The following is a 284,308-nucleotide window of genomic DNA, read 5'->3' as shown; positions in this document are numbered from 1 at the left end:
CTGGAGGATCGTAATACTGGATCATATAATACCAGAACTGGGTCCTGTTTCTCGAAATCTTAACTAAAGATAAAATTCAAATTTTAGTAGATACTTCAATTCTGATTGGCTAAGAACTAAAATCAATCTAATATTATCCAATCAAATTACTAAAATTTGGATTTTATCTTAGTTAAAATTTCGTGAAACAGATCATGTGTAATCACATGCTTAATCTAGCTGTGGTCAGTTGTAGGCTATATCATCTGACCAGTAGTGGAGGACGCAGGATATTTGGTTGCGGGGGAGGCGAGTGTCTGTCTGTCCTCTGCAATAATTCGGGATGCATGCTACAACTTGACTATATTGCAACCGACAAAATTCACTAATTTACACGTTTCGCAGAAACAGAAGCTTTCTCTTTATTTTTTTTATGAGTTATTTTTTTTAATTTTTTTATGTTTAACATCCTCTTCCACCGAGCGTTATATCGCAGACAAGTTGTCTTATTTTATTATGCTTAGCGCATGCGTAAGGATCTTTCCTGTGGGAGGAAACCGGAGTACCCGGGGGAAACCCACTAGGTTGAGAAGGCGCCCCTATCTTCAAGCCACATACGCTCACACCTGGGAACGAAACAACGACCGCAAGAGAGACGTGACCGGCCAGCTAGAGTTCGAAGCGCAACACTCTAGGCTACTAGGCCAACCCCTCAGAATAATAAGGGAATATTTTACAGTGGTGTATGCAGGATGTGGGAGGGTGGTGCTAGGATCTTCACCTGGGCGCGCCGCTGGTAATCACAGAATTGAAAAGGGCTGTTGATGTGCAGACAAACTGACGTCAGTTGTAGGCTAAATCTGACAACAGGTTTCCACATATCACATTATGCCGCTGATTGTAAATAGACGGATTATGAATCGCTTACAAACGACAATATTTAGACGCCAAATCGCTTGCAAGTCGCCATGCTGTGAAAGCCTAACAATATATAGAAGTTTTAGAATTCCTGAAGAGCCTTTGCCAAAAAATTAAAAATTTGGTAGAACGGTATCATGGTTTCCACATGTTAAAATCACCTTTTATTCTAGTGGAAGTATTATTTTAAATTACATGAACCAATAAGATTTGGATTAAGAAAGTTCGAAATAGGAACAAAACTAACACATAATTTTAAATTTTATCTTAAGAAAAAAATCCAAACCCAAACTATTCGAATCTGGTATCTGTTGTTATTTCCAAAGACAAAAAGTGTTGACTGGGGTTGAGCGTGATTCTTTTAAATTTGGTTTCATTTTTTTCAGGTGCATCAAAAGAAGTATATGCTTATAGATTAGAATATGGAGATCGGACCAGCTGCGGTTCGTCGATTAGTTTTCCTGGTACTTGTTGCAGGCTATGCCCGTGGTGGTTTCTACGTTCCCGATCTACCCCCGAAACGCTACATCAAAGAAGGTGATATCAATTTGGGTGCAATTTTTCCCATTGGTAGCTTTAGCAGAGTGAAACCCTGCGGCGTGGGTCTGCGATCTACGGTTATTCTCCAATTTATAGAGGCTTTCGTGTACGCTGTTGACGTCATCAACAACAGTTCCGATATCCTTCCCAATACGACGCTAGGTTTCGTTATCCTGGACGATTGTCTAAAGGAAACGACCACCATAGCGCAATCGTTATCGTTTATCCCAGAAGTCAATGTTTGCCAATCAGCGTGTTCCGCGAACGCCTCACTGAGCCAAGCAACTCCGCGGTACGACGTAGTTGGTGTCGTTGGCTCATTGAAGAGCTCTAACAGTATAGCTGCTGCAAGTCTTCTCGGACCAGTCCACATCCCACAAATCAGCTACTCCTCTACCAGTGATAAGCTCTCCAACAAGGTTCTGTATCCTTACTTTATGAGAGTTGTACCTCCTGATGAGTTCCAGGCAGAAGCAATCGTCAGTCTGATATCCCAATATGGCTGGTCGTACATCTCGATCGTTTATTCAAAAGGCAGCTACGGTGAACTCGGCTACAAAAATATAAAAAAGCTAACGGACACCAGAGGAATTTGTATTGGTACCGCCAATAAAATTGCCGAAGGAGCTCTTCCAAACGATTACCTCAAAGTTGGACAAGATCTTCTAAGCCATTCCAATGCTAAGGTAGTGGTTGTATTTGCAGGTCCTACCCAAACAAAGGGACTGTTCACAGCATTGAAGTCCTTGGGGCAAGGTACTAAGTTTATATTCATCGGAAGTGATGGCTGGGCTAAACGAATCAAGAATTTGGGCGAAGTATGGGATGTGGGATTGGGGGCTTTTGGCGTCAGTTTTTATTCCGAGGAAGATCCACTTTATACAGAATATTTCAAGAGTATTAGACCAACCCTTAACGAACAGGATCCGTGGTTTCGGGAGTTCTGGGAGGGTCATTTCTCTTGTACCTTTGACAATTCTTCTGCATCACCTTGTGACGAAAACGACTTGCTCTCAGCTGCTAACGGCTTCAAACCCGTCCCGACCGTTACGCCTGTTATGGATGCAACCACGACCTTTGCGCATGCTCTTCATAACCTATTGGTAGACAACTGCCCAGGAGTTACCGGAAGTAACGCTCGGTCATGTATAACTGGACCATTGCTGCTAGGCTATCTGAAAAATACAACATTTAATGGTAGAAATGGGTTGATAAAGTTTGATGCAAATGGTAATCAATTGGGTCGCTACATGATCGATCAGTTGGTCCGAGGGAATCCGTACACCCAGATCAAAGTAGCAACTTATGATGCTTTGACCAAGAAAATGACGATGTCAAATAACATAACCTGGGAATATGTTGACTGGTACAGTTCCGAATCACCGGAATCCATTTGCAGTAAACCATGCGGGTCCAGAGAGTTCTACATTCAGATGGAGTTGATCTGTTGCTGGGAGTGTAAGGCGTGTAGATCGAATGAGATCGTCAGTAGTGAGGAGACCAGCTGCGTCTCCTGTCCACCCTTCCATTGGCCTGAACCCAACATGAACTACACAACCTGCTCCGCTATATCGCCTGCTACCATGACTTGGGAGCAACCGCTCGCTATTATACTGATGACTCTGTCCTCAATAGGAATCGTAGCAACTCTAGCGATATCTGCCTACTATTTCAAGAACAACGAAGCTAAGTGCATCAAAGCATCGAGTCGAGAACTCAGCTACATGATGTTAATTGGGGTCTTCATCGGCTACGCAATAGTCTTTACACTGATGGCCAAACCTAATCATTTTTTATGCAAAACCAACTTTTTCTTCTTTTGTTTGAGCTTCACGTGGATCTACGCTCCTCTCCTGACCAGAACGAGTCGAATTTACAGAATCTTCGAATCTGGAAAAAAGTCCAACAAAAGACTAGTTTTTATCAATGCTCGATCTCAATTATTTCTGTCATTTCTACTAATATCTGGACAGGTAATTACGTTTCTTTTATTCTAATTAATCTTATGACTTGATTGTAAATGTTCCAATGGCAAAACACCTGATTGATTTCATAGATCATCTGAGGTTTTAACGTGGCTCATTATTCCAAAACATTGGATACCACTCATCATCTGAGGTTTTCACATTGCTAATAAGACACTGTATAGTATGGATGCTGTTTCGTCCGTGTTTGCCGGATCAGTCCCACGCAAGTTGACAAACGTCCGTTTGGAAATATGCCTAATCGGACAACAAGATATACTGATGTATTACTATTAACATTCATTATCTGTATGTTTCTCGATCTTCTGGTAACGGATAGGATCATCAAGTCTCTTTAAGAACGTGTTTTACATCCAGACATGTATTACACAGCGCTCTCCCAACAATATGTTTTATTCGGGCAAAACCCACCGTTTACGTGCAAAGATATCAATACAAAATATTCGGGAGCCAGGGCGGCACAGTGAGTAAGACGTTGGCTCGCTAACCTGGATGTCCCTTGTTCGATCCCGGTGTGACCGAGAAAGTTCATCGGTATTTTTCCGCGTGGTTCCCCTTTGTCAGTGGTGTAGGACGGATGGGACGAACAATTAACCGAGGTCCTGAGTACACATTGGCGTGTACATAAAGGATCCCTTGACAGTTGGAATTCGGAATAAGAGTAGGCCGTAGCGCGGTCGCTGTCCGGGCAGACTTTCCCACATAGCATACTTCATTAGCCCAGTCGGTGCCGAAATGTAGGGCGTCAAACCCCATTTCATTTCATTTCAAGACGATATTCAGGGCATGTTCATGGATAAATAATTCGAACGAAATATTTAGAGCCTCCAAAAACGGTGTCGTTTCCAGAAGTTCGGTTACAAGTGTTATTATATTTGACAATAATCTCAAACGGTCTCTGGACATCTCGTCTCCATGACCCTCTTCATTAGCCCAGACGGAGCAGTACAATACCTAGAACGTTAAACCCCATTTCATTTCATAAATTTCATTATATTATTTTTCAGTTAATAATTTCAACCTGTGTACTGATACTAAGCACGCCCGAAGCCAGACTAACGATGCCGGTGTCAACGCAGAAATACGTGGAGCTGAGTTGCAATCTGACGCTGCCTGGTGTGGCATCCTTCCTGTTCTACAACATCATCTTGGTCATCATCTGTTCCGTCCTCGCCTTTAAAACCAGAAAATTACCGGATAATTTTAACGAATCGCGGTTTATCTCCATCTGTGTCTACACCACGCTCATCATCTGGTTGGCGTTCGTTTCAACGTATTTCACGGCTGGTCGCGAATACCTGAAAACAGTCTCCTTATCCTTCGCTCTCATCCTCAACGGAACAATGGTCCTACTCTTCCTGTTCGCGCCGAAGATTTACGCCACGGTCTATTTAAACGGAGGGGATAGTATGGACACGAAGTTTGGTAGATCAACCAAAAACACGGGTCTTTCAACCTACGGTGACGCGTCCACAACTAATGGTTCGGGTTCCTTCAGTGCAGGGGCGAACTTCAATAAGGTACACCCTCTCAATGTAGGCCTGCCCACACCAGTTCCAAATGCTTAAACAGGCCTGACCTTCCGATCTTCGTCAAAATAAAAACAAGCACAATCGGTCCTAGGACATAATCTTTAAGTGGCATTTAGCGATTTGGGAGCATGTTAAACGGAACACAATATTTATGGGATATCATTCACTGGTTTTATTCTATAAGCATGGGGTTTCGGCAAGTATCCTCTTATCGTTATCGAGCACAATCCTTGGCATCTTCAATATTATAGGTTTGATCTCGCCTTAACTCCGTACATCTAGGAGAATGATACAAGATAACAATTATTACAACGGAGTTATTTGGAACAATCTAGTAATAAGACACTGACTATCCGTATATTTACTGCGGATCAGTGTGCAGTATTATCTATAACCATGTATTTAAGTGTTGTTCCTGCGTATGAATATTAAATTCCTGACCGTCTACATTCTTGTTTTGTTTATATATATTTATATTGTATGTAATAAATATATACTTGTAAGCCTACATGCAAACAAATTTCATCTGGTCAAATAAAATGAAATGGGGTTTAACGTCCCACTGTTCTGCTCCGAAATGAAATGAAATGGGGTTTAAGGTCCTACAGTTCTGCTTCGAACTGGGCTAATGAAGACGGGCATACGCAATACAATGTGCTATGAGAGATATTTTGCCAGGACAGCGCCACTACGGTCTACTCTTATATCGAATTCCAACTGTCACTGACAAGGGGGAACCACGCCGGAAAATCTGGATTAACTTTCTCGGCCAATGCAGGGATCAAACACCCGACCTCCAGGCTAACGAGGCGGCGTCTTACCCACCGTGATCCCCCTGATCTGCTCGGCCTTGGCTAATGAAGATATAAAATACAGTGAGCTATACGGGAATGTCGTCCTGGACAGAATCGCTATGACGACCTACTCTTACGAAAAATTCCGACTGTCAAGAAGGTTGGCTGTAACGTCTTTGTGGGGAGGGGAAGAGTAAGAAGGTTAGATGTAACGTCTTTATGGGGAGGGGAGTCAGAAGGTTAGATGTAACGTCTTTATGGGGAGGGGAGTCAGAAGGTTGGATGTAACGTCTTTATGGGGAGGGGAGTCAGAAGGTTGGATGTAACGTCTTTATGGGGAGGGGAGTCAGAAGGTTAGATGTAACGTCTTTATGGGGAGGGAGTCAGAAGGTTGGATAAAACGTCTTTTTGGGGAGGGAAGTCAGATGGTTGGCTGTAACGTCTTTGTGGGGAGGGGAGTCAAATGGTTGGATGTAACGTCTTTGTGGGGAGGGGGTCAGAAGATTAAATGTAACGTCTTTGTGGGGAGGAAGAGTTAGAAGGTTGGATTTAACATAAAGCGCACACGTTAAACCATGTATGTGACCACCCAATCCACATAGAATAAGACATAAATCAACCCGTGAAAATAAACATTACGGTCGAAAGGAGCCGAGACTTTTGGGATATAAACCTATATTTCCAGCTTCATCAAAATCGGATAAAAATTGTGACCTCTAAGAGTGTCCACAAACAAATTGTGAACGGTCGGGCAGGGGCGACGACATAACGACATACTACATCCACATGAACATGTGGGCGTATAGGAATGCACTGACTGGGATAATGAAGACAGGCATATGCCATGCAGTGTGCTATGAAGGAAATTTTGCCAGGTCCGAGTCTTATCTAAAATTCACGGTACCAAGGGGTCTTTTACGTGCACGCCGATGTGTGTATGGGACGCGATTTCGTCCCATCCGAACGACTAGACACTGTTCTTGCCAGTCCTCTGTCCTGCACCACTGACAACATGTCAATCACGCTAGAAAATCCAGGGGAACTTCCTCAACCAACACCCGTATCGACTCCCGGACATGATGGTTAGCGAGACAGCGCCTTACTCCGAGATGGGCCCACTCCTTTCCTGACCAATGAGATGCAGTAAGATAAAGATGAAAGAACAACATGACGTATTGTTTCAATTATTTACATTTATATATCACATTTACACTTAATATGTTGATGAAGGGATAACAAGCACCTGTAACGTGGAAATCGTTTCAAGACGAGTTATTTGCCCTTGAATCGGATTCAGACCAGTTATTTTGTAATCTTGCTCATTTATTTCCAGTTCAATATTTGAAAGAGATTTTCCATGTTACAGACGCCCGTTGATCGCATCATGAGCGAGGAAAGACTTCCTGAAGAAAATCCACACCCAATTCAATAAATATACATCAATGTTACTCCACTTGATATCAACAGTTGATGAAGTAGGCAAGGGGGGAGATGGGTGAGGGATGGCTTCCCAAAGAAAAACCCCATCAAATCAACACCCAATAAATATACATCTCTTTTACTCCACTCGATTTCAAAAGATATACTCCTGTTACATATATCTAGAGATATATACAAGCCTGAACATAGGGCACCTGTCACAGAGTTTGTCAGGCACCAATTATTACACAATGTATATGTTATATAATATATACCCTGCGTGAAAACTTGACAATGTCTGTGACAGGTGCCCTATGTTTAGGATTCTATGTGTGATCATTTATATATATATATGGAGGTAGGCTCTCTATTTTGTTTATAATCAAGGCCTAGCATTGAATTCCATGATTACTGAAATTGTTAATTGGCAGAAATAAAATCAAATGACAACCCATATGAAGTAAATAATCTTTAGCTATTTCAGAATAACATCCAAATTCACTATATAATAAATCATGATTCGATTCACGGGGATCCATTGTTCTCAAAATCAGCAAATTCTTAAACCCGAAAGCGAAAATGAGTGACCCTGATTGAATATGAACAATATACATACATAATAAAACACATAATCTACAGTAATATATACAACAATATAACAAATATATACAATATAACAATACATCATAATAACCATCTTGTTTACCATAGTAACCATCTTGTTTACCATAATAACCATCGTGTTTACCATCAGAACCATCCTGTTTACCATAGTTACAATCTTACTATTGTAACCAAGGTGTTTACCATAGATAGTAACCATCTGGTTTACCATAGTAATCAAGTTAAATACCATGGCAACAATCTGGTTTACCATAGTAACAAAGTTAAATACCATAGAAACAATCTGGTTTACCATAGTAAGCATATGGAGTACCACAGTAACCATCTTGTTTACAATAGTAACAAACAAAAATGCCATAGTAACTAAATCGTTACCTTAGTCACCAATTTATACAGCTAGTATAACCAACTTGTACACTGTGTTTCAAGTTGAAGAAGCACAACCATGGTCTCACCTTCACATAATGAAACACCTCAGCTGATAACAGTCCAGAGTTTGATAATTTATTTCATATTAATAATATACTCATAATAATTAATATCAGGCAAAAGGCCAGACCAATCAGATTTTCTGTTCTTCCGGTATATAATAGCCACTTGAATCAAGTGAAAGATACTTTGATTCCAATTCCAAAACTTGAAACTAAATGTGCAAAGAAGTACTTTAAGTTTCTAAATTAGTGTAAGACCATTTTAAACAGGTGTTCCCGAAGAATAGAAAATCAAAATGGTGAGGGGTAACTGCAATCCAGAGAGATGGTGAATAGAGGTAACAAGTGTTGTTTTTTTGCCGTTAATTATGGCTACCAGTACATATATGTTTTAGTAGGAGATTCTGTATTTAATGTTCAAATTCCTTGCCAACCATGGTTTGAAACTAAACATTAAATACAAAAACTGCTGACAACTACACAATTTGAATAATTCACCAACAATGTTTTGACACTAAACATTAAATAGAGAAACTCTGAGTTGTGGTGTTAAAACCATTTAGCATCTAGCACATAATGACTAACCGGGTGGAGAAAACCCCTTATTTCATTTATCATGTTAGAGGTAGTAGTACCTGTGAGCTCAGGGACTGGCAAGGAAAGTGTCCTTAGCTTTTCGTATATGACAAAGATATGTTGCCAGGCAACGAAACATACGCCCACAGCAGCTATATCGTCCTGGCAGTCAACAAGAGTTGTCATATATTTTTACTTTTTCGGTAATGAAACATTTATAATACATTAAAATCTGATTAAGAGTAACACCTCATTAAGTAATTATCAGAAAACCATTAGAATTTGTTTGGTTTTTATAAAATTCTGCCCCATGCTAACGTTTAGTATACGAAACATTTAAAACCATGAATTTATCTGTTCAAGTCATAAAAATTCATTGAAAATCAAAATACTTGTTCGTCTCAAGATCTTAAATACTGTGCATCAATCTGAAGTCAACCAGATGATACATGTAACTTTAGCCTCTAGAGCGTCACAAGATTTTTCAAAGTGATCAAGGGCCATAACTTTGGCAGTAATTATCGGAAATCGTTGAAAATCAACAGGATTCTTCGTCTCATGACCTCAAACACTGTGTATAAATCTAAAGTCAATCGGATATTAACTTTAGCCTCTAGAGTATTTACAAGATTTTTTGACGTGTATAAATTTAAAGTCAATCGAATATTAACTTTAGCCTCTAGAGCGCCCACAAGCAATTGCGGACGCCGGACCGACGGGGGTGACGACAATATACGACCACATTTCAATGAGGGGGTATAAAAAAAGTGAGTTAAGTATTGTGGGAGCGTAACAGATGGACGTTAAACCGCATTTAAACATTCTATACATTAGCTTTTCGTATATGACAAAAAAATGAATTATGTATTGTCGGAGTATAACAGATGCATGTTAAACCCCATTTATACATTCTAGTGTTGCAGCACTTTTTTGGTTCTCCCTGTACTTACTAAACTTAGGCTGTCTGTCTACAGTTAGCTAAGCTTGAAATCTGTCACCAAGTTATTTGTCAGATATTTTGAGTCTAAAATCAGCGATTTTAGTCGAAGACATTAAGCATACTTCAAGAAGATTGAGAAGTATCTATTCTGCTTCCATTTAAAAAATTGTAAATGTTTATTTAGTCGTGTGTATGACAGATGTGAAACGGAGTAGAACCACATTACAAAATAGTTTTCTCAAAGTATGCTCCCTAGACAGCCTAAATCCACAAAAGAACTAACAGTCCTTAAATTGTTCAACAACAGGTCTTCCATATCCTGTACCACTGACATGAGGAACCTACGTTAAAAAATCCTTATCAGCATTCTTGTTCAACACAGGGATCGTAACCGGGACCTCCAGGTTAGTGAGCTAATGTCTTACTCCCTCAGCCAATGAGGCTATATTTTCCAGATGCATTATGGGTATGATGGACCATGGACTAGTTTTTGTAATTGTTTGATTTTCCTTAAATGATGGAGATTTTGATTGTCTTGCTTTTCAATATCTCAGAAAAATGCTTTCAAAAGAAGCAGATGATTGTCAGAAAGAGTAAGTTTATTCTCACTCTCTCATTATTTGCAACGACTGATTTATGTGAACACATTTTATAAAATGTTTCAATCGTGGGAGTGATTCACAGTGATGGGATTTAAAAACTTTTCTTGTCGGACATTTTTTCCCAAAAATTAAAGGGACATTTTCAAACCACATTTAAGAATCACGTGTCAACAAAATATTCAAATTCATATGTAATAAAAAATAGGTGAACCTCGTTATATTTCATGTTTAATTCCTGTACGGTATTCAAATTTATGTCAAGAATATTCCTACAAAATTACGTGACATGGTAATACCACAGAATGAAAGTGAGCCAATATTTGGAAAATAGCGTCGGACATGTCCGAAATATACGGGCGAAATCCCATCACTGGTGATTCACCACTAAAAATTTACAAATCTATGTACATATGTATTCAATAATTGATCTTCCCCTTTATATCATGCAATGGACTATTCCCAGGGACTTACATACAGTATGGTTGGTGGAGTCTACATTACTGTAGGGTGAATTAGTAGTTGATAACACAGCCCAAATTCTGGGAAATTTTGTGATTCATGACTTTACTTTGGACGCTTATATTCTGCATGAAATAAGATAAAAACCAGAAATTTGGCATAACAACTGTCTGTATTATCTCATAGCTACTCGTGGTTTGATTAAAAGACGAGCGAAATCAAATGGGATTTAACGTCCTACTTTTCTACACTGACTGGGCATAATAAAGACGAGCATATTCTTATTATTGTTATCAAATATTATGATTTTTTTGTATATAACTATATATAAGTATCAATTTAAGAGTATTTATATGATACAGACAGGTGCTATGCCAAGACAGAGTTATCCTACTTCACACACCTGTCAATTCTATAGGTTAATTATCAACTGAATTATTTCTTTTTTTTTTTGATATATTGTTACCACCGGCTCAACGATGTTCAATTTGAACAAACAGGAAAAAAATTGTTCCACAAATATTGTGTCTCTCCGCTTGTCATCCACTAGTATCATCACAGCTCAACAGATACAGCAGAAAATATGTCAGCCATATTGGAATATATATATATATATAAATATATATATATATAGTTACACACACACACAGAGAATCTTTAGTTGTCATGACAACTAAGCACAAATAAATAAATGACATACTTATTTGTATGTTCAATTGTCCGCCATATATAAAACGCAGCGACAATAACAATTAGTTCTTAAAAGAAAATACACAAAAACATGGTCGCCAGATTAAAATGTGTTGACTATCGGCATTTTAAAATATCACTGTTTACTTATCAACGATTTTAAACTATGTCCAGAGTTTTGTAGTAATGTCTCCTGAGTGTGTCATCCGAGAAACTATTTTCCTCGGTAATGGATATCTTGCTCTAAAAATTTGATTAGCATATTACTACGCCATCTCATATCTTTGTGTCTTCCTGTGAATAAAGATTGGCTAGCGTTTTACGTATACGAAGTGCAGTCAGACGGGCAGCAGCATTCTGATACCAACATTCCTTCATTATCCTCGCCAACACCCGTAATGGCTGAAAAATAAAATTTAAAATAATTACAAATTTTGAATGAAATGGGGTTTAATGTCCTACTGTTCTAAGATTGGGCTAATGAGAACAGACATACGCCATACAGAGTGTTACTATAAGGGACATTTTGCATGGACATTGGCGCTATGGCATAGTATCATATTGAATTGCAACTACCTAGGTTTCCTTTTACTTGCACCCCAATTTGTACATGGAACCTCGGTTGGTTTTTGTCCCATCCAAACGACCATACATACTGTACATTCTTCCTTGCCAGACCCTCTGTTCTGCACAACTGATAAAGGGGGAAACCAAGCTGGAAAATCTCGAACTTGCTCGTCTAACACTGGGATCAAACACCAGCCCCCCCAGGTTAGCGAGCCAGCATTTTACTCACTGAGTCACGCTGGCTCCCCCACACTAATTAGGACAAATGGTGTGCTATGAGTGAAATTTTGCCTGAACGAAATCCAACTGTCATGGATTCTGTTACATGCATGTCATCGAGTACACGATTAGACAATGTTTTTTTTACATCCCATCCAACTGACTAGATACTTTTCCTTGCCAGGGCGAAAGAGGAAAATCCTCGTCCAAAACCCTGATTGATCCCTGAAGTTCCTCGGTAGTGCGCCAACACCTGTCACACCACAACTCCAGTGATCATGAAGCAATGGCTGCGAGTTTTACAACATCTGGACGTTGCTAGATTACTTTACAATTCCCTAACTTTACAATACTCCTTTTACTGCACACACGTAAACAGTAGCGTCCAATCAGAGGTTGTGATACAAACACATGGCGACCTCCACTGAAACCTTGACATTGAACGAACCTTGAACTTTGCAACTCGATTATCACAGGTAGCCATTTTAGCTGGAAAGCGCGAGACCTGGTATTCGCGATGATTAAGGAAATTAGTGATGAAATATCTATGGTATTACGTGAAGGCCTTGAGAAGTTGTACGGAGTTAAAGCGAGATCAAGCCTTCAATTGAAGATGCATGAATCCTAAAAGATTATAATAATTTCTATACCTCTGTCTGCCATCTATTTGGTATCGCTGGTCGATGTCGATCTGTACAGACCACTTTACGCATGTCTTCTAATGCTGGATCAGACGGCACCATATCGTAATATGGTAACTGATATTCCTCTGCTATACCTGAATAAACAAACAAATAAACAAAAACTAAATCATTTCAGGACTTACATGTACATATGGTTTGATTTTATTTCAATAATTCGCTTGAGTATAGGGGTTTTCAGTTGTGGGAGTAAACCGGAAAGAGAGAAATGGGGTTTAACGTTCACTCGACACAAACTAGGTAGGTCATTTTATTTCAATAATTAGCTTGCAGGTAAGGGGTCTTTAGCAGTAGGAGGAAATCGGAGGCCCCAGAGAAATTCCACACCAGTTGACTCAATGACAGACCTTATGATACAACACACACACACACTAACCATTCGGCCATCCAACCCCTTCCGGAAAGAGAGAGAGAACTGGAGTTTAACGTCCACTACTCCACACAACAGGATTGTTAAGAAATGTTGTTTTTTGTAAATCATAGCATACCTCCGACGTTACAGCGTCTTGCTATTTCCCATAGAACTAATCCAAATGAATACACATCGGCTCTCTTGAAAGACTCGAAATGGTTCATATTAATCGTCTCATCCAAGACTTCTGGTGCCATATATCTCTTGGTACCAACACGGTTGTTAGGGGCGATATCTACAGAATCTGTCTTGGAGTCATGTCGAACAGCCAATCCTGTTAAAACAGAAAAATACAAAAAATTAAGAGTAGCTGCTGAGAGAGAGAGAGAGAGAGAGAGAGAGAGAGAGATATGGTACACTTTTAGTTTAATAATTCTCTAGTGAGGTTGGGCAAGCTATCCTACTCCTTTGTCTAGTTGAAGTCTGGGATTGAAACAAGCGTACAAGCGTAATCAAGGTGTACGTAGAACCTTTAGACACGTTTTTTGCCAGGCCGTCCAATTTGATTATAACACAGATCCTATTTCATGTTCTTTTTTATAGTTTAAAATTTCATTTTATTAAGTCTTCACAACACTAGGATCTGGAAGAGTTGTTATATAACATGCATTCTGGATGGCGTGAGGGATTAGCCAATGAAACCATCTGTTACGGCGATTTGCGGCGTGCCATGCACAGAAGTATGGATAAACCACTAGAAACGTCCACACTGAATGATTAATCAATGTCTGACGTCGTAGGGTCAAAACCCCAACGCAATCTCCCAGTCAGATCTTCATGTAGTGCTAGCCATCGAAGTACAACCGGCCGGATCTTTATGTACTGTAGGCCATCGAAAGTATAAACCAGCAGTTGTCAGACAGGATACGCCCACATTTTGCACGAGATGGATAGAGAACAAGCTAAAAACAAAAACGATTTTTTGTACAATCAGGGGCCATAATCCAGAAAGTTATGGTCTAAAATGCATAAATTTCAAAAGGGACTGAAATAGATTTTTGGAATATAAAGATCTGTATTTTAATGAGATTGCAGATCGTCTGTCGTGCACCACTGACAAGAGAGAGAGAGAGAAATGGGGTTTAACGTCCACTCGACACAAACTAGGTCATTTCGGGACTAACATATGGTTTAATTTTATTTCAATAATTCGCTTGCGCGTAGGGGTCTTTAGCAGTGGGAGGAAACCGGAGGACTCGGAGAAAACCCATGAGGTTGGACAGACGACCCTACTCCTTGCCACGTACAACCGGGGATTCGAAACCACACCAGTCGACTCAATGACAGACTGTATGATACAGCGCGCACACTAACCATTCAGGCATCCAACCCCCCCCCCCCCCCCCCCGCACCACTGACAAAGGGAAACTAAGCTGGAAAATCCCCTAACCCCCGCCAATCCCCACCTGCCACTCTGAACTTTCTCAGCCATCACGGGGAACGAACATTTCAAACAAAGATAAATAGTCATACGAACCTAAATCCGCAATACAACACGTTCCATTTACAGTTACTAGAATATTCTTACTCTTTAAATCACGGTGAGCTATAGCCGGTTTACCTACAAATATACAAAATATTAGTACAACTGTAAACCTGCACTACTTTCTTTCACGGTAAACGGTTAAAATATAAAAGGTATGCTGACACAGGTTGATTTCAACACTGGTTTAATATCATTTTAAAGTACTTTTTCGCTCATGTCGGAAGCTGGTCAGAAATAATGTCATTGTTATATATATATATATATATATCGCAAGTTTACCTACAAGATAGCTAGCTGCAAAGCAGTCAACCCTAATCTTTTACTGCAGTAATCTTTAGGATACAACCCAACCTAGCACCATTTTGATCATCCAAAACAAATTATGAATTTGAGTCGAACATCTTACATGCGTTACTTGAACCTGAACACAGGACATTGCAGCGCATGAGCTGAATCGGGCGTAAAAAAGAATTTGAATCCACTAGCCCAGGGCTAGTAGTCTACTGTCAGACACTAGCCCGGCATTAATTATAACTAGTCCATAGTTTGACTGGATTGGAGAAAAAAAACGTGGAGTATTTTACTGCTTTTTTATCTATATCATTAGTTTAATTCACAAACTATTAAAAAAATGAGCAGTGAAAGGGCGCTAGTCCTGGACTTATACAGCTAAATACGTCACTAGCCAGCAAGGTATTTTTGGTAGCCCCGGGCGTCAGGCTAGTGGATTTTTACATCCCTGAGCCGAATACATAAAATATTTCAACCAAAGATGACAGCTGAAACATATTGGTTGTTTTTAATTATGAAACGACTCTACTAGTACGAACACCACCTCTGTTGTGGAGACAGATTTCGATGCCATGTCACTCAGTTCCATTTCTGTCAATTTGGGACTTCCTGACTGTCTGGTACAATTATAATTATATCTGGATTTTTTCTTACCTCTATTGCCACCAACAATCTCCATATGTAAATGAGCGAGACCACTAGATGCTGTTAGGGCCATCTTTAACATACTAGCTGTTGATACATTCTGACGGTTCAAATAATCAAACAATGATCCATTCTCATGGTAGTCTGTTATCAACCATAACTGTGTCCATGTGCCATTATCTGTTATACAAAGAAAATAAAATAAAAAATATAAAAAGAGAGGAATTGGGTTTATAATCTCCACTCGACACAGACTAGGTTATTTTGGGACTTACACGTTGTTCAATTTTATTTCAATAATTCGTTTATTTAGTAGTCGGAGGAAAATGGGGGACCCTGAGAAACCAACGAGGTTGGACAGGCAACCCCCTACTCCTTGTCACGTACAACCGGGGAATCGAAACCACGCCAGTTGACTCAATGACAGACCTTATGATACAGCGCGCACACACTAACCCTTCGGCCATGCAACCCCCTTTTATCAAAGAAAGTCTGATTTATATGACCATATTCTGTAAAACACAATTTCATCAGCGGTCACAGTCTTTCTTAAACTTAAGTTTTACGATTTGTTAGTATGCCTTTTGTAAAGTTCTTTTATGTATCATTCAAAGGACTAGGTTCCTGCGCCATTGACAAGGGGAAACCACACTGAGATATCCCAAGCGACGTCTAGACAATGTAATATTGATATCATTGACTTAGCAACAAACATCTGTTATAAATGAAAATATACGACACTACTAGATCAAAGCTGTCAGTTTATATAAATAATGTGTATTAGTTAGTTAAAAATGTTAGTAATGAGTCAGTAGTCATTAAGTAAGTGTTTTGTCACTATGGTGTTAAAACTTTGACTATTGAATGATATACACCGCTATTGTCCAGGTTTTTGTATTCAATAGTGATGGGTGTTATAAACAGTCACACTTTTACACCAGTAGTGGCATCTTTTAGAGCTATTTACACACCTGCTAATTAATGACAACTGTATAAGCACTTTCTGTACATACATACTACATACAGACTAGAATAATGCTCACTTATATGATTTAACGATAAAAATTATTATTAAATAAAGGCCTAGGTTCATAAGTCAATGATATCAGCTTACCAGTGTGGGTCACCCTTTTTTTTCTGGAGTTACCTACCTTTGTTATCAGCAGCGATGAAACCAAGAATATTTTCATGACGTAACATAACTGTTTGGTAAATCTCTGCTTCCCGGAACCACGACCTTTCTTCGCGAGATGAGAAAATCTTCACAGCAACATTTTCACCTCTCCACTGGCCCCTCCACACTTCCCCGTATCTTCCTTTGCCGATTATCTCACACAGTCGAATCTGTCTAGCGATAGTTCTCTGTACTAAGATCGGCAAACCTGAGAGGGACATAAAAAAATAGTATTAGCCAATGATATCAATGCTAAATTTTGGCAACAAAAAAAAAACTATTATGAGAAAGAAAGAGATAAAAGGGGTTTAACATGCACCAATCGCTTTTTCATACTTTCGATCGCCTACACTGAGCAGTTGTTTTGAGAGGTCGTGTCAGAGATCATATAAGCGGATTTTGACCCTATGACGCCAGCTGACTCAATGACAGACCTTATGATGTAGCTCGAACATTCCCCCCACCCCAACAAACAAGATGTTAAAACTTAAAACATACCTGATCCACTGCCAGAATGTGACATGCTATCATACAGCTCTTTTAATGACGCCGGTTCTCCAGGAACCAGCAGATTTGTCTCAATGCTGTGTTCCTCACTACGATGAAACGATCGTTGAGAATTCCTATAGTGCTGGCACATGAAGAAACCAATAAGCGTAAGAATACACACGAGCCCAATCGGCACAGCTATCACAGCCATTAACTCCACGGCACTCAAACTATCCCTCTCTTTCTTCTTTTCTTCTATAAATAAATAAAAAGAAAATGTGGTTTAACATCTTACTGTGAGAGAGAGAGAATAGACAGGCAACCCTACTAATTGTCAAGTACAAGCGGGGAATCGAAACCACGCCACCTGATTCAATGATAGACCTTCTGATCCAAAGAGCATGCGATAACCATTTGGCCACCCAACCTTCCACGTCTTACTGTTCTGCACTCATTGAGCTAATGAAAACGGGACGATTACTGTTTGATAATGACTAGAGAAGTCTAGTCGAAACGTTGCTTAGTCTTATGACCTGTGTAGTCCACTTCTATTACTAAATGCCATGGAAACAATTGAAGTTTTAGCATATAATGATATTTTGCCACGAACAAAACACTTTTCAAGAAAAAATATATTCGAGATAAAACTGTGTGTTAATGGTCCGAACCCAGGACCTCCTGGTCAGTGAGTCTAAAAAAAACATAATACTTTTAGCATATTACAACATTTTACCACCAACAAAACCAATCTGATAAAAAACACAGATCTTATTTCGTTTTGTTTTTTATAGTTCAAAATTTTGTTTTACTTGTCTTTACTACACTAGGATCTGGAAGAGTTGTTATATAACTGGCGTTCTAGTTGATGTGAGGAATTAAACAATGAAACGGTATGTTATGACAAATTCTTGCCGTGAGATGCACAAAATGTGGTATCCTACCAGAAACATCAACATTGATTGGTTAACCAAATGTCTGACGTCATAGGGTTAAAAGCCAGTACAACTGGTCAGAACTTCATGCAGTAGAGGACATCGAAAGTATAAAAAGACGAAACGAAATATAGATCTGTATTTCAATCAGATTGTAACAAAACCTCTTTAAAGAAAAAATATATTCAAGATAAAAGAAAGCAAATAAAACTATTATTATTATCTGGAGACTGAGTGTCAAAAAATGTATTTTACCCTCGATCTCTTCAGGTGTTTTTTCTACAGGAGCAAGTCCCGGGGTCAGGTCTGCATTACAATAATCTCTATCACTACAACAAATAACGTTAAACGTCGTTTTCTTACTCTCTATAATCTCGCAGAACATCGGACGATGGTTGGGAAAATATTCAGATTTATCCTTACATCTGAAAAAAACAAATTGAAAACTTAAGCATACATTATGGGAGAGCTAAATCTGCCTATTGCAGGTCTTTCTTTAGGCCTGAAATATTATATAAACTATTAATTAGGCATTAATTAACTTATCCATAATCAACTCTTGATGTCATTGCTAGCCTGCAATATTTACTGGATTAGGATCCGATCTGCTGCTCAACGCTCATTTATGATCAAATCAAGAAATGGATAATCGAGACTTATGTTTTTTTAGTAATGATGATCAAGGATAGGCCCAAAATTCAATCGCTAAATTCTCGGTTCAGAGTAGATCAATTTAACTGAAATTTTCAGCAAATTCCTTTTACATTATCTATTTTTTTTAACTATTATAGTGAAAACTGCCAGCTCTTTACGTAATCTCCCATAACTTATCTTTAAATCTAAACTATTTTAAGAATACAGCGGTTTCTGGCCTTCATGTTTGAGGCGTGCTCAATGGGATTTATTCAAGAGAGCGAGTGAGAGAAATGGGGTTTAACGTCCACTTGACACAATTTTATTTCAACAATTTGCCTGGACGGAAACTGGAGGACCCTGGGAAACAGGCCTGAAAATAACGATTTTAGATGTACCTGACAAAATATCAGGCACTAATGAAATAGTACCCGGCATTTTCAACTTAGTGGCGGACAATGCCGGACATGTATTAATATCAATAAAAAAGACAAATCAAAATGACCGGCACCAGAGGTTTGTGTCTGACATTGTCTGTGACAGGTGCCTTATTTCCAGGTTTGCAGAAAAAACCCACGAGGTTGAACAGACGACCCTACTTCTTGTCACGTACAAGCAGGGAATTGAAACCACACCTGGAGATCTAACGTACACGCCCTAATCATTTGGTCACCCAACAACCCCCCTACCATTATTCAAGAGTAGAGCAACAAATATGGACCTTAAACTGTTAGAATTTATAAATTAATACACATATAAAATACACTGATGTTGGTGTACCATTATTCCAAATAATGGTATGGGCAACGTACAAATCGTAAATTATTTATACTAGATGAAATATTGAACTCATGTGACGATTTCATTAAAATGCATGTGCAGGATAGTGTCTGTATCTTAAGTTTTGTAATGACTCGAGCAAGACATTGCATACAGTATAAATATAATGTCTCGCGCTCGACCACCACTTATATTTAACAATTGGTATAACTAAAGGTTGATTAATAACAAAAAATCAGTTTGGCTTGCATGGCTAAGTTATCAAAGCAGTCCAAAAGAATTGTCGCATATTTTTTCTTTTGTTGGTAATAAAGACCTTTAAACACTGTGTATTAAGTTAAAAGCAATTTTCCTCAAAATTTTTCAAAGTGATCAAGGGCCATAACTCCAGAAGAAATCATCGGAAAGCGCTGATAATAGGCCTCTTAGTCTCACAACAGTCTGATATTAACTTTGGCCTCCAGAGCGTCCACAAGAATTTTCACAGTGATCAAGGGTTATAACTCTGGCAGTAATTATCGGAATCTGTTGAAAATCAATAGGCTTCTTCGTGTCATGACCTTAAACACTGTATCAATTTAAAGTCAATCGGGCCAAAATTAAAAAATTGTCTGTTTGCCCAAACGCGACCGACCAAAAAAAAGCTGCTGAGTCAAATTCTTTTATTGCCGTTTTTGAAGATTTTTTTTTTTTTTAACAGCATTATTTTTACGCTTGACAATGACACCCAAACGCGAAATAATCGGTCGGGAGATTGAACAGCCACTGTCATGTCTATACATAGTAACACCAAACTCGACACGTGATTTTGTAAAATCTCGTTATTTATCGCGATAGTTGTTGTTAAGGAACGGTATGTGTCATGGCAGACAATTACTTTACACTGTCGCCTTCGGTAGTGATAAAACCCGAAAATAAAGTAAAACCAATCGTTTCGAACAAGTTGCAGCGATTTAACAACAGTAAGACATGGAGGGACGTCTTTGATGATGTCACTGTTGATGAAATAGACACGAAGACAACGGACAAAATGATTGTGACTGTTTCAACTGTTCTCGTTAGGCCTAATAAAAAAGTTAGAGTTTAAATATTGTTTTGTTTTTGCACTTAGTTCTCAAAGTCTGGTCCTTCCAAAAAAGAAAAAAAGAATTTGCCTACCTACCTACCCATACCTAATCATCATGAGTCGGGTTTGGGCAAACTGAAATATTTTTAACCCTGGCCTCGGATATTAACTTTGGTCTCTACAGCCTGCACGAATTTTAAGTGATCAAGGGCCATAACTCTTGCAGTAATCATCAGTAAATTGTTGAAAATCATCTCATGACTTTAAATACTGTGTATCAATTTAAAGCAAATCGAATATTAACTTTAGTCTCTAGAGCGTCAACAAACAATAGTGGACCCAAGACGTACAGACAGACGGGGGCGACGACAATATACGACCACACATACTTACAATCGTCTAATCCTGAACTCTCCTGCTTCACTTAATGTTGATGAAACTAAACAGACGCCATCTGTTTCACACGTCACGTTGTGATTGGGTTCATCAGCTTGACTACATTCCGTACATTTACACTTTAAACCTGAAAAATACCAAATAATTCTTTAGATCACTAGGTCTGTCATTGCGTCAACAGGCGTGGTTTCGATTCCCTGCTTGGACGTGACAAGGAGTAAGGTCCTCCAGTTTCCTCCCACTGCTAAAGACCCCTACGCCTTGTTATGTAACACCGGGGAATCGAAACCACGCCAGTTGTTATAAATAGAGCTGATCTGATGTGTAAGCTCACAACTCGGACCAAAGACCACTCGGACCAAGGACAACTAAACGACCACTCAGAATATCCAAAAGACTGGTCTGTCTTGGTGCGAGTGGTCTATCCATTGTCAGCGATATCACCTCGATGGAAGCAGACATTAAGTAAAGCTATTTTACACAAGCAAGCAGGATTGAAAATATCAGATTTAGTTAAGACTTGACAAAATTTCTGTCACAAATTAAGTAGTGTATCGGTGCCAGATATTTTCAGCTTTGTAGAGGCCACGTGGCATGTACCTGTAGGCCTACTGTAATAATGATATCAACAATATCATTGTAGTACATGTATCTGTAGACAGTGATATCAATAGTGTCAGTACACAGAACAATTTGTGCTAGAAAAACTGACAAATGATATACATGTATATATGACAGTCAATGTCTACAATCAGGCAATGTGTACATTGCCTGATTGTAGATATTGACTGTAACATATATATTTCCAGGCTTTGATTGAAAAGAGAAATTGGGGCCAGACATATTGTGTGCAATCTGATTAAAACACAGATCCAATTTTGTTTCATTTTTTATAGTTCAAAATTTCATTTTTACTTGTCTTTACTTCACTTGGATCTGGAAGACTTGTTATTTAACTCATGTTCTGCTTGAAATGAGGGGTCAGCCAATCAAATGGTCTGTCGAATCGAGCGTTTGACCTTTTTTGCGCGGAACTGTGGGTAGACATTACCAGCGATAGAAATCAAAACAAAGCAAAAGTAGATATAAAAAATTATAAAAAACGAAACGAAATATAGATCTATATTTTAATCAGATTGTATTTTGTGCATCTTATTCATCATGGCAGAAAATACAAATGGTGAAATAAGAATACATCACGTCAGTCCAGCGACATTTAGGCCTCAATAAAAATACGTCTCGATGTTGATGTTTTGGGCTCAAGTGCATGACAGTTGGGAGTTGTGAAACAGTAGAAAGGAAAAATGATTTTATAAAAATAACACAGAGTTCCGTGCTCATCGGGATTCTTCTGATCAGGTACAGATTGATAATGACTAGAGAAGCCTAGTCGAAACGTCGCTCAGTAATAAGCAGTAATTGTATTCCATAGAATTGTGACCTGTTTATAACATTAGCCATGTATGAAAGGCTATGTGACAGGAACATGAACATATTCTTTTCTTTATTTTACATGGTTGTTGTATCACAAACTGGGTCAGCCTGACCTGTGCAATTTCTCCCATGACATCGGATGTTACCCGTGCACAAAAACGATCTAAAGGCGCTCAAATAACAAGAATAATCGTTTTAAAATGGGGACTAAGCAACGGAACAAAATAAATATCGTTACAAATTCCGAGGAAAGCCATAAAGTATGGTCAAAATACACATTCTTTAACAGGTACCCGAAAATCGGCCATATTGGATTCCTACACCAGTCATAACACTGAAATATTATCCTAGTTTTGAGCATTCGAGGAGTTTATTCGAGATGAAACCGGTTTATAATTACAGTAAAATAGATGGCAATACCTGATGCAACAGATATCCCGATTACAAACACAAAAATTATTGTCTTTAACGGAATCATGTTTGCAGAGAGTCAAATCTTCAATGTTGACACTTCACTGTCTGCGATGGGGACGCTTTACTTCTATAATATAAATGTACACATGCGCACAAAAGTAGTTCATGTCATTTCTTGTCAAAATGAAGACACTATCGAAAGTATGAGTTGCAATCAATTGAAAATAAAAATAAAGAGTTTTATAACGATATGTTACATCATTTATCACTCTAAAAAAAAAAAGCCGAATTATCATGTCTTGTTGAAGAGCGGAAACGTGAGAAGAAGTTGAGTTGAATGAACTGAAGGGAAAGGTCACTGTAGAATGCAATCAGTTTCACAAAAGTAATGCGAAAGCCTTCTTTTAATTCGATAGTCATTCTTTTCCATCCACCACAGCCAGATAGTATGCGCATGTCTCACAATTCACGTATTTACTAGCACTCGGCAAACCTCGGTGGATTCCTGTACCCTACGAGGTTTGCCGAGTGATTTACTAGATCACGTGATCAAAATATTGTCTATCACGTTACACTGCGAATTTAGTCGTTTTATGATTATTTATATTCGTAAAAAGAAACGATGGGGAATTATCACTTAGGCATAAGACAGATGAATGATGGTCCATGATCAACTGATAAGTTCAGACAAACTATTATAATTATGAATTATAACTAGAACTGCGATGCGGCAGTGATGACGGTTTCACCGGTAGGCTACTATGGAAGACCAAATGGGACATTATTCATGATTCTTGTTTCTACATTCCAGTTTGAACATTTTAGACAGGAACGCAACATTCTAAACTAATGATTCTTGTTTATACATTCTTATGTCAACATTTCATGCACAAAATCAACATTTTAAACAAAAAATTGACTCTATGTTTCATTTTCGGCGTTTTATCGGTAACTTTTATATATCATTAAATATTAAAATTAAAAAATAATTTCTTAATTTTACACGAAAAAGAAATCAATTCATTGGTTTCTGAAAGAATCTAAATCTGGAAATTAAACTCTTATGAAAATATTTTCTACGTTTCAAAAAGTCTTGAAGTTAAAATCTTGAAATGAAAATGTCCAGAAAAATATAAAAAATATAATGAATTATCAACATTTCACCAAAGGGCGTTAGCATATGTGTACAACTTTGATACGAATTATAGATTTATCAACCATTTTTGCCACATTCGAAACACGCGTAGAGCTAATTTGCAAACACTATCCTATAGTTATAGTTAATATGAAAAAGTAAACAAATAACAGTGAATAGATTCCATTTAAAACACAGCATTATCATCCATTGCCATATTCGAAACACGTGTAGGTCTAATTTGTAAACATATGAAAAAGTAAACAACTAACAGCGAATATGTAAGAAAGGCCTTTGTCCTACCCTAGCTTAAAGTAGCTAAGTCTCGAACTCAATATCATCCAAAATCATCAACATTGAAAACACAAATTATTTGTCAATTTAAATCAACATTGATGTTGTGATCTTACCGGGAAGAGATGGGCTTCTGATATCCAATATTTAAGACAAAATAAACATTTTACCATTGGTACACAAATCGTGTACCATAATGCGTTTCAGCGTCATTTGTAATAAGGGACTTGAAAAACGAGGCTAGGCATATTCCACATGTCAAGTCAAACGGTGACGCCATATTCTTATCTGGAGAGCATGTGCAATAACTACTATCGGTGTAGACTGAAATAACCAGGCACTAGAGAGGGCCATCCAATTGAGACTTCTGGCGTATTTCGCCGAACATAAATGATTAGAAATTACAGTGAAAACAGAAAAGATTGAATGTAAATCAGTTTATATACATTCATATTACATTATTATATGCGTTGGACCAATTTGTGTCAATTTCTAGGTTCCAAATATTAGCGATTTAGCCCCTTTAATTTCTGTTTCATGCAACTAATTACTGTAAACACAACAGGGGCCCACTTCCACTCTGGAAAAGTCTACTTTTGATTTCTAATCTATAGTCTGTTTCAAAGTTGTACACATACGCTAACGCCCTCTGGTGTAATAATGTTGATAATTCATTATATTTTTCTGGACATTTTCATTTCAAGATTTTAACTTCAAGACTTTTTGAAACGTAGAAAATATTTTCATAAGAGTTCAAATTCATGATTTTTTTTAGATACTTTCAGAAACCAATGAATTGATTTCTTTGTCGTGTAAAATTAAGAAATTATTTTTTAATTTTAATATTTAATATTTAATGATATATAAAAGTTACCGATAAAACGCTGAAAATGAAACATAAAGTCAATCTTTTGTTTAAAATGTTGATTTTGTGCATGAAATGTTGACATAAGAATGTAGAAACAAGAAGCATTAGTTTAGAGTGTTGCGTTTTCCCATTTGGTCTTCCATAGGCTACCACGTTCTTTTCGGGGCAATCGGCAAACCTCGGCAGAATCCGGTTCCCTACATCTAGATGTGGGGTGCTGGAATCTGTTGAGGTTTGCCGAGTGCTACTCGGGGGTTAGTTGGCCGAATGGTTAACCCGTGTACGTTGTATCATACGGTCTTTCATTGAGTCAGCTGGTGTTTCGATTGTCCGGTTGTACGTGACAGGGGGTAGGGTAGCCTGTCCAACCTCGTGGGTTTTCACCGGGTTCTCCCACTGCTAAAGACCCATCCGCGCAAGCGAATTTATTGAAGTAAAATTGAACCATATCTTAGTCCCGAAATGACCACACCCTCTCTCTCTCTCTCTCTCTCTCTCTCTCTCTCTCTCACTCACTCCACATTACTCTTGAATTGACGTACGTCACTACCCAAAACAATGAAAACGTTAAACAGATTTCCACATTGCATTGCACTCATGTTTTAAAATGGACACAGAATTAGCCAATAAATCCAGCAATATCGCAGTTCCGCATTTATACATTTATACAATGAAGTCTCGACACGATGACAGTAATAACCACTTCGGTTGTCCTTTGTATGACTGAAAATTAATTAAAAGTTTAACAGAATGAACCCTTTATAGAGCCTTATTAAAATGCGAAAAACCGTAAAAAGTGATACTGACAAAATCGGTTATTTCTCGGCAAGGGAAGACGTTAGAAACTCTTTTTTCATATCTATATGATCGTATTCATACTATTTCTCCACTGGAATCAAATATCATAATTTTATACGAATAATGAATATCACTTCCTTCAAACAAATAGTTTTTTTGGTGGCTAAAAATAAAGTTTTTGCCAAAATGATATTACTTCCGGTGATAATGAAAATGCTAAATTAGTTTTATCAAATCATAAATGGCATTGGGCATAACATGGTGAAAATTGTATGATAATCGAATCATAACTGACACTTTTATTAACCCAAAACCTTGAAAAATGACGTAGAAAATTGTCTATTTCTTCGTAACTGAACAAGTCAGAAACTATTTTGTGGTATGTTTATGGCCGCATGGGTTTATTCTATTTGTTGATTGGAATCAAATATCATAATGTTAAACACATAACAAATACGACTACTTTGTATAAATATTTGTATTGAAGTCAAAAAATACACTTTATTCCAAAATGACGCCATTTCCTGTGACAGTGAAATGTGAAATTGGTTCGAACTAGTCAAATGTGGCATTAGGCATCCAAAGGCGAAGAAAAATTGAAAATCGGATTAAAATTGACTCTTTTTTACAGGCAAAATAACGTGGAAAGTGACTCATGCAAAATTGACTATTTCTCAGCAACTGCTTGTATTACAAACTAATTTTGACATAGATTGTCTTCGTATATATTAATGATACAATTTATGAAAGTTAAACATGCATTATGCAAGAGCAAAATCTGCTTATTACAAGTCTTTCTTTAGGCCTGAAATGTTATCTAAATTATCAATTAGACATTAATTAACTTATCCAGACAATAATAAACTCTCGATGTCAAGGCTAGCCTTCGATGTTGGCTGGATTAGATTCCTATATGCCGCTAACGGCTATTGATAATTAAATCAATAAAAGTGGATAATCGAGACTATGCTTTTTATATTAATGATTTTAGTAATGATGACCGAGACTATGCAAAAATTTCACCCGCTTCTTTCTAGGCTCATAGTGGATCAATTTGACTGAAATTTTCAGCAAATTACCTTTACACTATCTAGTTTTCAACTATTATAGCGAGAACTGCCATCTCTTTATCTTATCTCCCATAATGTATCTTTAAGAAGAAATATTTTAAATTACGAAAAGACTGAATTGCATTGTAAATACTTGTAGCTCATTTTTACAACTTTTTTTCACCTTAAAATCAAAATGGCTCAAATACAAAACCGAAATTAATAACACCGAGCAAGACATTTTGCGCCTTTAGTAGGAGCATTCATCTTGATTGATGGACCCTCGGAGATATGCCGTAAAAAGTTATGACCGTTTAGGCCGCTACAAGAAAGCCGCAATCTGCTATGTAATATATGGTTCTTTCTTTGCCTTGTAAAAATGAATTTGGAATAGTGAGATCGTTTTCTTTCAATTTTTGTTTGAAGGTAGTAAGAGACGGAGAAGTTCTTATATTGATATCAAGTTTGTTCCATGCTTTTGTTGATCCACATTGGTATTCTGAAAGATTTTAATTGTTTTTAGATGATAATTGTCTGTATAAAATGATGTCTTTTAGGTATCCGGGTGGCAGATCATGAATAACTTTAAAAATAAGTGTCAATTTGTTTCGTTTGCGTCTTTCTTGTAGCGTTATAAACCCGGTTTCGTTGTATATGGGTTTATGGCTGGTACCCATACAGCCCAACATATAGTTCTAAGTGCATGTAATTGTAAGTTTTGTAGTTTGTTAGTATTGTAAATTAGTAGGAATTCGACCAAATCTAAGGGATAGAAGAGTAGGTTTTTTTATTGGTTAGTGCCAGTGTTTCGGTTTTGAGGGTGTTAAAAGATACCAGTCATGTTTTAGCCCATCTATAAGTTTGTCCAGGTCATTATTGATGGTATCGGCATCAGCAGCTCGATCATGGATTTTGAGATATAGAGTAGTATCGTCAACAAATAATCGAATGTTTAAGCTTATGTTACATATATATGATATCATATATGTAGATTATAAATAGGAGGGGGCCGAGAACAGAGCCCTGCGGAACACCTATTGAAACTGGTTTGAGGGCGGAGGAGGCGCCATTTACAACGACTCTTTGTTTCCGATTGGTTAAATAATTTTCCAACCAGTGAAGGACGTCTTCCCTGAACCCAGCCGCCTCAAGCTAATGACAGACTCCAGCGTGCGAGACTCTGTCAATTGCTTTGCTTATGTCGCAGAACACTGCTCTCGTATATTTTCCCTGATCGATGGCTTGAGTTAGGTCAGTAAGGTGATAAACAGTAGATTCACCGTGAAGAAAGCCGCTCTGAAGTTTAGTAATAATAGAATTGTCATGGAAGAAGTTAAAGACATGTTTGTATATGCATTTTTTCGAAAGTTTTGTCAAGAATACTTAAAATCGAGATACGGGTCTATAGTTTCCACAATCTGTCAGTTCGCCTTTTTTAAGGATGGCAGTAATATTTGCGAATTTCCAAATATCAGGTACGATTTTACTTTCTATGGATAGATTAAATATATTACATAGAGGTTTAGATATTTCTTCAGATAGCCATTTTAATAATTTTCCGCTTATTTCGTCTGGGTCACACGATTTTGAAAAAATAATTGTTAGTAGCATGCCTTTAACTTCCTGGGGATTTAGTTGGATGGTACACAGTGAAATTTCTTTACGGCTTAACGTGGAGAGAAATGCATTTGTGCTGTCAAGTGATAATGAGTTATAATATGTTCGTTCAAACAGGCAGCTTTATCTGTTGGTGAAACAAATGTTTTGTCGTCATGAATAAGGGGAGGTAATTCACTACATGTCTGTCGTCTGGAGGCAGACCACCATTAATTTCCTCATTGGCTTCAATTGTAATTCTGGCCTCTTTGCCCACCTTCAACTTTTCCCAAAATTTTCGTTGGGATGAATGCTTTTCACTACAGACAGAGGAACAAATGGTCATGTCTTTGCACTAAAATTTGTATGAGGTTGACCACCAAAATTTTGAGATACATAAACTTGAAGAAGCATACTAAAAATATGTAACTAGTTGCCGTACTTATCACCGTAGCCAACCTGATAACCCCGTTATCCTTCCACCTCAAAATCATGAATATTTACCAAAACCTGGACGAAAATGTTATTTCAAACCCTCTTCGTCCATTCTAGACCAAAAAATCAACAAAAATAAGCATGTAAACGGGGAGGAAAGAGACACAGAGAGAATTGCTACACTGAAAAAACCCTTGTGTTGGATCTCAACACAAGAACTTGTGTTAAAAATATTTAACACATGTTTGTGTTGTATTGCATTGCAATGACACAAGTTTGTGTTTTTTTCAATGTCTTAACACAAACTTGTGTACATTTATAAAATCTTATGTGGTTTTTTTCCATATAATTAATTACGTCGACATTAAAGATAACATTTATTATGTTCCTTTATCACTAGCCTATATGTAAAACCACTCTTCCTGAATTTGAATGTCGAGTAATTCACTTAATTTATTTTTTAATATTTCTAATTATCTAAAAGGATATATTAATTATTACAAACATTAAGTAGAAATCGCAATGTATGTATCGTGCGATGCATTTAATATCTCTTTTAAAACAACGTATTTTATAACAGTATACTGATATAAGAGATCAAAGTTTTAGTCAATTATTATCTAAATATAAACTATTTATTTAATTAGATATAATAAAAGATTATTCTGATTCTACTCTTTGTTTATTTTCACATCTTGTCTCAGACAATATACAGAGACAGGTTATTACAATGTCTGCATTTGGAAGTGTCTGATTGATATCGCCCCAATAAACTTGACACATCAAAGACAATAACAATTGTGTTATATCTACGTTTTAAAAAAATGTTTGAATGGGCGTGGAAATAGTCGAGTTAATCTTTTTATTTAATTTAATTGGTTCATTCTTACCTGTAAATGACCAATTAAAATGAATTACTCTTAAAACAAAGAAAGAAATATTTAGTGAAGTAATTTTGCGGTATTAAACCCTGTGGTACTGCAAATGTTAACTGTATTATTAAGCATTAGTATCGAAAAAAGTGATATTGTTGTGAAAAAAGTTTGTTCAGAAAATAAGAATATCAGGTTTGTGATTTTGGTATTTTTTAATACAATGTATTTATAACGCAAATTTTTCGTTTCGGTTAAAACAAAATATACCTCCATTTTATTTGGCCGAAGGATGTGTGACTAATAGAAATATGGTGGGCGGACAAACTGACCAAACAGTATATTTCGAGGTATTTGAGGTAAGCTAATTTAATATTATATCATAACTGCATGTGCATAATTGTGTTTCTGTTTGATTAAATATTCAAAAAATCATTCTTAGGATACAACCTCGACACCAGTCCGCCCTGAATTGCAATGTTTGTTTTGTGTTCTGGGCGCCATTTTGAATATAATACAATCCAGTGATAGGGTAGTCTAATTCCTTTAAAAGGGAATCCGAATTTGTTAATTTTCTGCAATACCACTTCGGTGGAAGCGGACGTTAAATAAAGCTATTTCACGTACAAAGACCTACAATAAAATCCAGGTGAATTGGGAAAAATATTCATGTATTTTCTTGATGAAGAGTAGCTATTTCAATTTGTAAATGCCCAGTCATCTTAGACAAATAATAATTCCAACTTCAAATCAGTTGTATTTATTCAAATCATACCATGAAGAATTGTATTTTTCCACTTGCATAATAATAAAAACTTGACTTTTATTATTTTATTTCTTCAGGCCAAGAGCATGGAAAATTGGAAATACCCTTGTATCACTGCTAACTATAAATCACAGGGAGCCTTTGGCAGAAATGATAATATGGTTCTCAGATATGTTACTGTGTACAGACTGAACAGAAAATATTTATACACTTGCTATTACAGTACTGGCCAAATTAATAGCAATTTTTTCTAAAAACGTTGCAGAAGTAACTCACTAAAATTGAAGTATGAATAAAATCATACACCGTGAATATATTGAACTGAATATTCTTACACATAACCATAGGCGTACGGTGAAATTTTTGACTGGGGGGCGGTGGTGGTTGGTGCCCCAAAAATGTAGTTAGGTTCTTGATATGTTACATAATAATAATAAATTCGCTGTTAAATTGGACACATTCAAGAACACAATATTTTTTTATACAACTTTTACAAAGTACAAATGTGCCCAAATTTTCCCAGCATTTGGTTCCCAGCCCCCCCCCCCAGCTCGTACGCCTATGCACATAACCATATTGACATCTACTTCACATTGCATGGTTGGTCGACGCAACGCCGTGTATAGATAAAGTTGCGACAACTGTGAAGCCAGGAATTTCATATGACGTCATGCAAACTTATTATCTATTTATATGACCTATTATATTGTTGGATGTCATAGATTTCAGCGAATAAGTGTATATAGGACATAAAACATACATTTTTTAAACGAAAAGTATAGCTGAACATACTATTATTAGTATTATACAACAAGAAGCGCACATTATTGTTATATAGCCTTATTCTATAAGAAAAATCAAAATAAAAGATACACTAGATAAAAGTACTATTAAACCAGGGGCGGATCTAGGAATTTTGAAAAGGGGGGGCGCTGCAAAATGAAGGCATTGACCGCGGAGACGGGGCTTGCCGCTGAGGGGGGGGGGGGGGTCCCCAAGAAAATTATCCGTCATTTCCTTGCATCTGTAGCCATTCCGAGAGCAATTTCCCAGACTGGTGTGTTTGAGTCGATGGTTCGAGTCAGTTGGGATCCCTACAACGGGTTGGGAACGGTAATATTTGAGTCTGAGAAAAGACACTTTCAGCAGTAAAAAAGGGCACTGTTGAAAATTAGGGGGGGGGGGCGCCCCTCGCGCCCCCCATTGAATCCGCCTCTGATTAAACATATTTAACTTGCATTCGCTTTTAAAGGAGCTAAATCGCTAATATTTGGGATCTAGAAATTGTCACAAATGGGTCACACTAATCTTGATGTTGACAAATACGTAAGACGATATGAACATCAAGGTGATATATGCATATATGCAGCATAGATAATTAAAACTTCTATTCAAGTTAAACCAACTGTATCTATTTATGTCTTACGTCGAGCTGAATACATTTTATGATTTATTGTCATTAAAACATCTATTGGTGGTTAACAGTGTGTAACTAAAAACTAAAATTGGATCTTATTATTGCCAATGATATAATGTACCTTGAATTTTTTATCACGAAGTCTATCGCATCCAGATATTTAAAGCGCGTTTACAATATATTCATTTTTTTGTATCGTAAAATTCATCTTCATTTGACGAACTACACCCAAACTACAGTCAGTGTAAACACGGTTTGGAGACTGTATCTGAACTACAGGGTACATCGAACTACAGTGTACATCATGCTTAAGAGACACTATCTAATATCCAACAGGAAAAATGACGATTAATTTAATATCCGCCAATTGGTGTTGCTGCTATTTTGTATTTTCAAAATTTATCTTCAAATTCAGAGACATCGAAAACCATATAAAGGACATTGCAAAAGTCATATCTTACGTATCTTACGAGATGCCCTTTTAGTCTACCAAATTTATGTTTTTTTTGTTAAATTGCCTTATACATGTATTACCAAATGCGGTAGCCCTTTTAAAAGAAATGCCCGGCACCACATGGAAAATACATTTCTTTAATTGATGTTTGTCAAATTCGATTTCCGCACATTTCGCGTACATAACCACGATATAATGGTCGAACATTACGTACATCAGATAAACTATTTTTAAAGCCCAAAACTGTTCAACTAGTCTCTTTTAGTTATCAAGCACCTGTTTTATGGGATAATCTACCATTTAGTTTAAGATGTTGTACATCTCTATATTCTTTTAAAAAACAACTTAAATCACATTTATTTAATGAGGCTTTTAACTGACTCTGTATACAATTGTTAACATGTCCATAATCTTGTTGTTTATTTATGATTACATTGTCACTTTGTAAAGTGCCCCTGAACATGTTTTATGAAAGGGCGCGCTATAAATATGCTGTAATAATAATAATAATAATAATATTACCAAATTTGGCGGCCATTATGAAAGAAACGCCCGGCACGTTATACTTTATAAGGATTTAGAGAAAGCGCTAAATGATGTATTAATAAATGCTGTAAATGCCCAGAGATTGGAATATTTTAGTCAGTTATTACAGATACCAGAAGATATTAAACTAGATTGTCGTCTGTTCTCTTGTATAGCTGCTCTTATAGAACGATTATTATATCCTGTATTCTTGTAAGTATATCACCAATCACTTTTATTATATCCACACGTACCTCTCATATCTTGACTGCTTTTGCCCATTGGTTTAAACTTCATGGAAGTCAAAGTGTAAATATATTTGTTTCATTGTTGAAAATTAAAGTTAAAGTATATATCATTCACGTCAAAAAGAAGGATATGATAAGAATCTGAAAGCGCGGGAATTTGAAATAGGGTCTTTTGTATGGCACTGGTACCCACCTTCCGCAAATCAAAAATTTGGCTAAGAATGATGGTAAGATTGACCATGTCTTTGGGGTGCTTCTTCTAAGGTATTTGCCATTTTTTGATGAAGTGATTGATAATGGTCGTACGCAACTCTTTGGATTAATTTTTTTGCAAAATAAAGTCTGATTTCTGAAATAGATATTATAGGTAAAATTAATTATATTTATGTATGTTCGTTAAAAAAGTATTAACATTAGTGTTACGTTGCTGTTATTTTTTGAAAAAAAATTCACAAGTTGTTTTCCTTTATTTTGTTAATGTAGAATGGTAATGAACTGCTCTTTTCATTTTCTTTGTTTTATTTGTTTCGTTTGAATTTGATTTATCTGTTTAGTTTTTGATTGTTTAATTTTTGTTAATGAAGCTGATTCTTTTAAACTTCGTTTTTTATTTTTGAACTCTACTTGGTGTAGGTGTTCATCAGGTAATACCTCGACTGAGTTCAATATAGAGATTAGCCGGTTGATTTGTTGGATATAAACCTTTGAATAATAGCGCCTAACAGGCAGCTGTGTTTAATTATGTTCTCCTGATTTTGATTGTTTCTGTGTGTTTGAAGTATATGTTTGTGATATGCGCTTAGAAACACTTCACGTGTAATGAAGCGCTATATAAATCGAACAATAATAATAATAATAATAATATAACAAATACTTCTTTTTTTTTAATTTGATTTTTCGGCACATTTCGCTTTCATAACCACTCTGTGTTTGAGGAATTTAAAAAGAAATCATTTATAATCCAACGAGTAAATAGTAAAACACACTGATTACGAGATATCGCTCTCAGAAAATTCCCCGATTTTGGGTATGATTTTGTTTGATATATTTATCACTGAACCAAACTGCATTGGTTTCTTTTGCATTTTTTTTAGGGTAAAACGTTACATTATCCCTCAACGTCTAATACTGCAAGAAAAAAACAAATTTTGGTATGTAAACCTGTATGAAGCCATGACGTCATAGCTTTTATGGCGTCATAATTGGGACCCAAAATGGCGCCTGGAAATGAGTTGTCGTAACTTTCCCACAGTCTACTCACTCATGTGCTCATCGTTGTATACCAACTAACGTTGAAAAAATCAATTTACGTCGATTTTTGAACATTTTAAAAGCCGTAGTTCGATTCGGCGCCCAAGAAAAGATATAAATATACACCAAAAACATGACAATCAATCAAGTTGAAGCGTTTTGGCGTAAAACATCTGTTTAGGCGAGATGACGTGTTTTTGGTGTACATGAGTAAGCAATAATGCTACCTGACTAAAATACCCCCCCCCCCCCCGCCTTTTGCATTCGCATGTAGTCATACATTTGAGTCTCAAAATAATATAATATATTGTTAAATTATGCTCTTTTCAACTCCCCCGCCCACGCCGCCGCCCCCTTCTCAATGAGTTATTTTTCTTTTATTCTGCCATCTAAATAACTCTATACCCATGACTGGTGTACCAAGTTAAATCCACATCAAAACCCCATTTGTCGATAAGTGTATTTATAATAATCACTTGAACATCCTTGGAGAATTATATCTATTTAGTGAATATTAATACCAAAGAAAGAAAACAACTCTAAATTCTGAATATAAAGTCAACAAATTCTTTTACAGATCTTATTGTGGAAACCCAAAAGTTATATTGCCTTTTTAATCACATTTTTGTTTTTAATGTCAAATACCAAACCATCTCTAATATTGTTTCATTATATAGAATGCAGTGTAATCCTAAACACTAAAGATTTGGCCTGGAAACTTGAAATAATATAGAGGGATCATCAATAATTAATAGTAACATTCGATAATTATAAAAATGTATTATTGTAGGATGAAATCAACCTTTATTTTTAAACATTTAGTGAACATTGGTTTTATTAATTAATCAATTTTTGTTTTACAAATTTTTAATTTTCTCCATTTTGTTTGATTTTTATGCTATATTTATTTTATCTATCTATAATTATTTGCCTGTGCTTTATCTATTAGTTCCCATTTATATACTGTAGAAAATTTTGAATTCCTAATCTGTTAAAGGGACTATTTTTTCTTAAAAGTATTTCAATTTAGTGCATTATTAATGTCTTTAGTGCTTGGTTCGGTTGATATTAAATTTAGATATATTTAAAATGTATGTTTTGGGACCATGGGGTAGGGATATTGTGAACATATATATTATATTCTCAGTTCTTTTTAAGGTTAATTGTAAAAAAAAATTAAATAGCTTTTTTTGAGGGGTGGGGGGACATTGTTACTATTGAACACAATTTTATTAGTATTGAAATTAACTTTGTTAATTAATATTCCAAATGTCTCGGTGCTTTATTTTTCAATTTAAATTGCTACTTTTTATTTAATAATTGGGAATGGGGGGGGGGGGGTATTTTTTCATTGTATAACACAATTTTATTAGTATTGGAATTAACTTTGTTTATTAACCTTCGAGATGTCTGTATTGGTATTAATTAGGCATTAATTTATTTTTTCATATCATTTATTGAATAAATAATAATTTAACAAACAAAATTATTATGTCATTTATCAATAATTACAGTTTAAACAGAACGAATGGAAGGGGTTGCATTCGAAAGGTTGCTATACTGGATATAAATTGGTAAAATACAACACAAGTTTTTGTTATACACAAGTTTGTACGAAACAACACAAGTTTCAGAAATTTCAACACAAGTTTCAGAAATTTCAACACAAACAAGTTTCAGAAATTTCAACACAAATAATGTGTAGATTTTCACACAAGTTTTGTGTTGTTTCAACATTTAACACAAGTTTTGTGTTGTTTCAACATTTAACACAAGTTTTGTGTTGTTTCAACATTTAACACAAGTTTTGTGTTGTTTCAGCATTTAACACAAGATTGTGTTGTTAAATAGAGACACCTAACTTGTGTTGAAAATAACACAAGTTTGTGTTGTTTCAACACAAGTTTTTTTTCAGTGTATAAATAGACGAACTACGGGTACCGAGATGGTGAAATTAAATGGTGGTCTGCCTCCGTGTCTTTTTCATACATGAATTAACAAGTTGCCACCAGTTTTTGTTACCAAAGATTTCCTTGTCGTTAATTTTGTCGTCAAGTTTTGTAAAATATTCGCATTTGCATTTTCTTATAAAATCAATATAATTATTTCTAATAGTTCTGAAATTCTGCCAGGCTATGTCTGAGTTTTCCTTTACTGCTTTTTTGTGAAGTCTTTTTTTTCTTTTTACCCATTTTCCTTTTATTGTTATTCATCCATTGCTCGTCCCTCGGTCTAATATAGTTACTAATTTGTGTGGAATGTGTCTTTTGGCAAGATTTGTCAATTCATTTGTGAAATTATTACAAGATATATTTATACGATTAGTGTCGATAGAATTGTCTCAGTTGGTGGGTAACACATCCTGTCTCAGTCCTTCCCTCATAGTTGATATTTTTGTGTTCCCGCATAGTTCTTTTATAACATCTTGTTTTAGGATTTTGGAAACTTAATCAACAGTACACAGGGCAGTGGTCGCTACAGAAGTTGTCTAGACGTCGTGAAACCTTAAAAATTGGTTATAATCAAGTACATTAAAGGGTTAATTCCTTTACTGTCGTATCTTGTAGGCTTGTTTATAAGTTGATTTAATTATAGGCTTGACATTTGAACAATAAAAATTGTCTAAATAATAATAAATAATAATATCAGGTTTAAAGCCACAAGCAAGACCTGCAATAGTGAATGAATATAACTGGCGTGTCCTGTGTGATGGGCTGTTAAAACTATCAACCTTGTCACAAGCAAACTGACTGTTTTCATTTCTCAATACACTTTGTTGATACATATTAAAAATACATTATGCAAGAGCTAAATCTGTCTATTGCAGGTCTTTTTTAGGCCTGAAATGTTATCTAAATGATTAATTCGGCATTAATTAACTGATCCAGACCATAATCAACTCTCGATATCATTGCTAACCTGCGATGTTTATTGGATTAGGTTCCGATTTGCTGTTCGACTTCCATTCATGATTATATAGTGAGAACTGCCAGCTCTTTATCTAATCTTCCATAATGTATCTTTAAAAAAGGAAGCTTACACATAATGTTCCCTGGTTGCACGGTTTGTTGCATTATTTAAATTTAATATAATATTCGTTGTAGGCACGCTAGATTTAACCTTTTACACAGTTTCACGGTCTGATGTATTATTTATTTTAATATAATATTCGACCTATGGATCAGCAGTTTTCTGCACGAGTTTATTTTTTCAATCTAACAGTAACACCTTGTATTACAAGTAAATGTCCCCACAAATATCTATAAATAGATTATAAATACGTCACACATAGTTGATACATGCACACAATAGATGATGAAATCTGTGCTGCAGCACGTATTTAACTTTCTTCCCAGTCGAGTCATATATCAGATGATGAATGTCTTAAGTAGGTGATATCTGAACCCAGTTTGTCTGTACAAATATCCTGAAGATTAGATTTGGATATCTGAATTTGGTACGTTGGTGTTTTTTTTATTTTTTTTTTGGGCGGGGGGGGGGGGGTCAAAACAAACTCATGATTTTGGTGTTCTCTGAAATCAACATAATTTGTTAAAATTCTCTAGGTATAATAATATACTGTTTGAAGACCGCACCACATATCACTGTTGCCTAGCAATGCATATCACTGTTGCCTAGCAATACAGATCACTGTTTCCTAGCAATACAGATCACTGTTGCCTGGAGATACAGACACATTAGATAAAGTGAGTGGATTTTATGCCGTTCTGATCAGTCAAATTATGAAAATAGGGGACCAACCCTCAAATGAATTGCTAGAAAAAGGGTTCTGATGGTTTGTTGTGGCATAGGCGTTGGCAAAATAAAATGACCGAAATCTGATGAGATACTAATTTTACTTATCTTTTAATTGAATACCACGAATTTGTACTGAATTGACTATAGATTAAAACATTTTTCGGGCACCCTTCATAAAAGGTCATGCTCCAAATAATGAATTCAACCAACCATATATTTATCGTTGATGTTATATATACGTATACAATTTCACACACCGTCTTCTTTATATTGTCATATTTATCTAACAAGGAAGTTACTCAAATATCTATTTCATATTTATACCCGTGACTATTCGTGCAAACAAGTCAGGTGTTACGATAGAAAAAAAAAATGTTTACAACATTCTTATTGCTAGGTTCCCACGATTCGCGCGAAGAACGCCATCTGTAACCTGAACCTGGAATTTTTTCGGGCATTCCAATTTCTGCCCCCCCCCCCAACATTGATCGAGTCTGTTCGCACGTGGTTTGTGTTAGTGTACTCAATAAACCGAACACTCGAAACGTTTAACAAGATGGGAGTACCGAAAAGTCCCAAATTTTGAGGGTACATGCTAAGTTTTTATAGTCATTTTCCTTTAAAAAGTAAACCTTCGGACAAGCACATGCGACGGGTGACAAGGAGTAGGGTCGTCTGTCTAATCTGTTGGGTTTTCTCCGGGTCCTCCGGGTTCCTTCCACTTCTAAAGACTACTACGCACAAGCGAATTATTGCAATAAAATTGAACCATAAGTTAGTCCCGAAATGACATAGTTTGTGTCGAGTGGACGTTAAACCCTATATTTTTGCGCTATTTGACTATATAAAGTATCATTATTAAAAACATCTATCCAGACAAGGAAATAAATAAACAATAAATTGACCTTTGATAAATTTATATATTTTCGCTTCAGTACCCCAACCAAAACCAAGCATGAATATGGACGTGGTTTGTGTTGTATTCATCCTGGTTGTTCAAATGTTAAAGAACGGAGGGACCTCAAGTTCGAGATGTAAATATAGTGTAGATGAGCACCATACTGGAATCTCTGTGGACTGTTCTCATCACAATCTGACCTCTGTACCAGTCGACCTGCCTGCTAACACAACAACTTTAAATTTAAATCACAACAAATTTGAACATTTATTAAACCACCAATTCCTATATTTACACCAATTAAAAAGTCTTAGTTTAAATTCCAACCCGTTGTATGATATTCAAGAAGAAGCTTTTAATAATTTAACGAACTTGGTAGACCTTCAAATCATGGGGCATCGACTCAATTATTCTCTCCCATCTCTACCCAGAGGAGTTTTTATTCCGTTGATGAATCTGAAGACCCTGACTCTTCGAACCAATTACTACGGCTCAAGGTCGCACTTAATTTTACCCGATGAACCCATCAGTTATTTAACAAATTTGATAACTTTAAATATTGACACAGGAGACACAGTTGAATTTGGAACAGGATTTTCACAACTAAAAGCTCTATCAGAATTAATATTATCAAGTTACCAAATTTGCCGTTGTCCAGTAAAGCAGATTTATGATAGCACATTTTCGGTGTTTCAAAATATCTCTATTGCTACCCTTGATTTATCAGGATGTGTTCTTGATGAAATGGACAAGAATGTTTTCGTGCCGTTTAAAAATCTGAAGAATCTTATCATAATAGCTGACGTAAATACCAAGCTGGCTTTACCCGATGCTATCTCAACATTACACGTATTTAGAAACAAAAGCCTGGAATCGGTAACAATAAACTATGCTGCATCCAGACATTTGTTTACGACTACGGCGGGCTATTTTCTCACTCTTGACATATTGAAAGACATCTGCATTTCCTTCCTTGACTTACAACTCAATCAGATAAACATGGTGGAAACTTCTGATTTTTTTAAAAGTCCCCTTCCTAGATTAACACGGTGTTTAAAACATCTTGATTTGTCCAACAATAAAATTGCTGCACGAATAAGTCCTTTGGATATTTATTTGGGTTTTTGCCTTTTTCAGAATCTTGAGTATTTGGACATATCGGCCCAATCCACCGCTAATCCGTTGGGCGACAAATCCCACTTTGAGGATTTGGAACACCATGACAGACACCAAACGTACCCGTTAACTTTGCCGAGTAAGCTAAAGTATCTTTACTTAGGCGGTATTAATAGGATTGGCGTCGTTACTAATCTTATAATCACAGGAGGAACAAATATTGTTGCCCTGAACATGTCGTACAATTTTGCTGTTTTTTCGGACACTAAAATAACGGGTGTAATGAACCTACAGATTTTGGATTTAAGCGGCAATAGTTGCTTTTATATTGCTCAGTCGTTTTTCCAAAATTAACCCAATTAAGACTTAGCAATACGCATTTGAATGTCGATGCGTTTTTCAATATTGGCAAACGATTACTGCAACCATTATCCAAATTAGAAAGGTTAGATCTAAGTAGAAATGCTCTGGGTATAATACCCCGTGATATATTTCAAGGATTGTCCAATTTAAAAGAAGTTTCGCTGTCTTATAATAATTTAATTACCATTCCCGCTCTATCAGGTCTGCCCAGGCTGCAGCAGATTTATCTGAGTAAAAATTCCTTAGTAACGATAGACAAAGACACTAGAAAAACTCTAGATGAACTCACATTAAACGGACATAAACTTCACCTTTCTATATCTGGAAACATGTTGTCTTGTAATTGTGAATCGTTGAGTTTATTACAGTGGCTGAATCAAACCAAGGTTAACCTGGACGGTGGAGATTATCCGTGTATTAGTTTCGAGGGAGTAAAAACAACTACTGGAATTGTTAACAGGCGATTCCATTCTCTATACTCACATTGCTTCTCCTATTTGTGGCTCACTGTTGCTGTAACCGGAATGAGCGTACTCCTGGTCGCATTGCTGGTATCTTTTGTATTCGTTAAAAATAAACTGAAGATCAAACTAATTTTGCTACGAATGATCGGGCGATATGTGAAAGCCAAGAAGCGAGAAGAATTTCTATATGACGTGTGTGTTCTGTATGCTGATGACGTGTACCAATGGGTGTGTCACACTCTTCGTGACGAGTTAGAGGTACGACGGGGATTAAAACTTTATCTTCGTGACAGAGATGAACCCTATGGGGCTGACAAACCAACCGAATTATACAACACCATGGATTCTAGCTGGAAGGTTGTTCTTATTTTAACTCCTGGATTTCTGGCTTCTGATTTCTCATCGTCCACGATGGCTGTGTTTATCGTTTATAACATTAACCACGCCCAACCGATTGAATTTAATTGTGGATGTTAATTTGAATATACCGACTAATATCGATTACTTTCTGGAGTCTGTTAATGAAGAAAATATTTACCGTTATGACATAAACCATGTGGACGCGAATAACCCACATTTCTGGAATAAAATTTATCACGGAATAACGACCGTGGACAACAAATAACATAGTGATCAATCAGGGACGTGGAAATTATTTCAAATATAAATAAACAGTATTAGTTTTTTGTCTATTTCTAGAATATATAATGTTGTTTTTTTCTATTGATGACTTCAACACGTTACTTATTATTTTGTTTTACTTTTTGGGGGGTATTTCTAGAATTGTATGCTAAATATGTAGTGGAAAACAAATAGCCTAACATTCAGATGCAGAAAGACCTCAGATGGAATGGGGAAAGACCTCAGATGGAATGGGGAAAGACCTTTAGATGGAATGGAGAAAGACCTCAGATGGAATGGGGAAAGACCTCAGATGGGGAAAGACCTTTAGATGGAATGGAAAAAGACCTCAGATGGGGAAAGATCTTTAGATGGAATGGAGAAAGACCTCAGATGGAATGGGGAAAGATCTTTAGATGGAATGGAGAAAGACCTCAGATGGAATGAGGAAAGACCTCAGATGGGGAAAGACCTTTAGATGGAATGGAAAAAGACCTCAGATGGGGAAAGACCTTTAGATGGAATGGAGAAAGACCTCAGATGGAATGGGGAAAGACCTCAGATGGGGAAAGATCTTTAGATGGAATGGAGAAAAGACGTGGTAGAAAGATAAATAAAAACTATTATTTTTTCTGTTTATTCCTGCTAGCCTGGAGGTCGGGTGTTCGATCCCTGCATTGGCCGAAAAAGTTCATCCAGATTTTCCGGCGTGGTTTCCCCCTTGTCAGTGATGCAGGACGGAGGGCCTGACAAGGACAGCTGTCTAGTCGTTCGGATGGGACGAAAAACCGAGGTCCCGTGTAGATATTGGCGTGCACGTAAAAGATCCCTTGACAGTTGGAATTCGATATAAGAGTAGGCCGTAGTGCCGCTGTCCGGGCAAAATTTCCCTCATAGCACACTGTATGGCGTATGCCCGTCTTCATTAGCCCAGTTCGGAGCAAAACAGTAGGACGTTAAACCCCATTTCATTTCATTTCATTTCGTGTTTATTCCTTAGACCGAAATAGCTTTTTTGTCTTTTTCTAGAATAAAATTGTATTTATTAAATACTTAAAAACGTTACTTGTTATTTTGTTTTACGTTTTGGCGGGTATTTCTAGAAAAATATATTTTGGGGGGTATTTCTAGAATTGTATACTAAATATATTTTAATACATTTTAGTTATTAAGTTAGAAAGGTTTTTTTTTTTAACTTTTTTACTTGTGTATTTCTAGAATTATTATTCCGCCCCCAGCCCCTTAAAATACATCGGTCTCCTTCGCCTTTATCACTCTTGTAAGTGTCTTGTACAGTTCAAGGAATGAAATGGAATGGGGTTTAACTGTTCTGAACCCCCCGGGCTATTGAAGATAGGCATATACCACGCGGTGTTCTATGAGGGACATTTTGCTCGAACAGCGCTGCTACGGATTACTATTATTTTTTATTCCTGCTGTCAAGGGTTATTGAACCTTCAGTTTAGGAACCAAACGCCTTACTCACCGAGAACACCGCGGTACCATGTAATTATTTTAAAGTTTGAAAACTAAAGGTGGATAACTCTTGTATCCCTCACCTGAACTTGTCCCATCCGATGACCAAATTTGCACCCTGAGCGCGTCTTTATCTTTTCTGAAAGGAAATGAAATGAGATTTGATGTCCCAGTGTTCTACTCAGACTGTGCTTATGAAGACAGTGTACTATTGGGGAAATTTTGCCAAGCAAGACAGCGGCGATACGGCCTATAATATCGAATTCCAACTGCCAAGGAAACTTTTACTAGCACGCCAAAGTGTACACGTGACCTCGTCCCACCTGAGCGACTTTACGTTGTCCCTTGCCAGGCTCTCCATCCTGCACTACTGACAAAGGGGGTGGGGGGAGCACGCCGGAAAATCCCTATGAACTTTCTCGGCCAACGCAGGGATAGAACACGGAACCTCCAGTGAATTCGATGTTAGTGCTCATCATACCAGAACTGCTTGGATCAAGGGTCTTGCCGTTTACTTAAAATGTGTAACAAAGTTTGAGAGAATGAAACCTATGGAATCTCATCATTCTCTGTTGGTCCGTCCGTCTGAGAATAGAACACATAGTAGCAATTTTGTGGGAATTATTAAATCTTGTCCATATGTCAATAAAATATTTCTGGATAACAATTTAGGTTGTTTTTCACGTATGAATGCAAATAAAGAACACACCGTTGCCGTTTAACTCAAATATACTATTCAAAAAAAGTAGGGGATATTTGATTTTGGGGGCATAATACTAAAATATGCAAATGACTACGAAAAAAGTCACTATAGAACCTAACAGAAGAAACATTTCCAGTTACATGTGACGCCCAAACGCACCAATAGCTACCGCATGGAATGCAGGTGATGCTTGGGATCATCATGGGGGTCCAACCCAAGATTTGCACGACTCTGACTTTGAATGTTACAGTCATTGTGGCATTGAATTCCAGGGTGGAAACATCAGTTTAATTGTTTTAGTGACCAGAAAACAAATTTTGATATGCGTCGGCTTACCCAAAATGAAAGGTTACGTGCCCTTGGCATGCTACAGATCGGCACAACACAGGCGGTTGTGGCGCAGACGATGAATGTTTCTCAGTCTGTCATAAGCAGGCTATGGTCCAGATACCGTGATACACAATCTGTACAGGACAGACCACGCTCAGGTCGACCAAGGGCGTCAACTCAAGCCCAAGATCGATTTATCCGTACCTTGGCCTTGAGAAATCGTGTCATCACAGCAAATCAGATCAGCGCTCGTCTTCAAACAGACACTGGTGTGAGAGTGAGTGGCCAGACGATTCGGAATCGACTGCATAGGGGTCACGTTCGCGCCCGACGTCCTCGCGTGATCCCTTGTTTGAGAGATCATCACATTCAGGCAAGACGTCGTTGGTGTAGGGATCGTCAACACTGGGATAATCGACGCTGGAGCAATGTGATGTTTTCAGATGAGTCAAGGTTCACTGTTGATTTTTTGGACAGACGTAGGAGGGTGTGGCGTCGTCGAAACGAGCGCTTCCAAGACGTTAACGTCATCAGACATGATCGATTTGGGGGTGGTTCTGTTATGGTGTGGGGAGGCATCACTGTTGCTGGAAGAACGGCTTTACATGTTGTTGCAGGGCGTGTTACAGGCCAGTACTACCGGGACAACATCTTGGCAGTCCATGTTGTGCCGTTCGCACGACGTCATGGCCGCCGTTTCATCTTCCAGGATGACAACGCAAGATGTCACAGGGCCAGGATCGTTACAGGTTACCTCCAACAACAGAACATCACCACATTACCTTGGCCAGCACTGAGTCCCGACCTCTCCCCCATCGAGCATGTCTGGGACATGATTGGACAGAGGTTACGTCAACGTCAACAACGTCCTGCCAATGTCCAAGAACTTGCTGCTGCGTTGCAACAGGAATGGGACAATCTGGACCAAAATGACCTTAGACGTCTCATTAGGAGTATGCCACGTCGGATCAATGCTTGTTTGGCAAACAGAGGAGGATTTACCCGTTACTGACTTGGTTGTGATGCTGTGGTAACTTTGCTGTTTGACCCCGGGTATCATTTTACCCTTATAATGGTCAGTCTGTGCCTTACTTAGTCTAACGATCATTTGGAATAAATCGATGAATGTGAACTTCATTTCATTTTGTCATTTGTTTCTTCGTCAGTTTCATTAGGTGACTTTAATAACACTTAAAAATCAAATATCCCCTACTTTTTTTGAATAGTATATATATATATGTGTGTGTACGTAAAAAGTTCTCATTATAAATAGAGTCCATATGGTCCCCATGATACCTGCGATATGTGATTGTCACAACGTGCACCCACAAGGGTTACGGGGGATCCGCGGTGGCGTAAGACCAGGGGCATCGGAACGGCTCGACGGCCAGGGTATCAAAACATAGGGGGGGGGGGATCTCTCCCCCCGGCCTCTAGACAATTTTGAAATTTGTCAATTCCGAGAACGCTGTTTAGTGCGCCTCTAGCATTCCAAATTCCAACATAAAACCCTTTAACATAGATGATAATGAAAGAGACAAAAGCCTGATTATTCACAATTTTCGTATTATACATATCTATTATTTAAAAATAAATAGACTATAGTAAAAAGGTTGAAAACTTTCATCATTAGGGCATGGGTATACATGTATACCCCAGAAATGGGCAGGGTACCATTTGTATACCCTGGTACCCGGGTCCCGACGCCCCTGCGTAAGAAGCTGGCCCGCTAGCCTGGTGATGTTGGGATAGCTCATGTGTTGGCCAAGAGAGTTCTTTGGGTATCGCCGTTTAGTGGTGTAGGACGGTAGGTCTGCAGACAAGCACAGCTGTCTAGTCGTTCGGTTGGGACCAAAAACGAGTTTCGTGTACACATTACCATGCACGTAAAAGAACCCTTAACAGTTGGAATTCAACACAAACTAGGTAATTTCGGGAATAACATATGGTTCAATTATACTTCTTTGCTTCGTTAGCAAACCCACGAAGAAAACCCACGAGCTGGACAGGCGATCCTACTCCTTGTCACGTACAACCGGAGAATCGAAACTACACGACTCGATTCACACCCCCGAAATACCCCACCCCCGCAACGATAAAGGTGGTTAATCGGCCTGATCGTGGTAGACGATAATATTAAAAAAATAGTAGATAGGCCTAATAAGACGCCGTAAACTTGTGGAAGGGGATTACTAATAAAATATAGCCTAAATAGCTATAAATCTTTACACACGCCTAAAACATGTTTGAATAACAAAGATTATCGGGATATCCCCGAATGTATAACCACACTTCTCTGCTCATTTCGCCGAATGTAACCCGACCCGTTTTCTCTTACTGTGTGTACATAATATCCTAGCAACTGATAATCAACCAACCAAACTCAGCGTACATCACCTCGTGCATATTAATGACGTTTCGAATGATCGCACGTGAAGAAAAATCCACCATAACAAGAAGTTGTAACGTCGTGGCGAGTTGGCCCACGCGTCTTTCGATCTAAATAACAGTGAAAAATAAACAGGATTATCGCTGTATTTCGTGAACATATACAAGATTTGTGTTCCGTGTGGATTTTAACCAACTTATTTCGATTTTAGAGGAATTAGGGTGCATTTCTGTGTAAATTTGACTCATGTTTTGGATTAAAGACAACCGAGTCTATTTGTAGCCGCGAACAAAAGGACAAGCTGGTCTTGTTCTGAATGAAATTTTTTTAAGAAAATGAATTTAAAGCGAAATGGTGATTTATTTATTTTAATATTAGTATGCTGGATAAACCATTTTAATTGTGTTTCTGGTAAGTTTAAAAATTAACGAGAAAATAATATCAATCAATAGTCTAGAATAGATAAAAAAAAAAAGCCCAAATCAACCCAAAATCCATCCTTAATTCAACTTTGATCACAATAATTTATATATGTATTTGATAAATTACTGTTTGTTATGTCAAATTGTCATTTTTATTTACAAGCGGAACGTTTTCGTGTCAAAATGCCCCATCCATGCAGATTTTCCGGCGTGATTGCCCCTTAGTCAGAGATGCGGGACGTTCGGATGGGACGGAAAACCGAGGTCCCGTGTATACATTGGCATGCATGTTAAAGATCCCTTGGCAGTTGGAATTCGATATAAGAGTAGGTAGGCCGTAGTGCCGCTGCCCGGGCAAAATTTCCCTCATAGCATACTGTATGGTGTATGCCCGTCTTCATTAGCCCGGTTCGGAGCAGAACAGTAGGACGTTAAACCCCTTTTTATTTCATTTCATTTGTCAAAATGCCCCTCAAAATGCAATTTCCAAGCAAGTTTGGAAGTCATAATTACTACCAGGGACATAACTTGTGCAATACACAAATCCAACATAATTTCAATATCCCATTTTTACACAGACTGCCATGGACAATATAGCTTTCAAAATGGTGAATTATCAAATATCCATAAAAATAATTGTGATATGATGATTGAGTTGAAATAATGGTGGATTTGGGTAAATTTTCATTTCAATGCTATATTTAACTGTACTTTTGATCAGCTCCTTCTAGATATCATTTTAGGGTGATAAATAATCTATACTAGTAGAATGCCTGACTTCCCCCGGGGCCCAAATTTTCTTTCTTTCATGTTGCTTACTTCCACACAGAAGTGCCTGACAAAACATCATCAAAATTAGAACTGACAACAAGGGCCCAGTTTCTCGAAATCTTAACTAAAGATAAAATTCAAATTTTAGTAGATACTTCAATTTTGATTGGCTAGGCACTAAAATCAATCTAATATTATCCAATCAAATTACTAAAATTTGGATTTTATCTTAGTTAAAATTTCGTGAAACAGGCGCCAGGATATTTAGTTAACTTATAACACACATCTGTGTGTGTGTGTGTGTGTGTGTCTCACTCCTGTTAACTTGATGTCAGACTCCCTTTCCCTCTCTTGTCCTCTCTCTCTCCTTCCCTCTCTCTCTCTCTCCCTCTCTCTCTCTCTCTCTCTCTCCCCTCCCTCTCCCTCTCTGTCTTTCTCTCTCTCTCTCTCTCCCTTCCCTATTCACTCTTCCACTCCCGCTCTTCCTCTCCACTCTCTCTCTCTCCCTCTCTCTCTCCCCCTCTCTCTCCCTCTTCCTCCTCTCTCTCTCTCTCTCTCTCTCCCTCTTCCTCCCCCCTTACAACCTACCCACTAAGTGTTGAGTAGTTGACATCGACTATTAATGGTGGGGTGGACATCAGACTCTCTCTCTCTATCTCTCTCTCTCTCTCTCTCTTCCTCTCTCTCTCTCTATCTCTCCTATCTTCTTCTCTATGTTTTTCTCTTCCTCCCCTTCTCTGTAAATGAAATTAAATAAACAAAATTTAATATTATTTAATGAAGTTGTTATTTCTTTTTAAGGGGCTTGTAACTGTGGGACAGATTGTAATACAAATTGTCCGAGTGGAAAATATTTTGATGTAACCTCGTCATCCTGTATTAGCTGTCCGCAAGGTTCATAGTGAGTACACCATCTTAACATCAGCAAGAAGGGGTTGGGTGATCGAATGGTTTAACTCATACGGATTATATCATAGGGTCTGTCATTGTGTCAAGTGGGGTGGTTTCGACTCCCCGCATGTACGTGACAAGGAGTAGGGTCGCCTGTCAGTGTCCAGCCTCCTTTTTTTTTTCAGGGTTCTCTGGTTTCCTTCCACTGCTAAAGACCTATTATGCTCAAGCGAATTGTTGAAATAGAATTGAACCATATGTTAGTCCCCGAAATTACCTAGTTTTCCCTCTCTTACCTACTCTTCGTCAAATCTTTTTCCCGTCCGACCCTACTGGACAAATAATATCAACGGAAGAAAATTCACGGCTTGGATTTACTAGGATTGAAACGATTGTAGGTGGCATTTCTGTATTTAGGCCAAATCCCACTGATATTGTTTGCAGAGGATTTTAAATGACGACAAATTTTAAATTCATCATATCTTTATAAATATTGAAGAGAATTGAACTATTTTAGGACTAATATTCCTTTCAGGGTTTCAACTTTCATATTTAAAGCGATAATTTCATATTTTCTAAGAAAGTCAAAATATAATTATTTCTATGTCTTTTGCTCAATAGGTTGACAAACTCACTATTATACGATCATAGGTATCATTCTCACACTTAAAAATCATTCACCCCGGAAATAATAACACAATTACCTCCCTTGTTTTCCAATCCCCCCCATGGAATAGCTATCTTCAAACATTTGAATTTGCAGTTGAAAATGATATTTTTACCAATTTCTCAACTGGCAATAGTGAATTATAGGATTAATAGGATTATTCTTTATCAAGGTAGGACTGTTTATAGATACCATCTATTTTAAGGCTTTATTTTAATAAATTTTAAAAATATAACTTAAAAATATGAAATTGCAACTTTAGTTTGCTAGGGATTTAAAAAAAAACAATCTCAAAATGACAATCTTGAATATTTCATAGAGAAACAAAAACCCAGATAGATGTCCATTAGCCTTAATTGACATGGAATAACAAATGCTAAAAAGTCACGAAGAAATCACCTCAAAAAGCCTTGAAAAACTATTTGAATAGTCAAATATTTATGCAAGTTTTAAAAGCTTTGAAAAAAGATATGATGTCAAATATTGATGTAAGTTTTAAAAGCTTTGAATAAATAAATAATGTGAAATACATCTCATAGTCATTATTATCCAGTAACATTATACCCATCTGTTCTACACCAATTTCGCTAAGAAAGACAGGCATGTGTCCTGCACTACTGTACTATGACCCCGGATGATAGTACTATGACCCAGGATGATAGTAGTATAACCCCAGATGATAGTACTATGACCCCGGATGATAGTACTATGACCCCAGATGATAGTACTATGACCCCCAGATGATAGTACTATGACCCCCAGATGATAGTACTATGACCCCCAGATGATAGTACTATGACCCCAGATGATAGTACTATGACCCCCAGATGATTGTACTATGACCCCCAGATGATTGTACTATGACCCCCAGATGATAGTACTATGACCCCCAAATGATAGTACTATGACCCCAGATGATAGTACTATGACCCCCAGATGATAGTACTATGACCCCCAGATGATAGTACTATGACCCCAGATGATAGTACTATGACCCCCAGATGATAGTACTATGACCCCAGATGATAGTACTATGACCCCCAGATGATGGTAGTATGACCCCCAGATGATAGTAGTATGACCCCAGATGATAGTAGTATGACCATGGATGATAGTACTATGACCCCGGATGATAGTACTATGACTCCAGATGATAGTACTATGACCCCAGATGATAGTACTATGACCCCCAGATGATGGTAGTATGACCCCCAGATGATAGTAGTATGACCCCCAGATGATAGTAGTATGACCCCAGATGATAGTAGTATGACCCCGGATGATAGTACTATGACCCCAGATGATAGTACTATGACCCCAGATGATAGTACTATGACTCCAGATGATAGTACTATGACCATGGATGATAGTACTATGACCCCAGATGATAGTAGTATGAAGAAAATTTTGTCTGGATAGCGGTGCTTCTGTCCGCTCTTCATCGAGTTCCAATTGTCAAGGATTCTGTTTAACTATCCGAATGGTTAGCACAATAAGGTCTGTCATTGAGTCAACTGGCGTGGTTTCAATTCCACGGTTGTTACATGACAAGGAGTAGGGTCGTCTGACCAACCTCGTGGGTTTTCTCCAGGTCCTCCAGTTTCCTCCCACTGCTAAAGACCCCTACGCGCAAGAGAATTATTGAAATAAAATTGAACCATATGTTAGTCCCATAATGACCTAGTTAACAAAACAAGACCATAATCAACTCTCGATATCGCAGTAGGTTTATCACACAAGCGATATATCTATTGTAGAAAGTATTATTGGGTAATTAAATAGTTGATATAATATTTGAAGCCAAATGAAAGACCTGCATTAGGCAGTTTTAGCTCTTACATAAAGTATCTTTAATCAATTCTCATGGTAATATTTTAAACTAGTCAAATATTGATGTTACAAATAGCTGTATGTGTGACAATTGAGTCTATCTGTAATTAAAGTAGTAATCAATAACCCTAGCTAATTCCACTGGTTAATCTAACAAATCATCTACCAATAGAAGTCGTTAATATCTGTTAATGTTGTATCTTACATCAAGAAGACGTCGTACAATTGATTATTAATTACATACAACAACACAATCCATGAACCAAGAACCACCTCCATACACTTATCTTCATGTTACTTCTTGGGACGACCTTCGAAAACAAAAGTAAACTCCTCTGCCAATTCAGGGAGGGTTGGATGGCCGAATGGTTAGCACGTGCGCTGTATCATAAGGCCTGTCACCGAGTCAACTGGCGTGGTTTCGAATCCCCGGTTTCTTCGGATCCTCCGGTTTTCTCCCACTTCTAAAGACAACTACGCGCAAGCGAATTATTGAAATAAAAAACCCCAAATAAACCATGTTAAACCTAGTTTGTGACGAGTGGAGGTTAAACCCCATCTCTCTCTCTCTCTCTCTCTCTCTCTCTCTCTCTCTCTGTCACTGTAATAACATATAATATATGTATCTATGTGATTGCAATATACAAATAAACTGTAACATTCATATATAATGTACATGTATTGCATGTATCGATGTGATTGTAATATACAAATAAACTGTCTTATAATATACATGTATGTATACTACACAATCACATGCTTATAGTTATATATACAAAAAACTATATTTGTTGTACTTACATGTATAGGAAGATTAAAAATGTGTGTATTTATCGAATTTATTAAATAGAGGAGTGTGATTCAGGGGTGAAATACGGCAATAATACCATTTATATAAGGTAATATATGTGAATCAGGGGTGAAATATGACTGTAATGCCCACTATATAATGTGATATACTGGTATTCAACTTTAATATGATATATCATGTATTCAGGGGTGAAATACGACTGTAATGCCCACTAAAATATCCTGGAATTAAACTTTGAGATGATATATCATGTATTCAGAGGTGAAATATGACTGTAATGCCCACTATATAATGTAAATGCTATGATATATGAATGTGTAATGCTGACGATGTAATATAATATACTGCGATATATCAATCTGTAGTCTGGGATGAAATACAACAGTAATGCCCACTATGTAATGATATATCAATCTGTATTCTGGGATGAAATACAACTGTAATGCCCACTATGTATGATATATCAGCCTGTAGTCTGAGATGAAATACAACTGTAATTCCCACTATATATGATATATCAATCTGTAGTCTGGGATGAAATATGACTGTAATGCCCACTATGTATGATATATCAATCTGTTGTCTGGGATGAAATACAACTGTAATTCCCAGTATGTATGATATATCAATCTGTAGTCAGGGATGAAATACGACTGTAATGCCCACTATGTAATATAATATACTGGTTGTATAAGTACCAGTGTATGGAGTCTATTGTTAATTATAATACTATTGTATGTTATATTGACTGCCTGTATAGAAATCACTTCCATTACAGGTTAAATATCAACCACTATAACTCTATTAATTTCTACCACTCTACATTCTTCAATGATCTTTTATATTTTTACTGAACTCATTTCAAATGAAATCAATTGATTGAATGCCAAGTACCCGACCTCACTCAATTTGAGGAACGAAAAAGTCACGAACATGACTTTAGCTTTTGTTATTGGTATCTTGACTTGTGATTTAGATGCTTGACATTTTGAAATACTACTTTTTTGACTCGTATTGCTGACAAAAGTCTACTTCTCTGACTTGGGTTCTGCTATATCGAAATCAGATATAGTTAAAGAGCTGGCCCTATAATAGTTTAAAAATAGATAATAGAAAATGAGTATATTGAAAATTTCAGTCAAATTACTTTATTCTGAGCAAAGTTTTGAATTTAAATCTTTGAAGAATAGCATATTCTCGATTTACATTGCTATCAGTAATTGTTAAAATAATAGACAAAGTTTTGATTATCCATTTATAAATTAAATTATTAAATGGCAATTGTATTTCAATCCATTCAAAATCACGACCATCCAACCATGATTATGATTATGTCACGTGCATACATGTCTTAATAATAATTTATATAACATTTGAAGCCAAAAGAAAGATCAACAATAAGAAGATTTAGCGGAGGACACACTAGCTGAATCATTCGGTGACCAGTTCTCCAAAGACATCACCTGATTATAGAATTCATTAGCCAATCACTGATGTCTAGAAAGTTGCCGCCCCCCCCCCCCCCAGCTATGGGCCTGCTGTCACCCAGTTACTCCTATTCCTCCCACCTCTAACTACCCCAACGGCATAAAATTTTAAAAATCTCACCGCTGAATCTCAAGTTGAATCGTGCAGAGAATTTATCTAGTGTGTCCACTCAATCAGCCCATGCAATTCGACACTGAATTGATTCTGCCAAATGATTCAGGCAGACGTTCGAGTTGTGTGTGTGCCGCTTTACATAACGCAACTTGAATATATTTAATAAACTAAGTGAATACATCGTAGTGGCACACAAATGTTTTTAGTGCTTCTGGTGCTGTTACGTGAAAGTTTGTATAAAATACATCATCCTTAAAAAGATTTTTTGTACCATCCAATTTACTGGATCCTTTTCGTCCTATACCAGAGAAATTATAGGAGATTTAATGGATTTAAAGGCTCAATACCACTCTTGTTGTAACTGAATAATATGTCCCAATCTTTATTCTGGTCAACAAATTGTACTATTTTACAATATTCCAATTAATTGATGATAGAAATTTCATCTTAACACACCTAATTTAAAAAATTGGAAAAATTCAACTAAATGATTTGAAAAGCCTGACGTAAAGTAAAATATGATTTAATGGGTAGTTTACACAACAGGTAGGACACTAACACATCTTGTACTTAGAATAAGGCTATTTTTTATTTTCTGGAGCTGTCAAGCCAGCAAGAGTGTTATTGTCCCTTTAAATAATCTATAACAGTTAAAGATACATTATGTAAGACTACTTAAAGAGTTGATAGTTAGTTATAAAAATAGATAACGTAAATAGAATATGCTGAAAATTTCAGTCAAATTGCTGCACTCTGAACCAAGATGTTAGCTTTTGAAATTTAAGTCAAGCCTCGATCATCATTACTTAAGTTGGTACAATAAAAAACATAGCCTCGATTATCCATTTTTGGATTTAGTCATCAATGAGTTTTGAGCAGCAGATCAGATTTAAATCCAGTAAATGTCGCAGGCTACCGATGACATTGAGAGTTGATTATGGTCTGGATAAGTTAATAAATGTCTAATTAATAATTTAGATAGCAATTCAGGCCGTAAGAAAGACCTGCAATAGGCAGATTTAGCTCTTGCATAATGTATATTTAATACAAGTATTTGAATAATATATAATTAAACAGAAATATTTTGATTATTTTTAAATTTATAGTCGGCAAACTTCTCTAGACCCATGAAAATAATCTATACCAATTGTTACTGATCATATTGTGCTTGTTACCACAGCTTCAGGAAAAACAAAAGTATTGCATCATTAAACCTTGATGATGAGAAGATGACAGAATGAGAAAATGTTTTTAGAGTCTGATACAGAACTGGTTGTCTCCTTTAGGCCTAGTCATTCTTAAACGATTTTATTTTTAAAATAGAGAGGAATGTTTCAAATCAATATAGAAGTTGTGGAGTTAATCAATTGAAGTAACAAATTAATCTTAACATTTTATATATCTAGTTTAGATCTACCTGCTGTATAGATCTACCTGTTGTATAGATCTACCTGCTGTATAGGCTTACCTGCTGTAGGCCTATAGATCAACCTGCTATATAAGCCTACCTGTTGGATAGGCATACCTGCTGTATAGGCCTACCTGCTACTGCTATATAATATCTACCTGCTATATGATCCTATCTGCTATACAGGTCTACCTGATGTATAGGCGTACCTGCTATATAGCCTACCTGCCTAGCTTTGGTGGTTCTCTCTGGGTTCACTGCTTTAAACACCTATGTTGACTCGAATTATTGAAATAAAATTGTACCATATGTTAGTCCCGAAATAACCTCCTTCATGCTGAGGGGACATTAAACCCCATTTCTCTTTATCTCTTTGGAGTCTTGATGGGCCATAAATTTGAGCCCCCATCCTACCTATACCTGTTTTTCTTCATCTAATCCAGCCCCCATCCTACCTATACCTGTTTTTCTTCATCTAATCCAGCCCCCATCCTACCTATACCTGTTTTTCTTCAGAAGATATGAAGCTTCATACTGGATAACGATCCCTGCGTTGGCCAAGAAACTTCATCAGGATTTTCCGGCGTAGTTCCACCTTGTTAGCGGTGCAGGACAGAGGGGCTGACAAGGACAGTTATCTAGTTGTTCGGATGGGACGGAAAACCGAGGTACTGTGTACACATTCAGGTTTACATAAAAGAATCCTTGACAGTTGGAATTCGAAATAAGAGTAGGCCGTATGGCCTCTGTCTGGGTAAAATTCCCCTCCTCATGGTTGTCTTCATTAGCCCATTCGGTGCAGAAAAGTAGGACGTTAAACTTCATACTGGATTACATTAATTTCTGACTAGGTGGAGTATGGATTGCATTGATTGACAATAGCTATAGAGTGATTATATACACCAATTAAATATGAATGTTGGTGGTGAAATACTAGTAGTGTGGTTCTATAGTTTAAACAATATTTTATTTCTAGTATGACATGAGTATAATTCAATACCGATATAATGGATTTAAAAACAAGCTTATGTTTTATTTGAATTGTTAGATTATGTATTCTGCGTAGTTTAATGGGTATATGCACGACATTGTAATCTGATATATCGAGCAATATCTAATTATCTCATTGGACCTTTACCAATCACATCCTGGTTTTTATAGTTTAAAAACATCCATGCTCGACTACAGCTAAAAACATATATATCTGATATATGGAGTACTATCTGATATATGGAGTACTATCGTGGGACCTTACCAATCACATCCTGGTTTCTGTAGTAAAAAAAACATCCATGCTCGACTACAGCTAAAAACATCTACTTGTCACTGTCATTTTAGCAAAAATATAAAAGTAAATGAAATCGGTTTAACGTCCTACTGTTCTGCTTCAACTGGGCTAATGAAGATGGGTATACGCCACACAATTTGCTATGATGAAATTTTGCCCAAGCAGCGGCACTCTTGCATCGAATTCGAACTGCCAAGGGATCCTCTAAATGCACGCCAATGTATACGCAGGACCTCGGTTTTCCATCCCATCCTAACAACTAGACAGCTGTCCTTTTCACACAACACTGACAATAGGAAACCACGCTGGAAAATTCTAATGAACTTCTTGACCAATGCACATGCTGTATCGTAAGGTCTGTCATTGAGTCAAGTGGCGTGGTTTCGATTCCCTGCTTGTACGTGACAAGGAGTAGGGGCACCTGTCCAACCTTGTGGGTTTTCTCCAGTTTCCTCCCACTGCTAAAGACCCCTATGCGCAAGTGAATTATTGAAATAAAATTGAACCATATGTTAGTCCTGAAATGACCTAGTCTGTGTCAAGTGGGCATTAAACCCCATTTCTCTTTCTCTCCATTGAAATAATATTGTACGAAATGTTGGCTCAAAATGACGTATAATAGTTTGTCGTGAGTGGAGGTTAAACCCCATTTCTATCTTTAAGTAGGGAAGAATTTCATAACTGGATATATTTGAACTATTGAAGCTGGTGTTGGTCATTAAAAGGCTTCATCACATAGAATAATTAACCTTCCTTGTTTCTTGTCGCTTGAACAACTCAAACATCTTCCTATTTCTCAATCTAAAACAAACGTTAACAAAAGAAATGAGTTATTGGCGTTGTCCAGCTAAAAGTTATTAATTATAAACTAGTTGTGGTAGTAGATTGAAGTCTGTGTTGTCAGTTTACAGTTGACTAATCTTATTGTTGATAGTATTGATGTATAACTCTATTTATACCACATCAACTATTCTTTAATTGATTTTTACAATAAAAATATTTTACTTTCAATAGATGCAGGCGCTTGTGTAAATGGTTTAATGCTATCACCGGTAGATCTTATTTTATTTTGAAACAATTACTATGTAGAACGAACGGAGTGAGCTGAAGTGATTGGGATTTAGCGTGCTACTCTCCTGTTCCATGTTTACAATAAAAACGTTTTACATTCAATCGTTGCAGACAGTAAATGACTTACTGCTATCATCAGATCTTATTTAGTTTTATTTTTTTTTTTTTGAAACAATAATGAACGGAGTCAAATGAAATAAGTTATGTTTGAGCATCCAACTCTTCTGGTCTATTCCCGCTAATAAAGTACGGCATATAGAAACAATATCATTTTGCATTCAATAATTGCAGATGCTTGTGAAAATGGTTTATTGTTATCACTCGACATGCGATCTTAAATATGTATAATGTAAGAGCTAAATCTACATACTGTGCTAGGTCTTTTTTTTTTTTTGGTCTCAAATGTTGTATAAATGATTATTTAAACATTTATAAACCTGACAAACCTAAAATCATCAGATGACCGAGATTTAAATGGATTTTAACATCTGCAGGATTTAAAAATTCAACAATAAAATGGACATTTGAAGCCAAGTCTTGATTGTGCATTACCATTGCTACAAATTAAACGCTTTATTTTCATCTAAATAAAAGAGGTTTAAAGTTTTTTTATTTTTTTTATTGAAACTTCAAAACCTCAATTCTACGCAAAACCTAGATCCTCTCTGCACGATAATCCTAGTCGATTTGGGGGAACAAATTTCTTGCCTACTAAATTTATGTGTACCAAATGAAACAGGAAATGGGCATAACATCATCGCAGCCATCTTGGAATCATGACATCCTATCAAAATCTGAAGTCAGTCAATCGATGCAGAATTGTCCAAAGAATGAATATGCCAAATTTTGTGTCGACAGTACTCAAATTTGCATAGCATTTGGCATTTTTTTAAGAATGTTGCCCTAAGAAGAAACCTGAAGAAGATTGAGTGTATGGGAGGGGTGTTTGGTTGATTGAGGAGCCACTGTGGCTCAGTGAGTAAGACATTGGTTTGCCAACCTGAAGGTCTTGTGTTCAATTCTTGCATTGGTCGAGAAAGTTCATAAGGATTTTCCGGGCGTGGTGCAGGACACAGGACCTTGCAAGGGACCAACGACAACGTATAGTCGTTCATATTGGACGAAATACCGAGGTCCAGTGTTAAAGAACACTTGACTGTTGGAATTCAATATAAGAGTAGGTCGTAGTGCCGCTGTTCGGACAAAATTTCCCTCATAGCACACTGTATGGCATATGCCCGTTTTCATTAGCCCAGTTTGTAGCAGAACAGTCGGACGTTAAACCCCATTTTATTTCATTTCTTGATTAAAGATTTGTGTTGTTGTTTGTAATTAATAATCAATTGGACATCGTCTACTTTGACATAAGATAAGACTGCACGATTTGATACATCAATGATTAACAGATATTAACGACTTCTATTGATAAATGATTTGTAAGATTAACCAGTGTGATCAGCTAAGGTTATTGATTACTGTGTTAATTACAGGTAGACTGCACTAATTACAAATAGACTCAGTTGTCACACATACAGCTATTTGTAACATCAATATATGACCAGTTAACAACATTAAGTACATGAAAATTGATTAAGACAACTTTGTTATTACCAATGTCTGGTTATAAAATGAAATGGAATGCCAGGGTTCTATTTATTATGTGCATTCCAATATGTACACAGGATGGCTTTTTTCCCCATCTGAATGACTAGAAAGCTGAGAGAGTGAGGGTGGAGAGATAAATAAATGTCCACTGAACACTAACATTACTCAGTGTTATGGAAACTAAAATTACCATTTGTTAGTCCCAAAATAACCTATAAAAACGATGGGAAGTACAAACTACTTTAGTTCCTGAAGTAGCATGTTTGGGGAATATTGTTGAAGTTTTGTTATAAATATTTTATTAAATCAATATCATCTATCTCAGTAATATTGCGATCAATCTCGACCTTGTCAAATAAATATACAGCCAAATCATTGTAAATATCACCCTAAAGGTCACTGGATAAACAGGATTAAATAACATGTACTCTAGATCATCAAGTTTTTTATAAGGGTAACAATGATGTCTCTATTTTATAGACGGATATTTCTACTTAACATTGATTCAAATTAGGGGCAGGATTGCGTAAAACTATGATAACAGGAGCGTGACTTATTCACCATTAAAGGCTAAACAATGTTTGTAGATAATAAATTTCTCATCTGTGACGTTGAATTTCATTAGTCTACATAAAAAGTGTCCTGAATATTAATCGAACTCTTGACAATAATACTTGTCTTGTATTTTTTTTAAATGTAAATGTACAATCTTATGTACGTGATGTAATTTATGGGTTGTATTGTAAAATTTGGGTGAGACGACCTGGCCCACCTTTTATTGGAATTTATATTGACGTCATTGATAGGCTGTAAAAATATGGTTAATCCTTTGTACTTGGGAGCAATAAATGTAATATTTGATGGGGTTTACATTTTTGACACATAAGATCAAAAGTTTTTATTTTCTATTTGTTCTGGCTATTTCTGGATTTGTTATTTTCTATTTGTTCTGGCTATTTCTGGATTTGTTATTTTCTATTTGTTCTGGCTATTTCTGGATTTGTTATTTTCTATTTGTTCTGGCTATTTCTGGATTTGTTATTTTCTATTTGTTCTGGCTATTTCTGGATTTGTTATTTTCTATTTGTTCTGGCTATTTCTGGATTTGTTATTTTCTATTTGTTCTGGCTATTTCTGGATTTGTTATTTTCTATTTGTTCTGGCTATTTCTGGATTTGTTATTTTCTATTTGTTCTGGCTATTTCTGCATTTGTTATTTTCTATTTGTTCTGGCTATTTCTGCATTTGTTATTTTCTATTTGTTCTGGCTATTTCTGCATTTGTTATTTTCTATTTGTTCTGGCTATTTCTGGATTTGTTATTTTCTATTTGTTCTGGCTATTTCTGGATTTGTTATTTTCTATTTGTTCTGGCTATTTCTGGATTTGTTATTTTCTATTTGTTTTGGCGATTTCTGGATTTGTTATTTGTGAGTTTTCTCTAGATCGGTTTCATGTCACAGCTAAAGACCTCTACATGCAAGCGAATTATTGAAATAAAGTTGAATCATATGTTAGTCCCGAAATGACCTAGTTTGTATCAAGTGGGCATTAAACCCCATTTCTCTCTCTTGCTCGCAATGCATCTTAAAACAAATACATAAAACAATTGACTCTATTAAAAAATGTTGAAGTGAAAGCCGTGGTACTGCACCTATCACAGGTGTCAGGTTTCTGTGACTCAGGTAATAATGACAGGTAGTGTTTAATCAACATCTGTTTGATCTTTGGAGATAGATTATTGATGTAGAACTCCAACATATCTGATTTGATATAAGACAGAGAGAGAAAGAGAGAAATGTCCGTGTTTATTATATCTGTAGATTTATATCGTGTGTAATTATTTATATTTTGTGTGGTCCTCCTGTATTTATAATAAGATTATAATAAATTTTTAATAAATTGCTGGAAAAATAAAGAAATACCTGTGACTGATTGCTTTTGGTAGAAATCACAGGTATAGATATTTGATTAAGATATTTTTGATCTACAAGGATGAGATATCCCAGATGCCCAGATAGACTATTAAATAAATTTTTGGAATAATAAACAAATACTTGTGACAAATTGTGTTTTACTTTTACTGAAAATTGCAGGTAAATCTCATGACTATTGCAAGTCTTTCTTTAGGCTTCAGATGTTATAGAAATTATTAATTAGATCTTTATTTACATGACCCTCGGATGGCTTGGATTTAAACAGTCATCCATTTAAAATTAAATCAATAAATGGCGGACCAAGGTAACGTTCACCGTTAGTCACTGATGTCACTACCGGAGACTGGTGATGAAAGGCTTGCCAAGCGAGGATACCATAGCCATTTAAAATGTTACTTGATAATCGAGAATATGTGGCTGGAGTTATCGTCTGTCAATCAAATGATCGACAATTTTTGTAGTACACTGCGGAGACAGTTGATGCCTATTTGTAGTCCAAACATTCAACAGTGACAACTCCGTTCGGCAGAATAAAGTAATTGGACTGAAATTTTCAATATTCTCATTTTTTATAATCTATTTTTGAATTATTATAGCAAGAATGGCCAACGCTTCATTAAACTCTTAAAGATATATTATGTTAGATTTAGATAAAGAGCTGGCCGTTCTTGCTATAATAGTTCAAAAATAGATCATGTGAAATGAATTATTTGTAAATTTCATAGTGTGCAATAATTTCAACCACCGTACTGGTTGTTCGACGCTAAGTCTCGCTCCTCCATTTTTAGCTTAAATCAAAATATAGCTGAACTGTTCTTATCTATTTAATATCGTAGAAATCTGAAGCCACCAAGAGTTTATTATGGCCTGGATAAGTTAATTAATGTCTAATTAATAATTTAGAAAACATTTCAGGACTAAAGAAAGACTTGCAATAGGCAGATTTAGGTCTTGCATAATGTATGTTTAACAATTGTATCTTTAATAAGAGGTAAAATGATCTACTGATGTTAATAACTGTCTTTGAATTCCAAGATCTGGCCCAGATTGACTTTTTAATAAATTTACTGGAATAATAAAATAATACCTGTTGTTTTGGATGTAAATCACAGGTATAGATATTTAATTAACAGGTAAAATGATCTACAGAAGTAAGTTATTGACATAGCTGTCGAGGTGTAAAGCCGATGTTTATGTTATGTTTAGTCTATGTCAATATCGTGTTATTTATTCTGTTGGTACTACCAGTGGTATGTAAATATCGGACCTCCACTTATTAATAATAATATCATACTGTAAAACTACTTATATCCGTGTCAAGGGTCTTCAAGCCCATAATTACAATAAAACTATATTGTTAAAGGTCCCACTTCAGAGTTAGAATATCAGACTTGATTAGGGATATTTTTATAAATATATTGATGTTTGTCATCATAATTACAATAAAAATATATTGTTAAAGATCCCACTTCATGGGTTAGAATATCAGACTTGATTAGGGATATTTTTATTGTTAGATTAATGTTTGCCATATGGAATCAAAACAGATTTTGATTAATAATTCTGGAATGCACGTAAAAGATCCCTTGGCAGTTGGAATTCGATATAAGAGTAGGCGATAGTGCCGCTGCCCGGGCAAAATTTCTCTCATAGCACACTGTATGGCGTATGCCCATCTTCATTAGCCCAGTAGGACGTTAAACCCCATTTCATTTTGGTTAATAATTCAATACTTTCTTGTAGTAGGTAATGCAATTTCTCAATTAGAAATAATTTATCTTAAATAGCAGATAGTTTCTTTCAGAAGAGTTATCCCAGAAAAGGGTAAAAATTTATAACATAGGTGGATGATTTCTTCACAAAGGACAGTTTCAATTGGTAGGATATTTTCTCCAAAAGAAAGGAGATTAGTTTTTCAAATAAGGAGGATAGTTTCTCAAGTAAGTAGGGTGACCCATGCACCTACAGAAATACAGTCAAACGCTGATAGTTCGAGACTACCACTGAAGCGTGCACATTCGCCGTGTCGAGGCCAACTTTCTGACAGTATGATACTATAAATAGCCATGGCACGTGCAATTCTCTACAAATCTATCAACTATTACAGCCGTAAAAAATTTATTGTTGACGATTTTGAATAGCAGTAAAATTAAGCTTCTTGGTTATTACAGCAGATTTAGAAATTACGTTCGTTTTATTTTTTAAATTGCTTTATCATTAACTGTACCGTTAAGAGCGACATCTTTTGGTTTGGTACAAATAATATCTCTGAAACACTCGGGTTAGACAGGAACATGATACTAGCAGTAGTTTCATTTTACTTTTACAAGCTTCTTAAAACAATTGTTGAGCTAGCTAACGTGCTCATTTCTAAATTCAATTTCTTGTTCTAGCTTTCTGTTATGTTTCGTAAAAAAGTAGTCTTGATTATCCCGACCTGTCAATCAGCCCTAGAATGGTCGATAGACTGGTTAACCGAGACTAATTTCAAAACAAGGGCACGTAACCTATCTTTTACTCAAAAGTGTCTGGATGTTATGGACGACACATGGAACCAGTTTTCAGTCTATTATTTATAGATGATTAGTGCTCATAGCTTATTAAGTACAACATGATCGTTTATTTAGTGACTATAATTGTGTGAAACTGATTTGAGGCTTGGCATATATATAAATATTGTGGCGAAATTGTCGAGATATATGGAGATATTTATTTATGGTGGGTCACCCTAAAGTAAGGATAGTTTATCAAATAGGAAGGATAGTTTCCCTGATAGGGAGGATAGTTTCTCCAATAGGAAGGATAGTTTCTCCAATAGGAAGGATAGTTTCTCCAATTAGAAGGATAGTCTGTCCAATAAGTAGGATAGTTTGTCCAATAGGATAAGGTCTCCAATAGGAAGGATAGTTTCTCCAAACACCTATATGTTGTCCCTGTCATATTTAAGACGTAGAGCTGAGAATTTAAAAAAAAATTTTTTTAAATTCTCCATGAAATCGAGTCTTATAATGAAATTATAATAGTCAAACTAAAAGTGTCAGAAATTTTATAATAAAAAGTCATATTTAGTAAATCATGTACTTTACTCACAGAAATAAAATAGTTTTCTTGATAAAATTCTGAATTTTAAATTTGTCATAAAATTTATTATTCAAACAATGAGAAAAGATATCATAACTTGAGGGAGTAGTTGCGGTCCAAGGTTTGATGATGCTGAAAATAATCTTCAGGATACCCATAAAGCGAGAATTTCATATTTTTTCTAAGAAAGTCAAAACATAATTATTTCATGTCTTTTGCTCAATAGGTTATCAACTCACTATTATACGACCATGGGCATTATTTCCCACCCTTAAAAATCATTGACACAGGAAATAATAACACAATTACCTCCCTTGTTTTCCTATTGCCTCCATGCATTAGCCATCTTCAAACGTTAGAATTTGAAGTTGAAAATGATATTTTTGCCAATTTCTCAACTGGCAATAGTGAATTATAGGATTAATAGGATTATTCTTTAACAAGATAGGACTGTTTATGAATACCATCTATTTTAAGGCTTTATTTTAATAAATTTTAAAAATATAACTTAGAATTTGAAGTTGAAAATGATATTTTTGCCAATTTCTCAACTGGCAATAATGAATTATAGGATTAATAGGATTATTCTTTAACAAGATAGGACTGTTTATGAATACCATCTATTTTAAGGCTTTATTTTAATAAATTTTAAAAATATAACTTAAAAATATGAAATTGCAACTTTAAATGACATTTAGAAGTAGAGGTATAATATTCATAATTGAATGTTTTGATTGTTAAATTGTTTTACTGATGGATGTACTATAAATGTCAAGTCATTATTCATTATTGATCATTGTTTGATATAGATACCTGTAAGAGTATTGAAACGTTGCATGTAATAAACCAAGAAGTAGTAAATCCATAAAGTTATGTTATTATGAATATTATACTTCTATATGTCATTTAAAGAAATTAAGAAAAGATATTTCAAAAATAGTCTGTGAATAACCAGTAACTGATATATCTCTAACTGATTATAATAATATTATTTAATATCCAGTTATGTGATAAATAATCCATTTAGCTGGGATTATCGTAGATTACAACAAGTCTGAGTAGATTAAAATCACCCAGAAAGATTGAGAAGGTGTGTAGTGGTGAGATTAACTTATATATAAGTAAACCTATCATTCTATTACTGTATTGTAGGGGTCAGATTAACTTATATACTCGATTGTAGGGGTCAGATGAACTGGTATATAAAGTAAATCTATCATTCTATTGTATATAGGTACTGTATTGTTATGGTCTGTTATTGTCTGGTAATACTACCTAGTCGTGGTAGGGATTATATCCTGTATCTATCAATATACAAAACAATTAATAAAATCACCAGACGTACGCGAGAAAACTAATTTAAAGTAATTGTGTTTTTTGTACTCATCAAGGTCGTCCTGTTCAATCTTTGTAAATTGTTTGACATGCCATACTACCCATATATGTATGAAATAAAATGACGTTTAACATTCTGCTGTTCTCACTTGGGATAATCACGATGCGCACATGTCATACAGTGCGCTATTGGGGAAATTTTGCCCAGACAGTATTAACGTTCAATTACATGCATGCCAATGATGATGCCTTCATTAGCTTCAGTTTTGCCTATTTTCACAATCACATGACATATTTATAGTATCATGTGATGTTGTTTCCATGGAAACAAATTTGACCGCAATTTGTTGATGCTAGTTTCCGCAAGTTGCACTTGTAAGGATGACATAAACCCCGCTTTAGACCCTGTTTTGTTTCATTTGAAATTGATAATACATACAATATCAGATTTTGATGTTTGAGTGTCACTTTAACCGATTGATTTATTTACCTGACTAGGTGTAATACCTGATACTAACTAGAAAAAACTCGGCTACCAACTTAACGTAAAGATTATATTACGATTGAAAAAACAATAAAATAAATATAAATAGTAGTGAGACATCAAGTTTTGACAGGTGGTTTATATAAAGATAAATATTATATATCGTTACCTAGGTAATATATAAACAATATGTAATTACAGATCATGATAATATATTGTGTCATCATTTTATACTTTTTTTTATATTTGATGTAATTTAAACCTAAACCTGTATATTTTAATACATCATAGAACTTAATAATAATATATATTGTGTCAGCGTTTTATTCTAATTTTATGTTGGGTGATCGAGGCCGTAATAATATTATATATTGTGACCTCATTTTAAACCATAATATGTGTAATTTAAGTAACTCATAGATCGTTCGCCTGTCCAACCTCGTGGGTTTTCTCCAGGTCCTCCGGTTTCTTCCCACTGCTAACGACCCCTACACGCAAGCGAATTATTGAAATAAAATTAAACCATATGTTAGTCCCGAAATGGCCTAGTTTGTGTTGAGTGGACATTAAACACTCTCTCTCTCTCTCTCTCTCTCTCAGATCGTATTAATATTATATACTGATGTCATTTTATTCTAATTTTATGTAATATTCCATTTGAAAGGGGTTGGGGATAGGTGATCAAGAGCTTTAGAGCATATGATGTGGTTATGATCCCAAGCTTATACAGTACAAGGAGTACGATCTACTGGTGAACCTCATAGTGGGTTTGCTCTGGGTTCTCTATTTCTCTCTCCCAATGCTAAAGTCCCCTGCCTGCATTCAAATTATTGAAATAGAATTAAACCATGTTAGTCCCGAAATGACCTAGTTTGTATCGATTGGACATGAAACCCCATTTCTCTATCTCTCTTTTATTCATATGTAAATTTTTCATTTGAAAATAAATCCAAGAAATTTTCTACATTTTTTAAGGCAACTACTAAACCCATTTAATTTTTATTTGAATTCTAAGATTTGTTAGAAATTGGAATCTCGAGATTATTCCTGCCCGGTTGGCCGATTCCGCCCTTATGCGGGATTTTCTGGCAGGACTGACGAGCAAAGTGTTGCCTAGTTGTTTGGATTGTCTGGGAAAACATAGGTCCACTTGTGTATGTGTTTTGGTAGGACATGCAAATCTCATAGGGGGGGTTGGATGGCTGAATGGTTAGCACGTGCGCCCTGTATCATAAAGTCTGTCATTGAGTCAACAGTCCAACCTCGTGGGTTTTCTCCGGGTTCTCCAGTTTCCTCCCACTGCTAAAGACCCCTACGCGCAAGCGAATGATTGAAATAAAATTGAACCATATGTTAGTCCCGAAATGACCAAGTTTGTGTCGAGTGGACGTTAAACCCCATTTTTCTCTCTCTCGCAAATCTCATATTGTCGAAGGGGAGCCGTGATGGCTCAGTGAGTAAGATGTTGGCTCGCTTGCGTGGAGTTCATCGAGATTTTGCGGCATGGTTCTACCAGTGGTGGAGGACAGAGGGCCTGGCACGAGACAGTGTATAGTTATCCAGATGGGACGAAAGAAACAAGTTTACGTGTACACATTGGCATGCACACGATTGGGCAAAATTTCCCTCGTCATATATAGTGTATGTCCATCTTCATTAGCCCAGTCATTTCACAGAAATATATCTGACCCTACTCAACGTACTTGTATTTTCATATATTTTATTTTATTTTCTAGTTGTGTTGGAGGAACATCGCCCAAACAAGATTGTACGTCTGGAACGTATAATAACGTACATGTATTTTTATATATATATTTTATTTCTAGTTGTGTTGGAGGAACCTCGCCCAAACAAGATTGTGCATCTGGAGCGTATAATAATCAAATAGAACAAACTCAGTCCTCTGATTGTACGGTAAGTTAATAAACGACTTGATAATCTCGAATATTTGATTCAATCCTATTGTACGGTAAGTTAATAAACGGATAATCAACGACTTAATTATCTCAAACATTTCATTCAATCGGTTTCACAGAGGTTATTGGAAAACCTCCTTTTAACATTGTACAAGACGACTAAAGTTCTATGTGTGACGTCATATCACAAGACCTCGATAGCACGTGCATTGTTTACATCGGATGTAGTGACACAAACTGATCCAGGGAGAATTGGTGCATTTTACATCATCGTATACTTTTATCAGCACCCATGAATGGTGAAACATGCTCTTTAGATTATAAGGTCTGTAATTGAGTCGAGTGGCGTGGTTTCGATTTCCCGGTTGTACAGTACCCATGAATGATGAAACATGCTCTTTAGATTATAAGGTCTGTAATTGAGTCGAGTGGCGTGGTTTCGATTTCCCGGTTGTACAGTACCCATGAATGGTGAAACATGCTCTTTAGATTATAAGGTCTGTAATTGAGTCGAGTGGCGTGGTTTCGATTTCCCGGTTGTACAGTACCCATGAATGGTGAAACATGCTCTTTAGATTATAAGGTCTGTAATTGAGTCGAGTTGCGTGGTTTCGATTTCCCGGTTGTACAGTACCCATGAATGGTGAAACATGCTCTTTAGATTATAAGGTCTGTAATTGAGTCGAGTGGCGTGGTTTCGATTTCCCGGTTGTACAGCACCCATGAATGGTGAAACATGCTCTTTAGATTATGAGGTCTGTCATTGAGTCAACTGGCGTGGTTTCGATTTCCCGGTTGTACGTAACAAGGAGTAGGGTCGTCTGTCCAATCTCCTGGGTTTTCTCTGGGTCCTCCGTTTGCTCTACAGCTACACATCAAAGCAAATTATTGATATAAATTTGAACCATGTGTTGGTCCCAAAATGACTTAGTTTGTGTCGAGTGGACGTTAAACCCCATCTCTAACTCTTTCTATATTGCTTGTTCCCCTTTATTTACTTTGCTATTGTTTTATTCCAGAAATGTCCGGCTGGTCAGTATTCCGATGTGTCCGGATCTACAAGTTGTAAAACATGTCCTGCGGGTCAGGCGTGTCCAATAGATGGAACAAGTACACCAACAACATGTGGTAGTGGACAGTACTCACTAGGTGGAGCCTCTACCTGTACAGATTGTCCGATTGGTCACACCTGTACGGACCCGACACAAGCCCCACAACTCTGTCCAGTTGGACGTTACACAGCATCTACAGGTACATATTGGGACACTTGTTTCTACGGAATATCAAAATATTACAATGAATGAAATTGGGTTTAACATCCTATGGATTTGCACCGACTGGGCTAATAAAGACGAGCATATGTGTGCTTTGGGGGATAATTTTGCCTGGACAGCTGCACTACCGCCTGCTCTTATATTGAATTCCATCTGGAAAGGGTTCTTTTCCATGCATGCAAATGTGTACACAGGATCTCGTTTTTTTGTACCATCTGAATAACTACACACCTGTGCTGGGCCCTCTGTCCTGCACAACTGACAAGAGGAAACCATGCCGGTAAATCCCGAGGAAATATCGTGGCGAAAACCAGGCGCATACCTTAGACCTCCAGGCCAGTGAACAAGTGTATTACTCACTGAGCCACCATGGCTTCATTCAATGAACAATTTTTATACGCCCACATAAAATATTGTCGTCGCCCCTGTCCGTCCGTCCGTCCACAATTGTTTGTGAACACTGTACAGGTCACAATTGTTATCCGATTTCAATGAAACTTGAAATATAGGTTTATCACCGTAAGATCTCGGTTCCTTTCGATATTGTGTAGAAGTGTGTAATACAAAGGTTGTGAACCCTCTAGAGGTCACAATTTTTATCAGATTTGATGAAACTTAAAACATATCTTTATATCCCAAAGATCTCAGTTCCTTTTGATATATGCACATTTCAGACTGTAACTTTCTGGATTATTGCCCTTGATTGTACAAAAAATCGCGTTTATTTTTAGCTTGTTCTCTATCCATTTCTTGGGAAATGTGGGCATATCCTGCATGGCAGCCGCTGGTTATGGGTGTTCGGTACTTGGATAAAGCAATGAAATTGCTAATTTATTCAGACATTTCAAAGAGTATCAATCACATGCGTAGGGTCGTCTGTCCAACCTTGTGGGTTTTCTCTGGGTCCTCCGTTTTCCTCCCACTGCTAAAGACCCCTACGCACAATTGAATTTTTAAAATAAATGGAACCATATTTGAGTCCAAGAATGACCTGGTTTGTGTCAAGGGGATGTTTAAGCCAATTCTCTCTCTCTCTCTCTCTCTCTCTCCCCAGATTTTCATAATCACACAAACAAATATTTCATTACAGTCGTGAAATATTGATTTTGTTTATTGTTTTAATTGATTTTTATTTCAGGTCAGTCTTCGTGTCAGGAATGTCCAGCTGGATCAAAATGTCCAAATCGTGGAGCACCTGTTGCATGTGATGCTGGTTACTATAGCACCCTGGGATTAGGTTCCTGTCTTCCGTGTTCACCAGGACAATATTCCTCGTCAGTTGGTGAGTTTGTTTGATAGGAATCGGTTTTCATTAAAAGCAATAACATAAGATGAATGTTGGAAGATAATAAAGTTTAGTGAAATGGTTGGGTGACTGAAATATTTTGATTCCTCACTTGTACATGGCATGGAGTAGGGTTACCTGTTCAACCTTATGGGTTTTCTCCTGGTACTCCGATTAGCTCCTGTTTCGCACAAGTGAATTATTGTAATAAAATTGAACCATTTGTTAGTCTTCAAATGACCTGGTTTGTTTCTGACTGGATGTTAAACCTCTCTAAACCTCCCTCTCCCTATTCACCTGTGATTTGTTATTTTTTTGGATTTATGTGTTCCTCAAATTTTCTCTCTTGGGTTCAGGGATGGGGGTGGGGCAGGACTGAGGGTAGCCTCCGCTTGTTTTCTTTTGTCTTATCTCGCCCGATTTTGTTATCTTTAAATTGTTCAAGGAAGAAATGCTGCTGTTGTGACAAAATCCTCTCCTCTGCACACAGTATGAAAGTGTTTTGTGATTTTAAAATGTTTGTATTTATATTTTAGGTTCTGGTGGATGTCAAGATTGTCCTGCTGGTTCTAGTTGTTTAAACGCCACCTCAACACCTGTAGCCTGTACACAAGGTTATGTTGCACCACTGGGTAGTGATATATGTACCCTCTGTTCATCAAGTAAGTACAAAATAAAATAGTATGTGAAGGCGTAAAATCTGCTGGATCAGTTTGTGTTACTACATCAGATGTAAACAACACACGTGCTGTCGAGGTTGTATGATGTGACGTCACACGTAGATCTATAATCACATGAACTTTAACTTCAGAATTGGAATGGGGTTTAATGTCCTACTGTTCTGATGAAGACGAACATATGCTATACCATATTTTATGAGGGAAATTGTGCCCAGCTGTCAAGGGATCTTTTACATGCACGCCCATGTGTACATATGAAATACTTATAATACGCCAACATTTTTATGTGGACTTATATTGTCGTCGTCCCTGTCCGTCCATCGATAATTTGTCGGTGGACACTCTACAGGTCACATATCTTACATAAATTATCATTTAGACATTTATTAACATGACAGGCCTACAATCAACTCTCTAGACCATTAGATGGCGGAGATTTAAACACGCTATATCTTCAAACAGATAGAATTTCACACAGAATAAAGTAATTTAAATGAAATTTTCAATTTATTCATTTTTCATTATCTATGTTTGAACTATTATAACAAGAACAGCCAGCTCTTTATCTAATCTTACAGAATTATATATATAATGTATCATTAATTGATGATGATTAATTAAAGATACATTATGGGAGATTCGATAACGAGTTGGCAGTTCTCACTATAATAGTTAAAAACTACATAATGTAAAGGCAATTTGCTGAAAATTTCATTCAAATTGATCCACTATGAACCGAGAACTAAGCGTTTGAAATTTCCGGCTAGCCTTGATCATCATTACTAAAGTCAGTACGAAAAACCGCATAGTCTCGATTATCCATTTAATCGTTAAATCGTGAAGGAATGTTATGCAGTAAATCGGCTCATAATCCACTAAAGATTGCAGGCTAGCGATGCCATCTAGAGTTGATTATGACCTGGATAGGTTAATTAATGTCTAATTAATAATTTAGATAACATTTCAGGCCTAAAGAAAGACCTGCAATAGACAGATTTAGCTCTTGCATAATGTATGTTTAATTGATGATGATTAATTTATTGGAATAATTATAATTATTGTGTTTTTTCAGATGAAATCAGTGATGTTAACAATGTTGTCTGTCTACAGTGTCCTGCAGGAAAAGAATGCAACAATCCAACGTAATTATTCTTCACTTCTCTCTTTTCTTCATTTCTCTTCTTTTTTGGGGGGGATTTGGTGCTCGATATTGGCATGTATTGGTCCCTAACTTCATGGATTATGGCCCCTTATTTTGCGAAAATCACTTTTCTGTTTAGTGTGTTCTCATGTAAGATGTGGGCGTATCTTGCAAGGCAACTGCTTGTTATATTAATGACCTAACACATATTTCTTTCCAACATTTTAGTTCAATTTTTTTATTTGTCATGTTATTAAACTTCTGAGTTGTTGGGCTTCCAAAATCTAAAATGATCCGGGTATTCCCATAAGGTCTAAATCCCTGGCCCTGATTCCTACTGTGTAATATAAGATTTTGAACTTGTTTCTATTTAAAATGTCTGAATACTTTTCTTTATCAATTTCTCTATTGCAGATCTGATCCCACTGATTGTAGCAGTGGATATTATTCGTTGCTAGGTGGCGGAACGTGTATTCAATGTCCAGCTGGTAGTCAATGTCCCCAGACAACTGTTGCTCCTAGCAACTGTCCATCAAGTTAGTATATTTACTTTTTATAAGGTCTGTTATTGAGTCCAGTAGCTTGGTTTCGATCCCACACTTGCGTGTGAGAATTTATTAACCATGTGGATTTTCTCTGGTTTCCTCCAACTGCTAAAAAACCCCACTATGTTAGTCCCGAAATGACCTAGTTTGTGTTAAACCCCATTTTTCTCTTTGCTGGATGTTATATGATACAGATCCCTTGACAGGTGGAATTCGATTTAAGAGAAGGCTGTCGTGCCTCTGTCCAGGCAAAATGTCCCTCATAACACTGTATGGCGTATGCGCGTCTTCATTAGCCAAGTCGGACGTTAAAGCCCATTTCATTTAATTTCATTTAAATGATACAGTAAGCTGTAAATAGCCATCATTATACATTACGTTTTTTCCACACTATGTAAAAATTGGACATGATTATATATAATTAGAGTTGTATATGGATTAAAGATGCATTATGTAAGAGCTAAATCTGTGTATTGTAGGTCGTTATTTTGGCTTCAAATGTTATATGAATTATTATTTAGACATTTATTCACATGACGAGCCTATAATCAACTCTTAGACTCGGATGGTTGTGATTTTGAATGGATTTAAACACAATCACTATTTAATAATTTAATTTAAAAATGGATAATTGAGACTTTGTTTATTAATATAACAACGGTAGCAATGAAAATCAAGACTGATATTCTCCAAACAGTCATTACTTCACTCAGATTGAAGTAATTTGAAATTTTCAATGCATTCCTTTTTCATTATCAACTTTTAAACTATTATAGGAAGAAAGTTAACTTTTTATCTAAATCTTACATAATACATTTAATATAACTATTATAGCAAGAACGTCCAGCTCTGTGTCTAAATCTTACATAATGCATCTTTGATACCAATATTTCTGCTTTAAAGTATATGCTGACCTGTACAATATAGTAGTAGTATATAATAATTAGAAGACTGTTCAATAGTGATATATACTTAGTCTGTGTTATGTAATCCTTATAGGACATATAGAAGTAAATTTCTGTTTAATAGTAATATAAATTTACTATAAGAGAAACATTGTAGTAATAGTATATACATGTAGATATCTTATTATTGTTGGTAGAATATTTATATGGTATATTGATCATCTATTGTGTATATACTGATATATCTCACAGATAACATACCTCTATAAATGTCATCATGCTTCATTGATTAACAGCAACTTAAACATACCCATGTAATCATGCTTCATTGATATACAGCAACTTAAACATACATTATGTAACACTTAGATAAACAGCTTGGTGGCTTGCTAACCTGGAGGTCCCATGTTCGATTCCTGTGATAATTAGTATTACAATTTCTGGTGATTTATCGTTATTAAATTAACGGTGATTATCAGTATTAAATTATTGGTAATTTTTAATATTAAATTATTGGTGATTATCAGTTTTAAATTCATTACTTTCGGTATAAATTTCGCAATCGCACAAATTTGAAGAAATTTTGTAGGAAGTGCCACTCTCTCCATGCAAAATTACTCATGAAACACCACTATTCTAACCTACCACTCATCCAATCATGAAACACCACTATTTTTACTTACCAGCCGCTTTGGTGGGACCCCCGCCCCCTATTTAAAGCATTGTCTTAAAATTATTTATATGTTTAACAAAGTTTTTATTGAATTATTTCAGATACATATTCAACAGCTGGTCAGACATCTTGTACAACATGTCCTGGAGGTTATAAATGTCCTTCAGCAGCTGTGGCCCCTGTAAAATGTCTTGCAGGAACATTTAGCCCTATAGGATGTAAGTACATACAATGTGGTCCCTATTAAATATCTTGAAGGAACATTTATCCCTGTGGCATGTAAGTACAATTGGGTGTGATTGTCTGAGGCCCCTATTTAATGTCATGAAGAATATTTATCCCTGTAGGATTAAGTACAATTGGGTGTGATCATCTATGGCCCCTATTAAATATTTGATGGAAGAATTGGGCCCGCAGCATGTAAGTACAATTGGGTGTCAGCGTCTGTGGTCTATGTCTTGAAGGAACAATTCGACCTCTAAGTAAAATTACTGCGGATATTTCTCGGGGTTTGAATCCCAGCGTGGGTTATGAAGAACCATCAGGATGTTTCAATCCCAACCTTCCACTTGCCAAGGATAGGCTAAAGGTGTACATAGAATCCCTTGTTTGTTGGAATTTGAGGAACTGTACCTGCAAATGCTGCTGCCTGGGCAAAATTATGCAATGTCACCTATGCCAGAAAATGATTGAGGCAATGTGTTGACAAGAAATTAAACCCTGTTCCATTCCTTTCCACTAATGAAGATTGTTTGAATAATGAAATAATTCTAGATTATTTATAGTACCCTGCCTCCCTGGGATTATGAGAGGTAGCAAGCTATATTTTTATACTTTTATTTTCTAAGATTCTTTCTATTTGTATATCTTTCAGCCATATCCTGTTCCTCATGTACAACTGGAAACTATTGTCCCGAAGGTGCCTCCGCTGAAATCCCCTGTTCAACTGGACAGTTTGCTCTATCTGGAGCCGGAAGCTGTACAAACTGTCAAGCTGGTAAATTCTGTAGTACATCTGCCGAGCAAAATTGTGCGTCTGGCACTTATTCGCTAGGTGGAGCCACTGCCTGTACAAACTGTCCAGCAGGTATTTGATGGTTTATCCTATTTTATTATATGTTGATTTGGAGAAGGTTCAACTTTGTGTAGCCAATAAATCTAATTTTAAAATAATTAAAATATACATGTAGAAATCCTGGAGCCCTATAAAGTTTAATATGTGTTGATTCAAAGAACGGTAATCTAACAAATTTTTTTGTCTGATGTTTTCTTTCACATGTACCTTATTTCCTTTAGTTTAGGGTTTTATAATATGATATTATGTTATTTCAGGTTATTATTGAGCAGGTATACCGTGTAGTTTAGGGTTTTATAATATGATATTGAGTAATTTTAGGTTATTATTGACCGGGTATACCGTGTAGTTTAGGGTTTTATAATATGGTATACCGTGTAGTGTAGGTTATTATAATATGATATTGAGTTATTTCAGATTATTATTGACCGGGTATACCGTGTAGTGTAGGGCATTATAATATGATATTATGTTATTTCAGGTTATTATTGAGTGGGTATACCGTGTAGTTTAGGGTTTTATAATATGATATTATGTTATTTTAGGTTATTATTGAATGGGTATACCGTGTAGTTTAGGGTTTTATAATATGATATTATGTTATTTTAGGTTATTATTGTGCGAGTACTGGTATACCATGTAGTGTAGGGTTTTATAATATGATATTGTATTTATTTTAGGTTATTATTTTGCCAGTATCTCAATGGCCCCAACAGCCTGTAGTTTAGTGTATTATAATATGATATTGTGTTATTTTAGGTTATTATTGTGCCAGTACGTCAACGGCCCCTTCAGCCTGTAGTTTAGGATATTATAATCTGGAATCATCCACTACAGCCTGCGTACAATGTCCCGGAGGATCACAATGTCCGACAACAACAGCCGCACCCATTAGCTGTGATATCGGTAAATATTACGTATATTATATAATTGGTTCAATAATCCCTTGCTTCCACTGTATGACATATGCCCGTCTTCGTGAGCCCAGTCGGAACAGAACAGTAGGACTTTAAATCCCATTTCATTTCTTTTATTGTTTGACTTCACGGCGGCCTCTGTAAGCAGGTTGAAATGTTGGTTTTGACAGCCTTTGTATGGAGATTTAAACGTTTCACTTAAAGGAGCTAAATCGCTAATATTTGGGACCTAGAAGTTGACACAAATGGGTCGCAACGCATACATTAATGTTTTCTGAATGTATATGAACTGATTTACATTCTATCGTTTCAGTTTTTACTCTTATTTCAAATCAGTTATGTTCGGCGAAATACGCCAGAAGTCTCAGTCGAATACCAATCTCTATAGCGTCTGGTTATACCAGTCTATTGCGCATGCTCTCCATATAAGAATATTGCGTCAGCGCTTGGCATGACTTACGGAATCTCTAGTCTCGTTCTTTCTTGTCCCTTGTTAAAAATGACACTGAAACGCATTGTGGTACACGATTCGTGTACTAATGGTAAAATGTTTATTTTGTCTTAAATATTGGATATCAGAAGCCCATCTTTTCCCGGTAAGATCACAACATCAATGCTGATTTAAACTGACAAATAATTGGTGTTTTCAATGTGGAAGATTTTGAATGATATTGAGTTGGAGACTTAGCTACTTTAAGGACAGCCTTTGTATGGAGGTTGAGACATTTGACTTAAGGACGGCCTTTGTATGGAGGTTGAAGCATTTGACTTCAGGACGGCCTTTGTATGGAGGTTGAAGCAACTGACTGAAGCATGGCGTTTGTATATATAACCGTTGAAATAATTGACTTGAGATCAGCCTTTGTATAAATGTCACTCAGTAATAAGCAATAATTGTATTCCATAGAATTGTGACCTGTGTACTACTGTAGGTTCTTTGATATTCATTTTATTGTGTGAAGTAAAGTTATTTTGTGATTTTAGGTTACCTTAGTTCACCTGGTTCTACAAACTGTACCGTCTGCCCCCGTGGTTACAGTTGTCCTGACAACACAGACCCTACAACTATCGTGGCATGTGCAGCGGGATCATACTCCGTTGTCAGGGAAACCATCTGTACTCCATGTCCAACCGGAAAATATTGTCCTGAAACAGAGTAAGTTTATTTATTACTCAATTTTCATTCTCTTCTCCAAATTACTGAAACAATCGTTTAGAGGCATTTAGAAATTGGATAGGATAGGTACTCATGGAAGAACAATTACTAATTTCTTTTGACGATGTTTACCTCAACATTTTCAAGTAAATGATAGAATACTCTTCAAAACCAATCTGGTTAAAACACAGATCCTATTTCATTTCGTTTTTTATAGTTCAAAATTTCGTTTTATATGTCCTTACTACACCAGGATCTGGAACAGTTGTTATATAACCCGCTTTCTGGTTGATGTGAGGGATTAACCAATCAAACGGTCTGTTGCAGCAAGTTTTTGGCATGCAATGCACGGAACTGTGGGTATCCTATTGGAAACATCAACACTGATTAGGTAATCAAATGTCTGACACCATAGGGTCAAAAGCCAGTCGTTTGATCCGTGACATGAACTCCCAATACATCTAGTCAGATCTTTATGTAGTAGGGGCCATCAAAAGTATTAAAAAAAAACCGAAAACAAAACGAAATATAGATCTGTATTTTAATCCGATTGCTTCAAAATGTGAATAAATTGTTCTTCCATGTAAGTATATGTTATGGTTTTAACTACTGAAGATAACATTTCTATTCACAATATTTTTATTTTAACGATGTTTGATGGTTTGTTCTATGACAAGTTTTTATGTTTCACACAACAAGAGATGATTTGATCAGTTAATACCTGTTGATCATATTGTTGGGTTTAAATAATTAAATTGTTTTGTTTTTAATTTCATTTTTATTCTTGTCATTTAAAAAAGAAAATGATTTTAGATTTTGGGAAATCATTTTTGTATTGTGAATTGCTTTACACTGTGTTGTGTATTATTTTTTAAAACTGTGTTGTGTATTTTATATGCGCCCACATTTTCATGTGGACGTATATTGTTGTCGCTCCTGTCCTTGATATCAAGGTTGTGGGCCCTCTAGAGACCACAGTTTTTATCCGATTTAGATAAAACTTTAAAACATGTTTTTATCATAAAGATCTTGGTTCCTTTTGATTGGTCGAAAAATCACATTTTTAGCTTGTGTATTCTCTAGAGGTCACAATTTTCTGTCCGATTTTAAAAAACGTTTAGATATATCACCATTCCGCCATAATGAATATGGACGTTCTTTGTATGCAAATTGTGTATATAAGTATGTAATACAAAGGTTATGAACCCTCTAGAGGTCACAATTTTTATCCAATTTTGATAAAACATAAAACATATCTTTATATTTCAAAAATCTCAGTCTCTTTTGATATTTGCGCATTTCAGACCATAACTTTCTGTTTTATTTCCCCTGATTGTTCAAAAAATCGTTTTTGTTTTTAGCTTGTTCTCTATCCATCTCTTGCAACATGTGGGCGTATCCTGCCTGGCAGCCCCTGGTTTACACTGTGTATTTTTTTGTATTTTCAGTGAAGCATTAGAATTAAATTGTCCAAGTGGCACGTATTCCACCGGTTCTGCTACAGTCTGTACAAAATGTCCCGCTGGTAAAAAATGTCCGAATGTTGATGGTACAGGAATCACCGATTGTCTACCCGGAACATTTTCACGTGCTGGATCAACAGAATGTTTATCATGTCCGTCTGGCTACTCCTGTCCTGATTCAACAACGGATGAATTCTCGCGGTGCTGGCCTGGGTCGTATTCTACAGGGGGACAAACAACATGTACTGTTTGTCCAGCAGGAAAGTAAGTATTTCTATATTCTATGAGATGCAGGGCTTGGCAAGGGACAGCTGTCTAGTCGTTCAAATGGACGAAAAAAACAGGGTCCTGTGTACACATTGACGTGCACGTAAAAGAACCCTTGACAGTTGGAATTTGATGTACGAGTAGGACATAGAGCTGCGTCCGAGCGAATGTCTCTCATAGAACTCCCCGGTTGTACGTGGCAAGGAGTAGGGTCGCCTGTCCAACCTCGTGGGTTTTCTCCGGGTCCTCCGGTTTCCTCCTACTGCTAAAGACCCCTACGCGCAAGCGAATTATGTAAATAAAATTAAACCATATGTTAGTCCCGAAATGACCTAGTTTGTGTCGAGTGGACGTTAAACCCCATTTCTCTCTCTCTCTCTCTCACAGCACACTGCCCGCCGTGATTGATGGCCACAGAGATAACAACAGAGCACAAATGTCAAACGCATAATTCTCAATACTTAAATATATCAGTTTTGTCAGTTCGCAAGAAATGTGATGAAATAGACCAATGTGAATTAAAGAACACTTTGCAGATCTTAAACATTTTAATCTTGAAGTAGACGCGAGTACATGTCACAAATAATTCAGCTTTTAAAAACTGATCGAGGTAGTGATAAAAATATGTCATTTGGAAAGTATCTGAATCAAAATGGATGGCTCAACGATAAGATTTATTCCTGAAGGGTCCCCACACTCTTTGTTTGCAGTTTTATGTGATTTTAAAAGAAAAGTTTTATAAAAACCAAAGAACACCAGATAAGACACAACAACTGACCTTGATTGTGTAATTATTTATTTTCTATTTTATTCAGAGCGTGTCCTGTAACAACCCAGAATCTAGAGATAACTTGTGTAGAAGGAACGTTTTCACCGGGGAATCAATCAGTATGTACTAACTGTCCTCCAGGTTACGAATGTGCAACAACAAACTCGGACAGCAGGTAGGACTACAACATGTGTTTTATATTTTATAGCTTGATGCGTGATAGAATTACTCTATCTAGAACAACTGCATCTGAAACCACCTATTCTAAATATATAGTATTGATAGATGTTGTACATGATGTTGTACATGATGCAGGGTATGCTTACTCTATCTAGACCATCTGATACCACCTAGTGTAGATATATAGTATTGATAGATGTCGTATATGAGACAGGGTATGCTAACTCTATCTAGAACACCTGATACCACCTAGTCTAGATATATAATATTGATAGATGTTGTACATGAGAGTTAAAAACATGACTATTGAATGATATACACAAATATTGTCCAGGTTTGTGTATTCAATAGTGATGGGTGTTATAAAAAGCAACGCTTTTACACTAGTAGTGATATCTTTTAGTGATTATTATTATTATTATTATTGTAAGGCCCAAGTTCATAAGTCAACAGTATCAGCTTACCACTGCCATTTCATTTGTTTTCTTAATGAGAGTAATCTTGCCCCTTTAAGTAAATTTAAGTTTATGGAACCCAATTCTCAAAAAAAGAATTTTGACCACCACCACCAATTTCTGTGTTTTATGATTGTTTTTTTAGAACACCTTGTGCAGCAGGAACATATTCTCTTGGCAAAGCTAAACAATGTACACCATGTGATGAAAGCTATAGATGTCCATTCTTAGATCAAGGGGCACAACTCTGTGATCCAGGTTATTATAGTGCTGCCAGGGCAATCAACTGTACTGGTTGTGAGGCTGGATATTACTGTCCGACACCTGAATGTACGTATTTGACTTTTGGAGAATTAAGCTTTTCCAATCCTTTATAAGAAAACAAAGATAATTTTTGAAACATATTTCATAAGTAACTTTAACTTTTGGTGACTTGAGTGGTGGGGTTTCAATCCCATTCTTATATGTGATAAGGAGTAGGGCCCTCTGCTTGATCCCCCAACTTCTAAAGAGCCCCTATGAACGAGAAGCAAATTATTGAATAAAGATTTAGCCCATCTTAGTGCCAAAATGGCCTTGGTTGTGATGAGTGGACTTTAAAGGATGAGTGTTCTAACATATGCATGATATCATTGAGTCAAGTGATGTGGTATCCATCCAACACGTGTACGTGAAAAGGTGTTGGGCCGACTTTATTGGATATCTCTAGGTCCTCTGGTTTACTTCCATTGTCAAAGACCCCAACGAAACAGTGAATTATTTAATAAATTTTTATCATATGTTAGTCCCGAAATGGCTTATTTTGTGATGAGTGAACATTAAAATTGAGTTGGTCTACTTCAGTTCTTAAGGTCTGTCAATGAGTTATCTGGTGTGGCTTTGATCCCGGCAATACTATATACCGGAAAACAACCGGAAAACACCATTTTATACTGAAAACCGGAAAACACACTAAATACCGGAAAATACCCTAAATAGGTAACCCGGAGACTGGCACCCTAAATAGGTAACCGGGAGTCTGGTCCTCTGTGTGCTGGGTTAGGGTTAGGGTTAGTTTCCGGTTTATAGTATAGCCCTTCTCCGGGTTACCTTTTTAGGGTGGTTTCCGGTATTTAGTGTGATTTCCGGTATATAGTGTTTTTCCGGTAGTTTTCCAGTGTTTTCCGGTTGTTTTCCGGTGTTTTCCGGTATATAGTATAGCCCCTTTGATCCTATTTTTGTATATGAAAAGAAGCAGATCCATCTTCCTGGACCTCTGGTTTCCTCCCACAAGCATATTATTGAATAAATATTTACTACATGTTAGTTAAACCCCATTTCATTTCTCCAACCTCGTGGGTTTTCTCCTTGTCGTGAGCCATGGTGGCTAAGGGGGCAAGACGCTGACTTGCTAGCTTGGAGGTCGCATGTTCAATCTCTGCATTGGCTGAGAAACTTCGTTGGGATTTTCTGGTGTCGTTTGCCCCCTTGTCATTGGTGCAGGATGGTGGGCCTGACAAAGAAAGCTGTGTAGTCATTCGGATGGGACGAAAAAGCCAGGTCCCATGTATAAATTGGCGTGCACATAAAAGATCCCTTGGCAGCTGAAATTTGATATAAGAGTTGGCGATAGTGCCGCTGAGCGGGCAAAATTTCCCCCATAGCACATTGTATGGTGTATGCTCATACGGAGAAGAACACTAGGATGTTAAACCACATTTCATTTCATTTCTTCGGGTCCTCTGGTTTCCTCCCACTGCTAAAGACCCCCCTATTGAAATAAAATTGACCCATATGTTAGTCCCGAAATGATCTAGTTTGTGTTGAGTGGACGTTAAACCCCATTTCTCTCTCTCTCTCCCATTTCATTTTATTTAGCATATTTATCAGATTATGTTGTTTATGTCATCAATTTATATTTTACAGTTGCCAAGAGAACCGAATGCCCAGCAGGAACTTACTCAGCAGGTGGAGCCATTTCCTGTACCGTGTGTGATTATGGATTTCGCTGTTTAGCTGGATCAACGGAGGCAGCACCACCATCTGGAGCCTGTGCTAAGGGTGGATGGTGTGATGGGAAAGAGTTTTATCCGTGTCCAGCTGGAACATACAACCTGTTTAACGCCTCAACAAGTTTGGCAGCATGTGTAGCTTGTCCAGCAGGTAGGACCTATACATCGGTGTATATTTTACTGCCTGATTGAGAGGCCGAGTGGTCTGTAATGTGAGGCAGCTTTAGATCATAAGGCTTGGTTAGATCATGTGGCTTGGTTTCTATTCAACACTTGTACATGACAAGGATTAGTTTCGCCTGCCTAACCTCGTGGGTTTCCACCCACTGCTTAAAGACTCCTATGCACAAGCTAATTATTGGAATAAAATTATACCACCATAAACTTGGTATTTGCGATGATATTTTCTATTGAGGAATCTGAGAGGTCCCCAACATGGTCAGGAACCAATCGGAATTAGTGCCGAGAAATGTAGGGTACTTCATGAAGGCCTTGATAAGATGTACGGAGTTAAAGCGAGATCAAGCCTTCTATTGAAGATGGATTAAACCCTTCCGCCTGGATAAAATTATCACATTTAGCGAGGGAGAAAATAACCATATAGTAGTCCCCAACAACTTGGCGTCGCAATTGCAGATTGAATTTATTGGCTGGTCGACTCTTTGTTTAAATGCAATTTGTTTTGTGTTTTCAGGATTTTATTGTGAAGGTCCCGGTGTAGAAGATTTTAGTACGTTTTTATGTCCAGAAGGCCATTATTGTCTACAGGGAACACCAATGAGAACAAAGTATCCCTGTCCAGGTACCTCTGTTTATTCACAAATTATAAAATATACTATCAACACCAGGTTTCATCAATTACAGATGAATTACATGTCCACATTCCAATACGTAAAACACAGAACTAAGATTGCACCCCTAGCAACAGAAGTTGCCCAAGCATCCAGATATATCGGAAACTAAAGTTAATCTGATTGTCAAGACTGGGCATGCGTTCACTACATCAGAAGTAAACATTATGTCACATATAATTAGAAACTATAAATATTGAATGACAACACGTCAATATTGTAATTACAGTTAACAATGTTCTCGGCTTTGGCATCAAAACAGGGCTCAGGTTTTTGGCACTCAGCATCTGAACAGGGCATCTGCATCTCAATGGCTGTTATATGATTAATTGATGAACCTGCATTGGATAAAATTCTAATATTCGTTTTAATTACAATTCCACGATATGGTAATCCAACATGTTTTGTATTAAATGTTTGAATGAAACAGGAATTGATGCTGGACTGAAAACATTGTTCCATCCTCCATAGGTTTCAATAACTTCCAGACATTGTTACATCCACCATTCATCATCAACCCCAACAACCTGAAGACATTGTTCCATCCACTATCAGCCCCAATAACATGAAGACACTGTTCCATCCATCCACCATCAACCCCAATAACTTGAAGACATTGTTCCATCCATCCACTATCAGCCCCAATACCTTGAAGACACTGTTTCATCCACTATCAGCCCCAATACCTTGAAGACCTTGTTCCATCCATCCACCATCAGTCCCAATAACTTGAAGACACGGTTCCATCCACTATCAGCCCAAATACCTTGAAGACCTTGTTCCATCTATCCACTATCAGCCCCAATACCTTGAAGACCTTGTTCCATCCATCCACCATCAGCCCCAATAACTTGAAGACACTGTTCCATCCATCCACCATCAGCCCCAATAACTTGAAGACACTGTTCCATCCATCCACTATCAGCCCCAATACCTTGAAGACACTGTTTCATCCACTATCAGCCCCAATATCTTGAAGACACTGTTCCATCCATCCACCATCAGCCCCAATAACTTAAGACACTGTTCCTCTCAAATGACCTGAAGAGCTTATTCCAGCTACCCTCAATCCCCAATACTTTGCAGAACTTGTTCCATCATCAGTCTAACATGAAGACATTGTCCTAGACATCATAACCAACCCCACCCACCAGAATCACAACAATTACTGCATAATATGAGAATTAACAATCCCAACATTTGCTCTCCTATCACAATTATATGGAATACAATTTACTTAAAAGTTTATTTCTGATGACGTTTTGACTCGGTTTCTCTTGTTTTTATCTATCAAGCTATTGTGATATGTGTTTTAATTTGCTGAATTATCTCTCTACCAGGTGGGACATACAACGATAAAAAGAATGCTACCAGTGATTCCGCTTGCGTTTCGTGTCCAGCAACTAAATTCTGTGTACAAGGATCAGCGACAGATGGTCAGAATTGTCCAGCCGGATTTTACTGTACGGGAGGTCAAGGATCCGGTTTCCAGAACTCCTGTCCTGTCGGGACATACAGTAGCCAACTCGGGTTAGAAAGTAAGTTAATTTGTGAATTTAATGTTCTGTTTCGAGTTTCATTAGGGAACCACGCTGCCTCAGTGAATAAGGCGCTGCCACACTAACCAGGAAGTCCTGGGTTTGACGATATTTCGACCTGAGTTCATTTGTAAGTTGGATGTTTTGTTCATAGTTGGCATAAAATTAACCCATGACACTCTAGTAAATATTTTTAGTGGGCATCAAAATAAAGATGCCTGACTATGGGTGTCTGTCGCAATAGCTTCCTAATTATTTTCACAACTTCGGCTCTGAATATCTGAATAAAAACTTGTATGGTAAGGAATGGAACTTGATAGTCTGTAAGCAATTGTTAGAATTTGTTTTGTATATTTTTTTTTTTAGATGCCACACAGTGTGATATTTGTCCAGCGGGAGCATATTGCCCTGCCGGTACCCAGGCTGAACCCACCGTAGCCCCGATACCATGTGACCCTGGCACCTATAACCCTGACAATGGAACAGGTCATCCAATCAACTGCCATCGTTGTGAACCTGGCTTTGCATGTCCTTTAGCCAATCAAATAGCTTCTACTTTACCATGTAAAGAAGGTAAGTGTTCAGCCAATCAGAAGATTAGATCTTTTTCAGAATGTATATTGTATATGTATGGACATGTTGATAAATGTTAAATATATATTCTCATCTATTTTGGTGAAAGAAGCAATGAAACAGGAAGTTAAACAAACATTATCCTTACAATATTTAATGATGTATTATGTAAGATTTTGATTAGGAGCTTCAATCCAGGTTTGGTTGAGATAAGAAAACTCTCTGTCTCTCTCCCCCTCTCTCACAAACTTGCTCCCTCCCTCCCTCCTTCCCAGACCCATCTTCATTAGTCAAGTTTGTGCACATAAATAGAACCCTTGGTTTCGTTTCATTTCTTCAAATTAATTAATTTATCAATGAGCAATATTTAAATTGTTTTTTCAGGTCACTACTGTCCACCAGGTACAATAACAGCTGATCAGTTTCCCTGTTTACCTGGTACGGTTACAGGTAGAACAAATCTCACCTCATCTGATGAATGTGATGCTTGTCCACTCAGCTTTTACTGTGATTGGGGTACAGGTAAGTACACATGAATTCCAATCAAGAAACTTCTCTAGTTATGGTAAAATGTTAAAGTAGCTAAATGATAAAGTAGCTAAGTCTCTAACTCAATATCATCCACAGTCTTCGACATTGAAAACACAAATTATTTGTCAATTTAAATCAACATTGATGTTGTGATCTTACAGGGAAAAGATGGCCTTCTGATATCCGTGGTTTCGATTCCCTGGTTGTACGTGACAATGAGTAGGGTAGTTTGACCAACCTCGTAGGATTTTCTCCAGGTCCTCCAGCTTTCCACCTACGCACAATATAAATGCAATAATTTCATAGATAAATTTGTTCGAATATGTTTTTTACTCCAACTATATCATCAAATCACACAGTTTGTATGTGGGAATAATTTTATTATTTTATATATTACAGGTGTAACAATAAACCCTCCCCAGCCGTGTAAACAAGGTCATTACTGTCCTCTACAGACGCCATCACCAGACCGTTATCCATGTCCTGCTGGCACTTTCTCCAATCGTTCCGATCTTTACGCTGAGAATCAGTGTGATACGTGTCTACCTAACTACTACTGTAACGGTAAGTTTATCAATATTAAAACCGGTTTGACTGAAGCAAATCCAAATTTAGACTCTCGCCAGAATCGGATTCTTTAAATAGTGCGTGTTTGATTTGGTGTAAATTCCAATCGAATTTTGGAGGGCCTGACAAGTGCAGCTGTCTAGTTGTTCGGATGGGATGAAAAACTGAGGTCCCATGTACACATTGGTGTGCATGTAAAAGATCTTTTGACAGTTGGAATTCAATATAAGAGTAGGCCATAGCGCCGCTGTCTGGGCAAAAAATGACACTCATAGTACACTGTATGGCGTATGCCCCTCTTCATTAGCCCAGTCGGAGCAGAACGGTAGGACGTTAAACCTCATTTCATTTCCAATCAAATTAAAATCTTTTTTTATTTGTTTTTTTAAGGGGTTTGGAAGGCTCTATGTGTTGGCTTAAGATCATTAAGTTTGTGATTGAGTCAACTGGCGATTTTAGAATTTGGACATAATATTGTAAATTTTTGGGACTGTTAGGTGAATAATATTGTAAATTGTTTGAGCCATAAGGTGACATAGTATTATAAATTATTGGGGCTTGTAAATGACATGTGTTGAACATTTTTGGGACTGGTAGATGAGATATATTGTGAATGGTTGGGGCTGTTAGGTGACATAATATTGTAAATTGTTGGGGTATATAGGGGACAAATAAATTGTTGGCAATGGTAAAAGACGTATTGATTTAGCAATAAATATTCTGTGTTATTATATTCAGGTGGTGAAGCAGCACCAACCGACCTCTGTCCTCCTGGATATTATTGTCCTGCGGGAACCAAGTTTGCATCTCAATATGGCTGTCCTAATGGAACGTACAACGCTTTCTATGGTAAATCAGCTCTCAGTGACTGTGTACACTGTACACAAGGTAAGAATGAAATAGATTAAACTTTGATAATTCTGAAATGTCAGTTATTTGGATGGTGCATAAAATGGAACCAATGAAATAGTTGTTTGAGAACCGATCAATCTGTCGCGAAATTTACTGATCATCGTTAATTCTTCAGGGCATAATCCATGTTAAAATATACCGAAGTGTGGTTGTGTTATTTAACACACATGCTTTAGATCATAACGTCTCTCAGTAAGGTTTCGTGGCTTCGATCCTAAGCTTGATTGTGACCAGGAGTCGATTCGTCTGCCCAACATCGTAGTTTTACTCCACGTCTGGTAATGGTTGCATCCCTCTACTGCCCCCCCCCCCTCCCCAAGTGCAAGAAAATTATTGAAATAAAATTGTACCACATGTTAGTCCTAAGCTTGATTGTGACTAGGATTAGAGGCGTCTGCCCAACATCGTAGTTTTACTCTTCATCCCTCTACTGACCCCCCCCCCCCCCCCAACTTTAAGTGCAAGAAAATTGAAATAAAATTGTACCACATGTTAGTCCCGATGTTCCCCACTTTATGTCGAGTGGATGTTGAACCATGTCTCTCAAATTTCTTCTTTATAATCACCCCCTACTTGACACATTATTTATAAATAGGGATATTTAATCTGAAAATGGTGTGAATTTTATGTTTTATCAATTAAGTCATTGTTTTATTTGTTTTTGTAGCCCATTATTGTGAGTTTGGTGTGGGTATTGTCGAGGCGTGTCCCACTGGTACGTACATGCCGTGGGGAGTCGTACCGAGCTCTGTAGGTAACACAAACAATCTTATAGGACCAGGTAAGTAACACATTCAAAATTTATAAACAAAATTTATAAAAATACATTTTAAACTAAATTTGTAAACAAAAAATTATAAACTAAATTGTGAGCTAAATTTGTAAACAAAAATTTGATTTTTAACAAAATTTATAAACAAAAATTGAATTATTTCTTTTATCAAAAATTTAAATTTAAAATCTCATCTCCTTGTACCAAACTCTGATGGTACATCTAATGACAATCTTATAGTTTTTATAGGACCAAAATTAAAATATTTTTTGATCAAAAATGTTTGCAGATAGGCGATCTCTCTCAAAAAATATTGTTGAACATTTTGGGTACATGGATTACAGAAATGACAATTAAATCTAAATCTGTAACCATCGTAATTTTCAATGAGAATATAGAATACAAAGATTTTTAAGTGATTAAAAAGATAAATTAGGTTATTGCGATTTTTGGTGAATACAATGAAAATTTATATTAAATTATTTCAGGAGATCCAGCTAAAAGTGAATCGGATTGTCTCCCTTGCCCCGGAGGATCATTTTGTATCCGTGAATCAATCAATCCGACCGACTGCGGAACTGGTTTTTATACAAAGCCTGGTCAGTCATCATGTAAAGTCTGTGAACCAGGTTATTACTGCGATAATGCCACTACGTCCGAGGAAGCCATGTTGAATTCCAAGAAATGTCCTGCAGGAAAATTCTGTGTTGGAGGATTGAAGGCTGTTTCCGAGGCAACAGATTGCACCGTGGGAAAATATTGCCCCGAAGGTAAGGCCTACTTTCCATGTACGCGTTTCGCTGGCGAAAAAGTCAGTCTAAAATGTAATGCGACTGTTTCTACAAAAATGATTTGCATGAAGTGTGCACAGGCGTGCCCAACTGGATGTTTACCCAACTTCATGGGTTTTCTCCGGATCTTCCGGTTTCCTCCCACTGCTAAAGACCCCTACACACAAGTGTATTATTGAAATAAAATTAAACCATATGTTATTCCCGAAATGACCTAGTTTGTGTCGAGTGGATGTTAAACCCCATCTCTCCCTCTCTCTCTGGATGTTAATTTTCTAGCATATAAACAGAGGTTCTCTTCCACTAACCACTCTTGTTTCTGCTTATTCAGCTTTCAAATGGCAGAATATTTGAAATGGTGTTATTATAAAAAGCCAATGACAGGATTCATGCTGTAAAGAGAAATCCTCACTTCTCACATCATTTACGTGGGATTCCCAAAACTTTTCAGGGATTTCTTTCCATACACATGGAAATACAAATAATCGTGCATGGAAATGCACATGGGGGATTGACATGAAAAAGCCTAGAATTACAGAGATATATGTGAAGAGCTGTCGGTAAATGAGAAACAATACATGCATTGCAGCCCCTTTAATTTGAGGTAAAATACATTTAACAAGGAGAACTGGTCATGTTATTCCTTTGACATTTGACTTCCTGTTTCTTGTGCTCACGCAAACATTGGATTGGGGTGCTGGAGTGGTCAAGTTAGAGCGATTTAGGTCATAAGGTCTTTAATTGGGTCAAGCCTCGTGGGTTTTCTCTGGGTCCTCCAGTTTTCTCATATTTCTAAGGACATCTGTGCAAATAAATTATTGAACTAGAATTGTACCATATGTTAGTCCCAAATTTTTTATTTTTATTTTTTTTTACAGCAACCTCAGAAGAGATCAACTGTCCAGTAGGAACCATACGTAAAACTGTTGGGGCAGCAGACGTGAACACTGACTGCGCTCCCTGTACCCCTGGATATTACTGTCAGGAGGGAAGTTCCGTTGAAACAGGTCCGTGTAAAGTGGGATATTATTGTCCAAGTCCTGTTACCAATCCATTCGGAGTGGAACCTCCAACCATTGGAGGGTATGGAAATGATCAGGTTAGTGAAACGGAACCTTATAATAACGTAAAAAAATATCCTATATTTTACATTAAAGTTACAATTTCATATTTTCTAAGAAAGTCAAGATATAATTATTTCTATGTCTTTTGCTCAATAGGTTGTCAACTCACTATTATACGATCATAGGTGTCATTCTCACACTTAAAACTCATTTACACCGGAAATAATAACACAATTACCTCCCTTGTTTTGCTCAATAGGTTGTCAACTCACTATTATACGATCATAGGTTATCTTTCTCACACTTAAAAATCTTCACACCGGAAATAATAACACAATTACCTTGCAATTACCTCCCTTGTTTTCCTATTCCCCATCATGGAATAGCTATCTTCAAATGTTTTGCTCAATAGGTTGTCAACTCACTATTATACGATCATAGGTTATCTTTCTCACACTTAAAAATCTTCACACCGGAAATAATAACACAATTACCTTGCAATTACCTCCCTTGTTTTCCTATTCCCCATCATGGAATAGCTATCTTCAAACGTTTGAATTTGAAGTTGAAAACGATATTTTTGCCAATTTCTCAACTGGCAATAGTGAATTATAGGATTAATAGGATTATTCTTTAACAAGGTAGGAACGTTTATAGATACCATCTATTTTAGGGCTTTATTTTAATACATTTTAAAAATATAACCTAAAAATATGAAATTGTAACTTTAACAATGCAAGGGACTATGTATAATCGTATGGATGGGGTGAAAAATTGAGGTCTGTCTACACATGGCATATGCCCGTCTTCATTAGCCCAGTTGAGGCAGAACAGTAGGACATTAAACCCCATTTCATTTCATGATTGTTTTGTATTATTTCAGGAACCATGTCCAGAAGGAAGTTATACAGATGTTGTAGCAACCCCAGACCTAGCCAGTTGTAAACCTTGTCCTGTAACCAAGTACTGTCCTCTAGCAACCAGTCAGCCAATAGATTGTCCTCGTGGATATTACTGTGGAGTTAATTCATCCAAACCAGAACCCTGTCCTATGGGGCGCTATGGAAACTCAACAAGTAAGATCATTTTCATAATCAGGGTAGATGAATGATGCTAACTGCTCGATGGAGAGTTTAGCATCTCAAACGTGTAAAATTATATCTTTCGCTCTATTCAAGATTGGCAGAATTTGTAGACTTCTTGACATGAAATCCACCGATAAACTTGTTCATGCAATGGTAATGATAATGTCTAGTTTAGACTATTGTAATTCCCTTTATTACAAGATGAGTATCTCACAGTGTAAAAAAATAAAAAAAAACTTGCAGAATGCCACTGCCAGAATGGTTAATGATCCCATTACTCTCATTCTCTATAAACTGCACTGGCTCCCAATTGTTGAAATATTAATTTAAAATATTTTCATGTATAAAAGTTATTTGTTGCTCAATGATATCAACCTCACAGTGTTTGTTCAAATAGAAATATCCACAATTTGAGCCACATTTGGGTGAAAATTATCAGATGAATTTGTAACATTGAATAGTCAGATTTTAAATTACTATTGACTGATTGAATGTAAGAAATGACCTGGTTTATGTTGAGAGAAGGTTACCTCTCTCTCTCTCTCTCTCTCTCTCTCTCTCTCAGGTTATCAGGTTATCCCCAGATGTTAATTGATATGTGTATTATTTTAGATCTGGAGAAGTTAGAAGATTGTACACTATGTGATCCGGGTTGGTATTGTGATGCTCCAGGTCTCCTGCAGGCCCGAGCACCATGTGATCCAGGATATTTATGTTTAGAAGGTGCCAAGACTTCCGCTCCTACAGATGGCATCACTGGTTCTATTTGTCCTGCCGGAGGATATTGTGTACTAGGTAAGTTATATTTCTGTTATATTAATAAAGATTGTATCGGCATATGTTAATAATTTCTACAACTTTGAAAATCCCTATCTTGATAAATTTTGGGGGTTGAATGGCTGAATGGTTAGCGTGTACGTGTTGTATTAAAAGGTCTGTCATTGAGTCATCTGGCATGGTTTCGATTCCCCGGTTGTATGTGACAAGGAGTAGGGTGGCCTGTCCAACCTCATGGTTTTTCTCTGGGTCCTCTGGTTTCCTCCCACTGCTAAAGACCCCTACGCATAAGCGAATTATTGAAATAAAATTGAACCATGTGTTAGTCCCAAAATGATTTAGTTGGTGTTGAGTGGATGTTAAACCCCATTTCTCTGTCAACCATTTGTATCCATCTCTCTCTTTATCTTGATAAATACGGAGATAGTAACGTTTACATTCTTTGATCCAAGGTGTCTCAGTGGCTGTGCTGGTTGGTCAATCAAGAGTTACCTAGTCTGATCCCGATATTGGCAAGTAACATTCGTTCGGGTTGGACGCAAAACCAATAGTAAGACTTGGATGAAGAGTAGGCGAAAACATTGTCCAGGCAAAACATTGATATTATATAATGCAATTCTCAAATATTATTTATAATTTGTATGAAAATTTCAGGATCGTTTGAGGCTAAACCGTGTCCAGCAGGAACGTACAGTAATGTATCCGGGGCTGTCAATCATTATGACTGTTACCCATGTGACCCAGGATATTACTGTTCCTCTATAGCAGGCGGAGAACCAACAGGCCCCTGTTGGGGAGGATATTTCTGTACAGGGGGCGCTAAAACACCACGTCAGAATATCACAGAACCAGGTATGTTATGTAGTATTTCTCCATAACTTTTAATGATGCTTTTGATTTAATTTGATGCTTTTTGATTAAAATTGGTGGTAGTCATGATGGGGCACTTTCTTCTATTTTTGAGCCCTGTAAAGCTGACAAGAATAGTATGTATAGTCAGTTGTTTCTATGGAAACAAAATGACGGTTCCATACAAATATTTTCATAAAAGTTGGGTTGACAGATGAAATAAGCTTTCTAGGTCGACTTTCGTCCTGACTTTCAAACCATTATTTCTCGGTTTCATTTCGTAAGTTGTTTCAGTATTAAACCAACAGACAAAACCCGATGGAGGAATTGGACAAAATATGAATGGTACAAAGTCTCTCTGCCAAATTGGACAAAAAAACAGAAATAGAATGCGGACGTTCAAAATAGGAGAAATACTATATTCCATAGAAGTGAACACATCCATGATATAAATGTTATGATATATTTCAGGTTACTATGATATATTTCAGGTTATTATGTTATATATTTCAGGTTATTATGTTATATATTTCAGGTTATTATGATATATATTTCAGGTTATTATGTTATATATTTCAGGTTATTATTCACCCAATGGATCTGTAGCTCAGTTAGAATGTGGTATTGGTACCTATATGCCGTATTATGGTTATAGCGAATGTTTCGAATGTCAACCAGGGTTTTATTGTCCTAATAAAACGTTAACGGATCAAGTAGCGTGTCCAGCTGGGTATTATTGTGGTAACGGTAGTTTTGTACCAACAGATTGCCCTCCTGGTACATTCTCCAACAGGTATGGCAGACATTTTCTCTTTTACGGGGGTGTTTGGGTGTTGAAATGGTTTAACACATGTGCTTTGGATGACATTGGTGGGGGATAACTAACTCACAATATTAACTTCTTCCTTCTGCAAATGATATTCTATAAAATGTTTTTGAAGTTTTAGAAAAATAAAGGTGTTTGAAGTATATCTAGATAAAAAATATTTCCTATTTAATGTATATAAAATAAAATTAAAGAATTCCCGCTCAACAGAATACACAGCAGACTTGTAGAAATAGAAGATCGTTTAATGGGTCGACTTTTCGGGTGCAATACCCTTTATCAAGATAAAATTAAAATTTTGTGTTGTGTATTCTGTTAAGCGGGGATACTATAATTTTATTTTACTACTCCACCCCGCCGGTATCATCTTTTGATCCTGTCTCCACGCAGATGTATCAGCCTGTCCAGCTTTAATTACTCCTGTTTCCTGTATATAAAATAGTACGCGTAAAATGAGTAAATGGCACCATTGAACCCAGATCAGTTTATGTTGCTAGGTCTTAAGTAAAAAATGAATGCGCTATCAACTTGTGTGATGTGAACTTATAAAGGTCTGTCATCATGTACAGAGTTAGAATAAGGCTCTAGCATTACCTCTGTTGAAACCCACAACAAACAGTTGGCAACCATCATCTACATTACATTATATTAGCTCACCATTCATGGCCAACCTGGGGAAGTGGGGTTGAGTGGCCGAATGGTTATCATGTACGCTTTGTATCATAAGGTTTGTCATTGAGCAGGCCCCTAGCTAACCCAACTGGCGTGGTTTCGATTCCCCGGTTGTACTTGACAAGCGTAGGGTCGTCTGTCCAGCCTCGTTGGTTTTTTCTGGGTCCTCCGGTTTCCTCCCACTGCTAAAGACCCCTACACGCAAGCGAATTATTGAAATAAATTTGAACATATGTTAGTCCCGAAATGACCTAGTTTGTATGGGTGGACGTTAAATCCCATTACTCTCTCTATTTCAGAACTCACATGTCCAGCATAAACGATTGTACCGTCTGCCCAGCGGGTTCCTACTGTCAAGATCGTGGAGCTACACAACCTGCAGGCCTGTGTATAGCCGGACATATTTGCTATGGTGCTGCCTTGGATGACAGTCCTGTTTACAATAATGACACATCTGGTAATAAGACAGCCATTTTGTTTGGAGATACATGTCACCCTGGTTACTATTGTCCGGAAGGAACATCATTGATGATCGCGTGTCCACGTGGAAAGTATAATCCTGACCGTAGCGGAAAAGATGAATTAACAGCCTGCAAGTCGTGTGATCCTGGAAAATATTGTAATGGCACTGCGCTAACGGAACCATCAGGTAAGTGTGAAATATTTTATCAAATAGTTTTAAAATTCCTGGTGTTGATACAGAAAAGTAGGATGGTAAACCCCATTTTTTGTCGTTCATCAAAACATGAATGTCATCATATAAAAGGAATAAAATTGTATGAAAGCCAAAGCTTTTCTTATGCAGTAGGACTCGATTTTCACTCGAATGTCATAATTTTTCATATTTAGAGAATTCAATTCTGGAACGTTCAGTTGAGTATCCCATTAAGTCTTGTGTGTTTTTATATATTAATCCAGGTCCTTGTAATGCTGGATATTACTGTCTGGGTGGATCATGGTTACCAGATCCTATTGATAACATCACTGGAAACATCTGTCCCCAACATCATATCTGTCCAGAAGGTACCGATCAACCAAGAATCTGTGATATAGGATATTACGCTAATAGTACTGGACAATCTATCTGTCAACTGTGTCTAGCTGGTTTTCTTTGTTATCCAGAAGAAGCTCCCATACTCTGTCCACAAGGTAAATTTGATTATCATAATTTCTTAGATACAGATATATAACATTGATATCCAAACTTTCAAATTTTTTTTTTAAAACTTAACTCTTAGGACCCGTGCGGCCAAAAATGGATAGAATACCGAGCGACTATGGCCGGAATATGTGCAACTGCTTGGTACTCCAGTGAAGGGGTACTCCTAAAGGTTAAAGGCTTAAATATGATTTGAGCCATAAAAGAATCCCTTTCCAACTACAATATCGACCTAAAAATTGAAATTTCATTGATCAATGTTGCTCGAGCGTAACAAGATGCCACCATCTTTTATTGCTAGCGGAGAAACCTGTTAGGCCTAGTATAAATCCAAGAAAGGAAATGATCTAGTGTTGGTATTTTGATTTTGTTTTCTTAATTAGACATTAAATAATCAAAGTTCATTTAAGATACATTATGGGAGATTTGATAAAGAGTTGTCAGTTCTCACTATAATAGTTAAAAACTAGATAATGTAAAGGGAATTTGCAGAAAATTTCAGTCAAATTGATCCACTCTGAACCGAGAATTAAGCGATTGAATTTTAGGCCTATCCTCAATCATCGTTACTAAAGTTGGTACGATAAAAAACAGTCTCGATTATCCATTTCTTGATTTATTCATCAATAAGCATTTAGCAGCAGATTGGATTCTAATCCAGTAAATATCGTAGGCTAGCGATGTCATCGAGAGTTGATTATGGTCTGGATGAGTTAATTAATGTCGAATTAATGGAATAGGCCGATTTAGCTCTTGCATAATGTATGTTTAAGTGTGAAGCTGTGAGAAAATTGATATTTAAGTGAAAATGTAATGACACATGGAGCCTATTGAAAAATGGAATGGAATGTTTTGTGAATTAAATAATGCCTGTTTTATTTCTGTTTGAAGGATCATACTGTATAGCTAGTACTGTTCTCATACCAATCAGACAAGGCGATCCATGTCCAGCCGGAACATTCGGATCACGAGATGGATTAACACAACAATCAGAATGTACTCCCTGTATTTCGGGTCATTATTGTGAAACTCCAGGTAACTAATTATAAATATTAACTTTTTTCCCTCTAGAGTCCTTGAGTTGGATGGTTCACTTGTCTAACCTATGCCCTTTAGACCATAAGGTCTGTAATGTAGCCTGCCTAACTTTGTGTGTTTTTCCCAGATCTTCCTACTGCTAAAGACCCCTACAAGTTATTGAATTTGTTATTCCCGACATGACCTACTGGTATTTTGTGTTGGGTGGATGGTTAGCATGTGCACACTGTACCATAAGGTCATTGAGTCAACTGGTGTGATTTCGATTCCTCGGTTGTACATTACAAGGAGTAGGGTCACCTACCTCATAGGTTTTCACCGGGTCCTCCGGTTTCTTCCCACTGCTTAAGAACCCTTATGCGCAAGCGAATTATTGAAATAAAATTGAACCATATGTTAGTCACGAAATGACCTAGTTTGGTCAGTGGACTTGACTCTCTCTCGCATAGTGATTTTGAATTCGTTTTGTTTCAGGTTTAACGAATGCTACAGGTAAACTGAACCCAGGATATTGGTCTCAGTCAGGATCTAGTAGTCCCACACCTGAAGATACTGATAATCCTGATAGAGGTGTCTGTCCTAAAGGTTTCTATTGTCCTGAAGGTTCACCAGCCCCTATATCGTGTCCAGTAGGAACGTATGGGTAAGATAAAGGCTTTAAATCAATCTTATTAAAATACAGATCCATATTCCATTTCTTGGTCTACGCTACATGAGGGGGATCACGGTGGCTAGATGGGTAAGGCGCTGGCTCGCTAGCCTGGAGGTCGGGTGTTCGATCCCTACATTGGCCGAGAAAGTTCATCCAGATTTTCCGGCGTGGTTCCCCCTTGTCAGTGATGCAGGACGGAGGGCCTGACAAGGACAGCTGTCTAGTCATTCGGATGAGACGAAAAACCGAGGTCCCGTGTACACATTGGCGTGCACGTAAAAGATCTCTTGACAGTTGGAATTCGATATAAGAGTAGGCCGTAGTGCCGCTGTCCGGGCAAAATTTCCCTCATAGCACACTGTATGGCGTATGCCCGTCTTCATTAGCCCAGTTCGGAGCAAAACAGTAGGACGTTAAACCCCATTTCATTTCATTTTCATTTCTACGCTACATGAAGATCTGACCAGTTGTAGTGGATGGTCACGTCAGTCATACAATCGTTTCTTGGTCTACGCTACATGAAGATCTGACCAGTTGTAGTGGATGGTCACGTCAGTCATACAATCGTTTCTTGGTCTACGCTCCACGAAGATCTGACCAGTTGTAGTGGATGGTCACGTCAGTCATACAATCGTTTCTTGGTCTACACCACATGAAGATCTGACCAGTTGTAGTGGATGGTCACGTCAGTCATACAATCGTTTCTTGGTCTACACCACATGAAGATCTGACCAGTTGTAGTGGATGGTCACGTCAGTCATACAATCGTTTCTTGGTCTACACTACATGAAGATCTGACCAGTTGTAGTGGATGGTCACGTCAGTCATACAATCGTTTCTTGGTCTACACCACATGAAGATCTGACCAGTTGTAGTGGATGGTCACGTCAGAGGTCATACAAGCATTTTTTGATCCTATGTTGTCAGACACCTGATTAACCAATCAGCGTGGTTGTTTCTAGTGGGTTAACCACAGTTCCATGCACTTAATGTCAAAAACGCGCCTAACAGACAGTTTCATTGGCTAATCCCACACCTCTTCCAGAACGCAGGTTATATAACAACTCTTCAAAGAAAATGTATGAACCTTTTCAAAAATTTTGTTTTGAGTCTGTTATATTTTTAGTCCCATTAATTCAAGTGTTTGATGAAATAAAAACTGGGGACATAAAGCTATGGATTGTTTGTGTGCATCTGAATGTAGGGGGCAGTGTAATAAATAATGTTCGGTATCCTCAAAGTTATATCCACAGATTGTAAGAGATGTGTCTTAAATATTTATGACCATCGAGGTCACCGCACGTGAGATGAAGGCAGCAGTGATTGATTTCAACCATATTTGCCAAGTCAATATTGATTAACAAATCAATAAAAGATATAATTATAAAGGCAGATCTGTAGTAAACTAAAAAAAAAAAAAAGTGTCAGGAAGATGTGTTAAGGGTTCTGAACATGTTTCTTCTCAGTTTGTTTAGGGTTTTGAAAAGGTTTTCTCTAGGTTCGTTTAGGGTTCTCAGCATCTTTGTTCTAGTGTTGTTTAGGGTTCTCAACATGTTTTTTCTAGGTTTGCGATACGATATGGTGATGTTAATAACTGTATAAAATGTCCTGGAGGAACGTATTGTCCGAATGTGAACATGACGAGCTCGGGACCACAGTGTGATGCAGGATATTATTGTAGTAGTGGATCATCTGATGCAGCACCTGTTGGCCAGGTTTATGGAGATGAATGTCCTCCAGGTAAATATCAATTGTTACTTATTCAAAACAATCAAATCCCACAGTGGCTCCGTCAATAAGGTGTTGTCTTGCATACCTAGAGGTCCTGGGTTCATTCCCGATGTAGGCCTAGACAGTTCATCTGGATTTTCCAGCTTGGTCTACCAAAACCAGGTTTTCGACTGTTTCTTGAAATTGCCAGATTTTGAGATTTTAAAAACTGTGGTCCCAGTGTAGACGTTGGTTGATTTTCACATAAACCCTTGGCACTTGGGATTCGAAAAAAGAATAGGTCATTGAAATCGTTAGAAACCAATTTTGCAACAATTTTATTTTAAAAACTGTTTATTTTACAGGATATTATTGTCCGTCTGGATCCAGCGCACCACTACCATGTCAAGCAGGAACGTACACCAATCAGACACGAAGTACAACATGTCTGGATTGTCCAGCCAGTTATTACTGCCTTGTCAATACCAGTGATCCCATCCCGTGTCCGGAAGGTCATTGGTGTCCAATCAGATCGGATCTACCATATACGAACCCATGTCCAATCGGAACTTACAATAATGAAACCGGGAGAGCCGTGCAAGCTGATTGTCTTCCTTGTCCACCTGGGTGAGTAAAATTGTTCTAATATCTAATGTCACATGACAACTGGAGGTTGGGTGGCAGAAAGGTCTAAGGCATGCACGTTAGATCTGTCATTGAGTCAAGTTGCCTGGTTTTGATTCCCCGGTTGTACATGACAAGGAGTTGTGTTGCCTGTCCAACCTCGTGGGTTTTCTGTCGGTCCTCCTGTTTCCTCCTACTACTAAAGACCCCCTACGCGCAAGCTTGTTATTGAAATTAAACGCTCTCTCTCTCTCTCTCTCTTTCTCTCAACACTATAAACATAGAAAAGTGGTTACTTTACGTAGGGAAGTTTTAATATTAGCATTAACTTAACAACTTTTCTGAATTGAATGATGTGTTTTTTAAATATTTTTATTTGTAAGAATATGTGCTGATTTATGTATTACAATGTTTCAGTAAATATTGTGGTAGTACTGGATTATCCAGTCATACAGGTGATTGTGATCCTGGATGGTATTGTCTACAGGGTGCGGTATCAGCCCGACCATCCGTGGTTATACAAGGTGGACAATGTCAACCTAGTTATTTCTGTCCTGGCGGTAGCGCCAATCAGATACCCTGCTCACCTGGCCAGTTCTGTCAAGATACAGGTACGTTCATATTTCTTCCTTTTTAGTTGGCCTGAAAATGAAATTGTCTTCTCCTAGTGGTAATAGTAGCCATGTTTATTAGTGTTTATCGTCCTGTTTTATTAAATTACAGAGTTGTCTTCTCCCAGCGGTAATTGTAGCGAAGGTTATTACTGTTTATCAGGATCACCAACATCAACACCAGTCGGACAGGCCTACGGTAATATTTACATTTAACTTATTGGCTGGTCACAGTTTTGTTTCACTTTTTTCTTCGGACATTAAGTAACCTTTAATTTATTGCCTTACTTTAAACTTGGCTACGTTACGGAAGAACAAAGAGCCAAATTGACCAGTCTAGACTGACTTACAGTGAAAAGGACCAAGTGGAGAACTTACCTGTCAGTCTTAAAATTATAGTTTAACCTTAAAACACAGTTCAATTCAAAGTTGTGTGTAAATACACTTCAAAATGTACTCTCTTTTTTTTTTAAGCCAGATCAATGCTAAAAATTGCCACATTCTTTGAAAAGACAATCTTGCTTATCAAAAGTAAACAAAATTGTTTCCCTCACAAAGTAAAATCCCTGCCATTTTGACTAAGCAGGTATATTATTGATTATTTCAATTATTTGTGTAGGTGATGTGTGTGGTATGGGACAGTTTTGTCCACCAGGTAGCGCCAATGGTACGTATTGTCCTCCGGGAACATACCTTAACGTCACAGGAGGACGAACAGAAGCGAACTGTCAGACGTGTGTTCAGGGATCATACTGTGCTGGTTATGGGAATGTACAACCAACGGGTCCGTGTGATGCTGGTTATTATTGTCCAGTCAGCATGAATATTTCAAGTCCTGCTGAATATACATGTCCAATAGGTAAGCCAATCGCAGCAAATGTTGCGGAATGAATAAACATGCCAAATAGGTAAGCAAATCAGAATGAATGCTTCAGAATGAATACACATGTTCAATAAGGTAAGCCAATTGGAAGGAATGTTTCAAATCCTGCTGAATATACATGCCAACCACCAAAAAACCCGGATCCATCAGCCTGTGCACAACACCCACCACTATACTAAGAGATCATTTTGTACTTGGAATTTAGAAGCCATATCACTTGTTGAAAGTGGCCCTTAAGTTACCTGAGTAACTGGTGATTCTGGGGCATTATGCATAAATACAAATACAATTTTATTTTCTGTATCTTTAATATAGGTTGGTGTTAATGTTTCTTTTATATTAAACTATTTATTAAACAGTCTGTCTTGTTCATGAGGAAGGGGTGGGGGCGAATGGTTAACGCATGCAGGTTGGATCAAAAGGTTTGTCATTGAGCCAAGTGGCGTGGATCCGCGTGAAATGTAGATTATTCTTTCTCTTCAGTTTCTATTGGTTGAGGGAGTGTTGCTGGCCCCACCCACTCAGTTACTAATTTGATCTTTCTGTGTATTTTGTTTAGGTCATTATTGTTCAGCGTCGGGAAGTCACGAACCAATCAGATGTTTGAGTGGAACATACCAGGATGAAACAGGTCAAGGGTCGTGTAAAACATGTCCGTCTGGCTATTATTGTGATAACGTTAAAAACCCTGTTGTTCTTTATAATGATAGTCTCTGTCCTCCAGGTAAGTAACACAACTGGTTAATGAATGAAACAATTTTGTAGTTAAATATTTGATATCTTGCACCAGTGAAAAAGGTAAAGCAGGTTGTAAATTCTCGAGGAACGTAATCGACCAATACTTGGATCGTACCTGGGCGTTCCCCTCATGCCGCACTCAATAATCATCAAAGCCACCATGGGTCAAGGTTTCATCAAGCATAATACAAAGTTTTTTAAGTTTTTTATCTCCAACTTTTATCATCTTTGTAAAATTCAAATTTTTCAGGTCATTATTGTCCCGATGGAACCAAGTTTGCCATGGAGTATCGATGTCCGCGTGGAACTTTCAGTAACGCAACTGGTGTACAGAACATCACTGGTTGTCAGGATTGTCCAGGTGGTTATTTCTGTGATCAAGAAGCACAAACAGAATATAGTAAAATATGCCAAGCTGGGTAAGCAAGTCTATTATCTGTCAAGTTCCATTCTAGTAAGTTCTGTAGTGTCATATTGTGGTATATTCTATATCATTGTGGTCTGAAAACTTAGACTTAAGTTGATACAAGTTGTCTCCCTTATATTGTAGTTTTTCTGCCTTTTTAAGTACTTAAGATAGAGATTGAAATTGTAGCATGGAGAATGGTTGTTTTTTTCCTTTTCACCTATATGTAACTGTTCAACACCACAGGATCGTAACATTTCTACTCGTGTGTCCTACGATATTAAAATGTATTTCTACCAATTTCAGTCTCAAATGGTCAATATTTGTAAAGTGTTCCAATTTTATTTAAATACCTTGTTCTCGAACTGATCCAAAGAATATGTTAAAAGGAATATTAATACCATCATTTCACCATATTTTAGATATTTCTGTCGACGTAGAGCCGTTTCTGGTACACCATCACAAGGTCAAGATGCTGACCTCTGTCCTGAAGGTCACTACTGTCCGAGTCAGACGTCGGAACCAGAGAATTGTCCACCAGGAACTTTCTCTAATCTGACAGGTTTAACATCCAGAGATCAATGCCTGAACTGTACTCCAGGTAGGTATATTTACCATCTACGCTCAAAGATGAGGGCAAAATTCTATTCCCAAAGATGAGGGCAAATTTCTACTCCAAAAGATGAAGGCAAATTTCTACTCCGACAATGAGGGCAAATAATTGAAATTTCTACTCTCGAAGATGAGGAAACAGGCCATTGTTTTAGTTTTATTTCCCATGTTAGGTCTACACCTGTCAAAAAGTGAACACTAAAAATAAATTATTTTTATATCATCCATTTTCCATTTCTTTTTTTTTTTTTTGGCAATCTCCCCCAAGTTTGAACAGCTGTGTGTTATTAAGGAATTTTTTTACTTATGTCTTTTTTTTTTTCTTTTTTTTTTCAAGCATGAATATCCGTCTTCATTAGCCCAGTCGGAGCCGAAAAGTAGGACATTAAACCTCATTTCATTTTTGAAATAGGATTGGGGAATTGAATAGGATTATGTACACATAGTAGACATTTTTAGTTGAATTTTGACATTTTCAGGATTTTATTGTGCGGAGACCAATTTAACAGCGCCGAGTGCAGAATGTTGGGGAGGATATTATTGTCCAGTATCAGCTATCATTGCCACGGAGATTATCTGTCCTGTCGGAAGTTTCTGTCCGAACACAAGTCACGTACCTCAACCCTGTAATAAAGGTTAGTATGACAGGGACATGTTCAGGAATTTGACCAGTGGGGGGAGGGGGGAGAGACAAGGAAAAGGGTCTTGTCATTTGGATGGGATGAAAAACCAAGGCTAAATTGTTGGGTGCACATAAAAAAAGCCTTCACAAGAGGAATTTGAAATAAAAGTGGTCTGTAGCGACATTTTCTGGGTGAAATTCCTGTTTTAGGACACACTGTTCATTATTCCACTTGGTGCAGAGCAGCAGGACGTTTAACCCCATTTGATTTTGAACTTTGTGCAATTCGATGTCTCAAAATGACAAAAAGTGAAATTAAATTAAAAAAAAGTTGAATCGTATGTAAATTTCTAGGTCGGACATTGACAAACGGGAATCCTACTCTCTAACCATAAGACTTACTATTTCATTTAAAATGTGATTTTTATGTTTTAGGAAGTTTTTCGAACCAGACGGCACTGAAATCGCAATCTGAGTGTACAGTATGTCCCGGAGGCTCGTATTGTGAAACGGATGGATTGACGCAACCAACAGGTTTATGTGGGGAAGGTAATGATAAATAAAATCAAATCCACCATTTTTATGTTGCAAGTTAAACCTATTTTCTAAAAAAAATTGTCATCATTCCGTAATAAAAGTTAGATTGAGAGTCTTTATATGTAGCTATAACTGATGATGGGTATCATGCATGAGGCAGTATTAGCTTACACCTAGAATGGCTGATACCACTTCTCAGTTCATCAGATCACATACCGGTACATAAATAATTTTGTACTTTGTATCATACACAATCAACATAAAAACATTAGTATAGATCATGCAAATCAGTCAGTTTTAACTAATATTATAACCATTTGAAGTTTGCATTACATTCTGTTGAAGTCACAAATCATGTTCAGTATTGGTCTCATTTTGTTCTACTCCGGGTGGTTGGATTGCCCGCGCTGTATCATAAAGTCTGTCATTGAGTCAACTGGCATGGTTTCGAATCCCTGGTTGTACGTGACAAGGAGTAGAGTTGCCTGTCCAACCTCGTGGGTTTTCTCCGGGTCCTCCAGTTTCCTCCCACTGCTAAAGACCCCTACGCGCAAGCGAATTATTGAAATAAAATTAAAACCATATGTTAGTCCCAAAATGACCTAGTTTGTGTCAAGTGGACGTTAAACCCCATTTCTCTCTCTCTCTCTCTCTCTCTCTCTCTCTCTCTCTCTGTTCTACTTCACTAACCACTGGTTTCATTCATGGGATACCAAGGATGATCTCAACTTTGCCTTTTATTGATTGATTGGACAAAATAATGCGAAATCTTTTCATGCAACGATCGCATTTACATCTCTAGTAATTTTAAATGTTCTTGTTTTATTTTAATATCTAGGATACTTCTGTCCAGAGGGAAGTGTTGCTAAGGAACCAGTAGCCTCATTCTGCCCTATTGGTAATTTCTGTCCTGAAGGATCATCTCTACCACTGCCCTGTAGAAACAACAGCTATGTACGTTTGTAATTTTATAATATTTTTGCACCAGTAACTCTCCAAGCACTACTCAATTTGTTATTGTTATGTGTAACCCCTCGCTCTGATTAGGTACAGGTACAAAGTATAAATATATTTATACATGATTACATAAATATATAAGATCGAAGGCTGATGATATGGGGACGACTGTTTTTAGCAGTTTAACACAATACTTCAAACATGTAAGACTAATATGGTTTCCTTCTATGGACATGTTTGCAAAATGAAAAGGGGGGATTTGGCCCAGACAGCAATCTTTTCAAATTCCAATTACCAAGAATTCTTTTACATGCACACAAATAGATATATTCGGTGGAAGTCGGGCTTTCATCCCATCCAAATGACTAATTTAATTGAAATTGTTTGCTTCAGGTGAATCACACCCATGCTGTTACATGTTACCCCTGCCCTGCGGGTTATTATTGTGAACAACAGGGACAGAGTGAGATTTGTCCGCAGGGGTACTACTGTCCCGCTGGTACGGGATTAGATTGGATAGCTTGTCCGAGGGGGACGTATAGTGACATAAGTGGATTGTATGAACTGTCCCAGTGTAAACCATGCCCACCTGGAAAATATTGTGGTGGAGTCCATCTTACATCACCTACAGGTAAGTGTTTAATTCCATATAGAAATATTGTCTGGTTTGTTTACCTGGGGAGCCAAGGTGACTAAGTGATTGGGCCACATTTCGTCCATAACACACTGTATGGTGTATGCCCGTCTTCATTAGCCCAGTTCGGAGCTGAACAGTAGGACGTTAAACACCATTTCATTTACATTTTTTTCGTTTATCTGTGTTTAATTCTATTACCCCGTCTGTTTAAGTACATGATCGACATGGGAAAAGATTATAGTCACCACAAAGTGTAAATGTGCCAGACTTCTGTTGAATTAAAACATTGGCAGACTAGATAACTTAATAACCATCATTGTTCACAGAGGTTGGGTGGCCGAATGGTTGAACATGTGCGCGTTAGATCATAATGTCTGTCATTGAGTCAAATGGCACGGATTCGATTCCTGGCTTATACGTGTCAAGGTCTAGGGTCGCCTGTTCTATCTCTCTTTGGTTATCTCTGGCTCCTCCAGTTTCCTCCCACTTCTAAAGACCCCTTACACGCAAGCGAAAATAGAAATACAATTGAACAATATTTTTTTAGTCCCCAAATAACCTAGTTAGGACATTAATCCCCATTTCCCTCTCTCATCAGGATTCAAAAAAACTAAAAATGAATCTGCTTTGGTCTAATGTACGATTTACATTTAAATCAATTTACAAACCACAACCATGTATGAAACATACAAGCAGTAGTTGCAGCAAGCTGAATATACATATCTGAAAACTGATCAGGTTGAGAAATAAATCCTGTTAATTCTGCTATGTGATAGCCCCCTTAGAAAATGTAAAATATTTCAAAACTTTTGAGAAATTAATAGTTTAACACTGAACATGTTTATTTTTTTGTTACAATTAGCTGATTGTGGTCAGGGACATTGGTGTGTTTCGGCCAATGACAGAGAGTTCCCTCATGGTGTCAACCAATCAGAACCCATGAATGATACGTGCTATGATGATAGAATGATTGGTTTTGGTGGAATCTGTCCTGTGGGCCATTACTGTCCTGGAGGCTTGGCTAGTACCTATCCTCTACCCTGTCCTAATGGAAGGTACGCCAACTCAGAAGGTTTAGCAGCATGTTTAACATGTCCGCAAGGTGAGCAACTAATAGACATACATTATGTAAGAGCTATATCTGCCAATTGCAGGTCTTTCTTTAGGCCTGAAATGTTTTCTACATTATTAATTAGACATTTATTCACATGACCGGCCTATAATTAACTCATTAGATTATTGGATGGTCGAGATTTAAATGGATTTAAACATCTGTGAGATTTTAAAAATTCAGCGATAAAATGGACAATCAAGAGTTAGTCTTGGTTGTAAAGTTATGTTGTTACGATAATTAATTTACGATCTGCGCTATATGTTCAAATTTCTCTCAGAATAAAGCAATTTGAATGACATATTCAATATATTCATTTTACATTATCTATTTTTGAACTAGTATAGCGATAGCGACCAGCTTTTTATCCAAATCTTACATAATGCATCTTTAAGTCGGAAAGAAAAGTTTAAATTAAACCATCCATTAGACTTAGACTATGATTGGTCAAAACAAACACATCATCACCAATCAGATGAGTCAATCATTCCTCAAATAGACCATGGTTATTGATCAGCAAAATATTACGGGGGTGCTCAATTGTCAGTCTGGATCATTCCAAATTGACAGAGAATTTAGTCCTGTTACAATTCTGTCCGTCCAGACAACTGTAGGTGGAGTGAGTAGAATCGTGACATAAACACAACAAATAAATTTCAGCTCTGATGGTTGGTGGAGATATGTTCTTATTCGGTCCATGTATGCGTAGTAGCCAGACATTCCCTATTAGTGGGATTGCGTTACTTGAATTCCAGTGTCCCCTAATAATACCCTGCCACAGAAGGATCTGTTCCCAAGTTTTATTTACATTTTTGGAAATCTTGACTTTCAGGCTACTTCTGTCTGGAAGCTACATCTAATTATTCGATCAACCCATGTCCAAGTGGTTATTACTGTCCGCAGTCAACTCAACGATTTAACGAGTATCCATGTCCTGCTGGTTCCTATAACAACCAGACAACTAGAACAGACCTATCGGATTGTCTCCCTTGTCCAGGTAATTCAATTCATTTTTAAATAGCAGTTCAAAAATAATGATAACGTTAGAAAAAACAAATTTCAGGATGTAAACTTCGCTTTTTGTTCATTTTATCATAAGCAATATATCAAGCTTCTTGGGATGTAAGAAATATTATTTTGTCCCTCACTTTGTATATTGGGTGGGGGAGGATGGCCGAATGGTTAGCGCGTGCGCGTTGTATCATAAGGTCTGTCATTGAGTCCCGGATTGTAGGTCGCCTTTCCAACCTCTTGGGTTTTCTCAGGGTCCTCCAGTTTCCTGTATAGATCTTGGGCTAGTGGTTATGGTACTGGCTGACTAATCAGGAGGTCAAAGGTAAGATCTGTGGATTTACAAGCAAGGTTTCCTATTCTCAGTGGTACTGGATCGAAGGAATTGCGCCCAGCACCAAGCATATTCGTCTATTTATTCAAATGATATGAAGAACTAAGGTACTATGACAGTTGGCGCTTGAAGACGAACAGAAAAGTAGGACGTTGATTATAAACTCCTTTTCATTTCATTTCATATCGGATCAGAGCTATTGTTAAACTATCACATTATTATGTCTTATGAAATAAATGAAAAGAGTCCTAATGTCCTACTGTTCTCCTCCACCTGGCTGGGCTAATGAAGACAGAGGCTATGAGGGAAATTTTGCCGGGACAGCGGGGCTACGGTCTCCTCTTATATTCCAACTGTCAAGAGTTTTTCTATGTGCACACCATGATGTACCAAGGCCCTCAGGCTTGTGTCCCTTCCTAACAACTATACGTTGTCTCTTGTCAGATCCTCCGCCCTGCAACACTAATAAGGGGGAACCGCGCCAGAAAATCTTTATGAACTTTCTATATTTATTTTCAGCTGGACAGTATTGTGAACAATCTGGATTATCCGAACCGTCTGGTCTGTGTTCCCATGGTTACTATTGTAGTAATGGATCCGCTACAGCGACACCAACGGGAACAGGGGGAGATAACTGTGTTGCTGGATATTATTGTCCTGAAGGTTCTGGGTTCCCCATGCCATGTAAACCAGGTCATTACTGCTCAACAGATCGTCTTAACGACACAACAGGCCTGTGCTCAGCAGGTTATTATTGTTCAAAGATGGCTACCAAACCAAACCCAACAGACGGCAATGTTACAGGTCAGTGATTGTATATGACCGTTGAGAAGAAATCAATAATGTATGGTAGAATTGTAAATTGAAATAACTGATCATGAACAGAACAGGGTGAGGGATAAATCTACTTTCAAAATGTTGCCAGGAGTAAGTGTGGCAAAAATGGTGTGAATTTTTAGTTATAAGCTAATCAAACAATCTATGAATTCTTATAAGACCATACAAACAGAATTTTCTGGTTGTCAGACCTAAAGTCTGATGCGGGATGGAGCTTTTTCTTTTTGTGTTTTTATTTTGTCAAAATATCACTACCTGGTTAAATGAGTTCTATACACATTAAATTGTTGTTTATAGGAATGTTTGATTATCCAGTATCATTTATAATTGTCATAAGCATTTATCAGGGTTTGTGTACTTGATGAATGAGCCTATTATATATTTGCAGGTGATATATGTCCAGAAGGTTCGTATTGTCCTACAGGTAGTACCACACCTACTTTATGTCAATCAGGATATTACCTGAATAGTACAGGTAACGATGCTGTAGGTGATTGTATATCATGTACACCTGGTTTATATTGTAATGGTGGAGGTAACATTCTACCTGATGGTCCATGTAATCCAGGTATGTAAACTAAACTACTGTTCAAACTTTATATTTATAGATGCATTGTCTAAGAGCTAAATCTGCCTATTGCAGATCTTTAGTTTGGCTCCAAATGTTCTATATAAATTATTATTTAGACATTTATTCACTTGACAAGCCTTTAATCAACTCTCTAGACATCGGATGGTAGAAATTTAAATAAATTGAAACACGATCCATGGATGGGAGAGATGGAAACATGATCGCCATTTAATGATTTAATTTAAAAATGGCAAATCGAGGCTAAGTCTCGATTGACAAGTAAAGTTGTTACGATAATAATAAACTATTTATGTCACATCTGGTCAAAACCTCAAAAAGTAAATTGAACGAAATTTTCAACATATTCATTTTGCATTATCTATTTCTGATCTATTCTATGCCATTTTAATTGTATCGTCTAGGATACTATTGTCCAGGCGGTCAAGATAACCCACAACCCCTGGAGTTTAACTGTACTGTCGGTCATTACTGTCCTGAAGGAAGTTCAGCCCCTGTCCGATGTGATAGCGGAAGTTACCAAGACGAGATTGGACAGTCCGTCTGTAAAGCGTGTCTGCCCGGATATTATTGTGACAGTACCGTCGATCCAGTCATCAATTTATCCAACAACAGTTGTCCTCCTGGATTTTACTGTCCAATCAACACCACACGAAGTGATCAGTTCCCGTGTCCAGTCGGAACATTTAATAACTTGACTCACCGAACGGATCTGTCAGACTGTATGCCGTGTTCGGGAGGAGATTATTGTGATCGGGATGGATTAAGTGAACCCGTAGGTAAATGTTCCCCGGGATATTTCTGTACGTCTGGTGCCAACAGCTCAACACCAACTCAAGGTAATTCTGATATTGTTGATAATTATACATGACAGGATGTTTATTTCAGATGTACTGAACACATGCCCAGTCTTGACTATCAGATTAACTTCTGTTTGCGATATATCTGGACGCATATGTAACTGAAACGAGGGAAAGAAACTTCTGTTGCTATGGACACAACCTTAATTAGTAGAATGTGGACATGTAATTGATGTGCTATCATTGAAACGTTATATTGCTAGTTAGTATTTTGATAATAGGAAGGGGGGGGGGGGAAGGATGGCCAAATGGTTAGCATGTGCACGTTGTATCATAAAGTCTGTCATTGAGTCAACTGGCGTGGTTTCGATTCCCCGGTTGTAAATGACAAGGAATAGGATCGCCTGTCCAACCTCGTGGGTTTTATCCTGGTCCTCCGGTTTCCTCCCACTGCTAAAGACCCCTACCCGCAAGCAAATTATTGAAATAAAATTGAGCTGTGTGTCGGTCAAAAAATGTACTAGTTTGTGTCAAGTGGACGTTAAGCCCTCTCTCTCTCTCTCTCTCTCTCTCTCTCTCACATAACTAATAGTTCTGTTTGTACCTTTAATATATTTTCAGGATCAGAGGCCGATGTTTGTCCAGTAGGATTTTATTGTCCTGAAGGAAGTAGAGTTGCCTCTCCTTGTCCACCTGGCACATATAATCCTAGCGAGGGAAGAGTTGATGAAACACAGTGTCTGAACTGTACGGGCGGGAACTACTGTCCATCATGGAACATGTCAACTGTTGGTCCACAGTGTCAAAAAGGTCAGTATTTTGTGTTTGTCGATTTTTAAAAGGTTAGGTGATTTTTCATCGGCATATATATATATATATATATATAGCACTACAAGTTGTTTGTAACTAAACATTAAACACAGTAACTCCTGCTAAATAAACACAGTAACTCCTGCTAAAAAAACACAGTAACTCCTGCTAAAACAGCACAACTAAACGATAAACATCTTGTAGTGTAAGAATACTGATGATGTCAATTTAGGCCAATGCTGTAAATCTGTGTTATGTTGGATGATACTACTAATCTTTGTTTGACGATACTGCTAATCTGTATATGGTACTGTATTTTGTTGTTGTTTTTGTTCTTACTCTTCTTGGAAGCATCTTCCTAAGTACAATAGAAATGACACTTGTTCCTTGGATGATTGCGCATCGATTGGTGAAGTTAGTTAGGATGTCGATCAAAATTCCAAGGTGCTCGGTCCCTGATCCATAGTACATTTGTGCTTATTTTGGTAATCTATGGATTTTAACTATAATAATTTCTTTTTAAGAATTCATTCATCAGCTAAATAAAATATTAAAAAGTTAATATGGTGTTCATTTCAGGATATTATTGTCCAAGTCGAGCAGATGTAACAAACTTTATTCTATGTCCTGTTGGCTCGTACTGCCCAGATGGGTCAGATATACCACGCCAGTGTCCACCAGGTACCTTCTCTAATACTACAGGACTGGGTGATGTTTCTCAATGTACAAATTGTACTGGAGGTTTCTATTGTCCAGACCCAGGTATGTAATATATATATATATAAATATGGTGCAGTGGTTTGGAGTCAAACTGCTTGATTGTTTGACCCCAAGACTCGAGTATGGATATGTAAAAACAGATGATATAAACTTATAATTGAAAGGGCAGCTTAATTGTACACCAAAGTTTCGAAGAACTGAATTTCACTCTTTGATTGCGTGCCCCCTCTGAAGTAGATGCACGTGGCTGAACCCCTCTATAGACGATAGTGTTCATACATCTGTAAAATAAATCCAACATGTATAGACCAAAGTATGTTTAGGAGTTCTAGAATATTTTTGTAAATTTCGGATTTCAATTCTGTTTTTGAGAAACTTTCACAAGAAATAAACTTTGACTTTTAAATCTATTTTAATTTAATGTTTTATTTCAGGCATGACAAGTGTGACTAACATGTGTTGGGGTAGTTACTATTGTCCAGGAGGACAGTCTGTGCCTAATCCAGTAGAATATCTCTGTCCACAAGGTCTGCAGTGTCCAAATGGTAGCGAAATTTATAAGGTAGGTTAACTTTCTGACCGTTAATGACTGTTTAAGATCAAGCAAACTATTTTCTAACCATCATCTGATGGTTGATTTAACTTGGGTGTCCATTCAACCATCGGGTGGTAAAACTTTGATGAAAAAAAACCCAGCTGATGGTAAAACTCTGATGAAAAATAACCCATCTGAGTGTAAAACTCTGAATAATAAACCATCTGATGGTAAATAAAACTGATAAACAATAAAACATCTGATGGTAAAACTCTGATGAACAATCAACCATTTGATGGTAAAACTCTGATGAATAAGCATCTGATGAACAATCAACCATCTGATGAGCAATCAACCATCTGATGAACAATCAACCATCTGATGGTAAAACTCTGACATCTGAAGAACAATCAAACATCTGATGAATAATCAACCATCTGATGTTTAAACTTCATTTACATCACAGTAATTCATGGAATGGAATTGTTAACTTTCAGTTTGTTTATTTATAGGAATGCTCTGATGGATCCTACACCAACTATACCGGAGCTAGTTCCTGTGATACCTGTCCGCCTGGTTATTACTGTCTACCAGTTCAACCAGAAAATTCTACCTTGAATATCCAGTCTTGTCCAGCCGGATACTATTGTCCAGCAGGTAAATTGTCAATAAACTATAACACATACTTATGGAAAAACAGCTACTAATTTATTTGGGTGTCATTTTAAGAGTATTCTATCGACCATATCAAGCTAATGCAGTAATAAAAAGATGCGAGGCAAATATATACAAAAAAGTTATATTAATAATTCTTGAAATCATGCACGACAAGATCCAAGGACATGGATTTGTAGCTGTTCTTCCTTAAAGTAGTTAAGTCCGTAACTCAATATCTTCCAAAATCTTTGACATTGAAAACATGATTTTTTTTGCAATTTAAATCAGCATTGGTGTTGTGATCTTAACTGGAAAAGATGGGCTTCTGATATCCAATATTTAACACAAAATAAACATTTTACCATTGGTACACGAATCGTGTACAATAATGCGTTTCAGCGCCATTTGTAACTAGGTGCTCAAAGAATGAGGCTAGACATATTCCACAAGTCATGTCAAACGGTGATATCATGTTCTTATTTGGAGAGCATGCGCAATGAATAATATCGGTGTTGACTGGAATAACCAGACGCTAGAAACTGACTTGCGGTTGAGACTTCTGGCGTATTTCGCCGAACATAACTGATGACAATTCACAGTAAAACGGACACAATTGAATGTAAAACAGTTTATATAAATTAATATACTATTTAAAAAAAGTAGGGGATATTTGATTTTGGGGGCATAATACTAAAATATGCAAATGACTACGAAAAAAGTCACTATAGAACCTAACAGAAGAAACATTTCCAGTTACATGTGACGCCCAAACGCACCAATAGCTACCGCATGGAATGCAGGTGATGCTTGGGATCATCATGGGGGTCCAACCCAAGATTTGCACGACTCTGACTTTGAATGTTACAGTCATTGTGGCATTGAATTCCAGGGTGGAAACATCAGTTTAATCGTTTTAGTGACCAGAAAACAAATTTTGATATGCGTCGGCTTACCCAAAATGAAAGGTTACGTGCCCTTGGCATGCTACAGATCGGCACAACACAGGCGGTTGTGGTGCGGACGATGAATGTTTCTCAGTCTGTCATAAGCAGGCTATGGTCCAGATACCGTGATACACAATCTGTACAAGACAGACCACGCTCAGGTCGACCAAGAGCGACAACTCAAGCCCAGGATCGATTTATCCGTACCTTGGCCTTGAGAAATCGTGTCATCACAGCAAATCAGATCAGCGCTCGTCTTCAAACAGACACTGGTGTGAGAGTGAGTGGCCAGACGATTCGGAATCGACTGCATAGGGGTCACCTTCGCGCCCGACGTCCTCGCGTGATCCCTTGTTTGAGAGATCATCACATTCAGGCAAGACGTCGTTGGTGTAGGGATCGTCAACACTGGGATAATCGACGCTGGAGCAATGTGATGTTTTCAGATGAGTCAAGGTTCACTGTTGATTTTTTGGACAGACGTAGGAGGGCTTCCAAGACGTTAACGTCATCAGACATGATTGATTTGGGGGTGGTTCTGTTATGGTGTGGGGAGGCATCACTGTTGCTGGAAGAACGGCTTTACATGTTGTTGCAGGGCGTGTTACAGGCCAGTACTACCGGGACAACATCTTGGCAGTCCATGTTGTGCCGTTCGCACGACGTCATGGCCGCCGTTTCATCTTCCAGGATGACAACGCAAGATGTCACAGGGCCAGGATCGTTACAGGTTACCTCCAACAACAGAACATCACCACATTACCTTGGCCAGCACTGAGTCCCGACCTCTCCCCCATCGAGCATGTCTGGGACATGCTTGGACAGAGGTTACGTCAACGTCAACAACGTCCTGCCAATGTCCAAGAACTTGCTGCTGCGTTGCAACAGGAATGGGACGATCTGGACCAAAATGACCTTAGACGTCTCATTAGGAGTATGCCATGTTGGATCAATGCTTGTTTGGCAAACAGAGGAGGATTTACCCATTACTGACTTGGTTGTGATGCTGTGGTAACTTTGCTGTTTGACCCCGGGTATCATTTTACCCTTATAATGGTCAGTCTGTGCCTTACTTAGTCTAATGATCATTTGGAATAAATCGATGAATGTGAACTTCATTTCATTTTGTCATTTGTTTCTTCGTCAGTTTCATTAGGTGACTTTAATAACACTTAAAAATCAAATATCCCCTACTTTTTTTGAATAGTATATTACATTATTTATTATATGTGTTGAGGCCCATTTGTGCCAATTTCTAGGTCCAAAATATTAGCGATTTAGCTCCTTTAAATATGTTATAATTTATTGCTTTGTCCAGTTACTAAAAGATTATGAATTTTGTCGATTAGTAATTGATTGATACAAATTTTGATTGGATTTAATTTTGAAATAAAACTAAAGGAATTATCCTCACCTTCAGCATATGAGAGAACCAGTTGCCTTGTTCATTAATATTATGATTATAAGGCCAAAGAAAAAAAAAATTTGGTTTTTATATACTCTTGCTTCACTTAAAAAGAGCCGCATGAAACGTGATGTTAGCCCAGTAGTGATCTTTTGACAAAATAAAAAAAACAAAAATGAAAAACTCCCTCCCGCATCAGATTGAGAACTAGAATATTTATTTTGTATGGCCCAAGTCTAAATACTGTCACTAAAGCGTTCCTTTATATTCACTTGATTGTTATGATATATCTTTATTTTTTAGGTACAGGATTTGATTGGAAGCCCTGTCCTACTGGTACGTACAGTGATGAAGAAACATTGTCCAGTTCTAGTGAATGTAAAGCATGCCCTGGGGGACAGTATTGTTCTGGACTGCATCTAACATCTCCCAGTGGAAACTGTACAGCAGGTAATTTTGTGGAATGATTCTGAATTTCAGATATGAAATGATTGTGAATTTCAGGTATGGTAAATGTGATCTAAATGAGGTGTAAAGCCTATGGAAACACTATATATTTTCCACATTATTTACTAACAAGGAATTCCTGGTTTTGATCCCTGGGTTGGCCAAGAAATTCTTCTGGATTGTTTGGCAAGGTTTCACCTTGTCACAGTAGTGCATGACTATGGGCCTGACAAGGAATAATATCTAGTAAATCGTATGAGACAATATAATGGAACCAGTGTATACATTGCTGTGCACGTAGAAGAAACTTTGATATTTGGAATTTGAAATAACAAAATGTTGTTATACTGGTGTCTGGGCAAAATTTCTGTCATTGTACACTTCATGGCCTATGCCTGCCTTCATTCCATTTCATCTGAGTTGAATATTTCTATGTTTTCTTTCATTTCAAACAGCTGTGTTGGTTATTTTCAGGTTTTTATTGCACATCAGGTGTGGATAGATCAGCTCCAGGATTAGCCAATGATACGACACCAGCCAACTGCTCATGCCCAAATCAAATGTATTTTACGGGAGTTGGTGGAATCTGTCCTCTAGGCCATTACTGTCCAGAGGGCAGCACAATAGCACTACCATGTGAAGCTGGAACATACGCTGATAGAATCGCCCAATCAGGATGCAGTAACTGCTCAGAAGGATTTTATTGTTTAGCCAATGCGACAGAATTCCTGTCTTCACCTTGCCCAACAGGTAATTATCAACTAACTATGATGTACGGCCCCTGTCTGAGACCATTTTGTTATACACCAGTTTTGTCTGTTTCCGTGCTGGCATAAAGTTCTAAATATCAGGTACCAGATACTAAGAGAGTTGCCTCACAAAATTAAAACTTATATCGTTATTATAAAAATGATATACTTATAACAAGTTGATCAAAATGAAAAATATTGCTCAACCATCAAAATCTTTTGAAAATATATGCTAAATACTCAAAAAATGTCTTTTTGATTCTAGGTCACTTCTGCTTGGAGGGTACGAAGTACGACACAGAATATAAATGTCCGCCTGGTACTTACAATCCTAGCGAGAAGGGTACATCACTATCCAGTTGTCTACAGTGTCCTGGTGGTCAGTTTTGTCAAGGGGAAGGTAACTCTAATGCTACAGGTAATTGTAGTAGCGGATGGTATTGTTCTGGCGGTGCGGATCAACCCAACACAACAACAAATGGAGGAAGATGTCAACCAGGCTACTATTGTCCTGAAGGTTTGTGTGTCTCTTGTTTTAGTAATACAACTGTGTTAATAGAATGGCTTACCTTTTAATTTATTCCATCAAACCAAGATCCAGTGTCACGTGCGCGCTGTATCATAAGGTCTGTCATTGAGTCAGTTGACAGGGTTTTGATTCCCCGGTTGTACGTGACAAGGAGTAGGGTCGCCTGTCCAACTTCGTGGGTTTTCTCCGGGTCCTCCGGTTTCCTCCCACTACTAAAGACCCCTACGCACAAGCAAATTATTGAAATGAAATTGAACCATGTGTTAGTCCCAAAATGACCTAGTTTGTGTCAAGTGGACGTTAAACTCCATTTCTCTCCCTCTCTCTCTTCGAGATCCTGTGTCTACCTTCGTTTAAGAAACCGCAGTGGCTCAGTGTGTGAGAACCTTGACTCGATCGCTAACTAGGAATTCTCTTGTTTTTGCTGCCAGTGTTGGCCAAGAAATTTTTCAGCATGGTTTTCCTTTGTCAGTGGGGGGGGGGGGTGGGTTGGATGGCCAAATGGTTAGCACGCGCGCGTTGTATCATAAAGCCTGTCATTGAGCCAACTGGGGAGGTTTCGAATCCCCGGTTGTACGTGACAAGGAGTAGGGTCGACTGTCCAACCTCATGGGTTTTCTCCGGGTCCTCCGGTTTCCTCCCACTGCTAAAGAACCCTATGTGCAAGCGAAGTATTGAAATAAAATTAAACCATATATAAGTCCCGAAATGACCTAGTTTGTGTCGAGTGGACATTAAACCCCATTTATCTCTCTCTCCCCTTTGTCAGTTGTGCAGGATGTAGGGCCTGACAAGGACAGTTGTCTATTCATTTTGATGGGTCGAAAACTGAAGTCCTGTAAACACATTGCCGTGCACGTAAAAGAACCCTTGACAGATGAAATTCAAAATAAGAGTAGGTCGTTGCGTTGTTGCCCGGGCAAAATTTCCCTCATAGCACACTGTATGCCATATGCCCATCTTCATTAGCCCAGTTGGAGCAGAACAGTAGGACGTTAAACCGTATTTTATTTCAATTCAAATCAGGTTGCAGTTATCAGTTTGTGAAGTGCCATCTTATACATGTATCTTTTCATTTTATGTAGGTTCCTCCGATCCGTTGCCATGCCCACCAGGTCAGTTCTGTCAAACAGATGGCCTTGACCTTCCAACAGGAAACTGCTCAGCTGGATATTTCTGCACACTCAAATCATCAACTGCTACACCTACAGATGGAGTTATGGGAGATATTTGTCCAAGTGGTTATTATTGTACGGATGGAGCTCCGTATCCTAGTCCTTGTCAACCAGGCACATACAGTCCTAATGAAGGAAATCTAGCTTCGAACGACTGTTTGCCATGTTCGTTTGGTGAATTCTGTGGTGGCTACAATCTAACAGGAACATCAGGTAATCCTCTTATCCTTCTGATAAAAGTATCTTTGTTGTTGCAATCGATGGGGGCTGAGTTACAGTGGCTAAGCTGAGTGAATATTATGGAAAAATAAATCTTTTATGCCTTTGTTTTCAAATGGTCTTGGCCGAGAAGGACAGCTGTCTAGTCGTTCGGATGGAATGAAAAACCGAGGCTCTGTGGCCTGTCTACACATTGGCATGCACGTAAAGATCCCTTGGCAGTTGGAATTTGAGTAGGTTGCAGCGCATCCTCATAAAAATGAAAAATTACTTATTCTCTTGCACACTGTAAATTTAAATCTGTCTAGTTGTTCAGATGGGACGAAAAACCAAGGTCTCATGTATACATTGGCGTGCACATAAAAGAGCAGGACAGTAGCATGTTAGCTTCTTCATTAGCCTGATTCGGGCAGAAAAGTTGGACGTGAAACACCATGTCATTTCATTTTGTCTCAATCTTGAATCGTCTTTGAAATTTAAAAATCTATATATATATTTGTGACTGTCTGTCTGTCTGTCTGTTCGGGGTTGGCGGCTACACTAGGTCTGCCCCGAGTCTGAAATTTGGGGTATAGGGGTAGCTCGGACCGGGGAGTAACATAGGCCAGGTGGCGTTAGTCTACCACTTCCGGTTTCGGAGTTATGACCCCCGAGCGAAGCCGGTCTGTTTGGGGTTGGCGGCTACACTAGGTCTGCCCCAAGTCTGAAATTTGGGGTATATGGGTAGCTCGGACCGGGGAGTAACATAGGCCAGGTGGCGTTAGTCTACCACTTCCGGTTTCTGAGTTATGACCCCCAAGCGTAGTCAGACTGTTCAGGGTTGGCTGCTACATCTGCCCCGAGTCTGAAATTTGGGATATAGGGGTAGTTCGGACCGGGGAGTAACATAGACCAGGTGGCGTTAGTCTACCACTTCCGGTTTCGGCGTTATGACCCCCGAGCAAAGCCGGTCTGTTTGGGGTTGGCGGCTACACTAGGTCTGCCCCGAGTCTGAAATTTGGGGTATATGGGTAGCTCGGACCGGGGAGTAACATAGGCCAGGTGGCGTTAGTCTACCACGTCCGGTTTCTGAGTTATGACCCCCAAGCGAAGTCAGACTGTTGGGGTTGGCTGCTACATCTGCCCCGAGTCTGAAATTTGGGGTATAGGGGTAGTTCGGACCGGGGAGTAACATAGACCAGGTGGCGTTATTCTATCACTTCCGGTTTCGGCGTTATGACCCCCGAGCGAAGCCGGTCTGTTCGGGGTTGGCGGCTACACTAGGTCTGCCCCGAGTCTGAAATTTGGGGTATAGGGGTAGCTCGGACCGGGGAGTAATATAGGCCAGGTGGCGTTAGTCTACCACTTCCGGTTTCGGAGTTATGACCTCCGAACGAAGCCGGTCTGTTCGGGGTTGGCGGCTACACTAGATCTACCCCGAGTCTGAAATTTGGGGTATAGGGGTAGCTCGGACCGGGGAGTAACATAGGCCAGGTGGCGTTAGTCTACCACTTCTGGTTTCGGAGTTATGACCCCCGAGCGCAGCCGGGTATCCTGCTAGTTAGAAATAATAACTTATTTTGTTAATTTTATTTTCATCAGGGAATTGTACGGCTGGATACTACTGTCCACAAGGGGAGAGAACCCCAGACTCGCTACTCTGTACTGTTGGTCACTACTGTCCAGAACATACTGCAACACCTATTCTCTGTCCTAGTGGTTGGTACCAAGATGAAACTGGCCAATCAGCATGTAAGATCTGTCCTGGAGGATTCTATTGTGATAATAGTTTAGGGGTGGTAGTTATCAATGACACTATCACCTGTCCAGAGGGATTTTATTGTCCACCAGGTATGTTTTCGTTAAATATTTTGGGAGGTCATTGCTCAGGATCGATTCCTGTGTTGGCTGGGAAAGTTCTTCAAGAATTTCCAGTGGGTTTTAACCCTTGTTGGTGATGTAAGAGTAGGCCTAGGGTCTGTCTAATCCATCAAATTGGCTGCACAACCAAGGTCTTGTATACACATTAGTATGAATGTAAAAGATTCAGGAGCCATGGTGGCTCAGTGAGTAAGACACTGGCTTGCTAACCTGGAGGTTGTGTGTTTGATCCCTGCATTGGCCAAGAAAGTTCATCAGAGGGCCTGGCAAGGACAGCATAATATAGTCATGTGGGAAGGATGAAAAACTGAGGTACCATCTTCACTTTGGCGTGCACATAAAAGAGCCGTTGGCAGTAGAAATTCGATATAAAAATAGGCTGTGGCGACCCTGTCTGGGCAATATTTCCCTCATAGCACACTGTATGGCGTATGCCCATCTACATTAACCCAGTTCGGAGTAGGACGTTAAACATCATTACATTTCATAAAAGAATCCTTGACACTTGGAAATCGAAATAAGAGTAGACTGTTGTCCGGGCAATGTGGTTTCCTCCCACTGGTTAAGACCCCTAAAATTATATCATATGTTAGTCTCGAAATCACCCAGTTTGTGTTGAGTGGATGTTAATCCTCATTAATCTCTCACAATAAGTTTTAATAAGACTGTAAATTTCTGTTTTTGAATTTACCGTTTCTTGATAATACCAGGGTAAACAAAACATTAATATTTATTGTGAAATGTTTGCTTTAATTTTCAGGAACCAAACGGAGTGATGAGTATCCATGCCCGCTTGGAACATACAGTAACACTACAGGTCTCAACTCTAGTCAAGATTGTAGCCCTTGTCTAGGAGGTTTTTACTGTGGGGAGGTGGGAAAAGCCTCACCTACGGGCCCATGCGAAGCTGGATATTTCTGTAAGAGATTTGCAATGATGTCGACACCCAATCAAACCAATGATGCTGACATCTGCCCACAAGGTAACAAACAAGGGAAATAATTAAGTGGTTTTTTTTTAGAGATTATAAAGATGTGATGGTATATCAGAATAGCAGGTGGTTGGGTGGTTTAACACGTGAAATCACAAGGTCTGTCAATGACATGTTTTCGATTCCCCGCTTGAACGTGACAACCTCATGGCTTTTTTTCTGGATTCCTCCCACTGTTCAAGACCCCCATGCACAAGCAAGTTATTGAAATAAATTTAAACCTTATGATAGTCCCGAAATGACTTAGTTATTGTTGAGTGGATGTTAAACCCCATTTCTCTCTCTCTCTCTCCAGTACAGTTCTTAACCTGTAAAATATTACAATAAAATATTTATTTCTGCATCAACCATCAGTGAATCTTGAAATTAAATTTTTTTTTGTTCTCTGCTCTTTTCTTATGGAATTCATTACCTTGCTACATCAGAACCATTGATTCCTTGAATAAATTTGAATCTCAGCTAAAGATGTTCCTGTTTACAGAAGCGTTTCCATAGTTCGATGGAGAAAACTTGAAAATGCAATAGAAACTTCTGTTTTGGTATAATCGTGCTATATAAATAGAGGATTATTATTATTGCAGGATCGTACTGTGAGCAAGGAACAGCTTATCCATCACCTTGTCCTCCAGGAACCTATGGTGCTACAACAGGATTGAGAAACATCACAGAATGTACAACATGTCTAGCAGGATATTACTGCCAGTCGTCAGGATTAACAGATAACGAAGGTGAGAAACGTCAAATTGTTGAAAATGGCTAAAATTTGTCTTGAATTTTAATTTGATATGTAACCTATTGGTTCTGTTTAAATATTAGATGCCGGATTGGGTGATTACTTTTTGGACGCATTCAACTAAGATGGTTTGATATTTGACTTGCTGAAATATCATTTGATATCTGACATACTTAAATAAGATGATTTGATATTTAACTTGTTGAAATGTGATTTGATATCTGCCACACACTGATGATTTGATATTTGCCACACACTGATGAATTGATATTTGGTAGGTTTATGTTTGGCTGGTTATTTCTGTGTAAATGGTTCATCAACACCACAGAGTGAACTGTGTACTGTAGGTAACTACTGTCCTGTAGGCACAGCTGTTCCACAAGCTTGTTCTAGAGTAAGTATAACATTGTTCTTTCAAAAGAGGGGGGTGTATAAGGTGAAAACAGAGTGAATATGTACCATAGGTAACTACAGTCCTGTGGGCACAGCTGTTCCACAAGCTTGTTCTAGAGTAAATATAACATTCTTCTTTCAATAGAGGGGGTGGGAGGGGGTGTATAAGGTGATAACTAAAGTGAACTATGTACCATAGGTAACTACAGTCCTGTAGGCTCAGCTGTTCCACGTGCTAATCCTCGAGTAAGTATAACATCCTTCATTCAATAGAGGGGGGGATGGATCCGTGAAGGCTCAGTGAGATGTTGACTTGCCAACCAGGAAGCCCGTATTCGATCCCGGTGTAGGTCGAGAAAGTTCATCGAGACATTCGGATGTGTTTCTACTTTTTTCAGTTTTGGCAAGGGACAATGTATAGTCGTTCGGATTGGATGAAAAAAGGTCCTGTGTACACATTGGAGTGCACGTGCAAGAACCCTTGACAGTTGGAATTCGATATAAGAGTAGGTCCAGGCAAAATTTCCCTCATAGCACACTGTATGTCTTCATTAGCCCAGTCAGCTAATTATTTTGTGTATTTTTTTCAGGGTACGTTTAACCCATATCTAGGATTGAATTCCTCGGACCAGTGTACGCCATGTACGGAAGGTGAATATTGTCAAACAGATGGCTTGTCAACACCAACAGGATCTTGTGAAGCAGGTTTTTATTGTCCTGGAGGTCAGAATTCATCTCGACCAGCTGATTACCCATGCCCTGTAGCTCATTACTGTCCACTCAACTCATCTCAACCCAACCCATGTAAAAACGGCACCTATATGAATCATACAATGGCTGAAGAATGCTATGTTTGTCCACCTGGATGGTAAGTTTCACATCCTTTACACAGAGAGAGAGAGAAATGGGGTTTAACGTCCACTCGACACGAACTAGGTCATTTCAGGACTAGCGAATGGCTCTGTTTTATTTCAATAATTCGCTTGTGTGTATGGGTCTTTAGCAGTGGGAGGACAGGCGACCCTACTCCTTGTCAGGTCATTTTTGACTAACACATGGTTCAAAACCTAAGGACCCTGACAAGACCCACGAGGGTGGACAGGCGACCCTACTCCTTGTCAGGTACAACCGGCAAATCAAAACCACATCATTTGACTCAATGACAGACCTTATGATACAGCGCACTCACGCTAACCATTCAACCATCCAACCCCCCCTCACATCCTTTACAGATATTTTGGAAAGGTTTAGTTGTGGTGTATAGTAAGGTCCCATGTTTGATATTTGCGTTAGCAGAGAAAGATTTTGCCGCATTGTTCCCCCTTGTCAGTGGTGCAGGGCAGACGGCAAGGGACATGTAAAGTTGTTCGGATGGAAGGAAAAAACAAGTTCCCATGTACCTTAAAGATCACTTGGTATTTGGTATTCGATATAAGAGTAGGCCATAGTGCCACTGTCTAAGCAAAATTGCCCTCATAGCACATTGTATGGCATATGCCTGTCTTCATTAGCCCAGTCGGTGCAGAACTGTGGTACATTAAACACGATTTCATTTCATTTCATTTGTTATCTCCACTGTGAAATTTTGAAGTCAGAGCCTTGTTCTGAAACAAATAAAAGTTTGAGAATATTTTGGTTGATATTGCAGGTATTGTACAAATGGAAACATCGTCCAGTCTTGTCCAGAAGGTTTCTACTGTCCATCCGGTACAGGATTTGATTGGTCACCATGTCCACGCGGAACATTCAACAATCAGACAGGATTATCCAGTACCGATCAGTGTACACCGTGTACTGGAGGAAGATATTGTGAACAACAAGGATTATCTGAACCTACAGGACTATGTGATCAAGGCTACTATTGTAAATATGGTGTGGACAGAGCGCGACCTAACGGAGGAGGAAACAGAAGTCTGGTTAATGGATCTTGTCTTCTCAGTGGTAAGTGTTTATATTAAATTCATTAAATGTTTGTGTTTTGGGGGCAGTCAATGATTTTCGTTCAATGATTCGCTTGTGCAAAGGGTATTTAGCTGTGGGAAGAAATCGGAGGACCCAGAGAAAACCCTTGAAGTTGAACCAGCGGCCTTACTCCTTGTCACACACAAGCTGGGAATCAAAACCATGCCACTCGACTCAATGACAGATCTTATGATTTCACAAGAGACCACCCAACCCCCTTCATTACCGTAGATTTGAAATTGACAATATGTTTATATCAGAATGACCAATGTATTTTATGGACAAAACTCGTGTTTTGCCGATCATTGTGGAGATTGTATTTTGACTCCTGATTCAAATTTATAGACAGTTGGAAAAACAATGTAGTCCTGGGTTACTTTTAATGTCCACAAAAATATTTGACCAGATCTTTCATTAACCGTTGGATAAGGCTAGACAGAAAGAAATGGGGTTTAACTTCTTACTTTTGTGCTCCAACTGGGCTAATGAAGACATTTATGGGCGCGATTTTATTAATATGTTTGTTTTGATAACGATGTACGATTGTGTTACAGGTGTGGAGACAGGTGATGGTGGATTATGTCCCGTCGGTTTCTATTGTCCAGAAGGAACAACTGATCCGTTGCCATGTGGGGCTGGTACCTTTATAAACGTGACAGGGTTAAACTCGTGCTACGAATGTCCTCAAGGTTTCTATTGTTTAGAAGGTGAGTACAGTAATAATATTTCAACTCTTATGGAGCTACGGTTCGATCCCAGCTTTGGCAGAGAAAATTCATCAGGATTTTCCGGTGTGGTTCCCCGCATGTACCCGACAAGGAGTAGGGTCAACTGTCCAACTTCATGTGTTTTCTCAGTCCCGAAATGACCTACATGTATTTTGTGTCAGGTGGTCGTTAAACCCAATTTTTCCCCCTTCTCTCATATTCAATGTATATTATTTTATCTTTTCAGGAGCTGAGACGTATATCAATACACCTTGTCCGTCTGGTCACTACTGCCCATCAGGTACCCAATCAGCCAATCAATACCCTTGTCCAGCCGGCACGTATTATAACCTTACCATGGCCAGAGATATCAACGATTGTCTCCCTTGTCCCGGAGGAGATTATTGTCAAACAGATGGATTATCAACACCAACAGGAGCATGTACACAAGGTATATATTATATATTAATATTATCTCTTAACTTTGATCATAGCAGCAGACACCTTCACATACCAGGGGATATCTGCACATACCAGCCGACACCTGCATACACCAGCAGACACCTTCATATAAGGTACTTATTCAAATGATGTCCGGGTAGGAACTGGGTTTTAAAATTTTAAGCTTCCATTCTCATTAATATAACCAGACTTAAACAAAAATAATTCTTGTAATGAGGAATATTGTATCCTACTGTATGTAATTAGCACAAATATAATGACAAATAGGTAATAGGCTATATCGTTCCGAAAATTGTCCATATTTAATTCACGTACTGGCTTGAAATTCATGTCAGTAATATTCCTGAATAAATTACTGCGTGGTATTTCTTCATAACACAATTTGTAAGGTTTTTTTCTATCATGTAACTTGCAAATTTTTTGCGGCACAGTGATCATGTGACAACCATAATTGAAATGGCTTTAAAGTTAAATTCCATACAACTGTGCTATAAAGCTTTCAATGACAATAACAACAATATTTTTTTTGAAAATAAGCCTCTGTCAGCATGTGTATAAAATAAAAAATCATAATGGTAAACGCTATTTAAAACAAAAACTAGTATTGCTGGTTTACTGACCTAATTCCAACTGATATCACGTGTCATCGAGAATCCAGCATTGGAGAATCATGATATATTATTAATGACTGTTTCTCGGTGTATTCGGTGTTCTATCCGAGTATTATATTCTACTAAGATTTAAATTTAACTAACAACTGGTCAGTGAAACCATTAAATTATGATCCAATTATTATTTTAATATCTAGCGGTACACCTGGAATTCATACAAAGCTTCGAAGGCGCGCGATAGATGCACAATCCATGCCGAGATCGTCTTCCTTCGGTTGCCGCGTGGCTGTTATGAATAGTCAGCAAGCTTGTTTTGGTTATTTTACTGGCCGATTATCAAATTTACCAATAATTATGTGCTAATTACTCGGATTATAAACCAATGGCTGATTCTCACGAAGGTATTACTGTTTTTGTAGTCGACAAGCAAGTTGATTGACTTATTATTCAACAAGCAATAATTAACCAGTTGTAATTTAGCCGAGAGTAGATTGATTTATGATACCATAGTGGTAGGTTCATTGTTTTACCAATCGGCTTGATTGAACTTCAAGCGGTTAAAGCCAACAAAAAACAGCCGATTAAGATCCCTGCACTAGACTCACAACTACAGGGCACTAGACTCACAACTACAGGGCACTAGACTCACAACTACAGGGCACTAGACTCACAGTTACATGACACTAGACTCACGACTACATGACACTAGACTCACAGCTACAGGGCACTAGACTCACAGCTACAGGGCACTAGACTCACATCTACAGGGCACTAGACTTATGACTACAGGGCACTGGACTCCAGACCACAGGGCACTAGACTCCAGACCATGGGACACTAGACTCACGACTTCAGGACACTAGACTCACGACTACAGGACACTAAAGACTGGAATATCACACGAACATATCTTTGCATTTACCACGAGAACTTTCTCTACTATTTTCAAGCTGTTCCCACTTGTTAGAATAGAGGTATGATAATCTATTCCACATCTTGTCAAAACTTCAAACAGTGATAACTTAGCTTAAGATAAAGCAATTTGAATTAAATTTTCAATATATTCATTTTCACTATCTATGTTTGAACTATTATAGCGAGAACTGTCAGCTCTTTATCTAAATCTTACATAATGTATCTTTAATATAACTATTATAGTGAGAACGACCAGCACTTTATCTAAACCTTACATAATGCATCTTGAACAAAAAATACATTTCGTTTATTCTATAGGATGGTATTGTACATCAAACTCCAGTAGTCCTACACCCTCCCCTCCGCAGGGCGATTATTGTCAACCTGGTTTCTATTGTCCAATCAGATCATCTGCTCCACAACCATGTGACCCAGGAAAATATTGTCAAACGGCCGGTTTATCAGAACCAACCGGAAACTGTTCTGCAGGTAAGTTCCATAAAATCTTGTTATATTTTTACCTTATAAAAGTATTTTCGACAGGATAATATAACATCTAGACAGCTTTTTCAAATAGGAAAGAAATTATTTGAAACTTTAGGTAGCTAGCTAGCTTTGTTCTTAAATGGACTTAAACAGGGGAGCCATGGTGGCTAAGTGGGTAAGAGGCTGGCTCGCTAGCCTGGAGGTCGCATGTTTGGTCCCTCCATTGGACAAGAAAGTTCGTCAGAATTTTCCGATATGGTTTCCCCTTGTCAGTGGTGCAGGAAGGAGGGCCTGACAAGGACAGCTGTCTAGTTTTTTGGATAGGATGAAAAACCGAGGTCCTATGTATTTATTTGGCGTGCACTGTCACCACGATCTGTCAAGACCCTACAATTCCCTCTCTATGGGTATCTAAGACTGATCACACTTCCACTTGGCATTAGTGTTCAAACTAAGACTATTACTCAGTCATATGACTATGAGTAAATCTGTTATTAATATTATCATTGAATGTTTTATTTGACCACATTTTTACCCTATACTTACTACATTATTTTGGTTAGTAATTTTATCTTACTAAGTGACAATGACTTATTCTGAGTAAATTGTTTTATTAATTCTCCATCTAAGTATGTATCATTGTCAGTATGGCTTTTATACACGATTTAGTTAAAATCTTGATTGGTTTGACTAATTATTTGGCTACCACACTAAATTAAGTGTAATACTATGTTTTATTGTATGTATATTACCTGTAACTTATGAGTGATGATGTTTAATTGGCAGTATATGGCCTTAGTCATATACAGTAATTGCCAAGATCCTGTTTACAGAAATAATTTGCCGCTACGGGACACCAAAAGAAATCTTGACAGATCGTGGTGACAGCACAATAAAATCCCTTGGCTTAGGGTTATGTTCTAATCTGTCGTGGGATTAGTCAAGCTCTGTAAATGACTGTGATGCTGATATCGCAGGAAATTAATGAGTTTGACTATACTAATATTGACTGTCTGTCCGTTTGTCTGTTCAGAGCTACACTAGGACTGTCCTGAGGCTGAAATTCAATGAATAGGGGTAGCTCGGAGCGCGAGGTGGCATTGGACTACAGCTTCCTGTTTCAGTGTTATACTATACGTTCAGCCAGTGAAGCGCTGTGTCATCCAACAGTTAAACATGCATTATGCAAGAGCAAAATCTGCTTATTACAAGTCTTTCTTTAGGCCTGAAATGTTATCTAAATTATCAATTAGACATTAATTAACTTATCCAGACCATAATAAACTCTCGATGTCAAGGCTAGCCTTCGTTGTTGGCTGGATTAGATTCCTATATGCCGCTAACGGCTATTGATAATTAAATCAGAAAAAGTGGATAATCGAGACTCGGCTGTTTATATTAATGATTTAAGTAATGATGACCGAGACTATGCAAAAATTTCACCCGCTTCGTTCTCAGCTCATAGTGGATCAATTTGACTGAAATTTCCAGCAAATTGCCTTTACACTATCTAGTTTTTAACTATTATAGCAAGAACTGCCATCTCTTTATCTTATCTCCCATAATGTATCTTTAATAATATTTCTCTGCATGTTGCAGATAACTATGGTATTTTACAATCAATGAGTCCCACGTGTTAGCCTTTATTGTAATCATAATCATAATATTTACTGTTACTTACCTTATATAAATATGTATTTATACATGCCAGTGTTCACGGTGGGAAAAGGCACTTCTGTCTAGAGGGTTTGAGAAGGGAACATGGCATCGGCCTCTCTGTATTATTAGTTAATAAAACAGTTTAATAAACAGTGATTTGTGTGTCCACACCATGTATATGGTAACAGGAATTTGAAATATTTATCATAATGTGTTTATTTTGTCGATATCTTCATTTTGTCCATGTGTTTATTTTGTCCATGTGTTTTGTCTATGTGTTTATTTTGTCCATGTGTTTATTTTTTTATCCATGTGTTTATTTTGTCCATGTGTTTTGTCTATGTGTTTATTTTGTCTATGTGTTTATTTTGTCCATGTGTTTATTTTGTCCATGTGTTACAGGTTACTATTGTATTTTACAATCCACGAGTTCCGCACCTGGAGACAATACAACTGGAAACATCTGTCCTGTCGGCCATTATTGTCCCGAGACCAGCGCCTCCCCTACACCATGTGGTCAAGGATATTATCTGGACGTCCAACAACAAGATGAAGAGACAGACTGTAAATTGTGCTCACCTGGTAAATATTGTCCGGGAGTCGGAGATGAATTGCCAGTCGGTAATTGCAGTGCTGGGTTTTATTGTCCCGGTGGTCAAAATACATCAACACCATCAGAATTTAAGTAAGTTTTACGATAAGTATTTTAAAACCACCGATCGTTATTTGAGAGACTTTGAATACCATGTCAACTACACTATCAGTCCAGAAAAGTCTAAGTTCCTTTCAATATTTACAAAAATATGATGAATTGACAAATTATCAACCTTTGGCATTTTCTACAGATGATATTACTTGTATGGCCTAACTATTTTGTATAGCTTAATTAACTATTTAAATATTTTTTGATTACAGTTGTCCAGTCGGCCATTTCTGCCCAGTGGGATCTGATACTCCAGTACGATGTATGAATGGTACTTATCAAGACACCGTCACCCAATCAGAATGCAGGATTTGTCCTGCTGGTTATTTCTGTGACAACACCATGGGGATTGTTTTCCTCGACAACTCAACAACTTTATGTCCGATGGGATACTACTGTCCACAAGGAACAAGATTCAGTCAAGAATTTCCGTGTCCAATAGGATCATTCAACAACAGAACAGGTAAAAATAAATCAGAAAACAAAGAACAGTCATTAGTCCGTGGGTTCACTAGTTATTGTAGTGGTTCAGCCGTCTCTTGTCTCTTGACCTTGACAAATCATGATAGACCTTCATTAGGTCCTTCTGGTTCTTTGACACAAATATATTATTTTGTTGGCGTTGGACTAGGGAACCAGTGGACAAAAATCATTAGCTAGTTGATTTATTTCAATAACCGATATGGACTACAGTTGATTGTGAAGGGGGTTGAATTGGTCAAATACTAAAATAGGGAGATATTTTGACTTTCTAAATAATAGACAACACGAGACCATGATGGGTCAGTGAGTACAGTGCTAGCTTAGTAACAAGGATGTCCAGGGTTCAGTCCTTGTATTTGCTGAGATTTCCTCACGAATTTCCAGCCTGGTTTCCACTTGTCAGTGGTGCAGGACCAAGGGATGAAAAACAGAGGTCACGTCTACACCCCATTGCATTTCATTTCATTTGCAAGCAGGCACAAAATGATTTATTTATTTACCTGTGGATTAAAACAGATTCAGATTGTGTAGTTTTAATGTTAGTGTTATGATTGAATGTCTATATTATAGGTTTGTTGTCGGTGAGTGACTGTACACCATGCCTAGGTGGATACTACTGTCCTATGGTCGGCATGGTAACACCTACAGATGTCTGTGATGCTGGATATTTCTGTAAACAATCAGCCAATATATCAACACCTGATCAAGGTAAATAATGTCATAAATTACTTTAAAGCATATTTCTGTAGGGTTCGATCACTGGCCTAATATTTTAACGTGTGTAAGGTCTGTCATTGAGTAAAGATGAATAGTTTCAATATCTGACTTGTGTGTGATAAAAGAGTATGGTCGTCTGTTGAACCTCGTGGGTTTTCTCCGGGTTCTCCGCTTTCCTCCCACTGCTAAAGCCCCTACACGCAAGCGTATTGTTGAAATAAAATTTAACCATGTTAGTCCCGAAATGACCTAGTTTGTGTTGAGTGGACATTAAACCCCATTTCTCTCTCTCTCTTTCTCTCTCTCTCTCTGTATGTGATAAAGGAGTAGGGTCGTCTGTCAATCCTCGTGGGTTTTCTCCGCATCGTCCAGTTTCCTCCCACTGCTAAAAGACCCATACATGCATGCAAATTATTCTGCTTCTCAGACAATTCTTTTAACAAAATTGACACAGGAGGACATGGGTTTTTTTTGTATTTTGTCAAAATCTAGCTAGTTCCCTCATTTTTAAGAAACACACAAAATTATTATAAATTTAATATTTATTTTAATCGTAAAGAAAAACCAAAAATAAGAAAAAAATTTGAAATACAGGCCGAATAATTCCATGACTTCATCTAGATTAAATTAGTTAAGTTAAAGCATGGATTTTGCTGTCAATTTAAATCAAAGTCTGCACCCTCAATCTACCCACGGAGAATACTTTTTGTCATCTCTCTCACAGTCATAAATGCAGAATAACAAATTAACAATCGATTATACAGTGCCTTTCGTGATTTTTACTTACTTGATAGCAGAGTGTAGTGTTCAGTTCCTCGTCAATTAATGCTTAATAGAGTTAATTACCTTTATCGTGGGAAATATTAACGTATGGAAATGTTAGCCCATTTTTGATGACACAGTGGTATCTGAGAGCCAGAATTTTTTTTGTGTGGCCTTAGGATCCTGGTTGATTCTTTTTACTCCAATTTGTTAATTTTCAGGCTCTGATGCCAATGGTTGTCCCATTGGCCATTACTGTCCAGCAGCAACTGCAGACCCGGTACCATGTCCTAAAGGTAGCTATAGCAACCAGACTAGATTAGAATCATCTTCTGATTGTACCGTTTGTCCGGCTGGTTCCTACTGTCAGCAGACGGCTATGGTGGAAGTATCTGGTCCATGTGATGCTGGGTAAGATTAATAATAGTAAATCGGCAAATTTTCAGTTTTCTACATTGATAATTGACAGCGTTGTGGTTTCCAGTGGAGTTGCATTCATAAAATGAGAACGCCAGCAGCAATTGGACCCTGTATGTAGCTGAGGAAATTATCTCTGTGCTTGTGATATAACTGTTACAATATTAATTTGATGGTTAAAAATAAAATATTTTCACAATTTGAATTTTCCCAGATTCAAATCCCTTTGTGATTCTGGGAAAGAATAATAGCATTTTATGATCAACAATGTGTCTTTGTTATTGAGTTGGAAATGGTCTAAGACATGCATTTTAGATCATAAGGTCTGTCATTGAGTAAAGTGCCATTGTTTCGAGTCAAAGCTTGTACGTGACAAGGAGTTGAGTCACCTGTCTAACCTCGTGGGTTTTCTCCGGGCCCTCCGATTTCCTCTCACTGTTAAAAACCCCTATGAGCAAGGGAAATATTGAAATAAATTTGAACTATATGTTAGTCCCTATCTGACCTAACTTGAGTGGATGCTAAACCCCATGGCACTCCCCCCCCCTCTCTCTCTCTCTCTCTGTTATGGAGCAATTCCATTTCTCCTTTGAACTGGAGACTAGATTCAAAACTTGAATTTTCTAGGTTCGAATCCCTTTGTGTTCTTGTCCCCAGGTCATTGGAGACTTCCATAGTAAGGTGGTGTTTAGTAATTAGTAATTTATTGTAGATTCTACTGTGAGACAGGATCCAATCGTTCAGACCATCTGATCTGTCCGAGAGGATCATACTGTCCTATTGGAACAGGAACACCTGTCCCTTGTCCATCAGGAACATACAGTAATACAGAGGGACTGGCTACTATAACACAATGTACAGATTGCGATGTTGGCAAATATTGTAATAATACAGGTTAGTAACAAGATGCCTTCTTTATGGTAGTCGAATGAAATCGCGCTCGATGCGTCAACAATTGACCAAATGCTCTGTTGGTCAGTTATCTGTTCATGATATGGATTAGAATACAATTAATGTAAAACCATATGTTGTAAGATCAACCATAATTATACACTCTCAAGTCACTCCAAATGTTGCATTGGCACACAGTGTATAGAGGATATAAGATACAATTACTGTAACAATACTGAACAATATTTTTATGTTTTAATCCATTCAGGTTTGGCTTTTTTTTTGCAAACAACTGGGTCATAAATCAACTGGGTATTATACCATAATTCAATTCAGGATCATTGTACAATGTTTGTAAATTCAAGATGTAATCTTTCTTTGTCTTTAAAATCTTGATGGGAAATTTTCCCCGTTAGGTATTAAAGGGTAGTTTTGATGGTGGGACTACAAATCGTGGTGGTTTATATCTTTGACCATTGTTATTTTGTTTGTTGCCTGTGATATGTCTACTTTTACATTGTGATCAGGGGAGGGGGTAGGTGATCTAGTGTTAGGTTTTCAGGTCTGTCATTGAGTCAAGTGACATGGTTTTCATTCTTCGCTTGGATGTGACAAGGAGTAGGGTAGTCTATTCAAACTCTGGTTTCCTCCAACAACTTAAGACCCCCACGTGACGGCCAATTATTGAAATAAAAAATTGAGCCATATGAAGAGTTGACGTTAAACCCCTTTTCTCTCTGTTTCAGGTCTAACAGCACCATCTGGAGAATGTGATGCTGGGTTTTATTGTCCAGGAGGTAATAATGTTTCTAATCCAAATGAAACACCTTGTGTGATTGGTCTACACTGTCCAATCGGAAGTGGTCTACCTAAACCGTGTGAATCTGGAAGTTTTGCTAACTACAGTCAAGCTTGGTTGTGTGATATATGTCCTCCTGGGTTTTACTGTGTTCCAGAAGAAGTAATAGCAGGTAATAAACATTAAAATACCTGTATCTTACAGCACTTGTGATGCCTTATACACCAAATTGACAACTCAGTTCAGAGAGTAAAATATCACTGATATAATGATATAGCTTTTAGTGTATACAATCCGAGAATGTCCGCGATTGTGGAATGACTTACCAGTTTCGATAATGCATTCAGACAGAACGTCTGGCAAGGGAAAACTTATAGTCGTTTAAAGAGGACGAAAAACCAAGGTCCTGTGCGCACGTCTTTGGCTTATGCCCGTTGTTATTAACCCAGTCGGAGCTGAACAGTAGGATCTATATATAAACAATACTTGGCAATAGTTCAAAGGTGAAAGTAATATCTAAATCCTAAAATAAATGCAATCTGATAATTCTTGTTTACAGGAAATTCTACATCAGGTCATAGATTGTGTCCATCTGGGTTCTACTGTCCAGCAGGTACTGGTAGAAACTGGACTGCTTGTCCTAGAGGAACATATAGCAATCAGCTAGGTCTCGGTGATGTCATGGAATGTCAGCAATGTACAGGTGGAGATTATTGTGATGGAACCAACCTGACGGCACCTACTGGGAAATGCGATTCTGGTTTCTACTGTACCTTGGGCGTCGATATCCCCACCCCTGCTGGTAATAATACAGGAGAAGGAGGGATCTGTCCTCCAGGATATTATTGTCCACAAGGTTCTGTTGTACCACTAGGATGTTCACCAGGAACTTATCAGGCTAGTAGAATACTCTCAGTTTTAAATAAAATCAGTTATTTAACATTTTTAGATTGAATGTGGGAATATTATTCAATGAGTTAGAAAATGCACAGCTTTCCATGCACTTATCAGGCTTATCAATTTTACATAAAATCGGTCATTTATAATTTCCAGAATTTGAATATTATTCAATGATATAAGAAAATGTACATGGGAGATAACTCGCTATTCAGGAAGTCTGGATTTTGCTCCTGATGTTGCACAGGAAATGATGCAGTTTCCCCTTGTCAGGAACAGTCTTTATTTTATTTCGGATGGGATGGAAAACTTGAGGTCTTGTGTGCCTGTAAAAGAACCTGTAGGTCGTAGTGCCGCTGTCCAGGCAACATTTCCCTCATACCACATTGGATGGTACATGCCTGTCTTCTTCAGCCTGGTTCATTTCATCTAGAGAAAGTTTATAAATGTCTATATTTTTCAATAGTAATAATTTTTAAGAGCTTCTGTTGTATTTTTAGTTTATACAGGATAGAACTAACACCTGTTTTTTTAAATTATACAGGATAAAACTAACCAAGGTAGTTGTGATGTGTGTCCAGGTGGATATTACTGTACTTCTAACAGTTCAAGTTATATCGATAAACCATGTCCGGTTGGTCATTATTGCCCTGATGGAACCCAGTATAGTACACAATATACCTGTCCGATTGGTACCTTTAATAACATTACAGGTAGGTCACATACAATATACCTGTCCCATCGATACCTATAATAACATGACAGATAGGCCACATACAATATACCTGTCCTACTGGTATCTTTATTAACATGACAGACGGTCACACAATATACATGTATAAACGACACAGGTAGGTCACATGCAATAAACCTGTCCTACTGGTACCTGTAATAAACGTCTGTGTGTTGTAATGGCGTATGGGTGTGATAATAAATATATAGTTCTGTGAATCTATAGATATAAGGCAGCAAGTCAAAAGAGTCATCTTCTCCTCTTAGAATGCGAATCTAGCAATCAAAACTCTTTTTAACTAGATATACAGAAATTATCTTAACTGTATCTCTACATGGGTTTTAAATCGTTATATTACATCACTTGTTCTTTATTTTTTTTTACAGGACAAAATAATGTTACTGGATGTGCTTCATGTAGTCCAGGTTATTATTGCGCTTCACCTGGTTTAGAGACGCCAACAGGTGAATGTCAAGCTGGTTGGTTCTGTCGATCAGGAGCAGAATCACAAACTCCTACAAACCCAGATCAAGGTGGAAAATGTCTAGCAGGTAATGTAATAGTTTTTGTTTAGTTTTACTCCATACAAGGGTTGTACACAATTCATTCTTCTAAGGGGTCATTAAAACCAATGAAATCAATTGGACACCATGCAAAATTTAGTTAATTATATAAGGCTGCTTCTTCCATGGTAATTTATCCTATCCTGTCATTTTGAGGGGCTATGATAACTTGTCAGTAGCCCATCAAGAGGGTGGGAGATCTGTATTAAAGAGAGAAAATGTCTTTCTGGGATCAACACTTAATACACTTTGATTTAAATTATTCGCTTGCCCATAGGGGTCTGGGGCAGTTGGAGTAAACCAGAGGACCTGGAAAACACCTATAAGGATAGGAAGACGACTGTGCTCCTCGTCACATTTGAGGTTGGTATTGAAACCATACCACTTGACTGAATGACAGACCTTAAATTATAAAGCGCATGCATTTGACCACCCGACCACCCAACCCTCCCTTCTATATTAAAAGGGCTTTATATCTGATTCATAACCTATTGGGTATTTAACTTCATTGCATGGCACATGTGGTATCAAGATTCCTGGTCATCTACATTGGTTATTGTTTCTTGATTTGGTTTCTGCTTCAGGAACGTATTGTCCAACTGGAAGTACTGCACCAGTGGGTTGTGATGATGGTCAGTATTGCGATGCTGATATGATGCCAGCACCAAGGGGTGATTGTATGGCTGGATATTACTGTGATAATAATTCAACTACAGATAGACCAACAGGAGTAGGCGGTAATACATTGTTTTATTGGGGAGTTAAATTGGGTTACTTTGTATCATTGAAAAATGAAATTTGTTTTTTTCCAGATAATTAGAAATAAAATTGAAGGTTTGATTTTTAGGTTAATATCACTGAAAAATTAAATTCATTTCCATCCAATTAATTGATGAAAAATTATTTTGATATAAATTTATATGAATACTGTAATATATCAGTTTAATTTTGAAACTAAAGTTTTGTCTCAATAGACTTTGGGGGAAATTTGATGAATCTGTGCTATTCATTGTCAACAGATTTTGATTTTCTTGTATTGATCAGGTGATCGATGTCCAACTGGTCATTACTGTATTCCTGGTACAGCTTCTGCAGCACCTTGTCCACCTGGGACCTATCAACCTAGTGTAGGAGCCGAAAATGCCACCTGGTGTATCATCTGTACAGCTGGTAAATTCTGTAACTCTTCTGGATTAACAACGCCAGATGGAGATTGTAGTCCAGGTAAGATTGTTGTCGTAGTTTACAGACTTCTTCATTTTTGTACCCTGGTAATGTTATTATATTACATGTATTCTTTTCTTTTCAAAATTCATCTTTTATTTCAAATTTTATCCTTTTTTTAGGTTATTTCTGTCCAGAAGGTCAGACTACCAGTAATCCGAGCATGTATGAATGTCCTGCTGGGTTCTATTGCCCTGGTGGCACGAGTTCTAGTCTACAGTGTCCATCTGGTTACTATCAAGATAAACCAGCTCAATCAGCTTGTACAGAATGTCCTTCAGGCTTTTATTGTGATTCATCTGTTGGTCCTATCACCAACTACACCCTCTACACGTGTCCATCAGGTAGGAATTAAATGTAATATTTTGTAATAAAAAACAAAGTTTGGGGTGCATGTGTGGATAAATTGCATCCTTTGAATTCGCTTATCCTTATAATTTTTTTTACAGGCCATCCCTTACTATGAACTTGACCATTTTCTGTCCAGAATCACAATAGATAATTCACACTAGCGACATTAGTCACATTTTACGACAGGAAGAATCCATTTGAATTTTCACAGTTCTTTGTTCTCCATCCTCCACTTGGTAATGTGGGTTTATCTTGCATGGCAACCGCAGGTTCATTGCTTTGCAACCCATCATTTTCAAAGTTGCCCTTTGTTCCCTAGGGCAAACTACTAGTAGACTCCCTAATCTCTAAAGAAGTAGTTCAGTAGTGTGATGCCCTGTCTTGTTAACTTGTCTGTATTGTTATATTAGTGTACTGTTTATGATTTTATTTTTCTACAGGACATTATTGTACAAATGGAACGCGTGTATCTGGAGAGTTTCCATGTCCTGCTGGATCCTTTAATAATATAACTGGTATACAGTCTGCTTCTGATTGCTTCCCATGCTTAGGTAAGAACAACTTAAAATTATATCTTTGAAGGACAGTTAGTGAAAGCAATATATAATAATATCAATATGACTTCACAAATTTTGATTTTCTTTGTTTATATTGTTAATGACACACAATCTCTAAAGATATGAGTTGTCTTTCCAATTTATTGTGGCTAGAGTTTGATGCTACTATAGTTCTCATCTGTTATGGTGGATTGAGTTTGATGTTACTGTGGCCCTCATCTTTCACAAATGAGTTAATTTCTTATATAGACAGACCATGTTGTCAGTATTTTGCTTTACCGTTTAATAGATTCTTTTTACTTGATTACCCCACTGGATTAATTGTATTTGATTTACAATAGTAAGTGCATGAAGACAGCACCGTACACAAACCAAACACGTACACAAAGACATTGCAAGACATAACATATACCGGTATATGAATACAAGATGTATCTTTACGTTTAATTTTATATAATAAAATTTGATTTGTTGACAGGTGGTTATTACTGTTCTGGAGGAACCGTGTATCCCAGCATGCCATGTTCAGCTGGTTATTACTGTCGATCTGGTGCGACCACAGCGGCACCCCAGCAAGGATCTGTAGCCGATAGTTGTCCTGTCGGCCATTACTGCCCAGAACAAACAACAGAACCAATCAAATGTCCACCGGGAACCTTCTCCAATAACACCAAGTTGATGAATCTGACAGATTGCACATCTTGTACTAAAGGTTTGTTGAGTTTATTTTCAGGGACACATTAATGTCTGAAGATTTGATCAGATTTTTTGGTATCCTCAAATTGCTAAAGACCTCTATGTCCAGGCCAATTATTGGAATATAATTGTACCATATATTAGTACGGTTGAATAAAAAATTTGAAAGATTAAACAGAAATTGTCTTTATAGGCTTAAAATTTTCCATGAAGACACATTGCTATCCCACAAAACAAATCAAAATATAAATTCGATGAAATTGATCCCCTTTTTTTTGTCCCAATTGAGGATGTCGTTCTAAAGCCACTGATGTTTTTATTAATTTCTGTGGGTGATTGGGGCATCTCAATGTATTCTATATCTGATTGTATGCTTGTGTCATTGATTCTCTGCTCTGGTTTATAAATCATTGTAACTTCTATAGCAAGTATTATTATAAAATGAATATTGTTACATAGGCTGGTATTGTGATGATTATGGTCTAACAGAACCTACTGGAGAATGTGATCCAGGATTTTATTGTGTCGAAGGTTCAAGTAATTCTGCTCCACAAATTTGTCCTGAAGGCAGATATTGTCCTAAAGGTAAATACATCAGTTAATAAAATTGATTTTAATGAAAAGGAATTAAAAATATTCCAAAAACATGACTTGTGGATTAACTGAGTTAAATTTGATTCATTTAACCAGCAGTCTTATTCCAAAATAATACAGCAAAAGGAGGACTCTTACTGCGTTCTAAAGCAAAATTATGTTTTGCCTATTGGTTAGCCGAATGGTTAGCGCATGCACGTTGAAACAATAGGTCTGTCATTGAGTCAACTGTTGTGGTTTCGATTCCCCAGTTGTATGTGACAAAGAGTAGGGTCATCTGTTCTACCTCATGGGTTTTCTCTGGATCCTCCGGTTTCCTCCCAATGCTAAAGACCCCTACGCGCAAGCAAATTATGGAAATAAAATTGAACCATATGTTAATCCCAAAATGACCTATTTTGTGTTGAGTGGACGTTGTCGACGTTAAACCCGATTATTTCTCTCTCAATCCCTCAGCTTATGGAGGCCCTAAAGGATTTAGTCAGATATTTTATCATTTGAAGTTTTAATTAAAATTCACAAATTCCTAATAATCTCTCTGTATTTTCTCAGGTACTCACACACCTGTGAGATGTCCGTCAGGTACATTCTCTAACGCAACACGACTGTCCGCTGTAACTGAATGTACCAACTGTACAGCTGGCTTTTACTGTCAGAATAATGGACTAACAACGGAAGAAGGGGCATGTCAACAAGGATACTACTGTCCAGAAGGTAAAATAAATATCATTAAAGATACATTATGTAAGATTTAGATAAAGAGCTGGTCGATCGCACTATAATAGCTCAAAAATAGATAATGCAAAATGAATATATTGAAAATTTCATTCAAATTACTTTTAATATGAGCTAAGTTATTACTGTTTAAAGTTTTGCTAAAGATCTCTATGCGCAAGTGAATAATTGAAATAAAATTATAACATATTATAATCATTTGAATGATTTATTAATATCTCTTCCAATTTCAATATAGGATCTGTTGTTGCGACTAGTATAATCTGTCCTATTGGACTCCATTGTCCAGCCAGTTCCGGTGAACCTAGATCATGTCTGCCTGGTTTTTACACCAACAGAACAGGATTATGGGATTGTGATATTTGTCCGAATGGGTGAGTAAGAGAAATTAATTAATCACCGTTTGTCCACTATCAGCAGTAGAAGGGAGATGGTGTGGACAATATCATTCTACAGCAGTAGAGTGGAAATGGTGTGGACAATATCGTCTTAATAAAATAATGGATGACAAGATGATGTATCGTATAAAGATTACAAACCAGGAATGTCATATTGTCTTTTGTTATTCCTGAACAGGATTTGAACAATTTAGGAATCCCTTATACAGCAATGTAAAAGTTGAATCTCTAATAAGAATCAAAGGTAGGAACTCGAGTCTCGCGACTCTGACTCGAGTCTGACTTAAGTCACATCAATAACCCAACTTGCAATTAATGCGACTCAAGACTCGACTCAGACTCAGCAGGTGTGACAACTTGAGCTTGAAAGAGCTTAGGACTCAAGTCGCGGCGAGGGGGCATGATTCTTACTTACCTTATTTGCCATGAATTGCTAACTCATTTGATGAACTGGCGACTTAAACTGGTGTCAGGCTTTGTGAAGACTTGGAACTCGACTCGGTACTAAAGTCAGCGACTTGGTACTCAAGGTCCTGCGACTTGTTCCGACCTCTGATTAGAATATCGGTTCAAAAATGGTTCAATTCCGTTCAGTTTTTACAAAGACATGATTAATTGAAAATAAGTCAACATTTACCATCCTCGGCAGACATATGTGGGATATAGTCAAAGCAAATTGGTTTCTTAATTTAATGTAGAATAATCAACCTGATTACATTTTAGCCATGGACTTTTTTCGAAAAATGCAAATTCAACTTAAAGGACAATATTGGTGTCAATCATTATCACATATGTGATAGAACTGATTAAACATGTTCCAAATATAATTTTAACACAGAGATCATTGCTACGATAGATGTGTACATAATGTAGATTTCCAGAAAAGGAAGTGACGAACGCAAAAGGAAAACACAAGTTATCCTTCTGTATAACAGATTCACGGGTGAATTTCTGCTCACTAATAATTCCTTCGAAGACCAAAAGTTGTTATGCGAGACTGTGAGAGGATATCTGACAATTCAAAAAAGTAATTGAATGTCATTAGATAAGAGAAAATTAGAAATAGTCTGTACATTTCCTTGCTTTTTTTCATTCTATACTTAATAAAGACATGTGATAATGACTGACACCAACATTAATATTGTCCTTTAATAAAATATTTTTCACATTCCAATAACAAGTTTTTCTTTTGTTGTAGATTTTATTGTTTACCTGAGAATGTAACAGCTGGTGACCCGACGTCTGGATATTTCAACTGTCCACCAGGATATTATTGTCCAAACGGAACCGGATTAGACTGGCAGCCGTGTCCTAAAGGAACATATTCACAACAAACTAATCTATTTAAGGTTTGAAACTTTTATTTATATAAACTCAGAGGGATTGGATGGCCTTTAGATCATAGGATCTTTCATTGAGTCAAGTGGCGCTGTTTCACGCGATGAGGAGTGAGTTGCCTGTCCAACCTCATTGTTTTTCTCTGGATCCTCCAGTTTTATCCCACTGCTAAAGACCCCTGCGCGCAAGCGAATTATTGAGATAAAATGTAACTATGTGTTAGTGCCTAAATAGTTTGTGTTGAGTGGATGTTAAACCTCATTTCTCTCTTTTAAAACAACGAGGGGATCACGTGGCTAAGTGGGTAAGATGCTGGCTCGCTAGCCTGGAGGTCGGATGTTCGATCCGTGCATTGGCCGAGAAAGTTCATCCAGATTTTCCGGCGTGGTTCTCCCTTGTCAGTGATGCAGGACGAAGGGGCTGACAAGGAAAGCTGTCTAGTCGTTCGGATGGGACGAAAAACCGAGGTCCCGTGTACACATTGGCATGCACGTAAAAGATCCCTTGGCAGTTGGAATTCGATATAAGAGTAGGCCGTAGTGCCGCTGTCCCTGCAAAATTTCCCTGATAGCACACTGTATGGCGTATGCCCGTCTTCATTAGCCCAGGTTAGGAGCAGAAAAGTAGGACGTTAAACTCCATTTCATTTCATTTCATTTAAAACAACACTTGGTATTGATACTTTAGGCATGGGTTCCAGCTTGGAAATGTATGCTGGTCTTGACCTGTTGTATTAAAAATTGAATGACATGTCTCGGCACCCATTGGTCACATGGTAAACCGGTCATATTTGAATAGATGATTATCATATTGTCTATCTGATGTAAAACTTATTGTTTATACCATACGTACATGACATCACGATACCGTACCATGAATACAAACTTGGAATATGAATTTAATCTGGCTGCATATTATGATGTTCACAAGCACCCTTGTAATGGAATAAATTACTATTTCAAATTTATAATGTCATTTCTATTGTTTCATTTTTTTATACTTTCAATGACCTCTACTACATGAAGATCTGACCAGTTTTTTTGGCAGGTCGCGTCAGAGGTCATACGAGCGGCTTTTCACCTATGACATGAGACATTTGATTAACCAATCGACATTGATATTTCTAGTGGATTACCCACAGTAAAGTGCACCTCACACCATAAGCTCACCGTAACAGTCGGTTTCATTGGCTAATTGCTCACATTATCTAGAACACATCAATGATAACAATTCTTCCAAATCCTAGTGTAGTAAAGACAAGTAAAAAGAAATTTTGAACTATCAGATTGGTTGCTGTGTGCTTTAGAAATGTGTAATGATAATAATATTAATAATTATGATTGTGAAATATATTTGTTCACCTGTAGGTATCACAGTGTAAGGATTGCGATGGTGGGTATTATTGTTCTATAGAAGGAGCCACCAACGTGACAGGTGTCTGTGATGAGGGATATTATTGTCAATCTGGTGTAGATCGATCAAACCCTGATAACTCGGCAACTAACAGTTCCTATCCACCATCTTGTCCATTAATTGGTGGTCATACAGGTAGGTAAATTAATTCATCATACAAGGTTAATTAAGTCATCATACGAGGTTAATTAAGCAATCAGACAGGTAGGTTAATTAGGCAATCAGACGGGTAAGTTAATTAAGCAATCAGACAGGTAGGTTAATTAAGCAATCAGACAAGTAGGTTAAGTAGGCAATCAGACGAGTAGGTTAATTAAGCAATCATACAGGTAAGTTAATTAAGCAATCATATCGGTAAGTTGATTTAGTACCTGGAGTAGTGAGGTTGAAAAGGTATCTTTATCTCCGAGCCACATACACTCACACCAGTCTTCGAAACCACGAGCCAGAGGTAATTAACCAGCTATAGTTGCAAGTATAACATATGTGTCCTCGTTCGTTCCTGGAGTTTTACGTCCAGTTCCACCAAGGGTGATATCGTAGACAAATATATTTGTCCTATATAATCCTTGTAAGACATATAGAAATAGATTTCACTAATCTATATAATCCTTATAAGACATATAGAAATAGATTTCACGAATCTATATACTCCTTATAAGACATATAGAAATAGATTTCACGAATCTATTAGTATTGAAACGTAGCATGTTAATAAAATTCAGACATATAGAAATAGATTTCACGAATCTATTAGTATTGAAACGTAGCATGTTAATAAAATTCAGACATATAGAAATAGATTTCACGAATCTATTAGTATTGAAACGTAGCGTGTTAATAAAATTCAGAAGATTTCACGAATCTATTAGTATTGAAACGTAGCATGTTAATAAAATTCAGACATATAGAAATAGATTTCACGAATCTATTAGTATTGAAACGTAGCGTGTTAATAAAATTCAGAAGATTTCACGAATCTATTAGTATTGCAACGTAGCATGTTAATAAAATTCAGAAGATTTCACTAATCTATTAGTATTGAAACGTAGCATGTTAATAAAATTCAGAAGATTTCACGAATCTATTAGTATTGAAACGTAGCATGTTAATAAAATTCAGAAGATTTCACTAATCTATTAGTATTGAAACGTAGCATGTTAATAAAATTCAGAAGATTTCACGAATCTATTAGTATTGAAACGTAGCGTGTTAATAAAATTCAGAAGTAGTATATCTATATATGTGTGTTTATTTTTATGTGTCCTATATGTTAATGTTTTTATATACATGCAGGTTACGGTGATATCTGTCTAATATGTTATATATTTATATACATGTTACAGTGATATCTGTCCCATTATATGTTTTTATATTCCTACATATGTTTATATATACTGGTTATGGTGATATCTGTCCAATATTTTATATACCATGGTTTATGGTGATATCTGTCCAATATGTTGATATCTGTCCAATATGGTGATATCTGTCCAATATGTTATATATTTTATATACAGGTTACGGCAATATTTGTCCTATCGGCTATATGTGTCCTCGGGGTAGTGAACAACCAATCAGTTGCGTAGCAGGAACATACCAGAATGAAATTGGCCAAGCAACTTGTAAATCATGTCCAGAAGGTAAAGTTTTCTAGACAAAAATCACCACAAGTTTTACATTATGAAAATTAAAGCATCTCATAACAAAATAGTTACAGTGCTAAAAGTTACAATTTTTAGGCTTCTGAAATATAATTCCAAACAAGTGATCACATAAAAAATGCTGATTTATCTGTTAGTCCAGCATTAAGCACTGTAAAGTTGACAGCATTCATTTATGAACAAATTACTTTCACTAATAAAAATATCTGCAAGAAACAGATCTCTGTTGTCAATTTATATATATAAAATGATTGCCTCAAGTTTTCAACAATTTAACAGATCTCAGTTGTCATTTTATATACATAATCTTTATTAGTCGCTTTCAATAATTTAACATGGCTGTAAATTTCTTATTTTCAGGATATTATTGCCCAACCAACTCAACAGATTTTGTGGATAAACCGTGTCCAGTTGGTCACTATTGTCCAAGCAATACACCACAAGCAGATCAAAGACCCTGTCCACCGGGCACTTTTAACCCCGCTGAAAAACAGAGCAATCAAACAGCTTGTCTCTCCTGTACACCTGGCACTTATTGTCAGACGACGGGATTGGCTGCTCCAACAGGAAACTGCAGGTATGTATCTGTCGTAATGAAGGGGGATGATGAAGCTTGCTCGCATTGTACGTGACAAGCAGTAGGGTCGCCTGTCCAACCTTGTGGGTTTTCTCTGTGTCATCCTGTTTGCTCCAACTACTAAAGACCCCTGTGTGCAAGCGATTAGAAATAAAATTGAACCATATGTTAGTCCCAAAATGACTTAGGTTGGATAATGGAGAAGGTCTTGGGTTTAATCCCAGTGCAATTAGACCAAAAATTATCAAAATATTGTGTTGACAAAACACAAAGCATAAATCCTTTGTTTAGCCCTTTATCATTAACCGACACACTTGATCGTTGATCATCCAGTTCCTAATCATTATTCACTTGGTATTGTCTGGGTGGTGCTACCCCAATCGATGCCGACTGATCATGCAATTCTTGATCATTATTCACTTGTCTTTCAGTTCTGGTTGGTATTGTCTGGGTGGAGCTACCCAATCGATGCCGACTGATCCCACAAAGGGAGGTAAATGTCGTAAAGGTGAATACTGTCCCGAAGGAAGTGAGAATGTAACTTTGTGTGATGGAGGTCAATACTGTGCCACGGAACGATTGGCCGAACCATCAGGAAACTGTTCACAAGGTACGTAGAAAACTTTTATCAAAGATGCAGAACGAACGAGCGCTGAATCTCAGTCATATAGCTCTTTTAATTATCTTATTCTACTTTGACGGCAGGTTCGTCATCTTTATTGACTAGGAACAGATCACAATTTAAAGTGTAACTCATCTTGGCATGCTTCTTCCTTAAAACTCAAAAGAATACATTGTGAATATACAGTAAAGATTGATATCCCTGGTTTGGGATGGCACGAAATACGAATTGGACTGATCGTTAAAGAACTGGTGTGTAGCTATTATACAATATGCTGTTGGTGCAGAAAGTAAAATGAAATGTTGTCCTACCTTTCTGTGACAACTGGGTTAATGAAGATGGTCGTATTCCATGTGGTGTGTTGGAAGGTAAATTTTTACCTACACACTTGTGTTTTGGCTAACGGTTCTTTAACAATCAGTCCAATGGTATTTCGTGCCATACCAAACCGGAGATGCTGTTTCAAAATTTTGCTTGTCAGCCATTTTTATTTGGAGTTAATAGAGGTCAGAATTATGTCGCCAGAAGTCATGTCAATCTATTATTAACGGCAGTCGAGATTAGTAATAGTTATTATTTTTTTTTTTTAAACCATATTTTTATTACCCTCAGTATTACAGTCAATATTTTTTAGAATTTTGAATGTGATTCACATTATCTTGATGTCTGTTTGGGCATATTCTCAGTCTGGCGTTTGCCAACTAAAATAGGACATGTCCAGCATATACAGGCGAAACAGTATTTGTGCCCCAAACACTGTTCCTTGCCAAACTCTCCATGCTGCACCACTAACAAGGGAATCCAGGCTGGATGGTGTAGAAAGGTAGGATATTAAAACCCATTTTACAACCTAAATGAAAACTTTTTAATCACCTGGAAACAAAAGCAATGTGAAAAATACTTAAAATAATTTATTTTCCTTTGAAGGTTATTATTGTACTCTTGGTGCCACGTTTCACAGTCCGTTTGATGGAGTGACTGGAAGTCGGTGTCCAACTGGTCACTATTGTCCAGTAGCAACTATCTCTCCTATACCATGTCCTATAGGATATTATCTGAATACACTTGGAAACAGTGCTCCATCATCTTGTAAAATATGTACACCAGGTTTGTTGGTTTTATAATAATTTTATACAAATATTTATTCTTACTACTTAAACAGGCATTATGTGAGAGTTAAATCTGCCTGGGGGGAGAGGGTGCGGCACAAGCATAGGGACCTCGTGCATAGATATTTGTTATTGTGTTACAAGTGCTTTTTGCAACCTACCCTTCGTAACTATGTAATTGATTGAAAGGGAGAGTGGAGCGGGGAGCGGGGGGCAATGGTTTGCACTTTAGATCATAAGATCTGTCATTAAGTCAAATGGTTTCGATCTCCCACTATCCAACCTCATATGTTTTCTCTGGGTCGTTAGGTTTCCTCTCACAGCTAAAGACCCACTGCTAAAGAGGGGACTTGGGTGGCCGAAGGGTCTAACGCGTGTGCTCTGTATTATAAAGTCTGTCACTGAGTCAAGTCGTGAGGTTTTGATTCCCCGGTTGTATGTGACAAGGAATAGGGTCACCTATCCAACCTTGTAGGTTTTCTCCGGGTCCTCTGGTTTCTTCTCACTGTTGCGCAAGCAATTTATTCAAATAAAATTAAACCAAATGCTAGTCCCGAAATGACCTAGTTTGTGTCGAGTAGATGTTAAACCCCATATATCATACCTGATTGAAATATTCTTTTATCAGGTAAATATTGTGGTTACGAGGGTTTGCCGACACCAGAAGGTGATTGTTCTGCTGGGTATTATTGTCCTTCTGGTCAGGTGACCAGTACACCAGCCAATCATACATGTCCTGAAGGTTTCTTCTGTGTCGGAGGTAAAGAAGCTGCTGAACCTTGTCCATCAGGAACCCATCAGGTAAAACTACACGTGTTACTTGTCATAATTGATTTTATATTTTCTGTTTAGGCCACTTGAAAAAAAAACATATGGTTCTCAAATAATCCTACGTCACTTAAAAAGGGCAGCATAACCTATTTTTATTTTTAAAAACTAAATACTAATTACAGCAAGTAATGTGATGTTTATGAGAAGTCCTTTAAACTTTGACAAAAAAAACCTTCCTCCTGTGTCAGAATATTTGGTAAGGATTGTCTGAGAACCACAATATTTTGTTTTTGTAAGCTCTAATGCTTTAATAATATGCATATAATAGGTTGTGATATGATGATGCAAAAAAAAATATTTTATGATACGGAGTTGCAACAAAAACGATGTTGTGATACGCAGCTGCAACAAAAACTATGTTTTGATGCAACTGCAACAGAAAATATCTTGTGATACAGAGCTGCAACAGAAAATATCTCTATTTTTTTCTAAGTTTAATGTATTAATGTAAACATTTTACAGGATTCTGTCGGAGCTAGTGATTGTAAAATCTGTCCAGCAGGCTACTATTGTAACGCCACCTTCACACCCGTCATCAATTACAACATCTACGTATGTCTGGAAGGTTATTATTGTCCAAATAGAACAGAACATCCAGCCCAATATCCTTGTCCTCGCGGTACATTTAACAATAGAACTGGTACGTTTGGATAATTTATCATTTTTGCCTTAATCGTATTTTACTGATTTTTACTTTCGATCTGAAAGCCTGGTACTGGGAATTGTACTTATTTGTAATTAAGTGCCATTCAGTAGTTTAGGGGAGGGGATATTCCTCTTTCATTCGATAGGAAACTTTGATTCTTAGATTTGAATTTTTAAAAATTCATTATGTATAGAGCTTGAAATCTTATATTAGTTATCAATTAGACATTTATTCACATGACAAGACCATAATCACCTGTAATCCATCGGATGGTCGCAAATTTCAATAGATCAGAACACCTGTGTCATTTAATAATTTAATATTAAAATGGATTACCAAGACTTCAAGCACTCATAATATTAGGCCCAGAAGATAGTAATTTGAAATTTTCAAATTATTCATTTTACATTATCTATTTTCAAACTATTATAGCAAGAATGGTTAGCTCTTTATCTAAATCTTACATAATGTATCTTTAATATTTATTAAAATGCAACTTTTTGTTTATGGTCCCAGTCTCGATATTTAACCTTTTGGTCTTCAATGAATTACAGCTTTGGGTACAGTAAGATTGATTTTTTGTCTGTGCGCTATATCAACATCGTGACTTACTATGATTTTATTCCATGTGTTTATATGATTCTGATATTTCACAGGATTAACGAATTCCAGTGAATGTACACCTTGTACTGGTGGTATGTCATGTGATGTAGAAGGATTATTCAGTCCTATACGACCATGTGAAGCTGGATATTATTGTAGATATGGTGCTATATCAACCACACCAACACAAGGTATAAACAATCGTTCTTCTTATAATATTGTAGCACCGAAAGCGAAACGATTTCGTTAGTAAAAATCATCAACTTAGATTGTGATGAGTGAAAGTTAAACTTAGTTTATGTTGAGTGGATGTTAAAACCCATAAGTGAAAGTCATCAACTTAGTTTATGTTGAGTGGATGTTAAACCCATTAGTGAAAGTCATCAACTTAGTTTATGTTGAGTGGATGTTAAAACCCATTAGTGAAAGTCATCAACTTAGTTTACGTTGAGTGGATGTTAAAACCCTTTAGTGAAAGTCATCAACTTAGTTTATGTTGAGTGGATGTTAAAACCCATTAGTGAAAGTCATCAACTTAGTTTATGTTGAGTGGATGTTAAACCCATTAGTGAAAGTCATCAACTTAGTTTATGTTGAGTGGATGTTAAAACCCATTAGTGAAAGTCATCAACTTAGTTTATGTTGAGTGGATGTTAAAACCCTTTAGTGAAAGTCGTCGAATGAGTTTGTGTCGAATGGAGGTTAACCCCCGTTTAGTAAATGTCATCGACTGAGTTTGTGTTGAGTAGACCTCAAACCCCATTAGTAAAAGTCATAGACTGAGTTTGTGTTGAATCTAAGTTAAATCCCATTAATGAAAGTCGTCAACTGAGTTTGTGGTGAGTGGATGTTAAAACCCTTTAGTGAAAGTTGTCGACTGAGTTTGTGGTGAGTGGGACGTTGAACCCCATTAGTAAAAGTCATTGGTTGATAAGTGAACAGTTTTACAATTTGTGAAGATTGTCTTTATCTCCACATCATTAACAATCTTGTCCCCTCCCCATCACTGGTGCATGAACAGCCTTTCGGATAGGACAAAAAAAACAAAGTCCCGTGTACATGTTGACGTGCACGTAAAAGAACTCTTGATAGTTGAAATTCAAAATAAGAGTAGGTCGTTGCACCGCAAATCGGACAAAACAAGACCCGTGGCACATGAGTGTTAGAAGAATTCAGAAAACGGAGGAATTTACTCATCGTTATACAAATGTTTATTATATTATTCAGGTGTTGAAGCAGATGTCTGTCCTAGAGGATATTATTGTCCAGAAGCTACTAGTGAACCTTTAGCCTGTCCCCATGGAACTTACAGTCCCTCTCTGGGAATGAGGAGTGTCGATATGTGTACCAACTGTACTGGTGGATATTACTGTAACCAAACAGGTAACATGGAAAACTAGACATATATCCAGGATTGTATAGAACATTGTTATTTAAGGCCCCATGGTTTCCGATATCCCACTTCTTTGCTACAGGGATTATCCGAGTTTGATCTCATGCCAGCCAGTGTCGAAATTAACAATAAAATGTAGATTTTATAGCAAGCAGTCTGCTATTTAAAGGGGGGTTGTGTGGCCTAGTGGTTAATGCTTTTGCATGAAACTACAAGGTCTGTCATTGAGTCAGTTTTGATTCCCCGCTTATACGTGACAAGGAGTAGGGTCGCCCATCATACCTTGTGGGTTTTCTCCGGGTCCTCTGGTTTCATCCCACTGCTAAAGACTCCTACGCTCAAGTGAATTATTGAAATAAAATTGAACCATGTGTTAGTCCCAAAATGACCCAGTTTTCTCTCTTTCTCTCTATCTTTAATCATCTTTAACTCTGTTCTATTTATACATACAGGTTTAACATCAGTAACAGGACCTTGTGATGAAGGCTACTATTGTCCTGTACAGTCCAGTACTTCCAGTGAACTGGTCTGTCCTATTGGTTATTATTGTGGCGTTGCAACTGAGACCCCTGCTGCTTGTCCCAATGGAACCTATTCTAATCAGACTGGGTTAACCAAGTCTAGTGACTGTAGTCAATGTCTACCAGGTTATTATTGTAATGGATTCGGTTTGTCGGATGTAAGCGGACCCTGTAAAGCAGGTATGATGTTTTTTGGGTTTTTTGGGGTTTTTTTTTTTTTTTGTTCAATTGCTAAACGTCTGGTGTCTATATCTGAAATTTCTATTTTGTTGTCGAAGCTAAGATAGCATTTTGAAATTTGTCTTTAATAGGATTTTACTGTCCAGAAGGATCTAGTGTTGAGAATCAAGTTATCTGCCCATCGTGTAGATATTGTCCACCAGGAACTGCAGTGCCACCAGTGTGTCCAGCAGGATTGTACGTTGATTTTGATGGCGCCAGCGAATGTCTTGTTTGTCCTGAAGGTAAAAACTATTATTGCTACCAGAATGGGTATCAGTTCCGATGTTAGAAACACTGGGAATTTGTTTTGTGGGTTTTCTCTGGCTTCCTCCCACTGCTAAAGACCCCTACGCTCAAACGAATTATGGGAATGAAATTAAACCACGTGTTAATCCCAAAATGACCTAGTTTGTGTCGAGTGGATGTTAAACCCTCCCTCTCTCTCTCTCTCTCTCTCTCTCTCTCTCTCTCTCTTAAAAGCTGTAGTTATGAGCTGCTGTGGACGTCCCAAGTGCCATATGGCAACTGTTCCGAAAAGCAAACAAACCACTTCAATAAATTGTGGACTGACAACCAAGCACCTGTGATATGTTTGTTTATACTTTATATCCATGTTTGGTTGTATTCAATATGTAGGAAGCACTACAGGAACAAACACAGACAGTAAGTTCTGTTGATGACTTTAATCGACAGATAACCCAGATGTCTTGTATCATGAAAACTGATATTGAACGAAGTGACCTATAACCTACAGGGACTTGTAACATATACAATTAAATGTAATGGCGATTGTTTATCAGAGCTGTCCATCATTGCTAACCACCACTCATCAACCAACCCCTACTAATATGTTTATATATTTAGGTTATTATTGTGTACCTGAGCTGTCAATCATGGCTAAACCGAGCCCCCCAGATCTATATGTTTATATATTTAAATTATTATTGTCCACCTGAGCTGTCAATCATGGCTAAACCGAGCCCCTCTGATATATATTTTTATATATTTAGGTTATTATTGTATACCCGAGCTGTCAATCATTGGCAACCAGTGTACATCTAAACATCCCTGTCCTCAAGGTTTCTTCTGTCCTAATGGTACTGGACATGATTGGCAGGCGTGTCCTGCTGGTAGCTATAGTAACAACAGAGGTTTACGATCATCATCAGACTGTACTACATGTAGTCCTGGTCAATATTGTGCAGGTATGTTTGGTATATGTACTTTATCACATTAAATGAAATGGGGTTTAAGAAAATAAAGTGGGGTTTAAGAAATGAAATGAAATAGAGTTTAGAAAATGAAATGGGGTTTAAGGAATGATATGGGGTTAATGAAATGGGGTTTAAAAAATGAAATGGGGTTTAAAAAATGAAATGGGGTTTAAGAAATGATATGGGGTTAATGAAATGAAATAGGGTTTAAGAAATGAAATGGGGTTTAAGAAATGATATGGGCTTAATGAAATGGGTTTAAGAAATGAAATGAAATGGGTTTAAGAAATGAAATGGGGTTTAAAAAATGAAATGGGGTTTAAGAAATGAAATGAAATGAGTTTTAAGAAATGAAATGAAATGAAGGGGGTTGAAGAAATGAAATAGGATTTATTTGAAAGTTTGTGATTAAAATTTAGAACATGATTAACGATAGTGATATGAAAGGAAATGGGCTTTAACATCCAGTTTTCCGCAAACCCTAAACGGACAAACAAAAATCGCAAATATAGATCAGGCACATATCAGAATTTGAATGAATGTTATAAATGATATTTCAAAATGCCTAATAGACATCGATATTTCATAGCATGACAATCTTAAATAGAGCAGAACAGTAGGACGCGTTAAACCCCATTTCATTTCATTTCATTAGTCCAGTCGGAGCAAAACAGTAGGACGCGTTAAACCCCATTTTATTTTATTCACCACTCTGACTGAAACTAAATCTGTCGATTGTTTTCTTCTTGTAGGAACGAATCTAACATCTCCTACAGGACCTTGTTTAGAAGGTTATTACTGTAGTTCAGGAGTTGCTTCCCCTGCACCATTAATGATTAACGACACCCAATGTCCCACGGACACTGTTCATCCTATTGTTGGCAATATCTGTCCAACTGGTCATTACTGTCCGCAAGGTTCAGACTTTCCCATTGGTTGTGCTGCTGGTACCTATCAAGATTTAACCAATCAAAAAGAGTGTAAGAGCTGTCCAAGAGGATATTATTGCTATGCCAACACAACTGACTACACCACCAATGAATGTCCAGCTGGACATTACTGTGGCGTTAATACAACTGATCCCAACCTGAACCCTTGCCCGGCTGGCACATTTAACAACGTGACAACACAGGAAGATATAACGAGTTGTCTCCCCTGTACACCAGGCATGTATTGTCAAGGTAATGGTAATATAATGCCTACAGGGAATTGTACTGCAGGATGGTATTGTATTAATGGATCATCAGCATCACAGGTGAGTGGGTCATATTAAAAATACTTTAAAAGAAGTTTTAACACCTATTCAGCACATAAATTGTATATATTTTGACAAAATTAACAGTTTCGCTTAAAGCAAGATGTTGGACATGATAATGATCCATTAGTTTTTATGTTCAGATCATCTACCCAATAGAAGTGAGTCTGAGCAGATAATTTATCTTATCAAGTGCTTCTAACCAGATCATTTACCTTATCAGAGGTCCTCTAACCATATCATTTAAAGATACATTATGGGAGATTAGATAAAGAGCTGGCAGTTCTCAATATAATAGTTAAAAACTAGAGAATATAAAGCTAATTTGCTGAAAAATTCAGTCAAACTGATCCACTATGAACCGAGAATTAAGCGGTTGAAATTTCGACCTAGCCTAGATCATCATTACTAAAGTCAGTATGATAGAAAATATAGTCTCGATTATCCATTTCATGATTAAATCAGGAATGAAAGTTGAGCAGCAAAACAGATCATAATCCAGTAAATATCACAGGCTACCGATGACATCGAGAATTGATTAACATCTGGATAAGTTAATTAATGTCTAATTAATAATTTATATACTATTCAAAAAAAGTAGGGGATATTTGATTTTTAAGTGTTATTAAAGTCACCTAATGAAACTGACGAAGAAACAAATGACAAAATGAAATGAAGTTCACATTCATCGATTTATTCCAAATGATCGTTAGACTAAGTAAGGCACAGACTGACCATTATAAGGGTAAAATGATACCCGGGGTCAAACAGCAAAGTTACCACAGCATCACAACCAAGTCAGTAACGGGTAAATCCTCCTCTGTTTGCCAAACAAGCATTGATCCGACGTGGTATACTCCTAATGAGACGTCTAAGGTCATTTTGGTTCAGATTGTCCCATTCCTGTTGCAACGCAGCAGCAAGTTCTTGGACATTGGCAGGACGTTGTTGACGTTGACGTAACCTCTGTCCAAGCATGTCCCAGACATGCTCGATGGGGGAGAGGTCGGGACTCAGTGCTGGCCAAGGTAATGTGGTGATGTTCTGTTGTTGGAGGTAACCTGTAACGATCCTGGCCCTGTGACATCTTGCGTTGTCATCCTGGAAGATGAAACGGCGGCCATGACGTCGTGCGAACTGCACAACATGGACTGCCAAGATGTTGTCCCGGTAGTACTGGCCTGTAACACGCCCTGCAACAACATGTAAAGCCGTTCTTCCAGCAACAGTGATGCCTCCCCACACCATAACAGAACCACCCCCAAATCGATCATGTCTGATGACGTTAACGTCTTGGAAGCGCTCGTTTCGACGACGCCACACCCACCTACGTCTGTCCGAAAAATCAACAGTGAACCTTGACTCATCTGAAAACATCACATTGCTCCAGCGTCGATTATCCCAGTGTTGACGATCCCTACACCAACGACGTCTTGCCTGAATGTGATGATCTCTCAAACAAGGGATCACGCGAGGACGTCGGGCGCGAAGGTGACCCCTATGCAGTCGATTCCGAATCGTCTGGCCACTCACTCTCACACCAGTGTCTGTTTGAAGACGAGCGCTGATCTGATTTGCTGTGATGACTCGATTTCTCAAGGCCAAGGTACGGATAAATCGATCCTGGGCTTGAGTTGTCGCCCTTGGTCGACCTGAGCGTGGTCTGTCCTGTACAGATTGTGTATCACGGTATCTGGACCATAGCTTGCTTATGACAGACTGAGAAACATTCATCGTCCGCGCCACAACCGCCTGTGTTGTGCCGATCTGTAGCATGCCAAGGGCACGTAACCTTTCATTTTGGGTAAGCCGACGCATATCAAAATTTGTTTTCTGGTCACTAAAACAATTAAACTGATGTTTCCACCCTGGAATTCAATGCCACAATGACTGTAACATTCAAAGTCAGAGTCGTGCAAATCTTGGGTTGGACCCCCATGATGATCCCAAGCATCACCTGCATTCCATGCGGTAGCTATTGGTGCGTTTGGGCGTCACATGTAACTGGAAATGTTTCTTCAGTTAGGTTCTATAGTGACTTTTTTCGTAGTCATTTGCATATTTTAGTATTATGCCCCCAAAATCAAATATCCCCTACTTTTTTTGAATAGTATATAACATTTCAGGCCTAAAGAAAGACCTACAATAGGCAGATTTAGCTCTTGCATAATGTATGTTTTAACGTCTCGAAGTGCTTCTAACCAGATAGGTATACTCAGTAGAAGGTGCTGGTTATATTTTCTATAGAAGGGTTTCTATGAAGTTGTCTTTGATGTACAAAGCAGATGCCACAGAGTTTGTGTACATGTAAAGAGATTATTTCATGTATTGTTTAAATTTATATTTTAATTTTTAAACAGCCGAGCTCAAACGGTGGAGAATGTCAGCCAGGCTATTTTTGCCCTGAAGGATCTGTTACCATGGAAAAATGTACTCCTGGAAAATACTGCCAGACACCACGACTTCCTGCACCAACTGGTGACTGTGACCCCAGATACTACTGCCCTCTAGGGTCAAGTTTATCCAATCAATTAGAATGTACTATAGGTCATTATTGTCCAATGGGAACGGCTGTACCAGAAGCATGTTCTAATGGAACCTATAATCCAGTGACTCGTCTATCGTCGGAAGGAGAATGTCAGTCGTGTGATGGAGGATACTATTGTAACGGAACTGGTCTGAGTGCTGTAAGCGGACCTTGTAATGCAGGTAAGAGCAGTCGTTATTTCGAGAAACCAAGGCAACTGTTGATATTTTCCCTAAGGATGCACATAACTCCATCTACTTGTTTCAAATTATTTGGGCCGGGGCGAATTGGCCCCCTCGGAAAATTTTTTACCCCGGGCAAAGCTGGGTATCCTGCTGGTATATACATAATTACAGGTTATTAGTGTCCTGGTCAATCCCGTATCCGGGGGTTTGGATGGCCGAATGGTTAGCATGTGCACGCTGTATCATTAGGTCTCATTGAGTCAACTGGTGTGGTTTAGATTGCCTGTCCAACCTCTTGGGTTTTCTCGGTGTCCTCCGGTTTCCTCCCACTGCTAAAGACCCCTACCCGCAGGCGAGTCATTGAAATAAAACTGAACCATTTGTTGGTCCCGAAATGACGCTAAACCCTTTTCTCTCTCTCTCAATGCAGTATCCTAATAGTTGATATGTTATAATTTCAGGTTATTATTGTCCTGCTGGCCAATCAACACCCACACCATTTGAATATCTGTGTCCAGAAAACCATTATTGTCTGGAAGCAAGTGCCACACCCACCAGATGTAATTCTGGTTTCTATCAGAATGAACTTGGACAGATACAGTGTAAACAGTGCCCTGAAGGTAAGACTTTATACCTTGTCCTGAAGTTCAGACTTTTAAACCTTGTCCTGGAGATCAGAGTTTAAAACTTATCTGGAAGGTAAATACTTAATCTTAGAGCAAACAAATCCCAAAAGAAACTGATGCTCCATAATTATTTTATGAATCAAAACATGTTTCAGTTCGTCAATTCTGCACATGAAAGAAAAAATGCCCTGTATAAAGAATGGGCATTGACTTGTGTAGAAGAGATTTCAAAACTATTATTCAGATTGCGGTGTAAATCTTCAGAACTACTCTTCTGCTCCGACTGGGCTAATGGAGATGGGCATACGTCATACAGTGTGCTATGGGTGAAATTTTACCCGGAATGGCCTACTTTTATATCAAATTCCACCTGCCAAAGGATCTTTTACGTTTCTCGGTAAACATAGGGATTGAAGATGGGACCTTCAGATTAACGAGCCAACTTCTTACTCACCGAGCTACATTGGCTCCCTGGCCAGGACAGTGGTGCAAGATTAAGGGTGTAGCAAGAAAAACTGTCTAGTAATTTGAATGGGATGAAAACTGAGAACCTGTATATCTTGACAATTTATGCATTTCTTAAATAGGGTGGGACGTAGTGTTCCCTCATAGCATACTGTATGGTGTATGCACATCTTCATTAGACATGTTGGCTTAGAGATATGTTACAACAATTTTTTTCTTTCCATCAAAATATTTTGAATTCTATTTTCAGGATACTATTGTGATAACAGTTTCTCGACAGCCGGCGATCTAGGGAATTTCACTTGTCCGGAAGGATATTACTGTCCGGCTCAAACAGAAAGAGCCAATCAATGGCCCTGTCCCAGTGGAACGTTTAATAATAAAACAGGACGTACAAATATCACAGAGTGTCAGTCGTGTAGTCCAGGTTACTATTGTCAATCAACTGGATTAACTGTACCTGAAGGACTCTGTTATCCAGGGTAAGTTTTTATATTTTGGTGACTTATTTATTTGGGCGATGTTTCGAAGAGTATTCTCTCAATAATTTCAGACAAGTAAAGTAACAAATGTTGAGAGAATATTCTTTGAAACATCCTTAAAATAAATTAGTAATTATTGCTCTATCTAATTACTAAATACTGTCTATAGGGTTATGATTAGGGTTTTTTAGGATTTGGAGTAAAAATTCCTTGGTTGACGAAGGCTAGGAAAGTCTTTGATAGGACAAAATACCATCGTACTCTGTGGCGTACAAGTAATCAATCCCTCGGCGGTTAGAATTAACTGAAGAGTAGGAGGTAAAAATGCTGATCAGGCAAAATTTAAATCATAGAACACTGTATAGCATATGCCCAAATGGTGGAAAAAAGGAGGTTGTTATACCCCATTTCATTTCATTTATTTGGCGAGAGTTCAAAATTGGATACAATAAATCGCAATATACAGTTTTAAACTACAATACTTACCCTTTATAAGATGTAATTTGTTGAATGTTAGGTGGAAACGCCACTGTCTTGGCAAAATTTCACTCCCACCTGTATTCGTTGCCACGATTTGTGCAGAAAAGTAGTATACTAAAGCTCATTTGATTTTGTATTTAATTTGTTTCAGATATTATTGTAATGGAAGTACAATTAATCCGAACCCAACAGAAGCTGTATGTCCAATAGGAAACTATTGTCCAGAAGGTAGTTACAAACCTCTACCATGTCCAGATGGTACTATGTCCAGTAGTATCGGAAACACCCAAATCAACGATTGTGATCCATGTAAACCTGGAAACTATTGTACCCCAGATAGTTCCAAAAATGGTGAGTTCCGCAAACACCAAAAACAATTCTATACAATAGCAATCTGATTAAAACACAGTTCCTATTTCGTTTCGTCTTTTTATTGTTCCAAATTTCATTTTACTTGTCTATACTACACTAGGATCTGGAAGAGTTGTTATATTACCGGCGTTCTGGTTGAAGTGAGGGATTAGCCAACGAAACGGTCTTTTACGGTGAGTTCTTGGCATGTGATGCACAGAACTATGGATAAACCACTAGAAACATCCATGTCTGACATCATAGGGTCAAAAGCCACTCGTACGACCCCTGACACGACCTCGTGGTACAACCGGTTAGATCTTCATGTAGTGTAGGCCATCGAAAGTATAAAAATACGAAACGAAATGTAGATCTGTATTTTAATCAGATTCATACAATAGAATTACTGTTTATTTCTAATTGCCTGGGGATAGAGGGGGGGAGGGGGTGCGCTTTAGATTTTAAGGTATGTTCTCATGGTTTTGATCTCCCACTTGTGACCAGGAGTAAGGGTTGCCTGCCTTACCTCATGGGTTTCACAGGGTCTTCTGGTTTCCTCCCACTGCTAAAGACCCCTAAACACAATCGAATTATTGAAATAAAATTATATCACATGGAAAGTTACGATATGACCGGGTGTATGTTAGGTCCCGAGTGGCCGAAAGACCGACCGGCCGCGGATGCTTCTTGGCTGGAGTACCGAGCGGCCGATCTCGCCACTACATTTCTAACCTAGGGTAAACTATGCTGGAACATCCCAAAGAACCTTTTCTCGGTCAACTCCATAGATCATATTGAATATTTATATTACAGGTTTCAGTTTACCGTGTAATGCTGGATATATTTGTCTAAATGGTTCCAACCTGCCCAACCCAACTGATGGGATCAAAGGTTATATCTGTCCAACTGGTCATTATTGTCTAGAGGGAGCTGTTAAAGAGATACCATGTCAGAAAGGAACGTATTCACCACATGAAGGGTTAGGTAAGTTAAATAAAATCTTTTTTTCTTTACAGGGGGGTGGGGGTAAGTGGCTGAATGGTTTTAACACGTGCACGTTGGATCATAAAGTCTGTCATTGAGTCAAGTGGCATGGGTTCGATGCTCAGACAGCATCAATCATTTCCATCTAGCATATAGTCAAAATTCCAACTTTTCTTGTATGAACATGCCAACAGGTATACATGACCTTGACTTTCCATCCTATCCAAATGAGGGGGGTTGGATGGCTGAAATGGTTAGCTCGTGTGTGTTGTATCATAAGGTCTGTCATTGAATTAATTGGCGTGGTTTCGATTCCTTTGTTCTACATGACAAGGAGTAGGGTTGCCTGTCCAACCTTTTGGGTTTTATCTGTGTCCTCCGGTTTCCTCCCACTGCTAAAGACCCCTACGCACAACCGAATAATTGAAATAAAATTAAACTATATGTTAGTCCCGAAATGACCTAATCTATGTTGAGTGGACTTAAACATCTATTTGAAGTTGATAAGTTTATAAATTTTCCTTTTCTCAAAGTGTGCAACTGACTTTCTTTCCAGGTGAATGTTTAGAATGTGGGTCTGGACAATCTTGTCCACATCAAGGGATGAATGATACAATAGTATGTCCGACTGGATATTACTGTCTAAATGGTACAACAGATAACGGAAATCCATGTCCCTTAGGTATATTTTAAATTTATTACAAGGAAAGTTTTGTTTTTGTTGTTTGTAGTTCCATGATAAACACATGGTTTATAAAACAACACAGAGATATCCATGGTATTACGTGAAGGCCTTGATAAGATGTACGTAGTTAAAGCGAGATCAAGCCTTCTATTGAAGATGGGTAGTTCCATATTTTCTAAATCTAGTATCGATGGAGCAGATGGCTAAAAATGTCATTTCTAATCCATTTTTTTTTTTGTTGATAAAAAATAATCTCCAACATTAAAAAGTCTAAAATGGTTTGGCCAATTTGTTTAAAACAAAATAAAAACAAAAAACAATTGGCCTTGAGGTAGGTTTGAGATTGGAATTACCAATTATTACCAAAGACAATTATAAAATAATTTTTGATGTAGTGCTGTATGATGCTCTCACAAATAATTTGTTAAATTTATTTTAAATCCTTGTTTATTGTTCAAAAAATGAAATAAATCTGTATGAATGTGATAGTCGTGCAGCGAATAAAATATATCAAGATCCAGGAATTAGCCTTGAAATAAACAAGACTTTTTTTTTATAGTGTTAATTGTCAACCAGTAATTACTATAATCTGTCTTTAAAAGGCATTTAATGAAAGCAATCAGGCCCGGATCCAGGATTTTGTCGAGGGGGGGGGGGGCATACATTGGAGTAAAGGGTAATCATAAGAGTGCCGCATGCATTAGTGGTTTGCTGTAGTCCCCAGATTCTTCGTCGCGGCCTCATTAAACAGAAACTAAAATCTTGGAATCCCATTGCTGGCTGCAGGTGCTGGTCTGAACAGTGATGACCAGTCTCACTGGGGCCGAGGGGGGGGGGGGGGGTCACGGCTCCCAGGGCCCCCCCCGGTTCCGCGCCTGGCAATATATAATAACAGACAACTTTAATAAACCTAGTGAATGTTATCGATTTTTAATTGACCAGGTACGTACAGCCCGTTTGAAGGATTAACGAGTTTAGATGAATGTTTAGGATGTCCTCTAGGTAGATTCTGTAACGAATCAGGTCTGTCAACAATAAGTGGTCAATGTTCGGCTGGTTATCTATGTCTAGCCAATTCTACGAGTCCTTCACCTAGTGATAGTATCAATAAACTCTGTCCGGCTGGACATTACTGTCTAGAAGGTAAATATCCATTTGTTGTTGCCCATGTCCGTCCAGATGTCCGTTCACATTTGTTTGTGGTCACAATTTTTATAAGACTTAATCATCGGTTACATTTGATTTTGACGAAACTTGAAATATATGTTTATATCCAGTTGGCACATATTGGACTTTCCGAAATATCGCCCCAGATTATAAGAAAATCACCTACATAGATTATGGACACTCTAGAGGTCAAAAATGTTATTCGATTTTGATGAATCGTAAAATGTGTTTTTATTATACAAAAATTGTGAATGGGTTCCTGTTAGAATTGTAACTAGGGGGGTAGATGGCCGAATGGTTAGCGCATGCATGCTGTATCATAAGGCCTGTCATTGAGTCAACTGCCGTTGTTTCGATTCCTCGGTTGTACATGACCTCGTGGGTTTTCTCTGAGTCCTCAGGTTTCCTCCCACTGCTAAAGACCCATACGCACGGACGAATTGTTGAAATAAAATTGAACCATATGCTAGTCCTGAAATGACCTGGGTTGTGTCGTGTGGACATTAAACCCAATTTCTCTCTCTCTCAATAACTCGATATATGTATCCACAGGCTCTGTGATGGCAACAAGATGTCCAAGGGGAACAACCAGGAATCAGACAGGTGGAGCTAGTGAGGCTGATTGTTGGCCATGTGCTGCTGGATTTTATTGTGACGTAGAAGGTGGTCTAGAACCGACAGGTGTTTGTCAAGAAAGATATTATTGTCCTGATTTCGCTAGAATTGAATCGTCTGCTCCATCAGCGTTCTCTTGTCCTCCAGGCTATTTCTGTCCAGAGCAGACGGGAATTCCCATTGGATGTCCTCCAGGTAAGTTGGTTTTCTTACTCTCTCTGAAGGGCAGGAAGTCTGTGGGGTTGATTTGTATCGTTTTTGATCTCAAACTTGTGCATGACAATGAGTAAAGTCGTCGGCCAATACTCATGGGTTTACTATTTGAAATTAGATTAAATGAAACATGGCTTTAATGTAAATCAAATTGGCCGAGAAAGTTCATCAGGATTTTACGACGTGGTGCAGGACGGCGGGCCTGACAAGGACAGCAATCTAGTCGTTCAGATGGTCCGGTAAACCGAGGCCCCGTGTATACATTGGCGTACACGTAAAAGACCCCTTGGCAGTTAGAATTAGATATAAGAGTAGACCATAGTGCCGCTGATGGGGCAAAATTTCCCTGACAGCACAATGTTTGGCTTATGCCCGTCTTCATTAGCCCAGTATAGGAGCAGAACAGTAGGACGTTAAACCCCATTTCATTTCTGATCTTCATTTTGTTTTTCCAGGCACCTATCAACCATCCAATGGATCTATAGATTGTCTACCCTGTCCAGCTGGATATATATGTCTAAACAATACCTCTGTTCCGGAACCATGTCCCCCGTACTCCTATTGTCCAAACGCCACTATAGAACCCGTTCTGTGTCCCAATGGAACATACACAGACCCCACTACAACTGGTTTAATTCAAGAGTCGGACTGTTTTACTTGTATCACTGGTAAGCATGACAACGGGTAAACTATTTAATTTGGATTTAAAGATGCTGCCTTTTCATTGGTTAGGAAGTTCATTTTTCCTAAATTTTTTAGACTTTCGTCCAATGAAAAAGAATAGTGATTTTTAAAAAAATTTTAAAAATAAGGTGTGAAGACTTCTACTTGTATCTGACGAGGGGATGTGACTAAGTTGTCTGTCTATAAAGGACATGTTATTGTAGATGATAAAACCTGTTATCTATGCAAGTCATGAGTTTGACCTCGGGTTTGCATGGTCGTCTTATCTCAAACATTTCATACAACTGAGAACAACTAGAAGAAACTAGCTTCAACTGAATGCAACTGAAAAAAGGTTAATCTGTGTGCCTCTTACAACTTAAAGCACTAGTTCCAGTCAGTTGCACATTTTTAACTTTCTGCAACTTGCTTCAACTATCTTAAGTTATGAATTGCTTTATTCTTATTGTACACATTTCTATGGAATACAATTATTGTTTATTAAGGAACAACGGAACATTTCTCGTCTTTATCAAGCAATTGAAACGTAATTCAGTAATAAACGGTAATCGTATTCCATAAAGTTATGTCCTGGCTGCTTCCAGTGTTATTGAAACACTACGTATGTTTAATAAGATACCTTAGTTAAATGATATTGATGCTATGTATGTTTGATATGGTACCTTAGCTAAATGCCATTGAAACAATGTGTACACTTATAGGCCACTACTGAAACAATGTTTATATTTGTAGGTAAATATTGTAGCGGTGGACGTGTAGCAGGTGATTGTACGGCCGGTTACCTCTGTATGTCTGGAATGAGTTTACCCAATCCTGATGTTTCTCTACGACCAGACGGCGGACCTTGTCCCTATGGTTACTATTGTCCTGCAGGTGAGTACATCATTGGTTATAAATTAGTATCGACTGGTGACCAAGTCAAGAGTATAGTTCTCTAATTTCCTCCTTATAAAGACCCCTATATTGGCATGCCAATTTTTGAAGTACTGATAGACCATGTTTTAGTCTCAAAGTGACCTTGTAAGTATCAAGTGAATGTTAACTCCATCTCTCTCGCTATGTTATAAAAATTTTGACCACCATTTTGATACAATATCAAAGAATAAAGATTATGTTGCTGTCAGTAGGAACACAGGAATCTGCATACTATGATGATAAAAAGTATGTTGGAAAACACGTTTGTTTCCATGCATGTTGAGTTTTATCTGTGTCCAATTTTTCAGGAACTCTAGCACCTGTGACTTGTCCACCATTAAAGTTCATTGATAAAGAAGGTGCTGCCACCAGTAGTGAATGTCAGCCATGTCCTGCTGGAAGAATTTGTCCTGCGAATTCCACTGTGTCGCAGCCATGTCCTGCTGGCTATTATTGTGAAGTGTCACAGCCTGTGCAGCCGTGCCCGGCCCAGACGTACAACGATATCCCCGGAGCTGAAGATATCAGTTGGTGTAAAGCGTGTCCTGAAGGGTATTGGTGTAATATAGAGGGAATGGCTAACTATACAGTCAATCCCTGCTCTCCAGGATTTTACTGTACAAATGCTACAGACGCTCCAAGACCTTGTCCACCAGGAACTTACAGGTATGAAACCATGGTTACAACTCCTAATAAGGCTATTGTGATAACACAATATCGCCTGTTCAGAGCTATGACAAATATTTTTGAAAAACTGTACCAATTTGTTTTGACAAAACATGAACTTGATTCCTTTTAGTTGTATTTAATAATACGATGGCCAGTGCTTGTACTGTCCTTCATTTCTAAATGAGGGACAAAAATGGCTTTTGGTATCCGCCAGACTAATATGGTGTATTTTCATTTCAATGGTATCACTTGCTCACAAAGAAATCAGATAAAACCCACAAAGTTTAGACAAAGATGTGTTCATGAAAATGATGCCTAAATCTATGGAAGACCTCATGATCCATGGTACAACCATTAGACATTAGACATTTTTACATTTTTTACGGCTAGTTACACACTTGCTAATTAATGACAACTGTATAATTTCTAACCACTTTCTATACATACTAAACATTAGGTTAGAATACTGACCACTTTAATGACAAAATTTAATGACAAAAATTGTCATTACTAAAAGGCCTGGTTTCATTAGTCAACGGTATCAGCTTACACGTGATAGATGATTGTACGCTATAAATGATGTTATGTTATATTTTAGGGATACGATAGCAGCAGGTTCTATAGATGATTGTACGTTATGTCCTGCGGGATATTATTGTCCAGAGTTTAATATGACCTACAGTGGTATCCAGTGTGATCTGGGACAACATTGTCCAAACGGAGCTCAAAATCAGACCATCTGTCATGCAGGTAATTTGTTTCTTTAAACGGGATGTCTATTAATTTCACATCTTTTTGCAAAATAACAGTTTATATAGTGATATGACAGGGCGTAGTTATTCTACAGCAACTGATGTAATGATATGACAGGGTGTAGTTATTTAACAACACCTTATGAAACTATGTGTTGGAATAAGAGTAGGATGCAGCTCCGCTCTTCGGACAAAATTTAAAAGACAATGTTTTGTTTTTCTAAATTCTTCAATCTACAGCTATTTTTCTTTTTAACATTGAATCTCAGTCTGTATGAATATTTTTTTGTAGAGTGAATACTGGTAACATACATGTAGATTGGCATTTCTTCCTTGGGTTTCACCTGACCCCCTGTTTAATATTGGGTTTCATTTTGATTTCAGGTTATTATTGTAACATGTCAATGGCCCAGTTACCATGCCCACCAGGTTATTATTGTCCAGAAGCTTCCAGTTTCCCCATCCCATGTCCTCAAGGTCATTATTGTGGCGCCGTCGATGACTGCAACTCAACAAATGCAGGTATGTAGTTTGATTTATTTTACTGTGAGTTTTATGGCTGTTGGATGGCTGAATGGTTTACCGGGTGCTTTTAGATCACAAAGTCTGTTACAAGGGTACTTTTAAAAGGTACGCTCTTTTCTTAAACATAGATCTATCTCGAATCTTAAAATGCCACTTTAATTTATCTCGTCAACTTGTTTAATGTCATCGTGCCTATTTAACTAGGTGATATAAATATGTTGTAGACGTCCATGTTAACAGGTGCCCTTTTAAAAGTTAGTACTTGGCTGGATAATATCTAGAGTAGATGTTATGTCTATGGTGAATAGTATGTCTATGTGAATATAGAGAAAACCTATTTTACTTTATGTGACGTCTATCTAGAGTGGATACTATGTCTATCTAGAGTGAATGTTATGTCTATCTAGAGTGAATGTTATGTCTATCTAGAGTGGATATTATGTCTATCTAGAGTGGATATTACATCTATCTAGAGTGAATGTTACGTCTATCTAGAGTGAATGTTATGTCTATCTAGAGTGAATACTATGTCTATCTAGAGTGGATACTATGTATATCATAGAATGGATATTATTCTAGAGTGAATATTATGTCTATCTAGAGCAGATACTATGTCTATCATAGAATGGATATTATGTCTATGTATGATGGATGCTATGTCTGTCTAGAGTAGGTATAAAGATAACATATTTTACTAAAGTTGTATGTAGCTTGGTGAAGAAAATTTAATTTTATTGCCATCAGTTGTGTACAGGTAGGTGGGGTGGGGCACTGTGGCTCAGTGTATAAGATGTTGGCTCGCTAAGCTTGGGGCCCCGTGTTTGAACCCTACATTGGCCGAGGAAGTTCATAGAGATTTTCAGGTCCATTGTCAGTGGTGCAGAACTGTGGTCAAGATTTCCCTCTCAGACCACTTCATTAGCCCAGTCGGAGCAGAACAGTAGGACGTTAAACCCCATTTCATATGGATTTCCATTGCTTACAGGTGCCATAGAACCCAAGAAATGTCCGCTTGGTTACAAAGAGTACAACGGATCCCCTAGAAGAACATTTGAAGACACGTGCGACCCCTGTTTGCCAGGAACTTTCGGAGCTCATCCTGATCGCGCTATCTGTGAATCATGTCGTGCTGGAGTTGTCTGTAAAGCCATGGCAACCACTGATAGACCTGTTGCTAATGCTAGTTCTCTAGCATATGTAGCTGGTTACCCAGCGACCAATTCCTACATCTGTCCACCAGGTAAGATTCAGTTTTCACTTTTTTCGAGAAATCGTGTAAAATCAATTTAGAAGCAGACCAAAGATAATTTCAGGATGGATTCTTTTTTATGTGTGTGCAGAAAATATTGTTTGTTATCAATCTTCAGAATGTTCTCATAAGCTAGTATCAGTAGTTCTTGTTTTCTTGTTGCTAGGTTACTATTGTCCGCAGAACAGTTCCCTACCGACGCCATGTCCAGTTGGAACATATAACTCCGTAGAAGAAGCAGGAAGCATCGGAGAATGTACACCTTGTCACGTTAATAATTTTAATAATATGGAAGCTCAAACTGGATGTTTTTATTGTGGATCGGAAGCATCTCAAACAAACACAGGTTCAACAACTTGCGAGTGTCTCGGAGCTGGTCGCGATTTTCAGGTTAGTTGATTTTTTTTTGTTCCAGGATTATTTTATCACATTCGAGGAACCTTCCACAAACATCATAAAGTTTAAATTGTTCAAGCAGCATGTTGTAAGTGAATGAGAATGAGTAAGACATTGGCTCGCTAACACGGAGGTCTTGTGTTTGATACCTGTGTTGACCAAGAAAGTCCATTGTGATTTTCGGTGGTTCAACCTTGTCGGTGGTGCAAGATGGCAGAAGGCCTGACAAGAGACAGCTGTCTAGTCATTCGGATGGGATGAAAAACTGATGTCCCGTGTACACATTGGCTGCACTTAAAAAATCCCTTGGCAGTTGGAATTTGATATGAGAATAGACTGTATTGCCGCTGTGCTGGCAAAATTTCCCTCATAGCACACTGCATGGTGTATTCCCGTCTTCATTAGCCCAGTCGGTGCAGAACAGTAGGATGTTAAACCCCATATCATTTTCTATTTTTTTTAGCCGAGTGACAGAACCTGCCCGTGTGCTGTGGGTTATATTGAAACAAGCAATGGACAGGACTGTAGTAAGAAAGTCTACGATCTGTGTCTGGAAGGCACATACCGAGCTCAGAATGGACAATGTCTCAACGAAAATGAATGGCAGATTTATTGTTCACAATACGTAAGTTTTGTTTTTTGTGAAAAGAATTGAACTATTTTTGAACTGATGGTATTCCAATCAGAGATTTAACTTTCACAATATTGTGGTTTGCCTCAGTGAAAATGTTTGTGGCGCCGGTGTCCTCCCACTGCTAAAGACCCAAACTGATTAAAACACAGATCCTATTTCTTTTCGTTTCGTTTTTTTATAGTTCAAAATTTCGTTTTACTTGTCTTTACTACACTAGGATCTTAAAGAGTTGTTATATTATTGGCCTTCTGGTTGAAGTGAGGGATTAGCCAATGAAACGGTCTGTTCTTGGCGTATATGTTTTTGATTCCCCACTTGTACGTGACGAGGAGTAGGGTTGCTTGTCCAACGTCATGGGTTTTCTCCAGGTCCTTTGGTTTGCTCCCACTGCTAAAGACCCCTACACACACAAGTGAATTATTGAAATAAAATTAAACCATATGTACCGAAATGACTTTTGTCGAGTGGATGTTAAACCCCATTTCTCTCTCTCTCTTTCACATGTAAATTGTTATTGAAACTGAAAGTAATATTATTGTTATTGTATTTATCAAGGTATGTCTGGGAACCAATGATTACAAGGGTTATGATGGATCTCTCGGTTTATGTCTGTGTAAGGCTGATGATCTGGAAGTACTGTGTAACCTGGAATGTCGTAAAGCACAACGAAACACGGTAACATTTGTCTGTCCAGAGAAACCACTAGAACCATACATCAATATTCTGGATGATACAGGAGCGACTGCTGTAAGTTTTCATATGATTAAATCATGATAAATTGTGATAAAACGTGATAAATCTCTCCTTTAGAATTAATCTCCAAACGATATATTGCAACGTATGTGAAATACATGATTCATAAACCCTGCTCTATTCCTGTTCATGGTTTATCTGCCTTCATCAGCTTCTGATCCAGCAGCTACACAGATCTACCGTCCTCTCTCTACTACTGTTTAAAGGGTGTGTTGTCTCTTCCCAGATGTTAAATATTTCAAAATACATTCAAACTATCGGGGGAAATATGTTTGCTGCTAGGATTATTATATCTTTTACTTTAAGAAAAGCAAGATATTCTGTTCATCAGGTTCATCAGAATTTCCCGGCATGTTTCCGCCTTGCCTGGCAAGGGATAAGGCATAGTCATTCAGATGGTCCTGTGTACACATTGGAGTACAAGTAAAAGATCCCTTGGAAGTTGTAATTCGATATAAGAGTCGGCAAACTTTCCCTCATAGTACACGGTATGGTGTGTGCCCGTCTTCGGTAAAGAAAAGTAGGACATAAAAAGGGGCTGACTGTGCGAATGGCAGCCAATCACAAGATTGATTGTTTTATTTGTTCCTTGATTATTTTTTGGGAATATTTTTTTTTTAGATTCAGATACCCAGTAAGAACTTACTTACGGCCATCAACTCTCGTAACGCCATCACGGCAGATCAGTGTGAAAACTTTAACGGAGCATCATTGGCCATTCATATCGTGGAGATGGGAAGCACTGGTTTCCTGGGAGTTTACAATCCACCGAGTTCCCAACTGGTCACACTGGTTGAAGATAATACCAAGGGAAATTATACTGGAAATATCACCGTGGATACCGATTATTCTACTAGTTATTCGCGTCGGCGTCTGCTAGCCACGTCCAATAATACAGGATCTTTATTTACTGGTGTTTTGAACCCAACCGTCTGTCTGTCGTTTGGTGACTTGATGTTCTTCTTCGTTAGTAACACGCATTATCCAATATATGACAGGTATGTAGACTAGAATATCCAGATGTTCTTCTTCATTAGTAGCACACATTATCCAGTATGTTCTTATGTTCAGATGAGACAAAATATCACATAAAAGATCCATAGGCACTTGGAATTTAAACAAAAGAAACTGGAAACACTTCTGTACAGTCAACATTTTCCCCACAGACAGATTTAACAGTACTTTACCTAAATTTCCACATGGAAATTCATATTTATTATCATTATTATCATTGTTTATGCTAAATGGGAAGAGCTGACAAAAATGACTGACTGCCAATCACATGACCCAATTTGGAAGACTGTGCTAAGAAAACTATTCTGTCAAAATAGGAGAACGCTAGATCGGAGACAGTCTAGCACATTTTATGACGTCATATGTGGATTATGGATTAAGGTAAGGGTTAGGCTTTGCCCAGGGTTAGGGTTAGGGCTAGCCCTGTCTACATCTCGAGACTATGACGAAATCTGCAGGTCCTAGCCCTTACCCTAACTCTTATCCTAACCCAAAATCCACATATGACGTCATAAAATGCGCAGGACTGCCTCCGATCTAGCGTTCTCTGTCAAAATATGGTTTCTCGACTTGGAATATTTATATGTAATTTCTTGCATTGTATTTTAATCTGAGTTTTTGTTAACTTTTCTTTTACCAGAAATAATTTATTTAACACCAATGATCAGTTTGATTATGGTGGATTCCGAGCTCTGGTTGAAGCACAATCACAGATTGCCACGGCAACCACATTATTTGCCTATAAGTTCTCGGATCCTGGTGTTTACGTTTTCTACCTCAGTACCGATTCAAACAAAAAAATGGTGAGTTTTCATTCTGCAAGGGAGTTTGTTAGCCAAATAGTCAAGTTCTGTGATTTTGACGCCCCGCTTGTACGTGGCAAGATGTAGGATCGACTATTCAACCTTGTGAGGGGTTTCCTTTGGTCAGCCAGTTCCATGTTCAAACATGGCTCCCTCTTTTAGCGTACTGACTGAAATAGATAATCGTGGGAGTCGTATCTAGTTGCTTAACGGGTGCTCATTAGATCATAAGGTTTATCATTGAGTCAAGCTCCTATAGAACCAGCAGGAGGGATGAAGTTGTTTTGTGTTGCTCTCGCATTGGTCATACCTTTTTAACTCATATTTTCATTTTGAAGCGAGAGCCTCAACCAGAATGTGTTCACTGCCATGTTCCTTTGACAGTAAAACACATCTCAAGGTTATTATAACTAAATACTACCGTTGCCAGTCACCACATCAGCTATTTGCTCCACCAGAGTTACATGATAAATTGCTAGCATTTTTAAAAGAGACAAACTTTTATTTAAAATTTTAATTGTATATATTTATCATATATTGCGTTTTAAATATTTATATATGTAAAGGAATTGATATATTTATTTTTAATTATATTTTCTGTGATATTTGTTTTTATTAACATATATGAATACATCCCTGTGAATGATATCGTTTTAATTTGTCTCGCGAAATTCACCATATGTTTGGCGCAATATAGCCCGGTTGGAGCTGACGTGCCTTTAAACAACATTTCATTTCATTTCATTTCCTCCCACTGCTAAAGACACCTACACGCAAGGAAATTATTGAAATAAAATTGAACCATGTGTTAGTGCCAAAAAATGACCTAGTTTGTGTCGAGTGGACGTTAAACCCCATTTCTCTCTATGTATATATTTCAGTATATCCGTGTGATGGATCCTGATCAACAGTGTACAGAAGACGGACCTTTCTTCCCGACAACCCCGCGATACATCATACAGAACGGCATCGCAGTCAGTCAAAGTATACTCAAAGCACCAGATTGGGCTATTATTTTTATTCTCTTGGCGGCTGGTTTCCTTGCAATGGCGTTGATTATTGTAGCTTTGGTAAATAGAATATTTATTTTAATACACCCACATTTATGTCGTCACCCTGTCTGTCGATTCGGCCATCAGACCATCAAGAATTGGCTTGTGAACACAATAGAAGCTATATTTTTAAATTTGGTTCGAAACATTGAGGTCATGAGATTTTCCACCTTCATGACTTTCAATTCCAGAGTTATATCCTCTTTGCCAAAAACCTTGTGAACGCCATGCATATAGGCTAAAGTTTTCAACAGATTCTTTTAAAACTTTGTGTGAAGCATTGTGGTCACGAGAGGACAAAACCCTATCTTAATAATAAAAGTATAGTCAATATTTTAATATTGGAAATCAAATTACATTACCACATAAAGTCTGATGGAAGATATTTGTAAATTGAGTGCCATGTGTCATGTATATTATGTTCAGTGTTATCAAACAATGGATGAATGGATCATCCCAGCCAGCGCCACCTATAGTTGTTTGATTGAATGCAAGCGAGGAGATAATCTAGCACTGATATTTTGCTTTAAACATTACGTAATCAATCTGAGTACATTTTAGCAGAACACGCAAGCGAGTTATTGAAATGAAATCTATATATATATTTGTGACTGTCGTTTGTCTGTCTGTCTGTTCGGGGTTGGCGGCTACACTAGGTCTGCCCCGAGTCTGAAATTTGGGGTATAGGGGTAGCTCGGAGCGGGGAGTAACATAGGTCAGGTGGCGTTAGTCTACCACTTCCGGTTTCGGATATATGACCCCAAGCGAAGCCGGTCTGTTTGGGGTTGGCGGCTACACTAGGTCTGCCCCGAGTCTGAAATTTGGGGTATATGGGTAGCTCGGACTGTCGAGTAACATAGGCCAGGTGGCATTAGTCTACCACTTCCGGTTTCGGAGTTATGACCCCCGAGCGAAGTCAGTCTGTTCGGGGTTGGTGGCTACATCTGCCCGAGTCTGAAATTTGGGGTATAGGGGTAGCTCGGACCGGGGTGTAACATAGACCAGGTGGCGTTAGTCTACCACTTGCGGTTTCGGCATTATGACCCCCAAGCGAAGTGGGTCTGTTCGGGGTTGGCGGCTACACTAGGTCTGCCCCGAGTCTGAAAATTGGGGTATAGGGGTAGCTCGGACCGGGGAGTAACATAGGCCAGGTGGCGTTTGTGTACCACTTCCGGTTTCGGAGTTATGACCCCCGAGCGAAGCCGGTCTGTTCGGGGTTGGCGGCTACACTAGGTCTGCCCCGTGTCTGAAATTTGGGGTATAGGGGTAGCTCGGACCGGGGAGTAACATAGGTCAAGTAGGGTTAGTCTACCACTTCCGGTTTCGGAGATATGACCCCCGAGCGAAGCCGGCCTGTTCGGGGTTGGCGGCTACACTAGGTCTGCCCCGAGTCTGAAATTTGGGGTATAGGGGTAGCTCGGACCGGGGAGTAACATAGGCCAGGTGGCGTTAGTCTACCACTTCCGGTTTCGGAGTTATGACCTCCGAGCGAAGTCTGACTGTTCGGGGTTGGCGGCTACATATGCCCCGAGTCTGAAATTTGGGGTATAGGGGTAGATCAGACTAGGGAGTAACATAGGCCAGATGGCGTTAGTCTACCACTTCCGGTTTAGGAGTTATGACCCCCGAGCGAAGCCGGGTATCCTGCTAGTTGAACCATATATTCGTCTCACTATGACCTACTTGATGACCTGGCGCCTGGTACGTTCGGGCATTTTTATGCGCGAACTCTTAGGTTTTTTTTACTGGCATGCGCACAGGTACTATTTCTTTTTCTTTTAACAAGTACCCAAATCGGGGATTTCGTGCAGAGGTAGTTCGGAGGTAAACAGTCTGTGAAGTACAACACTTGCTACTGTACCTGTGTATCGCTAATTATAAACCGAATGTGTGAAGACAGTTCATACATATCACTCAAAAATTTTTCAGTACAAACTCAGTTGATTCACGCTCGATTTGCTACTAAACAAACCCATCGGTTTATTTTCTCAACAGTATGACCCGAAGTGACCGCGGATTTATTGACCTTGTATGAACTTATCCGTAGCTATATCCTTACACCGAGAGAAATTATCTAGTCTCGGTGAAAAGAACCATGGTCATCTGGTAGAAAATTACTTTTGTATTTTTTGGAACGGAAAACAGTGTTTTTAGAAGCAAACTAAGCTGCCGCACATGAGGAAGTCATTATACTAATAATAAAAGGCGAGACCTCTTTTTGCGGCGCAGGCTTATCACTGAGTAGTAAACCGTCCACAAACAATAATATAGGAAGCCTAGTGACGAGTGTAGTAAGTAGACTATAGGTTTGAGTCGAGATTACTCGCTTTCAATTTACTCTGTTTTTGCGATAACCAATTATGTGAGAAATACCATACTGACATTCGGTTTTTAAAAGTTGTACGCGAACTAAATGCGTTTGTTAGATACTGACAGAGCAGCCCCGAGTTGAACAATCGCCGCCCGAGCTGTCTTCGTCAGCTAGTTTCACAATATTGTGCAATAGGTGTATTAATGTGATTTTTAGGTTTAACCCCGCAAACAATGCCAAAATAGTGTTTCCACTGCTTACAGAAAACTGAAATTTAAAAAAAATTTTTTTATGAGGGTGACCCTCCCACACACTCCCTATCGAGCTGCCGCTCGGTCTGCGCAGCCTCATGCCTGGCACATACTGTCAACATTGTATATTTTTCCGTTTCCGCCCTTCCCCCCCACAATATATATGTCACGGCTACGTTGCGACGGTACCAGCATACCCAGTTGTTGACACCCATTACATCACTCCTGTCTAACAAATCATAAAGCTGTGGTGTTACGGTGGCGGCATAGTATTTCACCGTAACACCACAGCCACTCTAACCATTCATAATACATCTAACTATCCCTTTACAGCACTTCACTCCCTACACATTTCCCCTCGTCCTACTTTCCCAAACGTCTACAACACATCTCATACATCCAGTTCGCTGATTAACCCTTGTACCACGTCTACTGGATGTAGAGTAGACGTTAAACCCTTTCTCTCTCTTTAAAACTTGATATCATCTGTTTTGATGTATTTTAGGTTCTGTTCCGTAAATACGGTTGGAGTAAGACCTCTTATCTTTATCCCTTATATCGTCGATTTGCCCAGACGTTTATATTCGATGATTACGCCAGTAAGGGATCAACAGTTCATCCAGTGAAGAAATACCATCGAAATCTACAGGCCATTGCTGATGCAGGACCAAATTCATCTATAGCAACACAGGCAAACATATTGGATGGTGGGTTCAAAATAGTTTTTGCTTTATTTTTCGTCTGAGAAACAGCTCTTAAAAAGATTGTATTGGTATTCAAATTTCGGAAACTAGAGGTGAAACAGCAACATTCCCTTAAAAGCGTAACAAAGGCTGTACAGGTCTGATCAAACAGCTGGATCAAACACTATGATACCAACAGATAGAGTAGGCATTAATAGATATTTAAAAATCACCGCTCAACAGCAATACAAAAACAGACTTTAGGTTGCAATGAGAGGTGGTTTATTCATCCTTCATAAGATTTTGGGTTAAAACACTATCAAATTTTTCAAAGAATTCTAATGTGACCTAGTTTAGGTTTAGAGAAACAGTTCTAATAAGTAAGATTACCTGCATTCAAATTTTTCAAAGATTTGTAATGTTACCTAGTTTAGATTTCCAAGGGATCTAGTTTTCCGTCCTCACCCGAATTAGGACATACCACTGTTTAATCAATTGAAAAAAATCCAATAAAACTCTGTTAGAATATTTCCGTTTTGGAAACTGATTATTCATTGGCTGAGAACTATAATCACAGCACAAATAGTAGCTCTCAGCCAATGAAATTGGTCCATTCTTAGAATTTTTTTTTATTTGAGTTTCCGACGTGACTCCATATTGCTGACAAACTATACCTTGATGATTAACTCAGAATTTCAGAAATTTGTTTTCGGTCAACATTAAATTGAAATAGTTATTTTAAATATTCACATTTTGATTTTTTTTTTCAAGCTGATACGATTGATGTCAAGAATGATGACTTCTGGGATTACGATCGGCAACTGGATCTGGAGGCCTTCAGCGTCAAAACTCTGTACGACACTTTATCTCAGCAATCACGCAGTGTCACACAGACGATCGGTAAGCAGAAAGATGACGTCAAACAGATGTACCAACGAATATCCAACCAATCAGAATCATTGAAAGGTCTGTGGGCAGCCAAGATGAATTTGAAAGGAGGAAGCACATCGGTCACTCAAGAAGACATGGCCGGCTATGAAGCCAAGTTGGAAGAACTGGAGATCGAACTTGAAAGAAGAAAAGATATTGGTCGACAATTTGAGACGATTTTAAGTCGACAGGAAGAACTGATAATGGATGATGAAGCTGGACGAGAAAATCACCAGGTTTGTGGTTTTATTGACAAAAGTTTATTTTGAATTTTATCTTTGTTAAAATATAGTCAAGCTCATTTGAGTGTGAGATTAGCTCTTTGAGTTTGAAATGATGTTGAGTCTGGCAAGTCGTTCAGATGGGTCTAAAAACAGAGGATCAGTGAAAGCTTTGTTAAACTCACAAAAGAACTTTTAACAGAGGCCCTGTGAAAACTTTGTTATGCTCGTAAAAGAAAAGTTAGAATTTGAAAAAAGAGTGGGTTGCCAATGTCGCCACGTGCAATAAAAAAAGATGAATGTGACAATATTCTGGCAATAACTTTTTGGGGACCTGTATTTCTTTTGGAGAAGCTAATCGTATTCATCCTCAGTTGACCATTATGTTGAGTGTCAATCACCAGTTAATAAACTAGCTGATAATCCTGAAGCCTGTCAATTAGTTCAATTAGTCTTCACAAAACTAGGATCTGGAAGAGTTGTTATATAACCCGCCTTCTGGTTAATGTGAGAGCAAATTCTTGGGGTTTGATGCATGGAACTGTGGTAAACCCCAGGAATCATCAACGCTGATTGATTAATCAGTGTCTTACATAGAGTCAAAAGCTGCTCGTACGACCCCTAACACGACCTTCAAGTACAACTTGTCAGATCTTCATGTAGTGTAGGCCATCGAAAGTATAAAAAATGAAACGAAATATAGATCTGTATTTTAATCAGATTGGTGAATATTATACATGTATCCATATTATTTTAGGTTTCATACCAGGCGTCAATGAGAGAATCAACGAGAATATTAACAGACTACGCTACCAAAACACAACAAGGTGACCACGACGACACGCAACACAAAGATATAGAAAAACGAGTTTCGCTTCTACTGCAGAAGATGTCTGAAGATGTGAATTTAGAATGTCATCGTGTCGGGGCTTGGGGAATCACGGGAGAAGGTACTGGAGGATGTATTGTTAAATCTGGGTCAAGGACACCAATGACAAGAGGAGAACTGATTGGTAGGTGTCAGATTTTATTATTTCAAACTTTTGTATTTGGAGCAGGGGGAAGGGAGGGGTATCATTATTGCAACCTACAATCCTGGGACAATAAGGCCATAAATAATCCAGGGTTTGAATCCTTGAAGGGGTATTGGTTGGTCAGTTGGTCTAACTTGTGCGCTTTAGATCCAAGGGTCTGTCATTGAGTCAAATGGTGTGGTTTTAATCGCAAATAGTATGTGAATCCTCGTGATGAGGAGTCGGTTCCCCTGCGTAACCTCGTGATGAGGAATAGACTCCCCTCCGTAACCTCGTGACAAGGCGTAGATCCCCCTACCTAACCTTGTGACGAGGCGTCAATTCCCCTGCCTAACCTTGTGTGTTTTCTCTGAAATGTAATTATACCATATGTTAGTCCCGAAATGACCTAGTTTCTGTCGAGTGAACATTACACCCCATTTCTCTCTTTCTCTTCAGGTAGTGACATGACTGTTAAAGCCACAGATCTGATAACATTAGACAATAAAACAGGTTTATATCTTCCAAAAGACGATTGTCAGATGATACTAGCAGACGATACCTTGGTCAGGGTACCACCCGAATACTTCATACACCCACAGACAGGTCATTGTCTACCTATACAGGGTAACCTTGGTTACGATTCCATCTCAAATAAACTCACAGTTCTTATAGATTCGGCTACAGGTGAGAGATTCAACCATGGAAATTATTTAGCATTTGCGTCCCTCAGTTCATAGAACTCTTGTTTAATTTAATATTGCTAGCCACAACCCTAACCCTGGCTCACTAACCATCGCAATTATTTAGCACTCACGTCCCTCAGATCATAGAACCCTTGTTTAATTTAAGGATTTTCCAACATGGTTTCCCTTGTCAGTGGTGCAGGACAGCTGTCTAGTTGTTACAATAGGATGAAAAACCAAGGTCCTGTGTATACATTGGTGTGCACATAAAAGATCCCTTGGCAGTTGGAATTTGATATAAGAGTAGGCCGTAGTGCTGCTGCCCGGGTAAAATTTCCCCCATAGCACACTGTATGGCGTATGCTCGTCTTCATTAGCCCAGTATAGGAGCAGAACAGTAGGACGTTAAACCCCATTTCATTTGTTTAATTTAATATTGGGAGCCACAACCCTAACCCTAACCCTGGGTCAATAAGCAGGAGGTCCAAGGTTCGATCCTGTGTTAGCCGATTAAGTTTGGCGTGTTTTACCCTTGTCAGTGGTGCAGAACAAAGACAGCGTGGCAAGGAACAGAGTGACTAGTCCTTCGGATGGGATGTTAAACTGAGGTTCCGTGTACACCTTGTTGTGCACATAAAAGAATCCTTGACAGTAGGAATTCAACTGCAGCCCTGTCAAAATTTCCATCTATATTACACTGCATAGCGTATGCCTGTCTTCATTAGCCCAGTCGGTCCACAAAAATAGGACATTAAACCACATTACAGTTCATTCAATCATTTTATTTATAGTTGTCCAGGTAACCATTTACAAAGTAAAATTACAATTTTTGGGCAAAGATTAGACGTTCTTGATGTAGAATTGCTGACTGTTTCTTTGTTCTGAGATAAATTTAACATTTGGTTTTATTTTTAAGGAGAAGCAGCCAGATCAGACGAATGTTTGATTCCGTTTGTCCGACATCCTACCAACCCAGACACTGGAGAACCGATATCTACAAATCTTAAACCTGTAGACAATAAAAACAACTTGAAATACGGACAACCAATGACAGATCCCGTTACAGGCATGCATGTACCAATAGTTGCCATGACAATACATCCAAAAACTGGAAGCTTGTTGCCGATTGGTGGAATTCATACTGATCCTGTCACAGGACTACCAGTTGCTATAGAGATAGGTTCCATGATGATTGATCCCAATAGCGGACGAACAGTGCCGATTTTATCTGTGGCACTTGACCCAAAGACGGGCATCGTTCTACCTGTAGGTGGCACCAAAGCCAGTAACAATGGCAACATTCCCATCATGCCATTTGACTCGTATGTCGATTCGTTAAGTAATAAGCTTGTCCGTGTCCAGAGTGGATATCTGGGTAAATCTGATGTGCTGCCATCTGCTGGTGGTTACCAAGCTCTCTTAGATTCTAGTTTCCTTGCGTGTGAAGCGAGGGTCATTGATTCTATCAAAGAATACAAGGACGCCATCTTGAATTCAGGTGAGATTTTATAACTTCATTTATCGTGTAATATTGTCTTATTTTAGGAGTGTTACTTAAAGATACCCGCGTACAAACTTTGTGATTTGATGAAGTATTTGGACTAAAAACATCCACAAAGTAACCAATCTATCAAAAATTTGCTTCAATTCCCTCTCAAAACTTTCTAATCGCCGGGGATACCTATAGCTATAAGTAAGCTGCTGTTAGAAACAATGTCTGTCAACTTAGCTTCATTATGGGAGGGTCCATTTTTCAGAATGTATTTATCATTACTTACTGTACATTTACCATACATATTGAGGCCTAAGTAAATCCTTAATTATTTCTGTCAACTTCTTTTTCCGCCGTTTAATTGCAGAGTCTTTTGTACGTTGACACTCCTCATAATGTTCCCAAAACCGCCTAACCATTTGATCAAGAAATAACAACCGCTCCCTCACTCAAGCTGGCACACAATAACCTGGAAGATAACAGTCGGGTTGCCAGTTAGTGATACCCTGACAATTTTGCCCAGTGCTTGCCCCATGGGCATTTTTCGGGTAATCCAGTATTTTTCTAGTAAGATTGGGTGTCTATACTTTCCATGTATACCAAATTTGACATAGTTTTATTGGAAATAACCACCCGATAAATACTTTTCAGGGAAAGTATCTTTATGCTTTATACTGGGTGTAGGCTACATTTTGATTTCTTTGGTAATCTGGATTAAATACTTCCCATAATATTATGGTTGTCTCTATTTTTAAGGTGACGTGGGTAACTTACGTCGTGAAGAAAACAACTTAAATGTTGCTGTACGCGAGTTGGAGAAAGCTCAGACCAGAATGCGAGCTCATCTTCTACGATTACGCCACGATATCTCCAGGCGTAAAGAAAAGGTGGAACTATTAGCAGTAACAGGTGGTTCCCCAGGTAAGTTGAAGATTTGGTTTGTTTCTTTAGGGTGGCGTGCACGTTAGCTCATAAGGTCTGTCATTGAGTCAACTGGCGTGGTTTCAATTCCCAGCTTGTACGTGACAAGAATTAGGGTCGGCTGTCCTACCTCGTGGGTTTTCTCCCACACACCAGTGAATTATCAAAATAAAATTGAACCATATGTTGGTCTCAAAATTACCTAACGTGTAATTTGTGTGTCCCATTGTCCACAGGTTTTATCTAATTGGTTTTAATTGTGTGAAGTGTTGTCCTCCAGGACTTACTATTTAACATGTGTATCAGTCGTTGTTGTTTGTATTTTAGAGGAGAGCCGAAAAAAGCTCCCCTTAATCGACAAATTGAAAAAATCCCTCCCCTAAAAAAGCTCTCCCAGTTTTAATATGAAGAGTGATTTAAAAATTAAGGAGAGTGACCTGATATTAAGGAGAGAGAATAGTTGTGTGTATGGGAAATGGTTCTGAAGATCAATAACTACATGTTAGTGGGGTCATTCCAGGTTTCATAAATAATAATAAACCCCCCATGACTTTGTGAAGGGGAGGGACAAAAATCTCCCCTCGGTCGACATTCAGGTGAGCGACAGGGACTCAAGAGTGATCGCTCTTTTTTAAAAAAAAACAACAAATGACTGGTATATGACAATTTGTTTTAAATATTTTGTGAAGGTATGTTTGAAGACAGTAAGACTGGGCAACTGTTACCTATATTAATTGGTACCAACATGTTGGATCCTGCTGGTTCTGGGAAACTGGTACCTGTACTTGGTGCTGAACGAGACATGAAAACAAATAGAGTTATTCCCCTTGGTGGAACTATGGAGGACCCACAAGGCAAAGGTAAATAACTGTTCAGTTCTGTGGGATTCAATTGGTATATGCCGACGGGGCAAATTGAAGTGATATTTCATTTTGGCCCTGTTCAGGTAATGTTCCTGCACTTTTGAGTTGTCTATGAGCAGAACCTCTTAGTTCATTGGAAATGATTGTAGACAAGTAATAGCATACTTTGGACTAGGAACCGAGTATGATGTCATCACAGCCATCTTAAAATTGTGCAATTGTCCAAGGAACAAGCAAGTTGATTGTATTTGAATGGGCCTTTTTTCAAAGAGCGTCGACCCCCAACAAGCAGAACCTGGTCCATCATTGTCTTTGAATGATAAAACATATTATTTGTATTTTAGGTTTAATTCCGATAATGATTGGAAGAAAGGCGGTTGATCCGGTGACTGGGGATCTCAGTCCCATCATTTCTGTTCGTAGAAATCCAGATACCAAACAAACACTCCCCGTCACCCTGTCATCAGGTGGTCACAGGAAACAGAAGGCTCCACCTGGTGCTCTAGCAGTGTTAGAAGAGGAACTGGTTGCCAGGAGAGCATTCTGGCGACGGCAGAGACAGAAGGAACAAGAGTTGACGAAACGAGAGCACGGACTGACCCAGAAACTTCTGTACAGCATTGATACCATGAGTTCTCGTAACGTCGGCAAATATATCGAAGATGTCGAAAGTCTCGCAAATCATCTGAACGAAAATACAAAACACGAAGCTCAAAGACGCGGAGCTGCTGAACAAGATTTTGTTGCTGTTCTTCCACCAGCTGTTACAGCCATCTTGACAGCAGGTGACAAACGTGAACATGAAGTCGAGGAATCACACGTCGTGGCTCATGTCAAATTTGCAGACTTAGTGAAGAAGTTCTTCACTAAACTTCAGCAGGAAGAGAAGCGATACAAAGACAGAATTGGTGAACTGGAGGGCGCCATGAATCCTGAAGCTGAACATACGGTTCTTCAGAGATACAAACAAGCCAAGAAACGACTTCAGGCAGAATTGGCCAATCAGATCAACTCACGCATGGAGAAACTTGATCAAGAGCACTCAACATTGGAGTACGCTAGACAATTTTCAGAATTGTCTGCCCTTGAAGCTAAGATCTTGTTGACTCGCAGCGCTCTTCTGGCCGGAGATTTTGACTCCTCGTTGGGTGGTGTTTACGGAGATGCTGAGCAGTCAAGTAAGGATGATTCAGAGTTAGTTCCCTTGTTGAAGCAATTGATAGCCATGTTGGAATCCGGTGGACCGTTTTATCTCTCCCCGGAACTTCTTAACCTCATCTACTCAGGTCAAGGTGGTGACGACCTCTCTAATTTGAATAAACAAGGTAAAAGTTTGAGACCCAAGCAGGATTTGTCAGGTTTATCTTTAGATGAGAATGACGACCACGAATCTGAAGATGAAGCTAAAAAGAAGAAGGTTAAAGTTAAGCATCTGACGAAATCGATGCCGTCAAGTACAAAGACTGATGTCTCAGATACCACAGTCGTTATCGGGGATCCATCAAAACTAAAAACGGGAAAAATGTCAGACGCCGAAAGACAACAGCAGGAAAAATATCTTTTTGAGAAACAGGCGTACGAAGCTGCAAAGTTAGAAAGCAAGCTGAAAGCTGACGAAATCAACGACATGAACGACACCCTGGATCAATTTGAAAACAAGAAGAAGACCATGATGTCGGATGTTGGAGAGGTTTTCCGTAAAAAGATGGCTGAAGCTAAAACTGAACAAGACAAGGAGAAACTGATGGTGGAGTACGCCAACAATTTGACTCGATTGGTTGATGGAATGGAGAAACAAAAGCAGAAACAACTTGACTCACTACGAGAGAAATTGTTAGAGAGACGGAGAAAGAAGAAGAAAGAACTCCATAATGAACATATAACTGAGGCACAAGGTGCTGGAGTATCACCAGATATGGTACCAGATATAAAGGTTTGTACTTAATAATAATAATAATAGTCTATTTATAATGTGCTGTTTCCATAACTAAAATGCTCAAAGTGCAGTCCAAAAAGTGAGTCACTCTGTCACATGGTGAAAGCTTTTGTGAAAAAGCATATTTTCAGTGTAGATCTAAATACTTCTAAAGAAGGTGAGTTCTTAACATCGATTGGTAATTCATTCCATTCTGTTGGAGCAACATGTGAGAAACACTTCTGACCGAAACAAACTGTTTTGGCTTTTTGGCACAAGAAGATTTTTCTTGGTATCTTAGTGCACTGTCATTCATGCAGCGAAAAGTAAAGCACAAAATTTTATACTTTGTCCTGAAATGTACTGGTAGAAAATATAGGTCTTTAAAATATGATTGTATTTCCCTTAAAAGCAAGCTCTGGATGCTGCAGATCCTGTGCCAGCACAGATCCCAATATTTATATCGTTAGATGTCCCAAGAAATATTAGGCTGAATGGAACATACTTGTAGCATATGGTATCTGGGCCACTGTATATGGTTGACTTTGGTTGAACAGTATATATAGCATTGGAACCACTTGACTTTTTTCCATTTGAGACCCGTCAAGACTGGGTAAAAGACTCTAAAACTATGGTTATGGTGATCTAAGTGTGCACAATAAATAATAATTTGTCATTGATTGAAGTCTTGTGGTTTCAATCTCACAGTTTTACATGACGATCAGTACCGTCGTCTGCCTAGATGGGTTTTCCAGCTGAAAGACCCCTGTGCACAAGGGAAAGAAACAAATCTGACTGAGTTAGTGTTGAGTGGAATTTAAGGCCCATTTCGTAACTCTGTCTCGAGCTTTTAATCTTTCTCAGCTCTGTCTCTAGCTTTCTCACCTCTGTCTCTAACTTTCTCACCTCTGTATCTAGCTTTCTCACCCCTGTCTCTAGCTTTCTCACCTCTGTATCTAGCTTTCTCACCCCTGTCTCTAGCTTTCTCACCTCTGTCTCTAGCTTTCTCACCTCTGTATCTAGCTTTCTCACCTCTGTCTCTAGCTTTCTCACCTCTGTCTCTAGCTTTCTCACCTCTGTCTCTAGCTTTCTCACCTCTGTCTCTAGCTTTCTCACCTCTGTCTCTAGCTTTCTCACCTCTGTATCTAGCTTTCTCACCTCTGTCTCTAGCTTTCTCACCTCTGTCTCTAGCTTTCTCACCTCTGTCTCTAACTTTCTCACCTCTGTCTCTAGCTTTCTCACCTCTGTCTCTAGCTGTCTCTAGCTTTCTCACCTCTGTATCTAGCTTTCTCACCCCTGTCTCTAGCTTTCTCACCTCTGTAACACAAAGGCTTATTATATTGTCTCACAATCTCAGGTTTATATATATCAGATGAATTTAATCAAAAGGAAACCATAAACCAAATATTTTTCTGTTTATTTTAAAGATGAAGTCCCACGAAGAGTTGAACCATGATTTGTTGGCGTTACAAAAACAAGAAGAAGATTTACACGTTGACCTGGATACGGTTGATCGGGGCGATGTCCAGGGTATTAAATTCACGGACGGAGATTTGGCCGTGAAGTTGAAACAACTCGGCTTAACGCAGGAACAGATAGACCAGATTCTCCAGACAACGAACAACAAAAATAAACAACTTCAATCTACGTCGCAAAAACTTCTTGAAAAACTGAAACAGAAGAGTAAGAATCAAGGGAGAGAATTGAGTCCGTCTGATTTGAAGGGCCTAACAGAACAGGAAGTAGAATTAATGAAGTCTGTCAGCGAGAAACAGACGAACGCAGATAATCTTTTGACTGACGAGATTTTGATGAAAGAATGGAAGAAGATGGAGGAGGTAGGTTGTTGAACGGGAAATCAAAAATAACTGGACAAACGTCACTTTAGGGGTCGATTGGCCAAATTTGTTCATTGTGTGCTGTCAAGTGACGTTTTTTCGATTCCCCACTTGCATGTGACAAGGAGTAGCGTTGCCTGTCCAAGCTCGAGAGTTTTATCCAAGTCATTCGATCTTGTCCCATTGCAAAAAATTCCTATGCGCAAGCGAATTATTGAAATAAAATTTAACCATATGTTAGTCCCATATGTTGAGTGGACATTAAACCCCATTTCTCTCTCTCTATCGCGAATGCCACCTCCTTAATATTCTAGTGTTGACTGAGAAGTTCCTCAGGACTATCCTCTCTCTCTGCAACTTCTTTTTTTCACTAATATACAGATAAAATGACATGGTATTTCTGTTGTTGATATTTCAGGAGGAAAAACGTCGAGCTCAGGAAATAGCTCTTCAAGATATGATAAAAGACAAGACGTCTGAAGAGAGAGAGCGAATCATGAACCAGTTTAAAAAGGATATCAAAAACATCAACAGACAGCGAGAGCACCAACTGGAAGGTCAAAAGGACAGGCTTTACGCAAAACTTGCTGCCAGAAAGAGAATGAACGAGCAGTTAGAGAAAGACCGCGCCGTTGCTGCAGAACTTGATCACGTGACCAAATCACACGTAAGTATAGTTTGATTGAAAAAAATAAATGTGCGATGAATACATGTGTCATGTATTTATTTTGGGATTTTTGTGGGGGACATCAGCGCCTCACTGTTGGCTTGTTTTTTTCTCAAGGGGGGTTGGATGGCCGAATGGTTAGCAAGTGTGCGCTGTATCATAAAGTCTGTCATTGAGTCAAATGACGTGGTTTCGATTCCCCGGTTGTACGTGACAAGGGGTAGGGTTGTCTGTCCAATCTCGTGGGTTTTCTCCGGGTGCTCCAGTTTCCTCCCACTGCTAAAGACCCCTACGCACAAGCGAATTATTGAATTAAAATTGAACCATATGTTAGTCCCAAAATGACCTAGTTTGTGTCGTGGGCGTTAAACCATATATCTCTCTCTCTCTCTCTCTCTCTCTCTCTCTCTCTCTCTTGCCTCAAATGTTATGTGAACTTTATTCACATGACCATAATCAATCCTCTACACCATTGGATGGTTGTGATTTTGAACGGGTTTAACTTAAAAATGGATAATTTGGTTTATTATCGTAAAACCAGTAGCAAAAACATTCGACACTACACTGTTCTTCAAACGGTCATAACAGTGCTCAGTATGAAGTAATTTGACTGAAATTTTCGACATATTTCCTTTCATTATCGATTTGTAAGTATTATAGCAAGAACTGTCAGCTCTTTATCTAAATCTTACATAATGAATCTTTAATTTCCAAATATTGTATTTTAGGCCTCAAAATCTGATATAGAATCTGCCGACGTTATCAGTGAAATAAGTCAGAAGTTGAACGGAGAATTAACGGAAGAACAGAAAAGGTTGGTTGAAGAACAGATGCGTCGACAAGAGGAATTGGAGAAGAAACAACGTGAAGACAAGCGTAAAATAGAAGATGAGATTGAATCGGAACTCAACAAGAATTCACAAAATATCACGGAACAGATCAACGAAGAAAAACAACTGGTGAGTTAAAAAAAACAAAATAAAAAACTGATCATCTTTGGAGGGTTTGTTAATCATGTGCAAACTACAATAGGCTGAACCACAATGGCGTGCAAGTAAAAGATCTCTTGGCAGGTTGAATTTGATATAAGACTAGGCAATTGCGCTGCTGTCCGGGCAAAATTTCCGTCAGCACGCTGTATTATGTAAGACTGTTCTCATTAGCAGAACAGTAGGACATTAAACCTCATTTTATTTCAATAGGGAACACATTGAATCTCTAAAAGGATAGTGAGTCCAAGAATGGTTCATTTCTATTTGGTACTTACAAAAATATGATGAATTCAAAATTGTCTGCAGACGATATATAGAATATTATCAACACAAGCCAGGACCATTTATGAGTTTTGCTGAAGTCTTGTGCAATCACAATAATTGGACATAAATTTTATTCTTCTTTTTAGGCGTTGGATGCTCATCAAGCGAAGTTTGAACGAGATATTTTAATACGTGGAGACAAATTGTCCGAAGAAGAATATAAACGATTGATGCGTCAACACAAAGAAGAGAAGGCAGCCATTGAAAGAAATCTGAACACGGAAAGAGAAAGACAAAATCAAAACCTCAAACAAAAGGTTCGTTAAATCTCTGTCTCGTAAAAATCACAATATGTTTGAGTGCAAAATATCCCTGTTGTTCAACAATATCCTTCCACAAATTCAAATACTTCTTTAAGGTTGTTTGTAATCATTTGAGAGATTTTGAATCCCTAACGAACTTCAATCTTGTGAATTTTTAATCTGCAGACGCCAGCACCATCTCTAAGTGTTTGGGTAAAATCTGTGCCTCTCAGACAGTTTGGGGGTGGGGCGGAGGGGAGGCTCCATTTCAGTTTTCATGGGTTGTACCGTTAGAATGTATAACTTGTGTATTTTTTAGTTGGCTGAACGAAGGAGAGCAAAAGAAGCATTGATAAACGAAGAGAACCAACGTAAAATGGTGGACGAATTGAATCAGCAACAAATAGAACGAGATCAACTTAACGAGAAAATATCAAAAGATGTGGAAAATAAAACATTAGCTCAGAACATCCAGGTATGTTTCCTTGTACACAAGTTTGACATATCTTTTAGATCAAAAGGTCTGTTATTGAGTCAAGTGGTTTGGTTTTGATTACCCATTTGATGTGACAAGGAGTAAGATCGCCTGTCCAACCTCATGGGTTTTCTCAGGTTCCCTCCCATCGTTAAAGATTCCTACGCGCAAGCGAATTATTGAAATAAAGAATCATGTGTTAGTCCTGAAATGACCTAATTTGCTTCAGATTTTCATTAGATTTGAATCCAGTCTGCTGTTTAACATCCTTCGGTGATTAAACTCCAAAATGGATAATCAAGACTTTTTTTTAAATTTCGTCACATCAACAATGACAATCAAGACTACAGGGTTTTTAAAAATGAGTATTTCTCAGCTTAGACTGAAGTAATATGACTGAAATTTTCAGAATATTCCCGTTACATTATCTAGTTTTTAACTATACTATTCAAAAAAAGTAGGGGATATTTGATTTTTAAGTGTTATTAAAGTCACCTAATGAAACTGACGAAGAAACAAATGACAAAATGAAATGAAGTTCACATTCATCGATTTATTCCAAATGATCGTTAGACTAAGTAAGGCACAGACTGACCATTATAAGGGTAAAATGATACCCGGGGTCAAACAGCAAAGTTACCACAGCATCACAACCAAGTCAGTAACGGGTAAATCCTCCTCTGTTTGCCAAACAAGCATTGATCCGACGTGGCATACTCCTAATGAGACGTCTAAGGTCATTTTGGTCCAGATTGTCCCATTCCTGTTGCAACGCAGCAGCAAGTTCTTGGACATTGGCAGGACGTTGTTGACGTTGACGTAACCTCTGTCCAAGCATGTCCCAGACATGCTCGATGGGGGAGAGGTCGAGACTCAGTGCTGGCCAAGGTAATGTGGTGATGTTCTGTTGTTGGAGGTAACCTGTAACGATCCTGGCCCTGTGACATCTTGCGTTGTCATCCTGGAAGATGAAACGGCGGCCATGACGTCGTGCGAACGGCACAACATGGACTGCCAAGATGTTGTCCCGGTAGTACTGGCCTGTAACACGCCCTGCAACAACATGTAAAGCCGTTCTTCCAGCAACAGTGATGCCTCCCCACACCATAACAGAACCACCCCCAAATCGATCATGTCTGATGATACGGATAAATCGATCCTGGGGTTGTGTTGTCGACCTGAGCGTGGTCTGTCCTGTACAGATTGTGTATCACGGTATCTGGACCATAGCCTGCTTATGACAGACTGAGAAACATTCATCGTCCGCGCCACAACCGCCTGTGTTGTGCCGATCTGTAGCATGCCAAGGGCACGTAACCTTTCATTTTGGGTAAGCCGACGCATATCAAAATTTGTTTTCTGGTCACTAAAACAATTAAACTGATGTTTCCACCCTGGAATTCAATGCCACAATGACTGTAACATTCAAAGTCAGAGTCGTGCAAATCTTGGGTTGGACCCCCATGATGATCCCAAGCATCACCTGCATTCCATGCGGTAGCTATTGGTGCGTTTGGGCGTCACATGTAACTGGAAATGTTTCTTCTGTTAGGTTCTATAGTGACTTTTTTCGTAGTCATTTGCATATTTTAGTATTATGCCCCCAAAATCAAATATCCGCTACTTTTTTTGAATAGTATATTATAGAGAGAACTGTCAGCTCTTTATCTAATCTCCCATAATGCTCCTTTCAGTTTTCACACATTGCCTATGATTTTATGATCTATACAATTTAAATGATATTTAAAATATTTTCTAGGGCAAAGATGGTCATAAAGCCGAGAACATGATTTACAGTGTGTTACGTCAACGCCACATGAAGGAGGCAATACATCTAGAAGAACAGTTAGCCAGAGAAAGGGAGGCTACTCTAAAACAGAGTGTAGCAGAATTAGAAGAGAACAGAGAATCTGAACGAGAAAGATTGGTACAATCACTTGAACAGGTGAGAATAAATCGATCTGATTTGACTTGACGTTACACTTTACGTCTGCTTCCATCTAAGATGATGTCACAGACAAATTCAATCTGATAAAGTGTCGTTTATTTTATTGTTCGGGCGGTTGGGTGGCCAAATGGTTTCAATCAGACACTTGTATGTGACAAGGAGTATGGTCACCTGTTAAACCTCATGGGTTTTCTCCGGTTCCTCCGGTTTCTTCTCACTGCTAAAGACACATACACACAAGCGAATTATTTAAATTAAATTCCTATGTTATTCCCAAAATGACCTAGTTTGTGTTGAGTGGACGTTTAACCCCATTTCTCTCTCTCTTTCTGTTATACTGGGATGGGGGAGAAGTGGTTTAAGTGTGCGATTTAGAATTTCCATGCACGTTTGTAGTTTGGTAGCCATTCCTGTATGACTTGGGTGTGATCTAACCCCATTGTGGGTTTCCTCCCCATGTTAAACATCCTGTGCATAATCAGGGTATGGAAAAAAAGATAGGTGTTAGTTCCAGAATGATCTTGTTTTGTTTCCATTATATTATTTCCTTAAAGATGGGTTCCCAGAAAAGTATTTATCGGGTGATTATTTCCAATAAAAGTATGGCAATTTTGGTATATATGGAAAGTAGAGATATCCAATCTTACTAGAAAAATACTGGATTCCCCGAAAAACACTCATGGAGCGTATACAGGACAAAAATGTAGGGGTTCCCCTAATCAACAGCACGACGATTAGGAACTTCTGCACGCATGATGTCAAAGGTCACAAGCGAACATTGAGCGCTTGATGTACAAGTTGATAAACTTTATGAAGAGTTAGACGTACAATACTTTCTGAGATAAAAATGACGGAAAAAGACGCGGGTAGTGGATAATCCGAGAATTTAATTAGGATTCGATATTTGTAATAAATAGTAAGCGATTAAAGACAACATCGTCTTATGTATGCAATGAATTCTCCTCTGACTCCCAAGACGTGACGTAAACATGACCTGGTTTTAGCAATGCATTCCTTTGCAATTACAATGTTTGAGAAGGATTTGAAGCATAATTATGACAAATTAATTAGTTTGAATATGTTTTTGGTCCATATATACCATTAAATCACCCAGTTTGTACGCGGGAACCCATCTTTAAGAATTACTGTCACCACTTGTTTATGAATTAAGAATTACCATCACAACTTCCTTTTGAATAAAGAATTATTTATTGTAGGAATTAATGGAGTTGGTGGCCAATGCTGGTTCGATGTCTGAAGATGAACTTGAAGGGAAAAAATTACAGTTGAAACAACAACACAAGGTATCTGATTATTTCTATCGGTCTCTTTATATGGGCATGGGGATGAGGCCGGGGGGAGCCGTGTCTTCACTAAAGTTTCCTATTTACAACCACCATATGTTTGGTGCAATATAGCCCGGTTGGAGCTGAGAAGCCATGATACCCTATTTCATTCATTCATTGAATCACAGAATTGGAGGGATTGGGCCACATTCTGAACTAAAAATAATCTTCGACAGGTTACTAACAAATGATCGGTCTAGTCTCAAATTAATGTTGATCGAGTCATCCAGTGTTTATAAACCCAGTGAAAATGTATCTATTATTTTTGCAATTTGTTTGTGAAAAGGACAGGAAAATGTAAAAGTGAAAATAGTTTTGTAGCCCAAATTGTAGAAATTTTGTGGATTCCAATTGGTAGAAATTTTGTGGATTCCAATTGGTAGAAGGTGATGTTCAATGAATGAAACAATCATCTAAATTTCATGATGAGTCACTGTAAATGAGAAGGACTTGGAAGCCATATCAATTTCTTACATTTATTGTGTAGTTTAAAAGCATAATAATAATCTATCTATTGTTTGTCTTTTGGGAGTTGTAGAGTACACTAGGGGATGCCCCGGGGATGAAATTTGGGGTGTAATTGTAGCTTGACATGGTGGTGTTAAACTATACACTTCTAGTTTTGGAGTTATACTATTGAATTGACTCTATCCATGCAAGGTCGAGTAAACAGCTCATTTAACAGGCTTCATTTTTTGTTTCTAGATATTTTTGGATCTTTTAATTTGACTGCTTACTTTTATTTAAATTTATAGTTTGAGGCCCACAATATCTTGTAAAATTGTATTTATTTCAGAAATTATTGAACGAATTTGATAATTTGACCAAAGATATGGTCATCCAGACAGAAAAGGACACAATGAAACAAATAGAGATAAGGCAAACCCACAAACGTCTGGATATGAAAGACAAACAGCTTCAGGAAATTGCTAATGCTATGAAAGAGTTCTCTCCCGTGGATGAATTAAAACAGCAATATGAAGATGAGGCTAGAAAAAGTCGAGAAGAGGCTAAGAAATATCGTGAAGAAGTTTTACAGAAAATGGAGGCCGATTTACAAAAACAGAAAGAAGAACAAAGAGCACAAGAAGAAGAGAAACGCCGTCTGATGAAAGAACAATTAGAGTAAGTAGAGCGAACAACATGGTGGTTGACCTTGACAACCAAGGAGGATACTCGGTCAAACATTAACAAATTGTATTCTCTCCTCTATTCCTTTAAAAGTGTCGCAAATGATTAAATATGATAATTTTGGGCGACAAGTCATACTAAACTAAATACAATTCGGTCTTGACCAATCAGCACAGTTGAAACGATTCTTTATGTCTCGATTCTGCTCACACCACATTAGCCCAGTCGGTGCAGAAAAGTAGGACGTTAAACCCCATTTCATTTTATCTCAACTTATGTGTCGGATGGTTTGTTGCCATAGTTACGGTACTAAAGTGGTCCTAGTGCTAACGTGGTTTTGAATCCCCGGTTGTACGTGACAAGGAGTAGGGTCGCCTGTCCAAACTCATGGGTTTTCCCCCAGATCCTCCGGTTTCCTCCCACTGCTAAAGACCCCTATGCGCAACCGAATTATTGTAATAAAATTAAACCATGTTAGTCCCGAAATGACTTTGTGGCGAGTGGACGTTAAACCTCATTTCTCTCTCTCTCTCTCTCCTAGTGCTAAACTGTTATATTTTATTTTTTTTAATTTTTAGAAAAGTGGAGAAAGAACTGGAAGAGGAACATAAGCGTGAAATGGAACGACAGAAAGAAAGAGAAGCTGAAAAATTACGAATTAAAAAACAACAGATTGAAGAACGCAACAGAAAACAAAGAGAAGAGATCAGCCAATCAGATGCTAGCCAGGCTGAAAAAGATAGACTTCTTCGTGAACATTCTATGAACATCGAAAAACTGAATAAAAACCTTCAAGAGGAACAAAACCGAAGCCAAGATACTCTTAAAGCGAAACTTGAAGCTCGTAGAAAACGAAAGCATGACATGGAAGTCGCAAAATTAGAAAAACAAACTCTGTTGGACACAAATCAGGATAAAGAAGCAGAATTAAGGAGAAAACAAGCTGAAGAAAGGTTACAGAGTTCACCACTAGAGGGCAGTAAGAGTGTTAAACCGTCTGCTCCTGTTGTCAATAGTAACCTGATGTCATCTGGTAATATGGAACAAGATTGGGTGAATCTATTAATGTCTTCTCCTCTGTTTAAACAGATCAATGATTTGGAAGCCATGTTGAATGATAATCAAGCTTCAACTCTTCCCACTGATAAAATACAAGGTACGTGATATTTTATTTTGTCTGCAGATGTTAAACTTCCATAAGACGGACATGTTGGCTCAGTGATTAGAGTGCTGACTCAGTAACCAAGAGGTTGGAGGCTCGATCATAGTGTTGGTCATAGAAGTTCCTCAGGATATTTCAGTTGGTCTAGTACTTCAGATGGGACAACAAAAACAAGGTCCCATCCCATGTACACTAGTCTTATTCGTGCAGAAAAGTAGAACGTAAAACTGCATTTCATTTTATCGACAAACGAGTTTCTATCAAATACAGTGGTGATAATTTGTATTCCTTTCTAAATGAGTGGCAGGGAATCTTTGCTTTATGTTTCTTCTGACAATTGTTAACGGGACAAAGAGACTGTGGTGGGGTGGGGGATGGCTGAATGGTTAGCACGTGCGCGCGCTGTATCATAAGGTCTGTCATTGAGTCAACTGGTGGGGTTTCGATTCCCCGGTTGTACGTGACAAGGAGTAGGGTCGCCTGTCAATCCTTGTGGGTTTTCGCCGGGTCCTCCGGTTTCCTCCCAATGCTAAAGACCCCTACGTGCAAGCGAATTATTGAATTAAAATTGAACCATGTGTTAGTCCCGAAAAGACAGAGTTTATGTTAAGTGGACGTTAAACCCCATTGCTCTATCTCTCTATTTGATAATTTGTAAATTTGAAATGATTTATTTTATTTCAGGGGGAGATTACTCTAGATCGTATATAGATGTTAAAGATGCTCAGTGGATGTGTGGAGGTAAATTAGAACCAACAGATATCAACAACATCTCAGCCAGTCAATTTGTTATATACAGGTTCGTATTTCTCTTTTCTTCTATTTACTTATTATTATTATTCAGGCGTGGTTTCCCCTTGTCAGTGGTGCAGGACGGAAGGACCTGACAAGGACAACTGTCTAGTCGTTTGGGATGAAAAACTAATATTCTGTGTCCCCATTCCATTGGCGTGCACTTAAAAGATCCCTTGGCAATTAGAAGTCGATATGAGAGTAGGTTGTAGTGCTGCTTCCTAGGCAAAATTTCCCTTAAAGCACGCTGTATGGCGTATGCCAGTCTTCATTAACCCAGTTCGAAGCATTTCATTTCATTTACTTATTTTTTAAAATCACTGATTCACACTAAAATGTACTGCAATTTATTTTATTAAGAAAACAAAATCAAAATATCAACAGTAGGTGAAATCAAAAAACAACGAAAAAAGAGGCCCAACCAACCAAAGATTTTCCTCTGTGTCTGCCAAATGTTGGCAAATCTTCAATTCATCACATCTGATACATATATGGACTGATTTTCCTTTTAGAAATTCAACCTTCACAATATTGTAATTTTCCAGGGATTCCACAATCCCTCAGTCGACAACCGGAAACTTGTTTAATTAAGTTGTAATTCTATTCACACTAACTCGGTTATTGGGACTGACAGGACTTTGTTAGGACTGTATTTCGTGTCATGCGATTGCCATTCTGTCAATTTGGAACGTTCTGGCCTGACAATAAAGTATCCTGGGAGTTGGATACCCGAATGGTTAGCACATGCGCATATTATCATAAATTCTGTCATTAAGTCAGTTGGCGAGGTTTCGATTCTCAGGTTGTACGTGACAAGGAGTAGGGTCGCTTGTCCAACCTCATGGGGCTTCTCCGGGTCCCCCGGTTTCCTCCCACTGCTAAAGACCCCTACGTGCAAACCAATTATTGCAATAAAATTGATCCATATGTTTTACGCAAAATGAACTAGTTTGTGTCGAGTGGAAGTTAAACCCTATTTCTCACTCTCTCTCATAGTAATTTCTACTGCGAACGAGTTTGGTAAAATGATTGCATGTGAAGAGGGAATTAATTTATTGTCTCACACTCATCTTGTTTCATAGCGTAAAAGATCGTTTATGTTATTTTGCTTGATTTTATTTTCAGATTTGGTGTATTCATTGTACGTCTGCTACATGATGCCATCAATACTCCTGATGTAACTCTACTCCTTGCTTCTAATCTCCCTAACAACAATTACCATAACAACGCATACCGTAACTCAGTTTATTACGAACATGCTAAAAAGATTTTATTTATACGAAAAGAGAGAATGGAATCTATTGGTGAATTTGTAATAGTAGTCCTTCATTCATTGGCTCATATCAAGATTGGTGATTTGACCAACGATGGCGACGCCCTCTTCTTACGAGAATTCTACAAGGTAATACAATGCTTCAGTTTATTCCCTTTCTCTTTAATTTTCTCAGGGAGTGTTGGCTGGACGAATGGTTTAACGTGTGCAATATAGATGATAAGGTCTGTCATTGGTTCATGTGGCGTGATTTTGATTCGGCGCTTCTAAGTGAAAAGGAGTAGGGTTGCCTGTCAAACCGTGTGGGTTTTCTACGTGTCCTCCGGTTTCCTCCCACAGCTAAAGACCCCTACACGCAAGCAAATTATTGAAATAAAATTGAACAATTTGTTAGTCCCAAAATGACAGTTTGTTTCAAGTAAACATTAAACCATCTCGCTTGAATTAGAAGTTTGTCATTTCAGGACTAACATAGGCTACAATTTTATTTCTATAATTCCCTTGCGTGTATGGGTCTTTAGCAGTGGTAGAAAACTCACGTTTGATAGGCCACCCTACTACTTGTCACATACAAACTTGGAATCGAAACCCTTCATTTTGTGTAGAACAGAACCATTATGCATAGATGGAATTATTTCTTCTTGGAGACTAAAGGGAGATAACCATGTTTCGAATAATATGATTCATGTATAAGAATATTTATCAATGATTTCTGAAGTTCATTTCAAGTATATCATTATTCTATTCAACTCTTATTCTACTTGTTTCTAATTATGGTAGACCAATAAGTATTCTATCAAAAATATGTTTGACATATAGATACCATCTGATGCAATTTTTGTTGACTTATCGGACAGACTAGTATAAAAACAATAAAGACGAGGGCGTAAAATCAAATAACTAGACACCCCTTTGCTTGTCACCCCTGCAGGAGTTACCCCTGTCAAATGGGAAGAGATTCTTCTTCACCTATGTCAGGATTCGAACTCAAGCTATCGCCAGTTGATAGTCCTGGGGCCTAATTCATGAAACATTAAACTAACTTAAGATGCAGCCTTTTGATTGGACAAGACGTTATATTCAAAGTACCAATTGTAGCTCTGGACCAATGAAAAGTCTGAATTATTTTAGTTTTAAGTGTTTTGTGAATAGAGCCCAAACACCCTTACCACTCAAATACAAGAACCCTGGGGTTTTTTTGTGTATGGTGTAAAAGTCTATGATGGGTCATTTCTTCTAGAATATTTGGCCTTATGGAAATTTGCCTGACCTTATATTATTTTTAAGTGTGTTTTTATTCTGGATGCCTTCAAGCTGATTGGATGACACTCCTTTCATTACAACAACATATCTCTATTTCTGTTTCTATTGCAAGAAGTAAAATTATTTTTTCTATTTGTCAGTGTCTACGAGTCGTTTGTCAGGATATGTTCTTCTCTCGTTCCAACAACACCTCCTCTCTACCATCAGTCTCTCCAACAACTGATGGGCGTGGTCTGCTAGAACAGGCCTTTACAGGAACACGAACACCAGATGACAAGTTGAATGTAATTGGTGAATTGGTTGATATGAAGGTAGATGGACCAACCAGATTAGACTTCTCACATCAGGTAAAAATAAAAGTTTAAAGGTCACAGTACTTAAAATCTATTTCTTCACAGAAAATATTGAGATTTAAGCCTGCGGTAATTGTTTTAGGGTACTGGTTAAAGTTCCTTGATTACATTTACAGCTATGGAAATATTCTCTCTTACTTAAAACCGTCATTTTCTTTTTCGTACAATGTTCAATATTTTGGCACTTAATCCATGCTAGAATGTACTTTTGTAGATTATGTAAAGATGCCTTCCCATGTACCAACTGTGTGATTTGATGATATTTTTGAACTAAAAACATATTCGAGCAAATTTATCTTTCAAAAGTTTGCTTCAAATCCTTTTCAAAAAATTTTAATTGAAATGAAATTTCCCCAAGCTATGAAGATGTATTTTAAGCAGCCATGTTTATCATGTGACTTGATTGTTATTTACACCAGCCAAGCTGAGGGAAGATCCATTTTCAGCGATTATTTGTATTTGATCACTGTCCATTTACCTTAGATATTGAAAGTCTAACTAAATTCTTAGATTATCCTGTGCCCGCTTCTTTTTCCATTATTTAATTGCAGAGGTGTAAATTTAATATAGCCCGGTTGGTGTTGATGTGCCATGAACAACATATTCAATTAAAACGATGTGATATAATTTAATATTATTTAATATAAATCAATTTTTACTTACAGCGAATGAGTCAGCGTGTCTATGGTTACGAGAGTATGGCAAGTAATGCACGATTACGTCAATATCTCGCATCAAAGGGAGGTTACCTAACATCTGGAGATTTTATAAGTAGCCGAATGTCGGAGTTACGTGGACAGACTAGTCCAACATCTACTCCTAAATCAAGGTACACAGATTTTATATCATAGATTCATTATAAATTATCATTTTATGTTTAAGGCTTATCTACGTTCGTAGAGAAACTGTTTTATTACCATTTATCAAACACCCTTTTAAAGACCCGTGGGAGTTGACGTCGGGTATATTTTATTTACTTAAAGGGCATTATGGGAGATTAGATAACGAGTTGACAGTTCTCCCTATAATAGTTGGGGGGTTGGATGGCCGAATGGTTAGCATGTGCGCGCTGTATCATAAGGTCTGTCATTGAGTCAACTGGCGTAGTTTTGATTCCCCGGTTGTACGTGACAAGGTGTAGGGTCGTCTGTTCAACCTCGTAGGTTATTTCCGGGTCCTTTGGTTTCCTCCCATTGCTAAAGATCCTTACGTGCAAGCGAATTATTGAAGTGGAATTGAACCATGTGTTAGCCCCACACATTAAAGTGGACGTTAAAGAATGGATGCTGTAAAGGGAATATGCTGGAAATTTCAGTCAAATTGCTCCAGTCGGAAGCGAGATGTTAGCTTTTAATTTTTAGGCTATCCTTCATCATCATTACTAAAGACGGTACAATAAAAAAATGTCTAATAGTTTTATAACATTTCAGGCCTAAAGAAAGACCTGCAATAGGCAGATTTAGCTCTTGCATAATGTATGTTTAACAATATGTGATGATTGTTTTCAGCCCAACTCATAGAGTCAAGGGTTTGGTGAATCTACCTGCTACTCCTAGAGATCTCCTAGATTCCCAGATTGTTCGACTTCAGACACGAGCTGATGATCTAAACATTCAACTCTCTCAGGTAAATCTTAGATTTTAAGGGACAAATTTTGGTCTTTGAGGGGCAAAGTAATAACAGCTATAAAATTGCTAGTTTTAAATTGCTTTCTTAGGTAAATTTTTGTTTTTAAGTGGGCAAAGTGAAATCAGCTTTCCTAAGCAAATTTCAAGTTTATTGGGGGCAAAGTGAAAACATGTTTCTTGTCTGGCTTCCTAGTTTGTATCTCCGCTGGGGAGGGGAGGGTGGATGGCTGAACTGTTAGTGCATGCGCGCTGTATCATAAGGTCTGTCATTGAGTCAACTGGTGTGGTTTCGAATCCCTGGTTGTACGTGACAAGGAGTAGGTTTGCCTGTCCAACCTCGTGGGTTTTCTCCAGGTCCTCCGGTTTCCTCCCACTGCTAAAGACCCCTACGCGCAAGCGAATTATTGAAATAAAATTGAACCATTTGTTAGTCCTGAAATGACCTGGTTTGTGTCGAGTGGACGTTAAACCCATTTCTCTTTCTCCATTTATCACTAAACTTTTAATTTCTATTTTAGGTTTTGAAGTCGGAATCGGCTGTTCGAGATAGTTTGAAGAATCTCTCGGAAGGAAAAGACAGCGAAAAAATCGAGACATTAAGAAAACAAACTGTGACCTTGGCATCACAACGTACTGACCTTTTAAAACAGTTAGCGACTATCGAAACAGAAATGAGACAAAAAGAAAAGACCATGAAATCCAAGAAGTAAATTGAACAAAGTGCTTATTCATTTCCATAAACTTTTATTAAAATGAATTGATTTGTTTGTATATATATATATATATTTATGTACATATTAAAGATGCATGTATGCAAGATTTAGATAAAGAGATGGTCGTTCTTGCTATAATAGTTCAAAAATGAATAATGAATATATTGAAAATTTCATTCAAGTTACTTTATTCTGGGTGAACTTATCTCTGTTTGAAATATAGCAAAGCTCGTTCATTATCTTTGCAAGGTACTTTGCGACTGAGACTTGGCCTCCATTGTCCATTTTATCATTAATTTTTTAAATCATGTGGATGTTTAAATCCATTTAAATCACGACCATCCGATGATCTAGGGACTTGATTATAGGCTTGTCGTGTTAATAAATGTCTAAATCCTAGTTTATATAACATTTGAAGCCACATATAAAAACCTGTAATAGACAGATTAAGCTCTTGCATAATGCATCTTTAATGAGAATGACGACATTATTTAAATGGAGGTTTATAAAGTGCCTATTTTATTGAGCAATACTGTGATATTAACATGTATTTTATATTTCACGTTTGTTTTTCATATAAAAAAAAAAATTAATATTTAATTTATTTCTCCTCTGTTAAATATTTTTTAGTGATTTGTTTTAAATGAAAATATCTCCTCCTGTGGTCAGTCTCTGACCTTTGACCTGGCTTGTTGACCTCTGACCTGGTTTGTTGACCTTTGACTGAGGAGGAAAATCTGAATCACTTTATTTTTGAATTGTATTTAAAAGACACTTTCACCTTCCTATAGTCGTGGGGTTGGGATTTCGAGGGGCCTCATAAGTGTTCACTTCCCTATAGTCACGGGGGTTGGGAAGGGGCCGTGTAAGTGAAATAGCCTAGTGCCCGCTTTCATCTAAATCTAGCGATGAAACAGATAATTAAATCAAATGTTTATAATTTTTATTTTTGTATAATTTTATATATGTTGATATTTATTCTGATATATAACCTGCACCTCAGTAATTTACCGATATATGTATATTATTTCACAGTGTGTGGAACTTTGGGCCTTTGCAATTATTTACTATTGTTTTCAAATGTTTATATAATTACTCTGAGATGCAATTGTTTGAAAATATACATATTTTCTCGTCCATTTAAAATGTAGCTTTTATACTTTATGTAAATATATTTTATATAAGTTGTAATAATTGTAAAAGTTCAAGAACATACTTTTTTCCGTCCAGGTGACTTATTTGTTCCTGTTATACAGTATTCCGTCCATTTCTATTCCAAATTTTAACGTAAGGCCTTAAAAAAAATATTCTGATTCTCAGATACTCTTGCATCACTTAAAGGACAATATTGGTGTCAGTCATTATCACTTTTGAATTGTCAGATATCCTCTCACAGTCTCACCTAACAACTTTTGCTCTTCGAAGGAATTATTAGTGAGCAGAAATTCGCCCGCGTAACTGTTATCACTCGTCACTTCAGTCATTCATATAGAAGGATAACTTGTGTTTTCCTTCTGTGTTCGTCACTTCCTTTTGTAGAAATCTTGATTACGCATCTATCGTAGCAATGATCTCTGTTAAAATTATATTTGGAAAGCGTTAACCAGTTCTATCACACATGTGATAATGACTGACACCAATAATGTCCTTTAAAAAGGGCGACATGACCTGTTTTATTTCAAAAAATAAAAACAGTTACATTAATTACCACAGATAAATGTTTTACTTCAGTTACAGGAAGTAAAAATTTGAAGTGCATGAGACCCTGTTGATACCACTTAAGTTTATGTATTCAAGATACATAAACAACCATTACATAAAATCGATTAATACATAATTGAAGTACAGCAAGAATTTTCGTTCACAGTAAAATTCTATTCCTAAATTTGGAATATTGGCTGCACGCAGACGAGACTTTCACAATGGCGGGTCATTTCAAATGAATTTTGATTGTGCTAAATTCTACATGAAAATAGTGTTGGATTATTATAAATTTGTGTTGGATCGGATGTGGCAAGAAATGATTTCTTTTGGCAAACAAAGAAGAATCATGGTGAAAAATAGACTGTAAGGATTCTAAAATAGCCTTAGAATCAAGATGGGGGAAAAGCCTTATTTTCATATGAGATAAAATGTAGTCCCTTGAAATGTGATGTGAGAATTCATTTAGCCCAGTAGTAACTTGATCCTTTTAACAAAATAAAAACACAAAAATAAAAACCTTCATTCCACATTGGAGTGTTTGAAGGGATTATCTGAGAAGCGGAATATTTTTTTTGTTTTTTTTATATTATATATCTCTATATTGTTAAACGTTAAATTAGTAATCTGTTCCGTCCATTGTTTTTTCCAGGAGTGATTATTTTTCATTCATTTAGTTATTTTGATTCAACTCAAGACCACAGGTGCTTATTAAATGGAAAAATCTGTTTCAGAAATAGACCGAAGCTAAATATTATGCCTGAAGTCGATTATTTTCATATACCCTAAACAAGATAATTAAATTGAAGGGACAAATAACCGGTTCGAATATTCTCGAACCACCTAACAGTAGAAATACTTCAGGTAGGAAACCACAAATCCACCTCCCTTATCTTTAATTTTTTTCCATTATCAATTTTGTTCCGCCAACAGCGTTATACATGTTCGTTTTCTAGGATCATTGCAGTTTCTAACACAATTAACTGTATCCAACACAAAATATTATTTTGTAATAAAATGATTTCATGGGTTTTTTTTATCTTTTGACCGAGATTTTCTATTTTACAATCGCCTTTGCGTAAGATTGTTGATCAAAAAGCCTTGAATCTGTGAAGCTTTAAATAAATTGTGATATTTCTTTATGAAGTTGTATAGTTTATGTCATTGATGTTGTAAATACCGAGACTGACCTACATATGTATTATTTATAAAACCTGATACTATGTGAATCAAACTATAATAAATATTATATTTCTATTCTCATGGCTTTTCTTTTATGTAAATATCCCGTCGCAAGATGGGGGGTTGGATGGCTGAATGGTTAGCGTGCGCGCGCTGTATCATAAAGTCTGTCATTGAGTCGACTGGCGTGGTTTCAAATCCCCGGTTGTACGTGACAAGGGGTAGGGTCGCCTGTCCAACCTCGTGGGTTTTCTCCGGTTTCCTCCCACTGCTCAAGACCCCTACGCGCAAGCGAATTATTGAAATAAAATTAAACCATATGTTAGTCCCAAAATGACCTAGTTTGTGTCGAGTGGACGTTAAACCCCATTTCTCTCTCTCCCGTCACAAGATCAATGTGCAGCCAGTGTTTTATTCATGAGTAAGACGCTGGCTCACTAGCTGGGAGGTCGCAGATTCGCTGACTAGTGTTGGCCGAGAAAGTTCATTGGGATTTTCAGGGTGGTGTCCCCTTCTCAGTGGTGCAGGATGGAGGGTCTGACAAGGACAGCTGTCTAGTCGTTCAGATGGGACAAAAAAGCAGTTGGAATTCGATGTAAGAGTAGTCCACAGTGCTGCAGTCCTGGCTAAATAGCACACTGTATGGCATATGCCTGTCTTCATTTGCCCAGTAGGAGTTAAACACCATTTCATTTTTATTCTACATTAAAACAAGAAGAATATATTTATAATTTTCTAGATGATTTATTTTAATCTAGTACAAGTCAAGCTTTCACCAGAACCATTTATAATATAACAATTTAAAACAAATAATACAGATTATCTTTACAAAAACTATCGGGAAAACAATCTTAAAACCTTCCACTACCTAGGTCTGGTAGAGGTGTCAAGAATTCATTGATAATAAAAAAGATTGGTTGCCAGGAATTGAAACAGGATTTCAACAAATAGGTAATTCTGGAACTAACATGTTTCATTATACTACTGGAGGTTTCTTCCAACTGCTCAAGTCTGATGTTCACAAACAATGGAAATAAACGAAATACCATGTCAATCCGAAAATGACCTAATTTATGTTTATGTTAGACCTCATTTCAGTGTAAATAGCAACATACATACAGATGTTTTCACACCCCCATATATCAACTATTGATTGTAATGGTTGATATTTTTGTAAAGATAATTAAATGATAGGATATATTCCTATAAAGATATAAACACATGCTACTAGCACTATCACAATATTACAAACACAAAATGAAAACAATATATTAAAATAGGTGGTCCACATTGGTTCGAACCGGGTGTTGGTCGCGAAACTTTCACAGGATATCCCAGCCTGATTTCCCATTGTCGTTTGTATAGGAAGGTACTCAATGATTGGCATACATGTAAAATAACCCTTGACAATTTAAATTTGCCAGTCTTGATTACCCAGCAAGGTGCAGAAAAATAGGACGTTAAAATTATTTAATTATTCTGAACCCTGTTCCGACTCTTTACGTTTTTTTTTTGTTTGTTTTTTTTTAACACTGTAGTCTTGTATGCCTAATGATCATAACTAAAAGACATAAATGAATTACAAATTTAATGTCAAATCACATTTCTGTACAAGTGACTAAAATGGTGGACCATCTTTTTTAATATTCATTCATTATAATATATATACATTATATCACCTTTATACTGATAAATCATTACAAAATCCTTGCCATTCTCGCACAATATTTTACCATAAAAACATAAGCCTCAGCTCCATTCTAATGAATCAAACTCATGCCACATTTTGACAAGTTCTACATTAAAAAAACATGCCATTCCAAACACAGTATTTTTTTTTTATACTCGACAATGCGAACTCAATTCGACCTCTAGCCACTTCCCTCATGCAAAAAATGATTCTACAAAAATGAAGAAATGTAACTGGTTAACAAATAATAAAGCAAGTTGACAGACTATCCTTTGAAATTCTAATTTAATGACATCTAAATTGACCAAGAGCTAGGAGCAGTTAAGAGTAGCAAGATGGCTGAAACAAGTAAAACAGTGTTACATGTACACATACATTGTGTCAGTACCTGTACAACGAAAGAAACTTAAACATTCTGATTAAAATACAGATCTATTTTTCGTTTTAATTCATACTTTTGATGGGCTACACTACATGAAGATCTGACTAGTTGTAGTGGGAGTTCACGTCAGGGGTCATACAAGCGACTTTTGACACTATGATGTCAGACATTTGATTAACAAATCAGCATTGAGGTTTCTTGTAGGATACCCACAGTTCCATGCATCCCAGGCCAAGAACTCACTACAACAGACTGTTTCATTGACTAATCCCTCACTTCATCTAGAACGCAGGTTATATAACAACTCTTCCAGATCCTAGTGTAGTAAAGACAAGTAAAACGAATCTTTGAACTGTAACAAACGAAACGAAATAGGATCTGTGTTTTAATCAGATTGAAACTTAAAGGGCTGCAAATTTATGTAAAATATTAATTGATTTAGAAGAAGTGTGTCTTCCTCTTCGGGTTATATTGTTTGTGGATAAAATAAATAATCTATTTACATATTCTACAGTTGGCTGGCAACACTAACATTTAATACAGTTAGCACTAAAATCAATCAAACTAAAAATAATTTTTATAACCATTAAAATGTTAAAATTAGCAAAAGAACAATTAACTTTATATTAAAAATGCATTATGTAAGATTTAGATAAAGAGCCAGTCGTTCTTGCTATAATAGTTCAAAAACAGATAATGAAAAATTACTTGTTCTGAGCAAAGTTATCCCTGTTTGATGTTTTGACAAGATGTGGCATACATGTAGATTGTCTATTTTCATAGCAACGGTACTTGTTAATCAAGACTCAGCCTAGATTCACCATTTCTTTAATTAAATCATCATATGACAATTGTTTTTTAATCCAATTAGATCTCCACCATCCAATAGTCTGGAGAGTTGATTATCGCCTTGTCATATTAACAGATGTCTAAATAATAACTTAATAACATTTGAAGCTGAAGAAACAACCTGCAATCAGTCACTTTAACTCTTACATAATGCATCTTTAACTTTGTAAATAATGAAAGACAAGATTTAATAAAGTTTAAAAGACAAAAAAAAAAAAATCTGAATTCCTGTAACAAAAAATAATGTAAATATTTTTTTGAGGGTTTTTTTTGTGAATAAATACATTTAAAAACGAACAACAATAAATATAATAGCTACATGTAATTAATCAATTATACAATAATTAATCAATCATATTTTCTCAAAATTAACAACTTTCTATTTTCTCCTGCAAGAATGCAACACCTGAAGTCTCATGTAGGAATCCCTAACAAACTACAATATTGTAATAGATGGTTTTCTATCTCTTTAATACATGTAAGAATATCAGTCCAAATGTGCTTCAATTTGTTTCAGTATATACAAAGATATGTTAATTTAATCGATCTATGCTGCTGGCTACATGTACTAATTTATGGATCAAGTATCGAAGAACATGATATGACTTTAAGAAAAGTGTTTGAAAGAACACAAGAGTTTAACCTGCCATAAGCCTGTCGCCATTTTGTTGTTCGTGAAGATAAAATTGATAGGTCTGTTATAAATCCAATTGAATCCGAACCAGGTGAATATTTAAGAGTCGGTATTTTGATTTGATTTTCCTAATTAAATTTTAAATAATCAATCCTAGTACATATCAGAGTGGACGAAGCCGTAATAAATTTTATATTTTAGCGAAATATGGAAATGACACAATAGAACTTTAAACAAACGTACATGCCGGTTGTACACGTTTATTACACTATAATTATTTGCAATATGTATCATGTAGGTATGCTTTGTATTGTTTGACTGTAAATCACCTTTACATATTGTATCCTACCCTTAAAGGGCGCTCGATGCAATAAAACTCTATTCTATTCTTCATTGTATACTGTTTATAAAGGGTAAAATATTAAATTTCCGGGTCAAACTTTCAACCCTTTGAAAAATAAATTATTATTGTTGCCAACATGTGGGGAGTTATTATTGAATATATGTTACACTGTACAAGGAACTTCTAAATTATATTTAATAATTAACCCACTAATATACAGTATTGTTCATACTTAACCCACTAATATAAGTAATTTATCAAAAGTTTGAATGGCATTTAGTAATTGAACTAGAGTATACAGGTCACAATTCTATGGAATACAATTACTGCTTTTTACTGAGCGACGTTTCGACTAGGCTTCTCTAGTCATTATCAAACAATGATAAAATATGAAAATATGACAGGACAATATATACATGTACACATCAATACTTAGTTAATGCTGACCAACCCCTTAATGATGTACTGTTTATTACTGAGCGACGTTCCAACTGGTTATTATCAAGCAATGATATCCCGTTTATTACTAAGCAATGTTTCATTATCAAGCAGGGTTCAGTTATAGACAGTAATTGTATTCTATAGACTTGTGACCTATGTATAATATATATTTATATACACGATATAAGAAACAGGCATTAAACTACGAATAAATCAATCAGATTAAAATACACATCAATATTTACTTTCATTTTTTATACTTTCCATGGCCTACACTACATGAAGATCTGACCAGTTGTAGTAAAAGGTCACGTCAGGTGTCATACAAGCAGCTTTTGACCTTATGACGTCAAGACATTGTTCACCCAAAGTTCCGTGCACCTCACCCCAAAAATTTGCCACAACAGACCGTTTCATTGGCTTATCCCTCACATCATCCAGAACGCAGGTTATATAACAACTCTTTCGGATCCTAGCGTAGTAAAGACAAGTAAAACGAAATTTTGAACTATAAAAAACGAAACGAAATAGGATCTGTGTTTTAATCTGATTGATAATAAATTCAATATGGCAGTATAAACTATGGCAGTGACGTTAACTGGTCATATCGTATCTATATTCAACCTAATATACATAAACAAAATCTATCAACATTCGCAAATTATGTTTAATGTCACTCCCTTAACATACCAGGTGATTTAAGGTTACGTAATCAGGGTTAGGGTTAGTTTTAGGGTTGTGCATATATTGGAAGTTAAGATAGGGAGTGACATCAACCATGACTGCCCAACATTCCTCAGATAATCAACGTCACAATATTATAATTTAAAACACAAATCATTAAGTACAAGGTTACTTGATAATCAAGTCAACTAAAGTCAGTTTCTCTATCATCCAGTAGAGACTATTACACAATCAACTTTAAATGAAGTATTTTTGTGAACACGTCCAACCATTTCGTATGAAGGGCTACAGCATACAGATTACCGGGTATTACGAACAACAAAATGTCATCCAGTAGGCCTTCTGTTGACAAAATGTTATTTAATAAGCTTACTGTAGTCAAAATGTCACCCAGTAGGCCTTACTGTATTGACAAAAGTACATCCTAAAGACCGACTGTAAGAAAATATCACATTGTTTGAAAAATAAGGCAATTAAATGTTTGATAATCAAGACTACATAACTGTAGTTTCTTTTATATCTAGTAGATTATTCAATAATCTAATAAATCAACAAATGGCTTTACAGTTGTCGGGATTTCATCCCAATAGTTTGAATAAACTGAAGAGCACCGTTTAATCAATCCTCAAGCACAGAATGTTTTCTCTTCAAGGGAGACGACTCTAGATTTGGAAGGTTGGATATCTTCGGTTTTGGTGGGGTAAATTCAAAGTCCTTTTTCTTTTCTGGTGTATTTGGTGCCGTCACAAGCAGATTCATGAGAACGTCTATATCACTAATAGGTAGAGCATGACATCCGCTGTATAAAATAAGGGCCGCTTGAATGGACAGGACGCGTTCATGATTCTTGGCACCGTCAAACAAATCCCAATAAACACTATGTTCCCAGATGTGTTTGATCAAACATACTTTAGACTTGTACAGCTTTCCTAAAATGATAAAAATTAAATGAAATTAAAAGGTGTTTAACATCCATTACAGCATCGACTTCGCTAATGAAGACAGGTATATGCACTACAGCCTACTCTTATGGGGGATTGGGTGGCCAAATGTGGTTAACGCCTGCAGGCTGTATCATAATGTCTGTCATTGAGTCAACTGTAAAGATACATTATGGGAGATTAGATAAAGAGCTGGCAGTTCTCACTATAACTAGATAATGTAAAGGCAATTTGCTGAAAATTTCATTCAAATTGATCCACTATGAACCAAGAACTAAGCAATTGAAATTTCCTCCTAGCCTCGATCATCATTACCAAAGTCAGTACAATAAACAGCTAAGTCTCGATTATCCATTTAATTGTTAAATCATGAAGGAAAGTCATGTAGTGAATCGGCTCATAATCCACTAAAGATTGCAGGCTAGCGATGCCATCTAGAGTTGATTATGATCTGGATAGGTTAATTAATGTTTAATTAATAATTTATGTAACAATTTCAGGCCTAAAGAAAAACCTGCAATAGACAGATTTAGCTCTTGTATAATGTATGTTTAATGGAAAGTTCTGGGTCCATGGCATACGTGACACTAAACTTTATCAAACAGAAAACAATTGTTAATGGGATATCAATCACTGATTTTATCCTAAAAGGACAGGGTTTTGACAAGTATCCTCTCATTTACCGGGGTACTTAATGAAACTAAGAGAATACTAGTCGAAACATCTTGCTTTTAGAATAAAACCAGTGATTGATATTCCATAAAAATTGTGTTCCTCAATCGCTAAATGTCACTTAAAGATTAAGTGTATCACTAGTATCAACTTGGACTCCATCAGTTTTCAAAGACGAGTATAGAATGAATAATCTAGACTCTGGCTATAGTTATTTTAAATTATATATCATTAATAATTAGTTTCATCATGGACCTTATCTTACAAGATCCATGGTTTCATTTCATTTTTCTGAAATGGTTTCCGAAGTGGGGTGGTCTGACAATAATAATTGAGGGACGAAGTCCCGAAAACGAAGCGTCGCACAGCGACGTGAGAGCATATTGCTGGAGACGCCACAGGCGCACGAAGCTTCCGGCGTGGGGTTTTGGAAAATTTTGAAACTTTGATGTGGTTTTTTGCATTTTTAAGTAACCCAAAACCCTCCTGCTATCACGAAAGAAAAGCTGACCATGACTCACCACTCATGTTTATGTTATCCATTACGAGAACAATACCAGTTATAATTATTATAAACTAGCAGGATACCCGGCTTCGCTCGGGGTTCACAACTTCGAAACCGGAAGTAGTAGACTAACGCCACCTGGCCTACGTTACTCCCCGGTCCGAGATACCCCTATACCCCAAACTTCAGACTCAGGGCAGACCTTGTGTAGCTGCCAACCCCAAAAAGACCGGGTTCGCTCGAGGGTCATAACTCCGAAACCGGAAGTGGTAGACTAACGCCACCTGGCCTATGTTACTCCACGATCCGAGCTACTCCTATACCCCAAATTTCAGACTCGGGGTAGACCTAGTGTAGCCGCCAACCCCGAACAGACAGACTTTGCTTGGGGTTCATAACTCCGAAACCGGAAGTGGTAGACTAACGCCACCTGGCCTATGTTACTACCCGGTCCAAGCTACCCCTATACCCCAAATTTCAGACTCGGGGCAGACCTAGTGTAGCCGCCAACCCCGAAAAGACAGACTTCGCTCGGGGGTCATAACTCCGAAACCGAAAGTGGTAGACTAACGCCACCTGGCCTATGTTACTCCCCGGTCCGAGCTACACCTATACCCCAAATTTCAGACTCAGGGCAGACCTAGTGTAGCCGCCAACCCCGAACAGACCGGCTTCGCTCGGGGGTCATAACTCCGAAACCGGAAGTGGTAGACTAACGCCACCTGGCCTATGTTACTCCCCGGTCCAAGCTACCCCTATACCCCAAATTTCAGTCTCGGGGCAGACCTAGTGTAGCCGCCAACCCGAACAGACCGGCTTTGCTCGGGGGTCATAACTCCGAAACCGGAAGAGGTAGACTAACGCCACCTGGCCTATGTTACTACCCGGTCCAAGCTACCCCTATACCCCAAATTTCAGACTCGGGGCAGATGTAGCCGCCAACCCCAAACAGACAGACTTCGCTCGGGGGTCAAAACTCCGAAACCGAAAGTGGTAGACTAACGCCACCTGGCCTATGTTACTCCCCGGTCCAAGCTACACCTATACTCTAAATTTCAGACTCGGGGCAGACCTAGTGTAGCCGCCAAACCTGAACAGACCGGCTTCGCTCTGGGGTCACAACTCCGAAACCGGAAGACTAACGCCACCTGGCCTATGCTACTCCTCGGTGCGAGCTACCCTATACCCCAAATTTCAGACTCGGGGCAGATGTAGCCGCCAACCCCGAACAGACAGACTTCGCTCGGGGGTCATAACTCCGAAACCGAAAGTGGTAGACTAACGCCACCTGGCCTATGTTACTCCCCGGTCCGAGCTACACCTATACCCCAAATTTCAGACTCAGGGCAGACCTAGTGTAGCCGCCAACCCCGAACAGACCGGCTTCGCTCGGGGGTCATAACTCCGAAACCGGAAGAGGTAGACTAACGCCACCTGGCCTATGTTACTACCCGGTCCAAGCTACCCCTATACCCCAAATTTCAGACTCGGGGCAGATGTAGCCGCCAACCCCAAACAGACAGACTTCGCTCGGGGGTCAAAACTCCGAAACCGAAAGTGGTAGACTAACGCCACCTGGCCTATGTTACTACCCGGTCCAAGCTACCCCTATACCCCAAATTTCAGACTCGGGGCAGATGTAGCCGCCAACCCCAAACAGACAGACTTCGCTCGGGGGTCAAAACTCCGAAACCGAAAGTGGTAGACTAACGCCACCTGGCCTATGTTACTCCCCGGTCCGAGCTACACCTATACTCTAAATTTCAGACTCGGGGCAGACCTAGTGTAGCCGCCAAACCTGAACAGACCGGCTTCGCTCTGGGGTCATAACTCCGAAACCGGTCCGAGCTACCCCTATACCCCAAATTTCAGACTCGGGGCAGACCTAGTGTAGCCGCCAACCCCGAACAGACAGACTTCGCTCGGGGGTCATAACTCCGAAACCGAAAGTGGTAGACTAACGCCACCTGGCCTATGTTACTCCCCGGTCCGAGCTACACCTATACTCCAAATTTCAGACTCGGGGCAGACCTAGTGTAGCCGCCAAACCCGAACAGACCGGCTTCGCTCGGGGATCATAACTCCGAAACCGGTCCGAGCTACCCCTATACCCCAAATTTCAGACTCGGGGCAGACCTAGTGTAGCTGCCAACCCCGAACAGACAGACAGACAAACGACAGTCACAAATATTAGTATAGATGTAGAATGGGACAAAATAATGAATATATATTTTTTTTTTTTGCAAAAAAAAAGTGGGGGGGGCTAAAGCCCCCCCGTTCCGCGGCCCCTGTTATAGAATGAATAATCTAGACTCTGGCTGTCTGGCTACAGTTATTTTAAGTTATATATCATTAATATTATATAATTAGTTTCATCATGGACCTTATGTATTATATATATACAAGATCCATGGTTTCATTTCATTTTTCTGAAATGGTCTCTTTTTAAGTTTAATTTGGCTAATCTAGTACAAGTTATAACTATAACCATTTTATTTATTAGTTGTCATATTCTCTATGAAATATAATTATAGTACCCTGCTTAAAAAATTAAAAAAAAAAAAAAAGCAACAAGGAAAAGTTTTATTTCCCCACACTTCAATCTAAGACTTCGGGTTTCTCGCTGTTAAAAATAATATTAGCCTAGATTTATTGTTCTATTCTAAGAAGATGAAGTTTGGTAGAAGAAACAAAAGATGACGGGGGCTTTGACGATCTTTAACGAAAACATAAAGTTGGTATATATTAACCTATAACACCTCCCTCTATTTGGAAATGTTAATTAATCGATTAATTAAACAAATTAGTGATCAATACTCACCGCAAACACTGCAATTAACACCTCCTCCGTAATCCACGTAACTTCTTAGAATACCAATAACATCGCTCAGTTCTAGTTCTCTCGGGCCTCTTCCACCGCTGTCATAGTGCTTAGGGGCTTCAAATCGGGTCCGTTTTGGCCTGGATTGAAAGTCGGAGAGGTGAGACGAATGGATGCTAGTCAAAACCATGGTGACAGTGCCAAATTAAATCGAAAATAACAAATTTTCTGCACCTGTCTAACTATTGTTGTCAACCATTATACACCTATAACCCGCTCTCTGTACTCTAAACCAATCAGAACTCCGCTCATTCATAACTTAAACCTATCAAAACAGTCAATTAGCCATTCTCGCGGGAACTACTGTCAAAACAGCGCATGTCTGACCCCAGTTAACCCTCTTTTCCCGCCATTTACCGTTATCTTGCTACTAAAAATAGAAGTTCGTAATGTATATCATACTCGATTAACCAGATTCTAATTTACTCGATCTACCAGTCACAGTTACAATGACATTTTATCTACTGGCGTGTAAAATAATTACTGGTCAGTAGTGGTCAGAATTTATATTTATCTATAAAAAAATATATTTTCGTGGAAATATTATTTTTAGTATATGACATTAAAAATTGTTTTCCTAGACCAGAATATTTAGATATTATATGAAACTATTCTGTAAAAAAATGGATATATGACTTGAGAATTTCTGAAATAAGTCAGTAAAATCCAGGCAAAGTTGAATTTATTTATACTCCTAGATGTCAGAATGTCTATTCCAATGTCTATTATGTTTTTTTTTTTGTTTTTTTTTTTGGAAATTCAGGAATAGGAAACTGTCAAAATGTAATATTTATAAATATGGTAGAGAGAGAGAATCGCCACAAACTAGGTCATTTCGGGACTATCATAAGGTTAAATTTTATTTTCATAATTCACTTGTGCATAGGGGTCTTTAATTAGCAGTGGGAGGAAACCAGAGGACCCTAGAGAAAACCAACGATGTTGGACAGACGACCCTACTCCTTGTCACGCTCAAACGAGGAGACAAAACCACGCCTCTCGACTCAGTGAGAGACCTTATAATCTAATGTGCCTGCATTAAGGCATTCGAACACCCCAATCCCCCATTAGAAATATGAATACTGAGGTCTCTACCCTAGCATCTATTTTAATTTGATTGTCAAGACATAAAATAACAGGGTGGATGTGAAAAGAATTCTTGGTGTCAATGAAATTCCAGACAAGGGCTAGGGCTTTTGGACATCTAGTCCCTTAGAACAAGGTACAAAGCCAAAACTATTTTTTACTGTGTATTATGCTCCAACTGGGCTAATGAAGACGAGCATACGCCATACAATGTGCAATGAGGGAAATTTTACCCAGACAGCAGCACTATGGCCTACTCTTATATTAAATTCCAACTGCCAAGGGATCTTTTACCTGCACACCAATGTGTACATGGGACCTCGGTTTTTCGTCCTGTCCGAACGACTAGACAGCTGTCCTTCTCAGGCCTTCCGTCCTGCATAACTGACATGGGGAACCACGCCTAAAAATCTGGATGAACTTTCTTGGCCAATGCAGGGATTGAACCCTAACCCTCCAGACTAGCGAGTCAGCGTCTTACCCACTTAGCCACCGTAGCCCCTGTATTATATGAGTAACCCACTGTTGTGTAGAGAGGCCGAGAGAGAGTGAAATGGAGTTTATCTTCCACTCTGCACAAACTAATGCATTTTGGGAATCGGGACTAACACAAGGTTAAATTGCGCATAGGGGTCTTTAGCAGTGGGAGGAAACCGCAGGACCCCGAGAAAACCAATAAAGTTGGACATGTGACATTATTCTGGGAATTGAAACCATGTCACCTGACTCAATGACAGCCCCCCCCCCCCCCTCACCCACCCTTGCATGTAGTCGTTCAAGTATACAAAAAAAAAAACCAAGAAGATAATTTATAGAAAACATGACTTTATTATGCAAAATGATTTTGTTTAAAATAAAATAAGAATTTTCTCCTATGATACATGGTTCATAAAGAATGATGATTTCTTTAATAAAACAAAAACAGAATTCTTAAAACCTGATTCAAAACACCAGGTAGATAACATCACCAGGTAGATAACATTACCAGGTAACATCACTTGGTAGGTAACATTACCAGACTGGTAATATCACTAGGTGACATCACCAAGTAACTTCACTAGGTAACATCACCAGGTAACATCACCAAGTAACTTCACTAGGTAACACCACCAGGTAGGTAACAACACCAGGTAGGTAACATCACCAAGTAACTTCACTAGGTAACATCACCAGGTAGGTAACAACACGAAGTAACATCACTAGGTAATACCACCAGGCAGATAACAACACCAAGTAACCTCACTAGGTTACATCACCAAGTAATGTCACTAAGCAGGTAACTTCACTAGGTAACATCACCAGGTAGGTAACAACACGAAGTAACATCACTAGGTAATACCACCAGGCAGATAACAACACCAAGTAACCTCACTAGGTAACATCACCAAGTAATGTCACTAAGTAGGTAACTTCACTAGGTAACATCACCAGGCAGGTAACAACACCAAGTAACGTCACTAGGTAACATGGACCAGTAACATTGACCATTTTTAATTGGTAATCAAATATATAAAATGTATATAACACATAAAATGCCAATCAAATAAAAAAAAAATGCTTTTGTAAAAACTAGACAGCCCTCTGATTCGGCATAAATTATTTCATTAAAAGTTATCAATTAACAAAAAATAGTATTAAAAAGTGAAAGGTTTTTAACAAAAACTAATTAAATGACTTAAAAAATGCCTCATATAAACATAAACAAAATAGTTTGAAAAGAAGATCTTCCATTATATAAATATTTTTTTATTATCAAATATGGACAAACGATGATCAGTATAGGTTTTTCATCCTTAGTGTACCCAGATGCAGGATGCAGGGTGGAGGGTTTCTGAGAGATAGAGTTTCCTCCCTTGGACCCCAAAGAAAGAGTTGAATTTGGGAAACGAGAGAAAGGGTTTGTTAATGAAATGCTGACAGAAACGCTGGACTCTTATCAGGGGTCTCGGATTTACAAGTCATGATTAACAGGTATTGATAGCTGTAAAATTCACCTGTCAAACAATTTACATTTAATAGAAATTTTGCATTTAAGAGAGTTTGAAATGAAATTGGGTTTGTCGTTTTACATTTTCATCAAGTTTAATCATAAAACGTTCAATCTGCTTAAAATACAGATCTATATTTAAGACACCGTGGATATTTTGTAAACAGTATACGAGTCGAGTCGTGTATCCTATAGTTTTGCGAAGCAAATGTAACGAACAAGGATAAGTCATTAACAATGACTGATTCACAAACAACAAAATAATAATTAAAAACGTGTGTAGTATAAACTAAGCAGATGTAAACGACTGTCGTTTAATTTCGACTGTTCACGTATTTCATCGAACATTTTTGATTAGGAATTACAATAAAATTTTTAAAAATCAAATATAAATCACTTTATCTACGTTCATATTACATTAATATGTGCTTTTAGACCAATTTCGCCTGTTTTAAGGTTCCCAAAGAATAGAGCCATACGCCCTTTAAACCAATATATTTAAAGTACACTGCATTTTTATTGGTTGGGAGTTAAAAAAGAAAAGACATTAGGTTGTGTGCAGGCTTTTCATTGGATGAGTACAAAATTTGGCCAAAGAAAAAGGCCTCATTCGAAAAATATTTTATTTTATTTTAACCCTGGTTTACTGCTGGTGCACTACGGAGAATATGAGTGGTGAATAGCTTCTTGTATAGGTTTGGTATCGGATAAAATATAGATGAAAGAAAAATAACTCAGATCTTGACTGGGTAGGTTTATTTAACGTATACTTAAAGGATATCGGTCAAAACTGTCTTAGACTGGGTAAACGTTGCCTTATTGGAATCCCGGTAAAACTTTACTCACATCACGAGCGGCATGGTACATCATAGTTTTGACGACTGAAGCCACATGACGTAAACATGTTAGTTTTCACATTTCGTGTTAGTATCATGTGACTAATATACCAGTTCCTATTGGCTAACTCTTAAAAACTGTCTGCTACCCGTCGTAAAAAGTCGAACATATGCGACTCACTAAAGACAAGTTGCGGACGGCAAAAATTAGTTTCAGGTTGGTCAGGTTTTACTAATGGATTCAGTTTTCGATCGCCAGTCCCAGATATAAAAAATAAATTTGACAAATGCCATAAGGGTGACATAAGCCTGACCTAGGTTGTGATAGTCAGACACTAAAATTTTGAATTTGAGTAATCAACCAAACCACTGTATGGATTAATATTGACCAGTCATTATAGTATTTTGGCGAATAATTGATTCCATACAGCCATAGTCGAAGTCATTATGAAAATTTGCCATAAACTGTAATATTTTTAATTTTGAATGTTTTCTGGAAGAAAAACACAGACAAAAATAAAAAGATATTTGCATAAATGATTTTACACTCTAGTTGGGCTTCAATAGAAGAAATGGAAGATGAAATATGATTAATTAGAAATCTGGATATATAGACCTAATTGGTTACAAATTGTAAGATATATAGTAGTAAAGAGTTCAGCCTAAATATACAATACATGACCTTTTGCATCGGTACGAAAATGAACATGTCATCAATTCATGTGTTACTTGTGATGTCATCAATTCATGTATACTTGTGATGTCATCAATTCATGTGTACTTGTGACATCAATTCATGTGTACTTGTGACATCATCAATTCATGTGTACTTGTGATGTCATCAGACGACTAGGCCAGAAAACATTAAACGAACATGATTACGTTTTCCTGTTTATTTCAGTTCCGATGCGAAGGGTCACTATTTATTATGAACATGTAAGAAAAGATTTAGATGCACTTGATTTCAAACTCTGGAATCTAATTTCAAATTGTCCTTTTCTGATATACACTACACTATAAATTTGAAGAGTCTTATGTTTTGACTTAAATGCTTATATATTGTAGTGGTGATTAAAACGACAAAGTTCCATGTATTACACTACCATTAGGGTATCGTTTAGTTGTTCTGTTTTACCAGAAGTTTCTGTATTTAATGTTTAGTTTCAAACAATTGTTGGCAAATTGTTTAAATATTGGGTTCTTATTATCGCGTAGCTTAAAATGTTCCGTCTAGATTAGATAATGAGTGTTCCGTTTACAACTGTTTTCTTTCACTAGAAATGTTGAGTAATTAACAGACTAATTAATTACTCATCACCACTAGTGAAAGTAGTAAACCTGACAATCATTATCTAATTAAGATGGAACATTTTAAACCTAATATTTTTTGATGATTCTCAACGAATTTGAACAATTTGCCAACAATGTTTTGAAACTAAACATTAAATACAGGAACTGGTGACAACTATACCATAGTAGTGTTAATACAGGTTATCTATAAAATAAAAATACATTGTTCCCCATTCTACATCCAATAATATCAACATCCAGACAATTCATTCAATTACATGTTTCTCATTCATCAACAACTTAAGAAATTTACTCGTAAAATCAGGTTCACAAAGCAATCTCAGACTAGGGCAAAGTATTTACTTAAAATTGTTTGCCTTATTTTAACTAAAATATCGTCCTTTATAAAACTTTTGTTGTTTTAATGTATCAAATACATTAATAAGAAACTATGTGCAAAGTTTTGTGTTTTTGGATCAAAGATATTTCTCATAAACAGGGATTAAAATTTGAGTAAATTCTTAAGTTTGAGAATGTGAACTTTTTATACAGCTTTGATTTAAGTTGAAATCCCCTGAAAATTAAAACAGCTTTAATTTGTTAATCTGGTTGAAAACCCCTGATTAACTTTTAATAGTTTAATAGAGAGGTCTTTACTGTTTTAAATAAGACTCCCTTTTCTAATTTAACTTCCACCGCCCTGGGTGGCAGGACTCCCTTTTCTAATTAAGTTCCACTGCCCTGGGTGGCAGGACCCCCTTTTCTAATAAAGTTCCACAGCCCTGGGTGGCAGGAATCACATTTCTAATTAAGTTCCACCACCCTGGGTGGCAGGACTCTCTTTATTAAATAAGTTCCACCATCCTGGGTGGCGTGAAACCCTTTTTCTTAAATAAGTTCTTAAGGACTCCCTTTTTAAAAACAAAAAACATGAAAGTGACGTGACACAACAATTGACAACAACAAATCAATCTATATACATATAGAACATATATATATATATATTACAGTATGTATGTACTACCTGTTACCACAAACTAGAAACTTGGACGTCACTACACTGTCATGTGCCAGCACAAGGTGACAGTAGTGACGTCACACAACACAAGAGCCAGCTCTTGTTGTGTCAATATTATGTATGCATGTATAAAGTACAAGAAAAATAACATACAACCAAGGTGGTGGTAAGATTAGAGTTTCCGTATATATATACATTGATATATTTATCTTATACAAACCAAGAACACATCTTATTGGTTGTCTCTTAGAATTAAACACCAATCAGAATTCATGTAAAGTACTGGACAAAACAGGATAACTACACAACAAATTACAGTCTGAATTTTGATACAAAGACCTTGGTTTACATCCCATCCACACAACTAGATACTTTTCTGTGAAGAATTAAAATCTAAATTTGTGTGATCTAAGCATACACTGCCTGTTGCATGGCTTCTGCCGATTTGTCTACATTCTGATCCCGATGGCAAAAACTTTATGAGAGTACAATGAATAACAAATTCTACTTCAAACTATGCTTCAATCTGATTGGTTATTAAAGTTGATGAACGAAAACTTACAACCAATTAAAATTTGATAGAAGTTTGTAGGCAAAATCCAACAATATTACATGAGGAAACTCATCTTCCACCACCTCGGTAAAATGTAAAAAAACTTCTCTCCCTACTTCCTGTAGATGAGAGTAATGGATGTATCACTTACAATATGAGAACGCTTTCTCGAAAACGTAAATTAAGAAATTTTTAAAGATACTGCATTTTGATAGGTTTCAGTTTTAGACCAATGACATGACAGCATTTTAAAAATAACTTCTTCTGAAGTTTCGAGAAATCGGCCCCTGAACAACACTTTCAAGTACAAGTACAAATCATTCTGTAAGCCACACTGCCTAAATAAAGATACAAAACATTGTGATACATTTACCACGACGCTACAGGACCCGACAAGAACGTATTTAATAATAAAAAGTTTCTAGACAATAACAAAAGGTACAGATATTAATATAAACATATTCAGCTATTGTTTAAAGGCACTTGATCAAGCTCGGGAAATTCTTTTTTTTTTGTCAAGCACTTTGAAGCTGAAAATCACTCCCCATAATTTCCATTTGTTTATTCTTTACATCATTACTGTGTCTACTACATCAATTGATGTCCTGGTACCTAATTTGTAAAAAATATAAACTGCCCTGTGATTGGCCAAGAGGTAAAATTTGTACTAAGATTTTAACTAGCAACCAATGAAATATCTGCATCCTTAAAATATATTACAAGTAGGCTCCTGGCTACATTGACTCCAAATATCGTTTTCTTAATTAAGTACATGTACCTCTGCCTTTTGAATGAAAGGAATGATTCTCTTTAATATGATATAACTTACTTATAATATCGCTGACTTTATAGAAATTTGGAGAGCTTCTTTTTTTTTTATTAAAGATAGTTATATTTTTCAGCTAACAAGCTAAAGTTAAAGTATAATATCAATTCAACATATGACATTCACAAATAATTCATGCCTCAAATAATCTTATTTCATAAAGGGAAAAAAAACATGATTCTTGTCAGGTCCTTGTGAGTTTTTGTTTCCAGTCATTTTAACAACAAGTGATTATGAAAGAATTATTAAATTATAAAGAAAGCATATAATCGAGATTTGTATTGAAAGAGTCAAATATAATTATGATTTTAATACAAGACTGAGTTATCTACCCCTAGATCTGCTTCACAGGACTGAAAGTTAATAAAATGAGGTTTAACATCCTACTGGGATAATGAAGATGGGCATATGCCGTACAGTATGCTAGGAGGGAAATGTTGCGCGGTCAGCGGCGCTACAGCCTACTCTTATATTGAATTCCAACTGCCAAGGGATCTTTTACTTGTACGCCAATGTGTACAGGGGACCTCATTTTACTGTCTCAAACAAACAACTATTAATTGTCCTTTGCCAGGTTCTACATCACTGACAAGGGGGAACCATGATGGAAAATCATGACAAACTTTCTCTGTCAACACAGGGATCGAACATGAGACCTCCAGGTTACCGAGCCAACGTCTTACTCATTCAGTTACCGAGACAGAAAAGAAAAGTTAAAAGTTTGATTCGTCTGTATCTTGAGGCTCAAGCTACAAATGCAGTTGAGGCTATGTTTTTGAAAATGGGGTTTGAAAAACATGCTAGTTTTACAGTATGTAAATTGATCGATGGGTCATGAAAAATTGCGGTCAATTTCTTAACTCAAGCAGTCATCACCAGCATATATGGCGGAGTTGGTATCCTCTTGATCATGGTATTATGGAGATCCAGTCTTGCCTGAACTGCATCAGGGATGGTTCCACCCATCTTATTGTAAATACATTCGCAGTCTTGAGAGTTTAACTTGGAAAAATCACGACAACCAAAATGATACAAAATATTCAACACCCATGAACTTAAAGGTCCACGCTACACCTGGATTAGAATCTAAGGGAGATAACTCAGTCTATGAGACTACCTATAAAATTTGATTCTTTCCACTAGAATCAAATCAGGGGCTGGAAATAACAGTAAGCCACATGACACTGACAAAGTGAGGCACCCATACTCTGATGTCCAACATTTTTTCAGGCAATGATTTTGTTCTTTCTGTGTATATCTCAGCACAAAGACAAAATGTCAGGTACAACTCTTGAATGTGTCGGACATCTTGTTATTTCCAGGCCGTGATTACATGTTTTATTGTTTATGATTTTACAGAATAGCTAAAACAAAGAATGACTATTTTATAATTATCAAAGATGCATTATGTAAGATTTAGGTACAGGGCTGGTCATTCTTGCTAAAATAGCAATTTTCATTCAAATTACTTTATGTCTGAGCGACATTATCACTGTTTGAAGTTTTAACAATGATTGTTTATCATTTTAGCAACGTTACTTGTTAATAGAGACTAAGCATCGCTTCTCCATTTCTAGGTTAAATCATTAAATGGCGATCCTATTTTAATCCGTTAACATCTGTGCCATCCGATGATCTAGAGTTGATTATAGGCTTGTCATATGAATAAATGTCTAAATAATAGTTTATATAAGATATGAAGCCAAAATATATTTTTGTAATAGGCAGATTTAGCTCTTACATAATGCATCTTTAAGCAAATTAAACAAAATGAGGTATATTTCCACCCCTTCGATGCCCGTTTAATTAATTCAAATGATTACCGGTATATAAGGATATAGGCATACAGATCATATTGTTATAAATATGAGTGAAGTTTCATACAAATGAAATGATTTTAAGATGAAGACGGAATTCTACAGACATAGAAGTCAAAATAATATATTATCTAAATGTTATAAACCTTTTGATTCGGGTTCATTAAGAAGGTGATTTCATTTGTGCATAATAGTTACCAACTTGATTAAAATACAGATCTATATTTCGTTTCATTTTTTTATACCTTCGATGACCTCTACTACATGAAGATCTGATCGGTTGTCATGGAAGGTCGCATCAAGGTTCATACAAGCGGCTTTTGACCCTATGACGTCTGACGTTTGATTAACCAATAAGCTGTTATGTTTCTAGTGGGTTACGCCAAGAGGTCGCCATTGGCTAATCTCTCACATCAACCAGAATGCAGGTTATATAACAGCTCTTCTAGATCCTAGTGTAGTAAAGATAAGTAAAATGAAATTTTAAACTATAAAAAACGAAACGAAATAGGATGTATGTTTTAACCAGATTGACTCTAGTTAACGATGATAAAACCTCCAAGTTTATAATAACTATGTGTAATATTATATTTTGACTGGAGTCTATGGGAACTGCTCGGTGCAGAATGTTCCGAGTATCCCGTATGTTTTGACAGGAATCTATGTCTGCAGAATAAAAAGAGACTATATATATATATATCTATATATAATGTAAATATGTTACAATAAGTAAAAATAATGACAATGTTACAGAATGCTACATTTGACTTTCTTTCGGCGTCGACGCCGTCTGTGGTGATTCTTTAGATCTTCAGGTTGATCTCTAAAATGATAAATAATTGTAACAAGAAATTAAAAACTTTGAGTTTAGAACGAGAGAGAGCGACACAAACTAGGTCATTTCGGGAGTAGCACACGGTTTAATTTTATTTCATTAATTCGCTTGCTCGTAGGGGTCTATAGCAGTGGTGGGAAACTCATGAATCCGAAGAAAACCCACAAGGTTGGACAAGCAACCCTACTCATTGTCACGTACAAGCAGGGATTCGAACAGACACATAACTCAATGACAGACCTAATGATGCAACGTGCACACGTTAACCATTCCCGACCCCACCCCACTCCGGTTTGAATTACAACTGTCACAGGATCTTTTACGCACTACCACCTTGTTATCGAGAAGTCAGTCTCATCCGAACAGCCGGTCGCGCAAAAATTTGACAAATGCAAACCATGTATGAAATATATCCAATTAGAATTGAGATCCGAATCTGACACAGTTCTTTCAGTCCCAAATAATCAAATCAGATCTTGAGATAAGATGTACGAAGAGAGCAGATTTATTATAATGCCTGATTCATCACATCTAGGGAATAAGATCGTGAAATAGAGTACCCTGAGATTCTCTCTAGAATAAACCGGACACAAAGACAGACATTGAACAAGAGCATCGCTAACGCAGCAATATACGTCCACATTCCTGTTTTGTTTGATATGGTCCAGTTTGCATTGAGGGTCTGTGAAATAAAACTGGGTTGTAGGACTGCTATCAGTTTAACACTTCGTTCACATTAACAGAACACAATTTTTATTTTAAAACAATCGATGTCTTTATTCCAAAAAAATGACGTTTCGAATAGGTATGCAAAGTTTCAAAAGAATCTGTTAAGAATTGCGGTCTGTAGGCAAAACACAAGACACACAAACATTAGGTGTGGCTCTGTCCCAAGGGGTCGAGCATGCACCAAAAATAATAATAGAGGTCGGCCTTAGGATTAAGGAATAAGTATAAAAAGTAGCCTTAGGCTATAAGGAATAAGTATAAAAAAGTTTTCAAGATGATCGATTAAGAAATGCGGTCTGCAAGTGACACACAGACATAAAAAAAGAAAATGGGCGTAGCTCTGCCCCTGGGGGTTGGGTATTCACCACAAATAATAGGGATGTTCCTTAGGATAGAAGGAATATGTATGCTAGGTTTCAAGGTGATACGATAAGAAATGCGATCTGTAAATATAAGGGATGGGCGTGGCTCTGCCCCTGGCGGTCGGGCATGCACCAAAAACAATAGGGATCATCGTTAGGGTATAAGCAATTCATATGAAATTTTTTCAAGACGATTGATTAAGAATTGTGGCCTGTAGGTGACACACAGACATAAAAAGAAAAGGAAATGGGCGTGGCTCTGCCCCTGGAGGTAAAAAAACAATAGGGATCATCGTTAGGGTATAAGCAATTCATATGAAAAAATTTAAAGACGATTGATTAAGAATTGTGGCCTGTAGGCGACACACAGACATAAAAAAGAAAATGGGCGTGGCTTTGCCCCTGGGGGTTGGGCATGCACCCAAAACGATAGGGATGTTCCTTAGGGTACAAAGAATAAGTATGCAAAGTTTCAAGATGATACGTTAAGAAATGTGGCCTGTAGACGACAAACAAACAAATACAAAAAATGGGGGTGGCTCTGCCCCGGGGAGGCGAGCATGCACTAAAAACAATAGGGATCATCCTTAGGGTATAAGGAATAAGTATGTAAAGTTGATACGTTAAGAAATGCGGTCTGTAGATGACAAACAAATAAATAAATATAAGGAATGGGCGTGGTTCTGCCCCTGGGGGTCGGGCATGCACCAAAAACAATAGGGATCATACTTAGGGTATAAGCAATTCATATGAAAATTTTTCAAGACGATTGAATAAGAATTGTGGCCTATAGGCGACACACAGACATAAAAAGAAAAGAAAAAGTTCGTGGCTCTGCCCCTGGGGTCGGGCATGCACCCCAAACAAAGAATAAGTATGCATAGTTTCAAGATGATACGTTAAGAAATGCGGTCTGTAGATGACTAACAAATAAATAAATATAAGGAATGGGCGTGGCTCTGCCCCTGGGGGTCGGGCATGCACCAAAAACAATAGGGGTCATACTTAGGGTATAAGGAATAAGTATACCAAGTTTGAAGAAAATCCAGTAAGAATTGCGCCCTGTAGGCGACACAAAGACACACGAAAAGAAAATGGGAAATGGGCGTGGCTCTGCCCCTGGGGGTTGGGCATGTACCCCAAACGATAGGGATGTTCCTTAGGGTACAAAGAATGTGTATGCAAGATTATAAGTTAAGAAATGTGGCCTGTAGACGACAAACAAACAAATACTAGAAATGGGCGTGGCTCTGCCCCTGGGGGTCGGGCATGCACCAAAAACAATAGGGATCTTCCTTGGGGTATAAGGAATAAGTATACCAAGTTTGAAGAAAATCCAGTAAGAATTGCGCCCTGTAGGCGACACAAAGACACACGAAAAGAAAATGGGCGTGGCTCTGCCCCTGGGGGTTGGGCATGCACCCCAAACGATAGGGATGTTCCTTAGGGTACAAAGAATGTGTATGCAAAGTTTCAAGATTATTAGTTAAGAAATGTGGCCTGTAGACGACAAACAAACAAATACTAGAAATGGGCGTGGCTCTGCCCCGGGGGGTCGGGCATGCACCAAAAACAATAGGGATCTTCCTTGGGGTATAAGGAATAAGTATACCAAGTTTGAAGAAAATCCATGAAGAATTGCGCCCTGTAGGCGAACCACAGACACACACACACACACACACACACACACACAGACAGGGGCGACGGCATAATACGTTCACATTATGAATGTGGACGTATAAAAATGAGCAAAGAAACAGACATAACTTGTAGTTACCTCCCTTGAATGGAAATGAAATTAAGTCAATTAGCAGATTCTTCAGGCTATGGTTGAAAGAGGGCAACTAGGTTATTTTAGGGCTAAAATATTTTATTTCAAAACCGGAAGATCATGAGAAAACCCACGTGGTTGGGCAGACGATCCTCTTCCTCATCATCAAAACCACACAACTTGAATCAATGACAGACCATAGTTTTACGAATAAGATGAGCATATGCCATACAGTGAGCTATGAGGGAAATTTTGCCCAGACAGCGGTACTACGGTCTACTCAAATATCATTTCCAACTGTCAAGGGTTCTATTACGTGCACGAATCTACATTATTCCTTGCCAGACTCTCTGTGCTGCACCACTGACAAGAGGAAGCCACACGGAAAATCCGGATGAACTTTCTTAGCCAATGTTGGGATCGAACACATGACCTCCAGGTTGGTGAGCCAACGTCTTACTCACTGAGCCACCATGGCCCCTCCTTACGATTAAGACAATTCTTGAAATTTACCTGATAACACGAACAACATCATGAAAAGCTTGGTCAACATTTAATGGTGGATCTTTAGCACTTGTCTCTATATACTTTATCTATAAAAACAATAAATATATAAGAATTCTTCTTCATCAAATTTCATAGGACATAAAATTGGATGTCCTACTGTTCTGCACAATCATGATAATGAGAATTCACACAGGGCCCCTGAGTTCAGAAAGCCTTCTCAGACTTAAGTTAAGAATTTACTCAACTTTCAATCACTGTTTATGAGAAATATCTTAGATTCAGAAACACAAAAATTTGCACATATTTTCTTATTGATGTATTTGATATATTAAAACAACAAAAGTTTTATAAAGGGCTATATTTTAGTTAAAATAAAGCGAACAATTTTGAGTAAATTATTAACTTTAGTCTGAGAATGTTTTGTGAACTGGTGGCCAGGTCTTTTCATTCTTTAAAAGCAGGTTTGGATAAGGATCTATAGAGACCCTAAGCACTTAGAAGATTTTGATGCCCCCATAAAGTATACAATTCAAAATGTAAACAATAATAAATCATAAACAACCCGTCAAGCACGTACATGTAGTTAGAGTTTTTCTGAGGTTTTATACACGTCTTATCTATTAAGACAAAGAAGGCAAGAGGAGACAAAAAACAATGACAAACAAATCAGAAATTCTTATTTAATGTTTTAAATTAAATATTTTGAATTTGTCATCTAACAAAGCAGAAATTCTGTGGTGTCTCTCTTCCTACGTTGCCCTAAGCACGTGCTTAATGCAAGCCTGGAAATAAGATACCTGTCACTGACAATGTCACCCACAGATTCAGGCTTTGTCAGACACAAACCACTGGTGCCTGTCATTTTGTCTGGCACTGATTTGTCTTTTTTATTGATATTATTAATATATGTCCGGCACTTAAGCTGAAAATGTCAGGTACTATTTCGTTAGTGCCTGACATTTTGTCAGGTAAACGTAAAAGCGTTATTTCCAGGCCTGGCTTAATGGTTAATAGAGAACTGTGTAAAAGTAATTCTTGTGTTTAACTCACCCGAAGTTGTCTGGCTAATTCTGATCCCGCTTCTGTCGTTACTTTACGTTGATGAACTAAATCTACTTTATTAGCTACTAAAATCATAGGATACGTATCTCTGTAATATAATATGACACAAATATAATGAGAGAGAGAGAGAGAGAGAGAGAGAGAGATGGGGTACATCCATGGCAAGGTTTGGGGTCATTTGTGTGAAACTTATCACAAGATTTTCGACTTAGATACTTTTGATAGTGTTTACTCAATGACAGACCTTATGATACAATGCGCACGACGCACATGCTAACCATTCAGCCACCTAACCCCCCTCCATTAGGCCACCTAACCCCCCTCCATTAGGCCACCTAACCCCCCTCCATTAGGCCACCTAACCCCCCTCCATTAGGCCACCCAACCCCCCTCCATTAGGCCACCCAACCCCCCTCCATTAGGCCACCTAACCCCCCTCCATTAGGCCACCTAACCCCCCTCCATTAGGCCACCTAACCCCCCTCCATTAGGCCACCTACCCCCCCTCCATTAGGCCACCCAAGTTGTAAAATGAAAATACTGTGACCCAGAGAAAACAACAAGTTTAAAAAGGCGACCCTTCTCCTTGTCAGTCAAGTACAAGCTGGGGATCGAAACCACATCATTTTACAGACCTTATGATCTAAACCCCCCCCAATAAATTAATGTTACATTACATACCTATCCTTTACCCGTAATATCTGTGTATGAAAGTTCGGTATATTTTCAAAACTCTGTTTATCAGTCACGGAATAAACCAGTAAAAAACCATCTCCTTTTCTCATGTACTGTTCTCTCATGGCACTGAACTCTTCTTGACCCGCTGTATCTAACACTGTAATGACAAATAACAAATTTAACAAATAATAACAAATTTAACAAATAATAACAAATTTAACAAATAATAAATAATAACAAATTTAACAAATAATAACAAATTTAACAAATAATAACAAAGTTAACTTTCATGGCACTGAACTCTTCTTGACCCGCCATATATCTATCACTGTGATAAATAATAACAAAATTAACAAATAATTACAAATGGTACTAGATTCATTACAAATATAACTAGCAGTTTTAGATACACTGAAATGTAACAAAAAAATAACAAATTTAACTTTCATAGCATTGAACTCTTCTTGAGCCACTGTAATAATAACAAAATTAACTTTCATGGCACTGAACACTTCTTCACCTGCTGTATATAACATTTTCATGTAATAAATAACAAATTTAACCCTCGCGGTTATAGATTCATATCAACCATCTGTATCTAACACTATGTGATAATAACAAATTCAAATATCATGGTACATGTACTAGACTCTTCTTGACCTGCTGTAACACCCTAATTTAATAAATAATAACAAATTCAACTCTAGGGGTTCAAACGACATAAATAATAACAAATTTAACTCTAGTAGTGGTTCATGATGATGATGATCGGCAACTTTAAAACCTACAAATATGAAAAGTAATTTTAATCATTATTATGAAAGTCTGAATTGTACATCTACAAGAGAATTTAGAATTGAGCAATAATAATTGTGTGTTATGTTTAATATGCCCTATATTTCAGATGTAAATGTCAAGCCAGTTGAACATACCAGAACTTATAGTATACATGTACTGTGGGTTATAGATGTTACTGAACAGTATAATACAGTATAACTTGTATCTATACTGTGGGTTATCGATGTTACTGAATGGTATAATATACTATAATTTGTATATATACTGTGGGTTATAGATGTTACTGAACAGTATAATATAGTATAACTTGTATCTATACTGTGGGTTATCGATGTTACTGAATGGTATAATATACTATAACTTGTTTATATACTGTGGGTTATCGATGTTACTGAACTGTATAATATAGTATAACTTGTATCTATACTGTGGGTTATCGATGTTACTGAATGGTATAATATACTGTAACTTGTATATATACTGTGGGTTATAGATGTTACTGAACAATATAATATAGTATAACTTGTATCTATACTGTGGGTTATCGATGTTACTGAATGGTATAATATACTATAACTTGTATATATACTGTGGGTTATAGATGTTACTGAACAGTATAATATAGTATAACTTGTATCTATACTGTGGGTTATCGATGTTACTGAATGGTATAATATACTGTAACTTGTATATATACTGTGGGTTATAGATGTTACTGAACTGTATAATATAGTATAACTTGTATCTATACTGTGGGTTATCGATGTTACTGAATGGTATAATATACTGTAACTTGTATATATACTGTGGGTTATAGATGTTACTGAACTGTATAATATAGTATAACTTGTATCTATACTGTGGGTTATCGATGTTACTGAATGGTATAATATACTATAACTTGTATATATACTGTGGGTTATAGATGTTATTTATTGTATGGTACAATAGGCTAGACTAGTACTATTATAAATTGTGGAATTTACTATTAAGTACTAATGATAATAATAAATCTGGTTAGTAGGTTAAATCATATCTATATTAACTCTGACTAACACTTCTATACAGATCAATCATAACAACTGGCTGGTGACTAAATCCCTATTTTACCTCTAACTAATAGTCTATACAGGACCGGAGCCTTAGGCTGCTTACATGTACTAAAGAAGGACCTAATTTTGCGAACAAAATGACAAAAAGTAAAATATATATTTGATACTGTGAATTTATATCAAATAAATGAGAGATTATATAAATACACATGTGTATATTACTGTATGGTGCTCAAAATTGTTTTTTTCCTAGAGTTGGTTTGTTAAAATTCATTGGGATTTTCCGGGGATGTCACTCGTGTCAGTGGTGCAGGATAGAGGGCCTGACAAGGCGCAGCTGTCTAGTCGTTCAGATGGTATGAAAAACTAAGGTCACATGTACATTTTGGCGTGCAAATAAAAGATTTCTTGGCAGTTGGAATTTGTTATAAGAGTAGGTTGTAGCGCTGCTGTCTGGGCAAAATTTCCCTCATAGCACACTGCATGACACGTTGAAATATATATGTTAGTCCCGAAATAACCTAGTTTGTGTTGAGTGGATGTTAAACCCCATCTCTCTCTCTCTGTCTTTACACAGTTCTCACTATATAGTAATGTTATTTAAAACTGTATAAATAAAAGTGAATATTATAAGAACATCCTGCCTGATAGGTAATTTAATACTTTATACATTAATCACTCATATTACACAAAAGTTTATTGTGTTTATTTTAAATTAAATGCTTATATGTAGACTATCAAACAGAACTAGAAACTTGTCTAGTAGTTTGGAAGGGAAGAAAAACTTGTCAGGCAGGAAATAGTCTAGCAGTTAGGATGGGAAGAAAAACTTATCAGATAGGAAACAGTCTAGCAGTTAGGATGGGACAAAAAACTTAAAAACTTGTCAGGCAGGAAATAGTCTAGTAGTTAGGATGGGAAGAAAAACTGGGGTCCTGTGTATACGTAAATGAACCATCGGCAGATGGGATTTGATGAAGTGCAGGAGCAAATGCCGCTGTCCAGGCAAAATGTCCCGCATAGCACACGGCATGGCATATGTTCAGGTGTGATTTTGGGTGGACAGGTCAGATATTTTCGAAAAGTGGTTTCAGCCACAGTGTTGAAATCCACGGGAATTTTGAATATTATGTACCATGATGTCCGATTGGGTATATTTCTGGTCGGACAATATAGGACGTTTTGAAAATAGCGTCGGACAAGTCCGGAATATACGGGCGAAATCACATCACTGGTTAATAGGTACATGTATCAACTTGTCTGGGTTAAACACTGCTGTAACCCGAAACGTCTCGCAATCATGATTTGACTTTTGTAACGTAAACAGATGTTTCTAAAATTATGTACAACAGTCATCAGGTATGATTTTGGATGGAAGGACATTTTATTTAACCAGTGGTTTTGTCCATAGGGGCCAAGTTCACAGGAGTTACATCAGGTGCTAACTGATTAGGGTAAAAAAAAAAATGTCCCAAAACATCCTACAACTGATGATTTTGCTACATACATGTAATCAACAAAATTCCATAAAATTTTCCTAACATAAACAGGCGTGATGTTGTGTGGATGGACATTACGTCAATAGGCAGACGAAGTGACTTATCGTCAATAGGTTACGGTAGGAAGATAAGTCACTTCGTCTGCCTATTGAGGATTATAGCCACTGCAGTGGTTAAGTCCACAGGGGTCAAATGGGTATTAACTGGTTCTTGTTTGGGTTAAAAACCGTCCGTGGCCCGGAACGTGATCACAATTGTGATTTTGATTTTAAGGCCAATCAAATCCAATAAAAGCTTATCTGTGTTAAATACCAATGATTATTTAACTTAGGGTATTTATTATGACTTTAATCTCCTCGTATTTAGGTCATCATCCTACAAGTAAACATGGAATATAGAGGTTTATAGCCTAATCTGTTGGCTCAACACCAAATGTCTTGAGGGCCAGGACCCAACCCTTTATAAACATTTAATCCTACATACCTATACATGTACTTGTAGGTTGTCATAAATACTTCTTAAAAGTCACTGATTCGCGTTTACATTTGATGGAGAATATCTAATTTTTCACGGTTTAAACATGCATTATGCAAGAGCTAAATCTGACTATTGCAGGTCTTTCTTTAGGCCTGAAATGTTATCTAAATTATTAATTAGACATTAATTAACTTATCCAGACCATAATCAACTCTAGATGGCATCTGATTTCTCCGATATTAAATAGATTAGAACAGTTCAGCCATATTTTGATTTAAGCTAAAAATGGTGGAGCGAGACTTATCCTCGAATAACCAGTACGTTGGTTGAAATTATTGCATGCGTCTTGTCAAACCTTCAAAGGCTAATATCTTCGCTCGCAATAGAGTAATTTGTATGAAATTTACAAATTATTCATTTTACATTATCTATTTTCGAACTATTATAGTAAGAATGGCTAGCTCTTTATCTAAATCTTACATAATGTATCTTTAATCCCAGCTAAACTGTATTCAAATTGATTAAGAAAACAAAATCAATATACCAACAGTAGATAATCTCATGGTTTGGATTAAATCAAATTAAAGGATATTGTCTGTAGTGGTTGCCAAATACTCAGAGAGTAAGGGGTTGGCTCCCTAACCCAGAGATCCATTGTCAGTGGTGGTGGTAGCGGTTGGAGAGCCTGGCAAGTGACAATGTATAGTCCCGTGTACACATTGGCGTGAACGTAAAAGAATCTTTAACATTTGGAATTCGATATAAGAGTAGGCTGTAGCACCGCTGTTCGAGTAAAATTTCCCTCATAGCACACTGTATGGCATATACATGTACCCGTCTTCATTAGCCCAGTTTAGGAGCAGAACACCAGAACTTGTTATACCCCATTTCATTTCATTTCCATTTCGTATGCCAAATATTTCCAATTCATCATACATAGATAGACAAGTTTCTTTGTGAATACTGAACAGAATTGAAACATTTTTAAACTGATGGCAACATTTAGAATCGTCTGTATCAAGAAGTTGGGTAAAATGTAGTCATGGGCAACAATTTCAGATAATCTTGGATTAAGATGTGACAAATTACAAAATGTTTGTAAAATGGAGAATGGGAATCGACAACTTGTTGAAAATATTGCGACCTGTTTAAATGGGCATTATGGAAGATTAGATAAAGAGCTGACAGTTCTCGCTATAATAGTTAAAATCTAGATTATGAAAAGGGAATATGTTGAAAATTTTAGTCAAATTACTTTTGTCTGAGCCAATTTATCGCCTTTAGAAAAACAGTGTAGCTTCGATAATAAACAAAGTCACAATTATCCATTTTTTAAATGAAATCATTAAATGGTCGAATCGTTCTAATCTACTTAAAATCAGACCCATTTGATGGCATCGAGAGTTGATCGTGGTCTTGGCAAGTGAATAAATGTCTAAATAATAATTTATATAGGCTAACATTTAAGGCCTAAAGGAAGACTTGCAATAGACAGATTTAGCTCTTGAAAAATGCCTGTTTAATAATACTAGGAAGCCACGGTGACTCATTGAGTAACAAGGACTCATGACTAACCAGGACGTCCTGGGTTTCAATACCCATGTTGGCTGGGGAGTTTCTCTGGGATTCTCCAGCCTAATTTCTCCTTGTCAGGGAAAACAAAGTGTCAAGTCATTTGGATGGGACAAAAATAACATTGACCTGCACACAACGGAAACAGTGACAATTTGATGTAGATTATGGCGGAAACATCGCTGTCTAGGGAAAAATTTCCCTCCTAGTACACTCCACGCTAAACCTGTTTTATTCCCAATTCCCTGTTTAATAATACGCTTCATATCGTAAATTTTTTTGTATTTTAAATTCAAACTGATTTAAACAATATAGAGATGACAAGGCCCCACCCATATATACAACAGTCAGTGAGTACATTGTATAAAAACTATAATACTATAGTTCCCCGATATTAGGTCAATAGTTATTTCAAATATGTCAATTGTATGTATAATATATACATAGTATAAAAACTATAGTACATGCTATTGTATTAGTCAATATTTCAAATATGTCAAGTATGTACAGAATACTTTATATTTTATTCAAGTAGAAAAAACAACTGTCTAATATGTCATACTAACCCTGAGAAAGGAAATGAAATGTGGTTTAACGTCCTACTGTTCTGCTCCGACTAGGCTAATGAAGACGAGTATATGCCATGAAGTGTGCTATGCGGGGAATTTTGTCACGACAGCAGCACTATAGTCTACTCTTATATCGAATTCCAACTGTCTGTCAAGGGTTATTTTACAGTACGTGCACCCCACATTGTTCATTATCAGGCCTTCCATCCTGCACCACTGACGACGGGGAACCACGCCGGAAATTCCTGATGTACTTTCTCGTCCAACAGAGTCTCCAGGTTAGCGAGTCAACGTCTTAGTCACGAAGCCACCCTGGCTTTCCATACAACATGTAGTGAGAACAAGAGAGTAATGGGGTTTAAAGTCCACTTGACACAAACATGGTCATTTTGGGATTAAAATATGGTAAAATTTAATTTAAATAATTTGCATGTGCACTGAAGTCTTTAGCACTTGGAGGAAACCGATGTAAGAGTAAGCCGTAGTGCGGGTTTTGATAAAATTTCTCTTATAGCACACTGTATGGTATATGTCGTCTTTATTAGCCCAGTCGAAAGAGCAGAACAGTAGAACGTTAAACCCCATTTCATTTTATTCTGAAATTGATTGAAGTTTGTTGATAAAGAGGACAGTAAACCCCATTCTATTCCATGTAATACTAGTGGTTTGGGTGTTAATTTATTCAACTGTGATGTAATAGTTTACTAGGTATAAAATAGTTTGATTAAGATTTGTAAACACCTGATAAACCCTTATATAAATAATATACTCCACCCTACCATATCTACCTGTACCTGTACCATAGTCAACCTAATAATATACCCCACCCTACCATATCTACCTGTATCATAGTCAATCTAATAATTCACACACTAAACACACAACATGCAATTAAAAAAAAATATCTTTTTATTCCATTTTTCCTATTCAGTAGTTTTCGTTTTCTTCAAGTCATCATATAAAAATATGTAACTACATATGTAAAACTAGTGGGTTTTACGTCATCTGGTTTCCTTCCACTGCTAAAGACCCCTACATTCAAGCAAAATATTGAAATAACATTGAACTATATTAGTCCCGACATTACCTAGTTTGTGTCAAGTGGACGTTAAACCCCATTTTTCTCTCTCACTCTCCCTTTATTAAATGTCTGCTTAACATCCATCTTGGAGTGGTTGGATGGTCAAATGGTTAGTATGAATCGTAAGGTCTGTTGTTGAGTCAACTGGCGTGGTTTTGAATCCCCGGTTGTACGTAACAAGGAGTAGGGTCACCTGTCCAACCTCGTGGGTTTTCTCCAGGTCCTCCCACTGCTAAAGACCCCTACATGCAAGCAATTATTGAAATAAAATAGAACTATTATGTTAGTCCCGAAATGACCTAGTTTGTGTCGAGTGTCTCTCTCTAACAACCAGTTAGTTATTGTGTTATTATATTCAGTATGGTAATACCTACATGTCACTGGGTGTAGTCTACATGCATTACACAATACTAGTAAAGTACAAGTAAATAGATAACACTATTGTTTAATTTCAATATTTTAAATATATAGGTATATTGTCTAATCAATAGATATACACAGTGTCAGATCTATAAATACCATCAAGGTAAACACCCTACTGTCTTTAGCCCTTTAGGGAGTTAAATGTACATGGGGTTTAACATCCTACTGTTCTGTTCTGACTGGGCTAACCATACAGTGTGCTATGAGGGAAATTTTGCCCAGACAGCGGTACTACAGCTGAGTCAAGTGGTATGGGTTTGATTCCAAGACAAGGAGTAGGGTCAGATGTCCAACTTTGTCGATTTTCTTTGGGTCTTCCAGTTTCCTGTCACAGCTAAAGATCCCTACGTGTACATGCAAAAGAATTATTGAAATAAAATTGAACCATATGTTAGTCCCAAAATGTCCTAGTCTTTCTTGTGGCACTGTAGAAATGTGCAATTTTAAACAATGAAATGCATATTGAATACCAATAATATAAAATATCATTTTTATATCATTTTTTAAGACTTCATACCTTTTACACTATCTACATGTATATTCAAAGTTTTTCAATTTATTACATGACAGCTGTTTACAAAGCATTGAACCAAATTTTTCATTATTTCATAAAACAACAAAGAAAAGCTAAAAATAATTTTTCTGAATAATTCTAAAAATAGTAACTTATGAAGGTGAAAATGCGTTGTAATACTATGAAAGATATGTAAATTATGTCTAGGGTCTACCACCCTGATGTCTTTTATTATAAGATTGTAGACCACTGTCTCATTCTATTCTACAGTGCGTATTTATAATCAATCAAGCGTAAAATATGAATATCCACAAGAGAACAGGATATTAACCTCTATACAAACACCTGTACCTTTACAATATTACCTGTACAATATTACCTGTACCAATATTACTACAGGTATACCAAATCAGTCAGCTGGAATTCCTGTTTTAACCTGATTTTAATGAAGGGAGAAAATGATGCCCCGTCCCAATTCTTTTCTCACCACAGCAAATTTCAACATGTTTTTTTTTTAAAGTAGCTTTTTTCTTTTGGAGGGGGGGGGGGGGGTACAGTATTACTCCTTCATACCTAAATAATTTTATTTAAATCAACCTGTCCATATATCATGTAATATGTATTGAACGTTAAATTTGTAATAAACAACAACCAACATGTGATGGCTTCATAAAATGACTCTACCACTAGAAGGGTAACACAGGGGTCACGATTCACAAATCTAATGTTATTTAGCCTTACCACAATAAGGATGACAGGATGGAGGAATGGTTGCACCAGGGTTGTCAGAGAGCGAGAGAGAGAGAGAGAGAGAGAGGGGTGGTGGCTTTTGAACATAATACATTTAGTTTTATTCTGTGGATATCACTTCAGTGGAATCAAGACTTAAAATAATAATATCGTCATTTATAAAGCGAGTTAATATTGATGGATAGTGCATAAATGAGCTTTTCTTTGTTTTCGTAATTGAGATAGCCGTGGATGTGAATGTCATTGATACTGAGGATGTAAAAGTTTTCTGTAATTAAATCTTACAGTAACATAATATAACTACCATATATAGTATTGTATGTGTGAAAATATGCACTTAGCTGGAATCAAGAGAGAAAGAATGGGGTTTAACGTCCACTCAAAACAAACAAGGTCATTTCGGGTCTAACATATGGTTCAAATTTAATTCAATAATTTACTTGCACGTAGGGGTCTTTAATAATGGGAGGAAACTGGAGGCCCCGGAGAAAACCCACGAGGTTGGACAGGCGATCCCACGCCTTGTTATGTACAAGCAGAGAATCACGACCACACCACTTGACTCAATGACAGACCTTCTGATCTAAAGTGGATGGATAAAACCATTTGACCACCCGACCCTCCTACATGTACATGTAATTCAGCATGCATATCAACATAATGAATATTCATGGTATATTCTATTCCAAGAATAGAAGCAGAGAGAGAGAGAGAAATGGGGTTTAACATCCACTCGACACAAACTAGGTCATTTCGGGACTAACACACAGTCTTAATTTTATTTCAATAATTTGCTTGCGCGGAGGGGTCTTTAGCAGTGGGAGGAAACCAGGGCACTAGTATATTCGAGACTTAGCCTCGCTTTCCCATTTTTAAATTAAATTTCTAAATTGTGAACTGTTGTAATCTAGTTAAAATCTTGAGTATCCGATGCCATCGAGAGTTGATTATGGCCTGGATAAGTTAATTATTGTCTAATTAATAGTTTATATAACATTTCAGGCCTATTTAGCTCTTGCATAATGTATGTTTAACGTTTAATATTTACACCTATATATCCCCCACACAACAGTAGTACAAAAACAGACGTTAGGTTGAAAGAGAGGTGGTTTATTCATATTCATAACGTTACAAGTTAAAAGACTCTTTATCCAATCCACAATAAAAACGTGTACATGTACATGTAGATGAATTAGCTAGGTTCAGGTGTTGTTTAGTTTAGTTGTTACTGTTAGAAAAAATAAGTTGACAAGATTCTTAAATCGGCATCTGTCACCAAATATTGATAAAGTCTTTATTTCACAATACGTTTATTCAAAAACTATTAAAATGTATCAATAACGTACAGTAATCAATCTAATAACAACTGAGATCCAATATATGTAGCAACCACCTGTTGGTTTCTCTTCTCTAACAGTAAGCTCTATAAATCTTAAGCCTGTGCCAACAATATTTCTGACTTCATCAGAGGTGTTCAAAATTACTGAACGATCATAATTCTTTAGTTGTAGAATAAGTTAGTGATGTCATTTGAGATTCAAACACAGATGCTTATAGCATCTACAAATATTTGGCTAGCATTTGCTATAATAGTAAGTGATCCCTCTATTTGGACAATTGTCTTTTAGGATCAGCTGCTCAGTGGGTTTATTATTAGTTTCATTAATAAAATAGTCAAAATGTAAAATCGAGTAGGTCTAAAATATTTCATAGGCTTAAGTAACTTTTTGCTCCAGAATTTTGCTTCATCTTACCGTACGAACTACGGAATAACAATAATATCAAATGGGGGGGAAATGTTTGAGAAATTATAGGCAAAGGATTACATAGAGATATATGGACATCCTATTTACAATTTAATCAGATTAAATGGATTTATCAGGTATCATGACACCTGTAAAAAAAACAACAATGTTAATCTCATAATTCTAATATAAAAGTTAAACTAGGCCTACTCATAAAATTTGATGACTCATTTTTGATTAAGAAAAAACTCACCATCCAGCAGACAATTTTGACCATCTATCTGCGTGTGTTGTGTATAGGAATCTTCAATGGTTGGGTCATAATCCTGAACGAATAATTGTTGAAAAAACTGAATAGTCAGTGCCGATTTCCCCACGCCTCCATCGCCGACAACTACCATGTTATAGGTAATTTCGTGGTCGTTCGGAGGTTTTGGCATTTTATTAATTTATCCGTGCTGTTCATACATACGATTAAAATTGTGCGCTGTTGACAGGGTGATTGCCCAATTTTCTGACTGTCCGAGCGATGAGTCGTCTGCTTATAAATGAATCACCCAAACAAAAAAAGTACATGAATAGGTTCTCGCTTCGCTTTCTTGGCTCCTGTTAGGCGACCTTGACATTTAACGGGCACCTGTTAACAAATTATACACATCGTAAATAAACGATTTACAATTTTCAAAAATATTTCAAATAAAATTATGAAAATCACATAAAATTTTATTTTGTTAATAAAGATGGTTTAAGGAGCCATTCTTTGAAATAAATGTGTCAGGATTTATTTTGAAGCTCTGACCACTTGTTTTTCTAAGAATAATTTCGACCGAATAATTTGATATTTCGTTTCGTAAAATTACATTGTAGAATTTTATCTTACCCTTAATAAACACGTGCATCATCTTTCCAGTGTTTACATCATTTGACTACCGGTAGGCCTAGTTGCCAAAAGGAAAAAAGCGAATTTATGTTTATCGTGTTGATTAGGTTTACTATGATTTCTTTTAATATTTTAATATCTAATGCACCTTTATTGTTTCAGCTGAGATCTACATGTAGTAATTCTGCTAGTTCTAGCATCAATTTTTTGGTGATTCTTTACCTCTTAGGCTCTTACTAATCGTTCATCATCAGGTTTCCCCGCCCAAGTAAGTTGTGGAGGTTGGAGGGCCTGACAAGGACAGATGTGTAGTCGTTCGGATGGAACGAAAAACCGGGGTCCGGTGTACACCTTGGCGTGCATGTAAAAGCGACTTATAGTCCAGTCGGTGCACAGACCCCAAGTCATTCAGAATAAGTACTATATTATATTCTGTCACATTTCCATGGGTAAAACTTGTACATCAAACACAATCATGGAAATATTCTGACAAACATTGATTTGTTTTTATTATACTATTTTAGTACAACATATATATAGAACTCAACAAGGAAGGCCTACATCAGTCTTTGTTTTCTATTGGTTAAAAGTTTGTATAAAATTAGACCTGCAACCCTATTAATCAATCTGGTAGTACTCGACTATCTTATGTTTTATAGAAATTCTGGGTTTTATTTTTTATGTTATTTGACTGTATTTCAGGGATTGATTTGCCAGAATGTCAGAATCAGAAGTTATAGAAAAGCCTGAATCGGAAAAAGTCGAAAAACCTGAATCGGAAGAAGTCGATAAACCGGAATCGGAAGAAGTGGAAAAACAACAAGTTTTAAAACCTGGAGTAGCTCACATAAAGCAAGAGTAAGTACTCGTAGCAGTTATAATTATCACAAAAGCAGAACAAATGTTGACTGTTGCACACAAGTTTAATCATTAGGCCTACTCTGTGTTACATCAATACCACAGTTGGGTATGAAACTCCTGTTTTTTAGTCGAACAATACAGATAACAATTTCCTTCTGTATGGTTCTCAGGTTCGCTCCCTTTGTTGACCGATCTGTTCTTCAGGATTTTCTGACATGGTTTCTCCTTGTCAGTGGTACAGGATGGAGACCCTGGCAATCACAGTGTCTAGTTGTTCGGATGGGATGATAACTTGTGTACTCATGGTGTATGCCTCTCTTCATTAACCCAGTGGGTGCAGAAGAGTAGGAGGTTAAACACCCTTTCATTTTTTTATGTATTGTTATTTTACAGTACAAGCTGAAAATATTTCTCAGGAGAAAGCTGATAAGAGTTGTCTCCCTTAGGACAGTGTTAAAACTTGACAATTCTTCTTTTCATCAAATATCTGTACCTGAAGACACTTTAAACTTTTTGTAAAATGCTTATGTAGCACTATATTAGACAAATCAATTATTATAAATAAAAATCTTCTTTAATTATTCCAGATTCTTACTAAAAGATTATAAACCTCAGATTGTAACAGAATTTCTGCCAGATTCTTTAAAAGAAAAACTGCAAGCAAATGAATCCACGGGAGACGCAGAAAATAATGACGAATCGTCAGAACCACCTGTAAAGAAAATAAAATTAAAGGGTCGAAATAAACGCCGACCGTTTGAAAAGAAACCAGATGATGCCGACAAACTGTGTCCATCAATACGAATGGAGAGAGAATGCACGTTTGCTGGGAGATGTCGATTTTCCCATGACATAAAAGCATTCTGTGAGGGAAAACCTGAAGATCTAGGGAAAACTTGTTACATGTTTGAAACATTTGGTAAATGTCCCTATGGTTTAACGTGTCGGTACGGTTCGCAGCACATTAGCGAGGATTATAAAAACGTTGTTAATAAAGAATTGTGGGAGAAGAAATCTAAGGATTTCGAAAGTATGAATTTATTACCCAAGGATCTTCAGAAACTGTTATGGAAGAAAAAGTACGATTTTACTAAAGCCAACAAAATATGTAGTCAAGTTTTGAATCTGTTGGAAAAAAGACGCAGAGACGAAGAAAAGAATCAGAAGTCAAATAAAACAAATACAGAAAATGTTAATTCAGGAGAAAATAGCGATAGAGATGCAGACGGCATGGCTTCCCTTTCATCTGAGACATCAGAAGCAGAAAGTAACAATGAAATCCCTAAAACTACGATTAGTACAGAAGATGCTTCAATGACATCTGGTTGCGTGACAGACGAAGATCTGATTAAATTAAAACCTAAAGAAATAAAATTGGTATGGTTTTATATAACTTAATTAATACTCCATCATGGAAGCTGCAGTGGCTCAATGAGTTAGCGGCGGTTGGATGGTCGAATGTTTTAACCCGTGCACGTTGAATCAGAAGGTCTGTCATTGAATCAAGTGGCGTGGTTTCGATTCCCCGCTTGTACGGTGACAAGGAGTAGGGTCGTCTGTCCAACCTTGTGGGTTTTCTTCGGGTCCTCCGGTTTCCTCCCACTGCTCAAATTGTTGAAATAAAATAGAACTATAATCTTAGTTTCCAAAATGACCTAGTTTGTGTCGAGTGGACGTTAAACCCCATTTCTCTCTCTCTCTTCCTCAACATTCCAGGCCTAAAGAAAGACCTGCAATAGACAGTTTAGCTCTTGTATAATGTATGTTTAATATGATTATTACAATGACATCATTATTAATGTGACGTCATAATGTATGTTTAAGCTATGTGATAAAATGTCTTCAGCATTCTTCAATTTTTGACAAAATCAACACTAAAATACTTTGTATTTACGTGACAAGAACTAGGGTCACCTGTCCAACCATGTGGGTTTTCTCCGGGTCCTCCGGTTTCGTTCCACTGCTAAAGAACCCTATGCTCAAGCGAATTATTGAAATAAAAAAAAACATATGTTGGTCCCAAAGTGTCCTAGTTTGTGTCGAGTGGACGTGAAACCCCATCTCTTTGTATTTACATTATGTTCTGTTTATTTTTTCAGATAGATTTTTCTAATAAATTATACCTAGCACCGTTAACTACCGTAAGTCATCTATTTATCAGACATTTTTCTCTAAAAAAAAAAAACAAAACAAAAAAAACCTGACAAATTTTAAATATATACATGTACTGGTTTAATGGAAACTTTTTAGCTGAGGGTAAGTATTAGGCAATCAACCTCACTAGACAAATACTGGATTCTCTGGAGAAAAAACACAGGGCACCCACAGGACAAAAATGGAAGGGTTTTACTAACTACATGTAGCATGCTATCCGCTTGAGAGACTAAGGAGTGCTTTTTTGGTTGGAGGGGTGGATGGCCGAATGGTTAGTGCAGTATCATAAGGTCTGTCATTGAGTCAACTGGCATGGTTTTCGATTCCCCGATTGTATGTGACAAGGAGTAGGGCCGCCTGTCCAAACTCATAGGTTTTCTCCGGGTCCTCTGGTTTCCTCCCACTGCTAAAGACCCTACGCACAAGCGATTTATTGAAATGAAATTGAACATGTTAGTCCCGAAATGACCTGGTTTGTGTTGAGTGGCGGTTAAACCCTCTCTCTCTCTCTCTCTCTCTCTCTCTCTCTCTCTATCTCTCGCTTCTTATGTTTTGATTTAGTGGCTAACCATTTAGAACATTGAGAGACTTATACCTTTAGTAGAGTTTGTGATTAAACAGTGAAAAAAGATGTTGGTCGAGGATAATCCACAAATTCACTTTGTCTTAGATATTAATGGTAAATAACAAATACAAACTGAAAATGGATTCTCTCTCAGTTAATTAAGATGGGGTACTTAAAAATTTCCTTCCAATTGGAATGTTTTGAGAGTAATTTGAAGCAAACTATTTATAGATAAATTAGTTTTAATGTGTTTTTAGTCCAACTCCCCCAGTTTGTACACGGGACGCCATCTTTAACTACATGTATTTGAAATATATTTATACCAGGTTGGTAATTTACCTTTTCGGAGAATATGTAAGGAATATGGTGCAGATATTACGTGTGGTGAGATGGCGCTGTCAACTAATTTACTTCAAGGACAGCAGTCGGAATGGGCATTATTAAAACGACATCCATCAGAAGATTTATTTGGTGTACAGGTAAAAATATTTCTCCATTTAAGTTAGGGGGGGGGGGGGGTGAGTGGTCTAATTAATGCCAAGCTTATATATGTGACAAGGAGTATGGTTGCCTGGCCCACCTCATGGGTTTTCCCCAGCCATCCCCCAGTTACTTCCTAAAGCTAAGGAACCCTAGGCACAAGCTAATAATTAAAACAAAATTGAAATTAAGTACCCACCCAACCCTTGTTTTGTGTCGAGTGGTCGTTAAACCCCATCTCTGTCTCACTCATTGTCAGTTAAATATATCAGTAGACCTCAACAAGAGTATTGTACAGAACCCCTTCAGTCAGACATAAAAGGGAATCGCTGTAGCACATGTGGAATATCCGTGGACCTCAACAGCATTGTGATAAGTCAGGAGATATTAAACCACAGTATTCTTTTGATTACCTACATGTATAATATACTTTGATATATATTTTTAGATTTGTGGAGGTTTTCCTGATACTATGACTAGATGTGGTCAACTTCTACAAGAGACTATTAACGTAGATTTTATAGATATAAACTGTGGATGTCCTATAGATATGATATATAAAAAGGTAATACCCCCGGTATATATACATATATAAATATATATGAAGTCTTTTGTTGGGCATCTTTTTAATATCATTGAATGATGATAAGAAGCCGGACATATACTTAGCCATGGACTAGCTAATACCACCGCCCTACTTAAATTATTTTATTGCACTTTTCTCTGAACTTTTTATTAGATTCTGTTTGTCAACTTGAAATATATCGCGCGAGTTATTTCCCTTTACTATGGCCATGATTCATTATTCAAACTGGTTAATCAAGACAAAAGCGTCATAGGTGTCACTTCTCAACAAAATGGTTGCAGACGAAAGCGTGACTATTCCCATGAAAAGATTCTGCCTCAATGCGTTCAAGCGTCGTTATCGGTATGGATTTGTGTCCCCACAAGTAAAGAAGACGAATGTTTCCACCTGGAAAAGGATCAAGCTGTCAAATTAGCCCATCGAATTTGTTTTTTTAAAAAACAAAAAACATTCTTCTTGCTTGTCGGTCAGGTTTGGTGAAATAAAGATATTTTAAGGTCAGCCTAATTGATATATTTATATATTTATATTGTAGGGTGAAGGTTGCGCGTTGATGGCAAGAAGTGGTAAATTTGAACAAGTAGTACGAAGTATGATATCAGTGTTAGATATTCCTCTCACCGTTAAAATGAGGACAGGAGTTTTCTCTAGTAAAAGTATCGCACATAATCTCACACCCAAACTTAGAAACTGGGGTGTTTCTATGGTAACTGTAAGTATATTTTGATAATTCGGTAATTCTGCCAGTAACAACATTCATCAGCTACTAATAACTTTTATTTTAATATTATCCCATATCCTAGTGTAGAGAAGGCAAACAAAACAAAATCTGAACTATAAAAAAAGAAATGATTCAAGATGGGCCTGATATTATTTTACGTGTGTACGCGTCGCCAACATATACAAGGAACTGATGTTTTTGTATGGAGTTGAAGTGAATAAGATGTTAATTTTTTATGAAAATTATAAAATTAATATAGAAATGTTTTTGTATGGATTTGATATTAATAAGATGTTTGTTGTGTGGATTTGATATAAATAAGATGTTTTTTGTATGGATTTGATATAAATAAGATGTTTTTTGTGTGGATTTGATATAAATAATATGTTTTTGTGTGGATTTAATATAAATAAGATGTTTTTTATGTGGATTTGATATAAATAAGATTTTTTTGTGTATATTTAATATTTATAAGATGTTTTTTGTGTGAATTTAATTGTAATAAAGATGTATTTTATTTTTACATCGACAGGTACATGGTAGATCCAGAGAACAGAGATATACACGTCTGGCAGATTGGGACTACATACAAAGATGTTGTCAGAGTGGAAAACCTATGCCCTTCTTTGGTATGTTATTGAAGTATAGATAAGGGGGTCGGGGGTTCGCACAAGATGCAGATTATGCTTACTTTCTTTGAAACATCCGATACTTGCGTGGATGTTAAACCCCATCTCTGTATCTTCTGCATGATGATAATACTAATTTTTCCTATCATTTTGTGTTTGAGACTATAGTGTGTGCAGTAAAGCTATGGGCTACAAAACACCTATGCCAACTACTAAAGATGTGTTATTTTCAGCAACACATACACATGCAGTTTCCTACAGTTTGGACGTGAATGAACGAAATGGGGTTAAACGTTGTACTTTTCTACTCCACTCAGCAACTTGAACTCTAGTCAGACTTAGGTCGCATCAATTATTCGACTTGCAACTCAACTTGAAATATTCATTTTGACTCAAGTCTTGACTGAATTGCTGACTGAATCAACCTCTCAATTTTTAATTGAAATCAATAAATGGCAATCATATTTCAATCCGTTTAAATCTGCACCATCCAATGGTCTAGACGGTCTATATAAATAAATGTGTAAATAATAGTTTGTATAGCAATTGAAGCAAAAATAAAAACCTGTAATCCGCAGATTTAGCTCTTACATAATGCATCTTTAATGAAATGTATTCTATATTAAATCCAGGTAATTGAGTTAATAAAATGTATTCTATATTAAATCCAGGTAATTGAGTTAATAAAATGTATTCTATATTAAATCCAGGTAATTGAGTTAATGAAATGTATTCTATATTAAATCCAGGTAATAGAGTTAATAAAATGTATTCTATATTAAATCCAGGTAATAGAGGTGTGTTAATGAAATGTATTCTATATTAAACACAGGTAATGGAGATGTTTTATCGTATGAAGATTACAATAATTACAGGGAAAAATCAGGTGTTGATGGAATCATGATTGCCAGGTATCTCCTCTTTTAATCTGACATTATCATCAAATTTATTACTGTGTCCGCTTTCCATAAATATATTCCAAATTATATCCTATTATTAACAACATTATTAATTAAACCACGGATATTTATTATAGGGAAGCTCTAATTAAACTAAGGATATTTATATTTATTACAGAGGAGCTCTAATTAAACCACAGATATTTATAGGGGAGCTTTAATTAAACCATGGATATTTATAGAGGTTCTCTAATTAAACTAGGGATGATTATATTTATTAATAAACCATGGATATTTATATTATTTATAGGGGAGCTCTAATTAAACCATGGATATTTATATTTATTTATAGATGAGCTCTAATTAAACCATGAATATTAATGTATATTTACAGAGGAGCTCTAATTAAACCATGGATATTTAAAGAGATTAAAGACCAACAACATTGGGATATATCAGCCAATGAGAGATTTGATATGTTAAAAAGTTTCACTAATTATGGTTTAACACACTGGGGATCAGATCAACAAGGCGTGGATAATGTCCGAAGGTTTCTATTGGAATGGCTGTCATTCTTAAACAGGTAAGTAAATATGTTTAGGTATGTACTTACCTTTAAACAGATTTTAACAAGTTGTGTAAATATCTTTGAGTGAGTAAGACGTTGGCTTGCCCACGGAGAAATTGAATTCCAACTGTCAAGGATTCTTTTATGTTCTGTATCATTGATAAGGGTACTGAACCATACCGAAAACCCCCAAAAGGATTGATCATGGCACCTCCAGGTTAGCGAACCAGCATCTTCATCACTGAACCAATCAACACTGTTAAATATAGTTGCAATGGTACTTTCAATCAAGACCACTTTGTGAAAACTTCAACATCCAAAACTGCGTTGAGAATAAAGTAATTTGACTGAAATTTTCAACAATATATTAATTTTTCAGTGTCTATACTTTACCTATTATAGCGACAATATCCAACTCTTTTATCTAAATCTCTGACATAATGCACGTTTAATTAGGATACAAAGAATCTTTTTGGTCGTCTATTACTTTAACTTGTTATGTGTTTTAGATATATACCAGTCGGTGTTTTAGAACGTCTGCCACAAAGAATAAATGAACGACCACCACATTATCAAGGTCGTAACGATTTAGAGACGTTGTTATCCAGTGCTAATTGTGGTGATTGGGTAAAGATTAGGTAAGCTAGAATTTTGTGGAAACATTGCTTCTATTATCTTATATATTACTAAGGCCATAGAAAAAATAATGTTCTGGTTTTCAGACAAAAATCTGATGTGGGGGGAGGGTTTTATATGCCCTAATATAAAATTATGTATTGAATCATTGCTTCTATTAAGTAGCTCCTGAGATATCAGCCACATGGGGCGTTTGTTGGGTTCTTTGATTAAAGAATTTAGAATGATTTGTATTCAAATTGTTAGTAAAATTGTACTGGTATGGCATTTGACAAGTAGTGAATAGACCACACCAGGGTTCTTGTTTCAGTAATATTGACCAGTCTAGACTGACTGGACGTGAAAATGACTGGCTGGTGAACCAACCTGTCAGTCAATTTAAATTTATAGTATGAGGTTATCAGGGCTATCGTTTCACTTATATGTACCTGTCCTTGACTGATTGACAGTGAAAATGACCAGCTAGTGAACTTACCTGTCAGTCAATGTACATGTCATAAAACGAAATTATCCTTAACACCTGACACAATTATATGGAATACAAGTTACATGAAATATTTATTTCTGGTGGCGTTTCCACGAGGGTGCTCTCGTCTTTATCAATTAACCTTATAACAATAAATAAACTTCTCTCTATAAACATGTATAACACAATTTGGATAATGCTAACAATTGTCTTATTCTTTTAAAAAAATACCATACTAATCTGAAAATACAACAAAATTTGATTTGACTGAAGAATTTGTGAAATGAAAGCTCTGGCCCTAACATGCTTGTTCTTTTTTTTATAGAGATTTGAAATATTTGGTAATTTTTGTCTGTTTCAGTGAGATGTTATTAGGACCTGTCAAATCAGATTTTAAATTCTTACCAAAACACAAAGCAAACGCATACCAGTAGTCAGTTGTTTCACGGTTCAGCGATCTCTAGGGTACCAGTAGAAGGCTTTTTCACGTTTCAGCAATGTCTTATGTATCAGTAGAAGGTTGTTTCACGGTTCAGCGATCTCTAGTAGCGGTACCAGTAAGAGGTTGTTTCACGGTCCAGAGATCTCTTGTACCTTTCACAGTTCAGTGGTCTGCAGTACCAATAATTGAAAAATGTGTCAAAAGACTTTAAGGCATCCGGTGTAGATAACTAGATACTGAAGAATAACGAGGACCTATATGATTAATAGTCACAGCATGAATGTTTTTATGGTCTAAAGTAATTAAACGTGTTCAGGGTGACAAATCTCAAAGACTCCCAATCAGGCTGATGAAGACGGACATATATGCCATGCAGTGTGCTACATAAGGGAAGTATTGTTCAGACAGCATTCTCCTATTTTGAATTATAGCCGTCACAGGTTCTTTTACGAGGGTGCCAACGTGTACATGTGACCTCGGTTTATCATACTAGTCAAAGAACGAAACACTGTTCCCTACTAGGCCCTCACCGGAAAACCACACTGGAAAATCCTGAGGAACTGTCTCGGCCAACTCCGGGAAAGATACTTGGATTTCCAGGTTAGTAAGACGGTGCCTTAATTATTGAGCTGCTGTTACTCCACAATGATATGACTTCAGTAGTTTATACAATCTGGTTAAAACACAGATCCTATTTCGTTTTGTTTTTATAGTTCAAAATTTTGTTTTACTTACTACAGTAGGATCTGGTAGAGTTGTTATCATTGACATGTTCTGAATGATGTGAGGGAATAGTCAATGAAACGGTCTGTTATGGCAAGCTTTAGGCGTGTTTTGCACGGAACTGTGGGTAATCCACTAGTAACATCAATGCTGATTGGTTAATCAAATGTCTGACGTCATAGGGTCAAAAGCCGCTCGTATGACATCTGAAGCGACCTATCGCTACAACTGGTCGGATCTTCATGTAGTGTAGGCCATCGAAAGTATAAAAAAACGAACCGAAATATAGATCTGTATTTGAATCAGACTGACTCTGTGACACACAAAAGGAAATTTTGTGAGTTGCCTAAATCTCATTTTCATAAAATACCTTTTGTTTTAGAGCTTTTCAGGTCAACAAAGATCAATTAGCTCAAATTTTTACATTGTTTCTCAATGTCTGTTCTATTTTCTTTGAAAAAATAAATCATGGTAAAATGTTTTTGTAAAATAACCAAAAGGATATTTTGTAGCATAAAATGTAAATATGGAATTTGTTATTAAAATATATTTTAATCACAGATCTGAAAGGTTTTTGTTTTCACAAAATTCGTTGATGCTAGGACTTCTAACATCAACTGTTAAATGTGCTAATTAGGCTACTCAGATTATGAACCACATGGCCGATTCTCACTAAGGTATGACTGTTGATGTAGCCGACAAGCAAATTGATTGTCTTCTTAATTAACATGTAATAATTAACCTGATGTAATTTAGCCGATAGTAGCTTGATTTATGATACCATAGTGGCCAGTTCATTGTTTTACCAATAGGCTAGTTTAAACATCAATCGGCTAAAGCCGACAAAAAGCAGCCGATTAAGAAGACTGCTTAGGAGGCTTAGTGAATGGGACACATGAAGTGGTTTGGGTCATGAGTTATATTATATCGTGGCTCGGATTTGCTACAAAACGACTTCAGTATTTTCCACACACCTCACAATTTCATGAGGCAGGTACGTGTTGGCTGAGATCTTTCATCAGGATTTCCCGGTCTGGTTCCTTCGTGTCAGGGGGGCTGGACGGAGGGCCTGGCAAGTTGATTGAGTGAGACAAAAAACCTATGTCCATTGTACACATTGGCATGCACGTAAAAGATCCCTTGGCAGTTGGAATTCGTGATAAGAATAGGCCATAGTGCCGCTGTCCGGGCAAAATGTCCCTCATAGCACACTGTATGGCGCATGCCTGTCTTCATTAGCCCAAGCAGATCAGTAGGACGTTAAACACCATTTCATTTCACTATTATCGTGCGAAATCAACTGTCACCACGCCCCTGTGCGTTGACCTGATATGTGCCACTGTTAGTTATGTGACCTGATTCCCCCACCCCATCCTGTTACTATGGTGACTTGTGTCCAGGTTGAAGATAACAGTAAAAATCAGCTGTTACCACGCCATTGTGCATTAATCGTGTGTCGGCCCACGTGAGTTTTGTTACCTGCTTCCTTATCTCTCCCAAGTACTATCCTGTTGTCAGTGACCCATGGTTACTGATGTCCAGGTTGAAGATAAACAGCTGTCCAACCTCATTCGGTTTCTCTGTACCCTCCTGTTTCCTGCCACTGCTAAAGACCCCTACGCGCAAGCGAATTATTAAAATAAAATAGAACGATATATTAGTCCCGAAATGACCTAATTGGTGTCGAGTTGACGTTAAACCCCATTTCTCTCTCTCTCCCTCCTCTCTCTTTAAAGATAAACAGTAAAAATGAAATCATGGAAACCTAACAGCTGGTTATAAGATAAAACCTTAAATAGAAATCTTTACAATATAGACAAACATGGTGGCTGTTCATAATTTACTCTGTCTTGTACTTGGTGAGTAGTAATATGAAAAGTTTCTAACTCTTCCCCTTGCGTAAATATAGAGATTCACGAGGAGTCTGATATTTTGGGCTGTAAGCTACTAGAGTTAACCCCAGTCTCTTACAAACCCCCTGTCCACAACTATAATCGACCTTCACATGTTAAATTACATGGGCACGGGGCACTTGACTGGTCATTTTGGAAATAAGGAAATATGGCATATTTTTATTAAATGCATTCGTGTATAGGTCTTAGAAAAAGTTGAATAAAGCAGAGATCCCAAACAAAATGCTGCTTTAATTACATACATGTAGTAACCTGAGGTGAACTTATGACTTACCTGGACCGCAGTACCCAGACTAAACCCATTAGCAAGCGAACCTTTCTCCTTGTCACGTACAAGGTGGGAATTAAACCACGTCACTGGACTCAGTGATAGATTGTAGACCACTAGACGCTGGCTCGCTAGCCTGGAGGTCGGGTGTTCGATCCCTGCATTGACCGGGAAAGTTCATCCAGATTTTCCGGCGTGGTACCCCCTTGTGAGTGATGCAAGACGGGGGCCTGGCAAGGACAGCTGTCGTTCGGATGGGACGAAAAACCGAGGTCACGTGTACACATTGGCATGAACGTAAAAGATCCCTTGGCAGTTGGAATTCGATATAAGAGTAGACGGCTGTCCGGGCAAAATTTCCCTCATAGCACCCTGTATGGCGTACGACCGTCTTCATTAGCCCAGTTAGGAGCAGAACAGTAGGTCGTTAAACCCCATTTCATTTCATTTCGTAAGTAGAGTTTGTATTAGTAAGTTAAATAAAATAAAAATGGTAATATCTAAAGTCGACCCATCTCTTGCTTCAAAAGGGCCTTTTAACCCCAAAGAGTGTGGGGCATGCTCCCGTAATTGAAATAAGAATAGGTCAAAGTATCGCTGTTTGGGCAAAAAAGGTGATAAAACACACCAAGAAAAACTGCCGATGCATCTTCTACTTTTAATGATTTCTTTTAATTTTAACTTTGTGAGTTGCCATTTTTAATATCATGATTTTAGTTCATCAATTTCAATCAGTAAGATTAATGTTCCAGATGTTGATGGTTTATTACAGTACTGTATATTGATGGTTTAATGATTGGTTTAGTTGTATTACAGTATTGTATATTGATGTTGTTGTATTACAGTACTGTATATTGATGTTGTTGTTTTACAGTACTGTATATTGATGTTGTTGTATTACAGTACTGTATATTGATGTTGGTGAGAGTTTATTAATAAATGATTTAAATGTCGATGCTGTTAATCTACAGAAAGCTATCAATGTTTTAAGTCGAGTACCTCTCGTAGATGGGTGAGTTACATTTATATCATTTTAGCCCATGTGAGACAGGTCAGCGGTCGGACTGTAGCCACCCCCAAAACATTACCTGCCAATGTGTATGTGTGTTGTTTCCGTGTACCAAATAATTTTAAATTAATTGTTTTTAAAATCAGAACACATGGGGGTGGGTTAAATAAAGAAATGAATACATAAATTTCTTCCAAGACCTGACGATAAATTCTACTTTTATCTCAAAAGTGATAAAGATCTATATATGTGGTCATAATTTTTACTATATTTGTAACACTTTGGTCCTTAAGACAATATTGGTTCTTTGAAAAATTGTTGCTTCACTCTGTCTATAGAGTCAAATCACACGTACTTCATGAACGTAAATATATATTTATAAATAAAAAAAAAACAATGATATTTTGGTAAAATCCTAACCATTGTCAAAATATCCATCAAATTCTGTCTGTTTATTGACCTACGGTTGATTGACCAAATAAGGCAATGTTTCCTCCTCTGGTCTTGTGAAATCGAGAGGTTTATTCCACATTTGGGATGGAAATTAACGTCAAGGTTAATTTAAGATGTGCAGAAATTAGGGGGTTATAAAAGAGGGTGTTGAGCGAGGCTGGGCAGAGTTCACCTAGATATTCCAAGCAGCTATTATTATTGAGAACAAGGAACCTTCAAAGCCATTACAGCTTAACAATAAAGTTGTAAGAACCATTTATTCTGATCACGAAGAAAACAAACACAGCGAGGAAAGAAGTCCGATAGTACTACATTTTATGTTGTTTATTCAAAATGATTTCTGTATGTTTCAAGTCATAATCATTTCTAGATGTTGTTTTCAGTCACAATGATTTTGCGTGGCATGTACAGATTGTTTATGACGGCGATATAACCAAGTTTGATATGACGAAAGATATGAGAAATTACTTCCCTTGGGACCCCAAGCACCCCAGCCAGACCGATGTGCCTAGAATAAAACAAGGGCATTTAGGGGCACAGGTCAGTGAATCATTTCTCAGCTGTACTGGATAATAGAAACAACGTAAATCACAATACATATTCACGTCACAAATTTAACAAAAAATCCTTGTGCCTTGTTTGCTTGTGCCCTTCTTCATTTGGTTTCTTGCCGAATTCGTGGATCTGCGATTGAGGTTTTTGATGTGCAGTGGCCCTAGAACCAAAGATGTTGACTCCTGTCCCACAATCAAAAGACTGTTTACTTTGCTTGAAAGCCCAGACGGAACCTGATGTTACCGCGTCTCGTAATAATTGAACACATTAAACTTTGACTCTAGATGACGCACTCGCGAGCAGCCTATTGACCACGTTCTTAACATATAATATATATTAGAAATGTAGTCACCATGTTCTAATCATGTACTACGTGGTCACCATGGTCACCATGTTCTAATCATATACTATGTGGTTACCATGGTCACCATGTTCACCATGTTCTAAGCATGTACCACGTGGTCACCATGGCCACATGTTCTAAGCATGTACTATGGATCACCATGTTCTAAGCATGTACTAAGGGTCACCATGTTCTAAGCATGTACTATGGGTCACCATGTTCTAAGCATGTACCACGTGGTCACCATGGCCACATGTTCTAAGCATGTACTATGGATCACCATGTTCTAAGCATGTACTATGGGTCACCATGTTCTAATCATATACTATGTGGTCACCATGACCACCATGTTCTAATTATAGACTATATATTATAGATGTGGTCCGCCTATTCACCATGTTTCAACCAATATAAAGATGCTGTGGAGAAAGGATTAGATCAAATTGATTTAATAAAAAGATTTATTAATAAATATCCCAACAACTTTCAATATACAACAACCGCAGATGGTAAGTTATTTTATACAACATTCGTGATGTGGTATGTATAAAAAACACATCGATCAATCATATGTATTTAGCACTGATTACAATGTAATATCGATATATTCATAGCCTACATTAATGATTACAAAAATGCTTAATAAGCAGTTTGAATTGGGATCAACATTGCTCATCCGGCCTGGGCCTATAAACAGATTTATATGTGCCTGTTCGATCAAAAATATCAAAACTCTTAACTTGAAAACGTCCAGATTCCTTTCAGACATGGGTGATAACCACAGTAGATGTCTATAGAATAGAATTAAGCATGTTTCTGTTTATTTTAAACATGTATTTCAGGTAATAGTTCAACAATTGTTTATTGATAGTTTTAATACACCGTTAAGCATGTCAGATACTAGTCGGGTAACGGAAGGCGGGTAGGGTGGTGGTGGTGGGGGGATAATATGGGCATGAGGGTAATATGGGCCGTAGCCCTGACAAGCTTGTCATGTGACGTTTCTTTAAAATGTTATTTGACATCCTCTAATCATGTGCTACACATCATAAAAAGTTCACAGATACATTCCACAAAAAAGTTCAGTATTTTAAAAAAATTTCTGCGTTAAAAGATTTTTGGGGGTTGACTTATCTAATCCTTGTCACTTGGGGGTAATATGGGACATGCAAATTAGGGTGAAATGATGAACCATGGTTCATATTACATCCTAACCACTAAAAATAAATTATCCACAGAATCTTAACAAATTTCCTGTGAATTATAACGACTATCTAAAATTAAAATAAATACAACAGTTCTATGGAAAACCATTTTATTACTGTATATAATCAGAGTTACATTTCAATGATGATTCTCTTGTTTTCAAACCTAATGTGTTTAAATATACAGTACATCTAAAATCATTATTCCCAAGCTTTTAATAATATATATTTAAGGAATAATGGAAGCTTTTAGTAGAGGTAAGGTGTCCTCTATGATAGGAATGGAAGGTGGTCATATGATTGGTAGTAGTCTAGCCGTATTGCGCATGTTTTATGAACTGGGTGTACGATATTTAACATTAACACATAGTTGTAACACAGCATGGTAGGTTATTTTCCCGTTGTTAATAATACTAATACGCCATACAGTGTGTAATAAGGGAAATCACAGAGTCAATATTTTTTTGATTCACAAAAGCTTGATGACCGATTGGGCATATATCAGGTCGGACTTTCGCCAACCAGCGTAGTACGTGTCCGGTATATACGCGCGAAACAACACCCATGACATGGACTCTACGGGGAATATTTTGGCGTTATGGCATCGTCTTATATCGATTTTCAACTTGAAAGGATCTTTAACGTGCAGCCATCAGGAACCAATTTTTTCAAACCACCCGAATGACTAGAATGACCACAGAACTCTTTCTTGTTACCTGACCTCGATACTGTATCTTACATAACCCTCTTGTTATCTAACTACACACTGGTCAGCAGTGAATATTCGCTGGGCCGATGGATTTCGCAAAATGTGTGTGAAACAGATTGATCTAACTAGAGTAGCCTGGCCAACACCGGGAATAAACCCAGGGTCTTCTGGTATTTAATCAGCCAGCATTATACTCACCAAGTCAGTAGCGGACATAAAATCGTGACTCATAAACTGAAAAATAGAGTTTATAGGCCATTTTCAGTTATTTAGTTACCATTCAAAACTGAATATAGGCATTGGGATACAGAATTACCGACAATCAAATACATGTGAGTAGCTGATAGGCTACAAGTGAGAGAATAAAGGGAATATATACAAGTGCGAGAATAAAATTAAAGGGACATATACATATGAAAATAAAACAAAATCTGAGTTTGTATTTATTTTTTAAGGGCAGATAACTATAAAGCTACTCGGTATAATCAACCAGTCTTTAATGGACTTTCACCATTTGGAGAGGTAAGAAAACTGAAATCTCCCTGATCCCTGGATGAAAACTTTTGAGAACTAATTGTGCTACATTCGACTATTGAAATCAGTCATGCTTAAATGGTGCCTATTTAGATTTGTCATGCTTTAATGGTGCCTATTGAGATCTGTCATGCTTTTAATGGTGCCTATTGAGATCTGGCATGCTTTTAATGGTGCCTATTGAGATCTGTCACGCTATATTGATGATTACTGAGATATGTCATGCTATAATGATGACTATTAAGATTGTCCATGCATCACCGGTGATTATTGAGATCTGCCATGCTTGAATGGTAAATATTGAGATCGTTCATGCTGCATGGTAGATATTGAGATCGATCATGCTAGCTAGGTTCGGTGGATATTTAGATCGGCCATGCTTGCGTGATTGAGCTCCGTCATGTTTGAATGTTGATTTTTCAAGATCAACTTTTCTTATTGGGATCGGTCATGCTTGAATGTTGATTATTGGCATCGGCTATGCATCACTGATGATTATTTTTAACAAATAATTTGTCAAATTTCCCTCTAGCCCGATTGGTACAGAATGATAGGACCCTAAACCCCATTTCATTTCATTTATTAGTCCTGTTAACAAAGTGTTTTCCATCCCCAATTATTGAATTTCTATCTTATTTTATAGAGAGTTGTTGGTGAAATGAATCGTCTGGGTATGATGATAGATTTAGCTCACGTTGCCTTGGATACAATGAATGATGCTATGGATATATCTAAAGCACCTGTAATATTCAGTCATACGTCATCCTTCGCTCTCTGTCCACATCGTAGAAATGCTCCTGATGAAATATTAGAACGTCTGGTAATATGATTAATAAAACACATTTTCTATGGGAAATTTTCATTACCGTGCTTGATAACGATAATATTAAAATATTTCAAATTTCTTGTAACGTACAGGGAGACAATTGAACACAAATTACATATCCTTAGGATACAGACCACCATTCAATTTCAACTACGAGAGAGAGAGAGGGAGAGAGAGAGAGAGAGAGAGATGTCCACGGATGTGTTTAACGGAGACGAGCATACGCCATACAGTGTGGAGCGAGGTAAATTTTGCCCGGACAGCGGCACTACGGCCTAATCTTATATCGAATTCCAACTTTCAAGGGCTCTATTACGTGCGTGCCAATGTGTACATGAGACCTCTGTTTTTCGTCCCACCCGAATGACTAGACGCTGTCCTATGTCCCATGCCTGCATTCAAACAAAGATTCTCTTTCTCATAGTAAATACATGTAATAGGAGATAGTTAATTCTTTTTTTTTTCGGTCTGTTAATGGTGGTATAACCATGGTAAGTGGTATAATAATCGTTAATTCTGTTTGTTTCAGCCTGTTAATGGTGGTATTATAATGGTTAATTTATATCCTAATTTTATCAACTGTACATTAGATACTGTATATGGAGATGATAACAGAACAGCTTCTATATCCCAAGTAGCAGGTACTTGTACATATAATACGATATTCATCACAGATTAGGGGGTTTGGTGGCTGTTAGACAATAAGGTCTGTTGTTGAGTCAGGGGGCGTGGTTTCGATTCCCTGCTTGTACATGACAAAGAGTAGGGTCGCCTGTCTAATCTCGTCGGTTTTCTCTAGGTCCCCCGGTTTTCTCAAAACAGCTAACGAACCCTACGTATTGGAATAAAATTGAACCATATTCTCGTCCCGAAATGACATATTTTATGTCAAGTGGATGTTAAACCCCATTTCTCTATCTCTCTCATCATCGATTGCTCAACTCATTATAGTTAAAACCACTTATCGTAAATTGAGAGATTTTTTAATCCTCTGTAAACTATAATATTGTAAAAGTTAACCCTATAAAGAATATCGATCTAAAATCGATTTAGTTCCTTTTAGTATTTACAAAGATATGACGACTTGGACATTTTTCATCATTCAGCATCCCCTGTTAGTGGTGGGTAAAATATTTTGGTGTGCCCCTTTTTAATCTGATTACATCCAAGCCAAGACGACCTTTGATTATCTACTTTTGTTTTAATTTATTAAAGATACATTATGTAATATTTAGATAAAGAGCTGGCTATTCTTGCTATAATAGTTATATTTAGATAACGAGCTAGTCATTCTTGCTATATTAGTTCGAAATAGATAATGTAAAATGAATAATTTGAAAATTTCATTCTATATACTATTCAAAAAAAGTAGGGGATATTTGATTTTTAAGTGTTATTAAAGTCACCTAATGAAACTGACGAAGAAACAAATGACAAAATGAAATGAAGTTCACATTCATCGATTTATTCCAAATGATCGTTAGACTAAGTAAGGCACAGACTGACCATTATAAGGGTAAAATGATACCCGGGGTCAAACAGCAAAGTTACCACAGCATCACAACCAAGTCAGTAACGGGTAAATCCTCCTCTGTTTGCCAAACAAGCATTGATCCGACGTGGCATACTCCTAATGAGACGTCTAAGGTCATTTTGGTCCAGATTGTCACATTCTTGTTGCAACGCAGCAGCAAGTTCTTGGACATTGGCAGGACGTTGTTGACGTTGACGTAACCTCTGTCAAAGCATGTCCCAGACATGCTCGATGGGGGAGAGGTCGGGACTCAGTGCTGGCCAAGGTAATGTGGTGATGTTCTGTTGTTGGAGGTAACCTGTAACGATCCTGGCCCTGTGACATCTTGCGTTGTCATCCTGGAAGATGAAACGGCGGCCATGACGTCGTGCGAACGGCACAACATGGGCTGCCAAGATGTTGTCCAGGTAGTACTGGCCTGTAACACGCCCTGCAACAACATGTAAAGCCGTTCTTCCAGCAACAGTGATGCCTCCCCACACCATAACAGAACCACCCCCAAATCGATCATGTCTGATGACGTTAACGTCTTGGAAGCGCTCGTTTCGACGACGCCACACCCTCCTACGTCTGTCCAAAAAATCAACAGTGAACCTTGACTCATCTGAAAACATCACATTGCTCCAGCGTCGATTATCCCAGTGTTGACGATCCCTACACCAACGACGTCTTGCCTGAATGTGATGATCTCTCAAACAAGGGATCACGCGAGGACGTCGGGCGCGAAGGTGACCCCTATGCAGTCGATTCCGAATCGTCTGGCCACTCACTCTCACACCAGTGTCTGTTTGAAGACGAGCGCTGATCTGATTTGCTGTGATGACACGATTTCTCAAGGCCAAGGTACGGATAAATCGATCCTGGGCTTGAGTTGTCGCCCTTGGTCGACCTGAGCGTGGTCTGTCCTGTACAGATTGTGTATCACGGTATCTGGACCATAGCCTGCTTATGACAGACTGAGAAACATTCATCGTCCGCGCCACAACCGCCTGTGTTGTGCCGATCTGTAGCATGCCAAGGGCACGTAACCTTTCATTTTGGGTAAGCCGACGCATATCAAAATTTGTTTTCTGGTCACTAAAACAATTAAACTGATGTTTCCACCCTGGAATTCAATGCCACAATGACTGTAACATTCAAAGTCAGAGTCGTGCAAATCTTGGGTTGGCCCCCATGATGATCCCAAGCATCACCTGCATTCCATGCGGTAGCTATTGGTGCGTTTGGGCGTCACATGTAACTGGAAATGTTTCTTCGTAGTCATTTGCATATTTTAGTATTATGCCCCCAAAATCAAATATCCCCTACTTTTTTTGAATAGTATAATTATTATATTGCGAGCAAAGATATTAGCTTTTGAAGGTTTGACAAGACGTGTGCAATAATTTCAACCACCGTACTGGTTGTTCGAAGCTAAGTCGGAGACATCCGACGCCATGGAGAGTTGGTTATGGCCTGGATGGGTTAATTAATGTCTAATTATTAATTTAGATGACATTTCAGGCCTAAAGAAAGACGTGCAATTGGCAGATTTAGCTCTTGCATAATGTATGTTTAACTAAATGTTCAATAATCAATCTAAGTCATGAAAAATTATATTTTTACCAAATAATATAAATGATGACCGGCAGTTTTAAAGTCATATAGGATCAAATGGATAAAAATGATACCAAAATAATCAATGCCTTTCAAATATTGTTATTCTAAATCATTCAAATATTCAAACACAAGCAATTAAAAATCCTTATTTTGAGACTTTAGGTATGTTAACAATAGAATCAGCAAGTTATTAGAGGGATCTAATATCAGCTATGCCTGTTCCCTGGTCCCTATTCAGATACAAATCTGAATAAATATTGTTTAAAAAAAGCAGACTATTTTGACTCTTTGGAGGCAGATCACCATTAAATTTCACCATCTCGGTATTTCACCATCTCGGCTTCCACAAATTATAGTTCGTCTATTTATAGCAATTCTCTCTCTTTCTCTTTTCTCGCCTTTTGCATGCCCATTTTTGTTGATGTTTCGAAATAGAATGGACATAGAGGGTCTTAATTAACATTTTCTGCCAGGTTTTGGAAAATATTTATGATTTAGAGGCGGAAGGATAACCGAGTTATCAGGTTGGTTACGATGATATGTACGGCGAATAGTTACATGTTTTTAGTATTCTTCTTCAAGTTTGTGTATCTCAAAATTTTGGTGGTCAACCTCATACAAGTTTTGGTCCAAAGACATGACCATTTGTTTCTCTGTCTGTAGTGAAAAGCAGTCAGCCCAAAGAAAATTTGGGGAAACGTTGGAGCCGGGCAAAGAGGCCAGAATTAACATTGAAGTCAATGGGGAAATTAATGGTGGTCTGCCTCCCTTTGTGCTCTAGTGAGTTGTCCCCCTTTGTGCACTAGTGAGTTATCCCCCCTTGTTAAAAGTCTATTTGCTATTTTTCACTAAAATGTTTTGAACTTTTGTTGTATTTAAGCTCACAGTCTGTTGAATCACCATGTAAACTGCTATATAATTTCATTCTTTATTATTATTTATGCCCATTATATTAAAAATATTTGAAATTTCTTGTACATTAAAGGAAGACAATTAACATATCCTTAGGATGCAGACCACCATCTCGGTACCCACCATCTCGTTAGACCCCATTTCATTTCATTTCATTTCATTTCGTCAATACTGGGGGCTCATACTTAAAGCCATGGGAGAGAGAGAGGGGGGGGGGGGTATCATTTCTGGACTAATATATAGTTCAATTTTATTTCAATAATTCGCTTGCGCGTAGGGGTCATTAGCAGTGGGAGGAAAACGGAGGACCCGGAGAAAACCCACGCCAGTCACGTACAACCTGGGAATCAAAATCACGCCTGTTGACTCAATCAAAGACCTTATGATACAACGCGCATGCGCTAATCATCCGCCCCCCCCCCCCCCCCAAGAATCAACTAAGTCTTTCTCGCTCTCTCTGTATTTCCATGGACATTCTGTCTTGACTTTTTGATCTAAAATCGGGGGAAAAGGTTTGCATTTACATTTTCTGTCAGGTTTTGGTAAATATTCATGATTTAGAGGCGGAATTATAACAAAGATATAAGAGATTGATTACGGTTATATGTATGTCGGATAGTTAAACGTTTATGTGTCACATGATTTCAGTGATCAGCCTCATACATTCTTTGGAGCCAAGATATGGCCAGTTTTGCGTTCAGCACAACGAAAATATACCAGAATTAATATTAAAGTCAATAGGGAAAGTTATTGTGGTCTGACTGCATTTCTTAATTTTCTTCTCTAAAAAGTGAAGATAAGATAAAAGGGTACAGTACTATTACAAAAAGCGTACACCACGCCCCCCCCCCCCCCCGTATCATAATAGACCCATGCCACCTGCTGTTCTGATCTGTGTGGTGTCTTTATATATTGTTTATTTAAAGATCATTTAGACCATATTAAATCTATATATAGTCTATAACAGGACCGGATCATATTATATAATCTATAACAGGACCAGATTATATTATATCTATAGTTTGTGTTTATTTACAGATCATCTAGACCATATTAAATCTATAACAGGACCAGATTATATTATATCTATAGTTTGTGTTTATTTACAGATCATCTAGACCATATTAAATCTATAACAGGACCAGATTATATTATATCTATAGTTTGTGTTTATTTACAGATCATCTAGACCATATTAAATCTATAACAGGACCAGATTATATTGGATTAGGAGCAGATTTCGATGGTTCTGAGTAAGTTATAATTTTGTCTGTGAGATTCTGATGTATATGTTAGTAAATAATACGTAGGAATTTAGAATATTTATTTTCTTATAATGATATTAACATTTTTTTTATCATTTTTTTTCTCAGTAATTTTGGTGAAATCAGCGATGTTTCTAAGTATCCTCTTCTTTTTGCTGAACTCATCTCACGTGGTTGGTCGGAACCAGACCTGGAGAACCTAGCCTATAGAAATTTCTACAGGGTCTTTAAACAAGTTGAAAAGGTTGGTTCACGTGTTTTCAAAAGATGTAAATCGTTGGGTAGCCTTCTGTACTGTAAACTAAGGGTGGGAAGAGGGCCGGAATTGTGTTTTACTCTTACATTTATGAATTAACGTTGAAGATACAAACGTGCGAAGAATTGCCACCGTTTTGGGGGGGGGGGGGAATTGGGATTTTTTCGGGGGCGAATGGTTAGCGCGTGTGCGTTGTATCATAAGGTCAGTCATTGATTCAACTGGCGTGGTTTCGATTCCCAGGTTGTACGTGACAAGGAGTAGGGTCACCTGTCCAACCTCGTGGGTTTTTTCCGGGTCCTCGATTTCCTTCAGTTTTATTAAAATAGAATCGAACCATATGTTAGTCCCGAAATGACCTAGTTTGTGTTGAGTGTACGTTAACCCCCCCCCTCTCTCTCTCTCTCTCTCTCTCTCTCTCATAAGGATGGGTGACCAAGTTTTATATATTGTGAAGACGGTCATACATCATCACAGTGTGCTATGGGGGGACATTTTACTCGGACAGAGACACAGCGACCGACTCTAATTTCGAATTCCAACTATCAATGGTTGTTTACGTGCACGCAATATGTACTACACGAGACGTCAGTTTTTCGTCCTATCCGAAAGACTAATGTAATATAGATATTTGATATATTGTAGATTAGAGATAGTTTGTGTAATATAGATATTTTATATATTGTAGATTAGAGATAGAATGAGTAATATAGAACCAGATGATACACATATAGATATTAAAGATATACCTGATCAATCGTGTATAACAACCAAATGGACCTAGTAGACCGGGAATATCACAAGTATATTCACCAGTTGTTGTTTATGATAATAAATGATAATAAATTAGTTCTGTTGATGTTTTTACTCCTGAAGGGGGGGGGGGGGGGTGGATGGCTGAATGGTTAGCATGTGCGTGCTGCGCTGTATCATACAGTCTGCCATTGAGTATTGAGTCAACTGGCGGAGTTTCGATTCCCCGGTTGTACTGACAAGGAGTAGGGTCTCCTGTCCAACCTCGTGGGTTTTCTCCGGTTTCCTCCCAATGCTAAAGACCCCTACGCGCAAGCGAATTATTGAAATAAAATTGAACCATGTGTTAGTCCCGAAATGACCTAGTTTGTGTCGAGTGGACGTTAAACCGCATTTCTCTCTCTCTCTCTTTTACTGCTAAAGAAAGAAAGATGGGTGGGGGTAGACGGGACGGAGAGAGGGGGTGGGGTTAAACATCCACTCGCCAAAGCTAGATCATTTCGGGACAAATGTCACAGTTTATATTTCAAATACGAGTCTTTAGTCGTGGGAGGAAACTAGAGAACACGGCGAAACCCCATGCGGTTGGGCATGTGCAAGCATAGATGATCAAACCACGCCTCTTGACTTAATTATCTTGACTCCCCCCTCTCCCCACCACCTACTCCAATATATTTATTCAGCTGATAGTAACATGTTGGTCACTTTGTGGTTATAAAGATTAATATGATCGGAATGTCCAAAAACAAAATGTAGACCAACAAACAACATGGTCGAAAAAACAAACGTGTGAAGCAATTCCGCCATGAGGAATAAGTGTAATAAGGGTATATGTGTAATAATGGATGCTATAATTGCATGTACAATGGTATTATATGGTATGTTAATTATCTAGCCGGTAATATAATGCCTGTATAGATAGAGTAGTCCGATTCCACGTGTCGTATTGATTTTACTGTCCAGTTTCTGCCACAATCTCTATAATTAACTCGATAAATCTTAATAAAAGAAAATACGTGCACAGATGTCACTCAGAAGATTGTTTATAATGACAATGTTCAGCTGAGATTGTGCTTGCTGTCGCTTGTAATACATGTATATACTCTTCTCTCCCCCTCTCTCACTCTTTCTCTCTCGGTCAAGAGTTCAAGGGGGTGTTGACAGTGAAAGTTTGTAGGGATATCCAGTCTGTTTAGCCTCCTTTTTGTCCGTTTTAAAGGACAGAGGGTCAGACAGAAAAAGCGCATTTTGTCATTCGGCTGGAATAAAAAACCGAAGTCCCGTGGCAGAACATTGAAGATTCTAATTTAAGACAGTTGGACGTCTAAATGAGAGCCGGCCATAGCGCCACTGCTCGGGCAAAATTTCCTCATACCATACAGCAAGATATGATCGTCTTCATTAGTAACAGAAAAATATGACAGTGAAGTCTATTTCATCACAGTGTGGTGTACCCCAAATGCTGACAAATAGTAAGCCGCCTCGCCGCTCTCCAGGCAAAATTCTCCCCGTAGTACCACTGGCTCAAATACCAGGAGGTCCCGTGTTGATAGTTTGGATTTCTCTCATACTGCATGGCGTATCTTAATTAGTCGGAATGGAGCAGATAATGAGGAAGTTTGATTCTATTTCATTTCTAAAACATGGTTGGCGATGACAAACTGCAGTTTATATTAAAATACATTCTCACCTACAAAAATTGTACACCTTCAATATCAGGTGTAACGATCCCAAATAGGTGTTTTAATTTATAAATTATACCAGTAACGTCCTTACTTCAAGCAAAAGTTATATATGCGTCGGGAGCCGCCGTGAGTAAGACTTTGGCACGGTTACCTGCAGAGGGCCCGTGTTCGCTCCAGCTGTTGGCATGGTTACCTGCAGAGGTCCCGTGTTCGCTCCAGCTGTTGGCCGAGAAAGTTCATCGGGATGTTCCGGCATTGTTTCCCCTTGTCAGTGGTGCAGGATGGAGGCCTGGCATGGGATAAGGTATAGTCGTTCGGATGGTACGAAAAACCTAGATCACGTGTACACATTGGCGTGCACGTAAAAGATCTCTAGGCAGTTGGAATTCGATATAAGAGTTGGCCGTAGCGCCGTTGTCCGGACAAAATCTCCGTTATAGAACACTGTATATGACGTATAAGCTCGTCAACATTAGCCCATGCAGTCGGTGTACGTTACATTTCATTTCATTTATACATGCGTTACTAATTGTGTCTGTGTACCTTGGTGCCATCCAATTATAATATAGAAAAAAATTAGGGTTTCAATGAAATGAAATGGGGTTTTACGTCCTACTGTTCTGCTTCTATACTCGGCAAATGAAGACGGGCATACGCCATACACTGTGCTATGAGGGAAATTTTGCCCGGGCAGCGGCACTATCGTCTATTCTTATATCGAATTCCAACTGCCAAGAAATCTTTTAAGTGCATTCTAATGTATCCGAAGGACTAGACAGCTGTCCTTGTCAGGCCCTCCGTTCTGAACCACTGACAAGGGAAAACCACGTCGGAAAAATCCAGATAAACTTTCTCGGCCAATGCAGGAATCGAACACCCGACCTCCAGGCTAGCGAGCCAGCGTCTTAACCACACAGCCACCGTGGCTCCCCAATCTAAGAATGAATGTATGTACATCTCTACATGTCGGCACATAAAAAATTTCTTAAGTTCGATGAAGGACGTTTAGTGTCCGGTGATGCATAGGCCTACGGCAATAATAAAACCTAAAATCTCTCAAAATGTTCATTACGTGCTTAGAACTGTAGTTTATTATAATCTAGAGTTTTGAATTTTCACTAGAATAGTCCAGGGTGTTGTTTCCAAGATGTAAAATTAGAATCTAGAGTTTTGTATTTTCTCAAGAAAATAGCTCAGGGTGCCTGATGTTTTCACGACGTAAAATTAGAATTTAGAGTTTTGTTTTTTCACTAGAATAGTTCAGGGTGTTTGTTGTATTCACGACGTATAATTCGATATTTTCTTTTTTACTAACGGCCCATTTCTGTATTTCTCCACTACCCATTAACAAATAGATGATAGCTCCACCAACGTATATACCCGCTGTTATATAAAATACTATCTGCCACTCGGCCTGGGTTCCCTGAAAAAACAAACAATATACAATGCACACTACCTGGCACTCAGTCTGGGTTCCCTAAAACACCCTTGGAAAATACATAATAAACAATACAACGGGTCACGTACACGAGGCAGAATATAGTTTTACTTTAACATTGTCATGTATTAAACGTCATGGGTTTTAATCATGAGAAGGGAACCATGATGGGTCAGTGCATGTAGATGTGTTGACTCGGAATGCTCCCTTTGTCAGGGGTGCAGGACAGGGGGTCTGGCAAGTAAAAATGTCTAGTCGTTCGGATGGGACCAAAACGAGAGTGATAGCACTTTAAAGATCTCCAATCTGGATAAAAGTTTTCACTCGTAGCGCACTTTATTTCGTGTATAGAAGAAAAATGTGCTGAAAGTGACAAATATTGTCAAACTGATCGTGAACACTGCTTAGAATATGTGTCAGTGGTGTAGGGTAGGGGGTGGGGGTAACAAGAGACAGAGTATAGTCGTTCGGATGAGACGAAAAGCCGAGGTCCCGTGTACATATTAGCGTGCACGTAAAGGAACCCTTGACAGTTGGAATTCGATATAAGAGTAGGCCATAGAGGCGCTGTCCGGTCAATATTTCCCTCATATCACAATGTATGGTGTATGCCCGTCTTCATCAGCCCATCGGAGCAGAGGACGTTATGGTGTACGTCCGTCGTTATTAACCCAGTCGAAGCAGAACAGTAGGACGTTAAACCCCATTTCATTTGCTTAAAACACGACCATTAATTTGTAATAAAAGTTATAAAAGTAAATCTTACGTGTGGTGTAATAGCGTCAACAACTGTTGGTGCTATTATTCCTGGTATTGTTGCCAAGGTGTTAGAAATTCCAAAAATAATTCCAGCATATTGTGGTGCGATGTCGTTAAAGTTCACCAGAAACCCTCCACCATTTTGGAAACCTGTCATTGTGACTCCCAATGTCAACAACGCCACGGCATACGTCGATTGATTACAACCCATAAATCCGGTTCCTATCATTAAACCGGCAGGGATTATTTCACCTGAAATAAACAATACAACAATACGCGTAAAAGAGTTAAATCTGCCTATTGCGGGCCTTTCTCTAGACCTTAAATGATAAACTGTTAGACATTTATTAACTTGCCAAGACCATAATCTACTCTCGATTTCATCGTATACTCTAGATTTTCAATAGATTTAAATATGTTTAACGGTTAATGCGGTTACCGTAAAAATTCCTGCCTATCGCAGGTCTATCTCTAGGCCATAGACATTAATTAACTCGCCAAGACCATAATCACCTCTCGATGTTATCCTATACTCTAGATTTTCAATAGATTTTAATATGTTTAATGACTGACACGGTTAACGTAAAAATGGTTAACGCGTGCGCGTTGGGTCAGAGGGTCTGTCATTGAGTCAAGTGGCGCGGTTGTATGTGACAAGGAGTAGGGTCGTCTGTCCAACCTCATGGGTTTTTTTCCGAGTCCTCCGTTTCCTCCCACTGCTAAAGAACCCTACGCGCAAGCGAATTATTGAAATAACCTTGAACCATATGTTAGTCCTGAAATGACTCTCTCTCTCTCTCTCTCTCTCTCTCTCTCTCTCTCAAATCATCATTCAAGATGCTTTGTTTATTATTGTGTTATAAACTAACGTCTTTCGAATGATAGTGAACTGTGCATACAGTCAGTTCAGTATGGAAATGAAATGAAATGGGGTTTAACGTCCTACTGTTCTGCTCCTATACTGGGCTAATGAAGACGGGCTTACGCCATACAGTGTGCTATGAGGGAAATTTTGCCCGGGCAGCGGCACTATCGCCTACTCTTATATCGAATTCCAACTGCCAGGGGATCTTTTACGTGCATTCCAATATATACACGGGACCTCGGTTTTTCGTCTCATCCGAAAGACTAAGTTCAGTATGGAATAGTGTCATACCAATATTCACAGTATTATTATTATAAAAACAAACTACCTGTCGTGTTAAAAACTTTCCTGGTAACTGTCGGAGATAGTAGGTTTCTTTTCCTTACAAAATCTGCCAAATTACTGGCCAAAAGCATACACACCCATAATCCTATATAAGGTAAAGCTGACAGAACGCCATTCTGTAACAAAATATGTTCTCAACTGAGAGGTTTATACAACTTACAGTTTTGTTATGCATTTTTAATGAAATTGGGTATAACGGTCCATTTAATGCCCCGACCGCGATAATGAAGACGGGCTCGCGCCATGTAGTATGTTAAGTATTGGGTAGTATTTGGTGGTATTGGGTGGTATTGGGTTCTGTCTACTTTTCATTGACTTTTAACTGCATCCTAAAAGACACACATTTGTTGGAGGAGCAGAAGAAATAAATTAGTAGGGCGAGGCAAAAGAACGAGGCACGAATCTTGAGGAAGAAAAGACACCGTACAGTTCGTTGGAATCTGTTAATATGCGTCTCCATGACGCTATAAAACAATGGGACAGTCTTTACCATGAGCCAAAACATGATATGAACAGAACATATCATTTAGGTGTATACTAAAGCATAAATGCCTTGGTTATAATCCAAGCTCAATGATTTGGCGAATTTGTTTAGTGAATCTTCAAGAGTTCATCGGGTCTACAAGGATCGTGCGTTGGCGTGCAGTAAAACAACTCATGGAAGTTGGAAATCGTAATAACAGTAGGACGTAAAAGCGATTTCCGGACCAAATCTAGCTCATAGCACACTGTATGGTGTATGCCCGTTTTCATTAACCCAGTCGGAACAGAATAGTATAGGACGTTCAACCCCATATGTCAATTGTGGGGGTTTACGGTTTTCCGGCGTGGTTCGCCCGTGTCAGTAACGCAGAACGGAGGTACAGATGTCTAGTCGTTCGGGTGGGACAAGAAATCGAGGTCCCGTGTACACATTGGCGTGCACGTAAAAGATCCCTTGACAGCTGGAATTCGATATGAATGTAGGGCGTAGTGCTGCTGCCCGGGCAAAATTTCCCTCATCGCACACTGTATGGCGTATGCCCGTCTTCAGCAGCCCAGTTCGGAGCAGAACAGTAGGACGTTAAACCCCATTTCGCGATATTGAAAGATTGTATTACGTTTTTAATATTAAACTTGAGAACATCTTTCATGTAAGTTGGTATCATGGTTATGAAGACATCTGTTCCCCAGTTAGATAATGAATGGGCTATGATGATCGCCCAGACAGCTTTACTCGTTAAGATGGATAACCACGGTATAGAACGCTTCATCTAAAATGGAAAAAAATAGAAAAATTAAACAGCTGGATTCACGATATGTTAAACATACATTATGCAAGAGCTAAATCTGTCCATTGAAGGTCTTTCTTTGGGCCTTAAATGAGCTAAATCGCTAATATTTGGGACCTAGAAATGGACACAAGGTCGCAACGCATATTATAATGTTGTATGGATGTATATAAACTATTTTACATTCAATCTTTTTTGTTTTTACTGTAATTTCTAATCGAATGACAATCTCTAGCGTCTGGTTATTCCAGCTTACACCGATAATATTTATTGTGCATGCTTTCTAGATAAGAATACGGCGTCACCGTTTGACATGACTTGTGGAATATGTCTAGCCCCGTTCTTCAAGTGCATTGTTACAAATAGCGCTGAAACGCATTGTGGTACCAATAGTAAAATGTTTATTTTGTCTTGGATATTGGATATCAGAAGCCCATCTTTTCCCGGTAAGATCACAACATCGATGTTGATTTAAACATGCATTATGCAAGAGAAAACTCTGCTTATTACAAGTCTTTCTTTAGGCCTGAAATGTTATCTAAATTATCAATTAGACATTCATTAATTAACTTATCCAGACCATAATAAACTCCCGAGACTACACTGTTCTTCTACCGACGACAACGACGCTCAGGGTGAAGTAACTATCATATATTGTTCAATTTTATTTCAATAATTCGCTTGCGGCGTAGGTGTCTTTAGAAGCGGGGGAACCGGAGGACCCGGAGAAAACCCACGAGCTTGGACAGAAGAACCTATTCCTTGTCACGTACAACCGGGGAATCTAAACCACGCCATTTAACTCAATGACATATATTGCGTCAAACCCCCAAAACACCCTATGGCTCACTAAACCATGATATCCCGGATTCGACTTCAGTTTTGGCCGAACAATTTGCTTGCGATTTACCAGCAGGATCTCGCCATGTCAGACGTACAGAACTTTAGGCCTTGTAGAACCAGGGGCCTGTTTCACGAAATTTTAACTAAGATAAACTCCAAATTTTAGTAATTTGATTGGATAATATTAAATTGTTTAAGTCGTTAACCAATCAAAATTGAAGTATTTACTAAAATTTGAATTTTATCTTTAGTTAACATTTCGTGAAACAGGCCCCAGCATATTATAGTGGTGCTGATGGGACAAAAATCATGACTCATTCGTGTAGGCTAAATATTAGGGTGCACGTAAGAGAACCACTGTTATCTCAGTTGGAATTTAAATCAGATGACGCACCCACATTGTATATTATTCGACCAACGGTATCATGGGGTTGAGACTGGAAGTATGACGTCAATCTGACCGCCCCCCCCCCCTCCCCCACTCGCTCATCTGGGACTATTAATTATGACACTCGTCAATGTTCAATAATTACCTGGTTATTTGAGATTTTGCCTGATAAACAACTAGTGATGTATTTCTTCTCTTTTTCTGATATTCTGGGATGCTGTTCTGGTGAATCGTGTATTAAAATCATCCATGCTAGAAACCAAATGAAACCACACGCACCTGTTGGAACATAAATATCATTATAGCATTTAAATACATGTATAAACCTATATGTGTGTGATCTATACTGGTTCATTTCTAAACATAATAACCCCATTCGATGTACACTGGGTCTTTATTCTATATAATAACCCCATCCTATGCACACAGGGTCTTTATTTTTATAATAACCCCAATGGAAGTACGCGGGGTCTTTATTCTGTATAATAACCCCATTCGATGTACACGGGGTCTTTATTCTGTATAATAACCCTATTCGATGTACTAAGGTAGCGGTTTGACGCGATACACGAGGTCAGGTTTTGCCCGATTCCAAAGATTCGAACATGAAAGACAGGATTTTATACCATCTTGAGCTCGATGTCGACGGATAGAAATAACCTATGCTACAGGGACATCAAACCATAAAGATGTCGCGCGATGGATCGATGACTGTTGGAAAAAGAAAGTACTGCGAATTTTAATAATTGTTGGGCCAATATATATTTTGGGGTGGAAGACTACTTTAATTTATATTGTGTCTTTTAGTCTTGGTTATTGTGTCTTTTTGTCTGAATTATTGTGTCTTTTATTCTGGGATATTGTGCCTTGTATTCTGGGATAGTGTGTCTTGTATTCTATAGGGATATTGTGTCTTTTAGTCTTGGATATAGTGTCTCTTAGTCTCGGTTATTGTGTCTTTAATATATAAATACCTAGTACGTAGAAGATACTCGGCCAACCACCATTAAAACCATATTGACACAATAAACCCGCTATAGGGAACGTTATCACATTACCAGCTTGTGCTCCTGTAATATATAAATAGTTACCATAGCAACAACTTCCATACTGATATATTGTCATACATATAGTCCAGGAGCTAATGACAAAATAATATGGTCATCAGTTACAAAAGGTTTGAACACCCAAATTCGTAGCAGGTGTCCGTACGAGTAAAAATCAGTTGGTCAGATCGGGCACTGCTGGGGCGTATAGCCACAGCAGCACCTTAAAGTAGGCCCCAGGGGGCCTAAAATTAGGTCATAAGTTACATGGCTGAAACTTTGTAGGGACAATGGTATCCATAGTCAGAGTAAATATTTCACAAATCTAACCAAAATTTCCGGGGCTTTCCCCAAGTCAGACCACGCCCAATATCGCCTTACGGGGCTAATAATATGGTCATAAGTTACATGGCTGAAACTTACCAGAAACAAAGATCCACACTTGGTAAATACAATTTTCAAAAATCTAACCAAAAATTTGGGGGCTTTCCCCAAGTCAGATCGCTCTAAAGTATGTCCGACCACACCCTAAAAATGGGGCTTTTTATATGGTCATAAGTTACATGGCTGAAACCTACCAGAAACAAAGATCCACACTTGGTAAATACAATTTTCAAAAATCTAACCAAAAATTTGGGGGCTTTCCCCAAGTCAGATCGCTCTAAAGTATGTCCGACCACACCCTAAAAATGGGACTTTTTACATGGTCATCAGTTACATGGCTGAAACTTACCAGAAACAAAGATCCATACTTGGAAAACATATTTTTCAAAAATCTAACCAAAAATGTTGGGGCTTTCCTCAAGTCAGATCGTCCTAAAGCCCACCTGGCCACGCCCTAAAAGTGGGACTTTTTATATGGTCATTAGTTACATGGCTGAAACTTACCAGAAATATTGTTCTATGCATGAAAAATGTATTTTTCGAAAATCTAACCATAAATGTGGGGGCTTTCCCCAAGTCAGACGGGCCTTAAAATTGCAGCCCCACCCACCCCCTCTATATAAAGCTTATAATAAGGTAATATCAATAATACATTGTTGATCCGCAACAAGATTCAAAATTATAGCACAAAAATAGAACAATTTAATGTTTATTAGCTATGTGAAATCCTAAAATGAGCAATGGTATCAAGTGTTGTAGGAAGAGTAAGCATGTCATACCTCATTCACGACACATGTCATGAATAGATAGTTAGGACTGATGTTAAATTTATGTCTTCAAACGTTCTGTATTCCATCACAACAACCCATTCAACGATGATTCAGAATGTTATTCAATATCTTATATCAAAGTGGAAAATTCAAACAAATATTTCGAAAGTATTTATTGTATTAAAGATACATTATGTAAGATTTAGATAAAGAACTAGCCATTCTTGCTATAATAGTTCGAAAGTAGATGATGTAAAATGAATAATTTTAAAATTTCATTTAAATTACTCTATTGCAAGCGAAGATATTAGCCTTTGAAGGTTTGACAGACGTGGGCAATAATTTCAACCACCGCACTGGTTGATCGAAGCTAAGTCTCGGTCCTCCATATTTGATTAAATCAAAGTATCGCTGAACCATTCTAATCTATTCAATATCGGAGAAAACTGATGCCATCGAGAGTTGATTAAGGCCTGGATCAGTTAATTAATGTCTAATTAATACTTTAGAAAACATTTCAGACCTAAAGAAAGACCTGCAATACGCAGATTTAGCGTATGCATAATGCATGTTTAATAAGTTGCTTTGGTTTGAATTCGGTAGTTTTTGCCTTTCCCGATCTTCGATCATGAATAACAACCTAATGGATTTTTAAAAATGTTAGTCAGTGATGAATTTCTGAAATTATGAAATCTATTCATAGTTTTAATACATATAACTTTAGTTATCCTTCCTCATCATTGGTAAATATTTGTTCCACATAACATTTTAATGATTTAAAATAAGTGAGTAAGCGTGGCTGGATGACGCAAATAGTTAACCTGTCACACTTTCATCATCACTACAAGGATTGTTTGATTCGTCATCGAAGTCCTTGCTTTCTTGGTCACTATCTTCATCTATGCAAATACTCTCAACTAACACTGGAGCAACATCACCATCAAACCACTTTAATTCATACACCCCATCATCATTTAAAATCCTCCTTCTATTCTCTGGATGGAAATTGGGGAGATTATTCTTTGATGCATTTATCCAGATACTACATATATAATTCGCTCTCTTGATTTTCAATGTTAATACCTGTGAGCATGGCGGCAAAGGACTCACTTCTATGCCTTTAATACCAGAAAGGCATCCATTTTTAGGCATCCAAACAAATCCTTCAATAACTATTTACTCCAGAAAGAATGGATTTGCTTCTACCGAGAGAAAACAAGGCTTTCTGGACATAAACAGCCTTTTCTAATAATTTTAAAGGTCGGGCATTCCCTTTCCTATTAAACGATGTAGTATGATCAAAGCCAGTGAGTGCATGGATGCTTCAAATCTTTTTCTCCTTTTACGGCCGATTGGTTTATATGCAATTATTGGCGATTGGTTGAATGCCTACTGTATCAAGAAGAGTGTCTTTACCAGAAAGAATTTCAACAAATCTATCGTATTTTTTAAAAACAATCCCAGTTGATAGGTGTGGTGACACCATCATGCCAATGGGTGTTTCTTGGTTGCGCTCAGTGGATGTAAATGTCAATTCTGTTCGAGTTCCTCAATGCTATTGTAACTTAATGTATGTCCCAAACGATTAAGAATCTCAATAACTTTTTTACTGCCTGTAAGACTTTTCACTGCAAGACCCAGTTATAGGTGTTTTGATGGCTTAGTTCTACCCCTGATTAAAGACTAAATGACATGCTGACTAATGGAATTAATTCTCTTGACTTTGTTTTATCCACAATTAGATTATGGACCAACTAGTAGATGTGTAAAGAAAGCGGAGACCATGTCTGGTACTGCTATTTCACCAATTATGATATGTTGTATGGTTAAATTTTCAGGCAGTTTAATTTTCTTTGTACTGAATATTTCTCATCGGATTAAGAAAGTGACACCCTGAACTGTATGTTCGGTTTCTCTGGCGTTGTCAGATGCCTTGCGAACAGCGTCATCAACATTTAAACCTTTACTGAAGACAATATTACCATATTTATTTCCACTGTCAATTGAAATATTCTCACCAAAGAATTTATATAACCAGCTTGTTCTGCAAATCGCTGGGCAAAATACCTAACTCTGTATAGTTTCCGCCACCAAATTCTAATAAACATGACTGATAGTATTGCAGTAAGCTATTTAACAGGTAGATCTCTTGTTTTTCCAGAATAATGTCAGTCACAAAACTACATAAAGCATCAAATGCTTTGGTATGTATATTCCTAGCATCATGTCATTCACTTTTATCATATGACCCGCTTACTTCTCGCATCTTTTCAGCTCTGCGTTGATATTCTATTCTGCACATTACATGATAATGAATGTCTTTGCCAATGAAATCTATATCTTGGATGTTCTTAAGCATATTTTCATCCTGAAGAATTGTTGCATATTCTTCAATATTTTTTTCGATTGTCTTTGTGACACAGGTTACTTTCTGTTTCTGACCTTGATGTTTTCTGTTTGATTTTCTGCAAAACAGGCAGACCTTCTCGAACACACCGGAACTGGATGCAGAAGTCAATGTTAAACATGATCTCATCAATTTGGGATTGGAATTTGGATTGTCATTTTCTTGTACTTCATCATTCTGTTTCTTTTGAATTTTAGATAGCTCCGTAAATCTTTTACATCATTCCATATGAAATCCTTGAAACTCATTAACAACTTTGGGGAGCATAATTTCAGCATACTTCAAACGTGACTTTTTCCGGATTTCTAAAATTTGTTGACAGTTTTGTAGAGTATCTTTCTTAAAAACAAGAATCCGACCGACATCGGGACCATTGCCAGAATGAAGACAGCACCAGCCTTCGTACGATATGATGTATACCAGAATATAGAAGTAAGGGTGGTTGATTTTTCCAACTTGACGTATTTGTATTTTTGTATGTATTTATCTACATGGACATATTTGTACTGGATCTACTCTAATCTATATACATGCTTATATATATTACTGCTTGACTTTACGCCTTAATTCAGAATATTTATAAATTTCAGTTATATTACCAATTGGATTGATTTTAACATCGTCTTTTTCAATTTCCATGTTGTAATGAGTTCTTAGGCTTCAACTTGCAAAATGAATGAAATTTGTTCCGACTGTAAAAATTGCATACCTGTTGTGTGGAAGAAAACAAAATAATTGTACTCTATGAGACACTGTAACTGAAGACTAATATACAATACATGTACACCTATAGAATATTATATTGTACAAAATATTTATATTATGAGATAAAAAAGTTCATTGTTGGTAGCACAGAGATAAACTGTTCTAATGATCACCATGGGAACTGCCAGACCCAAGTTATAAACCATACTACAACACTGTTATTTAATTTTAAATGTAAATATGTTTAGATGATTTATATAGAGGGGGTGGGTGGGACTGCAATGGTAAGGCCCTTCTGACGTGGGGAAAGCCCCCCACATTAATGGTTAGATTTTCGAAAAATACATTTTCCATGCATGGGACAATATTTCTGGTAAGTTGCAGCCATTTAACTCATGACCATATAAAAAGTCCCATTTTTAGGGCGTGGCTAGGTGGGCTTTAGGACCATCTGACTTGAGGAAAGCCCCAACATTTTTGGTTAGATTTTTGAAAAATATGTTTTCCAAGTATTGATCTTTGTTTCCAGTAAGTTTCAGCCATGTAACTTATGACCATATAAAAAGCCCCATTTTTAGGGTGTGGTCGGACATACTTTAGAGCGATCTGACTTGGGGAAAGCCCCCAAATTTTTGGTTAGATTTTTGAAAATTGTATTTACCAAGTGTGGATCTTTGTTTCTGGTAAGTTTCAGCCATGTAACTTATGACCATATAAAAAGCCCCATTTTTAGGGTGTGGTCGGACATACTTTAGAGCGATCTGACTTAGGGAAAGCCCCCAAATTTTTGGTTAGATTTTTGAAAATTGTATTTACCAAGTGTGGATCTTTGTTTCTGGTAAGTTTCAGCCATGTAACTGATGACCATATTATTAGCCCCACGAGGCGATATTGGGTGTGTTCTGACTTGGGGAAAGCCCCGGAAATTTTGGTTAGATTTGTGAAATATTTACTCCGACTATCGATACTATTGTCCCTACAAAGTTTCAGCCATGTAACTTATGACTTAATTTTAGGCCCCCTGGGGCCTACTTTAAGGTGCTGCTGCGGCTATACGCCCCAGCAGTGCCCGATCTGACCAACTGATTTTTACTCGTACGGACACCTGCTACGAATTTGGGGGGTCAAACCTTTTGTAACTGATGACCATATTATTTTGTCATTAGCTCCTGGACTAATACAGGTTATATCACACAATAAACCCACAATAATGGTCTCGAGTAAGACATTGCGTAATATATTGAAACAGCCCTGGGGCTAACGTCCTCGTGCAGTATCAACATATTACTTATGTTTCACCCTCGACCATTTAACTAATCATAGAACATCTGAACCCAAAATAAAGATCGAAAGACCTGCACTAGACAGATGTAGAGATCTGATGTAGACCTTTAAAGAAAGATAATAAACTCACCCGCCATAGCAAATGAACAGAGTATGCTAACCTCTGCCGGGATTGTCCAGTGTGCTAGAACTGTTTGAACTGCTGGGAAGCCAACTCCCTGAAAATATACTATTATCAAATTCCATATTGTCAAATGTCAATTTCCTAGGAGCGATTTTAAAATGGCGGTACATCATATCACGTAAACTGAATTAACGTACCTTCTGCCGAGGAAAACAATATATATCTTTTCATGTATTTCTAATATATTGCGCGGTCGAATCGGATAGACAGAGATACGTTTCATCTCAATTGACCAAATCTCTGCCGAGCGCAGCGAGTCCAGACTTTTGAAGGATTGTTTACAAAGCGAACATGATATAATTTTAACTAGATAAAACCTGTTGCTTTAATTGTTTTATCGAGAACATTAGGTTTCCGGGCGAAATTGTTTTATGGAGAACTGGGGCACATTAGGTTTCCGGTTGAATTTTGGTTTTGTCACAGGAATCGTTTCGAAATACTTAAGGACTATTCGAAATGTCGGATTAATTTCTGTAATCAGCCATCAAAAAGGCTAGGGAATGAGTCGAGACACTTTGAAAGTCTAATGGGTTTTATCGTCCTGTAAGAGCCGGAGGGGGGGGGGGGTGTAGCTCCCCCAGATTCGATGAACCGTCCATTTTTCGGCAATGTATATCCGTTTTTTGAACACAAACATCACATTAAGTTGTTTTTGCTAAACATATACATTTATATTGTTGTGTAATTAAAAATAAATAACCATCATAGAGATGCATTCTGAGTATTCGGTTGACAAAGAAAATTTTCGGGCAAGTAGCCTTAGCCCCCCCACCCCCAACAGAGGATGGTCCCCTATGCCCCTATGCATATACTGTTGTTATGCACGAACCCATGCAGTGCGCTATAAGGGTAATTGCCTTGACCTGATCCACACGATAACATCACAATATACATTCGTGACAGGTTAGTTGTTTTTAAATGTTAAATAACAAAAAGCTAAAAGGATATTCACATAATACAGGTCTAGATCTGGTATAATTTATCAATGATATATTGACATATAATGCCTCTGATTATATCTACACACAAGATATCGTGATAATAACTTTTCTTATCAACAATTTTTTATCATTTCACACTAATATCTGAATGACTCGTCTGTTTATCAGGGGGGGGGGGCGACTGGTTAGCGCGTGCGCGCTGTGTCAACTGGCGTGGTTTCGATTTCCAGGTTGTACGTGACAAAGGTCGCCTATCCAACCTCGTGGGTTTTCTCTGGGTCCTCAGGTTTCCTCCCACTGCTAAAGACCCCGACGCGCAAGCGAATTATTGACATATGTTAGTCCCGAAATGACCTAGTTTGTGTCGAGTGGACGTTAAACCCCCCTCTCTCTCTCTCTCTGGGTCCTCCGGTTTCCTCCCACTGCTAGAGAACCCTACGCGCAAGCGAATTATTGAAATAAAATTGAACCGTGTGTTAGTCTCGAAATGACCTAGTTTGTGTACTCTCTCTCTCTCTCTTTCCCTCCCTCTCTCTCTCTCTCTCTCTCTCTGTTTATCAAATGGTGGATAAAAAAAAATTTAGAGGCCATATTTGTAGCAAAATAGCATTTTAGGCCATCAGTCTACCCAATTAAACTAGTGGATCAGAATTTTATGGACTATTCGTACCCAATCTGTTTGACAGAGGAATGTTAAAACCTTCTTTTCACTCTAAGAAAACAGGTAAACATGTGAAATCATGAATGACATGAAATAGGGTTTAATGTCCTATTGTTCTGCTCCGACTGGGCTAATGAAGACGGGCTAACGTCATATAGTGTGCTATGGGACAATTCAGCCCAGGCAGCGGCGCTACGGCCTACACGTATATCGAATTCCAACTGCCAAGGGATCTTTTACGTGCACGCCAATTTGTACACGAGACCTCGATTTTTTGTCACATCCCATCCGACTATACGTTGTCCCTTGCCAGGCCCTTGGTCAGAGAGTTAGAGAGAGCGAGAGAGAGGGGGATAGAGAGAGGGGGGATTTACGTCAACTCGACAAAAACTAGGCCATTACGGGACTAACACATGGTTCAATTTTATTTCAATAATTTGTTTAGCAGTGGGTGGAAACCGGAGGACAAAACCACGAGGTTGGGTAAGCAACCATACTTCTTGTCACTTACAACCGAGGAATCGAAAACACGCCAGTTGACTCAATGACAGACCCTATGATACAACGTGTACGCGCAAACCATTCGGCCATCAATCCTCCCTAAGGTATGAATGCCCTCAGTAAAAGATTCACTTACCTGGCTAAGACCAATTATGATTCTTAACGCCATTAAGTAGTAAAACCCCTGTTGAGCAGCCACCGGGATGAGAAGATTGGCTATAATCCCCACCAACATAAACCAACCGAACACCCGTTTCCCGCCAAATCTAGTGGATAGCCATCCTCCAGGAATCTGGGTAACTATATATCCCCAGAAATAACCACTCAATATGAATCCTTGTTCTTCTTTTGACCAGGCAAACGGTCCATCTTCCTAAAATATAATACACAGACAAACGGTCCTAAAATATAATAAGCAATTAAAGGATCGATGCGTCAATTGTATTTTAGCTAAAATATTAAAATTTTCACGGCTTAATCCCCGCTAAATAAGTAAATATGTACTCAGATTGATTATTTAAAATTTAATTGAGAAAACAAAATACCAACCCTAGTAATCTCTCGGCTGGGATTCATTCGAATTTATATATACTAAGCCCACCGGGTTTTCCCGCTGCCGATAAAAGATGGCGGCGTCTTTTTCGGTCGATGAAATTTCAATTTATCATAACTTCGTCAATACTGAACAGAACTGAACCATTTTTGGACTAATATTACTTTCAGAGATTAAACCTTCATAAACAACCTTTGACTCGCTAATCGGAGGTACAGTGTTCAATCTCGGTGTTGGCCGAGAAGGATCATTGTACACATTGCCGTGCACGTAAAAGAACCCTTGATAGTTGGAATTCGAAATATGAGTAGGCCGGTCAAAATGTCTCCCATAGCTCATACAGTGTACTATTAGGGAAATTCTGGCCTGATGACAGTTGGATTTCTAACGGGGCCTCGTTTCTTTTGTCCCATCCGAAAAAATAGATGCTTTTCTTTCCCAGGCCCCCTGTATTACAAAATGTCCCCCATAGCACACTGTATGGCTATCCCAGTCGCAGCAGAACAGTAGTCCGTTAAACCCTATTTCATTTCCCTGACTACAAGAATGAATTTACTGCAACTTTAGCCTACCGTATCCGTGGTTGAGTTTTCAGGGGTCAACTGACCATCACAAGTCGACGAGTCCTTGTTATTGGGTTCATCTGCTGTAGTATTCACGTCCATCAGACCCACGGCGGTATGGTTGACCATACACACTATAGCTACACTCATATTCACACGCAGAGCATATAGTGTGATCAAACCAAGGCAGCACATTACAGACACGCCCAGTCGGACAGAACACCATATCTTCACGTTTTCTGAAATCAAGAAATTCTTACAGACAATCGTAGTGCTGATACGGACTTGTATACCTAGTCCTTCGAATGGACCAAAAACCGAGGTTCAGCCGTGTACACACTGGAATTCCCGTAAACGAACCCTCAACAGTTGCAATTCCGGGTAAAATATTTGCTTTGGTGGGACGGAAAACCGACGTCCCGTTTACACATTGGCCTGCACGTAAAAAAAAAACCTTGACAGTTGGAATTCGATATAAGAGTAGGCCGTAACGTCGCTGTTTGGTTTTGTCATGCAAGTAGAACCCTCTGTTGCTCGCCGCAGGTATGTCAATCAATCCTATTTTAGTATTTGTCTAGTTGTTTGAATCGTATGAAAAACTGACATCCCGTGTGCATGTAAAAGATTCACTTGCAGTTGGAATTCGATATAAGAGTAGATCGTAGTGCTGCTGTCTGGGCAAAATTTCACTCATAGTACACTGTATGGCGTATGCCCGTCTTCATTATCCCAGTAGGACGTTAAACCCCATTCAATTTCATTGCATACAAGTTTCAATTGCCGAAGGTGTTTAATGTTTCTGTCGCTCCATTGAGAACACATCAGAGATGTTGCACTCAATATAATCAAAATAATCAATTATTGTTCATATACAATATTCCTGAGAATATAACAAAAATAACCAATTCGATCAACCTAAGAGAATATATACATATACATGTAGACACTTCCGTATTCCTCTCTCCCTCTTCAATATCCGAGTCGGTGCAGAACAGTAGTGCGTTAAATACCATTTCATTTAATACATCCCACAACAACTTATATCTCAGCAAAACCTTCATACAAACGTCATTATTAATTAATACAACAAAATCACGTTACTCACTCACCATTAGCCATCGTTAAATATTAATACATCAGAGGTCAGAGTTCACCGTATATTGTCATCTATATAGGTATCAAGCCGAGATGTTGAGATAAAATAAATATCGATATCGGACAGACTAACACCACCTTCGCCTTCTCTGACATTCATATACATGTAATAAACAAATGTTATTTTATAGATAAAGGTTTTGTTAAGATAAAAAAAGGGCGTTCTGAATTTTCCTAAGTTACGTGGGAGCCACGGTGGCTCACTGAGTAAGACGTTCGGTTGCTAAACATGGAGCTCCCATGTTCTATTCCGATGTTGGCCTAGAAAGTTCATCCGGATTTTCCGACGTGGTTCCCCCTTCTCAGTGATGTCGAACAGATGGGATGAAAACCGAGGTCCCGTGCACACATTGGCGTGCACGTAAAAGAGCCCTTGGTAGTTGGAATTCGGTATAAGAGTAGGCTGTAACGCCACTGTTGTGGTCAAAATTTCCCTCATAGCGCACTGGGCCCTTATTCACGAAAACTTAAACTAAGTTACAACCGAAATTTTAAGAAATACTGCAACTTCATTGGATATATGAAAATTGATTTTACTGGTCAGCCAATCGAATTGCAGTATTTCTTAAAATTTCGATTGTATCCTAGTTTAAGTTTTCGTGAATAAGGGCCCAGCTTGTTGTATGCCCGTCTTCATTAGCCCAGTCGGAGCAGAGAGTACGTTAAACCCCATTTCATTTCACCTCCTTGCGCTTCGTTAAGTTCGATTCCTTCAGCGTCCAATTCCGGCGTTGACTGAGAAGACAAAGACAAAAGAAACAAACCCAGTACGGTACACCGTTTCTACACTGCACCGTTTCTACACAGTGTAGAAACGGTGTTAAGGAAGTTAATTTCAGGAAATAAAACTCAAAACATACAACACCGAATACGAGTACACTTGCCGAAACGTTGTGCTAAATGTACTTTATAACAAACTAGTAACTGTATTCGATATAAAAAGTCGAAGCTATCGGAGGTTGGAGGAGGTGTTAATGAACGAAATGAAACGGGATTTAACGTCCCACTGGTCTGCTCTAACTCGCCTAATGAATACGGACATGAATACGGACATACGCCACACAGTGTGCTATGAGAAATGAAATGAAATGGGGTTTAACGTCCTACTGTTCTGCTCCTATACTGGGCTAATGAAGACGGGCATACGCCATACAGTGTTCTATGAGGGAAATTTTGCCCGGGCAGCGGCACTATCGCCTACTCTTATATCGAATTCCAACTGCCAAGGGATCTTTTACGTGCATTCCAATGTTTACACGGGACCTCGGTTTTTCGTCTCATCCGAAGGACTAGACAGCTGTCCTTGTCAGGCCCTCCGTCCTGCATCACTGACAAGGGGAAACCACGTCGGAAAATCGGGATGAACTTTCTCGGCCAATGCAGGGATCGAACACCCGACCTCCAGGCTAGCGAGCCAGTGCCTTACCCATCTAGCCACCGTGGCTCCCGTGTGCTATGAGTGAAATTTTACCCGGACAGCAGTGATATAGCAGGGTTCTCCTACGTGCAAACCACAATGGGCACATGGGACCTCAGTTTTTCGCCCCATCCGAACCACGAACTAAGTGCGATAAACCCATCCCCCCTAGGAAAAATTAAAATCCACGCAGAACATCGTCTTTTGTTATTAGCGGGTTATCGTTTTTCGAAGATGTTATATTTTTTTGGGTTTGTTATTAACCTGTTATCGGTTTTCAAGGATATTATATTTTTTTGTTATTAATCGGTTATCGGTTATAAAAAATGTTATATTTTTCACATTAATCGTAAAATATAAATATGTTGATAAAGGTTTGGTGTTGTCTAGTTTATTTAAGTTGGTCAAAACCTTCATCTAGTTTATATCAACCTAGATAAAACTACGTGAAAAACACGAGTTGCCAGCAAACACGACACATAATCTGAGCCGGCACATCTGAATAAAGGTTAAATTTATATGTTAAATTTACAAATCATACTCATAATGCACCACACATAATTACACAAAACAAAT

At 37.7% G+C, this 284,308-nt stretch overlaps 6 protein-coding genes and 1 long non-coding RNA gene across 7 annotated transcripts; 3 read left to right on the top strand and 4 right to left on the bottom strand.

Moving 5' to 3' along the window:
- Positions 1 to 6,921: 6,921 nt before the first annotated feature.
- LOC126807643 (TGF-beta receptor type-1) lies at positions 6,922 to 23,253 on the bottom strand. Its single transcript, XM_050532385.2, has 10 exons — positions 23,135 to 23,253; positions 21,278 to 21,407; positions 18,661 to 18,830; positions 17,483 to 17,728; positions 16,962 to 17,192; positions 15,820 to 15,990; positions 14,866 to 14,949; positions 13,465 to 13,662; positions 12,926 to 13,053; positions 6,922 to 11,891 (listed from the first exon to the last, which is right to left on the bottom strand). Exons 1-10 carry the CDS (start codon positions 23,190 to 23,192, stop codon positions 11,766 to 11,768), a joined length of 1,542 nt encoding a protein of 513 aa, XP_050388342.1. The 5' UTR covers positions 23,193 to 23,253; the 3' UTR covers positions 6,922 to 11,765.
- Positions 23,254 to 42,209: 18,956 nt separating this feature from the next.
- Positions 42,210 to 42,637, bottom strand: LOC130014302 (uncharacterized). Its single transcript, XR_008789257.1, has 3 exons — positions 42,570 to 42,637; positions 42,491 to 42,529; positions 42,210 to 42,445 (listed from the first exon to the last, which is right to left on the bottom strand). It is a non-coding gene; the product is annotated as an uncharacterized LOC130014302 (long non-coding RNA).
- A 24,965-nt stretch (positions 42,638 to 67,602) lies between these two features.
- LOC126832468 (uncharacterized) lies at positions 67,603 to 203,039 on the top strand. The gene is made up of 140 exons (XM_056103230.1): positions 67,603 to 67,610; positions 67,894 to 67,948; positions 69,093 to 69,324; positions 70,486 to 70,629; positions 71,169 to 71,294; positions 72,385 to 72,454; positions 72,868 to 72,989; positions 74,678 to 74,794; positions 75,451 to 75,663; positions 76,411 to 76,557; positions 77,553 to 77,724; positions 79,173 to 79,451; positions 80,270 to 80,398; positions 81,004 to 81,188; positions 82,764 to 83,000; positions 83,544 to 83,651; positions 85,041 to 85,238; positions 85,605 to 85,811; positions 86,196 to 86,333; positions 86,742 to 86,906; positions 87,648 to 87,797; positions 88,489 to 88,602; positions 89,082 to 89,363; positions 90,263 to 90,483; positions 91,332 to 91,524; positions 92,146 to 92,328; positions 92,965 to 93,162; positions 93,739 to 93,952; positions 94,957 to 95,306; positions 95,576 to 95,806; positions 96,708 to 96,851; positions 97,329 to 97,497; positions 99,071 to 99,246; positions 99,582 to 99,843; positions 100,258 to 100,451; positions 100,564 to 100,650; positions 101,071 to 101,310; positions 101,894 to 102,058; positions 102,323 to 102,491; positions 102,901 to 103,079; positions 103,570 to 103,725; positions 104,148 to 104,261; positions 105,088 to 105,203; positions 105,600 to 105,837; positions 106,706 to 106,945; positions 107,787 to 107,951; positions 108,819 to 109,103; positions 109,525 to 109,704; positions 110,130 to 110,564; positions 111,147 to 111,335; positions 111,915 to 112,097; positions 112,490 to 112,617; positions 113,103 to 113,247; positions 115,900 to 116,046; positions 116,518 to 116,793; positions 117,058 to 117,309; positions 118,407 to 118,709; positions 120,297 to 120,545; positions 121,336 to 121,557; positions 122,148 to 122,294; positions 122,578 to 122,693; positions 123,283 to 123,560; positions 124,341 to 124,633; positions 125,209 to 125,361; positions 125,609 to 125,812; positions 127,668 to 127,838; positions 129,897 to 130,179; positions 130,410 to 130,660; positions 131,251 to 131,388; positions 132,381 to 132,570; positions 133,289 to 133,470; positions 134,214 to 134,438; positions 134,826 to 135,163; positions 135,708 to 135,876; positions 136,283 to 136,447; positions 137,044 to 137,196; positions 137,504 to 137,683; positions 137,806 to 138,027; positions 138,475 to 138,585; positions 139,070 to 139,303; positions 139,747 to 139,872; positions 140,434 to 140,595; positions 140,855 to 140,990; positions 142,213 to 142,363; positions 143,720 to 143,900; positions 145,286 to 145,408; positions 145,790 to 146,006; positions 146,438 to 146,616; positions 147,556 to 147,735; positions 148,366 to 148,538; positions 149,031 to 149,208; positions 149,871 to 150,008; positions 151,045 to 151,200; positions 151,663 to 151,911; positions 152,043 to 152,195; positions 152,964 to 153,158; positions 153,920 to 154,422; positions 156,783 to 157,131; positions 157,596 to 157,754; positions 158,476 to 158,707; positions 159,339 to 159,538; positions 160,352 to 160,522; positions 161,079 to 161,204; positions 162,150 to 162,350; positions 162,927 to 163,184; positions 163,658 to 163,870; positions 164,619 to 164,759; positions 165,110 to 165,467; positions 166,069 to 166,220; positions 166,607 to 166,744; positions 167,733 to 167,987; positions 168,163 to 168,386; positions 168,856 to 169,017; positions 169,582 to 169,773; positions 170,401 to 170,777; positions 171,434 to 171,596; positions 172,478 to 172,666; positions 175,716 to 175,917; positions 176,665 to 177,059; positions 177,802 to 178,061; positions 178,521 to 178,744; positions 179,660 to 180,241; positions 180,992 to 181,156; positions 181,846 to 182,016; positions 182,364 to 183,952; positions 185,362 to 185,772; positions 186,191 to 186,439; positions 187,168 to 187,398; positions 187,842 to 188,012; positions 188,317 to 188,472; positions 190,232 to 190,417; positions 191,638 to 191,724; positions 192,563 to 192,891; positions 193,476 to 194,053; positions 194,744 to 194,858; positions 195,977 to 196,253; positions 197,528 to 197,734; positions 198,406 to 198,569; positions 199,249 to 199,366; positions 199,887 to 203,039. Exons 1-140 carry the CDS (start codon positions 67,603 to 67,605, stop codon positions 200,076 to 200,078), a joined length of 29,718 nt encoding a protein of 9,905 aa, XP_055959205.1. The 3' UTR covers positions 200,079 to 203,039.
- Positions 203,040 to 214,880: 11,841 nt separating this feature from the next.
- On the bottom strand, positions 214,881 to 239,442 carry LOC126807641 (ras-related protein M-Ras). The gene is made up of 5 exons (XM_050532382.2): positions 239,077 to 239,442; positions 228,347 to 228,500; positions 227,654 to 227,753; positions 226,610 to 226,689; positions 214,881 to 223,222 (listed from the first exon to the last, which is right to left on the bottom strand). Exons 1-5 carry the CDS (start codon positions 239,261 to 239,263, stop codon positions 223,147 to 223,149), a joined length of 597 nt encoding a protein of 198 aa, XP_050388339.1. The 5' UTR covers positions 239,264 to 239,442; the 3' UTR covers positions 214,881 to 223,146.
- A 244-nt stretch (positions 239,443 to 239,686) lies between these two features.
- On the top strand, positions 239,687 to 246,819 carry LOC126832455 (tRNA-dihydrouridine(47) synthase [NAD(P)(+)]-like). Its single transcript, XM_050563228.2, has 10 exons — positions 239,687 to 239,810; positions 240,406 to 240,561; positions 241,152 to 241,941; positions 242,664 to 242,705; positions 243,610 to 243,762; positions 244,212 to 244,328; positions 244,885 to 245,061; positions 245,603 to 245,699; positions 246,532 to 246,610; positions 246,777 to 246,819. Exons 2-10 carry the CDS (start codon positions 240,422 to 240,424, stop codon positions 246,817 to 246,819), a joined length of 1,638 nt encoding a protein of 545 aa, XP_050419185.2. The 5' UTR covers positions 239,687 to 239,810; positions 240,406 to 240,421.
- A 5,714-nt stretch (positions 246,820 to 252,533) lies between these two features.
- LOC126831879 (dipeptidase 1) lies at positions 252,534 to 262,411 on the top strand. The gene is made up of 8 exons (XM_056103229.1): positions 252,534 to 252,626; positions 253,460 to 253,616; positions 254,351 to 254,483; positions 255,414 to 255,564; positions 256,344 to 256,410; positions 257,066 to 257,242; positions 257,778 to 257,889; positions 262,332 to 262,411. Exons 2-8 carry the CDS (start codon positions 253,521 to 253,523, stop codon positions 262,409 to 262,411), a joined length of 816 nt encoding a protein of 271 aa, XP_055959204.1. The 5' UTR covers positions 252,534 to 252,626; positions 253,460 to 253,520.
- Positions 262,412 to 266,332: 3,921 nt separating this feature from the next.
- Positions 266,333 to 281,355, bottom strand: LOC126832454 (sialin). Its single transcript, XM_056103228.1, has 9 exons — positions 281,170 to 281,355; positions 280,181 to 280,417; positions 277,888 to 277,975; positions 272,136 to 272,231; positions 271,307 to 271,440; positions 269,760 to 269,912; positions 268,643 to 268,775; positions 267,457 to 267,701; positions 266,333 to 266,675 (listed from the first exon to the last, which is right to left on the bottom strand). The coding sequence occupies exons 1-9, from the start codon at positions 281,353 to 281,355 to the stop codon at positions 266,484 to 266,486; spliced, it is 1,464 nt and encodes a 487-aa protein (XP_055959203.1). The 3' UTR covers positions 266,333 to 266,483.
- Positions 281,356 to 284,308: the final 2,953 nt, after the last annotated feature.

The sequence above is a fragment of the Patella vulgata genome, chromosome 9 (genome assembly GCF_932274485.2).
Source record: "Patella vulgata chromosome 9, xgPatVulg1.2, whole genome shotgun sequence".
NCBI lineage: Eukaryota > Metazoa > Mollusca > Gastropoda > Patellidae > Patella > Patella vulgata.
Note: the sequence above shows the minus strand (reverse complement) of the source record. Positions and strands in the feature narration are given on the sequence as shown.

Coding starts and splice junctions, on each gene's coding strand:
- LOC126807643 (XM_050532385.2), bottom strand. CDS start 23,192: ATGATTCCGTTAAAGACAATAATTTTTGTGTTTGTAATCGGGATATCT. Junction 14,950..15,819: donor GATTGTTGGTGGCAATAGAG/GTAAGAAAAAAT, acceptor GTATATTTGTAG/GTAAACCGGCTATAGCTCAC. Junction 13,663..14,865: donor GTGTTGTATTGCGGATTTAG/GTTCGTATGACT, acceptor CTGTTTTAACAG/GATTGGCTGTTCGACATGAC.
- LOC126832468 (XM_056103230.1), top strand. Junction 157,132..157,595: donor AAGCGGACCTTGTAATGCAG/GTAAGAGCAGTC, acceptor TTATAATTTCAG/GTTATTATTGTCCTGCTGGC. Junction 188,473..190,231: donor CATTAGCTCAGAACATCCAG/GTATGTTTCCTT, acceptor AATATTTTCTAG/GGCAAAGATGGTCATAAAGC.
- LOC126807641 (XM_050532382.2), bottom strand. CDS start 239,263: ATGCCAAAACCTCCGAACGACCACGAAATTACCTATAACATGGTAGTT. Junction 227,754..228,346: donor ATATTACGGGTAAAGGATAG/GTATGTAATGTA, acceptor ATTATATTACAG/AGATACGTATCCTATGATTT. Junction 226,690..227,653: donor AATTAGCCAGACAACTTCGG/GTGAGTTAAACA, acceptor TTGTTTTTATAG/ATAAAGTATATAGAGACAAG.
- LOC126832455 (XM_050563228.2), top strand. CDS start 240,422: ATGTCAGAATCAGAAGTTATAGAAAAGCCTGAATCGGAAAAAGTCGAA. Junction 240,562..241,151: donor GTAGCTCACATAAAGCAAGA/GTAAGTACTCGT, acceptor TAATTATTCCAG/ATTCTTACTAAAAGATTATA. Junction 242,706..243,609: donor ACCTAGCACCGTTAACTACC/GTAAGTCATCTA, acceptor TATTTATACCAG/GTTGGTAATTTACCTTTTCG.
- LOC126831879 (XM_056103229.1), top strand. CDS start 253,521: ATGACGAAAGATATGAGAAATTACTTCCCTTGGGACCCCAAGCACCCC. Junction 253,617..254,350: donor AAGGGCATTTAGGGGCACAG/GTCAGTGAATCA, acceptor TATATATTATAG/ATGTGGTCCGCCTATTCACC. Junction 256,411..257,065: donor GACTTTCACCATTTGGAGAG/GTAAGAAAACTG, acceptor CTTATTTTATAG/AGAGTTGTTGGTGAAATGAA.
- LOC126832454 (XM_056103228.1), bottom strand. CDS start 281,355: ATGTGCTGCCTTGGTTTGATCACACTATATGCTCTGCGTGTGAATATG. Junction 272,232..277,887: donor CTGTTCATTTGCTATGGCGG/GTGAGTTTATTA, acceptor TATATATTACAG/GAGCACAAGCTGGTAATGTG. Junction 267,702..268,642: donor GAAAGTTTTTAACACGACAG/GTAGTTTGTTTT, acceptor TGTTTATTTCAG/GTGAAATAATCCCTGCCGGT.